This window comes from Hemicordylus capensis, chromosome 8, assembly GCF_027244095.1.
Source record: "Hemicordylus capensis ecotype Gifberg chromosome 8, rHemCap1.1.pri, whole genome shotgun sequence".
Taxonomy (NCBI): domain Eukaryota; kingdom Metazoa; phylum Chordata; class Lepidosauria; order Squamata; family Cordylidae; genus Hemicordylus; species Hemicordylus capensis.
This window is the reverse complement of record NC_069664.1, coordinates 17,814,402-18,098,581: the sequence shown is the minus strand read 5'-3', so window position 1 is coordinate 18,098,581 and position 284,180 is coordinate 17,814,402. Positions and strand designations below refer to the sequence as shown.

The following is a 284,180-nucleotide window of genomic DNA, read 5'->3' as shown; positions in this document are numbered from 1 at the left end:
CCAGGCGGAGCCGGAAGCCGGCGAAGGTTGTTGAGCTGAGCCCGAGACGAAGGCAAGGCAGGCAGGCAGCAGCAGCAGCAGCTCCTCCTCCGCCTCCCTCTCCTCATGGCGCTGAACCTGAGCAGGAACGGGCCGGCGCTGCAGGAGGCCTACGGCCGGGTGGTCTCCTCGGCGAGCCCCACCGACTGGTGAGCCAGCGCGCGCGCTCTCGGTGCGCCCCGGCTCGCCGCATTCGGCTGGCGGGGTTGGGGCCCGGAGGAACCCCTGCCTGCGGGGGGTGGGGGGGTGGGGCCGGCCATGGGGCGCTGGGGGTGGGGCTCGCGTTGCATGCTCACTTATGCGCCCACCGCCGGGGGATGCAAGTGCCAGGCGGCATGGGAACGGGGCAGGCCCTCCTGGGCCATGTGGGCGCTGCTTGCCTGGGAGGGAGACGCGCGGCGGGGTGCATTGCAAGGGGGGCGTGCAAAGACGGGGGCGTGCGGAGGGCTGGGGGCGGCGGCTGCCCCCTCCCTGCCCGGCAGGTGGGGTGCTGCTGCTGGCCCGCTGAGCCTTCTTGCTCCGGCTCTCTGCCCCCTTGCAATGCACAGAGCAGAAAAGGGGCTGGGGGAGGGGGGGGGGCGCGGGGAGGTGTGGCGCCGGCGGGGGAGGCGGGGCTTGGGGGCTGGCCTGCACAGAACTGGGGTGTGTGTTGTGTTGTGTGTGTACAAGAGAGGCTGTGGCCCCTTTACGATGGGGGGCTGGGGAGGAAGAGGGTGTCCAAGCACATTTCATAAGAACACAATGCAAAGTGTTACTTCTTTTGGGAACCCAATGGGGGCTGGGTTGGGTTAAGGAGAAAAGGGAGCACTCGGGGGGCTCGCCTTGGGGTGTAGAAGGGAGCGGGTGCAACTGTGCAGAAGCAAGGCCTCTCTCTGCGGACGTCGGGGCTTGCCAACTTTCCAGCGGAGGCTTTTGTCTCCCCTCCTAGACCTGCTGGAAGCTTCTGTCAGGCCTGGTTGGGTTTCTAAAGGGGCTCGCCCGGTGTTGCCTGGTGTGAACCCCAGGGCTGCAGCACGGATGCGGTTGAAATGTAGCTGATGCTGGGGCTGTGTTTTGTGGTGGGAGAACTAATTACAAGCAATAGAAATAAAATCGGTAGAAATTGGGCCACCAATGCACACATTCCTCCAGCGCAAGCACTGCTTTTGGCGCTGGGTAAGAACAGCCCTTCCAAATTGAGTCCAAGGCCTATATAGTCCACTTTCCCACAGTGGCCCACCAGATGCAAAACATGCCCCCTCTCCTGCTGTTGCTTCTCTGCTTCTGGTAGAGGCATCCTGCCTCTGAACCCGGACGTAGCCTATAGTCATCAAGACTAGTAGCTATAGGTCAACCTGTCCTCCATGAATTTGTCTAAGCCCCTTTTAAAGCCATTTCCTGGCAGTCAGTTTCATGGGATGACCCCTGGGCCTAATGTTCTGAGAGAGGGAGAAAAAAAAATTCTATCCATGCCATGCATAATTTAATAAACCTTTATCATGTCTCCCCTTAGTCACTCTCAACTAAAAAGCTCTAGATGTTGTAGCCTTGCCTCATAAGGGAGGTGCTCTGGGCTCCTGATCATTTTGATTGCCCTTTTCTACACCATTTCCAAGTCTATGATATCCTTTTTGATGGTGAGTAGAGCAGAAATGCTTGACTAGCAAGCAGAAGGTTGCTGGTTCGAATTCCCACTGGTACTACATCAGGCAGCAGAAATATAGGAAGATGCTGAAAGGCATCATCTCATACTGCACAGGAGGAGGCAATGATAAATCCCTCCTGTATTCTACTAAAGAAAACCACAGGGCTCTGTGAGCGCCAGGAGTCGAAATTGACTTGACAGCACACTTTACCTTTAGACCAGTTCACAGTACAGTCATTTCCACACTGAGTAATGGACCATGGTGATGAGTGAGGTACTTCTGGAGGTGGGTGATCTGGTGTAATGAGGAACTGAGTTCAGTAATAAAGGATGTGGGATAGGGGAGGTCAGGCCTTGTTCCGCCAAGGGTTTGTGACAGTGACAATTTGCAAGAAATTAAGCAAGTGAAACCACCTGTCGAATTTCTGCCTCATGCAGCTGGCAGTTCTCTAGGGGAGTAGTATGAAACGAGAGAAGAGGTGCTGCCCAGACCATGTGGAGGGTCATAATCTTCGAACTGGTGCATACCTAGTGCAGGAACATAGAATATTTGTATGCTGGAGCACAGAAGTGAACCAGTAATGAGAACTTCAGCCGACACGTGGCAACAGGCTGTGTATGTGTTCTTTGTGTGGTCAAAGATGTAACCCCATTGGCAATTCCGAGAGAGCTGGTAATTACCTGGGAAAGATGGCATGGACACTTAGATGGGGATTTTGGGTGGTAAGGAGATATAGGAACAATGTTGGACTCTTCAGTGGGGTGGTAAGTAGTTGGGGTAGTGTTAAGGGAAGTTTGACAGAAAGGGTTAAAACATGATGAGACACCAGGGTGATAGAGAGTAACGAAGATGTGTGTGAGAGGGGAGAGGTTGCCCTGAAGATGTTGTTGTTGTTGTTGTTGTTTGTTCTATTTCTATACCACCCTTCCAAAAATGGCTCAGGGCAGTTTACACAGAGAAATAAATAAGATGGGAGAATCCAGGGAGAATGATTGAAATGCATTGATTTGGTGTGAGTGAGTGTGATTATGTGACTTGTAGGCATCATCTCACACTGTGCAGGGGATGGCAGTGGTAAACCCCTCTTGTATTGTACCAAAGACAACCACAGGGCTCTGTGGTCACCAGGAGTTGACACCAACTCGACGGCACACTTAATCTTTTATGGTTGATCTCATCTTTTGCTGTATCATTTGCAGGGCTCTATTTACCTATGAAGGGAACAGTAATGACCTGAGAGTAGCTTGTACTGGAGGTGAGTATATTTTGGAAAGTATATCTTAATGTATGTGCCCTGGGGATTCTCTTTGAGTGAGAGTGTATGTGTTTAGAGGAGGTTGTATTGCTTGGCTTCTGGTATTGGTCATTCTCCAACTTAGTTGGAGATGCCAGTTACGACATCTATCTGACACTGCTGTAGAAACGCCTCTCTTTCCTGCATCAAGAAAGGTGTAGTTCTTTAGTTTTCTGCCTGTTGCTGCTTGTTCATACACAGTGAGGATTCTGGGGAGTGCTCAAACCCAGCCCTGTGAAATAGAGTGTGGGAGGTAAACTGGGAAAACACCCCCACTATGTCACTGGAAAGGAAGCAATACATTATAGCTTGAACACATTTTCAGGTGAAAGTGGGATAAACAGTTAAGGTGGTCACTGTGAGGAACTTAACTTTTGTGTATCTTATCAAAGTTTAAAAGATAAAGGGGAAAATGTAATTACTAGACAGAATGGCTGATTTATCATTAAATATAGTGTGTGTGAAATTCTGTATAAAGTAGCAGTTTCAAATAGCATGTGTGCTTGTCCTTTAGTACCGGTAGCACCCATTAAGAAATCTTAAAAGTCAAAAGAAGATTGAGAACTGTAATGAGAATAACCAGCCTGTTATGTGCAAAAATAAACTTTACACTTAGCAATTGAACTTTTTGCCACTGTATTGGTATTGACAAAAAGGTGTAAACATGAAAAATTTCTGTTGCACTTGAAATTTTATTCTTCAGGATATGTACACGTGCTGGCTCAGCTCAGACATCACACCTAACCATGGATAAGGAAGCTTAAAAAGTTAACAAACCATGGTTTGTAATCTACCAGCAATCCAGAATAAAGAAGACATAATGTCTGAATCGACAATCCAGAGTTAAAGCTGTTGTCCTGCCTCCAGACACCCTTGTACCATAGAAACAAAAGTGCTGATCCTATGGAACAAAACCCATCTAATAGCTCTAAATTGCAGCTTGCTGAGCAGATGGAAAACAGAAGTAGATGTATAGCTCTAAAACCTGTTTTGCTTCTATGTCTGAAAGCTCAAACTGTGGCTTAGGTTCTAAATGATGTTAAAGGAAGCTATGATTAGTGTGGCATATGAATGAGCCACAGTATCATGCCTTCAAGTCAACATCCCTTGATTTTTTTTCCGGTAACCAAGTTCATTCCCTCTGGGGCAGGAGTTCTCAAAAGTAGGTCCCCATATGTTGCTGGACTTCTGCTCCCATCCTCCCCAGTCATAATGGCCTTTGCCATTGTGGCTGGGGATGATGGGAGTTGTAGTCCAGCAACATCTGAAGACTAAGAACCCCTGCTTTACTGTAATGCTGCAAGAATGGAAGTCCGCCTTCTTATACAGCTGTGAAAGACACAGGACTTCGGTTCCTGGAAATTCCATCAGTAGAGCAACAGAAAAGGAGAACTCCAGTGTTGCGTATAGCTCATCTAGAAGTTCTCGTTTAACTGTAGAAAGGGGGAAGTAGTTGACTAAGTTGAATACTTTGGTGGTGTTTCTTAGCAAAAATGATCAGTGAGGAAGAATAAAAGTTCAGCTATGGTCTGGGCTAAGATATTAGCTTGTTCAAATATAACGTGCTTGGGGACAACAGGCTCCTATTTAGAGGAACTAAAATACATAACCGAGTAAATGAGCGTGAAAAAGTTAATTTACTGTAGGAAGTAGGGATGTGCACGAACTGGTCTGGAGGCCATGTTAGAGGCCTCAGAACTGGTTCGGAACCGGTTCGGAAAAGGCCTCGGTTAGAGGCCTCCGAACCGGTTCGGAAGTTGCCGCCATGAATGTACCCGTTGCGGCGCGTGCGCCTGTCGCTGCTGTGCGGGCACACTCTGCACATGTCACACGTTGCGTATGCACGCAATGTGTGATGTGTGCGGCAGCGGCAACGGACGCGCACGCGCCGCAACAGGCACGTGCATGGCAACAACTTCCCCTTTTTCGGGCAACTACAGGGCCAGGGGTGGCAGGGAGGAATGCTGCCGCCCCTAAAACTTTGCTCCGGAGTGGAGCGCCAGAGGGGAGAAAGCGGCGGGAGGGGTAAGTACTACCTCTGCCCTTAAAGCTAGACACCCCCAGTGCCAGACCGCGCCTCCATGGTTCCATGCACATCCCCAGTTGGAAGTTTAAAAAAAAACAAAAACCCAAGCAAAAGTTAATGTTTGATAAGGGGACAGGAGGAAGCACTTTGTGCAGAACTGAATTTCCCTTTGAAGCTATTGTGCACCAAAATGAAAGCAAAATGTGCTTTTCTAAGACCACAATCCTATGCTTGCTTATGAGGAAGAAAGTCATTTTGCTTCATGGATATATATTGTGTGTGTGTATAAAAATTTGCCAGGGTGTGCCATCCATTTGCTGGTGTGCAGTTAAGGATGGTCAGAAAAATGGGAAAACGATTCACTGGTTTCTGTTCCCCATCACACTTCAAATACAGTAAATGCCTTTAGCTCCTAAAGCTTATATTCAAAAGGATCTTCTGGGTCTGAATGTTTGCATGGTCTCTCAAGCCCCTGTAGTTTATGGGACCTTCTGCTTAGGTGTTTCACTTCCTCAAACATGTTCTGCAGGAACTGAGTGAGAACTTGAAGGTTCTGAGTGCTTTTTGTTTTAGTTTGTGTTTGGCTGCCTAACGCTTGTTCTTTCTGATTATCTTTTTGATGAAGTAATCTTTCTGGAAAAGTCTTTTGACCCTCCTCATTATTTAAGTGTACGAACAGAGGCTATGCATGTTCCGTTGGGTAGCTCTGGAAATTGGTACTTGCTGTTTGGGCAGTGCCTACCATACTAGTTTGTTGTTCTGGTAAAAATTCATTGTGGATAGCTCTTGTTGTTCTCCTCTTTTGTGATGGGGCTGTTTTGATGAACTCAAAAGGGCCGACGCCCTGTAAGCAAACTTTCGTGAGGCAGTCGGCTCAGGCAGCAGATTATGGGGGTGCCGTCAAGATTATTGGGGTGCCCTCCATCAACCCTGTCAGAGCAGTTCTTTGGGCTCAGCCTGGCCCTTGCACACTTTGCAAGGAGCACCTTTCCTCCCACTCCTTCGCATGAGAGAAGGGGAGGAGGCTGCTAGCAGCAATCTGTCTTCACTACCCTCCACCCCTGGCCACTTCCAGAGCTTGCAAGGGTTAGGTTTGAAAGGGAGCTGACCCCGCCAGGGGCATGATTATATGGGAGGATTATATTATATGGATTAGATGGGAGGATTGCTTGTGGTCTTGTGGTAGCAAGCATGAATTGTCCCCTTTGCTAAGCAGGGTCTGTACTGGTTTGCATTTGGATGGGAGATTACATGTGTGAGCACTCTAAGATATTCCCCTTGGGGGATGGGGCCGCTCTGGAAAGAGCACCTGCATGTTTGCATGGAGAAGGTTCCAAGTTCCCTCCCTGGCATCTCCAAGATAAGGCTGAGACTCCTGGCTGCAACTTTGGAGGAGCCACTGTGCCAGTCTGTGTCGACAATACTGAGCTGGATGGACAAATGGTTTGACTCAGTATTATGTCAGCTTCCTTTGTTCCATGATGGGGGAAGGCATCATTTGAAGCCTTGCCTCAGGCCATAATACCTTGGGCTGCCTTGAATGCTTACTTCTTTGTGACCTTTTAACTACTCCTAGGAAAGCCACCTAATGGTGTAGTGGGGAAATCTTGATTAGCAAGCCAGAAGTTGTTGGTTTGAATCCCCGCTGGTATATTTTCCAAACTATGGGAAACACCTATATCGGGCAGCAGCAATATAGGAAGATGCTGAAAGGCATCATCTCACACTGTGCGGGAGATGACAATGGTAAACCCCTCCTGTATTCTATCAAAGAGAACCACAGGGCTCTGTGGTCACCAGGAGTCGACATTGACTTGACGGTACATTTTACCTTTAGGAAAGGTAATTAATCTGTTGTTTTTAATCATGGACAGCAACTCTGTTGCGAAAAGCTCTCTTTTGTTCATTGCTCTAGTATTTTCAGGCTACAAAGCATTTTGCAGTTCCTGGGTTTCCCATGTCCAAATCCAGCACTTTGCCGATGACACTGCTTCGGCACATTGTAGAACAACAACTGTGTTGGTTGCTTATGTAAATGATGGCCAAGGACGGTTGACATAACTGTGGGAGCAGTTCTGTGGGCCCTAGGAAGCTTTAGACTTTGTTGTTGAACTGTAATCCCTCCTCCCCCTGCCTGTGCTTGGCAAACCGCTTTTGAAACTGAATGAAGTTTTGAAAGCAGTCTATGAGCAGCCTGGGAACCAGCCACTTAAAGAAAACCCGGTGTTAAAAAAAAACACCATCACACCACTGGCATGATCCTAAATATCTGTTTTGAATCCAGCCCCATCTTTATAAACAGTTTGGTCCAATGGAAGTTACCCTTTCTACTGTTTTGTTCCTCTCGTGTCTTGTCAGTATGTGCAGGGCTGCAGAAATCTACTAGTCTGTAATGAGTGAAAAATGGTGCCTGACGAGTGAAAAAAGATCCTGATGAGCAATGTACCAACCTAGCTTGGCTGGCTGATAAACTGAGCCAACATTTCTTCACTTCTGAGTATGTGATTGGTTCAGTTGACCAAGTTGGTAGGCTGTTTTCACTTTCTTTCTCTTGTCAAACAATGATATGCAGATGGTGGTCTGGAGGAGATGGTGGAAGAACTCAGTAGTGGAAAAGTGATGTATGCTTTCTGCAGGGTGAAAGATCCCAACTCCGGCTTGCCCAAATATGTGCTTGTCAATTGGGTACGTAGAATATAATCCCACTAGATTAGGGGATATATTTCTTCTGATAAAAAATATACAGTGCTACTTTACTAGTAAAAGCCTATATTAGTAAAAATGACCGGTGTTTGAAAGTTCTAAATATATATCACTGCTTAGACTGAAAAATCCCAGCCCTATCGCACTTGTCAATGTTGTGATAAAAAAGCAAGTAACGATAGGGCTGCAGTCCTGTGCAAACTTTCTTGGAGGGTAAGTTTCATTGAACCCGGCAAGACTTAACTTCTGAGCAATGGTGCATAAGATCTGGCTGCAGATTGGGCATCTTAATTTTTGCTTTCATTTATTCATAAATATTTTAAAAACCAAAAATATAAATACAGTTTTTTGTTTGCTTTTCTAACCTTTGTTTGTTAACCATTGTTTGCTTTTCTAACCTTCATTGAGTTGAATTGAGCTTTTGCAAAGGATTTGGGTGTGACCCAGCAATCTTGGAAAGCTGTTCTAAACGCCCAGCATTAACAGTTAAGGAAAGCTCAGTGAAAAATTTAACACAGTGGTAGTGTTTAAGAATAAACTGATTAGACGGGAAATGAGCTACTGGAAAGTAGGTCAAAAATCAAACTAACTGAACTGTTCAGGTTCATGTGTTGGTAAGCAAAATATAGTAAGCTGGGACTATTTAGGTCAACATTACGATTGGTAAATATCTCTTAAGTAAACAGTTTCACTGGAGCACTTTCATTTGTGAGAATGTCGTTCTTTTCAAGCCAACCTTAATGCTACACAATGTGTCAACTTTTTGCCACATAGTCCAAAGTGCTCTGCATTCTTTTCATACCATTTTGTTCTGGCCTAGAGTTTAAGAGCTGGATCTTATTATGATGAATGGTGAGCTACAGAGTGAACAAACATTTGGGAAGAAATGCCCTTGGATGGTTATCTCAGTCTGAAGCCTGCTTTTAATAACACTGAAAATGCTTGTGTGCTCTGTACTTTTACTTGTCAATGTGCAAGTTTGCAGCTCAGTTTTTATTATGTAAATAATGCTTAGTATTAACTTTCCCACTGAGTTCTTAATGTTTTCTTTGATAGACTGGTGAAGGTGTTAATGATGTGAGAAAGGGAGCCTGTGCCAACCATGTCAGCACTGTGGCAAACTTCTTAAAGGTACTTAATCTTCATTTTATTTTCCATTGATCCCCTTTTCTTTCCGTTGAATGTCCTCCCAAATAAATGGTACTATGGTCTTTGTCTGAGAGGCAATTGGAAGCAGAAAAAAAAAAAACCAGTTTGCACTCCTTGCATCACTGAACAGTAGGAGCTTTCTGGAGTAACCTCCTGTGGTGCTTTTGTAATATCTATCTGTCTATACACTGAGCAGTAGGGAGCAGATAGACACTAGGGATGTGCACGGACCGGTCCACAGGCCATTGTGGAGGCCACCAAACCGGTTCAAACTTGGGCCGGTCTGGCGCTGGGGGGGTGTCTCCCTTTAAGGGCAGGTGGGTTTGCACTTACCCCTCCCGCCGCTTTCCCCCCGCCGGCACTCCGTTTTTGCAAAAGGTTTTTGGGGCGGCAGCATTCCTCCCTGCCATCCCTGCCCCCATTATTGTCTGGAAATACCGGAAGTAATGATTGTGTGTACACCCACTGCGCATGTCGCACGCTGTGTGTGCACGACATGCACGTGTAATGTGTGCAGTGGGTGCGCGGCGGCAGGTACACATGCAATTGTTACTTCCGGTATTTCCAGACAATAATGGGGGCAGGGGAGGCAGGGAGGAACGCTGCCACCCCCAAAACCTTTTGCAAAAACGGAGTGCCGGTGGGGGGAAAGTGGCGGGAAAGGTAAGTGCGAGACCCCCACCGGCGCCAGACCGTGGTTCCGTGCACATCCCTAATAGACACCCAGCTAAGTGGTACTAGTTTTGAAACTGCATTACCGCTTTCGCTCCCAAGTAACAACATACCCTTGCAACTCCACAAGGCTGATTCCTGCCAGATTCAAACTGCAAAACTGTTTCCTTCCAGACAGATGGAGTACAGCACACATTCTAGTGTGGGGGCAGGCAAGCTTGACTCTCTAGCTGTTGTTGAACTACAAGTCCCATCATCCACAGCCACAACTTATTCTAGTGGTTTGGGTTAGGGGTGTGCATGGTCCATTTGGCGCAGTTTTGTCCGAAATCGGACCGGCTGGGCAGGTCAGTTCATGATCTAACCGCTCAAACTGGCCCAGTACACAGTGTTCCGGTTCGTGATCGAACCGGTTCTGCACATCCCTAGTTTGGGTTAGCCACTAGCCAGTCAAAAGCCATTGAGCAAGCATCTTGAAGTATCAAGCTTTGTTGCCATGCTTGCAACAGTATTGTGGTCCTCCATATAGTCTCTGGTTATCACAAGCTCACAGTCTGGGCTCTTCTAGCCTTTCTGTTAGGTTCTTCTAACCTGACTTGGGGTGGGTCATAATATATGTTTGTTGATCTTTATCCTCACCACAGGAGTAGAATAAGCTAAGTGGTTTATGGGAGACCATTCAGGCTGCAAAAAGTCAAGGTTAAAGATTTCTTTAGAGATTTGGATCTTCCTAACATGCTTGATCACTACACTGGCTTAGACTTTCCTGGTTCCCAGGATCCCCCCCCCCCCCCCGATTTTGTTCCCAGGATAGATTAAGCCCAAGTCTATGAAATCATCTTAATTTTGAGTGTACTATTTAGGTCACTTTTTAGAATTAGGAACACTTTTGCAAGGACTCTGGGATGCTGAATGAGAGCAGGAATAGGCAAGGAGGTGCCATAGAGGAAGATTGGGAACATAAAATCCACTGCAAAGCCCCACCTAAGACTTGCTTTGGTTTTGGATCTTTCAGCAGACCCTTCAAACTGTAAGCCAGTAATGTTTTAATAAACATATCTTTGCAGCCAGAATTTGTGCATTGTTATTCAGTTATGTGCTTAGCAGTTTAGCCCATGTCGCCTTCGCCATATGGGGTAGAGAGCAATACAGTAGCACTTAATGTACTAATAATACAGAGGCACTCAGCTGTGCAACCTATAATGCCAAATATCCAATTCTGTGGTTTGCTGTTGGTTTATTAAAAGGTCTTTCTGCTCACACTCTCTTGTTAAAATGAGTTTTGCTTGGAAAAGTCCTATTTTTAACTCTTCTTTTCTTTTCCTGAATTCTAAAAAAAAACAACTGTCATAATTTCCCTTAGACTTGTTGGTTCTCTAGGCTGTAATTTGTAGATTGTTGGTTAGTTTAAATTCCTGTTTGCTCTCTCTAGTTGGTTTCAGCCCACCACTTTTAGAGAAAGCTGGGGGCAGGGGAGGAAATAGTGTGATAGATTTTTAAATACTGCGAATCACTCATCCCTTCCTTTGCAGCTCTGTCTGACGGACTGGATGCTGTTCTTTCCAATGATCCCCCCAAGAGTATTGCAGCATGCCCCTAGTTGTGAAGGGCAATAAATTGCACTAGGCTACCAACAGGAAACTTTTCCTCTCTAGTTACTTCATTGAGATGTTCTCTTGACCTCTTGTTATCCTTTTTCTACATTTCTTTAAAGGGTGCTCATGTTACGATAAATGCCCGGGCTGAGGAGGATGTGGAGCCAGAGGCTATCATAGAAAAAGTGGCCAAGGCTTCAGGGGCAAACTACAACTTCCATAAAGAAGGCAGCAGATTCCAGGATGCAGGTCCTCAGGCTCCAGTGGTGAGTTCCTCTGGGTTCTTGGTAATAACATTTTTGGGAACTGGGATGGAGTTAAATAGCTCAACTGTTGGGAACTTGTGTCTGTACGTGGACCACAATTAATCTCTAGCACTAAGTGAGTGTGGCATGCTGGCTAAGGTAGGCATAGCACCAGAGATTTGGGTTTTCTGGAAAACTTTGAATTGCAAATCCCATGCAAATTTTTCTCATTTGCACGCATTATTTTTCTCAGAAAGTTTTACTAAGCCATTCTTCTGATCCCCTAAATAGGTTAGCATCTGATCTGGCATGTTGTTTGACCTATAGCTTTAGTTATCATCACCACCACCCTCCATTTACAAATCAAAACGTATGTGTATCTTCTTGCACACTTCATAGGAATAATCAGCTGAAAAACATTAATTGAAATTGCAAAGCTTGCCTAATATGCATTTGGGACTCATTCCCAAATGTATTTTATGAAACAACATCTATTTGATTTCTTGTTTTAGATAGATAGAAAGTTGCTATATTTCTATACCACCTGATACTAGGTGACATACAAAGTTAAATCATAACAAATGTAAAACTATACAAAACAGTTAAAATTCACAAAACAAAGAAAGCAAAAGCAATCTCAAAAGATAAAAACATTAAATATTTTAAAATTTCAGTTAAAAGCCTGGGAAAAGAGGTAGGTCTTGAGGTTCTTCCTAAAAGCAAGCAGAGAAGGAGATGCTCTTAATAGGACAGGTGAATGGGGTTCCTTTTGCTTGCTGGAAGAAACTGCTGCAGAGAGAAGGTGAAAGTGATGGAGAAGAGATGTTGAAATTTGGTAAACATTTGCAAAAAGGAAATAGAAGTTTAAGTAGTTGGTGCAGGTACTTGCCATGCTGTAAGGGCCAGGGTGCCTTTGCTAACAAAGGTCCTTATCTAATCTTTTTAAGCATCTGCCCCCCCATTTATTTTTAAGGGGGGGGGAAGGACTGTTTCAAATACAAAACTGAAAGGATTTGTCCTTTTGCTGTGTGATTTTTAATTCATCCTAGTATGGAATTATGTTACTGAACCTTTTTGGATTCTCCCCCCCCCCAATGGACCAGCACAGCCTCCTGCATGTCTTCATTCTTAATGCTGCTGACTCTCTGCTTTCTGTGTTCTTTCTTTTTCTTCCTCTTCGTTGATTAGTGAAATACTTCCTCTTGTATTTCCTTTACGTAGGGATTTCATTTTAATCCCTCCTCCTTTCCTTTATGAAGGGATTTCCTTTCAAATTCTTTGCTGACCTCCTACTCTCTCTCTCAGTGTGAAATCCACTCCTGTTCTTTCCTGTTCAACAAATTTCTCCCTCTCATTTTCCCAACATGGTATCCAAAGATTTGACTACATTCCCTCCACTTCTTATCTGAAATACGTCTTTGAGCATCAGTTATGCTGTCAGCCTTTCATTTACAGTAAGTTTCCCCCCACTTCCGAGTGTGTAGCTTTCCAGACTTGCCTTTCAAATCATCCTGTGACACCCATGTAAATAGGCAGGCTAATAAAATGTTGTATGGTCTTGTAAGTTGCAGGTACTTGCCAGCAAAGCTGGGCTCACAGTTGCACAGCTACAAATTGACTTAATGTATTTCTCTAACCTCTTTGCATTAGACCCTAGCAGAGTTTGGGACTTGCCTCAGTTGAATTGCCTGAGTAACGGGTTGAGTACAATAACAAGCATTTTGTTCACATCTATTCAGTTCGGTGTAAGGAATTTCAAGAAGTGTGGTCTAGGTTACCAGCTTTCTGGCATTTATATAACTGTTAATAGTAATTAAATCAACAATGTTTCAAGCTGTATGCTTCTTTTTACACACAGGGCTCTGTCTACCAGAAAACAAATGCCATGTCTGAGATCAAGAGAGTCAGTAAAGATAGCTTCTGGGCGAAAGCAGAGGTATGTATTTAATTCAAGTAAATGTCGTGTATTTCAGGTGCTTGGTTTTTGCTAAGATGGTCTTGCAGATCTTTCTCTTCATCTTTTTAGTTTGTAGAGCAAAAACTACTAGCTTCAAGCCTGTAGAAAAGACTCATGTGTTTGTGACGAATTCACATCTTTGGATCTAGGTGCAGCCTAGAAATGTAGGAGCCAGACACTTGAAAAAAGTCTGGATTTAGGGATGGACATTGGGGCGTGGTGGAATAAGCTTCTCTCTATCCCCTTTTCAAGTAACATGCCATACTTAGAACAGAAACAGGGCTGCCTGGGACAAAGAAAATATTTCTAGGTGCCATGGCTCCCTGGCACCTGGAATCTGCCAGATCCTGGACTAATTGTTGCAAAGGGGCTTGGTGTGTATGTGGAAAATAGGTTGTGTCATCAGTGCTCTGATGGTGGCACTGGATCCCTGTTTCCTCCCAGTGGCTATTGCTGGTATTTCTGTTGCCCCTGTATTTCTTTTTATTAGCTGTTTTGGAACAGGGATACTTTTCTCATCCCTGCTTGGGGCATTGTGACCTACCACTTGCTCTCTGGATCCTTGCCCAACTTGGCTGCTTCTGTCTAGCTGGGAAATTGTTGGAGATGGCCTAGTTAATATCATTAACTCATCGCTGAGGGAGGGTAGGATGTCTCCTTGTTTGAAGCCTTCCCTACATCCCTCAGCAATGGATAGTTAATAGGCCGGTCTCCAATCTCCCATGGTTGGCCAGGGTGATTGAGAGAGTGGTGGCTAACCAGCTCCAGACAGTTTTGGAGGAAACCGATTATCTAGACCCATTTCAAACTGGCTTTAGAGCAGGCTGTGGGGTGGAGATGTCCTTGGTCGGCTTGATGGATGACCTTTAGCAGGGAATCGACAGAGGGGGTATGACTCTGTTGGTTCTCCCAGCGGCGTTCGATACCATTGACTATGGTATCCTTCTGAATCGCCCGAGGGAGTTGGGGATAGGGGGCACTGCTTGGCAATGGTTCTGCTCTTATCGCTCAGGCAGATTCCAGATGGTGGAGCTTGGTGACAGTTCCTCTTCCAAACGGGAGCCATTAGATGGAGTCCTTCAGGACTACATTCTTCCACCAATGCTTTTTAGCATCTACATGAAGCCACTGGGTGAGGCCATCAGGAGACTTGGTGCAAGGTGTCGTCAATATACTGATGACACCCAAATCTATTTCTCCTCTTCATCATCATCAGGAAATGGCATTTGTTCCCTAAATGCCTTCCTATGGGCTGGATGAGGGATAACAAATTGAAACTGAATCCAAGCAAAACGGAGGTACTCATTGTGGGGGGTCAGAATTTGAGGGATGAGTTAGATCTTCCTGTGCTGGAGGGGTTACTCCCTCAGAAGGAACAGGTGCGCAGCCTGAGAGTGCTCTTGGATCCAGGCCTCACCCTGGTATCCCAGGTGGAGGCAATGGCAAGGAGCGCTTTCCGTCAGCTTTGACTGAATCGACAACTTGGTCCATTCCTTGAAGAGAATGTTCTCAAAACAGTGGTGCATCAGCTGGTAACCTCCAGGCTTGACTATTGCAATGCATTTTACGTGGGGCTGTCTTTGTACATAGTTTGGAAACTTCAGTTGATTCAAGATGCGGCAGCTAGACTAGTCTCTGGGGCAACCCAGAGAGACCATATTATGCCCGTTCTCAAACAGCTGCATTGGCTCTCTTACAACTTTTTAAAAGGCAGTCAGGACGCATTTGTTCACCCAGGGTTTTAATCAGATATTGTTTTAATTGTGTTTTTAATAGTTTTAACGTTTTAGTTTTAATTGTTGAAATGTGTTGATCTTTTTAGTGGTTGTTTTTATTGTCTTGTAAACCGGCCATAGAACTTGTGATTTGGGCGGTATTAAAATGTTAAATAAATAAATTTAAATAAAAATACAGAGTGTTGGTTATCACCTTTAAAGGCTTAAATGGCTTAGGTCCGGGTTACTTTAGAGAGCGCCTTCTTCTGTATGATCCCCATCATATGTTGAGGTCATCCTGAAAGGTCCGTCTCCAGTTACCACTGGTACATCTGGTGGCGACTTTGAGCTGGGCCTTCTCTGTAGCTGCTCCTGGTCTATGGAATTCACTCCCAGCAGATATCTGTAATTTAGGCTCGTTGTTGGCCTTTAAGAGAGCCCTAAAAACTTACTTGTTTGGCCTGGCCTTCCATGGTTTTTAAAGTGTTTTTAAGTATTTTAATTGGTTTTTAAATGGCTCTAAATGGTTTTAAAATTGTTTTTATATATTGTTTTAAATGGTGTTTGTTGCTTACTTACTAGTTTGTTGTTGTATTTTACTTGTTGTGCACTGCCCAGAGCCTTTGGATAGGGCGCTATAGAAGTGTAATAAATAAATTCACTGACTTGTGAACTTCTTGTTGAAAAATGGTATACAGATATTCTTATAAAGTACATTTTCTTCCACAAAATATGATTCAAACTTCCTGCGTTTACTCTATTTAAGAAAGATGAGGAGAATCGCCGGCTAGAGGAGAAGAGAAAAGCAGAGGAAGAGCGGCAGCGTTTGGAGAAAGAGCGCCGAGACCGGGAATTGCAGGAAGCAACTTTACGTGAGCGAAGATTTAAGGAGCGAGCCAATGAGATTGATGCACAGAAGTGAGTAAATTCCTCCCCCCCCCCATGGAAGCATTGTTAATGTTACCTCAGTTTAGCAAGCACACCTTCAGTCTCTTGCGCTCTCTAATTCTTGTATTAAAATGAGGAAGCAACAGAGGTCTGGAACTAGGCTCTTGAACTGTGTTCATATGAATGCTGTATGATGCTTCTGAACCCTATAAAAATATCGCCATTTGCACATAGGAAGCAAAGCTTAGAAGAATTCTAGGACATGTACTTGATCCTCCTAGGATGGAAGAATGACATGCTTGTGCCTGTTTAAAATGTATGTTCACAGTTTTTAAGGCACACACTGCCCCCCTGGCTTCTCCAAGATAGTGCTAAGAGAGATTCCTGCCTGCAACCTTGGAGAAGCCGCTGCCAGTCTGTGAAGACAATACCAACCTCGATAGACCAATGGTCTAACTCAGTATATGGCAGCTTCCTATGTTCCTAATATTTTTTACGGAACTACCACTACATCTCTGTGAAAGCAGCACGAAAATGTCTATGTTCATTAGCGCTCTCTTAGTACCTCGACTAGTGGAACCATCCACCTTCAGGTTCGCAGTTCTGCCTTGCAAGATATGAGTCTTTGGTATGCAGGAATTATGTGGCAAATTCCCCACCCCACATTCAGCACAAGTGTCTCTGACCTCACTCTGTTGTTCCCCTTCCTCTGTCTCAACCCATACAGGAAGCCCCAAATAATGAGGCATACATTTGATCTATGAACCCGAGTAAGCTTTTTTTAATTTGTTCAAGTGTGTTTCCTGTGAATGCAGTTGTTTCAGATTCACAGGAAGCCACTAGCGCAACAGCCCACACCCATCTCTTTGTCATGTGGCTTCCCTATGACTATAAAAGCAGACGTGTATACCTAATTTCTTCATAATCTACCTGGAGCATACATCTAGCCTCAACCTTGTATTTGTAGGGATAAGGAGTTCGCACTTTGAAATTAGAATCTGCTCTGGGCAAATACTAAATTTAGCTAAGGTGCTACTGATACATATTGTAATCTGACATTAGTATGTGGTGTTGGGGTTCTGCTGGGATCCTGCCTGGTAAATGTATTGGAAATTTGCAGATGGAGAAAGATGTTCCTTAAGTAGTTCGATCTTTCCAAGGTCAATTGCCAGGAACCTTCACCTGTGAAATTCTCTGCTTCCACTCACTTCTCCTTGTCTAGGGGGCCAACAGCACTAGGGAGGCAGTCTGAAACCCCAAACCATTTTTCTAATAATCATTTTTATTAAAAGTTTTTTTACAAGTATGTAATCAGATAAGGAAAATATGAATACATCAACAGTACAGCAAACTTACAAACATCCTACCTGAGGAGTTGTTGCTTGTATAAAAAGAAAAGGGGGAGGGGATGGAAGGGTTGTAAAACCAGTTTTTAATTTTGCTATGACTAAGTACATCACTCCAAAAGTTCTTATGAAAGTTAGGTGGAGGGGGACAAATGAAGCCACTGTTAACACAGGGGAAGAAAGGGAGCCATATGTGAATGAAGTTATTTTCCTTGATTAATCTCAGGGTTTGTCTCCTCTGTTTTTCTGGACACCCAAAAATCCTATGCTTCCTTCAGAGTAGATCTGCTTCCTTAACGAACAACCCTTTTGCACCTAAGGAAGGAGGAGCTCTATCCAGCAGAGCTTACAAATAAGAGGGAGGTGGGAGGAGAGCTGGTCTTGTGGTAGTAAGCATGAATTGTCTCCTTTGCCAAGCAGGGTCCACCCTGGTTGCATTTGGATGGGAGACTACATGAGGATGGGGCTGCTCTGGCAAGAGCACCTGCATGCAGATGGTTCCAAGTTCCCTCCCTGGCAGCGTCTCTAGGATAGGGCTGAGAGAGACTCCTGCCTGCAACCTTGGCGAAGCCACTGCCAGTTTGTGTCGGCAGTACTGAGCTAGAGGGCCCAATGGTCTGACTCGGTACATGGCAGCTGCCTATGTTCCTATGTAGAGCCCTCTGAGCAAAGGTTTACGCCAAAGCACAGATACTGTCATGTCTTTCCTGTTGCCTATCTTAGTATTTGATATACATATCCGTGCTACCCAAGCCGTTCTTCATTAGGTACTTGATTTCAGAAATGTCACCTGCTTTTTCCTTCTGTTTTTGTTTTCCCCTCTCCATTTGTTTGTAGCAATCTCTCTCTGTTCCAACAATCGCAAATCCTATATATGTAAAGTGGAGGAATGAATTTTAGATTCATATACAAAATCAATCATCCTTTTTCTTCTGGAATTAAAAAGAAGGAAAGTTCCACATACTCTTATTTTTTTGTCAAGAGATGCGTATTAAATTTGTTTGCAGCCTTTCCTTCCAGGAATTCGGGGCAGTATTTTAATCTTTCAGCAACCCTGTACAGTTGGTTAGGCTGAGAATGACCCAATGAATTTCATAACTGATGGGGAAATTTGAACCTGACTTGAACCTTCACATGCTCAGCTGTGCAGATATGCATGTATTTTCTTTTGGGAATAGGAGCCATTTTTCTACTTTAAACATGTCTATCCCCACCTTTTGAGCAAATGATCTCCAGGTCATCTTACAACAGATTAAAACCATACAAGAATAAAGCCAAAATAAGTAAAACAAGCGACAGCAGAACAGCATCTCACAATAAGTCTGCCCGCCAAAAATAGAGTACTTGCCCTTGTCACACCCCCAGAGGAATAACCTGTGGTGAATGCAGGAGAACTGCCCTGACCCCCAGGACTGTGTTGCCAAGCAGCATCAAAAGCGGGGTGGGTGGGACAGAAAGTAGGTTAAACTGAATGTGGCTCATGTCTCAGCAGTGAAAACTATAGGAAAATGCTCACTCTCAGACCTATTGCTTCAGAGATTGAGGGGCCATGTATGACCTCAGTGTTGCCCTAAGAATCTAATTTGAAACTGCTGTTTACTGTCCTGGCTCTGACTTATATTTTTGGACATAGAAGAGGTGGGTGGAAACTCTTGCTGCCTTTTTTTTTTTTTAAAGGCATGGAAGAGTCAGGCTATTTTAATGAACAGAATATGGCCTATTTCAGATGTAATGCTAAACTGTAGATTGGTGCTGCGTCTAGGAGCCTAAGACAGTTATGGGCTCAGGTGCCCCCTCCCCTCTTCCTTGTGCTGGAGGAGGAGAAAGGAAGCTTCCACTTTGATTTAAGAACAAACTGTAGTTCTCAGTTCTCAGAATAAGCCATGATAACCACAGTTCTCTGAGTTTGTGTAAAGTGGAACTGCAGTTTGTTTTTAAAGTGAAAGCAAAGTGTTCACTCTCTGACACACATGAACTCATGACTTCATTAAATTCATTCATGTAGCACTAAACCATGGTTTAGCATTACGTCTGAACCAGACTGTATTTCAGATTTTAGGGCCTAGTTGGCAAAAGTTCTGTGTAGCCACAGCTTCATGTGTCTTTTTAATCTACAGGAAATTCCAGCAACAACAGGAAACTGACTCAAGGGACAAAGAGAAACAACAATGGGTGAGGTTTGAAATCGTCACGTTTCCTGTTGATCCGAGTGTCCTTTTAAAAAGACTTCTGAACGTTAGAGGTACTTTCTTGTCTGCTAGGATGGCCTGGAACAGCATGGAGTCCCCTCAGACTTGTAGGCAAGTTCGGCGACCCCTTAGTAAAACAGTGGATCTGTGAAAGCTTCTTATTTGTCTACAAGACCTAGCTAGGCCTCTTGTACTTCTCGGTGTAACAAAAAAGGCTGACTCCGTGGTAGCATTTGTGTGTTGACCATTCTCTTAGGTAGCCTGCATGACTGAGCAAATGGGCAAAAGCAAAGGTTGACCCTTCTACTTCTCTACCAAACCCTAGATTTTCATTTCACTACAGTCGGTTCCATCTCGCAGGGTGCAGAAACACAGACGGCCTCTGCCTTGACCTTGCTGTAAGTGTAAGGGAGTGATCTTATGTTGCAGAAAGAACAGGAAGAAGAGCACAGCAAGATGCAGAAGGGTTTCCGAAGGAGGAGTGAGTCTGTGGAGAAAGCTCAGGTACATGGGAGAAGCTTCCGGAGAGTTTTGCTTCTTTCTCAGTTAGCCACTAGCAACCATGGCTTTAATTCCTGAGCATTGGATACGGTCTGTGTCTATGAATACATTCCCTTCACACTGTTTATCAGTGCATACATATCCAAAGCAGTGATAATATCTTCTTTATAGTTCTGGTGAAGCTATAAAAGTTCTGCATTGGCCAGATAAATTCTAATTTGTAAATATAGTGCATTAACAAGAAAGTGTGCAGACTTTTTCTCAAAATCCATTATCAGTTTCGATATCCTGGTGATCCGTATAGGCATTTAATCTTACTTTCAGACTTGGTCATTTGAGCCAATAAATCTGTCAGCCTGTTCGCAACTGTTATGCATAATTTTTCTGTTATGCATAGGTGCAAACAATAGCTTCCCGTGTGTCTGTATCTGAACACTCATATGATAAACATGCAGACATTTTCTTCTCTTTCCAGTATTATATTTTCTATGCTCAGTTTTACAGTCTCTCTTCTGGTGAAGTATAACACCAGTCCTTTCTCAGCATTTCGGATCATGGAAGAAGAGTCCCTCACATCATTTTCCATCGTGCACATTTCCATCTTTGTACCCTCCAAAACTTGCAGTGGGTTTTTGACTGGCATGCATATTGAGTACCTTTACCAAGCTTCTCTGACCAAGACATCGGTTCTGCTCTTGAGCAGGCATAGCTTATTGTACCCATTTTTTAAAACCTTGTGGGCATGCATGACTTGTCCTAAATAACAGGATGTCTGTGTAATCAAGTATGGCCTTGGATCTGAGAATATTGTACAAGTAATTATTGTTCAACAACACAATCACTCCAAATACAAACAACACTCCTAATACTTACATGTATACATTCTTTGGAGTTTAGCACTCAGTAGCATAAAGGTCCCAAATGAATTAGTAAAACTATCCTCTGGTCATGTGGCTCTCATAATCTTGCCAGTTGAACGCCCACTAAGATTTTGTGCCTGCACTGCTCTTTGGTTACCGTGACAGAGAATTGGTCTTTTCCTTTGGTGGCAGTCGTGGTTGATTCTTCTTGCATGGATCTTGTCTTCATCATTGTGGATGAACTCACTCTCTCAAACTTGCCCTGTTGCATGTGTGGCTCCTGGTAACTTCCTGTGCTTTCTTCGTGATCCTACTGTGTGGTTTCAGTGGGGCAACTTCTTGGAAACCCTTCTATGCATGCTCTGATTTTCTTGTGGACATACTATCTTACCTTGGGATTCTTGAACTGCATGAGTTGCGTCTTCTATCACTAGCTGTATCCTGGTGTCAATGGATTCATGAGTCTTCTTCCATTTGATAAGTCATTTCATTTTATATGACTAGTGGATCTTTCTTCTTCCCCATATAATAGTTGGGTTTAGATACTATCACCTACAAATGGCAAAATCCAGATTGTTCCTTCATTAATCCTTGGATTCTCAATCGTGAACATAGTTGCAGAGAATACAAAGGACTACTGTGTTGCAGATAAAGTCCTTACATGTAGAGATTATTTCTCTCAAGCCTTGATCTTCCATTTATGCAGTCTTCCTGAAAGCAGATAGGATGCATTGCTTACCTCAGATAATTCATATCTGTTTGCAGTTCCAGCATAGGTGTTACACCACTGTAGAAGCAGGCCTTAACCCTAATGCATGAACATTTGTTTTTGCTCCAGGGTAACAGATGATTTTGTCCAGGCAGTTAGGCAAAATAATGTGTGGAAGTTATAGCACTTACGTGCACGCTGTTACAGTCAAAGAACTGAAGAGAGCTTTTCTAATACACATTCATGTCTTGGCTTTTTCCGGGTGAATATGTTGTTGGTGATCTAGAAGAACAGTAAGATATTAGCAGCCCTGACTTCTCCCTCTATGCAGCACTGGTATTTATTCCTAGGTTGCTCCCTGATTTCTGGCTGACATGATGTGCACTGTTATGGCTCCATAATGCTGTGCCTTGAAGCTGCTGGAAGCAGCATTCATGTCATTCAGGCGCAGCGGTTGCAGAAGAAGCATTTCCACAAATTCCCCAATTGTTGCAAATTGGGAAATCTTTGGAAACACTTCTGCATCTGCTGCTTCTGAACAGTGTTGGGGGTACCTGCAGCCCCAGGACACAGCATTACAGAGCCATAGTGCTGCACATCATATTAGCCACTGTATTTTGGCAGGATTCAGTGTGTCTTTCTCTCCCCACAGGAAGCGGCATCACTGATATCACAAAGATCAGTGAATCCCCGTGACATCTTCAAACAAAAGGAGAGGTCCATGTCCACAGAAGCACCAGCTGTCAATTCGCAGCCAGGTACCTTAAATGGGGCCAGAAAAGCCTGGATATTATTATTATTATTATTATTATTAATTCAATATCATAATTTCTCAGCATGGATACTTTCTAATTGGCCATATTATCTGAATGATGTTCTGACAACTCTATGTGAAAACAGCAGCACGTTGGCTCAATTCAGACATCACGCTAAACTATTTAGATATGTGACTTGACAAACTATGGTTCGTGATTGGCCAGCAAGCTGGATTTTTTTTTTTTTAAACGTGGTTTTAAGTGGGTTTGCAAACCATAGTTTGTATTGGTTGTGATGTCTTAACCTACAAACCATAGTTATAGCCTGTGCTTTCCTTCCAGATGCCACTATACCATAGCACTGGGAGTGGTGAATAGACCACATTCTAAACCAGGGCTGCTCAGCTTCGGCCCTCCTGCAGATATTGATCTACAACTTCCATAATCCCTGGATATTGGCTACTGTGGCCGAGGATTGTGGGAGTTGCAGTCCAAAAACAGCTGGGGGGGCCTAAGTTGAGCAGGCCTTTTCTAAACTATAGTTAGTGCAAACCATGGTCTGAATTGAGTCCATGGGTGCACTGCAAGTTTGCAAATAAATAATTCATCCTGCCCCTAAGGCTCAGCCTGCAGGCTTTGTCACTTCAGTCACCCTTAAAATGTCTCTGCAAGAGCATTTTAAACGTATTGTCATGGAGGTAATAGTTGAGTTAATCTGTCCAAGGCCTGCTGAGTGAATGGCAAAAACTTTTTATGTATCTCACCATTTGGCGTTTTCTGTTGATTTGCCTCCCTCCCTAGGCAAATTACGGAGCCCTTTCCTACAGGAGAACAGTCAAGCAGAGACCCCAGTCTCTCCTGTCCACACTGCTGTGCAAGATGTTCACCCTCCTCCTGTTGTTCATTCGTCTGTACACGATACACCTCCAGTCTCTCCTGCTCCTGAACTTGGTAAACATGTTATGAGAGGGCTTATGTTTTCAGTGCCTCAAATACCATAGGCTGTTTTAAATAATTGAAGGTGTTCTTGTGTTAGCCCATAGTCATAGAGGGGAAAATCAGCCCCTGTCCTGAAAGACTCCATAACCCACATAATTACGTGCCTCTCCTGTACTGTTTTAAAGCTATGTTTCTATAGATAGGTGTACCCTTAAAGCACTTTGCTTTCTACTACTATTGCCTTCCTCAATAGTAGCAGAAGTGACCCTGCTACCTATTGAGATCATCAGGAGAGGTCTGGTTGTAGTTGCCAGCAGCCAGTTTGGTGACTCAGAATGGAGCCTTCTCTATAACTGCCCTGCGGCTTTAGAATGCACTCCCAGACAGAATAAGAGCTTCCCCTTCCCTGGCCAACTTCAAAAAAATTCTTAAGGACATACTTGTTGCTTCTTATAACTTCTAGTTTAAAGTTTTAAATTGTTTTATTGCTGCCTGTTTTTAATGTTTGTTTTGTTTAATTTTATATAAACTGCCTAGAGATACATATACCAAGTAGGATACAAATATGAAAAATGAACTTTAAAACCCATCCACCCCGCCCCATATTCCCCTTCCTATGTGTTAGTTTTAATTTTTACTGCATAGCTTGTCAAATCTCCCTTGCTGGTAGCCCATCACGAGATACTTAAGTATGATATAGATTCCTTTCTACTCAGCTTTGCACTTTGTCCAGGAAGGATGCTTTTGCTTGAGACTATTTAGTTGCTCACTCCTTGTACTGCAACATATTCTGCATCCCTTTCCAAAGAGATACGCAATCTCCTCCTAGACTGCCCCTTTATTTATGACTCTCCCTCCCTCCCTCCTGCTACTGCCAAGGCTATTTGCATGCATCATTTGGCAGCAGCTAGACCTTGCCAGATTCAGTACAGGTGAGGGTTCTTGACCCTTTCATGGTTGCATAGAAAGGAAGCCCCCATTGGTCTGGAGAGTGTTCTTTTGTCACCAGCTATTCTGATGTCAGGGATCCAAGTTCACTCTGATAAGGTCTCCCCAGGCCCTCTTGATTATGGGATTAGAATCCTTTCCTTCTCTGAAGAGACTGAGTGGTCCCTTGTTTTTTCCTCTGTGATCTGTCTCTGCATTATTTATATATGTCTGCGTTGTGGAATATTGTCTGCTATGTGTGCTGCATTGAATGCGTCCTAGACCGCTGTATGTAGATCTTTATCTCTTGCTGTAGGAAAGGGTGACAGTTTGTGTTCCTTCAAAGCCTTGGAATCACAGCTTACTATTCCTGGGCTAATTCAGAAAACGGGCAACATTCATAAGATTAGTAGTAGGTAGCCAGATACAGGATAGTAAGTAAGGATGTTTTGCCTGACCGGAAGTAGAGAGCAAGAAAGGGATATAACAGCTGGAAATGCCTGGAAAGGCTCATATGCTGAGTAGAGAGGTTCGGCAAAGAGGGATGCTGACCAAAGAGAGCCCTGATCTGGTGACTCCTGCCTGTTCACATTTCACTAATTGACTCTGCATACCCTTGTATTAAGGGTCAGACCTGCCATGTATTCAGGGGAGAGGGGACCACTGCAAGAATGGCCATACTACAAAATATACACACTTTAAGGGCAATAGCCTGTCACAATCATCGCACTTTAATTATAAGGCACTTACCATTACTAGATGCTGTAGAATTCACTGCTTGCAGGTTTACAAGCTAAAGAGAGCTCTGCTTAATTACTTGTCAGAGATGGGGCAAATGGACAGGAATAGGTCATGGGTTACTAGGATGCAGCAAAGTGTGGCTATATGGTGAAACTGTATATCGCTAGGCTGGTTGTTAAGTTGCATCCCGCCTTAAAAGCAGGTGCCCTTTAGGCCTAAGAAATTATGTCTTTTGATTGCTCTAAGCAAATGGGAGAAGCCTTACTTCTGTGCTTAATGGATGGATGTTGGGTTGGGCTGTTGCCCTGTCCTCTAATGCAGTGTTCTTCATTGCAAGTCGTGGGGGTCAGTGGGGGCCTCCATCACCCCTAAGTGCAGCTCCCTGTCTGATTAGTCATACAGCCTGTGTGAAACTTCAGCCAAAGTAAAAAAAAAATTCTGCATTGTCCCCCTGGCACCGTACGGAGACGACCATTTTCACTGTGTTGTGCTACACTTTGCCTAGCACTGAGGAAACTGCTAGAGAAACTTTAAGAGAAACTGAGTCCTCTTGATCCCCTGTGCCATGTTGAAAGGTGTGCCCAGAGTGCCGGGAAGGGTAGCCCTTCCCAGAGCTTTCCCCATAGAGCTCTTAAGAGAGGGCCTCATCTTGCTTAAAGGGCCCTCCCAGCACTGAGAAAAGTGCAGTACTGTGTGGTGGTCAGCACAGTGGAAAATGGCTCTCATATTGTGCGTTTGTTAAAGGGCCCCCTGCTTAAAAACAACAACCGGGAAGATCACTGCTTTAATGGAACCCATCCATCTGATTTGAATAGACTTCCTACCAGAAGGTTAGTCGGCATTCGTTTCCAAAACACGGAGACCCCTGCTTTCGTCTTGCCAGCTGTCTTTGAGGTTGTGTGTAGTGTGTGATGTTTCCAGCACCCTTCAGTGAAGATCAGGATGATTCAGATTGGAAGAAATTACAGAACAGAAGTGTCTTCTTCTTTTTCCAGCTGATTCTGTTAGGCAGGACAGTTACAAACCCAGCGCTCCTGTCTACCAGCCAGAGGCAGAACAAGAAGCTGTGTATGAAGAGCCCCCTAGCCCACGGGTTCTGTATGATGAGCCCCCTCAGGTGAGTCTCTCTAGGTATGACCCCCCCTTACTGTGTGTGTTAGCTGCGGGGACTGACTTGGCTGCCATGTTTGGGTTTTTTAAATGTACTTATTCGATTTCTATACCGCCCTTCCAGAAATGGCTCAGGGCAGTTTACACAGAGAAATAACAAACAAATAAGATGGATCCCTGTCCCCAAAGGGCTCACATTCTAAAAAGAAACCTAAGATAGACACCAGCAACAGTCACTGGAGGTCCTGTGCTGGGGCCAGTTACTCTCCCCCTGCTAAATAAAGAGAATCACTACGTTAAAAGGTGCCTCTTGCCAAGTTAGCAGGGGATGTTGAGGTATCATATAAGAAACTTTAAAGAATTCAGACTATGAATGAGAATTGTTTGAAGCATATTTCTCTAACATATTTAGATCATTTTAGGCCTTATTTGTATTAACAATTATCCTGGCTCTTTCAGTCTTGGTTTGTTCCTGGCCAGTATTTTGGATTTATAGCAGCAAGATGTTAACAGATCCCTGCAAACAGGGCCGTCTTTATGGCGGAGTGATCAGGGCAATTGCCCCCAGCCCTGCGCTCCTGCAGGCCCTGCACCTGTCTCCATGCCCTGCAGCTGCCGCGGGCTCTGAGATGCCACCTCCTGTGCTCTGTGTGCCGGCAGCATGGGGCTGGCCAGGATTGGGAGGCTTGCCTGCCATTGAAAGTCTCCCTGCGTGGTTTGGCAGGCTGCTAGCTATAGCTGCCCTCACCCAACTATCAACTGTGTGGGTGGGTGGGGCTTCCAGAGGCCTCTCTGCTGGCCCCCCTGAAGCTCTCCAGTGCGGGCTAGCAGCTGCCTACAGGCAGCAGAGAAGAAAAGAGGCAGAGCAGCCAGTGCTGGCTGCCTGCCAGAGCACTGTGCACACCCTCTGCCATGCCCTTGTGTGTTGAGCCTGTGCCTTCCTCCTCCTCAGAACCAGCAATGGAAGGTATGGGATTTCCCTTTGTGTTTATCTTGCCCCTCCATATATTTATGGATTGGCTTGCTATAGGGCTTTGATATTGGGCACAGATGTAGGGCAGGTTCAAAGAGCTCTGTATATTTAATTTGAAGTTGGTTGGACAATCTGTGGGTTTTTAACAAACTTTTGAATTTTTTCTAAAAATATAAAAGTTCTATAAGTGGCTTGTTTTGTGGCAGAAAATTACAAAAACGTCTGTAAATTAAGCCCCCACTCCTTGGGCCATCATTCCATCCCCATGTGAGGATTCTGCCTTCATAAAAAGAGGGTAAAGCACCCCTTTGCCCCACCCTTTAGTTCTCCTGGAATGGCTTGGCATAGGGCTTTGATATTGAGCGCAGATGTAGGGCAGGGTGGAAGAGCTCTGTGTATTTAATATGAAGCGGATTGGTCAATTTATTGATTTTCAATGATTTTCTTTCCTACTGTAGTAAAGCTTCCAGAAGGAGTTCTCTCTGTCCATAGAGTACTTCATACCTAGTGAAAGTGGAGCTCATTGTAAACAGCTGAATGAACAACCTTTTGTGTGTGTGTGTGTGTGTGTGTGTGTGTAAATGCACTATGCTCAAGTTGGTTTGCAGTCCAGAAAGTCTGAGTGAGAACTGTGAAGCACATGTGTTGTGCTTTTAACTTTTTTCCTTACAAATGAACTATATGTCCAAATTTAAACAGTATGTCATCAGTCAGTGTGATTCTGTGATCAAATGAAATATTAAGTAGGCCCCACACATGTTGATTTGCCCCCAGCCCCCTAGGGACGGTCCTGCCTGCAAGCACATGAAATCCTGATAGAGTGGACCAAGGGTGTGTTCCTGAAATGTTCTAGGAATTTGTCACCCATGTAAATGTGGGCATGCACTCAGTACAAAAGCCTCAAGTCAGCAGATATGGCTGTGGTGGTCCTGGTTATGTAAGACAAACCCTTATAAACCCCACAATAGGATAAATCTACCATATTGACAAGATTTCCTCTCGGGTGTAGGGATCAAACTCTTCTGTGTCATTGTGAAATCTGTATCGGGAAGATTCCCTGCTAGAAAGGCAATGGAAGGAGATGAATAGGAAAAGGGTGTCAGGTTCTGCCATCTATGTGAAAGTTGCTTTTCAAAGAATTAGAATATAAGTCCCTGTCATAAGATGCTTGCAGTCTAAAATTTAAGGGAGGCAATAGAGGAAGTGAAGGCAGGGTCTGAGGAAGGATATGTGATTATTTAATGTTTGTGTACTTGCAAATATGTACAATGTTCTCTTCACTGTAGGAAGAGCCTGAAGACACTAAATATGACTATGTTGATAACTACCAACAAAATCTCAACCTGGAAGGAAAAGGTTTATGTGCTCGAGCCTTATATGACTATCAAGCAGGTATATTTTATGCGGGGTTCTCCCCCCTCCCCCCCGTTAAACTTCTCTATGCATGTCCTGGGAAGGATGGCTTCTTTCCCTGTTGTAAAAGAATACAGATTATTTTTTTAAGGGCCGGTGGGGAGTGTTCTTCAAGCCAGAAGACAAAACTGTACAAGTTCTTTGTAGACATAATAAATTATGCAGGTGTTATTTATTCAGTTTAGCTGGAGTTGTAGGGATGTATTCTGTTGACCTTCAACAAAAGCAGTAACAGCTTGAGGCTTGTGGTTAGGTTAGCTCCTCTGCCCTAGTTAAGAAGAGCAGTAGTTGGAGGATGAATGGGACTAAATAGGTTATTTTGGGGATCGGGGAGACGGAATTAAAATTTTGTGGTGGAGGAAGAGAAAGCTGTGCTGTGTAACAGCCTTCCCTCCCCCTTTCCCCCTTGCTTACCAGGAGCCGAACTCTGCATTCTTCCTCCCCCATTCTAATCCCCCCCCCGATGCTGCCATTGCCTTTTAATCTAAATTTTAACTTTGACATTTTAGTTAATGTGAATTACCATCCACAGTTGTGGCTGGCAATGATGGAAGTTGTAACCCAAAGTAGGAAATCCCTGGCCTAGACTTGGCACTGTGAAGCATGGATGAGCATTACCCCATCAGAAACTGTTCAGCAGATTGAGTCTGGTATCTTTGATCTCTCTAGCACAGTGGTGCCCAAACTGGGAGCCTCCAGATGTTGCTGAACTACAGCTCTGATCAGCCGCAGCCACAATAAATTGTAGCTGGGGCTGATGGGAGTTGTAGTTCAGCAACACCAGGAGGCTCCCAGTTTGGGAACCACTGCTCTAGCATAAGGAAGATCTTGACCCTTTCCCTAAGTTATGATGCATTCTATTGTATTTTCCTAATCGAGCATGTGTAGATCAGGGGTGGGTTGATTTTAGTCTTGTTCTTTTTTAACAGAAGCCTAATAGTCCATCAAAACAATAATGCATGCACAGGATCTTTTAACTGCTAAATCATTACTAATCTGAGCTTGTGGCCGCTGAGTATGTACTCTTGCTTAAGCACCTAATGCACCCAAGTCCACCAATCTTTGCAAGATAATTCAAACAGGTGTTAGAAGTTAGCCTCTGGTTCACCCTGATATAGATTATGGTCTCCAAGAGAAGAAGAAACACAAGTATATAGAGGCACACAAAATCATTTCGATACAAAACCACCACTATCCTTTTTCTCCAAGTGCTAACTTAGGGCACTTGAAGAAAAAGGGTAGTGTATTGTGATGGTTTTGTATTGAAATGATTTTGTGTGGCTTTATATTGGAGACTGGGCACAGTTTAGGATAAAATCTTACATGGATTTTCGTGATGATTGGTTAGATTTGGTGGAAGAGCCTAGGCCTTTTATTAAGAAAGATCAGTGGCAGGTTGGAAGAGGGCCTTCTCTCCGAGGGTCCTCCTGAGTCTTTTTTTTAAAAAAACGGGCTCTCCAAAGAGATGTAACACAATCACCTTCTGTGAAGGAGAAAAAACACAAGGGTAATTTCAGAGAAATTAACCGCGCTAGCATGCTTGAACCATCCCTTGTATGTTGTGGAAGGTTCAGGGTGCTTTTTTCAGGCACCCTGCCTGCCTGTAAAGACTGGTGCTGGCAGTAGAAACCGTTTTGGGAAGGATCACAGGGTATAGAGGCTTGAAAACTAAGGCATTGCACACTCTCGCCTTCTTCACACCTTCCTTTTAGCTATAGGCAAACTATGTAAAGTACACGTTTCAAATTCTGCTTTTAGAGCCAAATATCCAGACTTCATGTGTGTGAGTTACGTCACTGGATTGTCATGTTTCGACTTTTAGCCAGCTTGACTGTGGAATAAGGTGGGTGGCTTTGCTTTTAGATAAACCTTTTTTTCTCTGAATGTGACTGTTCCCCTTTTCAGCTGATGATACTGAGATCTCTTTTGATCCTGAAAACATAATCACCAGCATTGAAATGATCGATGAAGGCTGGTGGCGTGGTTATGGTCCAGATGGCCACTTTGGGATGTTCCCTGCCAACTATGTTGAACTCCTCGAATAACTGCCTTGTACCAGAGGAAGAATACAAGCAATACCTGAAAGAACCACTCTGTCAAATCCACTTCTTCAAGGTGAAATTGTATGGCTTTTGAGAGTGAAGTGCCATTTCTCTGCTCCCCTGTTGTCCGAGCAGCATCTGCAGCTGCCCTGAGAAGCAGAACTTTTCCTTTGCCTCCTTTTAGTTTTCCTTAACTGGCATTTTCAGGTGAAGATAGGAAATCCATCTTGACAGTGTGTGACATTTTCCTTCAGTTTTTTGAGGGAGTGGGGGATACTTTTTGATGAAGGTAAAGGCATTGGCCAAACACTTCTCTAGACACACAGGGACCAGATTACTCTCCGAACACCAATACGGAGTGTTTAGAAGACAGGAAGGGCTTAATAACAGAAACAGCAGGGCTTATAGTGCAAACGGATTTCTCATTCCACGTGTCACAGTTTCCAAGATAGCATGTCAGGGGATATCTTAAGAAATGCCTACATAACCTAGTGGCCTGTGTAACTTGCCAGTTGAGGTTTTGGGCTGCAGTCCACAACTGGGTTAATCAAGAGCCCTGCCTTGGAGAAAACAGGTTGCGAGTTATAGCTTTGAGATGCAATCAGGCAGGAACTGCTCCAGGACAAAGCTCTGTTGAAAGGAATGGGATTGTGCACTGGTTGTGCGGCATTCTTGTGCAACATTCTTCTGTTTCAGTGGAAGATTTTGCCCTAAAACCCCACTCCATGCTTTGTGTGAGGACCAAGCAGCCCAACTTTTAAGCTCTTAGGTATTGTGAAATTTCTCCCCTTGATTTAAAAAACAACAACACACACAGCCCCACACTGTTGTTCCTTGATACAACTTCAGATATCAACACCATCAGTGCAGGCAATAAACTAATGCTCTGGAAGCGATGCTAGCTTCAAATATCACACTGCTTCAAATATCATGTTCTGTAGTGGTGTGTGGTTCAGTCAACGTAGGAGGACCTTGATTTCTGTGTTGCCTTTTCTGGGTTTTATAAGCCTGATACTGCATTTAGATAGGATTTGAAGTAATGTTCTCCCCTCCCCACCCCCCCTTACATAGCTTAATAAAACAGGATATAAAGAAACTTTTGGCAGCTGAGTGTGCTGCGGCAATTGTGTGACACGCTGCAAAGTTCTGTCAAACGTTCACCTAGCATTGTCCCTTGGTGAGGAATTCGCTGCAGGTGTAGCTTAACATTTTAAATCAGCCATTTTTACATTCCTTTTGTTTTGCTCAAGGCAACTTGGATGGGATTCTTGAAGAACTTTCAAAACACTTCTTGTGTGGATATCTGGGATAGAGAGTAGATTTTGTAGAGAAGAATCTTGTGGTCTGAGAGGCAAAACAAACGGTCTTGCAAAATTTAAATTGCATTATCCCCTGCCTTCTGCATGATGTGGTAATAATTATGGAAACAAGGACTTCTAAATACAGCTCTTTAGTAGCCTCTTTCTGTTATTAGTTTCCCCCTAGTGGCACTTTAGAAAATGATGGTTTTAAAGGTAGTGAACAGCTTTCAAAAATTGACTTTCATTTCCACATGCTGCTCCTTACCCAATCTGAGATATTCATTGTGTTTCTGACTGGGGCTGCTGTTTTATCTTCTTCCATCTCACTAATATAGTGGGAACCATTCGAAAACACACCCCATTCTAACTCCCCATCAGTGTTCCCTCTAACAGGGATTCCCAGCTGTTGTTCACTACAACTCCCAGTATCCCTAGCTCCAATGGCCTTTGGCTGGGGGATTATGGGAGTTGTAGTCAACAACATCTGGGAATCCCTGTTAGAGGGAACGCTGCTCCCTAAATAAGATTAGAGATGAATGTGGGACCTCTCTCCATCTTTTCATTCCTCTTGGTTTGGCAGCTTTAATTTGGATGGGTTTTAATTTCTTTGTTTTTTTAATGGCATCTTTCCTTTCAGGAATAATAAAGTGTTTTTCCTTGGGAATGGCCGCAGCAAGCCTGCAGTGGCTACATAGGGATCCCTGAGTGTTGATTTTTATTAGAATTACCAACTATCAGGCAGAATCATTGCTATTTGCTGTATCTTCTGGTTTTTTTGTTCAAATTCTCCTTTGCCAGCCTTCTGCCATGCATGGAGACTTGGGTTGGGGAAAAGCTTGTGACTTGTATCAGGATGATCTGAATGATTAAAAGAACAAAGTGATTAAAATTACCCCTGTGTGTGCTTTTGTTTACAAGTGAGTATTTGGAGATGGTTGCTCTTTCCCCCTCCCCTTCAGCAAAAAGGGCCTGTGGTTAGAACGGTACATGATCTACCTGAGTGTCTCTTGTACAGTCGTCCCTTGCCAACCACGAGGGTTCCATTCCCGGAAAACCTCGCGGTTGGTGAATTTGCGGTTGAAGAACCATTGAAAGCAGTGGCAAATGGGGTGAGGGGAATTGCAGTTGAGAAAAGACCCCAAAATGTAGTAGATAGAATCGCCTCCTGGCCCCCGGAAATGTCCCCCACAAAACCACCATTTTTTAAAAAAACTCACCAAGCCGCGGATACATGGGTCACAGTTGGTGAGGGTAGTCACAATTTCCCAGTCGCGGATACTCACATCCACGATTGGGAAAACAGTAATTGGCAAGGGACGACTGTATCTAGTATTTTAGGTCTAATCCCAGCTTCACACGGTGCTTTTATTTTTTGCCCCAGCATCGCAATACCTGAGACTGCCTAGGTTTTCCTCAACACCATAAGATGAATCAGGGGCGGCTGTTTCCATTATGACACAGAGATTGATCTGCAGGGCTATTTGCCAGTAGACCGACTGCAAGATACATTTTTTTCCAGTTCTCAAGACAGGAAACCAGTTGATTATAATGGACGATGTATGTGGGGGTGGCAGCAGCTGTGATGCAGATCGAGTTAACCAGGTCAGGCAGACACAGTGGGGACAGTGAGCGAGACCGAGATGGATAATCAGATTGCAGGCTGGACCTCAATTTCATTTCCTTCCACCCCACTCCTTTTGCGTGCCTCCCCTGCACCAGCAAAGAAATCATTAGACTAACACTGTTGCTGACTTAGGAAATGGATCTCTACCCAGTTTCTTCCCCCCTTTCTTCTAAAAGAGGTTTAATGCTATTTGAAAGAAGCAGGACGATTTCCCAAAGGGAATAGCCGTCTCTGCCCCTTCTAGGGTGTCTAGAAGAGGCAGAGGCAAAGTAGCCATTGTGGTATGTGCCTATATAGCATGCCTTCCTGAAAACGCTCCTTGCTTTTCTTGGCTACAGCATTTAAGTTGCCTTTTAGAGTTGGGATCAGAGTTAACTGCTTAGTGCTTCCTCTTTGGAGGAATGGGAAAAGCAGAGGTCAGGCAGGAACGATTGTGCAATGAAGGGAGAAAAAGGGCTTTCTAAAAAAAGGAACATTGTGGCTCAAATGTGGTTGCTGGCAGGCATATGTTTGAGGTTGTGCAGAGTTTGGCGGAGCGGGTTGTCTTGTGTGCTTTGCTCTTTGTGCGGGGACTCTGCTGTGTTGATTGCAAATATTCCTTTTATGTACCCTGTGGGGATATCTAAAGGGACTAGGGTATAGTGGCAAAATGTCATCTCTGAGGTAATGAAGTGAATAGGTGGGGGCTCGAATTACTGAATGCTTCTCCTTAAAATAGAAAACAAAATCTTTGCAGATGGAAAACTAGCATGTAATAAAAAAGGCCAGTCTAGACCCTTTCTCCCTGGCATCTAGTATGCTATATGCAAGGAATTCTTTTGGTGGTAAGGAGCAGTTTTCACTTGCAGTCTGAAGCAGACCAGTGGAGAGACAGAATCGCCACTTGGATGAGAACTAGGTCTAAATCATAGCTCTGTTGCTGCTTCTTTGGAAGATGTGCCTGTTTAAAGCCTGTCGTGCCACTCAAGGCCATTTTCCATGACAAATTGTATTTATTTTCTACATTTATTTCCTACTCCTTCAAGGAGCCTAGAGCAGTGTACATGATTATGTTTGTCCCTGTAACAAACCTGTGAAGTAGGCTAGGCTGAGAGATCAGTGCCTGATCTGGAGACACCCAGGGAGTTACATGGGCAGACAGAAATTTGAATGCGGGTCTCCCCAATCCTAGACCAGTGCTGTAACCGCAACATCATGATTTAAATTAGGAAACTAGCACCACTGCTATTTAAAACAAAACAAAAAGTCCTCAAACTATTAGCAGTAATTGAGCACTTCTGTCCAACTTTATGGACCGAGAATCTTGCAGAACGAATGGGGTGTTTTTCATTAGAGGCCAGGAAATAAATGGAGCAGCAGTGCCTTGGAATGAAAAGCAAGGCAAACAAGACTCCCATCTTCATTGCCTTCCTGCAGCTTCAGAACTTTAAAGAGCCTGCTTTTTTTTTTAGTTGTTGTTCAATTTTTATACCGCCTTGCATGAGGCATCGGTAGTAATCTCTTTTACAGATATTAAAAGTGTCTGAGAAGGATCCTACAAGATTATCTTCATGGGGAGGGACTCATGGGGAGTGGTCCGCTCTAAGGAGCCGGCTAGCCCCCCCACCTTCCAAAGACTTTAAATTGTTAGATTTTTCTTAGGCTGACCTCATATGTCAACATCTTAGGGCACTTGGATGCATTAAATTAATCTTGCTGCCAGAGGAAGGGAAAACGATGCTTGAAGTCTAGGGGTGTGCAAACAGGTTCAAATCCGAACTGCTTCAATATTGAATCATTATTGTTCGAAGGTTCGGGGTTGTGCCGAACCATCCCCGGTTTGGCACGACCCTGAACTGAAACACCCCACTTCCCAGTTCAGGGGTTTGTTGAGCCTTTTTTTCTTTTAATTTTTTTAACTTACTCCCTCCAGGGGGCTTCTCCGAGGTGACGGGGGCTGGGAGTGTCCGTGGATGTTCCTTCTCCACCAGCCATCCTTTGTGTAAAAATTGCTTGGTTCAGGTGTCTTCGGCCCTTTCTGCGCTTATTCCCCGGCGTAGTGGCCATTTTGGAGGCTGCTGTGCCTACGCAATAGGACCCGGGAAGTGGCTGGTGGTAGTAGGTCCATGTTTTCAGGTGGTACAAGAGAAAATTCATTTCTGTATATACCAAGAATTGAATCAAACCTTTTATAATATACTACATTTTTATTCTGCCCTTCCTTAGGAACAGAGTACGTGGGTTTTCCTGTACTTGTTTTACTTTTCAGAGGATAAGTTAGGCTGACAGAAAGTGACTGACTGGATCAAAGCCACCCATTGGGTTTCATGACTGAGTGGAGAGTTGAACCTAATTGGATAATCCCTGCACCACACTGGTGGATGTGTCAGATGTGCCTGCCCTCAGGAGAGTGCAACAAAAAGATAAGGTGAAAAAAGACCAATGTGGGATTAGCAGGAAGAAGCAACTATCTAGAATATATACTGTTTTCAACAACAATAAAAGTTCTCAAGCGCATTTTGTGTAGCAAAAGGAATGAGAAGCTGGTTTTGTGTCCCAAAGGCAGCACACAATAAGGAGCAGGAAGCATGGAGATTTCCAGGTGAGGTAGAAAAGGCAGCTGGAAGGCTATGGAGAGACGTCGCCACGTCTTGTCGCAGTGAGTTCCATATGCTGGGCAGCATCCAGACTGACACTAAGCAAGTCCCAAAGAAATTAATGGGACTGAAGCAATTCATGACTAAGTTGTCTTGTTGCTTAGTCATGACTCACTAGTCTGGATGTTGCCTGTTGTATTGTGCAGAAGCGCTTGCTCCTATCTGTTCTAGATCTACTGCTGGGCTGTTTCAGCCGGATAACCCCATCATCTAGAACAGACCTGCTTAACTTGGGTCCCCCAGCTGTTTTCAAACTAAAGGTAAAGTTGTGCTGTCGAATCGGTGTCGACTCCTGGCAACCACAGAGCCCTGTGGTTGTCTTTGGTAGACTGCAGGAGGGGTTTACCATAGCCTCCTCCCACACAGTATGAGAAGATGCCTTTCAGCATCTTCCTACTTCGCTGCTGCCCGATATAGGTCTTTCCCATAGTCTGGGGATTCAAACTAACAACCTTTTGCTCCCTAGGCAGGGTACTTCCCCGCCGCACCATTAGGTGGCTGTTGTTTTTGAACTACAGCTCCCATCATCCCCAGCTACAGTGGCCAATAGCCAAGGAGTATGGGAATTGTAGGCCAACATCTGCAGGCGGGCTGAAGTTGAGCAGCCCTGATCTAGAGTTATGGGAGAGAGCGGGGAAAGCATGCCCACTCCCCCTCTGCATAACTCGACAAACTCATAGCGTGTTCTCCACTGTTGTTTCTGATCTAAAAAGCCCCAACACTTTAGCCTTTCCTTTGCTGGGAAGGTGCCTCCGCCTGTTGGTCATCTTTGCTGCTTTTTTCCTGCACCTTTGCATTCGGTATGCCTTGGGTAGGTAGCCCTGGCCCTCCTGTGGCTGGGGTTGATGGTAATTGTAGTTCAACAGGTGGAGAGCCCAAGTTGCCTACCCCTGATCTCAACCAAGCCTGTCAGTCTCCTGGGACGGCACTGCACCCACCATCCTGAGCTGCTGAGCCCACTCTCAGGTCTGGTGGGTGGGCATTTAAAAACGGGTGGGCATGGAAACAAACTGAGATGCAGACCAAGCTTGGGTTCGAGTAGCAACCCTGCCGTGCCAAGAGGCTTCTGCCCTCCCATGCGGCGACCCCCCCCCCCCCAGGGCCTAATGAGCTTCCCCTGAAGCTGTGAAATCATGCATGTTGTGAAGTTTCCTAACGCGGACTCTGCAGCAATCCTCTTAAAGAGATGAAATGGCATAATCCTGCGGGGGCAGGGCCTCTCCTCTTCCTCAGTCGTGGGGCTCAAACATCTGGAATAAAATTTGTAATTGTGAACTACAGCGCCTAGGTTATTTTTATTATTGGGGCAAAAGGGGCACCTCTCCCCCCACATAAGCCTGGCTGAGCTCTTGCTCTCTGTCCAGCAGCCAAAGAAGTCTCTCTCTGTCTCTCAGCCCCTGTGCAAGAAGTCAGTATGTCTGCGAGTTGCTGCCAGTGCTGCATCCATTGGTTTGCTACCTTGTTGAGCAGATTGTAGTGTAGCTCGGAAGCAGGCAACCTTGTCTCTCCAGCTGTTGTTGAACTATAGCTTCCATCACCCCCAGCCTCAGGCTGGGGTTGATGGGAGTTGTAGTTCAGTCACAGCTGGAGAGACAAGGTTGCCTACTCCTGCTCTGAACTATGATCTGTTAGGCCCACAAGTCAGTCTGTTCTAGGAGGGATTTTTTCACAGTCCTCCTTGGCTCTTCCCTATTTGAATATCCTGTTTTCACACCCCTGCTCTTCTCATTTTCTCTTCTCTCTGCCTCCCCCGTCAACCACAAACATGATGTTTCCAGGCCAGATCGCATGCCCTAGAATGAACTCAGGGCTCGGATCGGCTTTGTCTTTGCTGTATTATTTGCTCTTTCACTGTGATAACTCCCCAGTAAGGAGATTTTTGAACTGGCTTTCAGCACCCTGAACTGGTCTACTGAGGTCAGCCTTTCACTCCCTGTCTGGGTGTGTGCAAACTTGCTTTGAAATGCCCCTTTCTGTCAGCTCCTGCCCTCTCAACTCTGGTTCCCCTCCACTGTTTGCTGCCAGTATCTGCTTCTACAGCTGTCCTCCTTTGTTCCCTGGTTTATGTCTTGCATTGCACCATCCTCCTTGTTGAACAAGAATATGCATATCCTGCTTTTCTGCAATCACCACCACCAAGTCTTCAGGATGGCTTATATAGCAAAAAAACCCCAAAAAACCCAAGAAACTGGTTCCATGTCCGAAAGGGGTTCACAGTCTAAAAAGAAACACAAAGAAGATGGCAGCTTCCACAGAGGACGAAGTCATGCGATACGCAGGAGGAGGAGAATCAAGAGCCATTCAGTGCCACTGTTGCTGAGTGACCGGGATGAGGCTCTATCTATAGAGGGCAACCCACAACCACAAGGATTTCTTTGTTTGTTTGTTCAATTTTTATACCGCCCTGAAATGGCTCAGGGCGGTTTACAATTAAAACCAGAAACCATTAAAACCGATAAGAATTAAAACAGAAATATAAATATGAACACCAATTAAAAAGCATCTTAAAAAACAAACTATCAGAACAATTAGGAACATAGGAAGCTGCCTTCTACAGAGTCAGACCATTGGTCCATCTAGCTCAGTATTGTCTTCACAGACTGGCAGCAGCCTCTCCAAGGTTGCAGGCAGGAATCCCTCTCAGCCCTATCTTGCAGAAGCCAGAGAGGGAACTTGAAACCTTCTGCTCTTCCCAGAGCAGCTCCATCTCCTCAGGGGAATATCTTATAGTGCTCACACACTTCTAGTCTCCCATTCAAATGCAACCAGGGTGGACCCTGCTTAGCTAATGGGATAAGTCATGCTTGCTACCACAAGACCAGCTCTCCTCTAAAACCCTGAAAACCAGGTTAACATTAAAATAAAACTAATTAAAAACTCTGAAAGGCCAGGCCAAACACCTGGGTTTTAAGGGCTCTCTTGAAGGTCACAGCCTGCACAGCAGGAAGACACTCGGCCCTCCAGGACAGGGCGGAACCCAACTACTGCCCAATGAGTAGGCAAGATGTGGTGGCTGGCTCGCTCCTGAGAAGGAGGGAGCCATATGTGAGAAAATCTAACAGATCATCCAAGGAGATGGCTGTCTTGCTGGCGTGTGCATCCACAACATGGCAGAGAGGTCACCAAGGCCCATCAAACCCACCACCCCGATTTCTCCCGAGGGCTGCCTTTTGCTGGAGGTTTTAAGACAGAGGCGACACAACCATCAGTCAGGGATACGATATTAACTTCCTGCGCTGAACAGGGGTTGGGCTAGAAGACCTCGAAGGCCCTTTCCCACTCTATAATGCTATGATTCTATATTGATCCTCCATATTATCTTGCCGCAAGGATGTGGTGATGGCCACTAGCTTGGATGGCTTGAAAAGGGGCTTAGATGGTCACGGAGGAGAGGTCGATCAATGGCTGCTCGTCTGGTGGCTTCTGGCCACCTCCTGCCTCAGAGGTAGGATGCCTCTGAATACCAGTTGCGGGGAAGCAACAGCAGGAGATGGGGCAGGCCCTCACCTCTTGCCTGTGGGCTTCACAGAGGCATCTGGTGGGGGGTCATTGTGTGAAACAGGATGCTGGACTAGATGGGCCTTGGGCCTGATCCAGCAGGGCTGTTCTTATGTTCTTACAAGTGCTGATCCTTGGGATAACAAGGAAGTAATCCTTGATCACAATATCAGAAGACCTAGGGGTGCCCCTGTGTTGCTCATACATACTGACCAATGGATATCATCACAGTGGCTTGTATCTCCTCTCCCTTTTTCCACCCCCAGAGATCAAAGGGGCATCTTGCCTGGGTTTGCTGCAACAAGAGTAGTTTGTTTGAAGGCCATGCCGCGGGTGGCCCTTCAGCACAACGAGATTCAATGAATTCTGGAGGCCTTCCCAGATGGGGACCAGATGTGGTCCATCCACTTTAGCCCCTTTACAGTTGACTTCTTCTGGGTTACTTTTAATTGGCATATACTGTGTGCCAGCAGGAAATTGTGGGTGCGATGGATGTGACTCATATGCTGTGTATGTTCTGGGCATCATGCCATCCTCTTGTCCATTCAGTTTGCCCTCCTGCGGGTCTTTCAGTGATTCACAGCACATAAGAATGAGAACATAAGATCTGCCTTGTTGCATCTGTCCAAATGTCCTCTACCTCAACCTTTTTCATGATGAGGCACATTATCCCCCAACCCCCACAGACTCACTACTTTTCATTGTGACAGCAAAGCCACTGTGTGATATCTAGCTATCTATTGAGCTCTCTAGCCACAATGGCTAAGTGCCATTGATATATTTATTGCCTCCAAGAATTTGGCTAATCCTTTCCTAAAGCAATCGGAGTGATCAGGGCCACCTCTTGCTGTAATTAATTCCATACATTTTGCACTATATGAAGAAATACTTCCGTTCCTTTGTCCTGCACCTACTGCCGATCAATTTTGTAGGATGACCTTAAGCTCTAGTACTTTGAAATTAATTTCTGTTCACCCTTTTTGTACTGCTCCTAATTAGATAAACCAGTATACGGATATGACAAATATTTATTATACTGCTCTTCAACAAAAGTTTCCAAAGCAGTTTACATAGATATACATACATTAAATCAAATTAAATGTCTTTCTGTCCCCAAAGGGCTCACAATCTAAAAAAGAAACATAAGATAGACACCAGCAACAGTCACTGGAGGGATGCTGTGCTGGGGCTGGATAGGGCCAGTTGCTCTCCTCCTGCTCAGTAAAGAGAATCACCACTTTTAAAAGGTCTCTCTTTGCTCAGTTAGCAATGTCTCTGCTCAGCCCAACCATCTTTCTTCTGAACCTTCTTGTTATAGGGGTAATACTTCCTGGAACCAAGTCCAGCCAGCTTAGCTGACAAAAGTGAAATGCAAAATTAACATGCACATAATATATCCACTAACATGCATGACACACAAAATAAAGTAAGTCAAATAAAGTAGGTGAACCGCCCTGGGACTTTGGTTTGGGGCAGTATACAGATACGTCAAATAAATAAATAAATAAATCACGGTAAGATTAAAAACTGCACTATAAAAATGACACACTCCTGAGCAACTGGATAAAAATATCCCCCACATGTTTTTCCTTTTACTTCCACATGAGTAAAAGGACTAGAGAATTTGCTTTAAAAAAGAAAGAAAGAAAAATGAAAGCTGAAAATGCAGGGAAGGGGCCTGGAATATTGGGGTGTGGGGCAGGTCCCTGACCCCCGTGGCTCTGCCCTGTTGTGGGAGCTCCCCCGAAGACCACCCAGTTTATAGCTACGGGTACAGGTCCTGTCTAGAGAAACAACAGGCCACTAAAGCGGCAAAAGGCAAGCTCCATTTCCTAGTCTCTGCAACAAGCTGTTTTAAGAATGATTTGGGGCTGTGGAAGGTTTTTTCACTATTGAGATCCCAGTGAGAAATAAGAGCCCCATAGTCTGCGTAACCATGGACACGACCTCCAGACTCACTGGGCAGAACAAGTCTCCAAGCAGATTAATGGCGGCATTGTCGGTCAGCATTGTTCTCGGGCAGAATTGAGTGAGGCCCCCCGCTGACCCCATCACCCAAAATAGCAGCTCTCCAGCCCCATAGTTTCCTAAACCGTACCCACCCCAACAGAGTATTCACGAAAGTGCTAACTTCAGCTGGGTTGCCACGGTTAATGTGCCAAGCCAGTAACCAAAGGGAACATTATGCACAGAAGGGCCAGGAGGCCTTAGGCAAGCTCTTCGAGATAATGCCTCATTTTTGAGGTTGCACGTCTAGAATGACAAGGAGTGGAAATATTTGAGGAACAATATTGTGATGCCGTCTCAGTTGCCCCAGTTATCCAAGTGGTGGGGAGTTCCAGGGGTTTGTAGAGCACCTTGAATTTGGGTTTCCTTTGCAAGGAGAGTCGCTGGAGATTCAGTGGTGTCTCTGTGCTGTTTTTGTTTTGTTTTGCTTTGTTTTGTTTTGTTTTGTTAATTCAGTTTCTATACTGCCCTTCCGAAAATGGCTCAGGGCGGTTTGCACAGCAAAATAATAAATAAATAAATAAGATGGCTCCCTATCCCCAAAGGGCTCACAATCTATATGCACTATTCCTTTATTTTGGTCTTAGACCAGCATAAGAGCAGTAGAATACATGAAGTACAGGCAGGGGTACAGTATAAAACAGAAAACTACAGTTATTTATTTAGCAAATTTATTGACCACCTGGCTTCCATAGACTCGGTTTACATAAGTTAAAACAACAACAACAACTAAAACAAACACACACATACATTTAAAAACTAAACGCCTGGCCAAATAAGTAAGTTTTCAAATGCTTCTTAAAGGACAGAAGGGAGGTGGCATTACGAGTATGAAGCTATAGAAGCGTAGGGTAGTAATAAGGTGGAATAATTTTTTTTAAAAAATTAAAATTTAAAATATAACGGAGACTGTCTACGAGAGAGACGTCTGCATCCTTGTAAACAGTGGGCCATGTGTAAGAGTACTTAAAAATAATCAAAATAATTAAGAGTGTTTAAAGGTACATCCGAGGTTTATGTGCACATATATACAGGCTGAGCACTGGATGCAGTTGAAAGAGAGCCAGAGAATTCCTACAGGTCAGCCACAGGTGACATCAGAGAGCCCAGATGCTGCATCCGAAGATGCCACCACTCAGGGTTGGCCCAAGACATTTTTGCTTCTTGAAGCAAAGGACAACCTGAGGCTCCAGCCATCTGCAGGTGGGTGCTCAGCACTCTGAGGCTGTACTGCTTAGGCACTGGCTGAGAAGAACTCTGAGTGTGTCGCCAAACCAGGCAGGTAGGGATGTGCACAAGCCTGTTCGGCGTTCTATTCTTAGAATGCCGGACAGGTTCGGAACCTCACACACACTGCACTTCCGGTGACGTCCAGTCAGTAAAACAACAGGGTGGCAAGGAAGTACGCTGCCACCCCGCCAGACTATTTATCCACAGAACACCGGAGGGGGAAGCATGGTGGTGGTGGGGTAGTGGTCGGGTACATGCACCCTCCCGCACCCTTAAAACCACCCCGCCCCACCATCGACTCGAAGGGAGCTGGTTCCGTGCACATCCTAACCAGGCAATGATGGCAGTGGCATTCCTCTCTCAAGTTGGGTGGTGGAGAAGAAGAGGGATGCATCAGCAGAGCTAGGAATGGAAAATGAAGTGGGTGCCCAGTGGGGTGAGGAGGATGGCAATAGTAGATCCTCCTCCAATTCCTCCTCCTCCTCCACTTCCCAACAGTTCTCAGCCATTGGAAGGGTGCTGTGTTGGAGTTGCTGTGTAGGAACAATTGTGGGTGGGGAGTTGGTCTTGTGGTAGCAAGCATGAATTGTCCCCCATGCTAAGCAGGGTCCACACTGGTTTGCATTTGAATGGGCGACGACGTGTGTGAGCACTGTAAGGTCTTCCCCTGGGGGGATGGGGTTGCTCTGGGAAGAGCAGCTGCATCCTTGCATGCAGAATGTCCCAAGTTCCCTCCCTGGCAGCATCTCCAAGATAGGGTTGAGAGAGATTCAGCCTTGGAGAAGCCGCTGCCTGTCTGTGTAGACAATACTGAGCTAGATGGACCAAAGGTCTGACTCGGTATATGGCAGCTTCCTATGCTCCTAATTGCTCTCCCTCTTATCAACAGTGGATAAGAGATCCACCACTTTAAAAGGTGCCTCTCTGCTCAGTTAGCAAGGGTAGCCGATGGTTAGCTGATGGTGGGGTGGCATGCATCCATGGTGACAGAGCCCGGACACTTCTTGCCTCCTGTGCTCCTTTCTGTACCTGTGGCAACTGATTTGAGATTGTTTTAAAATAAAAATCTAACACTAAATAAATAAACAACTGCTTCACCTGCCTCCACTTGACTCCGGCATCTTCTAATGAATGGTGGATGTGACCATCTGTTCTCATGTGAACCTGCCTGACCATTAAGGTTTTCTTCAGAAAACCTGCTCAGAGTGTTCCCATCATCACAGGAACAGTGGCTAGCAATGCAGTGTGGGGCTTTCTCAGCCGGGGCACGCCACCCCTCTGGTGGAATTCCCTCCCCTTGTTCATTCCTCAGGGACCCTCTATAATTTTTACTCTCACAGGCTTATGGTGGCATTTGATCTCAGTGTGTTTCCTGCTGAGCTGTTCTGCCAGTTTATTTTAATAGTTTTACATTTTACATTGGATTGGAGGAGGATACTTTTTATATTGTGCTTCTAGCCACATCAGGAATCTTTGAGCATGTCGTGGTTAAAGTGTTGGACAAAAAACCAGGAGACTCGAGTTCAAATCACCGCTCAGCCATGGAACTCAGCTCTGGTCCGGCCACACCTAACTTACCTTGAAGTAAGTTACCTTGTTGTAAGGCTGAACATAACCAGGTACCGGGCCCCCTGGAGGAAGAGCAGGATGCAAATGAAATATATTCTTTGAATTAGTTAATGAATAATTGTTCACTGAGGGCTGTCAGCCAAAAAGTGGTGTGTGTGTGTCTGTCTGTCTATGTTGCTGTATGACTCAGTTTCGTGCGCCATAATCCACATTATCCTATGCCTCCATAAATCTTGTTAAGATGCCATAAGTCATCTTGTTTTGGCGATTCCTCTGGAAAATCTTTTGGGAAATGGGAGCAACATCTCACTTGGCAAAACGCAAGGAAAGGATGAAAGAAACTTGCCAACAGGAAAAGATGAAAACGGTACAGAGCCACAGGGAGGGAAACACGAGCCCCCTCCCCACATCATCATCATCATCATCGGTGGCTCCTCCCTTTTTGAAGATTTGTGCTCTCAAGCCTTTCCCGGCCCAGGGATGCTGCGCTGTTCCTCCCTGCTGGGAAGAGGCAATTCCAGGGATGGCTTCTTGAAGCTGCTGCTGCTGCTGCTTTTGGAGTTTGGGAGGTCTCGCCTCCGCTGCAGGTGGGTGGGCGGAAAATGCCAGTGGTAGAGAGAAGTACAAGAAGGGTTGGAGGAGTCAGAAAACCAAAGGACCTCTGGTGGGATCTCCCTGGGGGGAGTTGCGTGAATGGGATCTGGTCTGTGTGTCTCCGTTTGTGAGGCCACCCTGTTTGGAATCGGCTGTTGGGACACTTTGGGAGGATGAGAGAGATCTGAGTTTTCAAACACCCTAATATACTGTGGGGTACGTTGGAGGGTGTCTGAGTTCCCTTGGGCTGAGAAATGTGTAGGGATCTGGCTCCTTTGAACAGAATCTGAAACCAATTTTGCTATTTTGAAAAACAACTATATTTTAAAAATTAATTTCGACCCACAGAACAATTTACCAGGTATCAGCAAAATGAACAGAACAAACACTAGAACACCCCATCATTGAGTACCCCCATGGCCATCTTTCCATGAATCTGAAATATGCTTCATCTGAAATCTTCCAGCCACAGAACTTGATGCTATTAAGGAAGTGCTTTTAAAGAGCATTGGAAGGCGGGGGGGTTGGGGGGGGGGGGAAGAGAGCGAGAGCCAGCAGCCAGAAGCAATACCAGTTAAGTGCAAAGCCAGGAGACGTTTACAGCTGTTCATTCAAGTTGTGCAAAGCAGATTAAAGCAGCAGCCAGAGTGGGTCACTGCAGAGCTCGCTGGGCTTGGCTGGGGTGGGCTTGGGGAGGGGTCTCTCCTTTATCCTAGAAATGTGCTGCTTTGTGCCTGGGAGCAGCCGCTCTGTCAGTGGACTCCGCGGGAGGAGAGGCAGAACTGGAGCAGAGAAGTTCTTTTGGACCAGGCAGGAGGCCGGAGGTTGGGTGTGCTGGACATGAGGGTAAGGACTCCTTTTCTCAAGAGCAGTCATCCTTGGATAATTACCGTAGATGCTGCTGACAATGACCAGTGTGCCTTCAACTTACCCCTGCTAACTTGGCAAAGAGGCACCTTTTAACGTGGTGATTCTCTTTATTTAGCAGGGGGAGAGTAACTGGCCCTATCTACCCCCAGCACAGTACCTCCAGTGACTGTTGCTGGTGTATATCTTGTGTTTCCTTTTAGATTGTGAGCCCTTTGGGGACAGGGAGCCATCTTATTTATTTGTTATTTCTCTGTATAAACTGCCCTGAGCCATTTTTTTGTGGTAGCAAACATGACTTGCCCCCTTAGCTAAGCAGGGTCTGCCCTGGTTGCAAATGAATGGGAGACTTGATGTGTGAGCACTGCAAGATATTCCCCTCAGGGGATGGAGCCACTCTGGGAAGAGCAGAAGGTTCCAAGTTCCCTCCCTGGCAGGATTACCAAGAAAAGACAAGATTTTTTTTTTTTAATAGGACAAGATTTTTTTATTGAACCAACAAACTACCAAAGCATACAGTACGTTGCCTGAGCGAAATTCCTGCCTGCAACCTTGGAGAAGACGCTGCCAGTCTGTGTAGACAATACTGAGCTAGATAGACCAATGGTCTGACTCAGTATAGGGCAGCTTCCTATGTTCCTATGAGATGAGGAGAGAGGGGACTAGTGATCCGGAGTAACTTCTTTCATTCTGGGAAATAGTCATCATGGAAACCATAGTGGGGTGGTTGTTACTGGTATGGGCAAAGGTTCAGGAGTGGAGGCCAGAGGGTGGTTTTCTAACAAACAATGACTCAAGGACATGAGCCAGGAAGTGTGTGAGTGCTCTAGGAACCTAGGAAACCGCCTTATGCTGAGTCAGACCATTGGTCCATCTAGCTCAGTATTGTCTACACCAGGGATAGGCAACCTTGGCTCCAGCTGTCGTTGACCGACAATTTCCACCACCATCCCCAGTCATCATTTAGAGTGGCTGGGGATAATGGGAGTTGTAGTTCAACAATAGCCAGAGAGTCAAGGTTGCCTGCCCCTGGTCTACACTGACTGTCAGCGGCTCTCTGAGGTTTCAGGCAGGAGTCTTTCCCAGTCCTACCTGGAGGTTGCAGGGATTGAACCTGGGCTCTTCTGCATGCAAGGCAGAAGAGCTTCCACAGAGCTACAGCTGGATAGATGACCCTCTTGAGGATGTGGGAGGCTTTATTCTTTTCACCCTTGCAAGAAGCCTGGGAGGCCGATCTGTATTTTTCCTGTTTTTGCAAAAGAGGAACTGAGGCAGAGAAGAGGAGGAGGAGAAGAACTTGAACTCTATTCCAGTGACTCTCCTCGCTCCAGAAGTCACTGATCAACCACGTTGGAGTTCCCTGTCCTGGTGGACAGGAATAACAGCACAGAACAATAATAACCCTGAGTGTTAGGATACAGCAGCAGCTCTGATCACCAAGAGTGCAAAAATTAGAATGGGGTGTGTGTCTCTCTCTCTCTTGAATGAAGGGACGCTTCAGCTCCATCCAGCTAAAAGCCATGCAGGCCAGTAACCCTGTGTCTGTATGGCCGCTCATCTGAATGCAAAGTGATGCTTTCCGAAAAGGGGGGGGGGCAGGATAGCAGGCCTCTTGGGAGGTGAATGCTTGCTGAGTGCTTGAGACAGAGTGGGGATTGGCTGCTCAACTGCCTTTGGAATGAACTCTGCAGGGTTGACACTAAGCATTAAATCACGCACAAGGAAGAGCCTCTGCTAGTAGACTCCGTCCGTCTCGCCCCACATTGTGTGGCTCTGGGCTCTGTCTGTCTGTCTTCCCCAGTACGCCTCTTGCCGATGCAGCAGTGGCAAGCAGGAGAAGAAGACAGCCCAAAGGGGACGCTCTCCCGGCTGGCCTGCGGAGTGCGGGCTCAGTAGTGAAGCTGCTCCTCCCAGCTTCTTGAAGCAAAAGGCTACTGGGAGTTGTGTTTGGAAACTGTTTCTTCAAGTTATTCAACTTGTGGTAGCAGGCATGCATTGCGCCTTTGCTAAGCAGGGTCCACCCTGGTTTGTATCTGAATGGGAGACATTTGAGCACTGTAAGAGGTTCCCCTTAGGGGATGGGGCCGTTCCAGGAAGAGCACCTCAAAGCTTGCATGCAACAGGTTCCAGGTTCCCTCCCTGGCAGCATCTCCAAGATAGGGCTCAGAGAGACTGCTGCCTGCAGTCTTGGGGAAGTCGCTGCCAGTCTGTGTAGACAATACTGAGCTAGATGGGCCAATGGTCTGACTCAGTAGAAGGCAGCTTCCTCTGTTCTAGAGTAAAATGGGCACAAGAGGGCATGGAAAACACAAGTAGTACTATAGTATTATGGTAAAGTAGTACTATAGCTGCTACTTTATCATGTGTTGTTATCGGAGGCTGCCAGAAATCCAGATGCTGCATAATTCTCTGAGAATTAGGGTTGCCAGCTGGCAACCTTGGGCTGGGCTGGCAACCCTGCTGAGTAACTTTCCATGCAATTCATCGCCTTGCCTTTCCCCTTTTCTTGTTTCTGCCCCTGCTCTTTCTTGCACTGGGCCCCATCTCCACACTCAGCCACGCATGCAGTAGAATGCAATTCCTCAAATGCATGAGCGCTGCCCTTTTGTGAAGGGCGTGTTTACGTGATGATGCCTTTCAACCAGTTAAGTTTTTCTGGTGCTCTAGGGCAGGACCTTGGCACTGTAGGCTGACCAGAGAGCTGGGGATCTTCATAGACTTCTCCGGAAGTGCATCCAGAGCAACGCTCGGGAAGCTGTTTTCCTGCTCAGATTGATTTACCATTCCTTGCAAATATTGTGGTGCTAAAACACTTCTGGCATAGCGGGGAAATGACTCAACTAGCAAGCCAGAGGTTGCCAGTTCGAATCCCTGTTGGTATGTTTCCCAGACTATGAGAAACGCCTATATTGGGCAGCAGCGATATAGGCCCAGATTTCCGCCTGCGTGTCACTTGGACCACCTGTTGGGTGCAGGTGTGATGTTTGGTTTTTGTATCCATGCATTGATTTTAAACATGTATATTCCATCCCTCCAGTACAATAATGCACAGGGAGGCTTACAAGAACAATAAAACAGCAAGTCAAAGAAACCGTACAAAATTCTAAGTTAGCTGAAAAGTGTTGGGAATTCTCTCTGGTAAGAGAAAGCCTTTTCATTATACCAGAGTGCACAGAGGCACAACACAGCGGAATTTGGTTAGGCATGCATGTATGCTGAGAGTAAAGTAACTTGGAGCCAGTTCATAGTTTCAAATCAATATAAGTGGTATTTATTAGAGAACTCCATTCTAGATAGGAAAGTGAAGAGATAGGATCTCTAATCTATCTAACTGGATGCAGATGGATTCTGCATCTCTGCACACATGGTGCAGGGAGAGAGGAGCTTGCATGTTGCAGGAGAAGGAAGGGAAGAAGAAGTAGCAGGAAGGAAGGAAGTCCCTGAGATGAGCAATCTGCACATCAAAGGGATAGTGTCAGAGTAGCAGAGAAGGGATGACCCTCTAGCCCTCCGACTCACTAGTCTGTCCTCCTATGTCATTGAGACAAGAGACAGCGTATAGTCCTTCACTTCCAACAAAAAGAGGGTTCAATTAAGACCAACCTTAAAAGTTCTGAAATTGGAAAAATTCCATCAGATGCACACTGTGGATAAAAACACGAAAAAGCTTCTTGAAACAGATGGCTTTTCAAATGCTTCTTGAAGATCCCGAGAGAGGGGGCATGGTGAAGCTCCTCCGAGAGGGCATTCCAAGGGTCCACAGCCGAAAAGGCCATGCCGGTCAAATCTCAGTCAGTGAGAGTCTGTGATTATTAGGGTTCAAGATGCTGAACAAAGAGCCCTGGAAGATTTGTATGAGTGAATGATATTTATTTATTATTTATTTAAATATTTATACCTCCCCCCTCCAGTGCACTACTGCTCGGGGCGGCTCACAACAATAAGATAGACACAGATATAATACAAGTAATAAAATTAACTATTTTTTTTAAAAAAGTCAGATTAAAAACTGCAATTATTAGGTTCAAATTAAAACTGAAAATTATAAAAAGCTAAAGAACCTACCAGTTGATGATGAACAGATAGAAAGAAGGAACTATGACAAATGGCCTTAGCCTAATCTAGTATACTTCTTGAATGACTCCATACTGGGAATTTCCTCACTATCCTTGTTTCACTGTTGGGAGGATTTTGACCTGTCCCTGATGCTGCTGTTTCCACCGTTCAGGCTCAGATGCGGGAGGCGATGTTTGCAGCTGGAGAAATGTTTGCATCTTTGCACTCCACTCCCAGCCCAAGGAACAGGACGGCAACTTTTCTCACTCCTCAGCCTGCCGTCCGAGCTGTCGGCAAGATTCCCCAGATAAATCCAGTGAGCTCGGCTGCTTTTGAAGTCTGATTCTAGACTTGGACAAACCGGTGGGCTGGGGTGCCCCATCGAAGCTGTGTGTTCTGGCTGGATGGATGCTAGAGGCAGATGCTGGTCTGAGAAACATTCCATGCAGCCACGCCACCTTCTGGAAGGCAGGCAAGAGACCAAGCTGTTCCCTGCCTCTGAGCACTTTGCCCTGCTCTCGCTGCTGCTGCTGCTTCTGGCTTTGCCCTCCTGTACTCATCCTGTGCCCACTCCAGCAGACGAGAGTGCAGAGATAGTGGTAAGTCATTCTCGGAGCATCCCTCCTGGTACCAAGAATTTGGGAGCCATATATCGGCTCTATCTTTGAACAGAAGGTGTTTACTCTTGTGATGGGGCAACGTCATGCTCTTTTGTACCTTACAGCTTCCCCAAGAGGACCAGGACAGTCTTCAGAGCAGGGCTGCACAGTTCCCATCATCCTCAGCCACACTGGCCACTGGTCAGGGATGATGGGAGTTGTAGTCCAACATCTGTGGGAGGGCCAAAGTTGTGCAGACAGGCAGTAGAGCAGGGGTTCCCAACTTGTGGTACTCCAGATGTTGCTGAACTCCATCTCCTGAGTCACCTCCAGCTACAGTGTATTGTGGCTGGGGATGATGGGAGTTGTAGTTCTTCAACATCCGGCGTACCACAGGTTGGGACCCTCTGCAGTAGTAGAGGGTCAGTTTCTATTAGAGAACAGAGGAGATGTATGGAGCCTGTGTCATCTTATACCGATTCCTGAAAGAGCTGTAAATGATCGCTATGGATCCATAGAGGCATCACTTGCGGGCAAGAGGGTGATACCGACAGACTCGAGGTAACCTGCAGATACGTCAGGTTCACAAAAATCTGAAGCAAGTTGCTGGTGCTAAATTTGCCTGCTGTCCTTGGTCATTCCTGCATCCGAGATTCATGTTAATGCTAGCAACAGAAAATGCTCTAAATATGGCCTACCATGAAGCAGGATGAAGTGGGTAAGTTCTGGGGGGCGGGGTCACACCAGCCCAATCCACACCCCTACCATGGAAGATCTGCAGAGGGAGGGAGGTAGATTGGCACCATGCAGCTAATAGGAAATGAAGGAATTGGAGGTGTGAATTTTAATAGAAAAAGAGAGAAAAGGGAAGTGGGGGCATTTGATTTTCTGCTGCTGCAGGCAGCAAAATAGTAGTAGCAGTAGCAGTAGCAGCAGTAGCAGTAGTAATATAATAAATATATTTATTTAGATGACCTCTGCATAACAAATTGTTCTTTGGGCAACTTGAAAATAAAGCAGTAAAATATAGCATAAAAGTTTTTCAAAAACCATTAAAATAACCAAAAGCAAAACTACAGCTAAAAACGCAAAGCATTTCAAAGCAATTGAAAAAGCTTGGTGAACAAAAAGGTCTTCACCTGGTGCCTAAAAGAAGATAGTGAAGATGTCAGGCAAGCCTCACTGGAGAGACTGTTCCATAAATGAGATGCCGCAGTGCCGAAAAGGCCAGCTCCCTAGTAGCCTCTACCTCTCCTCATTTGATGGGTGTACTTGGAACAGGGCCTTAATAGAGGAGGTCCAAGTAGGAGCTAAGGCACTCTTTTAGGTAACCTGGCCCCAAGCTGTTTAGAGCTTTAAAGGTTAAAACCAGCACTTTAAAATTGTGCTAAGAAATGGACTGGGAACCAGTGCAATTGATGAAGCACTGGCCAGGGGCATAGCTAGGGGAGAGGGGGTCTGTGTTCGCCCTTCTCCCCAATGGCCCCTCAGAGTGAGGGAGATAATGAGGAAAATAGGGAGGAGTGGAGCTGGGGCCCCCAGGTTCTTTGAACCCATCCGCTCAATTATACACCTTGGCACTGGTGTAATGTGATCAAGATGTCCAATCACAGTTAATAATCTTGCAGCCCTATTTTGGACCACCTGCAGTTTTCGAACCATTTTTAAAGGTAGCCCCCCACCCCCGCAATACAACACATTGCAGCAAACTGAATGTGAGATTACCAGAGCCTGAATAACGGTGGTCGAGCTATCTCCATCCAGGTAAGGTTGAAGTTGACGTATCAGCCAAAGCGGATACTAGGAGGAGAGCTGGTCTGGTGGTAGAAAGCATGACTTGTCCCCATTGCTAAGCAGGGTCCACCTTGACCCTGGTTGCATATGAATGGGAGACTAGATGTGTGAGCACTGTAAGATATTCCTCCTCAGGGGATGGAGCTGCTCTGGGAAGAGAAGAAGGTTCCAAGTTCCCTCCCTGGCTTCTCCAAGATAGGGCTGAGAGAGATTCCTGCCTGCAACCTTGGAGAAGCTGCTGCCAGTCTGGGTAGACAATACTGAGCTAGATGGACCAGTGGTCTGACTCTGTATATGGCAGCTTCCTCTGTTCCTATGAAGCTGAGAAATGGCACCCCGAGCCAGTGAGGCCACAAAATGTCATGGCCTGCCACTGCCATAAACAGTAACTCGCTAATAGCTGTATTAATTATTTCTTCTCTGTTATCTATTTGACGGTTTCTTAATGGGTGTTCTGGGAGGGAAACAAGCATCCATGCATGGATTTATATGAGACTTTGTTATGCGTTTATATACAACACAAGTATTGGTCTTGGGTGCTTTCCCGATTAGCCGCTCAAGAGCGGCAAAATGCTTCCATTCAGGCAAATCACATTCAAAATGTAAATAACGCGCCCAGCAGGGGGAGCAGTCTGGTGAAAATTAACAACCTGAAAAAACAGCAACCTTTTAACGCCGGACATACAACGTTTTACCAATAAATCACAGCAATTAAATTCAAAACAAGGCACCGGAAATCTGAACGGCACCCTGCTGTCAGCGTAGGGACTGCGGTGTCACAACACAGGAAGTGTGGAAGCACACTTCAGAAATATGCCGTGACCCCATTGCAGGGTCTAATCTGGAAAGCGCCCTGGTACTTAACGAAGCAATCCATGAAGTAGCCTGAGAAGATCAAGGAATGCAGTCTCTAATTAGAGGATTTGAAAGCTTCCAGCAGGAAAGGTGAGCTATACTGACTTGTGTGTGTTCCATCTTGCCTAGGCGTGGCTGACGCAATACGGATACCTTCCTCCAGCTGACCCTATAACAGGCCAGCTGCAAACTTGGGAGGCAGTAACCAGTGCCATCCGCATAATGCAGCGCTTCGCAGGCATTGCTGAGACCGGGATCCCAGGTATGGCAGAATATGGAATTCCTAAAAGTTTTTTGTTCATTTCCACCAGGGACAACCAGCCTGAGGCTCTATGGCTGCTGTTGGACTACAACTCCCACAATCCCCAGCTGCAGTGCCCCAAAGCCAAGGATTATGGGAGTTTTAAGATTGTGAACCCTTTGGGGGACAGGGAAGCATCTTGATTTATTATTTATTTTTTCTTGTAAACCGCTCTGAGAATTTTTGTTGAATTGTGGTGTAACCCTTCCCTATCTATTGACTTGTACACTCCCTCTTAGGATGTTCCATGGTGAATTGTACTCGTCCTAGTTCTACCACTACTACTATGAATATTTATATCCACCTCTTCAACCAAAGTTCTCAAAGCGGTTTGCTTAGAAAAATGAATAAAACATCAATATGATGGATCCTTGTCCCCAAAGGCTCACAATCGAAAAAGAAACACAATCCAGATACCAGCCACAGCCATTGGAGGGATGCCTTGCTGGGGTTGGATAGGGCCAGTTGCTCTCCCCCTGCTAAACAGAAGAGAATCGCCACTTTAAAAGGTGTCTCTTTGCTTAGTTAGGAGGGGGGTATTCAGGATATCATTGGCAGGGTAAACAGCTGCCTCTGCAGAGTAGTTGTACTGGAGATCATATCCTGTAGATAATAATGGAGAATCCCTGTCTCATCTTAGGCCAGCCCTCACTGAGGTGGTAATCCTGTGCTTGGCTGTACCACTTCAAAATGCAGGTGCAGATTTGCATGCTCTGGAGGGTTGCTGTGCTGGGATTTTAATTAAGTAAAGTTTTAATAGTTTTAGCATTGTTTTAAAATATTAAATTGCTGTAATGTGTTAACTTTTTCACTGTCATTTATTTTAACTAAAACAATTTCTGTTGTCATTTATTTGTTTTAACTAATGTGTTAAATTTTTCTGTTATTTATTCTGCTTTGTTGTAAACCACCCAGAGACATAGATTTTGGGCGGTATAAAAATATGTTACATACATACATACATACATACATACATATCACCACTTTAAAAGATGCCTCTGCTGATTTAGCAGGGATAACAAACTTGCAGCCAGTGTAGGTGCCTCAAGCTAGGTGGAACATAATATCAGTCCACACACCTGTTGAGAGATGGGTGTAGATCTACCTAACCAAAAGAGCTAATAGATCCTTGTTTTTTACAGTTCAATTCATTCACTCACTCACTCACTCACTCAGTTTAACCAGCGTGGTGTAGTGGTTAGAGTGCTGGACTAGGACTGGGGAGGCCCGAGTTCAAATCCCCATTCAGCCATAAGACTTGCTGGGTGACTCTGGGCCAGTCACTTCTCTCTCAGCCTAACCTACTTCACAGGGTGGTTGTGAGGAGAAACTTAAGTATGTAGTACACCGCTTTGGGCTCCTTGGAGGAAGAGCGGGACATAAATGTAAATAATAATAATAATAATAACCAGTTCTTCTCTCTGTCCTTTTGCTTTTGATCCAGTAGTACCCTCAAGCTATGAATCTGATCTTTACAGAAGAATGTAATCCCCTCCAGAGCAACTATATCCACAACTATCCTGTCCACTGAATCCTTTCCCATCAGCTCTGTCTGTCTTGGATTGAATTTAAGCTTATTCTCTCCTTCTATCTACCACTGATTCATACTTGCCAATATGTCCCGATTTCCCACATCCAGGTGAATAGGAAAACAGGGATGCATTGGCAGGTGTGCTGATCACAAATACTCAGAAAAGTTGCATATAAGGGGAAAGGGTTCCAACCTGGCTTTGTCATTGACATGCTGGCTTTCTGTGTGTGGAATTTTTTTTTTTTAATGGAGAAGTATTCCATCATGTGAGCCCCCACCTGCAATCTGAAGCCCAGACACAGGCTTACCACCTTGGTGAGTCTTTGGCATTTCATATTGTGGCAAGTTCCATGCTTAGTTGGACTCAGTTTTGCTTCCCTGAATTCACTAGATGATGCCACGTTGGCTCTGATACGGACACCTCGTTGTTCGCTGCCTGATGTTATCACCACCTTCCCAGAAAAGCTCCCTTTGAGAAGCAGGAGGAGGAAAAGGTGGAAGAGAAGGAAGAGTCGGAGCAGGAGGAATGCAGGCTCGGTTTGGACCAAGAGGAACATTTCCTGGAAGTAGGCATCTGGGTTGCAGACAGTGGAATCCTACATGAGTTGTCTGTTCATTTCTTTCTAGGCAATGGATTGGATCCAAACGAATGAATGTGGATAGTGTATGTGCTTCCGCTCTCAGAAGAGCTGTTTTGCTTGAGAGAAGAACCACATGAGAAAAAGTGAAACTAAATCTATAGATGCGCTTCCACTTGCTCAATGGCTTGCAGAAGCATGAGAATTGCTGTCATCGAAACTACCTGTTCTAACATGGCTTGAACGCTTGCATGAGCCATTGTGGAATAGCTCGAGTGGCTAATTTCTTTCCTCTCATGAGCCCTCTTCAGACATTTGGCAGCAACTTGTGGTACACCAATCACAAATGCATCCCAACCACAGTAGTGTCCTCCATCATGTATGCACCATTCATCTCTTCAGTCGAATGTCAACATATCCATGAGCAGCATGGAGGAGGTGATGAGTGACCGGCCGGGGCAGGACATCCAAGCCACTTCCGGAGAATCTAAGCATGTGCTACACCCTGCCACCAAACGCCTGAAGAGTGCTATGGTTCTGAGGATCCAGCCTAGTGGCTGATATCCTGACTAATGCAGCAAGTGTGCTTTTATCAATGGCACTAGCCCTGTGCTTCCAAAGCATAGGCGGCCTTGCACAAGTGCATAACTATTTGGGGTGTTCTCCCCCATGTTTTGGTAGCACTCCGTTACAGTGGAAACATGTCCCTCAGCATCAGGAATGTGTTTCTGCTACAACAGAGCACTTCCAGAGCATGGGGAAGAGTGCTGAAAATGGTTCTGATCTTGCACAAAAGCACCCGTGCTTCGGAAGGACAGGGGTTAGCTCTGTGTGTACACTGTTGTCAGAAGCATGCACACGGCGTTAGGCGGAATATCAGCCAGTGTATTTTTTTAAAAAATGTGCTACTGTTGTTCATGTGTTGCAGGTGATCCAGACATCTGTAGCCCTTTCTGCTGTGGAGATTTCCCCTTCTTCTCCCCCTCCTGGTTTTTATTAAAAATCAGTATATTAGCTGTATTTCCCCCAGCACTGAAAGAGCAATGTTTTCCCACTGGGGAAAATGAAAATGCGAGACCATTCCTCACTTGAAAAAAATGCTTACAACCCATTTTGAGTCAATCCTAGGTTGATCTGTGTTGGAAAGGCGAGATGGGCTGTTGCAGGGTTGCTTTGATTTCATAGCATGAGGTCGAACTAGGTGTCCTCAGGGTAACTTTAGGAGCAGCACTTGACATTCCCATAATGCAAAGTTCCGTAGTCCAGAGAAGTACATTCAGAGTTATTCCATCATCTTGATTGGCATATTTTCATTATCCTCGATAAGAGCACTTTAATGTGCCTCCAGGATGCTTTATGCATCAATGAATGCTCCCAAGAAAGGATGCTACCAGAGCATTGTTACTAAAAGGAGTAAAATCTCATGTAAGGCAGAATCCTTCAAGGGGATTTCAGGACCTCCGCTGGGCTGTGCATAACAAGCATGTAATGCCAGTGTGTTGCTCAGACACATGCAGAGAAGAAGATTAACCGGGGATTGGCCAAACAAACCAATCCAACCCTACAGCTTTAATCCAGCTCTCTTCAGACTTTTGCCCTCCTATAATAAAATTAATAAGGGCTCCAAAAGGCTGAGCTGTTCTATGGCTGTAAATGTGCCATTGCACAAGAGGAGAGATCCAGAGGAAAAAAGAATGTCGACAGTTAAAAAGTCACGAATGTTCTGGGGTTTGTGGGAGATACATCAAGAATGCTTCCCCATGTGCCCTTGGTGTCAAAACACAATACACAATACAGCATGTAGTGCTATAGATCGGTGTTTCTTAACACACCGGTGTTTCTGCGGACCGGTGCCGGTCCATGAGGAATTGAGTGGTGGTCCGTGCTGCTCCATGAGGAATTATACCTCCCCTCCACTCCCCAAAACCAATTTTGAGCCAGTATGGGCTGCCACTGCTGGGAGCTCTCCAGAGCTCAATTCTAGGCAGGCTTCTGGGATAATATTCATTTGGCTTCCTCGAAATGAGGGCTGCTGCCTAGAAATGAGCTCTGGGGAGTTGGCCAGGCTCCTTGGATCGTGATGCAACAGGCTCCTTGGATTGTGATGGACCCCCTTGTGTGTGATGTCCTGGGCCCCCACCGGCTCAAAATTGTTTTGGAGGGTGCCTGGGGGTGAAGGGGGCGACCTGGTCCAGGAAACTGCATACAAAGAATGTACGGTCCATGACTCCCAAAACATTGAGAAACACTGCTATAGACCAGTGCTTCACAGCGTTTTTTGATCGGGAGACACACACTTCAGTTAATTACATTCCTCCTGAATACATCCTTCGCACGGAGCAGGTCAGCTTCAAAAGTGGAGAGTTCGGGCTTCTCACTCTTGGAGTTGATTCCATAATGCACTAGGAATGGGGTGAGTCAGCTCCAAAAGCGGAGAATTTAAGCTCCCTGGCTTTGGTTCTGACTTCAAGAGTTGGAGCAAGTCAGCCTGGCACTCTGGCCAGTGTCCTGTGGCATACCAGTTGGGGGAAAATATATATATAAACATGGAGAGGAAATGGTTTCTTAGTAGTGCTGGATGAGAACTATGCAATTATTTCACCTTTTTAAAAAGGAAAAGCATGCTTTGTTTCCCCAGTGAGAGTTACAATCCAGGCGTTATACATGCATATAAGTGTTTGTACCCAGGTATGTATCTTTACATGAATGACTATACATGTGGAGAGCTGGTATTTTGGTAGCAAGTATGACTTGTCCCCTTAGCTAAGCAGGGTCTGCCCTGGTTGCATATGAATGGGAGACTAGAAGTGTGAGCACTGGAAGATATTCCCCTCAGGGGATGGAGCTGCTGCTCCTGGAAGAGCATCTAGGTTCCAAGTTCCCTCCCTGGCAGCATCTCCAAAAGAGGGCTGAGAGAGGTTCCTGCCTGCAACCTTGGAGAAGCCGCTGCCAGTCTGTGAAGACAATACTGAGCTAGATAGACCAATGGTCTGACTCAGTATATGGCAGCTTCCCATGTTCCTATGTGATCATTTAAGCATGTTTAAATGGCTACAAAGTACCAATCCCTCCAATGCAGCACATGGTTAAGAAGTGTACTCCAGTATGGCTTGGTCATAACATGGGAATAACTGTGAATAATTGTATATGTGTTGAACATAACATGTGAATCACTGTATGGGCATACAGATCTGTATGCCGATTTCATGTGTGCTGAATCTAACATGTAAATAGGGCTTGAGAGTGTCCCATAACAACGAAATATGCTTTTGTACTTAAGATTGACCTGCACATGTTCACCATTTTCCTCTCACAGTAACACTAGAGGGAGCTAACAGATAAAAAGTGTTGCAGCATCTTAGAGGCACTGTGATTTTCAGGCACCAGCCAGTTTTGTCAGATATAAGAACTGGTGAGTATATAATTAAATACGATGAGGTACACCCAGAACATCAAGGGAAGAACTAAATACATTGAAAATACTTAAAACTCATTTTGGTGCCGGAGGACTGAAGGTGAACAAAATAGCTTAACATTTGCTGGTACATCAAAACACTTGCATGGCAAATTCCAAAGCTCTAACAGAAATTCACAGCCAAATGGTTCAATTCACAATCATTATTTTTTGTACTGAGCCAACTATCTATAAGCTTCTAAGGTCCAAATGTTCAGATCCTGAGAAATCTGTTCGTTCTAATTTTGGTTTGGCTTACCTCATGGTTGGAGGTAAAGCAACCATCCTCCTGTGTCGTCGGAGCTGTCAAAAGGTGAGCTCTTAAGTGTCTGCTGTTGTCCCTGGTTTAAGTTCTGAATATATGAAATGGTTCTTCCAATATCTGGTCCAAGCAGAATAGGATTCAGTACCTGTTGCTTCCGTCTGTTCATTGTCTCTACCACAGGGTGAAGACCTACCCACGGGAAGCCCGTCTCAGTCGTGAGACCATGCGTGTCTTGATGTATTATGCCCTGAAGGTGTGGAGTGAAGCCACACCCTTGAATTTCCATGAGGTGGGCGGGTACAGCGCGGACATCTCTGTGGAGTTCCTGCGACTGGACCATCACGACGGCTACCCTTTTGACGGGCCAGGCGGAATGGTGGCCCACGCCTTTTTCCCTGGAGACCCCCAAAGAGCTGGCAATGTCCACTTTGACAGTGATGAGGATTGGACTTTTCGTTCACCAGGTAAGCTGACTTTCATTGGGAGAGGGGTGGTGGAAGACCCACCCACAGGAAGTCCATCTCAGCTGTGAGACCATGTGTATTGATGTATTACACCCTGTAGGTGTAGAGTGAAGCCACTCCCTTGAATGAAGAATTGCCACAAAGGAGTTCAGTAAGCTTTGGGGGCATCCTGCTGTGACCCCCTTTGTCCTGAAGTGAAAGGTGGTCTTACAGAGTGGGGGTGGGATCAAAGCAAAGTAAACCAGGTCGAACCTTTTGGCTTCTTGAAGTTTCAGTTTGACCCCGCTCACCCCCCTCTGCTCCTCACACTACATACATACCCACAGCGGAGAAGAGAAAATATTATATTCTAATCACGACCATCTAGGCCCTGGGTATTTAAGAGAGCGTCTTCTTCACTATGAGCCCCACCACCCATTGAGGTCATTGGAGGAGGTCCGTCTCCAGTTGCCACCAGCTTGTCTGATGGCTACACAGAGACGGGCCATCTTGGTTGTTGCCTCGAGATTGTGGAATGCACTCCCCAAGATACGATCCTCCCCATCTCTGGCAATTTTTAAAAAACATCTAAAAACCCATCTTTTTAACCAAATTTTCTCAGCCTTTTAAAATTTGTTGGTTTTAATTTTGTGATTGATTTTAAATTGTTGAATTGTTTTAACTTTTTATATGTGTCTTAATTGTTTTATGTTAACTGCCCAGAGATGAAAGTTTGGGCAGTATATAAATGTGATGAATAAATAAAATCAATAAATAATCATTGCTGCAGCTTCAGAAAAGATGACAAATTCCAGGAGCACCTGTGCCATTTCCCAGGGCACCATGGGGAAAAAGCAAAAAAGCGTCATTTTGAAAGCCAAGCTGCCGAACGGAACTCCTTGCTCCTTTGTGGTACAGAAAGAAAAGAGTGACTAAAGCCATTACCCCTCATCCCTGTGAAGTAATTTGAGGGATTAAGGGGTGAGGTGGGGGGCCAAGCCACCCCCCAAAAGTTTTGCTTTAAACTGCCGAAGGGTTTGTCTTGAAGCAATGCAGGTCCCCTCAAAGCAGAGCTGAGGGGAGCCGAGGCAAATTGGGGACCCTTCAGAAGCTCCAAAATGGTTTCCAAAGCAAAGTGACCTTCCTTTGCATAGGGCTAATGGACCAGTTGCCCTGTGGTAAGTGATTGGGCCAAATGTACTTGTATCTCTTCTGGTTTGATTTGTCTGTTTATTTTATTTGCACATCACCCCAAACTCACATCTCTGGGCAATTTACAACAAACACAAAGCAAATTTATAAAAAAAATTAAAATATTAAAAATAGTTTTAAACCACAATTCTGGATGAAAAGCTTGGGTGAATATATGCTTTTAAAGAGTCTTTTAAAAAGCTATTGGAGATGGGAATGCTCTTATTTCAGCAAGGAGTGCATTCCAAAGCCTTGGGCTGGCAACAGAGAAGGACTGTCCCTGAGCAGCCACTGGAGGCAACTGGAGATGGACCTCTCTGAATGATCTCAATGGGTGGTGGGCCTCATACCGAAGATGTTCAGCTAAATGTTATGACTAATCTGCCTTGTGGTCTCTCTCTCCTCTTCTCTCATCTTGGGCCAAGCTCTTGACAACGCACTCTCATCTTTTGACAGATGACTATGGCACAGACCTTTTCGCAGTGGCTGTTCATGAGTTTGGCCACACCCTCGGCCTTGCCCATTCGCCTTCCAAGCACTCCATCATGCGCCCCTATTATCAGGGACCGGTGGGGGACCCACTGCAGTACCAGCTGCAGGCAGATGACCGTGCAGAGATCCAGAAGCTTTATGGTACGTGAAGTAGATGGGATGCCTACTTGGTAGGTGGGTAGATTGCCACCCACTTTTATCCTTGCAGTATGGATGGGAGTTGCGGTGTGAGAACAATATATATATATTGGAGAGGAGAGCTGGTCTTGTGGCAGCAAGCATGACTTGTCTCCTTAGCTAAACAGGGTATGCCCTGGTTGCATATGAATGGGAAACTAGAAGTGTGAGCAGAGGATATTAAGATACTCCCCTTAGGGGATGGAGAAAAGCAGAAGGTTCCAAGTTCCATCTCTGGCAGAATCTCCAAGATAGGGCTGAGAGAGATTCCTGCCTGCAACCTTGGAGAATCCACTGTCAGTTTTGTGAAGACAATATGGAGCTAGATAGATCAATGGAAGCTAGATATGGAGCTAGATAGATAGATAGATGGAGCTAGCTAGCTAGATAGATAGATGGAGCTAGATAGATAGATGGAACTCAGTGTATGGAAGCTTCCTATGTTCCTATATTGCAATATGGGGCAGAAAGGTGAGGGGTAAACCCCTAAGTGGGAGAGCCTGGGCAGTGCTACGGGGCTCTTGTGTGGAGCTGATCCTGGTCGAGGTAGCAGTGAAAGACCTTGGTAGACATTCTACGTTTCCAATTGCGTTGGACTTGTTTCAGATAAAATCTCTCTTTCTGCACTGTGACTTCTTTGCATCTTGGTGGGTCCATGAAGTATATTACACAGTCCATGGTCTTTTAGACAAATTCATGGAGGACAGGCCTATCGATGGCTACTAGTATGGTGGCTATAGGCCACCTCCAGCCTCAGAGGCACGATGCCTCTCAGTACCGGTTGCAGGGGAGTAACAGCAGGAGAGAGGGCATGCCCTCACCTCTTGCCTGTGGGCTTTCTCAGAGGCTTCTAGTGGGCCACTGTGTGAAACAGGATGCTGGGCTAGATGGGCCTTGGACCTGATCCAGCAGGGCTGTTCTTATGTTCTTTTTTATGTTCCTTTCAGTTTTATTTCGGTCTCTGGACAGCAAATCAAAATAGTGAAGTATTAGTCCGTCTGAGCCACCACACAAAATTTTGGCAACATTTGTAATGTCAGAATCATGGTCAGCAAGAAGAAAGCAAACCCAAAACTCATCTGAATGGCCGGGTATTTGTTTTAGTAAAGGAGCTAGAAGAGAAGTACGAGAATCTTGATAAAAAGTACAGTATAATAAAACATCAGCTATAGACTCAGCTGCTCCATCTCCACACGGGAGTACCCGTTCCTCATAAGGAATCTGCTTAAACCTATCCTCCAGAACTGCTGATGAAGGTCTTTTATGTTCATTCATTCATTCATTCATTCATTCATTCATTCTCTCCTTTTTCAAAAATCTAGGAAGTAGAGCTCTCCATTCCACAGAGAAGCCAGAGGTGACCTCGCTGCTCCCAGATTTACTCTCCCTGCCACATGATTTTCCTGCCCTTAGGTAAGGAAGTGCCCCTAACTCAACATACGCCCCATATGTACACCAAGTGACTGTAAAAAGTCACAGTATTCTGGCTGCTCAGCATCTGTATCCAGTGGCACCACTGGACCAATCTGCATTTACGACAAGTTGCCACACCCAGATGGCAACTTGATGCACTCATGGAAGCCTGAAGTGTAGTTTGACGCTTAGGCAATTTGATGCTTGGGTGCTACAGAAGCAGGAAGTGTAGGAAGCCAGCAAGTGGGTACCTTCAGAAGGCTGTGTGTGTTTATGCAATCAGAGCATCAACTCTTCTTCGTGGATTGCACAGGCTGTTTTGGTCTTATGTTCAGGGAACAAGCACAGAATAGAGCAGCCAGCATATATAGATTGTGGAGGAAGGGTGTACAGGAGATGCAGATGACCCCCCCTTCAAACATTGCCCTATAGATGCATCCTCAGACACTCAGGAGGGTTGCTACCTTTCCTGTAGCCATGTGGTTTGGAATAGCCAGACATTGCCTGGTACCTGACTTGCGAAGCTGAAGTGTTCAGTCTGGTCTTGAGTCTCGCTTGATGGGGAGGCAGTTCGAAAGCAGGAAGCCAGCCTCCCTTTCCCGTTGGGCTAGTCCATTTTGTTTTGCTTTAAATACGGCGCTCAGATGTCATATTGTGTGAGCCACTGCCTTTTTCCTTTCCTTTGTTTCAGGTCAGGGAAAGAATTCCCCGATCGCTGTGCCTCCAACATTGATGCTGTTGCTCAGATCAGAGGGGAGACGTTCTTTTTCAAAGGTCTGTGGCCTTTTACGATGTTTGAGCAAAATGTTTAAACCGTGAACAGGTTTTTTTTGCTGCTCTTTACAAATGGCATAAGGTCTTTTCCTTGCTCTGCAGAGGAAGGACCCTGTTTATTATTAATTAATTAATTATTATTATCATTATTCATTAGCCCCCATTTTCCACAGCGCTAGGAGGTTAGAGAGGCTGCTGCATAGTGCAGTCAAAGGTTTGCTGCAAAACTGAATGCATGAGCCAGCATAGCGTAGTGGTTAGAGTGTTGGACTAGTACCGGGAAGACCTGAGTTTGAATCCTCATTCAACCATGAAACTCACTGGGTGACTCTGGGCCAGCCATGTATCTCTTAGCCTAAGCTACCTCACAGGGTTGTTGTGAAGATAAAAATAACCATGTAACCTCTGAGCTCCTCAGAAGAAGAATAGGATATAAATGTTAATAATAATGATGATGATGATGAGAGGGAGGATGGAATGATTTTTGCTGCCCTCCTCTCCCTCCAAAAGTGCTGTTTGGGTTCCAGAAATATGTAAAAGGAGAAGAGAAGTGTGGAGGCACCACCCAAGAAGACAAAGAACAATTGAGGGGACACTTAGGAGCCTCACTGTAGTCTTTAATAGGCCCAAGGTGTTTCGGATAAAAATCCTTTATCAAGGGCACTTCCACAACTTAATAAGGAGGCTGAAAGCAACCAGCTTCACCATAACTCTTCATCTTCATCTTCATCATCGGATTTTAATCCAAAACATGTTGGGCCCACTGAAGACTATAGTGAGATATCTGAGGATCCTCTCTTATTTTTTATTTTTTGTCTTCCAGAAATACATCCCTGAGGGCTTCACCTACTAATGTTGTGAAACAAAGGGGCTATTTATTATTATTATTAACAACAACAACAACAACAACAACTTATTTAACTGCCCCGCTAGTGTGCATGCAGTCCTAAAGCACTACATAATCAAAACAGATAGGCCTCTGTCCTCAAGGAGCTTACAATCTAAAACAATGTTAAAACAAAAGAGCAAGGGTAGCTGGGATAAGGGGGTGTGAGCAAATACCTGCTGTTGTACATAGAAATGAATGCTATGGTTGAGTAGGGCTTGAAATCGGGGGCAATTGTGACTGGCATGTGCACAAAATCAGTTGTCCTCTACGTATGCACAAAATCACCTGGGAGCCATATGTAAGCTCGATTGAGCTCTTTGGGGGAAGAATGGTATGCAAATATCTTCAAGCCGAAACAATCTGCACAGAGAAGAGCACCCTGGAATGCACCACACCCTCCAAAGGTCCTTGCAGTACAAAACTCCCGTGTGTGTACACACACACACACACACACACACACCCCTGGCATAGCGATGAGCATCTGTTATTAGTAAGAAGGACGGTTCTCACAATTATCACGAGGGTAGGTGAAGCTTCCTATCCTTGGTCAGGAGTTAGAAATCTCACAATGGCCTGTTGGAAGTGTGTGTGCAGCTCCTGAACTGGGTTAGAAAGCTTCTCGTATACTAGTAATCGTCATGAGAGCTGGCATACTTGGTGTCAGTAGTGCAAGTGATTCCAAAGAATTCAAGCAAGCATGTACTTTAAAATACACACAAGCAGGGCTTGAGGCAGGCCCCCTTGCCTTGTATTTTGAAGTGAAAACTGATTTAAAATCAATACATTCTCTCTTTATACCTGACAGGTAGTGAGTATACCTTGTACCCCAGCATGCATAAACAACTAAACTTACAACTCTGGTTGTAAACTGCCCAGAGATGCAAATTTTGGGTGGTATAAAAATATGTTAAATAAACGATTTTATTATTCATTATTATTTTATTTTATTATTTATTTTATTATTTATTTATTTATTTATTTTATTATTTATTATTTATTTTATTTTTATTATTTATTTCATTATTTTATTTTATTTTATTAATTAATGTACAGCTTTTCAACTTTAAAAGTTCTCAAAATGGTTTACATAAAAAAAGAATAAGAATAAGATAGTTCCCTCTTGCCTAAGGGCTCATAATCTAAAAAAAACCGTAAGGTAGACCCCAGCAACAGCCACTGGAGGGATGCTGTGCTGGGGATGGATAGGGACAGTTGCTCTCCTCCTGCTAAATATAAGAATTATCACTTTGAAAGGTGCCTCTTTACTCTGGCTGCAGATGTATTTGTGTTTTATGTATTTATTGAAAACATGTTTCCACTCCAAATGTAATTTTAAAACGTTACAAGGCATCTCACAAAAAAATTTCTTAATCAGTAACAATCGCACATTAAGCAAAACAAAATGACAGAAGAAACAGTAACAGCTGTTTTCTGCCAGCATTAGATCAGGAGCAGTTAAAAATAGCCCAAGGGTCGCTCTGATGATTTTTACAGCTCTAGTTTTTCAGCTGGTTGAGACATTGCCATGTGGTTTTTTTTAAAATGTGCAATTGCTACTACTTTCACAGATGTTTGTAGTGATGACGCTATACCAATTAAAGATAGAGAACTGATATTTTACATGGTCAAAGCAGTGAGAATTATCTGTGCCAGAAACTGGAGACAACCAAATATTTCATTAAAGGCTGGCTAGGCAAAGGTCTGGTTTGGATCCTTCAAATCTAGGTTTAATATGGGTTGTCGACATTTGCATAATTGTGTGAACCCACACCAAGGCGGTTTGAGGCCCAAGATGAATCTGAGATTCCTAGCTTGATGTGGGCTCCCACAACAATGTATGTCGCTAACTGAGATTAAACCTAGATTTGAACTAGGAGCACTGCAAAAATCACCAGTTGTGTGTGTGTGAAGGAGAAACAACAAAACCCAGATATTATCACAAGCAATTGGACACAGTTTTTTTAACAACAACCAGGGGCATCTAGATGTAAAGAGTAAAGTGTGTCATCGAGTCGGTGTCGACTCCTGGCGACCACAGAGCCCTGTGGTTGTCTTTCAATCCTTGTGACTCATTATATTGTTCAGTTAGAATGTTCAGAGTGCTAAAACTACGTAAATGAGGTTTTCTCAAACTTGGGTCCTCAGATGCTGTTGGACTACAATTCCCATGATCTCCAGCCACAAAGGTAGGAGGGAAACCTGGGTAGCTGATCCTTCTACCTTGCTTCCACACAATCACTTCTACCCAGGTTTTTCTCTTACCTTGCTTCCACACAACTGAAAACTGGGAACACACACAGCTCCCAAACCCGGGTAGAACACAGTTTTTGATTGTGTGAATGACCTCAATGTCTTGTTGCCATAGTGATCTAGCAAGACGTCAGGTGGGATCATCTCATGACCCTTTCTCTCTTCCACCTGTGGCAGGTCAGTACTTCTGGCGCCTGACCCAAGGAAGGCACCTCACCTCTCTGCGCCCAGCTCTGATCACTGGCTTTTGGCGAGGTCTCCCTTCCACTCTCCACAAGGTCGATGCTGTTTATGAGAGGCACACAGACCATCGCATCCTCTTCTTCAGTGGTAAGAGAGTCCTGTGCTTCAGAACAGAAGGCCCTTGCTGGTTCTGATCCCACAGTGTTTCCACTGTGAAATCCACTCTTTCCCACAAGGACTAACCAGATGCCCTTTGGGAAGGTTTATTATTATTATTTTTGGTGGCGGTGTGGGGCGGGGGGTTGCTTGCTTTGGCGCTTTATAGTGTCTTTAGATGAAATTGTTAGCCACCTTTTAAGGACCAATGTGGTGGAGAGGCAGGATAGACAGAAAAAGCAACTTACATTGGGGGAGAGAGAGGGGGTTCCAGTCTTGTATAGTTACTGTACTACAGTTGTGGGCTTCCCAGCTCTTACAACGGAAGTTATTAAATAGGCATTGCTTGTTGATGTATTAGCTAAGAATATTTATATACTGCTCTTCAAGGAGCAAGTTTATAACGTGATTTCCATAGCATCAAAAATATGGTCCCCTGTCCCAAGGGACTCATAGAGAGATGGAGAGGGAGAGGGAGAGAGACACTAGTAAACTGTCACTGGAAGAGAGATTATGCTGGGCTGAATAAGAAACGTTGTTCTCCCCCTGCTTAAATATATAAGAGCTGTCACATGAAAAGTGCCTCCTTGTTCAGTTAGAATTGAGTGTTGTTGTAAGTAAATTTATTACGGTCCTTAGACCAGTTTAACATTTAAAATAATACAATTCTAATTTACAAATTATTCAAATTGCTGATACAAGCTCTACGAAGTTTGGATGCAACAAAACAGAACCTGGCCACATTTATAGAAGAATTGATAAATCGCTGTTCCCATCGTATGAAAGGCAGGCACCGAGACAGGCCTCCGCAGACAGAAACTGTTTCTTCTGCAGACAGAAGCTTCATTGCAGATGAACTTTTACCTGCTTTATTCAGAGGTGTAGCTGTGTTGCAGCAAAACCAGCAATGAGTTTTGTAGCACCTTCTAAACACTGTTCTTATGAGGGGTTTACAAGCTAACATTCGATACAGGGGAGACAGCAGCGGAAGGCGTAGATGGGGAAGCATTCGCCGTTATCACAGCCAGATGTTCTTAAGCTTCATTAGCGGTAAGATGACATGGCAGCGGCAAGATAAATCCCGACATACCAGGTTCTGCTGGATAACACAAGCCCCTCCTCTGTGTAATGCATAGCGATTGCAACTGGTGATCTTCTCTCTCTGCCTCTCTCTGCACAAGGACCTCTTTACTGGGTATTTAAGGACAACGGTGTGGAAGAGGGCTACCCTCGCCCAGTCACAGACTTTGGGCTGCCACAAGGGGGCATCGACGGCGCTTTCTCAGGGCCCCTAGACAGGAAAACCTATTTCTTCAAGGGAGAACTCCACTGGTGCTACGATGAAGCCACTGGCCACATGGAAGAAGGTTTCCCCATCCACAGAGCACCCTGGGAGCAGTTCCCCGCCAACGTAGATGCCGTGCTGAGTGAGAACGATGGTGAGTGTGTGTCTCCCTGGCATCACGTTTATCTGTCTGTCCTTCATGACCTTCTGATTTCCCACCACAATTATATTCCTCTGACGTCGCCTGCAGCTGTGTCTAGACACTGGCTTTGCTGCCAAGCAGTGAAACGCCTTCAGACCTCTCAAACTCTCCTGTCCTTTTTAAGCAGCACTGTGACGGTCAGGATGTGGCCCCTATGTCTGAGCATTTGTGTTCTTCTGTGGCTGAACGGAGATCTCGTTGAAAGTGTCGACTCAATGTGCAGCCTGATCCAGCAGGGCTGTTCTTCTGTTCTGTTCTTATCTCATATCTTAGAAAGCCCCCATGGGTCAAACTGGCCGTAGCCATGTCTTTAAAGGAGCTTCTTGGATTCCTAGTTGGGTGCTTGAGCAAAATAAATAGAGGCACCCAAGTGGTGCATGCACTTCTGCTTTGTGGATTACTAAAACTATTAGGCAGAAGGGTCCTCATGCCCAGGGTGGGTGGGTGGGGACAAGACTCTGTGTGGAGATGTCCTTCCATATACTGCCCAAGCAGAGGTGTAACTACAGTTCAACAAGGTGTGGTGGGTGACGGGGGCGGGGAGATGTCCCTGGACCCCTGAAGGAGGGGAGCTGGGTCACAGCTTGCTTTTCACTATCCCCTTTGCATCACTCTGAAGAAAAGGTTTGCGGGGAGCAGGTGCCCATTTTCACTTTCTGTCCCAGGACCCACTGTCCAACCTTGCTACGCCCCTGTGCCCAAGCGCACTAGCCTGTTGGAGAGAAAGTAGACTAGAAAGTAGACCTTCTCTCTTGAAACCATTTTCCCATGGCTAACCATCTTAATTGTACATAGGAAACTGCCTTCCACTGAGTCAGACCATTGGTCCATCTAGCTCAGTTTTGTCTACACAGACTAGCTCAGTATTGTCTAAGGTTATAGGCAGGAATCTCTCCCAGGCCTATCTGGAGATGCCAGGGAGGGAACGTGGGACCTCCTGCATGGAGATGCTCTTCCCAGAGCAGCACCATCCCCCAATGTTTCCTTTAGTAATAAAGTGTGCCGTCAAGTCGATTTCGACTCCTGGTGCCCATAGAGCCCTGTGGTTGTCTTTTGGTAGAATACAGGAGGAGTTTACCATTGCCTCCTCCTGTGTAGTATGAGATGATGCCTTTCCACATCTTCCTATATCGCTGCTGCCCGATATAGTACCAGTGGGGATTTGAACCGGCAACCTTCTGCTTTTTAAGTCAAGCATTTCCCTGCTGCGCCACTTAAGGTACTAACTCCTAAACCTGATACATATAGAAGTTGCCTTGTACAAAGCCAGACTGCTGGTCCGCCTAGCTCTGGACTGGCAGCAGTTGTTCAAGGTTTCAGGCTGGAGTCTTTCCCAGCTCTCCCTGGAGATACCGAAGACTAGACCTGGGTCCTCCTGCATGCTGAACAGATGCTCCACCACTGAGCTGCAGCCCCATCCCCACTAATTAATCATTTCAAGCCTGGTTTTAACCAACTTCCCAACCTTCCCAACTTAGCAACATTCCCTGCTCTGCCTAGCCATTCTGCCTGCTCTCACTTCGGTGGACACGCTCTTCCTCTCCTCCCGAGTACTGTGTCTGTTTAGTGCTGATTCCAGCTCTCTTGACTTCTTGCAGGAACCTTGTTTGCCTTTAAGGGCAGGGAGTACTGGAAGTACAGCCAGCGGAACCTCAAGCCACAAGCTGGCTACCCTCGCTCCATCGCCAAGGACTGGCTGGATTGCACGGCTGAACTGTACCCTCCCCGGAGCATCCCTACCAGCCCGGCCTCGGGATCTGGACTCCGGCCAGACTTGCGGGGTCCCCAGCTGGAAGTCGAGCGCTGTGTGTGCTTCTGTGCTGCCTTTCGAGCGGCCTCGTGGCCCACCCTCCACGGCCTGCTGGTTGCTCTCCTGGCCCTGCAGGGGTTTGCCTAGGGGAGGGGAAGGAACTTCTGCGGAGGCTCATTTTACAGGTGGCCCTTGTGCCACCTGGTGGCAGGATTCGGGCAACATCTCAGTGAAATGGCGCACAACTGGACGGTCGATTGAGGCTGCGTGATGGGAGTGCCTCCTTGGGAACCAATGAGAGGGGATCGGTATGTTGCCCCACAACATGTGGCATCCCATATTGAACTCCCAGATTGTTTTGCTTGTAGCAACTTGGGATAGACACTCCTCTGCCGACCGATCGGAGAATCCCTTGGGGGCCTGAAAGTGCATCGAGGGTCTGTCCTGCAAGAGAATCCTTTTGAGGTCTGAAAGCGCCTCAAGGAACGGTCCTGTTGGAGAATCCTTTTTAGCATCAAGGGTCCTTTTTAGCATCAAGGGCAGTGTGAACTGCCAGGCTCCTGTATGAGCGACTGGTAGCAGGAACAAACGTGGGGCTTTTGAGGGGAAACCGTGAGTCACTCACTCCAGCACTGCAGCAGCCTCTTCTGGTGGTCCCCCCCCCCGCCCGTGAGTCAGTGGCGCAGCTGTGGGATGATTTAGAGGCTCCTGCCAGGGCCTGTCTGGGTTACTGACAGAGCGCCATTGTAGCCTAAAGCCCAGAGAGGCTCTGTTGGAAGAATAGCAGTGACGAAGGGGAAGGGCAGCGGGATTTGCTGTTCGAGCAGGATTCCGGATTCAGGGAGGGAGTGCCAATCCACCCTCCACCCACAGCCATTCCAGCCTTTATTATTAAGAGAGATTTTAGTGGCGGCTTCAAATGTCTGCGAATGCAGGCGGACTTTCCTCCCTCTAGGCGCATGCCCTTGCTTGGGTAATCCGCTTGCTTTTCTGCTCACCTGCCCAGGGGCCCACCTGGGCAGAGGCCCCAAAATGGGCATCATGGGGAAATCTTGCAGATTCAGAAAACACGTGTTAAATTATGTGCTTTCTTTCATTTCAGTAGGGAATGATTAAACCTGTTTTTCAAGGTGGAAGATTAAAAGCCCAATACCTCAATGAATGTGGGTGACAGGCCAAGCAGAGCAGCCCCGTTGCCCATTGAAGCATGGTGGCGGGTCGCGGAGAGAACTACTACAAATATTTATATACTGCTTTTCAATAAAAGTTCCCAAAGTGGTTTACACAGAGAAATAAAAATATATAAATAAAGATGGCTCCCTGTCCCCAAAGGGCACAAAATCTAAAAAGAAACGTAAGATAGACACCAGCAACAGCCCCTGGAGGGATGCTGTGTTGGGGATGGATAGGGCCAGTTGCTCTCCCCCTGCTAAATAGAAGAGAATCACCACTTTAAAAAGGTGCCTCTTTGCTCAGTTAGCAGGGAGACCGCAAAGGGAGGGAAAGCATTTTGTTTCACTCATGTAAATGGTGCTATCCAAAGGTTCTCCTGTGCACCTGCTGTTGAAAAGAACCGGAGGTGTGCTGGAGCAGGACTGTGCATGGGCCTGAGCCTCTATATCCCACCCTTCCAATGTCCACAACAGCTGAGCATCCGCAGAGAGGAACACAAGAAGAAATGCACTCTGATTCCAGTCAATGAACCATCTGGGTCTTGAGCCTTTTGGCTTTCCTTTGCCAATCCTTTCCTTCCAGTTTGGGATCTTAATGTGATATGCAGTTTGTGAAGTAGTTAACTGGAAGATTACCAATTTCTTTCACTGAGGGGTGCTCAGTGGGGGCAAAGAGGGACCTGGTGAGGGTGCTGTGTAGTGTTCCCTCTAACAGCGATTCCCAGGTGTTGACTACAACTCCCAGAATCCCCAAGCAAAAGCCATGGCAGCTGGGGTTTCTGGGAATTGTAGTCAACAACATCTGGGAATCCCTGTTAGAGGGAACACTGGTGCTGTGAGGTGGCAGTGGTCTTGTGGGAAGCACTTGGCTGCTGGGTGGCTAGCAGCTCAAGGTGGCTGTTGACACCTTGGCCCACGGCAACACTGGATGCTGGTAGCCTTTTTGCAGCTGAGGGGCAGCATGGTATAGGAGTCTGGGAGAAGAGCTGGTCTTGTGGTAGCAAGCATGAATTGTCCCCTTTGCTAAGCAAGGTCTGCCCTGGTTTGCATTTGAATGAGACTCCATGTGTGAGCACTGTAAGATATTCCCTTTAGGGGTTGGGGCCACTCTGGGAAGAGCACCTGCCTGCTTGCATGCAGAAGGTTCCAAGTTGCCTCCACGGCATCATCAAGATAGGGCTGAGAGAGACTCCTGCCTCTCCCCCCAAAACCACTGCATGCTGTGGTTAAAGCCCTCTTCCATAGAACTGCGATTGGTTTCCTGGACCACAGTTATCTCTTGCCTGTGGAAAGAGAGAGCTGAGACCATGACATGCTTGTCCAAATTACTTATTTACAACATCCCAAGCTTGGAAGAGGCAGGGATTCTTTTCTGAACATATGAACACACGGTGCTGCTTTATACAAGGTCAGACCATTGGCCCATTTAGTTCAGTACTGTCTATTCTAATTGATAGCAGTAGAATTTCTCCCCATCGCCAGTGAACTGATCCTTTTTAACTGGAGATGGCCCAGAAGTGAACCTAGGACCTTCAGTACACAAAGTGTGTGCTTGCCATTATCTCTGCCCTGAGAAGTGACTTTTGAGTCTGATCCTGAGGAGGTGGTGAGACTAGAACTAGACTCAATTCCAGGCCCCAACACCAGATCAGAGTCTGATGGAATCCTGGAACTGGATCCATGAGAAATGGCATCCCCAGAGCCTGAGCCCCCTGAAGAACTGGCCTCTTTTACACTTCATTCTTCCTAGTGTCTCCACACCAGCACTAGCAACAGGCTAAGCAGGTTTAGGTAGAAAGGAGGAGTGCCAAGATAGGCCAGAAGGTTATTGGTCATGGCCCTTTAAGATTCCTGCTCTCCAGTCAGGGAGACTGAGCCCAGAGGGGGTAGTCTTAGCTCAGAGGTATTTAAAAGCTCAGTCTGTCTATGAGTGGAATCAGAGCCACTTGTACCTCTTGAGCTGTCCGTGGTGCTACAGCCTCACCTTGCCAGTCTGGTTCTCCTCTGTAAAACAGGAAGTGCTCTACCACTGGGCAGCAGCCCCTTCCTCCTCTTCTTTGTGTCTGGAGTGCAAGGAAGTGGATAACATAATATCAGTCAAAAGAAGAATGTTGGAGAAGACACAACGGCTCCAGTTTAATAAGGCATAAGAGTTGCTGCAGGGTAAGGCACTGGTATGAATATGTCATATTGCTAACTCAGGATGGAGAATTCACTTCCAGTTGATGAAGAATTGTTTGAAGAGAGGACTCTCGCGGCCTTGGGGCAATATTTCAACCTGGAATCAAGAGAAAAGCAGGTGAGATGTCAAACTCCAGTTTCCCCACTGATCTGGAGATAGACCAGCGGGTGTCTAAAAGGCATAAGCCCTACGTTATGATATACTTGGTTCCAAATTTTTCCTCTCTTCTCAGGAGTGCTAAAGGACATGGGGTCTTGAAAGCTCTTGGAAGGGACTCTTTGGAACAAATGGCAGATGAGGTTGCATACACTTAAGAGTAAAAGTGATGCGCTTTGGGTCAAAAAAATAAATAAATCCTAACCTCACTTTATAGACTGTTGAGGTCTGAAATGACAGTGACTAGCCAAGAGAGAGATCTTGGGGTAGTGGGTAGCTCAATGGAAACACTGACCAGTGTATGGCATCCTGTGAAAAAAGGCTAATTCCATGCCAGAGATTGTTGGGGAAAGGACTACAAATAAGATAGACTGTATCGTAATGCCTGTATTTATTTAACATTTATTTAACATATTTTTATACCGCCCAAAACTTACGTCTCTGGGTGGGTTACAATAGGTGGAATGGGCACATTTGAAATATTGAATATTGTTCTGATTCCCCAACTCTAAAAGGTAACTATAAAATTCGAAAAAGGCAATGAAAATGATTGAGGAATTAGAGTACAATCCCTATGAGCAAAAGCTAAGGGACTTGCATTTGTTTAGTTCAGAATACAGATGATTACAGGAGAACCTCGTTATCCGCAGAGATTTATCATCCACGGATTTGCATATCCCCAGTCTGGTAAAAGACACCCGACCTCAGCGTACGTGGGGGGAAGGGGGGGATACATTGACCTCGCATATCCGTGGGTTGGGGGTGGCCATAAATGACTGCGGAGGTAATTTCCAACTGCCATTTTGTTTCTTGGAGCCACAAAATGGTTCTGTTCAAGAAAAGAACAGGAAAACAGCAACTTTTGGTGATTTGGGAGCATTCCGGGGCACAGCATGACTCAGGGAGCAGCAAAACATGGTAAGCAGCCTCCCCCCTGCATTTCCTCGTGAAATTTGGCCTATTTTCAGCCATTTTTAGCAAATTTTGAGCTGACTGGGAAGCTAACCCCCACGATGCCATTGCCCTAATGCCTCAATATTCGTTATTTCGGTATCCACAGCTGCGGCTGGGAACAGAACCCCTGCAGATGTCAAGGTCCTCCTGTACTGTGGTGGGGAGAGGAATATTGCAGCAGTTCTCAAATTAGATGAATAAAGCGATTTAAAAAATCATCTTCCTTTATCAGAGTTGTCTGAATATTTGGGCTAGTTATCTGTGAAACCGCTGCTTACTTACCTGTGTGTTTGGGGGATACTTCATCCGGGCAATGAAGTCCTCGGCCACCTTCAGAGCTGCACGTTGTTCCTGTTCATTGGCTTTGTGACCTGCTCAGGGATGCAAAAGGACAAGTTAGAGGGAGATCTTGAGCTGGTTCAGACATCACGTGAAACCCCAGTTAAAGCCGGGCTCCATGTGATGTCCCTGAACAGCGGGAACACATACTCCTCCCTCCCATCTTGACGTGAACATCTACTTTCTAACTTGATTAAAATAAGCCAGGATTGGTCAAGTCAACTCAACCCAGCAATCTCAGCTTATTTTAATTGCTTCAAATAACCTGAGATCTGTAACTCACTTCAAATCCTGGTTACTGATCTCAGGTGGTTTGAGGAAAGTATGTTAGAATAAACCAGGTTTGGTGGGTTTTGACATCATGACCAATCTTGGCTTATTTAAACCTAGATAGGAAGTTGACTCTTGTGTGGGGATGGGAGGGAGGAGAGTACGTTTCTGAGGCTCAGGGATGTCACACAGGCTTTAACTGAGGTTCTATGGGATTACCATAGTTACCTGGCCACAAGCAGAGGAGACAGGGAAGCCCAACTGGATGGGCACGAGTTGATTATTTCTGGGAAGGAGGGAGGTGAATTAATATTCTTAGAGCATATCTGGTCTATAACCCATCTTTCTGACATCTAATTCTCTATGTGGAGGGAACTGATTTCCATGGAGGAGCATTTTGTTATGTGAATCTGCATCTGCAGTCTGAAGTAGTACAAGTTTACTACCTCAATGAGAACAAGGTCTAAGAAACACACCGTTGGCAGTGTCATAAGAACTGACAGGGAAAGACCAATCAGAATTGGAAAGACCAAACAGTGCTGGCAGGGAAAGACCAATCTGAAGGCTGTGCTTCTGGAGAGCAAGATACAGTTCCCAGCGGAAGAACTAATCAATCAGAAATGGAGCACTCTTCTCTGCTTATCCAAGCTCCCCGCCTGGCAGGCTTGTGGTAGCATGTTCTTTTTGCATCTTTGGTCTCATGCCAGGAGGTGAGGTTGTTTTCTTGGCAGGGGGTGAAGAGGTTTACCTTTCCAAACATAGATTTTTCCACACTGGCCATTGTCCAGAATGAAACAGTCATCTGTGATAAGCTGATCTTGGCGGAATGGGCTGGCCTCAGAAATCTTGGTCAGGCTCATCTTACCTGTCATGTCTGAGACCTGAGAAGGAAAGAGAAATGGGCCCCCTCGTGAAATGAAGGTCTCTTAGACCTGGATTGTCAGGTTCGCATGACACACCCATGCTCAACGTAGGCTCCCCAACGGGGAAGTAGGGTGCTTGTGCATTCCCAGGGTTCCAGCTGTTCTGCTGAACCTCAAATTTGATGTGACGTTTGAAGCCTCCCTAAGTCATGGCTAAGCACCACTGAAATCAATGAGATAACATAGTCATGACTAACTGAAGCCTGGATGCTACCAAGGGAGAACAGTTCTGGATGGTCAAAACAGCAAATACTGGGCTAGGAATTATGCAGAAAGAGATCGAACCAGCAACCTTCTGCTTGTTAGTCAAGAGCAGTTATCCTAGGATAATCACCGTAGACGCTGCTGGCAATGTCCAGTGTGGCTACAACTTACCCCTGTTAACTTGGTGAAGAGGTACCTTTTAATGTGGTGATTCCCTTTATTTAGCAGGGGGAGAGTAACTGGCCCTCTCCACCCCCAGCACAGTACTTCCAGTGACTGTTGCTGGTGTCTATCTTGTTTCTTTTTAGATTGTGAGCCCTTTGGGGACAGGGAGCCATCTTATTTATGCATTATCTGTGTAAACCGCCCTGAGCCATTTTTGGAAGGGCAGTATAGAAATTGAATGAATGAATTAATTAATGAAAGAAAGAAAATTAAAATGCCAGTACTGTGATGCCTTTATGTAGATCTCTGGTGCAACTGTATTTTGGGTATAGAAAGGAGCACCTAAAACTAAAACCTCGTGGAGTTTTGTTTTGTTTTAGCTCAGGGAAAATAATGACTCGGGAGGCAGATATAATCGAGGTCTACCTGTTGAAGCTGATGATGCAATTAATTTCATTGGATGGAATTAACTGGCAGTAGATTCAGAATAGAATCTCAAAGCACATAAGAAAAGTGCTTCGTACAACATATTAACCATGCAAAAGGTCCCAGTTTAAATCCCTGGCAGGATTTAATATTTGTCTGAAACAGACAGAGAGCTGCTACCAGTCAGTGTAGACAATGCTAGACCGAGCAAGAGCCTGACTCAGTATAAGATTGCTTCATATATTCATCAGAAACATCCACCATAGCTCAGTGGCAGAGCATCTGCTTGGCATGCAGGAAATCCCTGACATGACAAGATAGTGCTGGGAGAGAAAGACCCCTGAGCCTAAAACCACAGGGAGCTGCTCGCCAGTCAGTGTAGACCAGGGGTTTCCCATCCGTGGTACTCCAGATGTTGCTGAACTACTAAAATGTAGCTGGGGGTGATGAGAGTTGTAGTTCAGCAAGATCTGGAATGCCACCGGTTGGGAACCCCTGGTGTAGACCATGCTGAGCGAAAAGGACCAAGAGTCTTATACCAAGGCATACCTTATACCTGTTGCTTCAGCTCCCAACATCTAGCTGGCCACCTCTGCAAACAGGATGCTGGAACAGAGAGAGCTTTTGGTCTGAGCCAGCGGGGATCTGATCTTTTTCTTCTTTTGATAGGGTGTTGCCTTATATAGTAGAGCCACCTTAAGTGGCGCAGCGGGGAAATGCTTGACTAACAAGTAGAAGGTGGTCCATTCGAATCCCCGCTGGTACTATATCAGACAGCAGTGATCTAGGAAGGCATCATCTCATACTGAACAGGAGGCGGCAATGGTAAAGCCCTCCTGTATTCTACCAAAGAAAACCATTAGGCACTGTGGTCGCCAGGAGTCAACACCAACTCGACAACACACCTTGCCTTACCTTACCTTATATAGTACAGCTGCGGCTGCATTCGACTGGTCAGCCATGATATCCTCTTCTGGACTGCCCTCTTTCAGAGCTGGTTTAGGGCCCAAGACCTAGAAAAATGAGAGTGTGTGCTGAATGCTGATAGCTCCTTACTGCCAATTAATCTCGGGCCTCAGAATCCCAGCTCCATGCTACAACTGGCCTTCTTGTGGGCAGCACTGGCTGGAAACCTCTTTTGCGTAGATAGGACAATTTAGATTCTGGGCACTCAACAGCCCCGCCCCACGGCCACTGCTTCCTGGGGGCTGGACTACACTGTTCACGGATGACAAATATGGTGCTACCTGAGAACTTGCATACTACCCATCGCAGAACCCAAGGGGAAGACTTGTGGTACGCAAAGGCAATCAGGAATATTAATAGTTTAATGAAATAGCTATTGTGTACAGAGAGGCAAGTGCAGAATGCTTTTCAGTGCTCTTGCTGCTGGCTGTATGTTAGCCCCACCTCTACAGCAGGACTGGAACTCAAGCCCCATTCCAAAGCTGGCCTGGATCAAGGAATGGATTAACCAAAAACACCACACCCATCATGCCCCAACCTCTCCCTCCCCATCAAGGATCTTACCTGTATCATCTCTGCGGGCTCCTCGCCGTCTGCCACAATCTCCACTCGGGCCTTCCCCTTCCTCTCACTATCCCGGATCGCCGTTGCTAAATCTCGGGCTTTGTTGCGCTCCAGAATGTTGGATTTCCCCCCACACCAAGTAAAGATGCTCTGAAAGGAGAGGATAAAGGGTGGCCACCACAGCTCCTAAGCTCCAGTTCAGCCACACATTTCTCCATCCATCACCTCCAGCAGGGCTTTTAAAAATATGCATTTGGATAAAAAAACATGCAGATTGCAAAGAAGACCCAACCAAGTTCTAAAAGAATGTTTGTGCAGTTTAACAATTAAAGCCATGCAGGAAATTGTATTATGTTGGTGGCTGATCACCATGAGCCCAGGCTCCTCAAGAACAGAGGTTCTCAACGAAGGGTCCTCAGATGTTATTGGACTTCAGCCCCATAATCCCCTGCCCCAGTGGTTGGGGACTATGAGAGTTGAAGTCCAATAACATATGGGGACCCAATGTTGAGAATCCCTGCTCTAGAACCCCAGGTTCTAATCAAGCATACCCATTTCTCCTCCTCCTGCCAAAGCCACTTCCCGCAAACTCCACTGCTGCTCCCCAGAGTCCTCACCAGTGAATACAACACTCTTCTGCATCCATGCAGTCAAGTTCCCAGTTCTGAGAACTTTCTTCCTCTCTGTGTAGGCTCCTAAATGTTATGGAATGCGATTCTTCGCAGCAAATCATGTGTGTGCAGATGTGTGCGATAGCAGCTCATGCTATGCACACAAATTATGCTCATGTGCCATTGTGCGATTCTGAATTTTCCTTCTAACAGGAGTTCTAACCCTTACACTGTTCTGTTTTCCCCAAAACATCTCTTGCTACCCCGTTTTGTTGAAGACCTTTCCCAGACGGGCGGCTTTACTGTGGCAGGAAGTGCCTAAAGTTAAGTAGTGCTACTCTTTTGGAACACACACACAATGTGCAATCACTGCATATCATCAAGTGCGAAGCTGAATAATGTCAACCTGAATAATGGCAAACAATGACAGACTTGACTACTGCAATGCACTCTATGTGGGGCTGCCTTTGTACGTAGTCCAGAAATTGCAGTTGGTCCAGAATATGGCAGCCAGTTTGGTCTCTGGGTCATCTTGGAGAGACCATATCACTCCTATCTTAAAAGATCTACACTGGTTGCCGATAGGTTTCTGGGCAAAATACAAGGTTTTGGTTATAACCTATAAAGCCCTAAACAGCTTAGGCCCTGGGTCTTTAAGAGAATGCCTTCTTCGCTATGAACCACACCGCCCATTGAGGTCATCTGGAGAGTTTCGTCTGCAGTTGCCACCGGCTCGTCTGGTGGCTACTCAGGGATGGCACGGGCCTTCTCCATTGCTGCCCTGAGGCTTTGGAACACACTTCTTGCTGAAATAAGAGCCTCCCCATCTCTTACAACTTTTAAAAAGGCAGTCAAGACACATTTGTTCACATTTGTCCCAGGCTTAATTAGATATTATTTTAATTGTGTTTTTAATAGTTTTAATGTTCTAAATTTTAATTGTTGTAATGTTTTAATCTTTTTATCTGTTGTTTTCATTGTTTTGTTGTAAACCACCCAGAGACTTGCATTTTGAGTGGTATACAAATGTGTTAAATAAAATAAATAAGTAAACCTTCTGTTGCCGTCCTGACGTTGTTGTAAATGATTCCCTCGTATGAACTCCCCCCACCCCACCAGCCTCAGTGTAGCAAAACTGTGTGCAATCACCTTTTGGAAAAGCTTCTGCTGAATGCACATCTATGTGTACAAACACTAGCAAGATATGTGCACATCGCTACCATGCCAGACATATCTCCTGCCCGACACCCACATTTCCCCTCTATTCCCCACGTGTTTTCTCTCTTCCAGACTCACCTCCCCTAAATCCAGGATGAAGCAATCGCCGGTGTTGAAACTAGACCAGCTCATCTCCTTCTCAGTGGCTCGGATGTTCTTTTTCCCTTTCACCTGGTAGAGTTTGCGGATGGGAATAGGCTTTGAGCTGGACTGGGTTTGGTGAAAGGCGGATTCTACGCCTCCTTCCTGTGGAAGACAGAAACATTGGCTGAGACCTAAAACAAAGTAGGCAAGATAGTGCAGTTGGGTTGGGGGCAGTGTTCCCTCTAACAGGGATTCCCAGATGTTGTTCACTGCAACTCCCAGCACCCTCAGCAACAATGGCCTTTGGCTGGGGATTCTGGGAGTTGTAGTCAACAACATCTGGGAATAACTGTTAGAGGGAACACTAGCTGGGGGAGACTCCCAGAGATAAGAAGCACAAGGAGGAGGAGGAAGCGATGATTACTACTACTTATATACTGCTTTTCAACAAATGTTTCCCTAGAAAAATAAATAAGATGGTTTCCTGTCCCCACAGGGCTCACATTCTAAGAAGGAAACATAAAGTAGACACCAACAACAGCCACTGAAGGGATGCTGCACAGGGGTTGGGTAGGGCCAGTTGCTCTCCTTCTGCTAAATATAAGAGAATCACTACTTTAAAGATTTGTCTGCTCAGCAGAGGTTATATAGTGACTTTGAGGAGTGGGGATGAAGGGAAACAGAGCCACCAATGGGCACAATGTCACCATCTTCAGATGGCCATGAACATAGGCTTTGGACAACAACTGTGCTGATGGCCACCATCTTTACCCATAAAGCAATGCTTCCACATCTCCATCCATTGACATAGCAGGAGCTGGGGGGTGGGATAGCGGCTGCCCCCCCATCCTTGGTCCCCACAAAAGTACTCAGCCAAGAGCCCTACAAACCTGGTGCTGGGACTGCTCTGACAGTTGCATTCTGCACCAGCTATCATTTCCAGAGACTCTTGAATAGTGGTACCCTATATAGAATGCACTACAATCATACAATCTAGATGCTAACAGGCTGTGAATTACAATCAGGTAGTTTAAAACCTAAGAGTTTATGATGGAGCCTTCTGGGTTGGTTTGTGCCAAGGCAATATCATATTAAACATAACAGGCCTGTTCACATGAACATTTGGGGTCAAGTTGGAGGGTTAGAGAGCTCCTTCCCCAGTAGTGCTACATGCTCAGAACTTCTGTTTGGGTCAAAACCCCCAAGAAATACATGATTAAGCCATGTGAGGCATTCATTGTTGAAATCGGGAGCTGCAAGCATGGAATGTCCTCCAAGGCCTAGCTAGCCTTCCCAGCATGCTTTGCACTGCCAGGAGACTGGGAAGTCTTGTGATGTCAGCAGCTGCCCTCTGATTGGCCGTGAAGGAGCAGGAGGCCTGCTGAAGTGGCTCCAGCTACAGTATCATAGAGAGTGCTTTGCAGAGTGGTACATCCATGGATGGCAACCCTTGTAGACACAGCTCTCTATGGTTTGCATGCCTGCTAGGTCCTGATGGCTGGGTAGAAAAGGTAAGTGGATCCACATGACCAGAAAAACAAGGTTGGAGAGCTCTCCTCTCCTCATACCTGGGTTAAGAGCCAGGTACAACAGCGTGGTTATCCTTCTTTGAGAAACCTGAGTTGGAAGGATTTGCATGGGTTCTCAGAATCATGCAAAACATGGCAACCCAACTCCTACCCTAGTTTTAATGGTTGTGTGAACAGTCCTATTGAATTATTCATAATAGCACTCCGAGCAAAGCAACAGGGCTGCATCCTGAAAACTGGGCATGTCCAGCACCTCTCTCACCTGGTATTTGATGCCATGGGGAAAATACTCCATAAACACATCAGACTCATTGCCCTGTACTTCCCGGTACTGGATGGGTTTTTCTTGCAAGAAGGAGTTGAAATGGGTGGAAAGGAGAGCACAAGCACCTTGCTCATCCCGGGAAGAGTTCTGGCCTGGAGGTCACGGAGGAGAAAAAGCTGTTACTGGGAATTATCACAGTGATTTTTAATCATTAAGCATTAGTGATTTGTTTAATTATTGATTAAGTCACTACTTGAGTGACAGTTCTCATTTCCATGGAGCAGGCCTGTGTCGCTCCTGACCCATTATCTGATTAGAAGTAGAACAAATGATATAAAACAATGTAATATATGCAAATATGCAGACTTTGCATAAGAGAGATCTGGTTTCTAGAGGGTTTCAAAAGTCGGCCATGTGAGTTCAGTTGGGTACACCCTAAAACAGGACTGCTCAGCTTTGGCCCTCCTGCAGATGTTGACAGCTCCCATAATCCCTGGCTATTGGCCACTGTCACTTGGGATTATTGGAGTTATAGTCCAAAAACAGTCGGGGGGCCAAAGTTGAGCAGGCCTGCCCTAGAATATAGACAGCGGAAGCATGGAAACCATCAACCAACATAAGCTCATGTTGGTGTTTGTCATTGTGCTAGGGAAGGCCAAATGTCATATCTTCCATATGGAAGAGAGTTCCCCTAAAATTCTAGTATACACAGGCTATGAAGTCTTAAGGGTGTTTTCCTTAGTACATAAATAGCAGCAGTCCTGCCGACTGTAGATCCGAGCACACATTTTTCACTGCATATGCTTGACCAAAGAGAGGTTGTGAATGAAGAGCAGAGGGTGCTTCTTATAGAATCAGCCCACAGCTGGGTTCCACATATGGATGCTTCATCATGATCTGACCACGCATTGCTTACCAATCCAGATGTGCACACTAGATTGCTCCTCAGGTCCATTGTGAAGAATCAGGTAAGAATCCCCAGAGTAGAATATGCCTTTCATGTTTTCTGGGATGGGCACAGGCTTCATCTTCTCCACACGCCAGATGTGTAAGCCCGGCTTTTTGACAGAAGCATCAAAGGGAGAACCACTACCAGACAGAAATGGAGGAGGAGATTTATTAGAAGGGAAGATAGATAAAACTGGAGCAACCCATGCCCAGATTACTGATGGCTGGTTTCCTGAGATGAATCAGAGATTCCTGTCTTGGCATGGGTTCACAGAATCATGCTCATGCTGGTTACGGACTTCACACCTAGATCCAAATGATTATGTGAACGAGGCCAGTAAGATGCAGGTAGGGATGAAGGAACCAAAGAGAAGGAATACATCCAAGAAGGTGGGATGGTAAGGGATATAAGGTGAATCCAGGTGGATGGGAGAAAGCAGGCTGGGGGAACGATATTGTTTTCATGGCAATCAACTTATTTGGGAAACAGTCACTGAACTAGCAGATTTTTTGAGCGAGGTCTCACTAGTGTGGTGCAGTGGACAGAGTGTTGGACTTAGACCTGATTCCAATCCCCACAAAGCTTACTAGGTGGCCTTGGGTCCAGCACCACATCTCAGCCTAGCCTACCTCAGAGGGTTCTTGTGAGTATAAAAGGTCAGTGGGGTGGCCGTGTAAGCTCTTTGGAGGAGAGGCAAGATTTTTTTAAAATGTAGTGTGTACAAATGAATCAGAGGCTTAAGTATCCAAGATTCACCTGCTCCAGCAAGACCAAGGGCAAGATCAAACTTGCCTGTCCCACCCACCCCCCACCTGCTTCCTGATAATGCAGACAATGTCAGGGTGGGGTTCATCTTCCATAGTGAAGCCCTGTGGATGACCCCTGAGAGACAGCAGCAGTGGGGTGTGGCTGGGCACCCGGTGGAAGTCCTTGTTCATATGGAGAGGAGCCATGATCACAAGATCATAAGCATAGTATTACAGACCTTAGGGACCAAGGTTTGAATCTTGATTGTTTTGATAAAATGAACCCAGAGGGGAATCAAAGGAGACAGTGGCTTACATACAGAGTACTCATCACTCCATTGGTGCCTCTAGCAATGGTGGAAAAGGCTCTGTATGAAAGACGCTCTGCTATGTCCAGCTGAAAGCTGGGAGTCTGGCAGAGCTGTGATGATGCACAGCATCATTTGCACTGAGCCTCTTCCACACTTGCTAGAAACATGGTGAATTGGTGAGTTCCATGCAGTCATCCCTCTTGGGAGCGGAGCTCACTGAGATGTATATGAGCTCCAGCTGATGCGTCTGAAAAGCTGGGCTACTGTTGCAAAAATCAGTGGCTGACATGATGCACAACCTACCATCTTGATAACACGACACCCTGGGTCTTCTGCAGACTTGTAGGCAGTCCTGATGCTGTTCTGAATGAGTGGTTGCACATTCCCCATTGCAGCGCTAGGGAAAAACTAGTAGTGCCGCTTGCTGTGTAACTGCAAGTTCAGAACAGTGTCAGGGTTGAGTATAAGTCGGCCATAGCTGCAGGGCGGAATGTTACAGAGCGGGAGGCTGCACATCATGTCAGCCGTTATTATTTATTCAGTGTATATCCCAGCTTTGAAGTCCAGAACTGAATGCTCAAAGCAGCTAATCAACATTACAATAAAACATATTACAATATCTATAAAACATCTGAATTACAAAGGCATTGAAAACACCTTTGGAAATACTGCCAGCAACCAAAGCAAAGCCCCGCCTAATAAAAGTGGCCGCCGGGTTTTGATAGGATGGGAAAGAAAAGAGTTCATTACCTTTTGGGGATAGGTGTATACATGGTTCCAGGGATCTGCTGGGAGACAAAAGAGCTCAAGGTTATCAAAGGAGGAGCAGAACCAGATATGTAGCTAGGTGCTTAATGTTAGAAAGCTTGGAGGGGAGATTCCCTTATCCAGTCCTGCTGCAACGGAAGTGTACAAGTAAGGAGAACACTGCCAATTAATATTGTCCGGAGACACGGAGTTAAAATTCTAAATAAAGTACTTTATTAAGGAAATCCATCAGGGAGATAGATAAGGCCTACATGCCATACAAGAAGGGGGGAAGGGAGAAGAAGGAAGTCTCTCTCTCCAGGTGAGAGAATGAAACCTGAGACTATCAGTCTAACAATGGGGCAGTAGAGTAGAGAAAGCATAGTCAGAGAGGGAATTCCCTTGCTCACTTTCTTTACCCCTGCTGCCCCTAGTGGTCAATACTGTTGCTGGCACTAGGGCGCTTTCCAGATTACTCGCTACAACAGTGTCACTACGTGTCCTCCAAGTGTGCTTCCATACTGCCTGTGTTTTGACATCTCAGTCTCTGCGCTGTCAGCAAAGGTGCCATTCACATTGCCAATGCCGCCTTCTGGGTTTTATTGTTGCGTTGCAGCCCTATAACGTTGCACGGGCATTGCAAAAAACCCACAAAAAATGTATTTCCCTGTTGTAGGAGTTTTGCGCAAGCTAGAATAGACTGTTCCCCCTGCTGGTGGCTTTGCACAATGAACCGCTTCAACCCTTTATTTATGTTCTGAGTACGATCAAGCCGAATCATTTATTTTATTTTATTTTACTTATTTTATTGTTAAATTTATATAGCGCCTTTCATTAAAACAATCCCAAGGCGGTTTACACAAAAATAAAAAACAAGACTATAAAAATGACACAATTAAAATATTAAGCTAAAATATAAAACAAATCTGACTAAAAAGATTTAAAATACAAGCATAAAAACTGTACAAAATACAAAGAAGCAGCAGTAGAGACAATCATATAAAAGCCTGGGTAAAAAGCCAAGATCTAACACACTTTCTAACAACTGTGATGGAGACCGAGGAAGGAATAGCCACCAGGAGAGCATTTCAGAGTCTGGGGGGCAGCAACAAAGAAGGCCCTGTCCCGTATGAACGACAACTGAGCCTCCCTCATTGTCAGCAGCCAGAGCAGAGCCCCCTCAGATGATCTCGTCAAGCGGGCGCAACCCTTGGGAGCAGGCGGTCCCTCAGGTATTCTGGGCCCAAACCGTTAAGGACATTTTACCACTGTTGTCATGGGTAATCTGGAACATGCCTAGATGCCATCAGGAGCTGCAACTCCAACACTTAAAAGATCTGGGCCCTGGGCACACAGCCCCCTCATGACAAATAAAGGCAATCATACCCACCCATCCACCCAGAACAATTATGTATGTTATAATTAAGTAATAAATTGTAGCTGGGGGCTGATGGGAGTTGTAATTCAACAAGATCAGGAGTACCACAGATCGGGAACCCTTAAGTTAGATAATCCGTCCATCTAACTCGCTATACTAGCTGGCAGCAGCTCTCAGACAAGGGTTTCAGACAAGGGTCTTTCCCAGCCCTCCCTGGAGATGCTGCCAGGGACTGAACCTGGGACCATCTGCCTGCAAAGCAGATGCTCCAACACTGAGTTACATCCCTCCCCAATGCTAATACTGCCTCATCATCCCATTTTGTGCCCAGAACAATTTCCTTGACTTTCCCTTCAAAGCTCTCCATGGTCATAGCCCACCCCAACTTTCGGTCCTCATTTCCTGTCATATCCCAGGAAGGACTGAAGTCCTTTTCACCAGCATAGTGTAGTTATTAGGCTAGGACCAGGGAGACCTGAGTTCAAATCCCTGTCCAGCTATTAAACTCACTGGGTGACTCCTGGCCAAGTCACTTATCTCTCAGCCCAGGCTACTTTGCAGGGTGGTTGTGAGGATAAACATAACCATGTACTACTATGCATGATTTATTTGCTACAAACAAATGAATGCTGAGGAGGGATGCACATTCCTTGGTTTTGCTTTTGTGTCTGGAGGATATCAGCTGTCGTCTGCGGGACAGAATGCAAGGGGAAGCCAGAGGCAGAAAGCAAGACGGAAGCAATTAAATGCTGGTTTTCCCCACAGTTGCTCCTCTGTACTGACTTCTCTCTTTTTAAAAATGTTATTATCAAACCACAGATAACATTATTAATACATTTATAAGTATAATGCAACACATTGCTAATTAGAATAATCATTAATTTAGCATTGAATTTTCACTTGGGGGTTTGGCTGGAGCACTGTGTGAAAAAAATGAACAGGGCATTGCCTCTGAGGATATGCAAGGTGATAGGCAGTGCCAGGACTCCTCTCCTCTTCTACAAAAGGGAAGATGTTCCCACCTCTTTTCCTTTCCTCCTTCCTCATACAAGAGATCTCAAGCCTTATGGAAGACTCACTACCAATTCAGAACAGCCGCACCAAATTAAGATTTGCATAGTTATTACGTACGAATATTATCAGTTACGACTACATACTAATATTCATAGCAGTGGTAGTGGTAGTGGTAGTAGTAGTAGGTTAATGTATGTAGTTGGCTAGACACCTTTAAAAGAAGGCTAGACAAATTCATTGAAGAGAGATCTGCCATTGTGGCTACTAGCCATGATGGCTATATGGAACCTCCATTTCCCAAGGCAGTTTACCTAGGCACATAGAAAGCTGCCATATACTGAGCCAGACCATTGGTCCATCTAGCTCAGTATTGTCTACGAACCAGAGTGGCTTCTCTGGTTGCAGGCTGGAATCTCTCTGAGCTCTGTCTTGGAGACGCCAGGGCGGGAACTTGGAACCTTCTGCATGCAAGTGTGCAGATGCTCTTCCCAGAGCAGCCCCATCCCCTAAGGAGAATATCTTACAGTGCTCACACATGTAGTCTCCCATCCAAATGCAAACCAGGCCAGACCCTGCTTAGCAAAGGAGACAATTCATGCTTGCTACCACAAGACCAGCTCTAGGGGCAACAGCAGGGGAGGTCTATTCCCATTATGCCCTCTTGTGAGCTTCCTAGAAGCATCTGATTGGTCACTGTGACCAATGACGGACTCACAAGCTTCTTGTTCAGATCCAGTCGCATGCTGCAGTCATGCTCTTAAAAATGCTGCCTGTCATCCCACACTGCAGCCATTCCAAAGCATGCAGGCATTACGAAGATGCCCAACAGTCATGTGACAGCCCAGGAAACAGATGTCTTCAGAGCTCTCTAGCTCAGAAAGGTTGGGTGTGACTTACTGGCATGTCATGGGTTTCCACACTGATGGAGGAAATGCCAGCCTACTGCAGAGGGCGATGATTCAGGGAGGGGACCGGAGCAGTTATACTCCGTGCTGTCCTGTATTGTTAAGCAAGTCAGCACGGCTGGGATAGAGGCTGAAGTCAGTGGAAGATTCCATGTGTTGTCCTCAGGCACAGCCACTTTTCTGTGCACCACTGTTCCCTTACACGCAGCAACCTAGACTCTCTCCCCCCTCACTTCCCTTCACCTAGGAGGAACTGCTTCCTAGGAGGAACTACATCGAATACAAAAGAATTACAGATAGCTCGGATCTCTCTACCACCAAGTGGGAAAACCCCACTATATAACACCCAGACTTCACAAATATGTATATCTTGATCGACTATAAAAGGGAGAAAGCTGTAAGACAACTACGGTAAGTGGTTTAGGCACAAATTTAGGAACACACACAGCAGGTACGTAGACACTTCTTGGGAGGAGAGCGGAATGGTCCCCCTTCACTAAGCAGGGTCTGCCCTGGTTTGCATTTGGATGGGTGATTACATGTGAGTGCTGTCTGCTGAAAGATATCGCCCTTAGAGGATGGGACATAGCTCAGAGGTAGGGCATCTGCTTGCATGCAGAAGGTCCCAGGTTCAATCCCTGGCAGCATCCTCAGTTAGGGTAGGGAGAGACTCCTGCCTAAAACCTTGGACAGCCACTGCCAGTCAGTATAGACAATACTGAGCTAGTTGGACCAAGGATCTGACTCGACTTCCTGTGTTCCCATGTTCCTTCTCGGTGTAGGGAAATACACACACACAGGGGAACACATGTGGAAACGTACATACATATTTACACGCATACACATTTATGTTCCATAACATATATGGGGACCACACAGACAGACAGACACACACACACATTTCCCCTGTACTTGGTTTAGGTACCTGCACACCTGCGTATCTGGTACAGTGAGAATATAGGTCCTGTTACCTAATGACGCAGTGGGGAAATGACTTGATTAGTAAGCCAGAGGTTGTCGGTTTGAATTCCCACTGGCATGTTTCCCATATCAGGCAGCAGCGATATAGGAAAGATGCTGAAAGGCATCATCATCTCATACTGTATGGGAGGGGGCAATGGTAAACCCTTCCTGTATTCTACCAAAGAAAACCACAGGGCTCTGTGGGCGCCAGGAGTCGGCTCCAACTTGACGGCACACTTTACTTTACTTACTGAACAAGAGACCTACTTGGAGGCTAAGCTGATGAAAAGATTTCTGGCATTCAGCAGCAGAACGGTCAGTAGAAGCTGGGAAGAAGCAAGCAATACTACCGAGCAACAGCACACTCATGGATTCTTCACCCGTCAACCTGCCTGCCCTCAATCAAAGGCGACACTTTATCCCCGCTTGGAGAAGAGAGCTGCACAAAGGAGCAGAACATATTCACTCACCCCGTTTCTCACCTGCAGCCTCTGTTAAAGCAAAAGTTTTCACAGCAAGAATGTAAAATTAAACTTCCTGGGTGTGGCCGCCCTCTCTCTTCCTAGTCTCTGAGTGCAGACTGTTCATTGCCTCACTTCTTCTGTGGCTGCAGGGGAAAGAAAACAAAAGAGAGAGAGAGAGAGACTGCTGTGGTAAGCAAGAGTGACTCACTTCACTTCTGATTTGCCCTCATTCAGTTCCTCCAGTCATGTGTGCTGATGGGCATTGCTTGTTTCCCCGCTGCCCTTTGACCCTATTCGGGATCATTTGGCAGGAGTAAAGCCCCTATGGAAGCGGCAGAAGGTTCCAAGTTCCAAGCAGAGCTGGCAAGCATGTCGCCTTGGCTAAGCAGGCTCCACCCTGGTTTGCATTTGAATGGGAGACTACATGTGTGAGCACTGTCAGATATTCCCCTTAAGGGATGGGGCTGCTCTGGGAAGAGCACTTGCATGATTCCAAGTTCCCTCCCTGGCAGCATCTCCAAGATCGGGCTGAAAGAGACTCCTGCCTGTAACCTTGGAGAAGCCGCTGCCAGTCTGTGTAGACAATACTGAGCTAGATGGACCAACGGTTTGACTCATTATATGGCAGCTTCCTATGTTCCTACATCAGTGTGCTGCCCATGTGCTTTAACCTCCCAGAGACTTTGATAGTGGGCAGTATACAAATATGTTAAACAAACAAACAAACGTGCGCATAGTTGCACAGTCTTGCTGTTTGTTCAAGGAGAGAACGGGTTTTGCCTCCTAGGCAGAGCACCGGATTAGAAAAGTTACAAACACCCTGCAATTTTTATGAAGGGAAGCGAGAGAGACGAGAGGGACATCTCCACTTACAAAACCAAAAGGCCTGGGGGTAGAAACGCAATCAGCTCATGTTACAGCTCTTTCAGGTAAGGGCTGTGGAATTTCAGTGCATCACACACATGCCTAGCGCAGCAACTATAGATCACAACTTTGACTTGGAGATGTTTGCAGAGATTCTGGCTAAAAGGATCCCAGTGATCCTTCCTTAGGTAATACATATTGACTTAGTGACTGTTCACACAATGCACTTACAAACCAATTCAATAGGAAGCATCTTATTTTGTCCTTTTAGTTTCTGGGATGGTCAGAGCAGAAACCTTGTATATGCAGGGCTGTCAGAAGTTGTTTGGCTGCCCTAAGTTATAACTAATGTTTACCTTTGTATGCTGTTGAATGTGGCCTTTGGGAGGTGGGGTTGTATTTCCTTCTCATGAATGTCCTGATTGCAGCTTCCTTTTTCTGTGCCAAAGCAAAGACCTTTCCATCAATTCAATTGTACGGAACGAGAGAAAAGGCAGGGCGGTGGTATAATTGTCCCAAAGATCTGCGATAGCCTCAGAATTGTGTTTCCCCTGGAGCAGGGGTTTCCAAGCTTGGACCCCCAGATATAGGTGGACTACAACTACCATCATCCCCCTGCTACAGAAGCCATAGTCCAACAACATCTGGGGGCCCAAGATGGAGAACCTTACCCCTAGAGGGGTTTGCCAATCACCCTGGAGCTGCCCGTACCAGCTTTTGTGGTCTAAGCCTATCCACACCATGCTGCTCACACCAACATGGCAGCCAAAACACCACGAACTAGCCTGAATCAGTCCATAAGAAGATAAGAAGAGGCCTGCTGGATCAGACCTGAAGTCCATCCTGGTTTTCATTGTGGCCCACCAGATGTCTCTGGTAAGCCCACAAGCACGGCATGCCAGCAAGAGCCTTCCATACTCCCAGCAACCAGTATTCAGTGCTATACTGTCTCTGGATATGGAGACTGATGCCCATTCCTGGAGAATCCAGACTAATCCCCAACCTAACAGAATATGCTCCCCACTTTCTGCATAGCCTCCAACAGTATCTGCTTAATAACAGAAAACCACCTTTTCCATCATATGTACCAGCTGGTGTGCAAAATGCTTGGTTGCTAGAATGCTGAGAGACATTCCTAAAATGCTCGCTTGGTTGCTAGAAGGCCAAGAGCTTGGAGCCCAAACCTGGGCTTGGGGCCCAAACTTGTTATCTTCAGTGCTGGGACTCTATATAATACAAAGGGTATATATTTTCCACTCATTACTATGTAGCTATAAAAGCTTCCACATTGGTGAGAAGTCAGGGTGTGTGCAGGGAACTGGCTTTGGTGGTTTGGTTCGAATTCGAATCGAATTCAAACCAAACTGCTGGTCTGCGAGCCAGTTTGGTCGAATCGGCCAGGGGACCATTCCGTTTGGCTGAACCGGGCCAAACTGTTTCAACCTGGTTTGACCTGGTTCGAGGGCGATGTTTGTAAAGGGGAATCTGGTGAAGAGTCTAAGGCTGCCCTTAGAACAGTTTTAAAGGATTCCCTCCCCTTTGCTTGTAAAAGGAGACCCTCCCTGGATTCCCCTTTACAATCATAGCCCTCAAATTGGATCAAACTGAGTCGAACCAATCTGTTTCGGAGGACCAGACTCAGTCTGGTTCAGCTGGACAACTTTTGGGGAGGCTGGTCTGGTTTGAATTTGAACCAGTTGAACCAGGCCAGTTTGAATCGAACCCAGTTTGATTCAAACCAGTTCTGCACACCCCTAGTGAGAAGGGACAGGATGGCTCATGTGAGGGCAGGAATCTCAATCAGACTTGAGTTATGGCACATCTTAGAAAGTGAGTTTTGTTAGCAGATTTGGGTTCTGAATAAACCACTCAGGACCATAGTTAATAGCTATAAGAAACTTACTTAAAATAAGAAATAAGTTACATGTCTATGTCTGTGTGAGTCTTTGTCTATGCCTAGTTAGCACAAAAGCAGGTATGCAGAGATCCATTTATATATGAAACCCTCTACTTCCCTTCATTTCTAGAGGTAAGATTGTCTGGGAATAATCCCACCACCATTGCAAGGTCCAACACTTTGCCCTTGGCTATCTCATTTGCCCTTGGCAATCTCATGGTGTGTGTGTGTGAGAGAGAGAGAGAGAGAGGGAGGGAGGGAGGGAGGGAGGGAGAGATTAAGAGCTGTGTCCAGATGTTGATCTACTCAACTGCAAGAGGGACATATCTGCATGCAGCCCTAGAGCAAGGAAACCACAGACTTACTCATAACTGCAGTTACTTATCTGATGTCAATTTCATTTTACATTTAGGCTCCTAAAACCTGTTCCTTGTGCAGCCTTGTGTACAAGGAGAATGTGAGATCTCTCGATTATACAGAACCAATTACAATGATAAGAGCTAGAAGGGGCCACATCATATCCGTCACTGCTGGCTACAACCATCTCACCTCTGCATCTTTGTTGGGGAAGGAGTCTCCTTCCTTATTTCCAGTGATGGAGAAGAAATAGGTACAGGGCTGGAGAGATTACCCTTGGGCAGGTGTCCCCAACCTGTGGCACTCCAGATGTTGATGAACTATGACTCCCATCACCCCCAGTTGTAGTTCAACAACATCTGGAGTAACACAGGTTGGGGACACCTGCCCCAGGGAATAATCCAGCTGCCCACTGGTGGAGGAAGCCAGCCAGCAGCCTGTGTTCCTCCCACCGGCGGCTCCCCCCGCCACAGCCCCCTGCATCTGACGTCAGACGCTCCATCTGACGTCTGACGCAGGGGGCGTGACATTGCTCCTAAACAGGGCTGTTTGGGAGCATATTCCAGCCAGCGCCTCATTTACAGTGTGGCCAGGAATGCTCTCCCTGCCTTTAAAAGCAGCTCCTCGTCACACTGCGAAGGCAGCGCTGGCCAGTATTTGTTCTCAAACAGGGCTGCGTGGCCCTATTTGGGAGCAAAGGCATGCCCCCTGTGTCAGACATCAGATGGAGAGGGTGTGGCTGGGGCACCAGGAGCGGCCCCTGATTAGTTGTGGCCAGGGTTCTTTGAACCTGTCCGCTCAATGGTGGCCCCGCCCCTGCCTCTGCCTGATGGACAGTGGTGGCCCATGATGTATTGCTGCTTGAATTGGAGTATCAAAAGGCAGCCCCTCCCTCCCTCCCTCCCTTTCCTGTATGGTCTATTAAAGTCACTTACCCACATTCCTTCCTTCTTCCAAACCTCTTCCCTACTGCTGCTAACTCTGCCTGGAGCAATTCCTGGAATTCTTCCCCCCTCAGTACTATTTTTCACAAGATCAAGACACAAACATTTCCAGGCATGTGTTCAAGAGACCCATTCTTGGAGATTCCAGGGGAATCCTGGAGGGTTGGCGACCCTGTTCTTTGTGCTTCTTTTTCTTTTCCTGTTAGGAAGGGAGAGAAAAAGTACCATAGTGAGATTTTGCCTTCCTCCATCTTTAGGCCATCTGGGGGCAAAGGCAGCCCTAGAGGGCAAGGGGGCACATGTCCCCCCAAGAGAAGTAGTTTGCCCCCTATCGGCCTCCCATTTTTGTTTCAGAAATCTAAGATGTGGGGCATAGAGTGTTGACCTAGGATCGGGGAGACTGGAGTTCAAATCTCTGTTCAGCCATGAAACTCGCTGGGAGATTTTGGGCCAGTCGTGTATCTCTCAGCCTAACCTACTTCACAGTGAAGATGAAAACATATTGTGAGGATAAACATTTACACCACTTTGGGCTCCTTGGGGGAAGAGTGGGATATAAATGCAATAAATAAATATACAAGGGTGCCTGCATTTTTGTAAAGGGAGACAACCATATCATATGATGATGATGATGATGATGATCATCATCATCATCATCATCATTAGCTGCCCCATAACAAATTGTTCTCTGGGCAACTCACAACAGAGGATTAAACCGTACAATAAAAACACATAACACATTAAATCATAACAGACAAAAAAGGTGAAAAAGGTGTATTTTGAAAATCCAAAATACAAGACAAAGCAACTTAAAAACTCATTTAAAAATTAGTTTGAAATCAGATCAAATCTGAAAATTGGAATTTAAAAGGCTTGGGTGAACATAAAGGTCTTTACCTGACATCTAAAAGAACAAAGCGATGAAGCCAGGTGAACCTCACTGGGGAGGCTATTCCATAAAAATGGAATGCAATATGGAAGGCTATATGTCACACACACAGAGATGCTAAGCAATCACATTAGATCCTGACAATCAGGACAAAATATGTATATGCTGGTATTCTCAAATGAACGTATTTGAGTGTACAAAAACCACACAATGTGGGAATCAGCCTTCTTACAGATGTTTTGAAAAGTGGGGTTAATGATGGCGTGGTTGTGTTAATATAGCATGACCACAAGGTGTCAGCCTCCCCCTGAAGAGAAGCAGTAGGGGAAAGATATCCACATTGTCTAATCACGTCTGATGGAAAACAGAAACCTCAGTACCTTCTGAATGTAAAAGCTGATCTTCATGTTATATTAGCCTCGTGGCTTTTCTCCCCTCTTGCCATTGGGATCCTCTGAACAGTGATCTGGTTGAATGGGAAAGTACGCAGACCAATGATCTGACTCAGTATAAGGCAGCTGAGGCTGTTCCCAGGGGTGTCAATAGGGGGTGGCCCATGGGGCATTGGGCCCCCCATAGGTACATAGGAAGCTGCCATATATTGAGTCAGACCATAGGTCCATCTCTAGCTCAATATTGTCCACACACAAACTGGCAGCAGCTTCTCCAGGATTGCAGGCAGGAATCTCTCTCAGCCCCATCTTGGAAATGCCAGGGATGGAACTTGGAACCTAGATGCTCTTCCCAGGGTGGCTCCATCCCCTGCGGGGAATATCTTACAGTGCTCACACATCAAGTCTCCCATCCATATGCAGCCAGGGCGGACCCTGCTTAGCTAAGGGGACAAGGCATGCTTGCTACCACAAGACCAGCTCTCTTCTTGAATTGCTCAGAACCCCAAATCTCACCAGCCACCTCGCCCCTCCATGACGTCTCCCAGGAAGGATATGCAGCAGTGGAGGCACCTGCAGAGAGCACAGGAAAGAGCTCCTAGCCTCACGGAGCTCTCTGCTCCTTCCCTCATCACAGGTGCTGTATTATAATATTAGAGACTTTAAAATATATATGTAATTAATCTTGAAGTATGACTGAGTTTAATGATCAAATGGGAGAACTGTGGACCCGGGTCCGGATCTCTAAAGTACCTAGCAACACCCCTGGCTGTCCCTCTAGCAAAGAAGCAAAGCAACCCTCTGAAAGGCTCTGTCTAGTTTCCCAAAGTGTGACATCTGGTAGAGTAATGGGAATCAGATGTGAGCCCAGCAGCAACCAGAGGGGTTTTTGGTTCTCATGGGCCCAGGTGTGGGCAGGGAGGAACATCTGGGGCAAGCTACACAACGGGACAGGAAATGAGAAGTCAAGTGGTCTAGTCTGGTCAGGAACAGCCTGATTCTCCACCTCAGGGAGTCATACCCACCCCGGACCTGCTAATGAGTTCTCCAGGGCAATTTGGTTCTCCAGAAATCTCAGGGTGGGGAATAAGGGGATCTCCAGATTACACAAAGATGCTTCCTTCCCCACATCACATGCTGCATGGCCCTTTGTAAGGAGGAGGATGGGGACATGGAGTGTTTCATGTGGGTCTGGCGGAGCTGCCGTCAGCCTTGATTGAAAGCAGAAGGGAGCTGTGAGCATGAAAGCAGCAGCTAGAGCAGAGCCCAGCAGCGAAGGGCAAAGAGCGGAGAAACCTCCCCAAGAAACGGCAAGCTGAAATCGCTGGTCGTCATGTGTCCTCAGCTGCATCCTTGCGGCCAATGCTGACTAGTATGGATAGAGAGCTGGAGTCGGGACTGGCAGATCTGGGGTCTTCCCAAGATCTGGGGTCTTCTCCAAGTCTTCCCTTGGAGAGCGGGACTTGTGGTAGTGAGCATGAATTGTTCACTTTGCTAAGCAGGGCTTGCCTTGGTTTGCATTTGGATGGGTGACGACATATGAGCTCTCTAAGATATTCCCCTTAGAGGATGGGGCTGTCGCACATGTGGTAGAGCATCTGCTTTGCATGCCAAAAAAGTCAATCCCTGGCTTCTCCAGGTAGGGCTGGAAAGACTCCAGTCTGAAATCTTGGAGAGCTGCTGCCCGTTAGTGTAGGCAATAGAGAACTAAATGGACCAAAGATCTGACTCCTTTTAAGACAGCTTCCTATGTTCCTTGGGTATAGATGCATTGCTTTTACTCGCAGGTTTCCCTCTTTCTTCCTATTGACTTCTGTCTCTGATTCACTTGAATCAGAGTACAAACTCATGAGGAAGCAGGGAAAGTCTTTTTATCTCAGCCTTTGAAAGGATAGTAGCCGGGGTCCGATCGAGAGGTGGCAACCCCCGCAAAGGCTTCCTGGGAGGTATCCTGTTGTTAAGTCATTTTGCTTCAAAACCATCCCATTCTCTAACCATTCCATTTTCTAATAGGAACCATATTTGTATACTTTCCCCTGGGGCTGGCTGCAAATCAAGAGGGTTCATTGTGAGCCCACAGGAGAATGCATGGCCTCCAGCCAAAGCCAAGTTCTAACAGCAACGGCTGACATACTGCACAGCATTCTGTCTGCCTTGTAATGGAACATGCGTGCAGTTGCTGAAGAGCACTCTTGCACAAGATGCAAGAAATGCGCAGATGCTGATGTGCGATGGACATCATCATACCTGCCAAGATCATACCTGCCAAGACCATCTCATCCCAAGATCATACCTGCCAAGATCATACCTGCCAAGACCATCTCATACCTGCCAAGATGTCCCTATTTTCCCATTTAGGGACATGTTGGCAAGTATGCTATCTCCGTGCTTTTCCAGGTGAGCTCTAGCATAACCACCAGTCAGTGGCCACTGGAAGATTACAATACAAACGAATATGCCCCCAAAGGGTATCAATGGAGTTCACAGAAAATGAATGACCATCACCAAAACAATAAAAGCCATCGAAGTCGAACCAGACTGATGCTTCCCTTTAAAACCATCCAGTTTATTCATACTGTCCAGAGATCACCTGCCTTGATGCATGATGAGGGTTGACTCAGATTTTCCCTTTCTTTGCAGATGTGGGAGGTTGGTTTAAAAAAAAAAAATTCCGTGACTCCATATATGGGAAATGTTCTGCGTAAATTGGTAAGATATGAGACTGAGTCACTGACAGATCTTTGTCATTCTGAGCTCTTTTTGGAGTTCCAGATTTCACAAATATGTCAGCGAGTCAGAGGGAGGCCTTTTACTTTTATGCCTAGCAGGCCTCTTGAGTTTTGAAATGTCTTGAAGAAATTCAACAGGTTCCAAAATGCCACTAGTGGAGCAAACCTGCCCATGTGGGTCAGAGGAGGTAGAAACAATACAACATGCTATATTCTGTTCCCCCTTTTATAAGAGTTCCCGTACAGGGTATATTACCCCTTTACTGTCAAGATATCCAGATAGACCAGAGGGATTTTATACAAATTTATTGCTTTCAGATACAAACCACTCAATCACGCGCATGGTAGCTAAATTTTGTATAGCAGCAGTTAAAATACGCCAACAAATGACTTAGTCATGATCCAACTGACTGTAATATTCTTATTTTGCTATTGTTCTTAATCTATGCATTCGATCTTTGATCGAAATAAAGATTGATTGATTGATTCAAGAGGTGAAGCTATATCTGTTTACTTTCTGCTTACCACACAACACTTAAAGACACATAAGCCCTGCCCCCTAAAAGCTGACAACTCTGGTCTGCCCATGTGTTACCCAGACCTACAATTGTGTTTTCCTGTGTACCAATAAATAGGAATCACTCCTGAATCTACAAAAATGGAATGTCTGAATGGGGACTGAACTCCTCCCTCCCCTTGCCTTATCCCCTGAGCCTGGTCTTTGGGTCTTCTTACATTGGACAAAATAAAATCAACACAGATGTTAGATTAGACAAGCAAACAGCTCACAGTGCAAATGAGCTGTTTACAGATTGCAAATATTTTCTTTCTTTTTTTTCTAGGCAGTGGATCCCGTGACATTACAACCTTCCCGGAGAAGATGTGAAATATTAGTGTCAGAACAAGCCACTTCCTGTAACGAACAAAGCACTTTTTTATATTTAGATACAGTACTGCAAAACATCTGTCTAACCATAATTCCAAACAGAACTTTCCTTAGGAAACAGGGGGCCCAGAACTTACTCCTAGAGGAATAGGGTTACCTGAGGAAGACCCCAAGGAGGCTCCTCTCTCTAAGAGTTGCATAGAACAAGAGTTGCAGAACACAATTTGCTTTGGGGCAGCTAACAAAGTTGTTTGTTATTATAGAAGGGCAAATTCCACCTGGTTCAGTTTTCTCAGTTATCCCATAAAGATACAGGAGATAAAAGTAGCCTGATTTTAGAAATCAGAGGAGAGGAGAGCTGGTCTTGTGGTAGCAAGCATGACTTGTCCCCTTAGCTAAGCAAGGTCCTCCCTGATTGCATATGCATGGGAGACTAGAAGTGTGAGTACTGTAAGAGATTCCCCTCAGGAGATGGAGCTGCTCTGGGAAGAGCACCTAGGTTCCAAGTTCCCTCTCTGGCTTCCCCAAGATAGGGCTGAGAGAGATTCCTGCCTGCCTGCAACCTTGGAGAAGCTGCTGCCAGTCTGTGAAGACAAATTGAACTAGATAGACCAATGGTCTGACTCAGTATATGTCAGCTTCCAATGTTCTTATATTCCTATGAGAGCGAAGTTAGAAAGAGTGAGGAAAATTACTCAAAGTAGTCCCTTTGAAATTAAAGGGACAAGTTATGCCTAACTTGTCCTTTTAATTTTAATGGGACTACTTTGAGTAATCCTCCTCCTCCTCCTCCTCCTCCTTCATCATATATTCAAGCTTAGGACTAGAATCACACTCCTTCCCTACCGGTATGTCCCACATGGGGCAGGGCACCACAAGATGTTCTGAGCTTGCATGCCCTCCTTGCCACTTACAGATGGATGCCTGTTTGGCAACTGTTTGACACTAGACTGGCTCAGGTCTGGGCCAGCCCTGCCTATGTGCAGTCACGGCCATGCATGAGCTCATCACACACACCATTATGTCCCCACACCTTTATTGGTGCACTGTTCTCTTGTTTATGATGATGACAATAGTGGCAATGATTGCATGACATTCTATTCAGACTTTATTTATTTATTTATTTATTTATTTATTTAGTACATTTATATACCGCCCCATACAAAAAATGTTCCTGGGCGGTTCACAATATAAAACCAATTAAAACTTTAACATAATTAAAACAATTTAAAATACGATAAAAGCTCTAAAACTGAAGCTTTAAAACTATAAACTAAAAGCCTGACTAAACAGTTATGTTTTTAGGTCCTTCTTAAACACATTTAGAGAAGGGGAAACTCTAATTTCATTAGGAAGCACGTTCCAGAATCCCAGGGCAACTCTAGAAAAGGACCGGTTTTGAGTTGCCACCAGCCGGGCCAACATACAACAAATATTATGTTCCAGTTGCAGGGGAGTCACAGCAGGAGAGAGGGCATGCCCTCAGCTCCTGCCTGTGGCTTCCAGAGGCATCTGGTGGGCCACTGTGCGAGGCTGGACTAGATGGGCCTTGGGCCTGATCCAGCAGGGCTGTTCTTATGACATACGTACATGTGGCTGTTATCCAGATAGAAATTACTCCTGAGTAATCCTACTGGAATTAAAGAGTTCTTTAGAGTAGCTCTTGAGTAGTAATACTGAGTAACTTAAGCCTGATTCAGACATGATGTTCAACATTCGTACAATGAGTGTACAATGTACAGAGGTACAGATCTGTACACAGGTACAGTTATTCATGTAATGTTGAACACAGGTACAGCAGTACACTTCCTATTCGTTCCATGCATGTGAGGGACTCCACCCAGGGTCACTTTTGAAATGAACCCACATGTTCAGTCATTCACACAAACACATGTACGAGTGTACAGACATCTGTACACTCATACAGTATAATGTCTGAATCGGACTTTAGTCTGGACATCATCCAGTGTACACAGGTACTGTTATTCACATGTTCCACTGAACACAGGTAAAGCAGTACACGTCCAATCTGTACCCTGCATTTGAGAGGACTGTACCTCACTTTTAATATGAACGCAAGGACCGTCATTCACACATAACATGTACATGTGTGCAAGCATCTGTAAAACATGATGTCTGAATAAGGCTAAAGCAGACAGCCAAAGAGCTTGGCCTGTTGGTTATTGGTGCCTGGAGCTGATTGCTGGAAAGAGAAGGTCTCCAAAGTCAAAGTTCCCAATAAGAATTTCTCAGCAGGTTCATCCTTGTGGGTTTGGCTAGAGCAACAGGACACAGCCTGGCAGCGTTTCAGAAAGCAAGCATGTGTAACTCTTCAGTGTGTAGACATGCAACTCCTTCCTCACATCCACCCATAGGCTGCAGTGCCAGCTGGTTGATTTCAACATTCGGAATGCTGTACACTTCCACCCGTCCATTCACCCAGCTCTTATGAGACGTTCTAGTTTCGATACAGGTCTTGGGGTTCCTTTTCCCATAGGACAGGACTCAAGTATAAATGTAAATGCTGACTAGCTGAGAGTGGTGGATCTGTTATATTTATCATGGGGAGAGCAACTACTGTTCCTATGCAGTCTAGCGTAACATCCGTAGCGGCTTGTAGCTGATGTCTCCTTCTGTGAACACTCTTTGCGGACAGGGAACCATCTTCAGGCCTTCTTGTGGCACACAGTTTGGGAATCACCCCTGCTACCTGGGCCACGAGGCACCTTCTTAAGTGGGGGCAGGTGGGTCTCTCGTATTTAGCAGGGGGATAGCAAAGGTCTTATGCACTCCTTTTGGACAGGGAACTATATTCATATCCCTTTTGCTGTGTAAATGGTTCGGAGGACTTTTTTTGTTGAAAAGTGGTGCATGTGTAAATATTCTTCATAAGAACCATCACTATCACTACTGACTAATCATCTAAACCAGGGATTCTCAAACTTGGGTCCTCAGGTGTTATTGGACTTCAACTCCCATAATCCCCAACCAAAGGCCACTGAGGCTGGGGATTATGGGAGTTGAAGTCCAATAACACCTGAGGACCCAAGTTTGAGAATCCCTGATCTAAACGTAGCAGAAAAATGACTCCCTTGAGCAGGAAAGGAGCAGTTGTTCCAATTCAGCCACCCAGGCCCTCATTTTATGTAAGCGCTCCGATTAGGGATTATCGCTCTGGCTGAAGCTATTCCTGGAGGGTTCTCTCCCCCCACCAAAATCCCCCCCCCAATATAAAGCCATTAAAATCTCCACAATTGCTTTCAAGAGTCACCTGGGCGCTTTCCAGACTAGACCCTGCAACGGGGTCAGGATGCATCTCGGAAGTGTGCTTCCACACTTCCTGCGTCCTGACACCACAGTCCCTGCGTGGACAGCAGGGTGCCGTTCACATTTCCATTGCCTTGTTTCGAATTTAATCGCTGCGAAATGGAGCTACAACGTCATACATCCAGCGTGGAAAAGTTGCTGTTTTGTCGGGTTGTTAGTTGCTGCGGGACTGCTCCCCCTGCTGTTTCCGTTCCGAATGCGACTTGCCCGAACGGAGGCATTTTGCTGCTGTTGAGCAGCTAGTCCGGAAAGCACCCTGGAGTTGGATGCGGATTCCTGGAGATTCCAGGCCAATGCCAAAGGGTAGGCAGTCCTAGCTCAGATTTGGAATCCACAATCTTTCTGAGCTTTAATAAAATCCTTGAGACATAGTGAATGTATACAAGTGGCTGTAGAGTGCAGCTCTAGCTATTTACTAGGAACATTCCCCATTTCCTGTTCTCTGGGTCAGGTAAATTGCCATTATATTGTAATTTGGATTATGTACACTGCCTAGATCTATATAAACCAGGTGGTATATAAATATGACAGATATATAGATCTCAAATTTGTCCCTGTTTGTGCCCTTGAGAAGTAGTCTACAAGTGTGGGTTGCTAGAGTTTTCTTTCTTCAGAGCTTAGTTCCTTCTGCTGGGTATCTAGAAATAAAAACTCTGATGAACGGATAGATGCATGTCTTTTATCTCTTGTGCACATACATGTAAATGTGCACCCATGATCAATAAGGCCCCATATAGTGCAACATCTACCATTTAACATGCTATAGTGGGTGCCTATATGGCGCAGCGGGGAAGTAACTTGCCTAGAGAGCAAGAGGTTGCCGGTTCAAATCCCTGCTGGTATGTTTCCCAGATGATGGAGCAGCGATATAGGAAGATGCTGAAAGGCTTCATCTCATACTGCGCAGGAGGAGGCAATAGTCAACCCTTCCAGTATTCTACCAAAGGCAACCACAGGGCTCTGTGGTCACCAGGAGTCGACACCGACTCAACGGCACACCTTTACCTTTACTTTAGTGGGTGAAATTTGTTTTGCAAGGTTGATAATGGATTCCAGGGCAAGCGAATGTGGTTTCCCTGGTTTATCTTTAACCTAAACACACACACCTTCTTGGCTTTCAATGCAGTGCAGGACAAGCTATTATGGTATAAAATAATTACACGAGATGTAATGGTTAGTGTGTTGGACTAGGACTTGGAAGATCTGAGTTCAGATCTCCACTCTGCCTTGTGCCGTGGACCATGAGCACTGCACTGAGCTCCCATGAGGACTCTGGAGTCTTGGATTCAGATCTCCAATCTATCATGTACACTGCTCTGAACTCCGGACAAAAGGTAGAACAGAAGTGTGGTGGAGTAAATACAAGAGATGAAGTAGAGGCTTTAGGACTGGGGAGACCTGAGTTCAAATCCCCGTTCATGAAACTCACTGGGTGACTCTGGGCCAGTCACATCTCTCTCAGCCTGACCTACATCACAGGGTTGTTGTGGAGATAAACATAACCATGTATACCGTGCTGGGCTCCTTGGAGGAAGACTGGGATATACATGTAAAATACATAAATAAATGGGGAATGGGGGAGAGCGTGGGGATAGCGTGTTGGTATGAGAGAGGAGTGTTACAAATCTGTCCCTATTTTCATCTATGAAGTGTTGGAAGGTAGGTATGGAGCCCCTAATGCCACTTACCCAGCTCTATTTGCCCCTGCTGCATCTGCCCAGGTTTACTGAGATCACAAGTGCCTCTGCTACTCCTTCCTGGAGAGCTGTGCCTGAAGGAACTTAGCCTGCACTTGAGGATTCATTTCCAGCCTCCCAACAGGGAACGCTGGAGGAGTTTCAATTGGACCCTGCGCTCATGTCGAGCCAAAGACGAAAACCAGGCTCGGAGTCAAGACATCCGCCCCCTGCCTCTGCCGCGGCTTCCCCAGGCCTCAGGCCCGAGCCAAACGCTCTGCATCATGGCTCAGAGGGAAGCAGCAACCAGGCCTGGGACGGACTGCCATTCACACCCAGAGAGCCTTCTGGACTCTTGCTGCTCCTATTGTTCCGTCCTGGAGCTGCTAGTGTCGTGGCTGCCCCTCTGATGGCTTTAGCTGATGCTCTTGCTTGGCGCTGGAGGCTTCTGGGGGGCTGGAGTGACCAGGCTCAGTTGCCATGGCCCTGATATCTCTTATTTACATTCCAGCTTCCTGCCAGGGAATCAGAAAAGGGATTCCTTTGCATGTAATGTAAAGCCAGAAGTCTCGGGCTTTTATGCATTGCTGGAAAAGGAGTGCGTTTCACATTCCACTGCCATTCTCTCTGTAGGCTTGCATCTCCAGATCAACATCTCTGATATAAATACGCATAGGTTTCCCCTCTCTTATGAGTGGCTGCATATTTGCAAGGCACATCGCTGTGGTTTTTCATTCTGTGTTCTGCTATGTATGCACCAAACCTGGATAACATCCATTTCATTCCTGAAGGAGTCAAAAGGAGGCAGTACATCCTGTCTGAATTATTGCCCCTTAGTCAGTCCTGGAATTCAGGATTTTTAAATTTTTATTTACAATTTGCATTGGCATTTTATGTGGTTTACAAACATTTTCCTCAGCATTCCCCTTCCTTTCCCATACCCACCGTGCCCTGCTGCCATCCCTTCTTCTGATAGACATTTTTATACAAGTTAGGAACATAAGAACATAGGAAGTTGCCATATACTGAGTCAGACCATTGGTCTATCTAGCTCAGTATTGTCTTCACAGGCTGGCAGTGGCTTCTCCAAGGTTGCAGGCAGGAATCTCTCTCAGCCCTATCTTGGAGATGCTGCCAGGGAGGGAACTTGGAACCTAGATGCTCTTCCCAGAGTGGCTCCATCCCCTAAGGGAATATCTTCCAGGGCTCACACTTCTAGTCTCCCATTCATATGCAACCAGGGTGGACCCTGCTTAGCTAAGGGGACAAGTCATGTTTGCTACCACAAGACCAGCTCTCTTCTCCTGAGAAAGTTGCCATTTTGTGATGGATTCTGTCTCTCAAAACTATCATTTTGTGAGTGGTTCAGCATCCCCAAGTCACTATTTCATCCTGGCAGCTTCCAAGGCTTTGGAATACCTCAGATGCCTTACGTCTGCTGCCCACCCCTGCAACTGAACATGCTACCTGGGGAAAGCAGCACCTCTTGAATTTCTGCCTGTTACTCAAGTCCTACTGGAACAGGAATGCTGTCAGTAAAAAGATGCCTTCTCAGCCCAGGACAGACCAGAAGAATGCTTCTTCCCAGCAACCTGGGTTTGTTTTGAGGTCTGTCGCAGGATGAAATTCAGAGTCAAGGAAGTTTAATTTGTTGCTGTCACTGATGCAATCATGCCGCTGACTGCAGAGACTTGCAAATAAAGCCTCTAAAGGCTTCTACGCTGACAGAGGCTGATTAGGGGGGATTCGGAAACTCTTTGGACTAACAACTCAGGAAAATGGATTGATAGTTCCTGCATAGACACACACTCCCTCCAGTGAAGTATTGCTGGACTGATGCCCTATTTCCTCATATGAAAGCACTGAGGTAGCAATCACCATCATGAAAAATCTTTAGTGACAGCCTAGCGGCTTTTGATGCAAGAAAAACAAGTAGAGTGGTCGAACGGAGATGCTTCATGCTGCGGGGTAAATGTTGAGTGAAGCCACTTCAAATCACACTCGCGGCATTGAGGGAGGCAGCCCCACCCCTCTGCTCTTGGGTTTTGTTTTGATTCAAGTTCACATGGAATGCCTCCATGTTTTCCTTCTAGCCAATAGGTGGGGGGAGAGATTTCTGAAGAGCTATATCTGCATTTCTAAAGAGAGTATGCCTCTTATCATGCTAATAATTCTACGCCAGTGCATCTCCCTATTTGCTCCAGCAATTTAGAAAAAGTAGCTTAAAAACAGCATTTAAAAACCCCAGAAATACACCGAGATAATCTCGAATTTGCAAGACAAAGCCTGATCTGTGTGTGGAGTGGGTCTAAGGATCTCGAAGGGACTCTGGGGTACGTTTGGCTGGTGTGTGAATGCACACACTCTCTTCTGAAGGAGATTCGGGGTAACAGATTTGGGGTCTGTAAAGCCTCCAGGTGGTGTTTGGTAGTGCTTATTTGTAACCTATATGAAAACACCCATCCTAGGGAGACATGCCACCATCTAGGGCAGGGCTAGGCGTTGTGTGGCTCCCCAGACGTTGCTGAACTACAATTCCCATCATCCCCAACTGTAATAAATTGTGGTGAGGGGTGATGGGAATTGTAGTTCAGCAACATCTGTGGAGGTGCACATTGTCTACCTCTGAGCTAGGGCATCTGTCAGGCTCAGAACCAACATTTGAAGGAGTTTTAAAAGGCTGCATTTTGGCAGCCTTTTATTTTTTAACTTCTATATTATTTAACTTCTATATTAATTTGAGGGTCAAATAAAGTTTGGCTGGTCCGGACTTCCACCCTGCTAAATTGGCCAACAGACCTTTCTCCATTTTGTTATGTGCATGCTGATGTTGCTGTGGTTTCATCTCAGACGGCTGTTGGTCTGAAGTGAATATTATGGGCCCTTGCCACTTACTGCAGTAATGAGCTTCTGACTTTTAATTGTCATAGACCAAAATTAGGGTCTTTGCTAAGAGACCAGTTACACATAGCTGGCAAATCAACAGGAATATCATTGAAGAAGTAACATACTATAAGTATTATAAGTATATTTATCAGTATGGGGCTAGTTCCTCAAGCCTCTGGTTCCAATATCACATCACCCATGAGCTTGCTAAGTGTCCTTCACGAAGACAATCCCTCTCAACCCTTAGCCTCGCCATCTGTATGCACCCCAATGGTCCGTGTTTACCAGGAACAGTGCATATTTTCTGGTAACTCACAGGTGGTCCTTTCATGAGGCAAGATGAGGCAGTCACCTCAGGTGACAGAATACTGGGGTGCCAGCACAGTGTCAAGATGTCCTCCACCGCTGCTATCAGAGCAGCTCTTCCGTTCCGGACCCATCTGACCCTTGTAAGCATCTCCTCACATTCCGTGCGAAGCTTGCAAGAAGCACGATGAGAGGAGAGACTGGACCCCTCCAGGGGTGTGGGGCAAGGCAGAATTTGGAGCCTTGCCTCAGGTGCTGAAACACCTCCTTCTTCCTTTTTATTCTCTAATGTTTGGCCTTTGGACCTGGCCCAGAACACCACAAAAGAGCATAAAAACTGCATGAGGCAGCACAGGCATTTAGCTAGGGGGCTCATGCTTGCCTTCTCCTTGGCAGTCCGTACCTGTGACACCACATGTAGGGGGTGTGGCCATCACCTAGAAGGGGCCATCACCTAGAAGGGGTTTGCAGGGAGAGCGGGTTTGACTCACTCTCCCCACACACTAGCAGGCAGCTTGCCCTGGGGAGCCAGATCGGCCACCCACACGATTACCAGCTCCGTCAGGGAGCTGGTTGGGGCGGCGGGGATCGGGGGTCTCCTAGCCCCCGGAGGTACCAGAATGCCCTGCACAAGTGCGTGGCACATTCTGAGGAGACTCCTGACACTGGGAGGCATGTTGTAGCCTCCCCATTGGGGGTCTACTCATGAGTCGCCACGGTGTGGAGCTGTACCGCGGTGACACACAACCAGGAAAACGGGGGTAGTGGAGTGCGTGCTCCGCTAACCTCATTTAAGGGGGGGGGATTTAAGAGGGCTGGCTGCCAAGAGCTGCGTGGGAGCTGCGTGGGTCCCATTGCAGCACACAACCAGCCGAAACTGGGCTGGGCTCCCTTAGCCCAGTTTCGGCTGGTCGCGAGAATAGCCCCAACGTGTAATACCAAAAGAATCTGAGTTGTTTCAGAGAGGGCATCTATATTAATCTTGCAGCAAACTAGAAACAGAAAAAAAGTTTCATTAATCTCAGCTGGAGCTTGGTACCCTACAGAAAATGGCATGTTGCTTTGATGCCAACATTAACATACCGTGGGAGAAGCGATCAAAGAAATCGGACGGGTTTATTGAAAGGTGGTTCTTTCTTTTGTTTTGGAACCATACACTTCAAGATGGTATTCAGTCATATGTATTTTTCTCCGTGATGAGATGACCTGGTAATGTAGCTGGTGTGATCGTTTGTTATTTGAAAAGAACGTTCTCTCTTTCTGTGCCTTGTATTTTATGAGAATAATAATGAATGCAACCCATCTTGTTTGTGGTCTGTGATGCTGGAGAGGAGCCCAGAGTTCAGTGGGGCTTAATCCCAGAACTGTTTGTATATCTACATGCTTGCCTCCAGCTGTTTGTTGGTTGTCGTGTTTTTCAAGCACTCTTTGAACTGAACAATCAGAGAACCCACTCTGGGAATTTGGGAGGGATGAACTGAGAAGTGCCAAGAAGAAATAAGGAAGAGTTTCATTTCTGGAGCCCCATTCACTTAAAGAGAAGGCTTTTGATTTTGTTCCCACTTTGCTCTAAACTTTCTCTTAAGTCTTTACAAGAAAACATAGGGGGAAACCACAACAAATGTTCTTTACAATATGTATATTGTCCTAACAAATGGTTGCTCAAACATCATGGTGTTCAAACAACACTTCCATATGTGCATAGCAATCTGATGGAACCACAATAAACAATACAAGTGGGGTTAAGCAGTGTGATCCCCTCCCTCTGTCTTTTCAAGTGGAAGCTCTCTTTTCTTTAACCGAGGAGAGCCACTGTCCCTATTCTGACCAGCCTACTACTGGCTGTTGCTGTTGTCTTCCTTGAGCCCTTTCTCATGATCACAAAGAAAGGGCTCTACCCTCAAAGGGAGGGAGCCTTAAAACACGTACCTCCCCTACAGACGATCCTGGTCTTCTTGCAGATTGCTCACCCAGACATTCACCAGCTGCTACCAGCAGCCAAGAGGTTTGGGGGCTGGGAGGCCCCCGGAACTGCCATCATGCACCATGCAAATGTGCAGAGCATTATGGGGCGCTTTGCAATGCCGGACAGAAGCCCCACGGTCTCTCAGTCCCAGCTGCAAGCAGCCAGGGCTGGCAGACAATCAGCAAAATGGGGTTGAGAGCTCTCTTAACCCCATTTAAGAGGGTGTCTGGCTTGGCGGATTTGCCACTGACACATCACTGGGATTGGGCACAATCTCTGTGGTTCTCACGTGTATGTTAGCCTGGCTTTGCCTCCATGTGAGAATGCAGGGTACTGAGTTCTGTTGTTTCTGAGATGTTTTGAGTGTCGATTCTTGGTAGCATATGAGAGTGGATTCATGGTTTGTCATTGGAAATTCCATATGCTACCAGAGAATCTACAGGCTGGGCTCAGGCTGGCAACAAGGCAGGCATAGGCAATGGCATGGCATCTCTCAAGGGGGTGGAAAAAATTCTTCTGGAACAAAAAAGCAATGCAGCAGATAAATCCATTCCCAGGCTGGCATGCAGTAGCCATAGCAGGCTGGCAGGCGGGGCTCAGGCTGGCAACAAGGCAGGCAGTCATTGGCAATGGCATGGCATCGTCATGGCAACTTGAGGCATGCCATGCAAAGCAAACTAGTTCTCTCTCTCTCTCTCTCTCTCTCTCTCTCTCATTCTCTTCAATGAGGCGGAAAGGCGAATGAGTAACAAACTTGTTGAATGAATTGAAAACCCTTCCTTGAACTCCTCTCCATCCTTACCCCTTCTTCGACCCTTCCCCTGGCCAATGTGGGGCCAGTGAAGAGTGGCAAGAGGCAAAAGAGCCAATGGGGAACAAGGAGGGAATCATCAGCAGGTCAGCCCATGCTTTAGGTCACTGATTGGAAGGCTGGAAGGGTGGGAAATTCAAAGAGATGTCAAACTCAAAATGGAGACTGACTCAGAGATCGCCACAAAATGGAGGTCTGAAACAACAAAACGTTTTGTAGCCGAAACAGGGACATTTTGTTTTGTATACAAAACTACAAAACACCCGAAATGGCCCATTTTGAGTACAAAACGTTTTGCACATCTCTATTCCCTGCTGCCCATTAAGTGGCAGTCTTGTAGCAAGCATGAATTGTCCCCTTTGCTAAGCAGGCTGTGCCCTGGTTTGCATTTGAATGGGAGATTACATGTGTGAGCACTGTAAGATATTCCCCTTAGGGGATGGAGCCACTTTGGGAAGAGCACCTGCCTGCTTGCATGCAGAAAGTTCCAAGTTCCCTCCCAGACACTTCCAAGATACGGCTGACAGAGACTCCTCCCTGCATCCTTGGAGAAGCTGCTGCCAGTCTGTATAGACAATACTGAGCTAGATGGGTCAATGGTCTGACTCAATATATGGCAGCTTCCTATGTCCCTGTGTCCCTAAATGTAAACTTCTCCTAGGGTGCAAAATCCCTAGAGCTGGCCCCGCTCTTGTGGGAGAGCACAGAAATGGGGGAAAGCCCTCAGTTTTTGCAAGTCAACCATTTCTCCCCCATCTCACAACCTTCTGTAGTTGGCTACAAGCCCACCACCCTCTCTCAGCCAATGTCCAGATTTTGTCCCAGTGTTGTAGACTTCAGCCCTTCTCTTGCCAGCATATATTCCGATCGGTCGATTTCAAATGCAATTTTTCCCTAAAACCTTTCCGCGCCTTGTTATGCAAGCTCAGGACTCTGCAGAAATCTTTTTTTGCTCTCGTTACAGAGCAAGTTCTTTGAACTTGAGCTCAAGCAAGCCAGCTCATTCTAAAATTTCCACCTCCCGTCCTTCCTGGTTTTATAAACAATTTTACATAACATACTCACTTGGGGTTTTTTGTTGGTTTTGGACAGCTTGAAAGGCAGCTCTGTGCAGGACCATAGCATTGCAGCTTGATCGTTCACCAGGCCCTGGGGTGTAGCTACAATTGAACAAAGGAGGGGGGGATATCCTTGGCCCCTGAGGTTGTGGGGTCCACGGGCTTGCTCTTTGCTCTCACCCTCCTGTCTCTCTGAAGAAAAAGATGGGGAGGGCAGGAGCCTGTCTTCTTTTTGGTCCCAGGGCCCACTCCAACTGTGCTATGGAGGAGAGCTGGTCTTGTGGTAGAAGGTAAAGTGTGGTCAAGCCGGAGTCGAGTCAGTGTCTGGCACCCAAAGAGTCCTGTGGTTGTCTTTGGTAGAATACAAGAGGAGTTTACCATTGCTTCCTCCCGCATAGTATGAGATGATGCCTTTCAGCATCTTCCTAGATTGCTGCTGCCCGATAGAGGTGTTTCCCATAGTCTTGTGGTAGCAAGCATGCATTGTCCCCTTTGCTAAGCAGGGTCTGCCCTGGTTGCATATGAAAGGGAGACTAGAAGTGTGAGCACTATCAGAGATTCCCCATAGAGGATGGAGCCGCTCTGGGAAGAGCAGAAGGTACCACGTTCCCTCCCCAGCCACATCTCCTTCTAGCTGATCCCCCGCCCGCTGGTGCCGAATTATTGCCCTCTTTCCCATGCATTTTCAAAAATAGACTGATTACGCTGGTATGGGTGCCCACTTCTCAGTAGCTCTCCCACACAGAAAGAAAGAGGATGAAACTGGAAGCACGTGCTGGGGGAAGGGGCCACTTTAGACTTTAGAACAGGAAGAGGAGCCTGGGGATGGGCTGAAGCTTTGATTTAAACCTTGAGACCTGGACGCTTTCCAGATTACACGCGACCACAGTGTCGCGACGTGTCCGTTGAATGTGCTTCCCTACTGCCTGCGTTTCGACATCACACCCCCTGCACTGTCAGCAAAGGTGCCGTTCACATTTCCGATGCCTCCTTTCGGATTTTATCCTTGAGTTTTAGTCCTACAGTGTTGCGTGTGCATCGCAAGAAAAAATAGCTGTATTTTCCCGTTGCAGGAGGGGTTGTGCAAGCTAGTTACATTTACAAAACGATCCGGCCGAGGCGGAGCATTTGACTGCTGAACGCTCCCCCGGAGTGTCCGCCTGCACATTCACTGCACCAGCACTTTGTCAGCCTGAATGTTGGCTGCAATTTTAAATATGGTGTGGGAGCACAATGTGTTGGAAGTTAAAGGACTTTGCGCTGTCTCATCTCAGACAGTGGAGGACAGACTAGTGAGTCAGAGGGCTAGAGGGTCAAGACATTGGTCATCCCTTCTCTACTGCTCTGACACTATCCCTTTGAATATGTAGATTGCTAATCTCAGGGACTAATTTCCTTCCTCTCTCTCTCTTCCCTACCTGCCTTTCTAACTTGCAACATGGCAAACCTCTCTCCCTGCACCATGTGTGCAGAGAAGATGTAGAATCCATCTGCATCCAGCTAGATAGATAGATTAGAGATCCTAACTCCTCACTTTCCTATCTAGAATGGAGTTCTCTAATAAATACCACTTATATTGATTTGAAACTATGAATTGCCTCCAAGTTACTTTACTCTCAGCATACACGCATGCCTGACTAAATTCCGCTGTGTTGTGCCTCGGTGCACTCTGCTATAATGAGAAAGGGATTCTCTCACCACAGAAAATTTCCAACACAATGACAAAGCTGCTTCTTACCTATTGCACATTGCTCAAGCAGTGCTAAAGGGTCCTCGTGTGAAAGCATCCATAGTGCCATTGCAATTGTTTGACTGATTGCGACAAATGCCAAACAGGTGTGCTGGGGTTGCCAGAACAAACACACAGACAGGCCATAGCAATCCTACAGTTATTTCAGTACCTCTGGAATAAAACAACAACAACAACAACATCCTTCTTCCTGCCCTGAAAGTTTTAGGCATTTCTGCCAGGCAAAACACTCTCCAACTGTACCGTGGGAAGTGGGTGTGCCTCAAGGTGCATTCCAACGTGGCTTTAGACAAGAGCTCCAAATTACCCATCTGTGCCTCATAAATGAATTCACCAGCCCGAGCTAAAGGGGAGAGTGATTTTCCACTATGTATAGCAGAGCAGTGGGGCTACAAAGACACACCAAGTCTCCCAGATTCCGATCCAAAACTCTCTCCATGGGGCCAGCCAAACTCTCCGCTGATTTAACTTCCACATGGAACTTTATAAGAGTGGCTTATTCCCTCATAATGTCGCCAACTGGTTTTGGATCAGTGAGTGTTCTACTACTGTGTGTATGCCCCGTGACTTTCTAGCCTCTTTGTATCTCTGCCATTGCGTCTTCTGTTGCTTTTCCTTCTATAGCAGATTGTGGGAAAGGGGAATGGTTGTATCAACCAGACATCACTAGGTGGTGCTGTGTCCCTCTGAAGTCTATATAGGACATTGTCTCTGTGCCAAAACTCTGATGTGGCTACCCTTACATACTCACACATATAAGATTTGAAGATCAGCGCAACACCACCAGCAGGAAGGAAACCGTAACTCCATCAGATAATCGCTGATGCTTCCGTTCCAAAAGAGGCACAGAAAGAAGCTCGCAGCTAGCCACACTTTTGCTCCCTTAGCTTCAATAAATACAACCACAGGCATATGAAGCAGGCCTGATGCCAGATGCAATAAAGATAATAAAAGACTGAGGCCACAGTCCCCAAACCATGGGAAGACAGAGAGGCTACTTTGCAGGAAGTGCTTTGAGAGCTGCAAACGGAGCCATTGTCTATGTAGGGAAGAATTTTAGTCAACCCTATTTAGCAGAGAAACCCACTATGGTGAGAACAGAGCTCACGGCAAAGATCTGGAAACAACTGTTTAAGGGAGAAAGCAAGAAAAGTTGTGGGTTTTTAAAAAAGAAGTTATAGACTTAGGTAGGCTAGACCCTGTGCTAGCGACCTCATGGTAGAAGGAAGAAGAAGGAACAAAGAGAACACAGAGGAATGGGGTGCCCTAAGAATATAAATATTTGTGGTATTCGGATCCGAATCGAATATCAGCCTACCAATCAGAAGAGACTTAGAGGAGTGATACAAAAGTAAGAGAGAACAAGGGGGCAGTCCTATATTCTCTCCCTCCACTCTGACTTAGTGGTCAGTAGGAGCAATTGGCAGGGGCGGATTAATCTTTATGCCGCCCATAGGAAGACAAAGATTTGCCACCCAGTAAGGGGGTTTGTTTGGGGGAGGAAAACTTAATTCTGTTTTTAACCTTTAAAAACGCAGCTGTGTAGCAGCAGAGGCTCCATGCAGGGGCGTAGCTAGGGGAGAGGGGGCCCGTGTTCATCCCTCTCTCTGGCAGCCCCCCAGAGTGAGGGAAATAATGAAGAAAAAAGGGAAGGGTGGAGCTGGAGGGCCCTCAGGAGCTGGGGGCCCAGATTCTTTGAACCCTTTCGCTCAATTATAGCTACGCCCCTGGTTCTGAAGTACGCCGTGCTAAGTGAGCCAGCGTGGTGTAGTGGTTAGAGTGCTGGACTAGGACCGAGGAGACCCGAGTTCAAATCCCCATTCAGCCATGAAACTAGCTGGGTGACTCTGGGCCAGTCACATCTCTCTCAGCCTAGCCTACTTCACAGGGTTTTTGTGAAAGAGAAACTCAAATATGTAGTACACCGCTCTGAGCTCCTTGGAGGAAGAGCGGGAGATAAATGTAAAAATAATAATAATAATAATAATAATAATTTTTTGCTTGCAGGCCATAAGAATGAAATTACTTTGAAGGTGGCTAAGTTTTGACTTAGAGTCGGTAAGATGAGACATGATTTGTTTATATCTGATTGTGAGCTCTAAGAGATTTTAGGTAATTGTTAACAAATTGCTGTATCAAACCAATGGATCATAGAACAAATCCATCCAGAATTTGGCACAATGACCAGGCTCAAACTATCATACTTCGGACACATTATGCGAAGACCCAGCTCCCTTGAGAAGAACATAATGCTCGGAAAAGTTGAAGGAAAGAGAAGAGGATGACCAGCAGCAAGGTGGATGGTCTGGATTACGACAGCAATGAATGCACCACTGAGAGACCTTCAAGGCCAAGTTGAAGACTGATCATCCTGGAAAGAATCTATCTATGTGGTGGCTAAGAGTCGACACTGACTTGACAGCACTTAATCAATCAAAAATATTGTTGTGAAGATCTGTAGGTTGGTTTGATGGGAGGGATTGTTGTACCTAATGTTTATTTTCTTTTTGTTTCTGGTCTTGACCAAAATAAAGATTGATTGATTGATTGATTGTGTAACAATTCTGGGCATGCTGCTATAGTGCTGTTTCAGGTTTAGGAGCCCATGGCAAACTACACTTTGTGGGCTCTGGGAGTTGCCTGGTAACACCAACACTGACCGGTGTGTATTAGTAAGGCCTATACATTCCATAGCTCAGATGAACAGCTGGGAATAAGCAATGCATTCTCCTGATTGAGTGAAGTGCTTACCAAACTGACAGGGATTCTGAACACTTCCTTTACTAAGCTGATGGGTAACTCTAATATTTCCTTTCCTGTGCTGACAGATGTGCCTTGGGGCAGAGATCATCAGGCTTTCATTAGGACCCCTCCTTCCCACTGAAGAGGAGAGGAAATTATAGCCTTAAATTTATCCTGTGTTGGAGACTCTCCCCCAAGGAAATGGAGAGAGCGTTTTCTGAATGACACTAGAATAGCTCAGTGGTGCTGCTCAGACATTTTGTTGCGTGTCTCCTCTGCAGGATATGCATGTACAGATCTGTTTGCATCTACAATCGCATACTTCCTATCTGAACCCTGCATCTCAGAGGGCTGGTACCCAGATTCACTTGTAAAATGCTGGGAGGTTATTCACACAAACATGCATGTGTACAGATCAGCATGCATATGCAATGTCATGTCTGAATGGAGTTATTGGTAGCCAAGGAATCATCTGCTGTGGGGATATGATGGCTAATAAAGAACCAGAAGGATTGAGGTTCAAGACCTGCAAGTCCTTCAGGGAGGGTGGTTCGGAAATCAACAATGACAATGGACTCCAGAATAGGTTAGTTGAAGGCAGCAGCATACCTGTGTATATAGGTAAGACATATGTGCGATTTTAGGTTGCCATTTTAGGTTGCCCTGTGGGCTCCCCTCCCCCGGTCCCCAGTCAGACAGGTGCCACAAACTACTAAAGAGCAAGCATAGAAGTGAGTGCCTTGTGGCCACGCACCTGCTTAACAATGGGGCTACTCAGGAGGAGGAGGAGTAAGCAACCAACCTCCATTTACTCAGAAGTAAGACTGGAACTGCTGTCAGTAGACAGGAATGGACACAGCTCTCCCTAAGACTTTATAAGCAGTTTCCCGAGGCCAGTACATAGTACATAGGAAGCTGCCATATACTAAGTCAGACCCTTGGTCCATCTAGCTCAGTCAGTATTGTCTACACAGACTGGCAGCAGCTGCTCCAAGGTTGCAGGCAGGAGTCTCTCTCAGCCCTCAGTTCTACCTTGGGAGGGAACTTGGGACCTTCTGCATGCAAGCAGAGTGGCCCCATCCCCTGAGGGGAATATCTTCCAGGCCAACACCTGCAGTTGAACAGCACTGGCTAAAGGCTTCTACAGCAAGAGTCTCCAAACAGTGTCATTGGCCTTGTGCACACAAATGCTATTTGGGGGGATTAAATATGCTCACACAGTGCATCATGAGCCATTTTTGGAAGGGCGGTATAGAAAGTGAATAAATCATCATCATCATCATCATCATCTGATGGGATGTCCCAGGGATCTGCCTCTTCCATAGAAACTACCCCAAACTCCCAGATGTGTGTGGTGATGCTTAATCAAGAGCATGGCCAGCAGCTGCCATATGGATGTGTCTGTAGTCACCACAAGTTTAATGGAGACAAAACAAAGACATCTGGAACGAGTGGTTCATTTTTTTTCAGGAGTAAGCAGACCAAGGGGAAGGAATGGAGCGAGCAAGTCTCCTCGAAACCACAGAGAAGCAACCTTGCAAAGCAGAAAGCCCAATGAGATGTACCCCCTGCCCTGGTGAGTGTGTGCAGGCTGGCAGTCTTTGTTCAGCCAGGAAAACTGCATAATCACTTATTATTAATACAGATGTAAATGATCTCTGGAATGCTGGAGAAGACTTTGGAGGATACCATGGACAGCCAGGAAAACAAACCAATGGATCACAGAACAAATCGATCCAGAATTTTCACTCGAGGCACAAAGGACCAGGCTCAAACTATCATACTTCAGACACATTATGTGAAATCCAGCTCCCTTGAAAAGTCCATAATGCTGGGGAAAGTGGAAAGAAAGAGAAGAAGAGGATGACCAGCAGCAAGGTGGGTGGACTCAATTATGACAGCAATGAATGCACCACTGAGAGACCTTAAAGGCCAAGACAGATCATCCTGGAGAGAATCTCTCTATGTGGTTGCTAAGAGTCGACACCGACTTGACGGCACTCTATCAATCAATCAAGCATCAGCAGCCCAGGGATGTAACAAGGCTGGAGGAGGTCTTGCACAAAAGTGAATATGGACCCTTGCCTCCCCACCTTCTCCCACACAGCAGTGTCTTTGCGGCAGAAGAGGTTTAAGGAGGACATGGTAAAAAACAAAAAAATTCTTGGCATGCCCTTTCTCTTGCTCCCAAACAGATAATATCACACACTCCCTGTGTACCTTCACACATTTGCACATATGCATTCCCCCAGCTCAGAAATGGGTCTTCCACCCCACTTTTTTTTTTTTTTTAACATATTAGGATTGCCATATTCAAGCTCTCCAGATCTGGGTACCTTAATTTGCATATTATGCAAATGTTGGCAAATTTCATATCGTGCAAATCAACAGAAACGCTGTCCAGTTGACGAGTATCTGCTCTGGAGATCTAAATATATACATTCTGGAGAGGGCTCGTGGTTTTTTGAAGGTCAGACGAGTCCTCCAGTCAGGAGTCCTCGAGTCAGCATGATAGTGAGTCATGGAGGTGGGAAAGTGAAGAGCAAGCTTTTGTCCAACTATTGGGTCCCCCTACCCCAGGTATATTTGTCCCTCCATTATTGTTCAATTATAGCTACGTCCCTGCACCAACTTTTACTGGATACATGATGTCTGAAATACTTTCCCCAGAACTGAGTATTCCCCTAAATCAGGGCTGCTCCACTTCGGCCCTCCTGCAGATGTTGGCCTACAACTCTCATAATCCCTGGCTACTGGCCACTGTGGCTGGGGATGATGGGAGTTTTAGTCCATAAACAGCTGGGGGTGGGGAGATGAGAAGGCCTGGCCTAAATGCTTCCTCTCCATTTGTGTACAGACAAGATTCTGCTTGAGGTCAGGACATGGATCTCTCTCAGCTCATGTCTGGAGTCTGTTTTTCATTTCTGAGATGATGTTCCTACTAGCTGTCGTGGCTGCAAGGAAAACATCATCAGCAACTTGTAGAATGTCTGCCTCTGCCAGAATCTGCGGGATGCTTGGATGCTTTAATAGCTCTTGAGTCGTGACAGGCCCCATTTGCAGCAACAGATGCTAACGAGGTTGTACATGCCTCTTCAGGACCTCCCTGGTCCAAAAGAGCCTCGCTGCTCCTTAACCTGAAATGTGAGTGTCATTGCATGGGATTCCTTTGAGCATCTTCAATCTGACCCCCGATGCCTTCCAAGATAAGCAAGGCTCTCTTAGAGTCCATTTCAAACACAAAAGGCCACTTTAGACAGGGCAGTTGGGACCAGAAGAGTGGCCAGGGGAACTGTTAAGTTCCCAGGGCTGCTCCTAGGGCTTATGTATGTAATGTACAGACAGGGGCACCAAAGTCATACCAGGTGGCACGCTTTGTTTTTCTTGAAGGGAAGTTGTGAATTATCCTTTGTTTCCAGCGGCTTTTGGGGGGAAAACTCTCACCGAAGGTGTTGATGGAGGTGCTGATGGCTATGCGAATGGTCCCAGGCCTGCTCAATTTAGGCCCCCCAGCTGTTTTTGGACTACAACTCCCATAATTCCCAGCCACTGTGGTCAATAGCCAGGGATTATGGGAGTTGTACGTCAACATCTGCAGGAGGGCTGAAGTTGAGCAGCCCTGATCAAATCTTCTGAAACAGAGTTGCTCTTCAGTTACCCTGAGGCATAGAGCCTTGGGTGCCCAGATGTTGTTGCACTACATTGTGGCAGGGGGTGATGGGAGCTGTAGTCAACATTTGGGCACCCAAGGTTAGGGAATCTCTGCCTTACCTCATCAAATACCCCTAGAAGGCCATTAAAACAATAATAGAATATTTTCAATAGAATAAAACATTCTACTTTTAAAAAAACTATTCTGAAATCTTGCAGGATTTTCAGTGTACATAAAAGGTTTCTTTCCATTCTAGCCCAGAGAAGCTATACATCCATTGGGAAGAAGTTTCCCTGCTCCATCAGTAAGAATATCAAGGCATAACATTTGTCCTGGCAACAAATTTTGTCTCTCTCAAAAGTTTTCATGTATGCTCTCTCCGAGTGGAAAATCCACTACACCCATGCATGCCTTGTTTGTAGTTTCGCATTTATCCCCAGCTAAGTTACATTTTCTGTCAATGAGGTCATAAAAGAAACCTCAGAATTGTTCAAGTTTGGGCAAAGTCTGGAGGATGTGCTTGGACTCAAGCATCCTGTCTGCTCCCTGTTTCTAATTACAGCACAGATCTATTCATCACTGGCCACTAATGCTAATGAAAGGGAAAATAACAGTGGCTTGGAGAAGGCTTCCTGTTAGCGCTGGATTGTTAGCAGTCATGGCCTTGAACTTCCAGGAGAACTGAGGCCTTGGCTTTGCTAGAGAGCAGACAGGTTAACTGCTGGACCACCACTAGGTTTACACTGCATGCATAACCTGAAGGATCAACTATAGTAAATGCAAAGTTACGTCAGTGGCTTTGTTCACAATCATTTGAATCGAGGTTCAATGTGGGTTACTAACATTAGTGTCATTGTGTGAACCCACACCGAGGAAGGAATCTCAGATTCATCTCACACCATAAACCACTTGGGCATGGGTTCAAACAATCACACTAATGTGGGTAACCCGCATCAAACCTAGACTTTAATTACTGTGAGCCTGACCGATGTAGTGTTGTTTGCTGTTGTGTTTTCCAGGACATAGAGTATTCCGAATCCTATCATGTGGAAATGTGTATTTAATACATTGCTGGTACCCAAACGAACAGTTTCGCTTGCCCTTGTGATTCTTGGCTCGCAAGCAACTTTGCATCTGCATCTGTTTAAACCAATCAACAAATTCACATCCCCTCCTCTCCCAGGAGATTGGCCAGTTTATCAGGGTAAACCTCACCTCCATGGGTGTAGGGTCCATTGGACAAGGAGGGACAAATATTCTCTGGACCAGAGGATCAGGGGGCCCACAAGGCTTGGGGTGTGCCCACCCTGCTGCTGGCCACTTCCTGCTCTGCCCAGAAGTGGAGCCAGAGGAGGGGAAGGCTTGGGGGGAGGGGTTAGGTTGCCCCGCCCCTTGCATCTGACATCAGACACAGGAGGTGTGGCTTGGGCGTTGGGCCGTGAGGCCCCATACCTCCAATTTGTCCCCCAGCCACTGGGAACCTCGCTACGCCCCTGCTCACCTTGTGGGATTATTGCACTGTGCTTCACAGATACCTCAGGGCTACTTTCACATATGCCATCAAACAAGGGAGATGCGTATGTGGAAGCCCATTTCTGCAGCTAGATGTGCATTCTCCATCGACATTGCAATGCTCATCTGAGTTCCAGGGAATTGGCTGAAGGCATCTTTGGTTGCCGATGGAAATCTGGAGCCGTTATTTGCTCAGGACTAGTTGCACGTGACTGGAGCTGGATTTAGGATAAAAAGAATAGCCACAGAACTGGTATATGGAAGTTGCTGCCACGGGCGTGGTAAAGTCCATTGGCGTCAGTAGCAGACCCCTCCCCTTCAGGGCAATCCTGTGCATTTTGCTTGGCTATCGGACCCACTGTGTTCAATGGGGCTGACTCCCCCAGGTAAATGTGCACAGGATGACAGGCTTTTCCCTATCCACGGTCTCCAAACCATGCCTAATTTTATATGCCTTTATCATGTCTTCCCTTAGGTTGCAGAGTGGGGTTGTAGCCAGGGGCATAGCTAGGAGAGAGGGGGCCAGTGTTCACCCCTCTCTCTGGCACCCGGCCCCTTGGAAGGAGGGAGATAATGAAGAAAATAGGGAGGGGTGGAGCTGGGGGGCCCTCAGGAGCTGGCGGGGACGGGTTCTTTGAATTATAGCTACACACCGGGCTGTAGCTTTGCAGGTCCCAGTTCAGTTCCCTGGGACCTCCAGGTAGGGCTAGGAAAGACTCCCACCTGAAATCTGCAGAACGGCTACCAGGCAGAGTAGACAACACTGACCTACCGTAGATGGACCAACGGTCTGACTCAGTTCGAAGCCACTTCCTAGGCTTCCCCCATCACAAACATGAGTGTTGAATGCCAGCAGGGGGGTGATGATTGAGTGTTGGCAAAGGGAAAGTTAAGCACCCCATAACCACTCCCTCCCACACAGTTTTAAAAGGTGCTTGCCTTGGATGTAGCTCCAGCCTCAATCCGGATTTCTGTTTCACAGACCACCATTCGCCTTACTGGACTGGAGCTTCGTATTTAACGTTCAGGAATCGAATTAATCCCCCCCCTGCAGGAAATGTCCTCCCAGCAGGAACCACAGCCTTTACCATAACCGCCTGTACTGGCACTGAGCTTCATGCGCCATCGGAGTGTTATGATGGTTTGGCCGACCATGCAATTAACGGTGGTGCGGTGCCGAAGAAAATGGCAGCCTGTGGTCTTCGTGTGGCTAAAATGCAGAGCAAAGCAAAGTCTTTTGCAAATGGCTGTGGCTTTGAAAATGATAGCAATGTGGCTGACTTTGTCTCGGAAGCAGACAGGCTCTGTTGCATGTGACGACTTTTGAGTAACAAACCAGACGCCCAGCTCCATGTAAATAAAGGGCTCAGGTGGAGGCGGTAGCCAGGGGTTCCTTTGCACAGCTTCAGGTAGTGCGCCAGCTGCATCCTTTTCTCAAGTAGGCAGATCTGTCAGTCTGGGTAGACAATATTGAGCTCGGGCACTTTCCAGATTACATCCTACAACAATGTCATTACTGTCCACTAATGTGCTTCTGTACTGCCTGTGTTTCGACTTCACAGTCCCTCCGCTGTCAGCAAGGAGCTGTTCACATTTTCCGGTGCCTTCTTTCAGATTTTATCCTTGCGTTTTAGTCCTACAATGTTGCATGTGCATCGAAAAAAAAAAAAGTGGCATTTTCCCATTGTAGGAGAGTTGTGCATTGTAGGAGAGTTGAAAACCTTTACGTTTTCAAAAGGTCCCTGCCCAGCCGAAGCATTTTATTGCTGAACAGCTTGTAACAGAAAGCGCCCAAATAGACCAATGGTCTGACATGGTAGAAGGCAGCTTCCTATGTTCCTGTTGTAAGATATTCCCCTTAGGGAAGAGCATCTGGAAAGCGCCTGGGCATGCTTCTCTGCGGAAGGTTCCAAGTTCCCTCCCTGGCGTCTCCAGATAGGGCTGGCAGTGGGAGAGACTCCTGCCTGCAACCTTGGAGAAGCCGCTGCCAGTCTTTCTAGTCAATACTGAGCTACAGGCACCAATGGTCTGACTCAGTAGGAGGCAGCTTCTTATGACCACCTACTGCCAGAGGTGCTCTTACCCCTGAAGTCCAAGGCCTCCACAGCCCCTGGGGGCCCCCAAATCCTCTTTAGTCTATCCCGAGTGGTGTGGTTGCCTGGCTGAACATGAAGATGCTTAATTTGCGGGGGGGGGGTTGTCTCCAAAGCCTTAGGTCCAGGTTCCAAAATTACCTAGGTGCACCTCTGCCTACAAGTCCCCTTAAGCGGCACAGCAGTGAAATGCTTGACTAACAAGCAGAAGGTTGCCAGTTTGAATCCCCGCTGGTACTATATCGGGCGGCAGCGATATAGAAAGAGGCTGAAAGGCATCATACTGTGCGGGAGGAGGCAACAGTCAACCCCTCCTGTATTCTACCAAAGGAAAACCACAGGGCTCTGTGGACGCCTCTCCCCCAGCTACACCCCTGGCTGTAGGCAAAGTGTTTCATCAAGTCATTTTTGACTCCTCTCCCTGGTGGCCCCTTGGAGGGAGGGAGATAATGAAGAAAATAGGGAGGGGTAGAGCTGGGGGGCCCCCAGGAGCTGGGGGGCCTAGGTTCTTTGAACCCATCTGCTCCATTGTAGCAGATGCTATAATGGCCCACCCTGCCTACAACCACAGTATGTGCCTGCTGCTGTGCTGCCTGACCTGGGCTCCATGTGGGGCCAACTGCATGGATAGGAGCGTGGGCAATCAGGATCTCTTTAATGAGGTGAGAGCTTTAGGGGAAAGGAGAGTATCCTGCCTCTCCCACCCCCGCGAACGTTAAAGGGCCATTGACTCCAAGCCGGCCTCCAGGGGCAGGGCAGGAGAGCGCTGCTCCTGCCTGGCTCTTGGAGTACATGCGGAGCAGCGAAGGGCTCACGCATCATCCTCTGGAAAGGAGGGGAGGGGGGGCAGGCCGGGGAAAGTCGGAGGGGAGGAGGAGATCCGGCGGCGGCTTGGCTTTCCCTCTCCTCACCCTGTCAGGAGCTTCCTACCCGCGCTTCACTCCCACATTTCTGCAGCGGAGAGGAGAAGGGGAGGCAGCCTCGCCCCCCCCCGCCCCAAATCCCCCGGGCGTGTTTCCGCGCGCGCGTAGGGACTAGCAGAGCCCCCGCGCTCCAGGATCAAAAGGAGTCGCTGGAGGTTCGACGAGGAGCCGGAGAAACGACGCAGAGAGCCCGGCGCGTTGGCTCGGGCCAGATCTCCGAAGGGGCGAGCAGGGAAGCCGCCGCCGCTGCGCCCCGCCTGGAGTTTGTCAGGCGCTGCGAGGGGAAGAAGCGCGAGCCCTCGGGGAGGAGCGCCTTGGGGGCACTTTCGAAGGCCGCCCGCGCCCCGCCTTTGGGGCACCAGGCGGAGGAAGCCTTCTAGCCAGCCTGCCAGGGGAGACTTCAAACGCCGTCGCGGAAACCGCAAGCGCAGCTGGTCGCCGTTAGACTCCCCTGCCGCCTGCGCCGCGCATTCTTCGGCTGGCTCGTTGCATCTCCACCGCCTCGTGGTCTCATAGCACCCCCCCCCCCGCATCTGATCAGCCTGGGGGGCAGGAGCGACGACCCCCTAGTCGCCTAGGCCAGCAGCCTCTTGCTTGCCCCTTCGTCCCAGCTCCTCCACGTCTCACACTCGCTTTCGCCCTCCGCGCTGCTGCCAGTATTCCCAGCCGCTTCCTAGTCCCAAAGTTCCTCTCCTCTCCTCCCCTTCTTGCAGCCAGACTTTCCCACCAGCTCAGCTGCCCGCTCGGCCTGCATTTAAAAGAAGCGCGCCTGCTTGCGGCTCCCCTGCCTGCCTGCCTGCCAGGATCAGTCCCTTGCCCGCCGCCAAGCGCTCTTGGAAGCCCCCCGCTTGAAGACCACCCCGCGCCTGACCTCTCAGCAGCCCGGAGGGACCGTCAGCAGCGGAGCAGTCGGGCCATCCCTGTATCCCTCCTCCATCCGCCCAGGGATGGAGTCCCGCCGCCCTCTGTCGCTGCTCTGCCTGCTGGCGGTGGGGCTGCTGTGTCCCCCGAGCCCTGCCCGGGTGGAGGCACAGACGGTGCTGACGGATGATGAGATCGAGGAGTTCTTGCGAGGCTTCTTGCAGGAGGTGGACGCCGACGAGGATGCGGAAGGACAAGGGGCTGAGAAGGTGGCTCCGGGCGGAGGCCTCCCCGAAACTCCAGGAAGGCTGGATGATCCTGCGGGAAAAGAGAGCGTCGCCGGGGAAGTGGAAGAAGGTGAGAGCCATCCTGTCTGGCTTGGGGCAAAAGGGGGGCCTATTCTGCCCTGCTTGGCCGCAGGGAGCCACTTGGTGGTGCTGGGAGGAAGGGCTGCCCACACAGGGCATCATCCATCCATTGCTTTTTCTTTTCTACCCTACACATCTCTTGGAGGGGAATGGGGAAAGACCCCCCTGGCCAATGAGGTGCTGCGGGAGGGGGCATCTTGGAGGAGAGCTGTACCAAGAGGAGGCACCTGTCAGCCCCTCCCCTCCGTCCTAGAAGACACTCCCCCCATCACCATTACTGCTGCCCACTGGATTGTCCCCAGTGAACACTGTGCTCCGTTCTCGAGATGCTTTTGATCCAGCTTTTTTTTTGTGTGGGGGGGGAAGCATTGTATTATGAGTCCAGGTTGTCCCATCTGAGAAGCAGCTTCAGCTGTGGGGCTAATTGGATGCACTGGCATCCTTGCTGTAGATCAAACAAATGAAATGACCCATGTTGAACATTCCCACAAGACTGAATTCTATATGGGTCCTCACCACCCACTCAGAATAATTTGTCTGCTTTAATACTGTTTCCCAACGGGGGGCAGACAGGTCTGCACAAATAGGCCTATGATTTGCATTTAGGGACTTGTGACATTCTAAACTTATTGAAGAGTGAGGGGTACAGTTCAGTGCGGACTGGATTGCAATGCACACCCAGTCCACACTGACCCGGAGGAGCATTGCCTTCATCCAGTTTGCAGTGGATGGAGATGCACATCTCCATCCAGATCTATAGGTTGTTGCATGTGCCTAGTTGTGTGCAGCTGCGATAGGACCAGGGCCCCTTCAGTGGGCAAGGTGACTAAGAATTCAGATTAACTAACCCCACCGTCTCCTTTAATAGCCAGGGGTCTAGCTCAAGGTGCACAAAGGGTGCTGAGGTACGAGACTGATTATATGAGGACTTGCTCACTAGAATGGCAGGCATGTCCTCCTTGAGCTGCCTAGGCTGCTTCCCCAGTCCTCTGTAGCTTTGCTCTTGTCTTAGCCACCCAGACCTGATGATGCTCTCCCTACATACAGACACAGTCATCCCTCGCCAGCCATGGTTTTACCAACCATGGTTTTAAGTATCCACGAATGGGAAATTGTGACCGGTCTTGCCAACCACAACCTGAGTATCCATGTTGGCAAGGCATTTTAGTGATTTGGGGGGCATTTTAGTGATTTGGGGGTGGTGTTCAGATCTTCAATCTGCTCGTTCCTTTTGGTGACCCTTGCTGACTCCAGGTGACTCTTGGTGATTTAAAGTGCATTTGAATGATGCTTGGGGGTTCAAAAAAAAAATTCCAGAGGTTCAATCTGCTCATTCCTCTTGGTGAATTTTGGTGATATTAAGGGATTATTTGGGGTGATTTTTAGCAATTTTTGAGCATTTCCCCCCTTTATTTTGAGGTGTTTTTGCAATCACAGTTCCCCTAACCCCATTTCCCGTTCTTTCCAATGTCTCGCCAACCACGAATTTGCCCACCATGGGGTTTTGCAGGGACATAACCCTGGCAGTTGGCGAGGGTTGACTGTATTTGCACATGAATATACACATGGAGCTGTCTTACACTGATTTCAGTTTCAGACCATTAGGCCATCTAGGTCACTGTTGTCTGCACTAACTGACAGGGGTTCTCCTTGTCTTCGGACAAGTCATAGGAACATAGGAAGCTGCCTTCTACTGAGTCAGACCATTGGTCCATCTAGCTCAGTATTGTCTACACAGACTGGCAGCGGCTTCTCCAAGGCTGTAGGCAGGACTCTCTCCCAGCCGTGACTGGAGGTGCCAGGGAAGGAACTTGGGACCTTCTGCATGGAAGCATGCAGATGCTCTTCCCAGAGTGGCCCCATCCCCTCAGGGGAATATCTGCTCACAGAGAACAGAGAGCAGAACAGGCACCACTTGCATCATATAAGAGCCAGTGTGGTGTAGTGGTTAGAGTGCTAGACTAGGACCGGGGAGACCAGAGTTCAAATCCCCATTCAGCCATGATACTTGCTGGGTGACTCTGAACCAGTCACTTCTTTCTCAGCCTAACCTACTTCACAAGGTTGTTGTGAAGAGAAACTTAAGAATGTAGTACACCGCTCTGGGCTCCTTGGAGGAAGAGTGGGATATAAATGTAAACAATAGTAAAATAATAATCATATTTCCGGAATGATAATGTACCTATTTCTCTTGCTCACACAGAGATAATCTCAGCTAGGAAGTACATGAGGGAAAGCCCTGCCCCCCGAACAGGCTCACCATCACCCAAAGCCACATCTGTTCCCCCACGGCCTGAAAAGTGAACCTTCTGGATGTGTGTCCAGATGAGAGAAGGAATTCCTCGTTCCTTCTTCTCCATCCACTCCTGTTTAAAACCCATTAGCTAATGGTTTTATCTTGCCTTCTAACACTTGGCTTAGGGAGTCATCTGGCGCAGTCTGCTCTGCAGCAGCTGGCGAACTGGTTTAGCAATTAGAAGGTGGAAGGACACTGGAAAAATAGTAACCAGAATTGTGTAGTTTGGCATGTGGAACCCTGCCCTGTGGGTGACAGCTGTACCTCTGCGTTAGATCCATGCTGCATGGTGCTGGTCTAGGAATCGGTTTGAATGCAGTCTTTTGTGTGTGCCGTGTTAAAGGAGGGTTGCCCCCATCTCCGTTCTCTGCCATTAACATTTCTACCCTGCATCCTCCAGAATGTGGTTTGGCCCCCTCTGGTACAATCGCTGACTATTTTCCCCTGCTTTGCGGTTTGGCTACAGGAAGAACAGTTTGCAGAACTCTGCCATGTTCGACACTCTTGTTCGTTCCTGGCTTTTCTGCAGCCAGTGGGAATAGCACGTTTGCTAGGCAGAAAGAAAGGCCTGGGCTTGAGTGTTTCTTCACGGAGTTGTCTGGCTGTTGTAGCCGTGTGCAAGTTTGGAAATACCTTGGGTCTGGGCCCAAGACTTTGCCAGTGCCCGAGGCAAAGTAACAAACACTGCCTTGGTGGGACCCAGCTGCTCCCTTTCAAAACTGACCTTAGCAAGCTTTGGGAGTGGTGTGGGGAGGAGGGAAGGTTGCCGGCATCTTCTTCTCTCTTTGCGCTTCTTGAAAGTTTTGCCAGGAGCGTGGGGAGAGGTGCTCCTTGAAAGCATGAGCAGAGGAGAGCTGGTCTTGTGGTAGCCAGCATGACTTGTCCCCTTAGCTAAGCAGGGTCCACCCTGGTTGCATAGGAATGGGAGACCGTGTAGGCACTGTAAGATATCCCCCTCAGGGATGGAGCCGCTCTGGGAAGAGCAGAAGGTTCCAAATTCCCTTCCTGGCAGCATCTCCATGACAGGGCTGAGAGGGACTCCTGCCTGCAACCTTGGAGAAGCCGCTGCCAGTCTGTGAAGACAATACTGAGCTAGATAGACCAATGGTCTGACTCAGTATACGGCAGCTTCCCACGTTCCCTTTCTTCTCTTTCCCCCAATGGTTGGGCTTCTATGCATTGCTCCTCTTTGCTCTATGTCGGCTTTTCTCCAGCTGCAACAGAAGTTAAGAGAGCAGCACATGGGAAAGAAAAGGCAGGGTTGGCATGCTGCCCTGGGAGTAACTTGCAGTGACTAGCAGAAGAGGGATTAAAAGATGTCATTGCTCCCACTTTCCAGTAATTCGGCAAAGCTGAGCGATAAAAGGCAGAGAAGGGATGCATGCCTGTCTTCCCAGTGTGTGGGAGAGGGACGACACAGCAGAGCAGCTCTGTCCCACCAGCTTGCCTCTCCTCCGGAGGGAGAGACAAGCCCCATGGTTCCTGGCACAAGGCTAGGTTGGATTGCAGCTCAGTGCCAGGAGGCTAGAGACGCCTCCAACCCCAGCAGCACAGACCAGAGCCCTTGCTGCTGTAGTCATTCCCACAGGCCATGGAAATGTTGCTGCTCAGAACTTTGGAATGAGGTTGTGGCCGGCTGTGGGTCTGGGAGGTGACGGAGCCCTTGCTCATCACAGACCTTCTCTTGGAGGCAGAGGCGGTGACTCACAGAGCGAGGCCTCTGCACATGCCCAGGATTCCTGGGTTTCACGCGTGGGGGGTGGGTGGGGAAGAAGCTGGAAATAAGCTTTCAGGAAACTCATTGTGGAATCCTGGCCTGGAGTTGTGAACCCCATAAGATGATTATTATTTTATTATTATTATTTTTGCATTTATATCCCGCTCTTCCTCCAAGGAGCCCAGAGCGGTGTACTACATACTTGAGTTTCTCTTTCACAACAACCCTGTGAAGTAGGTTAGGCTGAGAGAGAAGTGACTGGCCCAGAGCCACCCAGCTAGTTTCATGGCTGAATGGGGATTTGAACTCAGGTCTCCCTGGTTCTAGTCCAGCACTCTAACCACTACACTGGAGAATTCTGGAGAAGCAAGATTCCCAGTTATAGGGTGAGGACCCTGTCTGCGTTCAGTTCTCCATGAATACACACTGAAGCACTATTCAGACATTATGTTGTAGAAGTCTGCAGATATCTGTACACTCATATATGTTTTTTGTGTGCATGACTGTACCTGCATTCATTTTAAAAATGCCCCTCAGCTGCTTACAGATACAAAGTGTACTGCTGTACCTGTGTTCAACATTATGGGGCCTTGCACACGGTCAGCTGGGGGAAGAGCCTTTGCCCTGATTCCCACAGAGCCTCCATTCAGCTGTCCTACATAGTTCATCACTCTCCAGATGCTTGCAGCTGCCGAGAGCTGGGACAAGAGAAGGTCTTCCAGGTATTGGGAGAGACCTCCCACAATGTTGCGTGCTGCCAGCAGTAGGAAAAACCTCATTATATCAGAGCCACCCTTTGATTGGCCATGAGAGGAAAGGAGGCGGGCCAAGCCCCATCCAAGCCATTTTGAGCAACCAGTCATAGAGCATGCTGTGCAGAGCAGCACATTCACAGATCACAGCCCCTCTAGCCGCAGTGTTCTTTGACAAACATGGCGGCTGGCAGCCAGGACCTGCAGAAACAGGGGAAAGCAGACCCGGTGAACAACCTTACCTGAGGCAGCAGGGCTACTACTCTACAATAGCCTGGGTTAAGATCGAGGGTTAGAAGCAGGGTTATCCAGATCCAGACTACCAGGGCTTGGGGGATTTGCCCTGGTTCACATGGGCACGTAGGGCACGTAACCCTGTGTTATCAGCCTCTAATCCAGGTTTAGATGATCGTGTGAAGCGGTTTAATGTTAATAACTATAGCAGTGTATGCATCTATATCTGTGTACATTGCATACTTGTAGGAGTGTTGAACATAACATGTGACTAGGGTTTATGTCAACTGAATGCATGTAGGTTCCCTCTTGTGTGTCCACTCATCTTGCATGTGTTCTGAGAACAAGGCTTCAGTTTTTTGTTTTTTCTTAGTGAAGTGGAGATTGTTCCTCCTCCCTTCCTATTACGAATGGTGAAGAGACTAGAGACCAGGAGGCTGGCTGAGTGGGAGAAAGCAATCTCAGCATGCATCCAGTTGGGGGAAGCTCACCCATTCCAGTACCTTTTTTGCTGGACACTTAACGGGACTGACTATACTTCTTTTTTTCACAGGAGCAGCAGGGAAAGTTCAGGAGAAGCCCAAAAAAGGGAAAAAGGAGAAGTCTCCCAAACCGACCAAGAAGCCTAAAGAGAGACCTCCCAAGGGTCCCAGGAAGGAGAAACCTCCCAAGCCTACCAAAAAGCCAAAGGAGAAACGCCCCAAAGCAACAAAGAAACCCAAAGCGCCCAAGGCCACCAAAAGGCCGGCGGCAGGAAGGAAAAGAGAAAAGCCTCCTAGCATCCAACCAAGTGAGGAAGAGAAAAGCTACTTTCCAGAAAGGCCACTGGTTCCACCCACTGCCCAAGAGGAAGACGGCTATGAGGCGCCTGATTCGTCCCGAATTCACTCGCCTTATGGGAGGGAGGATGAGGAGTCCCGAGTGAACGAAGAAGGAGGGGAATGTAAGTGACTGTCATCTCTCTGCTGTTGGTCATGTGGCTAACTGCTTGCCCTCTCTTTCTCTTTCCTGTTTCCCCTTTCCACAGCACTCTCATCTTCCATAGGGATGTGCACGGATCGGTCTGGAGGCCATTATAGAGGCCTCGGAACCAGTTCAAAATTGGGCCAGTCCGCCAGCGGGGTGTGTGTCTCTCCCTTTAAGGATGTGGAGGGGATTGCACTTACCCCTCCCGCTGCTTTTCGCCCGCCGGCGCTCTGTTTCTGTGAAAAGTTTGGGGGGCGGCAGCATTCTTCCCTGCCTCCACTGCCCCCATTCTTGTCCGGAAATACCGGAAGTAATAAGCGCGCAGCGTGTGATGTGCGCGGCGGGCGTGCATGACGGTGGGCGCATGTGCGCTTGTTACTTCCGATATTTCTGGACAAGAACGGGAGCAGGGACGGCAGGGAGGAACGCAGAGCCTGCTATCGCAAAGTCCAATGGCAATCCTTAGAGCAGGACTGGGTCAACCTAAAGTGGACAAATAGATGTCAGAAATAAAGTCTCTTGGGTGAGGGATTGCAGTTCTGTGGGGGAGTATCTGCTTGGCATGCAGAAGGTCCCAGGTTCCTTGCCAGAGCATCTCCAGGTAGGGCCTTCTTTGCATGTAGAAGGTTTGCATATAGAAGGTTTGCATGTAGAAGGTCCTAGGTTCAATCCCTGGCATCTCCAAATAGTTTGAGAGGAACGCCTGCCTGCAGCCTTGGAGAATCTGCTGCCAGTCAGTGCAGACAATACTGAGCGAGATGGACCAAGGGTCTGACTCAGTATAAAGCCGCTTCCTGTGTACAGGAGACGCTTGAATATTGGGCACGATGGACTGAGGGTCTGCCTCAGTAAAAGGCTGCTTCCTGTGTTTCTATGGCTTTCTGCATCCCCCTTGAACTTTCTACAAGGGGTTGAATGCCCTTCTGTGATGTACCCCATCCTACCTGGAGAGATGCTTCTCACCAACTGCAGGGGTGACAAAAGCTTCGGCCTTCCCTACAGTTCTGTCCCATTCCATCTCCCCAAGCTTTGGGTCTTTGCTACTTTATCTCTGACCCTTGCTATCTTTTCTGCAGCTCTGTACCCAGTGGAGCCAACGGAACCACGATGGGATGAGAAACAGGATCCAAACAGGCATCACAGTAAGAGTAATTGGGGTGTGGGCCCCTGGTGAGTGGCTGATTGAGTGCCAGCCATGGGACTGATGAGTATAAAAAGCCCGGGGAAGGGAACAGCAGAGAGTGCTGTACAGTGGATCATGGCAGGACATAAGCATAGGTCAGGAGGTCACATGACCCAAGGACAGTCCAATGGGAGGGGCAGACCAGGGGGTCTGGATTAAACATGAGTGGGGCAAGCATGCTGTGTAATGCACCCTGGAGTAGAACGTGAGCAAGGCAGAGAATGGTAAAAGTACACCGCAGAGGCAGAAGTGTCTCTTTGTGTGGGACCTAGTTTAATCCCTCTCCGTTCATGAGGTCATTCATACAATCAAAAAATGTGTTCTACCTGGGTTTGGGAGCTGTGCGTGCTCCCAATTTTCAGTAGTGTGGGAGCAAGGGAAGAGGAAAACCTGGGTAGCTTTTCCTCCTACCTTGCTTCCACTCAATCACTTCTACTCAGGTTTTCCTCTTACTTTGCTTCCACACAACCGAAAATCGGGAGCACACACAGCTCCCGAACCTGGGCAAAACACAGCTTTTGATTGTGTGAATGACCTCCATTTGTTTGTTTTTAGCTGACTTCTATGAGCCCCCTACTGACCCACAGGAGCCCAGAAGAGAGGACTGGAATCCAGGAACCCGGCCAGGTGGGTTAGCTCACACATATCCATGTTGGCTATTTGCTCTTGCTGTCCTTTAAATCACAGGCTAGTCTAGACAAGGAGGGACAGATTAATGAACATTAGGTGGGGGGGCCCCCATGCTGAACAATTTTCTGGCAGTAGCTGATCCATAAACCTTACACAGACACGTATGTAGACTCTGACTTGCACAGCATGATCACTCCGTGGTACCTCAGCCTTGCTAATACTGTGCTCCAAGACCTTCTGCAGTAGACATTATTCTGCTCTTAATGTTGGCCAGACCTTTTACTATTCTCCATTTTCCTGCAGACTGGAATGTAGCCACTACCTCCTGAGGAAAAACCCAGCATGCTGTACGCTGCAGAGGGTTTTAAAGGCGTTCAGTACCTGGTCTAACACAGTATCGGTGATTCCACACTGGAACTCAATCCAAGTAGCAGAAATGGCTCTGCTATTCTGCAGTTGTCAGTGCTGGGGCATGGTCAGGCATAGAGAGAGGTGCTGGAGACCTGCTGTCCAGGCAAAGTTGCAGCCTGACCTGGAACTCCAGAACCTAGGAGCACCTAGGTTCCAGGAGCACTAGGTTCCTCCACTAGGTTCTCACTCCAGAACCTAGGTTCACGTCAGTATTCAGGGAATGGGGCCATAGCTCAGTGAGGGAGCATCCGTTTGCATGCAGAAGGTCCCAGGTTCAATCTTTGGCTTTTCTAGGTAGGGCTCAGAGAGACTCCTGACTGTTCAGGGGTAACGTTCCACCAAAATACTATGGAATTTAAAACCGCTATATTCAAAACTTAAATCTGACCTGGGAAAGGGGTTAGGTTCCTTTGAACTTTTAAAACCCCAACCCCACAGCCAGGAAGCAGCTCTGGCTCATTTGCCAGGTTGGGGATTTAAAAGTTAAAGGGGTTTAACTTTAAATCTCAACTGAGCCAAAGAGAAGCCATCCTTCAGCTGAGAGGCAGTTTCTCTTTTGCCCAGCTGGGATTTAAAAGTTTTCTCTTTCATTCTTAGCCATGAATGAGCATCCTGCATTGCTTCTCTGCTGGGAAGGGGTTGGGGATTTAAAAGTTAAAGGGGTTTCCCCATTAACTTTTAACTCTGCACAAGACCAGAACGGCCTCTGCAATAACTAAATTTGTGTACCAGGAAATTGCCCATTAAAGGTCAAAACTGCAAAAGCTAAACCTGTGGTATGCAAAAGTCTTCTATATTTATGAATGCTCTGACTGTTAGCCCTCGTCCTCATCACCAGTGCACTAATCTGCAGGTTCCCCCAGTATAAGGAACATTGTTGGCTGAGGTTTGGTATCTTAGAAGAGAATCCCAAACTTCCATATGGAACTGCAGCAGTTACGGAGTTGCCTTGTTTCTTGCATGTAGCTTCGGTAAATCAAGCCTGTTTGATCCAACAGCTTCCATACATCCCTTGCCCACCAAGCCCTGTGACCTGGACTGCCCCCAGCTTCAGGATGTGTCTGTGCTTCTTTTCTTTCTCTAGAATCCCCAGGAGAGCTAGAGCCGCCTACGCTGGATTACAATGAGCAGATTGAGCGCGAAGACTATGAGGATTGTACGGTGCTGTTCTGCTGACTTGCCCTTCCTTGTAGTAACAGTTCCTCTGTTTATGGGGTGACCATATTGCATTGATGTGGGTGGAGCAGCAGCATGGTCCATGCCTCGAGGGCAGATGATTATTTGTTGGCTTGTTTCCATGGCTGTGCAATGGTCTAATCCCTCATGGGCCTTTTGGGATGGAGATCTTCCATTTGCAGAACGCTTGAGATCATTGCTATGTGCACTCCATGGTCCTACACAGGTATGGAACTTCGTATAGCCACTGAATCCAGCACCCAAAGAATCTCAGCGTTCATTTTAAAATCAAGTTTCTAGTACTTATGAGTGTAGACACATTTGGAATTCTATGGCAAAATCCTAGTGATATTTTTGATGCCAGGAGGTGGTGGTGTGGAGAATTTAATGTGGCATTAGGTAAAGAATTCAGGAGCCCAACAATTTCCACTCTTGGTGTTGCTTATTATTCATTGGCCTACTTAAAAATTGTTGTGAAACTGAATGAGACAAAATACCGTAAAGCATATGGTGGGTCACAATTCACAAATGTGTCACATTCAGACCCAAATTTTAGGTTGACCACACAGCTGGCACTTAATTGAAAATGAAAAACACACAGAAGAGAGAGAGAAAATTGCCAGATGAAATTGTTATTTTTTAACTGTTAAATTTCTATACCACTTTTCATTAAAACTATCTCAAGGTGATTCACACAAAATTTAAAACAAGACTACAAAAATTACAGGGTTAAAATATTAGCTAGAGTATAAAAATACAGATCTGATTAAAAAAGAAGCACAATAAATTGCCTCTGCGTCTGTGGTCATCCTACAGAAAAGGGGAAAGTGGATGTCTTTCCCCAAACTAAACTAAACTAAACAAGGTGTTTTCAACACCTTGAAAGTGGTGCCCATGTTCCTGGGTGGGATTAAAGGTGAATTCTGGGTGTGATAAGACTGTAGGCCTCTGCTGGAAACTCTTTGCACATTCTGAGTGCTGCAGGAATGACTGATAATAATAATTACACAAGGCCACGTGATCTTTCTTGAATTTGTACAGAGATTCAGGGAGGAAACAGCTTGGCAGCCCAGGCTTTACTCCTTCCCTGCTCCCCTGTCCTTTCCCCATTTCCCTGTCTATGGTTCTTTTGGCCCACGTGAGTGGAAAATGCCCAGCACTCTCTGAATAATGCTTGGCAGATGGGAGAGATTTTGCCAAAGGAAACAGAGCTGCCCTGCACTAGGAACCCAAGCTGATGGTCTCCTGCTTGGCTGAGTGGTCCCTTTCTCTTGTCCACTGATTCTATAAACGCTACGCTGGCTGCAAAGTTAGCTAGCTGCAGTAGTCTGGAGTGCTTCCTGCCATCTATTTATGCCCTAAAAATCTAGACAATTGGAATTTTATGTTCTCTGTGGTCTCCCATTTTTGGGGTTTTTTTTGGTTTTGTTTGTTTTTTGCGCACATTTCCCAACATTGCCAGAATTATCTAGGCAAAACTTTTCATCTTCAGCATGTGGTCACTGAGCCTGCAGCAATGACCTCAGTCCTCTCTTTCAGCATTTCCATTGGGAATCCTAAGTGTCCTTTGGTTCACTCTGCACAATCAGGTTTCGATCAATTGCCAGTAGCACGTGCAAAATTTTGTCATTTCTGGTGGGCTTGTGTTCCACCATACTCCATGACTGACGTCCAGACTAAAATGCTCCCGAGTAGCCGAACTGAACTGAATTGAAATTCAGAAATCCTTTACAGTAACTCCTGAGTAGTACTATTGAGTAATATTATTACTATTATTAGTACAATTGAGTAAGTTGGTCTGGGTCCCTGCCCATGCCACCTTGATTGTAGGAGGGTACCCCTCCCTGCCTCCCTCTGCATGTGCACACAGCAGCAAGTGACAGAACCCTCTTCCTTCCCCCACAGTTGAATACATCAGACGCCAGCACAAACCCAGCAAACCACCGGGCAGGAGGAAACCTGAGAGACCCCGGCTGGAGCCAGAGGAGAAGCCAAGTATGCAGCTCGTTTCCTTTGGCTCACTTGCCTTCTGCTAGGATGTTGGAAAGTCAAGGGAGATTAAGAGGTGGGGAGGGGCAGGCTGGCAGTCAAGGAGGGAAAGGAATGGAAAACATCCCGAGATAGTAAAGGCAGGAGGAAGATAAATGATTTGGAGCTTCAGGCTACGAAATCCTTTTCTCTTGTGCTTGCTGGACGTGTGTGTGTGTCTCGCTCTCTTTCTGATTTCTGGTGTTCCGCATCTGGTGCTTGGAAAGTGAAACTCATTTTTCAGCCTTTTGTTGATAAGTCTTGTGGTTCTGTTAGAAGGAACTCGGAGGAGTGCCCCTATTTTCTCCATTCCCTCCCGTGTTCAGGGCTTGCAGGCCAAGAATAGAACTTGGGTGTTCCTCATCCTGGTCAAGCAGGGGCCATCATTTCAGGAGGCGAGGTGAGGCAGTTGCCTCAGGAAGCAGATTACTGGGGTACCAGCAGGGCGGCAAGATCAGTCTTGGGGTCTGATCGGATCCTTGCGAGCTTTGCAAGGCACGCCTCTCCTCACCCTCCTTGCAAAGCTTGCAAGGGGCACCAGGAGAGAAGAGGAGACTGCTGGCAACCTTCCCTCTTCCCTGCCCACCCTCCATGGGCATGGGGCAAAGCAGCATTTAGCACCTTGCCTCAGGTACCAGCATTCCTTGGGCTGCCCGTATGGTCAAGAGTGTGATCAGTCCTCTCCAGGTTTTGATGGGCAGGTTCCTTAGACAGCTAGAGGTCAAAGGAAGGCAGGTGGCGCTGAGCCTGAGGGAGGAAGCAAAACTTCAGGCTGGGTATTATTATTATTATTAATTTATTACATTTATATCCCGCTCTTCCTCCAAGGAGCCCAGAGCGGTGTCCTACATACTTAAGTTTCTCTTTCACAACAACCCTGTGAAGTAGGTTAGGCTGAGAGAGAAGTGACTGGCTCAGAGTCACCCAGCTAGTTTCATGGCTGAATGGGGATTTGAACTCGGGTCTCCCCGGTCCTAGTCCAGAACTCTAACCCCTACACCACGCTGGCTGGTATTTGACTGAGCAAGGTGGTATGTGTCTTGACTGTGGGTGCCACAGCATCACTGCTTACACAAGCATCCCTGATGCAAATGCAAGTATCACTGAGAGTGCTATAGTCTCACTGGCTGCATCCTCTGCTAAAGGAAGCGGAATGATACAGTTGGGCAGATTGGTTAGCGGCTTGTGTGTCGAACTGCTGTGTAATCCTGCATTCTTCATTCCTCAGCTGCCCTCTTTTGCTTCTCTTTCTTCTCTTTCTCCTTGTTCTGCCCTGTCCCTTCTGTTATTGTCCTGCCCCATCTTTTCTGCTATCCCTTTTCTGGTTATTGGCCTTGAATCCTGGCTTTTTGCCCACAATGGTCTGTCTAGCATAGCAAGGACAACGATTTTTATCAACTCTTCCTGCTGTTATCGGCTATTTTTGTTGCTTACATTTTAACTTGATATACAGTAGCAGCCACTCACCCCATTCACATGACCATGGCATATCTGGGTACAGCCTCTGACCTGGGTACGCATGGTCGTGTTGAAGGGGGTGGTGTACAAACATGCCCATTCACATGACCATGCATACCCAGGTCAGAGACTGTACCCAGGTATGCATGGCTGTGTGAATGGAGTGGCTGACTGTACCACCCCTTAGTTCTTTGATCCCACCTTTACATTTTCTCTCTCTCTCTTTTTGTCTGTCCACAAGTGTGTGTATATATATATATACCTGCCAATTGACAATAATGCTTCGTACATCTGATGAAGTGGACTCTAGACTGCAAACACTTATGCTGACATAAATGTGCTAGACTTTAAGGTGCTACAAGACTTGTTGTTTGTGACTGAACTGGTTCTCCTAGTCCTGATATTGCCGAAATATTTCCCAGGCTTTTGATTTAGGTATGCATTCTGCCTCCCTCACCTTGGAACACTCCAGCTTTTCTCTGGGTGCGCATGCATAGAATTCGCACGTGTGCATTTGGGGTGAGGAGAAGCCAGACGTAGTGATTATTCCTGATAGCTGGGAATGTCCCCCCATCTACCAATTTCGTATAAGCCTTGATCCAAGTGTGTGAATTCGCAGCAAATGTGTTGACATCCCGTCTGCACAGCAACTGGTGGGTTGGTTTTAGTATATACATCGGGACAGCCAATGTCTATGTTTTCTGGAACCATTCTGTTCTCCAGAAACTAGTTTGGAGGGCAAAAGTGTATTTTGGCATGTGTGTGCTGTGCATGCATGATGCTGCCCCCACCCCCTCAACAGACCGTCAGGCTGAGTAATAAACTTGTTTTCACTTTGCCGTAAGAGCTTCGCATTGGTGAAACAAATGTTCTTGTGGTGTATATATATGATATAAGTGTGATGCCTCCTTGCTTCTCTGCGTAGCCATTGACCGAGGCATTTTACTAGCAAAACCCAAAGAGAATGGTATCGTGTGGAATATGTGACAGCCAGGGATGGCCCCAGATCTTGCAGTGCTTGAGCTGAGGCATCATATACTGCCTTTCCCCACACCCCTGATGAGGGTCACCCCCCTCTCAAAACCAGCCGTTGCAAGTATTGAAAGTGCATGGAGAGTAGCAAGGAAGGAAGGAAGGTTGCTAGGAGCCCCCTTTTTCTCTCCTCATGCTTCTTGCAAGATTTGCCAGGAGACTGAGGCTTTCCTTGCAGGTGTCAGATCGGTCCCAAAGAGCTGCTCAGATGCCAGGGACCGGGGGCATCTCACTGCTCTGCTGATGTCCCAGTAATCTGCTGCCTGAGATGACTGCCGTGCCTCGCCTCACAAAAGGGCCACCCCTGGTTAACTGTTGTAAACACTTTTATTTCCTTTCAAGTGAAATGTCACGAAGCTGCTGCTTGGTTAAAATTTGGCAGAGCTCCACGGCTGGAGGAGGATGCTGCATGCATTTCTTCTTTTATTTCTAGACATGTTTACCTGTCTTCAAAGCAGCAACACAATATTAATCATGAGGCTGTTGGCTGCACCCATGGGAACTATAGCTGCAAACTTGGTGTGCCTATAGGCCTTCCCTGCCCTCTCCCAAAGGGCTGTTGGGCGGCTGCCCAGTTGCATCACTGAGGGTCTTACTGGCATCTGCTGACTGAGCAAAGAGGCACCTTTTAAAACTGATGATTCTCTTATATTTAGCAGGGGGTGAGCAACTGGCCCTGTCCATCCCCAGCACAGCATCTCTCTGGTGGCTGTTGCTGGTGTTTTCCTTATGTTTCTTTTTACGGTGTGAGCCCTTCGGGGGACAGGGCACCATTTTATCTCTATCTATCTATCTATCTAGACATCTAGACATCTTGGGAACTTTTTTGAAAAGCGGTCCATAAATATCCGTCATATTCATATTTGTATCTGTATCTTGCTCTGCAGAGAGGCCTGAGCCGCCGACCACCCCACCCTTCGAGAGTCATTATGAAGAAGGGCTGGAGCTGCCAGATTATGGGGACCGTAAGTATTATCCCATGCCTCTCTCTGGAAAAGTCAGGCAAGGAAATCATCTGCTTGGAATGGCTCTTCTGCTGCCGGAGTATTGGTGCTAAAGCAGAGCGTCTGGCATGTCCGATCTGCCGCACTGCTTTTACCAGCTGAGGTCAGCATCACTCTAACGGCACTGTTGAAAGGCCCAGGTCAGCACACAGCTCAGAATAAACAACGGGAACTCAAAGAAACTGCCTTTCAAAATAAATGTACAAGGACACAGGGCAAATCCCAAACAAATTGTCCCATATCTCCAGGAAAGCTAAACTTAGAATTGACTTCCTGCCCATCCAAGTGTGGATCCCATGTTGGGTTCCTTCGTCAGATAACTCTGTATGTAGAGAGTTCAAGCTATGCAGATCCAGTTTAGGTTACCCTGAACATATCATCACACTGAGCCTGCACAGTTTGCAGGTAAATCTGGCCCCACTGTAGTTGGTCACTGCTCCTAGCAAGGGACAGTTGGGTAGTGTTGGGTTGGGAAGTGGTCAACTAAGCTTCCCATCTCCACTTAGCCATGAAGCTGAATAAATGGCCACTGTTAGCCTCACGGGACATTTGTGAATAAGTGAGGTAAGGATTGTAAAGTATTTTACAGGAGAGCTGGTCCTGTAGTAGCAAGCATGAATTGTCCCCTTTGCTATGCAGGATCCACCCTGGTTTACATTCAAATGGGAGACTACATGTGAGAGCACTGTAAGATATTCCCCTAAGGGGATGGAGCCTCTCTGGGAAGAGCACCTGCATACTTGCATGCAGAAGGTTCCAGGTTCCTTCCCTGCAAGCTCCAAGATAGGGCTGAGAGAGACTCCTGCCTGCAACCTTGGAGAAGCCACTGCCAGTCTGTGTAGACAGTACTGAGCTAGATGGACTCATGGTCTGACTCAGTATAAGGCAGTTTCCTATGTTCCTACTTTGTATATGTACCTATTTCATTTCTATCATGCCCTTTCTTCTGTGGAACTGAAGGCCTGGTCTATACAGTTCCCAGGCAGTCTTTCACCCAGGCTTAGATCAACTGGGAGAAGATTAGCTTCAGCAGCTTTGCTGCATCATGTGCTTTCAGAGCATGCCTTGGGAGCTGTGGGTATGGCAATGTTGGGGAACCTCAGTTGTGATGGATGGCGGGGCTGGAAAAGAGCTGGCATTCCAGTTGCTGCCTCACCAATTGCATTCCCCGCCCCCTATAGCGGACTACACTCTGCCCCACCCGAAGCCCGACGTATTTCCCAGCAAAAAAGACGAGGAAGATGCGATGGAGACCGATGAAGAGAAACTCAGACTAAGTGAGGAGGCAGCAGGAGGGTGGGCTGCTAACGGAATGGGGATTTGATTATAGAACTGATGAGAGTGGAAGAGGCTGGTTGCCCTCAAGCCTATCCCATTCTTGCTCCCCACAGCAGAGCTAATGCTGGAATGGGAAAACCTTGTATTCACCACTGCGGTTCTGTCCACTAGATAGCTCCATGCAAACCCCTGCATGATCCCCACTCCCACCTTCCCATCGAATGCAGGCACCATCCTTACACTTCTGTAGGCTCACCTTGCACACTTGCTATTTAATGCATTTGGCAACTCACTTCCTCCTTCATACATTCACAAAACTGTGCCTGCACTGTCCAGGACACGTGTGGGTTTGTCCTGGTGTAACTCTGCTCCTCTTTCTTCTGGAACAGAGAAACCCAAGAAGGGGGTTGGCAGCAGCAAAGAGGATGAGGATGTTGGCCCAGATGAAGACAAATGGACAGAGGAGAGAACCAAAGAACGCAAAGGTGGGTAACCTTTGGGTCCAGAAATGAGAGGTGCATCAATGCATGGAGGAAAACGTGTAAAGATGCTAAGGAAAACTTATTTAGTTTTTGACCTAAGGTGTTTTCTGACCCAATGTGCTTTTTTGAGACCCATCCCTCTTGTGTTAATTCACTATACCTGAAGATAACACAGAGAGGAATGTTCTCAGAGCACATTAGGTCAACTTCAAAACCTGAATCAGTTTTCTGCAGTGATTTGTAAATGTTTTCCTCCATGGATTGGTAGATGGCTGTGTCTCTGTACACAGCCTCCGTTCACGTCATTATGAGGCCAGCCCTGTCTGTAGCTGGCTTTTTGAGTCAGCATCAAAGAATCCTGGAAAAACTGGTCTGGAGAGAGGCTGTGGTGAAACAGTCGTGTGGTCACTCCTGCCCGGCTTAAAGGCAAATCAATGAAGTCAGGATGCCAACTGACTAAACATCTGTGAAACTAATTGGGCTTGTAACTTGCGCTCACAGCTCCTGAACCTAGGGTAGGAGGAGGCTTCTCATCTTGTGGCAGTGAATTCCATAGGTGAATGGGATTCACCTATGGAATTCACTGCAGGACTTTTAATCTACTTCCCCTCACAGATGTCTCTGTTTTCCTGTACTGTAAGAGAAAGAGAGAATTTTTTTCTCATTCTCTCTGCTTTCTCCACACCATTGACAACACCATAAACTTCTAGATGTCTTTTTCTTCTGTCCCTGGACATTGATCCCCTAAACTTTGTCTTCTCTTCCCTGGATGCAGGGAAGCCAAAGAAAACAGGAGGGAAAAAGTGGGAGACAGATGAAGATGAGTGGACTCCAGAAGAGAAAATAAGTGAGTGTTGAAGTGGGGATTTTAAAGGTTGAAGCCTGGTATTCAAGTGGTTCAGCTTTTTCTGTTTCCCGTGTTTGTTTGTAGCCTCCGTTATCCTGCCGTCCAAGTCTCACCACAGACAGAGCTGTTGCCTTGGAATCGAAGCGCTCTGTTGTGTTCAATGTTCATGCCTAAGAATCAGTTGGCTGTGTTTGGTTCATGGGATGCAAGAGGGTCTTACAGTGCAGGGTCTGGCATGCAATGAGTCAGGTCTGCTAATCTGTCTAGCCCAGCATTGTGAACTCTGACTGAACATAAGGACAGCCGTGCTGGATCAGGCCCAAGGCCTATCCAGTCCAGCATCCTGCTCCACACAGCGGCCCACCAGATGCCTCTGGGAAGCCCACAGTCAAGAGGTGAGGGCATGACCCCTCTCTTGCAGTTGCTCCCCTGCAACTGGTTTCTTGCCTCTGAGGCTGGTTTATAGCCACCAAACTAGTCACCAGTGATAGACTTGTGCTCCATGAATTTGTCTAAGCCCCTTTTAAAGCCATCCAAACTAGTGGCCATCACCACATCCCATGGCAAAGAATTCCATAGATTAATTATGCACTGTGTCAAAAAGTACCTTTGTCGGTCCTAAATTTCCCGACCTTCAGTTTCGTGGGATGACCCCAGGTTCTAGTGTTGTGAGAGAGGGAGAAAAATTTCTGTCTGTCCACTCTCTCTGCTCCGTGCATGATTTTATACACCTCGGTCATGTCTCCCCCACTTCTTTTCCAAACTAAGGAGCCCCAGATGCTATAGCCTTGCGTCATAAGAAAGGTGCTGCAGGCCCTGATCATCTTGGTTGCCCTCTTTAGTTACTGTATTGTATTTCCCGAATCTGAGCCTTTTCAATAGGAGGTTTCAGTCCGAGCTGTTTTTGCACTACTAATATTAACATCTGGCCATTCCTCGCAAGGAAGAGAAAGCAGATCGGAAGAAACATTTTTAATGCAAATGAGCGTTCTGACTATTGGCTGCCGTAATTCAATGGAACTTCCGTGTTCAGAGGCAGTAGCTCTGGATATCAAACAGTGGGTAAAAGTTATTGCCCTTATGCCCAGCCTTTGGACATTCCAGAGGTATCTGGTTGCCTGTTATTGGAAAGAGGATGCTGGTCTAGAGGGACCTTTGCTCTGAATCTATCAGTGGTCTGGTTCTTGTCCTGATGTTCTTAAGGGCAAATGATGACTCAAATAGCAGGCGGGAAAGAATCTTCAGCAGGATTTGGGGCAGAATCAATCAATTTGGGGCAGAATTTATTTAGTTATTTGGGGCAGAATGGTTAATTGGGGCAGTATTTGGGGTAGAATAGAGCAATAGAGGCAGAATTGAGCATTGCGCAACATCTTGTCACCTAATGGCTCTCAGCTGAATGTACAAACGACTCCACCTAATTAAAAATGTTTTGCATGACATGACATGACATGACATGACATGACAAAACTTCCGTATCTGTGATGGTTGTTCCATACATGCAGGTCCTCACTTGATGGTGATGATGCAGCCATCAAGTGACAAAGGTGCATGTGTGAAGTTGTCTGCCTCTTCTGCATTGCAGAGTGTCCTCCCATTGGAGTGGAATCTCACCGGGTTGAGGATGATCAGATCTTCGCTTCCTCCATGCTGCGCCACGGTTTGGGAGCCCAGCGCGGGCGTCTCAACATGCAGGTAATCGACAACCTTTCTGCATCGCGCTTTAGTTGTTCCGCTGCTTGACACCACTCCCAGGCTACTGGGAATATCTAACGGGCTATTCTTTCTGAACTTCTGGATTTGATAGTATTCGCAATAATAATAGCAACAGAAATAAGAACATTCTTATTCTTATTTTGTTTATAAAGCATTTCAGCTAGGCACTGCGCAATAAATTTTAAAAAGAGCAAGGTCTGCCTGCAGGCTTGCAATCTGAAAAATGGAAGGTTGCTAGCTATATTTATTTAAAACTTTAATATCCCATCTCTCTGCTACCAAGCCTCAAGGCAGCTTATGGCACCGGATAAAATAAAATAGCAATAAAATCCAAGTAAAAGCAGACTAAAATCTATCCAACCATTCAGTTCAGTAAAGAAATAGCAGTCGCAGTAAAATAAAAAAGAAAGAAAAGGGGGCCAGAAAAACTGCTGAATCCTCAAGAAAATGAAACAGGTTTGATTGGGTGCCACAAAGTCAGAGGGGAATGTATCAAATGAATATTTTTGGGAGGTTATTCCACAATCAGGGTGCCAGCACAGAAAAGGACCTGTCCTTGGTTGCCACCCACCTAAGCTCTGAATATGAAGACACCCAGGGCAGAATCTCAGAACGATCTTAAAGATTGCTATAGACATCTATTCTCCTCTATGGTTTCCCTTCCAGGCAGGGTCCAATGAGGATGATTACTTCGATGGTGCTTGGTGTGCAGAAGATGAGAGCCGCGTACAGTGGATCCAGGTGGACACTCGGAGGACGACTAAGTTCACAGGGGTCATCACCCAGGGCCGTGATTCTCTCATCCAGTATGTGCTGGTGAAGCTAAAGAAACCAGGGGCAGGGAGGCAGGGGAAAGGAAAGGGGAGGAGGGTGCGTGGAGCCTGTGAGCCTGTATAGAATATGCACATTAAGCTGCTCTTTTGCATAATTTATTCTGCTCCTGCTGTAATCATGGGAAGTGGCAAGTTAATGCTTAGGCACTGCAACCCTGTCCTCTGATCTCTGGAAGGCTTTTGAGCTCTCCCTTAGCATCGTCTGTTTCCTTCTAAGCTTGCCTACACAATCATAAGGGCTAGGATTGTACAGTGTATTAAAAAAGAAGACATTGGGATACTGAATGTTGTGCCTGCCATTATGCCCCACAGATCCCACCCCATCTTCTTTTGTTTCCTACAGCGATGACTTTGTCACCACTTTCTATGTGGGCTTCAGCAACGACAGCCAGAACTGGGTCATGTACAGCAACGGTTACGAGGAAATGGTACATCCTTGCTTCTCCTCTGGAGTTGGGAGGGCTCTGGAAAGCCCCCTCGGCACCTGTGGTGATATAGCTGTCTCTTTAATTGCCATGACTGTTGATACCTTTCTCCGGGGCTGGGCATCATGAACTGCTGATGGGATGTTGGGATTCCTGTTCAGGGTTTGGTTGATGTGGAAAGAGCAGCAGAGATCTTTGATGGTTTGGGATTTTGGAAGGGAGTGATAGGAGTTGAGGGGCTGTGTGTGGAATTTAAAGCCATCTATTCCCACTTCAAAGAAGGCCCATTCACACGTTATGTTCAACACTTGTACAACGAATGTACAGTGTACACAGGTACCGTCATTCACATGTTATGTTGAATGCAGGTACGGAAATACACTTCTGTGCATTCCATGCACAAATTTCCATGCATTAGAAGGGCTTGTATCCAAGTTCATTTTTTAAAATGAACACAGGTACAGTCACTAATAGAAACACATGCACAAGTGTACGCCTGTACAGCATAATATCTGAATCGGGCTAGAGCCTTCCCAGGTTTTAGAGGCTGTGGGATCACCAGGGTGGTTATAAAGCATTTCTAGATAGGGGGCTTTGTGACCAGCAGGCTGAACTGATGCATCTGACACTTACAAGTCACAAACACACTGTGCACCAGTGATCTCTGTCCTCAGGGTTGTGGCACCACACTAGCAGTGTTAGTAAGTGGCATTGTCCAAAAAGCGCTAGTGGTACTAAACCCTAGCAGTAGCTGGCACTTTGACGCTTTATTTCATAGCTTTAGTTAGGGTTTCTAACCCTCCTGAACTGGCCTGGGGTCTCCAGGAATCTGCATGGATCTGAAAAAACCCCTGAGTTTTTAATGGCTTGGTATTGTGAAAAATAAAGGCCAGTTGGGGGGTGGGGTGTAGAATCTTCAGTCAGAGTTGGTAATTCCAGAGCTTTAGTATATGGGCCAGTCACCCACCCACCAGTGTTACCTGTAACAGGGATTCCCAGATGATGTTGACTGCAATTCCCATAATCCCACAATTATGGGAGTTGTAGTCAACAACCTCTGGGAATCCCTGTTACAGAGAACACTGCCACCCACCCTATCTTCCTGTGCCCTATGGCCATAGCTATAGGCTATGCATGTTTGCCAGGGGCAGGCATCCCTAGTAGGGTGGCATTGACAAATGGGTGGTGTCAAGAGGACCCAGAGGATGGAAATATGGGGAAATATAAGGATACCATTGCATAGGAACATAGGAAACTGCCATATACTGAGTCAGACCATTGGTCTATCTAGCTCAGTATTGTCTACGCAGACTGGCAGCGGCTTCTCCAAGGTTGCAGGCAGAAATCTCTCTCAGCCCTATCCTGGAGATGCTGCCAGGGAGGGTACTTGGAGCCTAGATGCTCTTCCCAGAGCAGCTCCATCCCCTGAGGAGCATCTTGCAGTGCTCACACTTCTAGTCTCCCTTTCATATGCAACCATGGCAGACCCTGCTTAGCTAAGGGGACAAGTCATGCTTGCTCCCACAAGACCAGCTCTCCTCGCAGGGCAACCACCAAGCCACACAGGAGATGTTCGTCTGGGTATTGGTCCCAACTGGTTCAGTTTGCAAATGTTCTGTCTTGCAGCTTTTCTATGGAAATGTTGACAAGGATACCCCGGTGATGACTGAATTCCCAGAGCCCAAAGTTGCCCGCTTCATTCGTGTCTATCCACTGACCTGGAATGGTAGCCTCTGCATGAGGCTGGAAGTACTGGGCTGCCCTCTCTCCAGTAAGCATGGACTTACCCCTCCCTCCGCTTTTCCCCTGCCAGCGTTGGGTTTTTTAGCAGCCCACTGGGGCAACAGCGTACCTTCCTGCCGCCCCGTTGCCCTCCTCTTCCGGTTATAACCGGAAGTTGCTGATGCGCCTGCGTGCGCTGATACAGGCATGCACACGTCACACACACACACACACACAGGCGCGTCAGAAACTTCTGGTCATATCCGGAAGAAGAGGGCAATGGGGCGGCAAGGAGGTATGCTGCCGCCCCACAAAATATCAGGTGGCACAAAGGTGACCTTCATTAAGTGACCCTCTCAGGCAAAGGTCAGTGTCATTAAGTTAGTGTGGCTCCCCTCACTAAGAAAAATCCCCCTACAAAACATCTCTTGGGTGGCAGCAAAAGTCATCTTTATTAAGTTAGCCCCCTCAGGCAAAGGTCAGGCTTGTTAAGTTGGGTTGCCAAAAATCTCCCATTTTGCTGTGGGGCAGCAGCCCTCAGTGCAGTGTTCTAGTCACGTAACGCTGCACCAGATGTTTTGATCTGTATTTCCCTACTGAAAACGTGTAAAATCCAATTCACATAGGCTCAGATTGTGCTGTTGATTATCAGGCTTTATTTCAGTGTGTTGGACTTTAGAACTGGGGAAGCATACCCCCAATGTAACACGCTGGCAGAGCTGTTGATATATAGAAGCTAGGCTTAGAACATCCAAAGCAACAGACTGTGGAGAAGGCTTTCATCAGGGAAATGAGTTGCACAGTTCTGAACGACGAGCATTTTTCTGGTGAGACTCAGGAGCAGGCATGGAAGTCAGTTGATGTATATATTATGTTTGTATTCCACCCTTCAAGGAGCTTGGAAGGATGATATAGCCTTCCAGCAGCCCTACCTGTGTGACAGATCAGGGCTGAGAGATGGTACTAGCCCGAGGCCACCCAGGAAGGCTATTCACATGACTGAGAGGGCGGGTGGGGGGAAGGCTGTGCTGTACCCGCCTTCCCCCCAAAAGATCTCCTTGCCTGCCTGGCCATGTGCACATGAACAGCACTCCTGGGAGCTGGACATCTTGCCAATGCGTCCTGGCCTCTGGGAATCCCACAATGCACTGCACGCTAAGCACAGTGCATTGGATGATTCCCCTGTCAGACGGACACTCTAGGCATCCATCTCTGTGTCTGGTCGGGCTGCTCATGCCCTTAACCTTGGCTAAGAGCCGGGGCGAAAAGCAGGGTTAGGCTGAGTGGTGAGAGCACCAGGGTCCTGGCATTCCACATGGGCAGTTGTAACCCAGGCTAGCTTCGGCTGCTCGTAAGAACTGCCTTACGGAGTTTCATTGCTGAGTTGGGGTTTGAAGCTGGGTTTCCCACATCCGAGCTCAAAACTCTTGCAAATCCCTCACAGAGTCCTCAATAAACCCCCCTTTTGCAGGCATCCACAGCTATTACAGCCTGCAAAACGAAGTAATGACATCGGTGGACAACCTGGATTTCCGCCATCACAACTACAAGGACATGAGACAGGTGAATATATGTATGTTAAAGCAGATTGTCAGCATTAGCATTTGCTGCTTTCCCGAGCCTTTGGTTATGTATAAGTTAGAGAGAGAGAAAACTGAACAGTTTCTCAGTCCCAGAACCATTCCCAGTAACTGAAGAGACTCCCAGTTTGAACACAACAGTATGCCCGGAATCTGCCTACCAATAAAACCCGACATGCCTGGGTGCCTGGTTTTGCTGATCATCTTAATGCGTGCTTCTTTCTTTGATGAGGGCGAGTGAGGGGGACACAAGCTATCTTCCCCCTTAACCCCTCCTGCAAACCACTTGTAGTTGTTAGGAATGTTCTGTTTTCCCACTGCTGAATATGGATTGCGCAACAGTTTCCCATGTAATACTTTTCCTGGTTTCCATACAGCCTCATTTAACAATGCATTTCCCATGCAATTCCCATGTCATATATGCACTTCCCATGTCAGAAAGTGTGCTGTCAAGTCGATTTCGACTCCTGGTGCCCACAGAGCCCTGTGGTGGTCTTTGGTAGAAAACAGGAGGGGTTTACCATTGCCATCTCCTGTGTAGTCTGAGATGATGCCTTTCAGCATCTTCCTGTATCGCTGCTGCCCAATGCAGTACCAGTGGGGATTCGAACCGGCAACCTTCTGCTTCTTAGTCAAACATTTCCCCGCTGCGCCACTTAAGGTGGCCTCCCTTACTTCATACCCATACTTTCTTAGTCTGGATGCCAGGGTTCTTGGCATCATTTGCGGAAGTCACTCCTTACAAGAAGTTACCCTACTGTTTAGTTCTACCCTCAGTTTCCATCTTGCTCTTTGGCTTCTCCTTCAGAAGATCCTTGGCTAGGTGGGCAAGTAGTTACGATGCTTTGTCTCCCTCCAGCTTATGAAAGTGGTGAATGAGGAATGTCCCACCATCACCCGCATCTACAATATTGGCAAGAGTTCCCGAGGACTTAAGATCTATGCCATGGAAATTTCTGACAATCCAGGAGAACATGAGTTAGGTGAGTGACCCTCTCGATAGCCTGAGCCCAAACAAATGTATTAAAAGTGTCCATCAACTTTGTGATATGTTAGATCACACTTCTTAACACACTCATCTAAAAACAAAAAAAACCCACCTTGAAAACAGTTAACAACAATACAAGTTTCAAAACTACAAACTGTCATAAATACTTTAAAATCAGTACAGAGGTTTTCAGCTCGGCCTTTAGCATCACCTCCAACCCTGGCGAACAGGCTTTGTTTTCTGGAGAGCTGTCAGTCAGAGTAAACAGTGCTGAAGTATATGGACCAATGGTCTGGCTCAGTAGACGACAGCTTCCTATGTTTCATGTTTTGGGGATGGGGCCTTAGCTGAGTGGTGGGGCATCTGCTTAGCATTCAGAAACTCTACCCTCCTGGCATCTTCAGGTAGACTGGGGGTGGGGGGGACCGGCGAGGGGGAAAGCAACAGCTGGAACCCTGCAGAACTGGTCTTGTGGTAAAATAATGTAAAAGTGTGCCTCCTCCCGCGCAGTATGAGATGATGCCTTTTAACACCTTCCGATATCGCTGCTGCCCGATATAGGTGTTTCTCATAGTCTGGGAAACATTCCAGTGGGGATTCGAACTGGCAGTCTCTGGCTTGCTAGTCAAGTCATTTCCCGCTGTGCCTTGTGGTAGCAAGCATGAATTGTCCCCTTTGCTAAGCAGGGTCCACCCTGGTTCACACATGGGAAACATGTGTGAGCACTGTAAGATAGGGGGCGGGGCCATTCTGGGAAGAGCATTGCGTGCTTGCATGCAGAAGGCTCCAGGTTCCCTCTCTGGCAGCATCTTCAAGATAGGGCTAAGAGAGATTCCCACCTGCAACGTTGGAGAAGCTGCTGCCTGTCTGTGTCGGCAATACTAGGCTAGATGGACCAAGGGTCTGACTCAGTATATGGCAGCTTCCTGTGTATCTGCCTATGTATTATTGATGGGAGTGGCCTGTGCCTCCACTAGCAATGATAAAGGAGTCCTCTGCCTCTGCTGCCATCACCCACTGAAGCCCAAAGAACCCACCAGTCAACCACAATCACTTTGTTTCATTCTTTTGGCCATAGTTTCAGCCACTGGTATGATGAGACACTAACTCAGGAGGGCCAAGCCTCACATGATGTTGGAAATCAGTCATTGATATCCCACCTTTTTATAACTTTAATTCTTGGGCGGGGGCTCCAGTTCTGGTCAGAACTGTTGAAAGAGGCTTTGAGCCTCTTGCTTCCTCTTGAGTTCCAGATCTTGTTCTCCTCCCCAAACTGCTGGAATATGTCCCCTTCCAAGCGTGTATTTGCTGGCACAGCAAGTCTTGGGACTGAACCATGTAAGCATATTAGTTCTTCTACAAACCAAACTGTCTCTTCCAAAAACAAGGGAATGTTACTTGGACGAAATTTGTCCTCCCCCAAATCAGATTGGCATTCATGAGTTTTGTTAACTGCCTTCAGTTATTTGCTTTGCCTCCACCTGTGTCAACATTTCCATGATGATGTCTGGGATTGATATTACACTCAAATATCTGTGCTCACCCACATCCATCCTCTTGGCCTCGTATAAATATTGGCACAAAATACTCTTCTCCCTACCCTCCCAGCTCTTTGGAACCCATGTGTTATTTCAGGATTTATTATAAACTTAACCCCCTTTTTTGTCGGATCTTTTTATTTAGGTACTTATTGATCTGTCATATTTCTATACCGCCAGATATGGGCATCCCTAGGCAGCATGCATCAGTTAAAATACAACAATTACAAAAACAGGATAAAAGTGATTAAAATGTTTGGGTCATTTTATGTTGTAAACTGCCCAGAGACTTTGGTAGTGGGTGGCGTACAAATTTATTAAATAAATAATAAATTAAAACAATTATGATCTACAACCAATTAAAATATTCAACGTCCAGTTCTCTTCGGGTCAAACAAGACGTTACATTTAATGCATGGTTTTTTCCAATTTCCCTCCCACTTTTTGGTAAATAGCATGTGCAGGGATCAGAACCAGCTCAGAACTGTGGCAGAGGGTAGTGTCACAGGGAGGTGAAACTTTGCATGGGTGCCAGTAGCACCCATGGATGTGTGCAAACCAGATTGGAACCACAGCAAGGGGGGAAAAGGCATTGTAAACTCTACTCTTTCTGTGGCCCCAATCATTCATTCATTCATTCATTCGATTTCTATGCCGCCCTTCCAAAAATGGCTCAGGGCGGTTTACACAGAGAAATAATAAATAAATAAGACGATCCCTGTCCCCAAAGGGCTCATAATCTAAAAAGAAACACGAGATAGACACCAGCAACAGTCACTGGAGGTCCTGTGCTGGGGGTGGATAGGGCCAGTTACTCTCCCCCTGCTAAATAAAAGAGAATCACCACGTTAAAAGGTGACTCTTTGCCAAATTAGCAGGAGTTAACAGGTATCTAGATTGCTCACCCCAGTACATCTAATTTATTTATTTATATCTCTGTAAAGTGCTTTAGGAATTTTTATTGAAAAGCGGTATATAAATATTCGTCGCATTCATAAGCTGTTTCTCTGGAGCAATGTGCAACACGGGTCCCCTGCTAATCAAGCAAAGAGGCACCTTTTCAAAGTGGCAATTCTCTTTCTTTAGCAGGGGGAGAGCAACTGGCCCTATCCATCCCTGGAACAGCATCTCTCCAGTGGCTGTTGCTGGTGTCTATCATATGTTTCTTTTTTAGATTGTGAAAACTTTGAGGGCAGGGAGCCATTTTATTTGTTTGTTTGTTTGTTTGTATCTATGTAAACCGCTTTGGGAACTTTTGTTGAAAAGTGGAATATAAATATTTGTCATATTCATACGTGCATGTTGTTTCTTTTGGTGGCTGGGTGGGGGGAGTTTCCATTGGTGCCAATAGAAAATGCAGGAGAGCTACACAGAAAACCCTGGAATGGAACAGGTTGGCAGTGCTGTGATCTGGATTTTCTGTAAAAAGGAAGAAGAAGAGAGTGACAATGAATGAATGACTCCAGGGTGCTTTCCAGATTACACCCTGCAATGGGGTCACAGTGAATCTTTGAAGTGTGCTTCCACACCTCCTGTGCTGTGACACTGCAGTCCCTATGTGGACAGCAGGGTGCTGTTCATGTTTCCAATGCCTCATTTCGAATATAATCGCTGCGATATAATGCTATGACGTGCCGTCGTATATCCAGCGTTTAAAAGTTGCTGTTTTTTTCTGGGTTGTTCATTTCCATGAGACTGCTCCCTCTGCTGTTTACGTTTTGAAAGCAATTTGCCTGAATGGAAGCATTTTGCTGCTGTTGAGTGGCTAAGCTGGAAAGCGCCTAGACTAGTCTGGGGATACCTTAGTGAAGTTACACCATGAAGATAATGAACCCCTGCTAACTAGGCAAAGAGGGATCTTTTAAGAAAGAGGTTCTCTTATATTTAGCAGAGGGGAGGACAATTGTCTCTATTCCACCCCAGGACAGCATCTCTCCAGTAGCTGCTGAAACATGTTTCCTTTATGTTTCTTATGAGACTGTGAGCCCTTTGAGAACAGGGAACCATATTTCATTCTGCGATTATTTCCCCCTTTGTGAACCGCTTTGAGAACCCCTCTGTTGAAAGGCAGCATGTAAATAGTATTCTGTTAATGAAGTTAGCCCTTTTCTAACGGAGTGCTACCGGCATGTTTTGTGTTGCTTCTTGCAGGGGAGCCCGAGTTCCGCTATACTGCAGGAATCCATGGTAACGAGGTTTTGGGCCGTGAGCTGCTGCTAATGTTGATGCAGTTTCTCTGCAAAGAATACAAGGATGGGAACCCCCGTGTGCGGAACTTGGTGATGGAGACCCGCATTCACCTTGTTCCCTCCCTCAACCCCGACGGCTACGAGATTGCCAGCCAAATGGTGAGATGGAGAGGAGAGCTGGTCTGGTGGTAGCAAGCATGACTTGTCGCCTTAGCTAAGCAGGGCCCACCCTGGTTGCATTTGAATGGGAGAGCTGATGTGTGAGCTGAACGCTGTAAGAGATTCCCCTTAGGAGATGGAGCCACTCTGGGAAGAGCAGAAGGCTCCAAGTTCCCTCCCTGGCAGCATCTCCAAGATAGGGCTGAGAGAGATTCCTGCCTGCAGCCTTGGAGAAGCCGCTGCCAGTCAGTGTAGACAATACTGAGCTAGATGGACCAATGGTCGGACTCAGTATTCCTATGAAAGAGATCAGGCTTTGACGAGGGGGGCGGGGTGAGAGGTTAGACTGCCAGAGGGGTTTGAGTACATAAAAACAGAACAAAACAGATGAATGCTTTTCTTTCTTAAGAACATAAGAACAACCCTGCTGGATCAGGCCCAAGGCCCACCTAGTCCAGCATCCTGTTTCGCACAGTGGCCCACCAGGTGCCACTGGAAGCCACAGGCAGGAGCTGAGGGCATTCCCTCTCTCCTGCTGTTACTCCCCTGCAACTGGTACTCAGAGGCATCCTTTGAAAGCCTTTGTGACTTTCGGAAACCCCTCAAATAAATGTTCTGACACTGATGGGAATAATGATGCCCCCCACCGCTTTCTCTCCTTCTTTGCAGGGCTCTGAGCTGGGGAACTGGGCCCTGGGGCACTGGAATGAGGAGGGGTACGACATCTTCGAGAACTTCCCTGATCTCAACAGCATCCTCTGGGCTGCAGAGGAGAGGAAATTGGTGCCGCACAAAGTCGCTAACCATCATATCCCCATCCCTGACCACTACCTCGCAGAGGATGCCACAGTAAGTACCGGTGGTTTCCTTGCTAGCTTGCTTAGGCACCAGGAGGCTTCAAGGAGACCCTTTTGAATGCATGGCTCTCTTCGGGTAAACCCAGCATTTCTCTGTACACTGGAGCTGGGTAGGCAGGAGGACTAGGGCGTTCTCTTCTCATTCCCAGAAAGCCTGTATACTCCCAGGGCCACAGAAGGTCAGAGGGAGTAGCTACAGCCTTTAAAGCCCTTAATGGTTTGGGCCCAGGATACCTGCTCCCGAGGGTTGCTGCCCACTTGACCGGGTCATCTGAGGGGGCTCTTCTCCGGGTGCCGACAATGAGGGAGGTTCGGCTGCTGTGCATGCGGGACAGGGCCTTCTCTGTTGCTGCCCCCAGACTCTGGAATGCTCTCCTGGTGGCTATTTGCTCCTCGGTCTCCATCACAGTTTTTAGAAAGCGTTTGCAATCTTGGCTTTTTGCCCAGGCTTTTATATGATTGTCTCTACTGCTGCTTCTTTGTATTTTGTACCTTTTTTTATGCTTGTATTTTAAATCTTTTTAGTCAGATCTAGGTTTTTATGTTTTCGCTTCTATTCGATTTCTATACTGCCCTTCCAAAAATGGCTCAGGGGGGTTTACACAAAGAAATAACAAACAAATAAGATGGATCCCTGTCCCCAAAGGGCTCACAATCTAAAAAGAAACACAAGCCAGACACCAGCAACAGTCACTGGAGGTACTGTGCTGGGGGTGGAGAGGGCCAGTTACTCTCCCTCTGCTAAATAAAGAGAATCACCACGTTAAAAGGTGCCTCTTTACCAAGTTAGCAGGGTGTACAATAAATGTATAAGGATGTCTCATGACCAAAGAAAATAGCAATAGAATGCAGGTCCATAGAGTAACAGCAATAAAAAGGTGTGAAGCCGGAAGGTGATGGGTGTTTTATGCACTGCTGCATGATCCAAATGCAAGTTGCTGCTTCTTCTTCTTATCCATTCACTCGTGTCTGACACTCAGTCACTCTGTGGATCAATGTACTCCATGCCATCCTATCTCATTCAGCTTCCTTTAATTCCACCATGGTCATTCCGGTGCCATTTTTAATAATATCCAGCCACCGAGTACAAGGCCGTCCCCGTCTCCTCCTCCTGCTGATCATTCCCAGCATAAATGTCTTTTCAAGTGAATCCGCTCATATGACATGACCAAAATATGTCAGTCTTTGTTTAGTAATCTTGGCTTCTAGTGATATTATCGGTTTAACTCAATCTAAAACTTCCTTATTCATGATTCTCGCTGTCCATGGGATACGCAACAGTCACCTTCAACACCACATCTCGAAAGCACCCATCTTTCTCCTGCAAGTTGCACAAGAGTGCAAATGCCCAAATTGTGCTACAGCGTTCCATGATCGCGTGGCCATTGGAAATAATGGCTGTGCCATCGCACAACTCACTCCACACAACTTGGGTATTTCCACAAGCCCTGCATTGAGCAACCTGCATTTGAAACATGCAGTAACATGCAGCAACATCCACAGTGTGCAAAACACTCATGGGACGCTGCGACTGCATGGTATGGGATTTTTTTACCCGATTCCAGGACTGTAGCCAGCCTTCCTCACTAGACAGAGCTGTTGCATTTCCAGGTTCGGTTTCAAATAAATGGATGGAAATTCAGTGATTTTGTCAGCAGAAACATCCATCACCTTGTTGCCAAGCCCAAATGTATGTTTATTTTAGCATCTGTGTATTGTTAGCATTAAAAAAAAACTTGAATAAAAACAGTTATTAAGTTCAGAGGATTTACCTGCTTATAATTAGTGCTGTCTTTAAGTTACCCCTTACTTCCTTTAAGCATCCTGTCCTGCTCACAGTCATAGTGACTGCAGGATAGTAATAATCTTATGAAAACTATTCTGAACCAAGCAGACTCTTTGATGGATTAGGTAGGTGAAGTCTGTGGCGCTACTGCTTTTAGGAAGCAACATCGCCCTTCATAACCAAAAATGTCCCTATCCTAAATTTTTCTCTGTTGTTTCTTGATATACCCATGCCTTTTTAAAGTTAGACAGAAGGGAACCTGTTAGAAAGCCTTTTGAGTTGTAGCACCGTCTTGGGAAGGTTCACTTGGTGCTGACCTTAATGTCCTTATGGCACCAAGAAAAGAGCTTCCCTCCCCCCGCCACCACTGCTGAATGAGGTCATCTCATGGGTTATACTTCCTCTGCCGCTCCAGGGGCAGGACTATGCAAATTTAAGTTAATTAAGATTAAATAAGGATAACCCCACCCAGTTCTGATAGTCCTGTTCTTGTGTAATTATTTGATGGGGCAAATCTGTGCTCCAGAATCAGGGGTTCTCAACGTTGGGTCCCCAGATGTTATTGGACTTCAACTCCCATAATCCCCAACCAAAGGCCACTGGGGCAGTGGATTATGGGAGCTGAAGTCCAATAACATCTGGGGACCCAACGTTGAGAACCCCTGCTCCAGACGGAGCAACGCATCCATTGCAGCCTTGCTTGACTCACACCAGGATGCCTAACTCTCCCCTCTTTTTTTCAGCTGGCAGTAGAGGTGCGAGCTATAATGGCCTGGATGGAGAAGATTCCTTTTGTTCTTGGGGCCAACTTCCATGGTGGGGAGAAACTGGTCTCCTACCCCTTTGACATGGCTCGCCCTGTCAATGAAAATGAAGTGGCTCCTCCAGTCCAGAATGACTACGAGGAAGACAACCCAGACACCAAGGAGACACCAGACCATGCCATCTTCCGCTGGCTGGCCATTTCCTATGCCTCGGCCCACCTCACCATGACGGAGACCTTCCGCGGGGGTTGCCATTCTCAGGATATGACCAATGGAATGGGGATTGTCAGTGGCGCCAAGTGGCATCCACGTGTGGGCAGTAAGCACTGAGATGGGGCCAGGGCTTTTTTCTTACGTGCAACCAGACACAAAACATGCAATCCTTTTTGCTTTAAAAAAAAAACAAAGTGCCATTCTAAAGTAACATTGGGCAGTTCAAAAATCCAAGTTACACAACAGTTATCTTATGTTAGATGAAGTAAAAAGTGACCAGTAACAATGAGAAAAGTAGAGTGAGTTGTCCAGGCTCCTTTAGACCCTGATCAAGTGCACCCATTAGGAGAGGAGAGCTGGTCTTGTGGTAGCAAACATGACTTCTCCCCTTAGCTAAGCCAGGTCCACCCTGGTAGCATATGCATGGGAGACTAGAAGTGTGAGCACTGGAAGATATGCCCCTTAGGGGATAGAGTCACTCTGGAAAGAGCATTTATTTGCTTGCTTGTATGCATGCATGTGCATGCAGAAGGCTCCAAGTTCCTTCCCTGGCATCTCCAAGACAGGGCTGAGAGAGACTCCTGCCTGCAGCCTTAGAGAAGCCGCTGCCGGTCTGTGTAGACAATACTGAGCTAGATGGACCTATGGTTGGACTCAGTATATGGCAGCTTCCTATGTGCCCCCTGCCAACGCTGCATCTGCAGACTCCACTGCTACTCCCCACAGAGTCTTCGCCTATGAATATTCTGCTCTTCTGCAACAGTACTGTCAAATTCACAGTTCTGAGGACCTCCCCCAACCCACCCTGTGTAGGCTTCTAAATGTCATGGAATGTGACTCTAGGCAGCAAAGTGTCTGTGCAGCCACCCAGAGAACAATTTTGAGGTAGCAGCTAACAAATAAAATTGTTATTAAAGCTCTCAAAGAGGTGTATAAATAAACAAACATTAAAAAAATAATAATCTTAGAATCAGCAATAAAAACAAAAACAAACCTGACCAAATAAACTGCCAGCAGCAATAGACATGTTCTGATTTCCAAAAGCAAGAGAGGATCATTACTTGCCTCCAGATTGCCTTTAGAGGAAAAGTGATGATTGGGAGCTGTAGCTGAAAGGCCCTGCTCCTTGGTGGAATCTAATCCAGCGTCTTCCTAAGTTAGAACTTGAAGCAAAACCTCATTTACTGATATTACTACCAGCAACTAGCTGGCAGTGACATACACTCTGAACATGAAGGCCTATTTAGCTGTGATAGCTACGGTCTTCCAACTGATCTTCAAGAATTTTGTCTAATGCCTCTTTTTAAAGCGGCAGCTGGGCGCAACGGGGAAATGACTTGACTAGCAAGCCAGAGGTTGCCAGTTCGAATCCTCGCTGGTATGTTATTCCCAGACTATGGGAAACACCTCTATTGGGCAGCAGCGATACAGGAAGATGCTGAAAGGCATCATCTCATACTGTGTGGGAGGAGGCAATGGTAAACCCCTCCTGCATTCTACCAAAGAAAACCACAGGGCTCTGTGGTCGCCAGGAGTTGACGCCGACTCGACGGCACACTTTAAAGCAGCCGCCCTTGCCATATTTGAAGGCAGCAGGGCCGTAAGCGGATTCTGCATTGTGTGACCGGTATGATGTTCTTCTCCCTCTGCTCTTGCAGGCATGAATGATTTCAGCTACCTCCACTCCAACTGCCTGGAGCTCTCCATCTACCCAGGGTGTGACAAGTTTCCCCATGAAAACGAATTGCCACAAGAGTGGGAAAACAACAAGGAGTCATTACTGACATTCATGGAGCAGGTATAGAGCCGTAGGTGGCAGGGGTGATGGGGCTGTGGATAAAGGAAAATAGAAAGGGGAGGCGATTCTCACCACCGCCAAAAAAGTGGGCTAAGGCAGCCTAACCTGCTTCTTGGCAGTCGTGTGGTGCTACGGGAGCTGAGCAGCTCGGGGCAGCAAACCGCCCCAAACACCCCTCCTCTTAGCCCAGGTTAGCAGAGTGAGTGCTCCTCTAACCGGGGTTACTGGATCGTGTGCTGCTGCGCCGAGGCAACTTACGAGGAGACCCCCGACCAGGAGGCTAAAAAGCAGCCTTCTGGCTCGGGTGTCTTTCCAGTATGCCCTGCGGGCTCGTATCTCTAATTCCTAAAAAGTCCTAAGCAGTGTTGAGCACTTAGGAGAAGCCTCTTATTTTGATTGATATACCACCCAGTATCAAAATCTCTAGGCGGTGTATACCTGACCAGAATGCTCTGGTAAATAAAGTGTATTTTATGTCTGTATTTATGTATTTTTAGGATGTATTAATCACCTTTCACGCTGTCCCAAGGTGATAGACATAGTAAGAGCAGTTAATAGTCCAGAACAGAACCACTTAGAAGAGCAGATGATTCCAAACATTAAACCAGCTGAACAATTAGGACCCTGGGTAAAGAATAAGGTCTTTAAGTGGTGGTGGAAAACTGAAAGGTTTGGGAGGTATGAGCTTCTCTGGGAAGGGCATTCCAGATTCTAGGGGCAATCACTGAGAAGGCCCTGCATGCACAGTGCAAATGCCTCAGCTGGTGTTGGCATGCAGAGCAGCCCCCTTCCCCACACCAAGCCCTCAGGAAGAGATGCCTGGACAAAAACTCCCATCTGGAGGGGGAAGAGAGAGCAGTGAGAATTGTGGCCTCTCCTGCTGCTGAGGCTGCCAGGAAGCCTCAATTTGCTTGCATCTCCACAGGGCTGCTTCCACTGCCATCACCCTGTGGAGCATATCAGCCCTTGTGTTGTAGTTTGCAGGGTGGTTTTTATTGTGTATGGCTTTTATAAAAACATATTCACGTGATGGAAAGGCAGTCTATGAATGTCTTCAATGCCTACAATAAAACTAAATACCTGCTGTCTCCTCCTCGCAGATACATCGAGGCATCAAGGGTGTGGTGACAGATCAGCAGGGAGATGCCATTGCCAATGCCACCATCTCTGTTGGAGGGGTCAACCATGACGTGATGACAGGTATGCCTAAGATATCTAACAGGACAATGGCAGACACCAGCTCACCACCTGATTCTCCCATTACTGGGCTCCAGTACCTAAGCAGTCTGTTAATCCCATGGCCACTGCATACCCAGTGACAGCTTGGAACCCAGATACTACACAAATGGCTAGGATGCACGTAAAAACATACGTGAGATGTTTTTAAAACACACATACACACAGATTTGTTTAGTTTCAGAGTATCAGGCTGTACTACACACATTGCATAGCCTTTGCTAACCTCTTGTTTAGACTCGGCTATCAACACAGGAGACACAATTATAAATTATCATTTTTTGCTGCACTTTCCTCTGAAGGCCAGATTACATGACCTGCTGCTACATGTTCCTAACATTTCCCCTTCTGAATGTGAGAGCCGTTGTTGACCGGATAAAGTCACTTTGCATAGATTACACAATAGGAATTAAGAACAAATATAAAGGCCCCCCGAATGGCAACTCCTATCAAGAAAAGCTTCCATTACTCTTTCCATAATTAATTTGATTTGTTTTGCAGTTTGTAACATTAAAAGTGTTCTTTGCACTAAAGTGACAGTTGGATAGCTGACTCGATTTTGCTCTTGTTAGCAAATATTTTTTAATGAGCTCGAATCACAAATCATGACTTTTCTTCTGATCCAAAAACAAGAACAATTTAAACTGTTCTCCCAGTATATTCCCGTGTAAAAAGTAATGCATTCAGCTAATTTAAGTGACAGGATTATGCATGCAAAACTTGGTATGACTACAAATCAACAAATGAAACTTTAAAATATATGTAGTAGATATAGCAGAAAGATACTGGTATCCATCAGTGGTGAAAAGGTGACATATCCTTATGCCGTAGTAGTAATTAATAATAATTCTGTGGCTCAGACTCTTGCTTTAGGAGCAGCCACTTTCAAATTTGAGTGCCCAGACTAAGTAGTTCCACATGATGTACATTAGGATCCAAATGTCATGTGGACCAATGTTAAAGCCATCTCCAACAAGTGGCTCTTGCGTGTAGGCCTCTGCTCTGGGCTGCAATTTTTACAAGGACTTTCAAGCAATTCCCAGCTCGTCAGTGCTGAGCTCCTCAGTGTCTTCCACACTTCAGTAGGCCCTCAGGCCTGCCAGCAACCCAGCAAACACACGGGCATTTGGTATCCCAACAGTGAAGAGTAATTAGAGAGAAACCAACCTGAGCACCTCTTAATATACATGATAGGCAAAAAGGAAAGGAATAGCAGCTGTTGTCCAGCTTGGTCTTGCCTGCTGTTCCCAAAGCGTTGGCACAACAAATTACTAAAGCTCAAGTTTGCAGGTGTTACTCATCTCTGCCAATGTTAAGGATTCCTGGCATCAGCAATTGGGTCCCACCCAGCCCACATTCCTTGGATTTATTCAGATGTAGATTGGGAAGTGTTTGCTGTAACTCAACCTTAGTTTTGTCAAGGCCTCAGCAACTGCTTTAAATTTATTCCAGCCTTTCCCAAAGGCCTCTTGCTAGTCTCCCACCTTGTGTGTGGGGTGGGATGGTGGGGAGTTTTTTCATATACATTGCTAAATAAAGTGACAGCAGACAAGGAGTATTTACACGCTTTTGCAGAGGATCTGAACCTAAATGCTTGCTCTGTATCGGTTTCTCAGTGTTGGACCCGAGACACCCATTCTCCATCTATGTAATTGTAAACCTCTCAGAGACGGTTTAATTGTATTATTTAATTGTAAACCACCCAGAGATGCAAGTTTTGGGCGGTATCGAAATATTTTAAATAAATAAGATATGTGGGGAGAATGCTGCATGGGAAAGGCCCTGTATTAAGCAAAGCAGCATAGCCTTGCCGCCCAATGTTTGCCCTCCCTTGTCTGTTTCAGCAAGTGGTGGGGATTACTGGCGCATCCTGAACCCCGGAGAATACCGTGTCACAGCCAGGGCTGAAGGCTACAACCCTAGCGCCAAAACCTGCAATGTCTTCTACGACATCGGAGCCACCCAGTGCAATTTCATCTTGTCCCGGTCCAACTGGAAACGCATCCGAGAGATCATGGCCATGAATGGGAACAGGCCCATCGGCAGACCCCTGGATGGTCGGCCCATGACACCTAGGGAGCGCATGCGCTGGAGGATGAGGATGCGCCAGAGAGCCCGGCTGCGCCAGCAGATGCGCAACCGCCTACGGAACACCAACGTTGCCGTCGCCGCTGCCGCCACCACACCGGCTCCTACCACTCCTCTCCCAACTTCAGCCTTCCCCTTTCTGTTCAGCAGCACCACACTCCCACCATGGAGCAGAGAGGCTCCCACCACGGAAGCAACCACTACTTGGGAGACCGAGGTCTACACAGAGACAGTGACGGAGTGGATGACTGATGATGCAGTAACAGAGGTGGATGCTGTGGAGGAGACCACAGGCACTGCGTTCCCCATGACCACAGCAGAGACTTACACTGTGAACTTTGGTGATTAGGGACAGCCGCCCAACCTCCTACAGTTGTGGTCCATGAACACTCTAGCTGCACCCCATCCTCTTCCCTTCAGTGGATGGCTGTATCAGATCATCATAATACAGTAGGCAGTCATCTGCTTTTTAGAACCCACCAAAAAAAAAAAAATCCACAGCTTTAAGCAGCCTGCCACAGCACTTATACCATCTCTCACAAGCCTTCGGTGTTATGTCTCAGCATTCTTAAAAACATAACTGCGCCGTTTGGAAGGTTTTGGGTTGTAGGAGCGAAAGAGCCAAGACCTTCTGTGGCTGAATACACAGAGGTCAATTACGTTGTTCTTCTTTCTCTACTTCCCCCACTCTCGCTTTCTCTGCCCTTACAGGACTCCTTAGAGTATGGCTTAGGATTTGAGAAAGAGGCAAGAAGAGGGAACATACAGCTGGCCCCTAATCTAGGGGTCTGGAACTCTGCCCACCAGAGTCTTCTGGGATAGCATTACATAGATTCAAATACATATGCCTTGGTGGATAATCAAGTACAGTTAGATGCACACACTCCATTAAATAGGATCTCAACACACCCCTAAGCCTGTGCTGCATTACAGCCTTTATTTTAGAAAAGGCTGTGCTCATGTGTGCAACACAGATATTTTGTGATGGAATGGACAGAAATTTCAAAATATTGGAGCAAAGGATGGCAACAGATGTGTATGTGAGGGAGAAACTGGAGGGCTTTAAAAAGGGACAAGACCTGTGCTGAGTAGAATGATATCAGTTAACTATGCAAAATCTAGCCAGGCTAGTTTTGAACTGCTCTTCATTATCTTACTTACCTTGTTTTTCTGAAGGTTTTTTTTTTGCTCCATGACCAGACAAGCACTTGCTTTCCATCAAGGTGACAGTCAGCATTTCATGAGAACTACCACATCCTTCATTAAAGGGTACACTCTGCCATTCTCAGTACTATTTCAGTTACAGTTTCTAATACAAGGTATCACGCTTCTACAATGAATGAAGCTCTCGCCGCCAGCAGCCAAGAGGGGGAAACTGAAGCTGCGAGGCGCAGGGTCCAGGAGGCAGGCCCAAATGCCACCTCAGGCATCTCTGGCTTCCCAACAGTTCTTATTATATGAATAAAGTGAGTTATATGAAAGAGGTACTCGATTTCTGTATTGTTGTCTTAGGGCTAACACAATTCTGGAGATTCCGCTAGGCACGCAAAAGCACAGAGAGGAAAAGGGAAGTGGTGTCACTTTATTGTAGTCCCCTGTACAACCAAAAGTTTCAGATATCTGCCAGGAAAGCAAAGGCTCTGTGAAACCCACCCACCAGGTAAGTGTCCTTCAAGAAGAGGGCAAGTTGCTATATCTCGCTCAGGGGCCAGTCTCCATTGCTCTTCCTCCTTCCTCCTCCTCCTCATCTGCTCCAAAAGCAGAGAAACTGACCGGCTGGCAGGTTAGGTCACGCAGATTAATCAAGCAAGCAGTCTGTGTTGTGCTGAAATCTGGCAGGGTTACCAATAAGACTTTCTGACCATCCTCACCTGCGTAGCAAAAAACAAAAAGACGAGGAGTAACAGAGTGGAGAGAGGCTAGGATAGTTCATGCTGGACCTATGCAGGGATGCCCAGATGTTCTTGACTACGACTCCCATCACCCCCAGCTGCAATGGCCTTTGGCTGGGGATTATGGGAGTGGAGATCAACAACATCTGGGAATCTGTTACAGGAAACCCTGTTGCCCACAGAAGGTGGAGAGAGGCATTTGACAGAAAAAGTGACAGCACTGGGTGACATATTGAGCAATGGATACAGCAGACCTTGAATTTCCCAGAAGCAGCTGGAGCTAAGATTCTTCATAGATCCCATTTTCCCACCCACTTACTGTCTTACCTTTGGCAATCTTGGATTTGAAGAAAGGTGCATTCCCACAGAAATAGACGTGAGGACAGTCCGTGAAAATGAAGGGGTCAGTCTTGTAAAATGGATAACAGCCTGCAAGGCAAGCAAGCAGATACCTTTAAGGAGCTGCCCACCAGCAGGCACAGCTCGAGATGAAATCTAAGAATCGGTGGCCATAAAGGGGGATGCAACAGGTGAAGTTGGAAGTGCACACATTGGTAAGACCTTGCCTCCAATATGAACCATCCACGAATGGAGCTGCAGCTCGGCAGTAGAATATCTGCTTTGCATGCAGAAGGTCCCAACTTCAATTCCTGGCAGCATTTCCAGGCAGAGGTGGGAAACACTCCTGCCAGAAACCTCGGAGAGCTGTTGCCAGTCAGTGTAGACAGTTACTGAGCTAGATGGACCAATGATCTGACTTGGTACAAGGCAGCTTCCTATGAAGGGCCCTAAATGCCTAAAATAAAATTACCAAGTGTGTCTGGGGCTGTGGGGCTGATATGACCAATCCGCAGAGTCCACTCCAGGATTTCCAGATAGTCAGACATGCTGCTATACTTGAAGATGTCACTGATGTTCTGGCCCGATGTCCCCAGAAACCTAAATGAGGGAGAATAACCAAACCTTTCAGAGCTGAATGACAAGGTTAAATCCTAGCAAAGACCTAGAATACAATTGCCGATTCCTTATTACATGTCATCCCATCCTTCCTCTAAGGAGCTGAGAGAGACACATTTCCCACTTCCATTTGCACAATAACCCTGAGAGGTAAGGCCACACTGAGAGATCGTGACTGATTCAGGATAATGCAGGGAGCTTCACCGTCGAGTGGGCAGCTTGATCCCGGGTCTTCCCAATCTAAGTCAAACACTCAGAGCAGGCCAGCTCTTTTCTTTGCCTAGGTTATACCATCCCCTGCAGAAATTTTTGGATTGGAGATTTTTCCCCATACACATTTTTTCTCAAAAAAGGAAAAAGAAACTAATATGCAAATCTTACTGATGCCCTAAATAGATTGTGATCTGATTTGGTATATTATTTAACCGATATATTTAGTTTTTAAAAAAAATTACCCTCCTGTTTACAAATCAGTAAAACATATGTGTACTCCAGGCTGGCTCAATTTAGGAGTTTTTGAACTACTACTCCCATAGTCCCCAGCCACAGTGACCGAGAGCCAGAGATTATGGGAATTGTAGGCCAACCTCTGCAGGAGGGCCGAAGCTGAGCAGCCCTGGTATACTCTCTTCCTTGGGATAAACACATTACAGCTCTGGACCAGGTCAACTCTGTGCCTGTCGGTGTCATGGTCTAGCTTCCGGGTGGAGCAAAGCTTGCCTCTCCTGCTTTCCAAACAAGAAGTGACCACCTCTAGTATGGCCCCCAGGGAACTGCCTTTACCTGACACCATCAATGTTAGCCTGGTAAGGGTTGGTCACCAGCTGCAGTGTGGCGTAAGCACTCGACAAGGGAAACATGCAGCGATGCAGCGGCTGCTGAGGCAGAGTGTAGTTGGTGGGGTCGAACTCCCCAGGCATCACATCGACAGGAACAGACATCTGCAAAGGCAAAACAGGGGCGTCATCCCATCCCTCTGTCATTCCCTCGATAGAGGAAGTAAAGAACCAAGCTAAGCACTGGCATGACTATAAAGCCCTAAACAGCTTAGGCCCTGGGTTTTTAAGAGAACATCTTCTTTGCTATGAGCCCTGTCACTCATTGAAATAACCTGGGGAGGTCCATCTGCAGCTGCCACCAGTTCGTCTAGTAGCTATGCAGGGACGGGCCTTCTCTGTGGCTGCCCTGACACTCTGGAATGCACTCCCTGTCAAGGTGAGAGCCTCTCCATCTCTGAAAAAACTTTTTAAAAAAATCTTTAAAAGCCCTACCTTTTCACCCAAACTTTTTAATTTAATTTAATTTAATTTAATTTAATTTAATTTAATTTAATTTAATTTAATTTAGGTTTTAAACTGTGGTAAGGTGTTTTCCCCCCTATGCTTTAACTTTTTATCTTGTTGTGAGCCCCTCAGAGATGGAAGTTTGGGGTGGCATGCCAATCTGATAAACCACTCATTCAACAGAGGCAGTCCCCATGTATGCCCCATGGCCTGAGCTCTCAGTTCAGAAATCACAGCATATGGGCGGTGAGGGGCAGGAGCAGTCTATAAGTCCAATACATTCAAAGAGGTTGCCGAATTCTACAACTGACACCAAACCCACTGCTGGTACAATGTGGCAGTGGAAGAATGAAGGATGCAGAAGACAAGTTACCTGCACTGACTGATGGTGCCCAGAAACAAGCAGTTCCTTGTTTTCAGGCAGGAGTTATTTTTCTGTCCGCAACCTGTATGGCTTTGAGTCTTCTTTTTCTCAGCGATCTGCCTGGCCTCAAACCTTACGTAAATATGGGCCTAGAAGAAGCTGCTTTGTCTAATATTATGCCTTCACAGCAACTTGGGAAGGGTGAACTTCCCAAGCGTCAGTTTTTGCTCCCTTTAAGAGCAAAAGAACACTCAGCAAACAAGAGTTTGAGGAACTCTGTTCTAGAGATAGCGACACCTCATCCATGAAAATAGTGCTCACACTTAGCTGCAGCAAGATCTCATCCAGCATTTTCACAGCCTCCACGCTGGCTGCCTGAGTCTTCTTGGTCAAGTACTTGGCCTGAATGAAAGCATACAAGGAGATCAGCCAAAAGGAGAAAATAAAATGAAAGGAATATTGAACCAGAGCTAATGTGGGGTTGTTGTTTTTTTAAATGAAATGTTATGTTTGTTCCTGAGCTAAGTTCTGTTTTTTGTAATTTGTTTTCTTTTCTACATTTCTGCAAAAATTAAAAACAAAGTATATATTAAAAAAACAGTGCAACTGAGAAGTGGCAGGATAACCTTGAGGATGAGAATGTGGCTCCTGACAGCTCTACTTAGTTTGAGGAGAGCAAGCAAACCACACAAACAACTTCCTCCTCTTACCCAACAAAACAGAAAAAGAGAAAGATGGTATGGCAGTATATTTCAAAAAGATATGCATTTGCCTCAAGGTGCAATAGGAGGAAAAAAGCATGTGTGCAACTGAAGGAGGAAAGTGGTGACATATTGTGGTGGGTGGGCAGGGGAGAACTTCAGGTCCCCCAAATTGCTTAAAGTTTTGCTGCTTTGATTTCCATGATAGAAGAACGGTGGATAAGAATGAAATAAATTCAATATGCTCATTTATAAATATAATAATATAATATAATAAATTCAATATGCTCATGATACTTATTTCCATTTTTTAAAAAATCCCAAGAAAATTTGCAACAAATGTTTAAAACAAAGGTATCTGTGCTTGCTTTGCTGTCTTAATAATTTAAAAAGATGCAACATAAAACAGATATAAAGTGAGAGGCAGGAGATATTCCACAACAACATTCAGATCCACAACAACATTCAAGTCCATGGAATCAGAGATTCTGAATGCATCAGATTGGCCAAATGTCTGTTGGAAAAAGTCGTAGCTTCTCTTGTCAGGGTGTTCCAAAGTTTAGTTTAGGTACAGTCAAAGAGAAGAACCTCTTGTGGATCCAAGGCAAGCACACTTCAGGAATCGGTGCAACAGGTAAGAGGGCCTCCCCAGCTGATTTCAGTCAGCAGGCAGACTCCTATGGACAAGCAGAGGGAACCCATTCAGAATTCTCACCTTGTTCACAGTATCTCTGCTCTGGGTATTCTGGCTGAGGAGGTTGCCTGCCAAGATGACTCGGGAGATGAGAGCGGCACTGCACTGCTCTCCTTCAGCCCCCAACTGCCCCGTCACCATGTCCACCAGCAGCTGCATGCTCAAGAGACTCTCTCCGCTCCTGCCACCAAGGCCCAGTCCGGAGACCATCAAGACAAACCTGCAGGACGCGATACAAATCTTGTGCTCCATGATCTCATGTTATGGAATGAGTGCTTTGTTATCTTAGCGTTCTAGAGTCAGGAAGTCTAGGAACTGCCATGGTTATTATTCAGGACACAAATGGCCAAGATTGGGCTTCTGGAGAGACGCACCATCTTTTGTGGTTTTAGAAGAACTTGGAGATGTAGGAGCACAGGCAGCTGCTTTATTCCAAATCAGACCCTTGGTCCATCTAGCTCAGTATTGTCTACACAGATTGGCAGCAGCTTCTCCAAGGTTGCAGGCAGGAGTCTCTCTCAGTCCTATCTTGGGAGATGTTAGGAACTAGGAACCTTCTGCGTGCAAGCATGCATGTGCTCTTCCCAGAGCGACCCATCCCCTGAGGGAAATATCTTACAGTGCTCACCACAACCCTTGTCTTCCTTCACTTCCATAGGAACACGGGAAGTTGCCTTCTACTGAGTCAGACCATTGGTCCATCTAGCTCAGTATTGTCTGCATGGCAGTGGCTTCTCCAAGGCTGCAGGCAGGAGTCTCTTTCAGCCCTATCTTGGAGATGCCAGGGAGGGAACTTGGAACCTTCTGCCTGCAAGCATGCAGGTGCTCTTCCCAGAGCGGCCCCAGCCCACAAGGGGAATATCCTACAGTGCTCACATGTGTAGTCTCCCATTCAAATGCAAACCAGGGTGGACCCTGCTTAGCAAAGGGGACCAATCATGCTTGCTATCACAAGACCTGTTCTCCTCCCTTTACGTACAGAGTGTGCCTGCTAAACAAGCATTCTTAGAACGGTTTCCATGGGACAAAAGGTTTAGACACAGGTAGACAGGTCACTTGAAAGTGAACTGGGACACAATGTGGTACTGGTGTGAACAATGGGATACACTATCTAATCAGACTTAGGTACAGATGAGGCAGAATTATGCATTATTATATCCTGCTCTTCCTCCAAGCAAAGTTACCTTCTGCAAGCAACTCCATTGTCTAAGACCTGCCTAGCAAAGGAGTCCCCTATGCATACGTCTATTCCTGGGGTGGGAATTTATTATTTTGTTCTTCATTACTTCTATTTACATCCTGCTTCCCAGCCAAAACATGGCTTCTGCAGTGGCCCTGTGCAAATGAAACCATGTTAAAAGCACCCTAACCTGGGGGAGAACTTAAATTTTTACCACCATTAAAAACACGTTTTAAAAAACCAGCAGCAGCAAACCAGAAGTGACACAAATCAAAGTCTAAAGTAACAGAAAGGTGTATTTTGCAGTCCATTTCTTAAAAAGGACAGCATTAACCTGCGTCTCACTCAACTCCCAGTTCCTCAGTTACTACAAAACCACTTCTAATGTTCTTAGGACATGCAAGGTGGCCTCACCTGTCTGTACTGGGCCCCATCATGGGCAGCTGGGTAGGCATATCTGCAAAACAGTGATCTTCAACAAGGAACTTGCCATCATCCCTTTCCGAGCCGTAGACAGCAAGGATGGTCCCTAGGTCAGCAGGAGGAAGGTGCAGGGTTACAATAGCGCAATGTCATTTATTTACTTTTATTTTTACATTTATATCCTGCTCTTCCTCCAAGGAGCCCAGAGCGGTGTACATGCTTGTGTTTATCCCCACAACAACCCTGTGAGGTAGGTTGGGCTGAGAGATACATGACTGGCCCAGAGTCACCCAGCGAGTTTTGTGGCTGAATGGGGATTTGAACTCTGGTCTTCCTGGACCTAGTCCAACACTCTAACCACTAAGCCACGTTGGTTCTAGTCATCACTGCATGACATGCAGGCATTCTGCATTCGTTTTGTGTGGGAGGCAAACATTAACACAGCATAGCCAGCATAGCATAGTGGTTAGAGTGTCGGACTAGGACCGGGAAGACCACAGTTCAAATCCCCATTCAACCATGAAACTCACTGGGTGACTCTGGCCCAGTCATGAATCTCTCCGCCTAACCTACCTCACAAGGTTGTTGTGAGGATAAAAATAATCAGGTACCACTCTGAGCTCCTTGGGCAAAGAGCAGGATATAAATGTGAATGAATGAATGAATGAATGAATGAATGAATGAATGAAAATGTCACCATGGTCACATTATGTTCCAATCACTCACTCACACACCTCTGAGTCCCAGGTTTTGCCTAAAATCAACAGAACAAGTGTCCAAGTAAGAGTTTATTTCTAACAATTTACAGCTGCCAAGAGACACTATTAAAAGTGGTGATTCCCTTATATTTAAGCAAGGAGAGAGAAACTGGCTCTCTCTGACCCCAGCACAGCATCCCTCCAGTGGCTGTTACTGGTGTCTACTTTATGTTTCTTTTTGACTGTGAGCTCTCTAGGGACAGGGAACCATCTATTATTTATTTTTCTATGTAAACCGCTTCAAAGAGTTTAGCTGAAAAACGGCATATAAATATTTGTAGCAGTAGTAAAGGTAAAGTGTGCCGTCAAGTCAATTTCGACTCCTGGCGCCCACAGAGCCCTGTGGTGGTCTTTGGTAGAATACGGAAGGAGTTTATCATTGACATCTCCTGCGCAGTATGAGGTGATGCCTTTCAGCATCTTCCTATATGTATGCAGTAGTAGCAGCTTTCTAAACTTGTCTGCCACACTGCCCCAGAAAGCTGTTAAGACTGTGACTGAACAGACTCTGCTGCCATTTCTAAAAACTTTGGCCGAGAACAACCACTGCCCTCTCCAGCAAGAGAGATACTACAAAGAAAGGCATATGCCCAAGGCCCCTGGAAAGCACTTCTCCTCGACCATACCAGGATCTTAAGTTTCCCCCAAGATTCAGATAAGTTCAGAGGGTGGGCCAGCCAACCAGTTCCTCTCCCCCATCAGCAGGGCATTTGCTTTGTAAGAAAAACACAGAATGGGGAGCCCACAAGTCCCGATAAAAGCATATTAAGTCTGCTTTTAAGAAAGAAAAGGAAGAGAGCCAGTTAGCACAGAATTCCACACTGCTGCATGCTGGTGCACAGGTCATTGAGCTAGGAACTGAAAGGAGCATTTCAGGTGGGACTTTGCCCTACGATCCCAGGTTGCCTACCTCAACCATCCTACCTGTCACCAGCTTGTCAATTTGGATGGCTCCCTCCAGTTTGATTCGCTGCAGCTCATCCTCCAAGATCAACTCATCTGACTGGTGGATGTACTTGGTGCGGGGAGGCTGCGGCGGTAGGCTGTGCTGTGGAGAAAAGGCAACAGCATCCCATGAAGCAGGGGCAGCTTGTCTCCAACAGGAGACAAATTTGTCAAAAGCCCCAGCCCATCAGACAAGGTGCTTATTTTTAAAGCTCGCCACAGGCTGGAATCACATACGTGTGTGTGTGTGTGTGTGTGTGTGTGTGTGTGTGTGTGTGTGTGTGTGTGTGTGTCCCACCGCAGCTGTATAAGTTGTGTTCTTGCAGGTTGGGTCTTGCTTAGTGTTGCTAGCCTCCCCCCCCCCCCCCCGAATTTCGGGTTTCACCCAGATCTTAAGCATCTCACCCCGATTGCTTAGGCTGCCCAGATTTGCCCGGATTTCAGCTTTCATTTGAAAAAGCAAAAAGCTAAGCCCTTGTAGAAGCAGAGTTATGGAGCAAAATGTTCAGTCACTCTTCTGCTCAAACATTATTTTCAAGCCAATTTACATAGTATGCAAATTAGGCACCCGGATTTGGAAAGCCAGAATTGGGTAACCCTAGTCTTGCTTCAAGTGCTTTCACTTTGGCAAATAAGAATATGAAGAGCAAGGATCAAGGCCTTCCGTAGATGCCCAAGGCTCAAGAATTTTCTTGATTGATTGATTGACAGATTTGTATATCGCCTTCTTTTAAAAAAACCCCCCAAACCCCAAGGCAATACTGTATTTTCCTGAATAATGCAGGATTCTGATTTTAAGATGCCCCTCCCCCACCAAAAAAATATCCAGGTTAAATCTGTATTTATCCAAAAAGCAGAGGGCTCTGAATTCAAGAGAGCACCCCCATTTCTAACACCAAAGAACTTGGAAACAACCTAGTCTTGGATGCAGATAATACAGTATCTTTAAAATACAAATATTACACACTTACATTTAATTCAAATATTAAACTTCAATATTAAAAATAGTACAAAACTATTTAAAATACACACATTAAGCCAGCAACACAACACAGAATGCCTTCCCCAGAGGAAGTGCAAAACTGCTCATTTCTTATGGCCTTCTATAAAGATTTCAAGGCTCATTTCAGAAAGCTGTTGGGGCAGTTATGGCCATTTAGGATGTTCTAATGCTATCCGTTGAGTGATATTGTTTCATGTCTATCATTATTCCACTTATGTTAGCCACTTGAGGCTTGGAAAGGTGGGGTTACAAATATTGTTACAAACAACAATAAATAACAACAGTAACAAAAAAAAAAAAAAACAACTTCACATTTTGTAGTTCCCCCGTGGTGGGTGGCAAACTTTGTGCAATATCGGAGGCTCTCAAACAGCAGGTTGGTTCAGACATAACTTGGAGCTTCATGCGATGTTCCCTAGCTTTGGGAGCAGACACACACACACACACGCTGCCTTATGCATGTAGGAAGAAAGAGTTGTACTTCCAATCCCAGTTTAGAAGAAGCCAGGGTCACTCTTTACATCTGAACCACAGCCAGGAGATGTCACAGGAAGCCAGGATTGAATCCTGGCTCCATGTTACATCTGAACTGGGCCAGCGTCTAATCCTGAAATTCAGCATCCTAGTTGCTGCTGGTCCATCTGGAGTATCTGGAGTAGGGCATGCAATATTCTAGCCATCTATTGATGCTGCTTCCATTTTAAAAAATAAATAAAAATAAGTTATACTGCAGAGTTTGGCCACAAAATTACATAGGAGAAGAATGAAATGTGTAGAATAAACCCATAGCCAAAGTGTTAAAGTGATCTACAATGCCTTTTTAAAAAGCATCGGTAAACGCTTCCGTGAAGTCATTGGGGCTATGATGTTAAGTCTATTAATAGCTAGATTCAGAGAGCAGCTAACTGTAAAGGCAAGTCCAAGAACCTTGCTACCCATAGAGCTCTTCTGGCAGCCTCACCTCCTTTACTTGTCCTGTTTTTTCCTTACTTTACTAGTAAGAAATCTGCTTCGATTGATTCAATGTTGAGAGAGGAGAAGCAAGGCCACGCCATGCCTTCACCACACCGCAGAACCTGCTTGCGTGGTTAGTTTTGCTTGGAAAGCTTAATGTAGCACTTCTCAAGTTTCCATGAACATGAAGCTAACAACCTCATTAACTATACTTACCTGGCTCCCACCCATCACGCCTAATTTCTCCCTCCTTTTCCAAGCACTGCTATAGCCCTCTCACTCACACCCACACCACACACACCACACTTCCCACCTCTTCTCCCTTCATCAGTGGTCCACAAGTCCAGTCACTAGAGGAACGTGTCCCTGGCCTTCTGGCAAGAAGGATGCTCTACAAAGGGCACCGCGGGCAAAGGGATGCTCACCTCCCCTTAGCTCAAACTCTCCCTTGAACCATTAACAATAAGAGGACAAGTAGAGTTCCTGATTGCTGCAGTTGATGTCTTACAAATGGAGCCGACCTTCCAAAACCAAGAAAATGTGCATGCAATAATTCATAGCTTGTTTCTTCTAATGGTTGTTGGCATTGAGGACTGTGGCAAGAAACAGTTTGGGAAGCGTATCCAAAAATGATGTTACTCATCTGGTCAGTGACTTCCTGCAGCCAATCTTTGGTGGTTCGGTGCCAGCACATGTGTTTACAATCATGAAGTGCTGTTTAAATGGAGTTCATTATCGGGGCGAGTGAAGGTATTACTCAACCATCCTCCTCCTAAAGTTAGCTAAGCCTCACTCACTGAAGTGTCAAGTCTCATTGCCAACAGGATAAGGATCCTTCCAGATGGAGAGGGCTTTTCCCCCTCCAGGCTCACCAGTTCAAGACAGACTGACAACTACAAGCCACACAGGGCATATGTCATGATCCCTGCTAGTCCAAATGGCATACAGCAAACTGGAAGGATCAATGCAGGTAGCACGGGTCAGGGTAACTATTAGTGCTAAATGTCTAAATTAGTACCTCTTTTTTCTATTCTTTTCTTTTTTGCAGTACTGCTTCCCTTTCAGGGTGAACAATGGTGTTAGTTCAGCCTTAGGGAAAACTCCTCTCTGTGCTAGTTGCCCTCTTATTACTGGCCTTGCTACAAACAACCCCACACAGAGAACAAAGCTTTTCCCATGACAAGTTTCCTCTGCTCAACTCCTGGCATGACAGGCTGCTGGTTAAAAGGAGCGATCTAGACTAGATAGTCCCCAAGTCGCCACATTCCAAATTGCGCCCTTACACATTCCTAAGTGAGCTGGACCTCCTTTGCATTCGGCGGGTTCATTGACTTTTAAAAGGAAGCAAAGATTTCCACCTGAAGGCAACACTTAAAAATGTTGACACTATAGGGCTGTGTCATTTAACTTCACAAGCAACATCACACTGGTGTTCCAGACACACAGAGTCCTCTTTGTAAATAAATGCTTCAAGATGGTTCCCTTGTCATCAGTTGCTTCTGAATCCCTCCCAGATTCCACAATCTCTGATGTAAAGAATTATTTTTTTGTTCCATTATTACGATGCAAAAGACCCAAAGAAAAACGGGAGTTGAAGATTATAAGGACAGGAAAACTGAGACAGAAACTTGGTAAAGGGGGGGCGGTGATTATGAGATAATCAAGACAAAGCTTTTAGAAAAGAAACAATATGTTAAAAATGTAAAGTGCAGCCTTATCTTGTTTAAATCGCCTGCAGATACAATTTCAATCTGGGCAAAAAGCAAGTTCAGGAGAACCTCATTATTCATGGTTGTGCGTATCCACAGGTGTCTAATAAGACACCCATTCCCAGTATCCACAGATACTAATGGGTTAAAACCCACATATCCACGGTACCTAGAAGGCCGGAAGTGACCACGGAGGTCCCTTCCGACCGCCATTTTGTCCCAAGGAGGTGAGGAGGAGCCATTTTGTGGCTCATTTCTTAAGAAAAACTGACATTTTCCAGTGATTTTGCATGGTTTGAGGGACCATTTTGTCCTTTGGGGAGGCATTCTTGGGTCCATGGGGGACCCATAGAGTGTGCCACAGTATGTTCCAGGCCGTTTGGTGGGCTTTTTCTTATTTTTCCCTCCATCCTGGACCCTAACCCCTTTCCCCAAAGCCCTAATGCCTCATTACTTGCAGTTCCGTTACTTGTGGTAGTCGGTAAGAAATGGAGCCCCTGCGAGTAATGAGGTTCTCCTGTAGATGAATAAACTCAGAAGAATCAACTGGAGAGTGCAGACTCTGGGATGTGGCAGACATTCTGCTTCCACAGTGGTCTAAGACAAGGATTCTCAGCCTTGGGGCCCCAGATGTTGTTGCACTTCAACTCCGATAATCCCCAGCCCCAGTAGCCTTTGGTTGGGGATTATGGGAGTTGAAGTCCAACAACATCTGGGGGCCCAAGGTCGAGAATCCCTGGTCTAAGATACTATGGACTTAACAGCATCAAGCAACAAGCTGCCATCTATGGACTTCTAGGTACTGGGGGTGGACTCAGAGCATACATTGCATAAAGAAGGTCCCAGATTAGATTCCTGACAGCACTATGCAAAGGATTTTGGGTACAAAGGCTGGAAAAGACCTTAGTCTGAGATCCCGGAGGGCTGCTGCAGGCACTACAGGCAAGACATCTCAATAATTCTGACTCTGCGTACAGTCGCTTCACACAGCCATACAGGCTTAATCCCACTCTTCCATTACCTCTTCACTGATTTCTCGCAGGATAGAGGGCTGAAGCTGCATGGACTTGAAGAGAGTTCCCACCACACAGCACTTCTCCGCGATCTGCAGCTCACACAGCTTCTTCACGGTGATGTTGCTCCCTTCAAGACAAAGATGACAGAGAAGAGATGTGGAAACATTTCGGGAACCATTTTATATATTTATTTTGCACATCTGTATAGCGCCCCAAATTCATTTCTCTGGGCACCTTACGCAATAAAATATAGCATACAATTAAAACGTCTACAAACAGCCGTTTACAAGTCCAGTTAAAAGCTTGGTTGACTAGGTGCATCTTTAAAACCTTTTAAAAAGCTGTCAGAGACGGCAATGCTGTTATTCTGACAGGGAGCGCATTCCAAAGTCTTGGCTCGGACTATGACACAAAAAGGGGAAAATATTTATAATGGCGGGGGGCAGCGGGGGGAGGCCAGAAGCCCATCTCAGATTACTCTGTCTCCTCCTCTCTAAGCTCATATCACAGGATAGTCCTTCAAACTGAAACCCTGGCCCACAAACAAGGCATCTCTGCCCTCCTGTCAATTCTCTCTAGAATCTCATGCCTTGACACATAACTCTGGAACAGGGAAAAGCAAATCTGTATCTCATGTTTACTGGAATGTGCAAGAAGGAAATCTGCAATAGCTTTCTAAAAAGTTATCAAAGCTGGAAAAATGATTTCCAATTCCTAGGCACCAGCATAATATTTTTCCAGCCCTGGTATTATGTTGAGAAGGACTTTCCAGATTTTTCCTTTGTGTGCACTCGCCACCCTATTCCCCCAAACAGAATGCAAAGAACTATCAAGGATGCATGCAAAATCAGCAGATGGATTTATGTGGCTTTCAGAATCTGTGTAAATATAGTCCCTAGGGAGTTTAAAAATACTGAAGTGTGCCAACTGGAAGAAATCATGGGGAAAGGATTTCTAGATAAACATTAGAGCAGCGTCAAATGTTCAAAAGGCACATGGTAGAGTCCGCTTCTGGGACTCTTAATGTTTCAGGATGCATGCAGTGAACCATGTGAAAGCATCCCCATGTAAAATTCATATACATGACTTTCGTGACAAGGGGAATGTTTTGAATCCAGCCAAGTGATCCCTGACCTACATTCCGAGATGTAAAGTTGCTCAGAGGATACACACGCACCCCTTTGAATATCTGGATCAAAGGTCCTTGGCCAGTCAAGTCTGACGCTGAACTGGGACCACTGGCAGAAACTCTTGGATAGTATTCAGACTTTGGCAATCCGAACTCTGTGATCTCATTAAATATTGCAACATTTCATGGGACATAAAAGAGATGCTGCACTCTAGCGACTGTCAGAGGAAACTACATCAAATTCTATCCAAACTGAAAATGATTTTTCCAGTCCTTTGATAGGCAAGGAAAACATTACTCCATCTGTTAGAACCGTACCACAGCACAGCACAGCACAGGGACTTTGAAAGGATAAACAGTAAAGTTCGCAGCATGTTCAATTAGACCAAGATAACTTTGCCTTTTGAGAGACAGCATGGTGTAGTGGTTAGAGCGCTGGACTAGGACTGGGGAGACCCATGTTCAAATCCCCGTTCAGCCACGAAACCCACTGGGCCAGCAAGGTCTAACTGACCTCATAGGGTTGTTATGGGGATAAACACAATCATGCATACGGCTCTGGGTTACTCAGAGGAAGACATACCCATGTGAAAGCGCCTTCTACTGTATGATCACAACCGCACATTGAGGTCATCTGGAGAGGTCCATCTCCGATTACCACCAGTACATCCGGTGGCGACTCTGAACCGGGCCTTCTCTACAGCTGGTCCTGGGCTGTGGAATGCACTCCTTGCAGAAATTTGTAGTTTGGGCTCATGGTTGGCCTTCAAGAGAGCGCTGGAAACTCATTTGTTTGGCCTGGCCTTCCAAGGTTTTTAAATTGTTCTTAGATGTTTTCAAACTGGTTTTAAACTTGTGTTTATTTTGTTTTAAGCTGATGGTTTGAAAAGGTTGTTTATTTTTGTTTTTGATTGTTGTACACTGCCTAGAGCCTTCAGATGGTATAGAAATTAAAGAATGAATGAATGTGTTTCTCATACAGGCTTTGGACATCACCGGAATAAGGCTTATGCACACGGGCCAGTAGACATGCAGCCAACTGTCTCTCAGATTTGGGGGTAAGGGTTGGCATGATGTGGAAGGTTATTCAAGGTAAAGGTAAAGTGTACCATCGAGTTGGTGTCGGCTCCTGGCGACCACAGAGCCCCGTGGTTGTCTTTGGTAGAATACAGGAGGCATACCATTGCCATCTCCTGCACAGTGTGAGATGATGCCTTTCAGTATCTTCCTATATCACTGTTGCCCAATATAGGTGTTTCCCATAGTCTGGGGAACATACCAGCTGGGATTACAACTGGCAACCTCTGGCTTACTAATGAAGTCATTTCTCCGCTGTGCCATTAGGTAGCTATATTCAAAGTAGTCCCACTGAAATTTAAAAGGACAAGTAGGAATGCTACTTTGGGTAATTTTCCTCATCATGGATGTCAGGTGAGCCAGGTGCATCAAGAGAGGAGGGAGGGCATGATCCCATTCCCCTATGATGCATAGGGTGGTTGAGACAGTTGGAGGGACCAGGAGGAAAAAACATTAAGTGCCTACGAAGGTTGAAGCCTCACCTGGTCTGTCCCTGACCTAAGGAGGAGAGCTGGCCTTGTGGTAGCAAGCAGGAATTGTCCCTTTGCTAAGCAGAGTCCACCCTGGTTTGAATTTGAATGGGAGACCACATGTGTGAGCACTGTAAGATATTCCCCTTAGGGAATGGGGCCGCTCTGGGGAGAGCATCTGCATGCAGAAGGTTCCAAGTTCCCTCCCCAGCATCTCCAAGATAGAGCTGAGAGAGACTCCTGCCTGTAACCTTAAAGGAGCCACTGCCAGTCTGTGTAGACAATACTGGATTGGGAGGGATCTTGGGAGTGCAGACGACCATCCCTACCTGGGCTTGCCCTGTTTCACCCAGGCAGGGCTGGTCCTGAGACCAACCTTACAGTCTGAACCATGGCTCATATACATTGAAGAATGCAGACATTAACCAATTCACTGCACAATCTTAAACCCATTTATTTTTATTATTTAATTCGATTTCTATACTGCCCTTCCAAAAATAGCTCAGGGTGGTTTACACAGAGAAATAATAAATAAATAAGTTGGATCCCTGTCCCCAAAGGGCTCACAATCTAAAAGGAAACATAGGATAGACACCAGTAACAGTCACTGGAGGTACTATGCTGGGGTGGATAGGCCCAGTTGTTCTCCCCCTGCTAAATAAAGAGAATCACCATGTTAAAAGGTGCTTCTTTGCCCAGTTAGCAGAGGTTACTAACTCAGAAACAAGTTACTTGCTGGTCAAGTATGCTTACAACTGCAACCATCATCTGGTTTAAGTAAATGGCACTAAAATCAACTTAAATTCAAGCACTGTGTCTCAACTGTAGCGTGTATTAGTATGAATGTAGACTGTTGTCGTTAGCAAATTCTCCCCCTTTTCACACACACACACACACACACACACACAAAATTTTGGGAGGCCTTCCAAATGTAGGGAAGGATCCCTGAGATTCCTTCCAATGAAAAATCAGTTTCTTTTCCATGCATAGCAAAATGCATATGGAACCGGCTTAGCTCATAGATCAGTCATATTGGTTGCGATTTCAGGAATCTGCAGTACTCTAAAATGTTACTCTTGAGCAGGGCTGCACTGTGTGCAACAGCTGGCATGCTATGAGTTAAATGGCAGAATTCAGAGTGGTGTGAAGGATCTGAGAGCACTGAAGCTACAGCACTGGTGGAGGATAACACCCAGCCCTTTAGCTACCAGAAGACTCTTGTATGTGTCATCTCCTGAGTGCCCGTGATCAGAAACCACTGAGAAAACCGTGACGCATGTATAATGCATTTTTTCCTTCCTTAGAAGTAGCAGAGCTGGTGAGATCACACCTTAGCAATGAGACCAGCAATGAGACCAAAACAGTTTATACCCAGATTGCCACAGTGGGGCTGCATAACAAGGCTTTCCTATATTTAAAAGAGGGATAGCAACTGCTCCTCTTTAATCCAGCCCAGCATCGCTCCCATGGCTGTTGCTGGCAGGTCTCTTGTGTTGCTTTTTAGATGATGAGCCCCTTTGAGGCAGAGAACCCTTTTCTTACTGCTTGGTAAAACTCTTTGAGAACTGTTTTTGTTGAAAAACAATACGTAAACAAACAAAACAAACGTAACACCTCCTCTCCCTCTGGGCGAGGAAAGCTGGTCTTGTGGTGGCAAGCATGAATTGTCCCCTTTGCTAAGCAGGGTCTGCCCTGGTTTGCATTTGAATGGGAGACTGAATGTGAGCACTGTAAAGATATTCCACTTAGGGGATGGAGCTCCTCTGGGATGGAGCTCCTCTGCTATTATGAATTCAAGAGGGCATCCACCTGATCCAAGAGAGCAGGCAACTCTTCTGTTTCTCTATCAAAATACTGCTTTTAATAGAGAAACAGATATTTGAGAAGATATTAGAAAAACTGATAATAAATATCAATAATATGTGACCGAGAAACAGATAAACCGATAGTTAAGCAGCTGCTCTTGGAAGTGGGCCCACTCGTCCTCTGCCTGCTTCCACTTAGGTTTTGTGTTCTGAAGGTTCTCTTTTAATGTGACAAAGTATCCCCCTCCCTCCAGGAACATGAGAGTTCAATTCTCAGGCCACTTCCTCTGTAGCAGCAACACATCCCCAACCTCCAGCAATCACAACAGGAGGGAGCTATTTTGCCGACAAACTTACCCCATTTGCGTCGGGCTCTCTCCACTAATAATGGTCTCATCTGAATGAGGCGTGTGGCATAAATGTGGGCATATTGCCGATTGAAGGTCCGCTCCCCGAGTCGGAAGTTCTGGGAACAGTTGGTGTAGGCAGAGATTGGCACGCGAGCGAAGGTAGAGACTACTGCAGATGGAGAGGTCAGGAGATTCTGCGCAGACTGGGCCGCCTGTTCCGAGAACATGGCCTGCAGAAAGGCAACAGGCCTAGGCAGCAGGTTGCTGGCGAGGGACAGGTGAATAAAAAAAAAACAGAAATGAGGACTGGGGCATGGGAACGGGCTGCAGAAATCCACTAGTCTACCAGTCTGTGAGCCACCTAATGGCGCAGTGGGGAAATGACTTGACTAGAAAGCCAGAGGTTGCCAGTTCGAATCCCTGCCGGTATGTTTCCCAGACTATGGGAAACACCTATATTGGGCAGCAGCAATACAGGATGATGCTGAAAGGCATCATCCCTTAACACTGCGCAGGAGATGGCAATGGTAAACCCCTCCTGTATTCTACCAAAGACAACCACAGGGCTCTGTGGTTGCCACAAGTCGACACCGACTCGACAGCACACTTTACTTTACTTTACTAGTCTGTGACGAGTAAAAAATGATGCCTGATGAGCAGAATTCCTTCTAACAGGGAATCCCAGGTGTTGTTGACTACAGCTCCCGTAATTCCCATCCAAGGGCCATCACAGCTGGGGATGCTGGGAGTTGTAGTCAACAACTTCTGGAATTCCTTGTTAAAGGGAATGCTGTTGACGAGAGAGAAAAGCCCTGATGCACAATATACCAACATAGGAGAGGGCATGCCTCCTTCTCTTGCCTGTGAGCTTCCCAGAGGCATCTAGCAGGCCACTGTGTGAAACAAGATGCTGGACTAGACAGGTCTGATCCAGCAGGGCTGTTCTTAAGACCAGCTCTCCTTCCTGATTGAGGCTGGTCTTGCATAATTCTCTCCCCCAACACACACACAGACACAGGAGCACCTCTGCCCATTGCTACCTCAGGCACAAATACCATCTGGGCTTAGCCAATTATACCATAAGCAAAAGCAACATATGAACCAATGAAGCTGCCTTACATCAAGTCAGATTACTGGCCCATTTAGCCTATTAGTATGACCGGCAACTGTTCTCTTGTATGGAGCAATTCTAAGCACATTTACTTGGAAGCAAGTTGCACAGAGTTATAGGACTCTCATTAGTGAATGTGCTTAGGACTGCAACCTTTGCCACTACTCTGCATCAGCAGGTGAAAATTAAATAGGGCCCCATTTCCCCATATAAAGATTTATACCCCAAAAGGACTTTTTGGATATGATATATAATGAACTGAAGAAAATTCTCAAAATGACATTTTTCAGAAAGCCAAAGTCCTTCCTGCTGGGAATAATATAAGAAGAGCGTCTAAGAAATTTAACATTTTTTATGTATGCAACCAGGACAGGACAGTTTATGCACAAAAGTGGAAAGACGCTAAAATGCCCTCGAAAGAAGACTGTTTGATAAAAATTTTGGAATATGCTGAGATGGCAAAGCTTACAACATTTACAAGAGATGATAATTTCGAATGCTTTAAAGAAGATTGGGAACCTTTTTTGCTTTATTTAAAGAATTATTTTCCCAATATGGACTTTAAAGTAGGGTTTGAAATATAGTAATAGCAGCAGGTTGGGGTGGGTAAAAATCAAGCAGTATTGAATGCGGTTTGAATATTTTGAATTATTATAGCAGTGGTCTATATGTATAGTTATTGTGAACCGTGCAGATAGGTGAGCTGGAAGTAAACATTTATTTACGTGTAGAGTTAGGAAATGAATGTAATTCAACCTAAAGTTATTGTAAAATCTAATAAAAATTTAAAATGCAAAAAAAAGAAAAGATTTATTCATCTGATTAATATACTGCCCTTCCAAAAATGGCTCAGGGCAGTTATTGTTTTGGAGGAAAGCTTTCTCTGGTGAAGTTTATATATTGTTGTTTAGAAGTTCAGGAGCCATGCCCAAAACAAATACAGCTATTCAGTGCTGACTGCAATAAATACTGCCAACATTTTAAAATGTGGTGTTGGTGCTGTGCCTTTAACACCTGAACAGACAGAAATCACAAAGGTGAATCTTTGCTCATCACTTCATGGCAATACCATGCAAATACCATGGTACTACCAGGAAAGTCTTCAGCTGCACAACTTCTTCCTGCCACACAATTATTATGCATCACTGTACAATATTCCCTTAGGGGATGGGGCCGCTTTGGGAAGGAAGAGCATCTGCATTCAGAAGGTCCCAAGTTCCCTCCCTGGCATGCATCTCCAAGATAGGGCTGAGAGAGACTCCTCCTTCCTGCAACCTTGGAGAAGCTGCTTCCACTCTGGGTAGACAACACTGAGCTAGATGGTCCAAGGGTCTGACTCAGTATATAGCAACTTCCTATGTGCCTATGAAGCCTTGCAGGGGAAGCTTTTCCTGGCATGGGCAGGGGTGAGCAAGACGCCACCTGCACGATTTCTGCCTGCCATCCGGCGATTAAAGGCACAGGAGCCCTTCCGGGGGCGGGGCGAGAGAGGGCAACCCCAGGATGACCACCACCAGCAGGCACCAGCAATGCCCACAGGGCAGTCCTCAGCACAAAGGAGTCTTCCCTTCGGTCGGCTAGGAGGGACAGAAAGCCTGCCCCCCCCCACCCACCCCGGTGAGCGTCAAGAGTGCACAAACCGCCTCACCTCTCCCATGCAGGGCGCGGCGGGAGCCAAAGGCAGAAGCAAGCCCAGCCTTCTCCCGCTTCCAGAAGGAGAAATCAAGCGCCAAACGCGTGCAGCGTGCAAGGAGAAAACACAGTCCCGCCAGCAGGAAGTGACGTACAGAGAGTCCTCTTAGTCCTCATAGACGTAAAAAAAAAAAAAGACTAGACTGAGCTAGGCGGGGACTGGAGTCTATGTGAACGCCTAGGAAAACCATGGAGAGGGAGGCAGGGGAGAACCATAGAGAGTGGGGAAGGGATAGAGGAGCCCAATATGGTCCCGGGGGTCCTTGGGGCATGAGTTCTTGGACGGAGTCTTCTCTGTGGCTGTGCGTGCCACGTCTGAGTAGATATAAAGCAGACCTTCTGGCAAAGATCATGCAAGGCAGGCTGAAAAGCGAAGGACAGCAATGCCTATCTTGGCAAGAGCATTTTTCATTTAAGCAGGCAGAGGGTGTTTTTTTAAAAAATTAAATAAATAAATAAATCACATCCTTGTTTGCAAGATGAAAGATTCTGCAAATTGCCTTTTGTTTTGTTTTGTTTTGTTTGCACACATGAAGCTGAAACTGACTGGAGTTCTGCAAAATTCAGCTTATAAAAGCTACTGTTTTTCAGATTAGGCTTGCAAACTTCCCACTGCCCGGATGGGACAGGAGGCGTTGTACCTAGGTAATTTTGGAGCCTGGACCTGAGAGCCTTCTCCTCTGCTTATTGATATAAACGTGGCTAGCCAAACTGGGTGTGATGTAAATTTGTTTTCTAGAAAGAGAAGCGTTGTTAGCCAGTAAAAATAGGTTCCACACATGAGCACTGTCTAGTAGTAGTCATCACTAGCATGATTTTCATGATCCTGATACCTGGATAATGGCTAAGGTAGCCAATCACTGATGGGTGTTAATGTTTTTGTTAATGCCCCTGTCCGGCTATACGTCCCTGTCTCCTTTACCCAGCCTGGCTAGGCTTATTGGGCCTCCGAGCAAGGACAGGGAGGAGGTTGAGCATCACCCTGTGTCCCCTCCATCCCAGGCTGCTTGCTCCTTGTGTCTGCGGGGGGGAGGTGTGTGTGTGTGCCCTGACACTCCACCAGCCAGACTCTCATCCCTGGCCAGATATGCCTCCTTGCAGGCTATGCATCGCCCGCCCCCAATTATGGGGCTAATGCCCCTCTTTATTACCTGTAATTGACTACCCTTTACAGCTGTTGCCAATGCCTCTCCTCTCCTCCCTCCTTCTGCTCAGACGCCTCCCTTTGGGAGGCATGCTGCCGATGTTATCCTCACACACCTCCCCTTCAGCCTTATCCGGGCTCTGCTCCTCCTCCACTGGAGCTGAGTCCCTGCCTGGTGGCAGTCTTTCCTCCGTCTCTCCCCAGCTGCCCCCAACCCCGTCCCTGTCACCTTGGGCGCTCTCACCACTCCGTTGTCCCGGAGGAAAGGAAAGCCGCTCTCGCCAGACAGTCCCATATTGGGGACACTCTTGCCAATCCTAAACCTTCAGGCTGCAGTCCCGCCAGAACAACAGACTACTCTTGTAGGGAGGGAGAAGGGAAAGGAGTTGGAGCTCATTAACTATTCTCCTATTAGTGAAAATAACTGGTTTGATCTGAGCCTTAGGTTCTTCCCATTACTGAAAATAAGGGACAAATAGTATCCCACAAGGGACAGACAATTTTGGGATGAAATAAGGGATGTCCTTGCTAATAGACCCATATCTTCACCCAAGCCTTTTCAGCTTTTTAAATTTGTAGGTTTTAATTTTATGCTGTTTTAAAATTGTTAAACTGTTTTAACCTTTTATATTTGTTTTAATTGTTTTTATGTCACTGTTAATGGTTTGGAAGCCCATAAAGGCCCTCCGAACCGGTTCCATGCACATTCCTATTACCTGCTACAACCGTGGTAAAATGCCTCGGCTTGCCAGGATCGAACTGAAAACGATCCCCAGAATCTACAACGGAAAATACAGCTACTTTTTTGCAACAGCCATAAAACACTGTAGCATTAAATAGCAGTGATAAAATCCAAAACAAGGCATCGGAAATGCGAACAGCACCCAGTTGACAGCGTAGGGACTGAGGTGTCACAGCACAGGAAGTATGGAAGCACACTTAGCAGATACGTTGTGACACTGTTGTAGGAGTTAATCTGGAAAGCGCCCATGGCATCTCGAAGATAGGGCTGATCCTGCCTGCAACCTTGGAGAAGCCACTGCCAGTCTGTGTAGACAATACTGAGCTAGATGAACCAATGGTCTGACTGTATAAGGCAGCTTCCTATGTTCCTATGACATATTTCATATTTCTACTTGCTATTAAAACATTTTATCAGGTCTAGACGTTCAGCTGAGAACCACCTTGTGGGTCAAGCCAATCAGAATATCTAAACCCCTGCAAACTAAGCAAAGAAGCTGGCACCTTTTTAAAGTGGTGGTTCACTTTATTTAGCAGGGGGAGAGCATCTCGCCCTATCCATCCCCAGCACAGCATCCCTCCAGTGGCTGCTGCAGGTGTCTATCTTATGTTTCTTTTCCAGATTGTGAGCCCTTTGAGAACAGGGAGCCATTTTATCTATTGATTTATATCTATGTAAATCATTTTGGGAACTTTTGTTGAAAAGCAGTATATAAATATTCATGGTATTCATAAAGTCAAAAGCCCACCCTTGCAAGCCACTTCTGAGAAAAGATGTCCCGAAAGCACAAGCGGTTTAAAGGATCGAAATACCACATCCTGCTTTCAGTCTTTCTCAGCCGCCCAGTGAAGGACTGTGGTCAGTGTGGGGGATCTTTCCTACAGACGCAACTGAACAAGTGGAACTTGCCATATAGACAGGGATCCACAAATTTAGCCGCTGCCAGCCACTCTTTGTGATCGCTACCAATCTCCTCTCTTCCCACAGATCATCTTCTGGCACACAGGAAGTAGGTTTAGGAAAGAAGCAGGCCGTCTGTCATTTGCTCTTGGAGATGGAGATGGTAAGAAACTCTGGGAGCTCCTATCCTACTGCTCAGAAAAGATTCCTGCCATTTCTTACCTTCTCAAAAGTGGCAATGGAAATGTGACCTCTGGTGAGGAGAACTGTGTGATGCTAGGCATCCTGCTCACCAGAGGGCTGGGGGCACTTTTCCACTGGCAAGCTGGCAAGCAGATTTGTAGATGCCTGCATACAGAGTTAAGAATGCGCTCTAAGAAATATAGACCTTTGTGAAGCTTGCACCTGGGTGCTTTCCAGATTACAGGCTGCAACAGAGTAAAATGCTTTGGCTTGGCAGGATCATATTGAAAACAATCCCCAGAATCTCAAACTCCTACAGTGGCAAAATACAGCTACTTTTTTTGTGATGCGCACACAACATTGTAGTACTAGTACACAAAGATAACATCCGAAATAAGGCATCGGAAATGTGAACAGCACCATGCTGTCAGCGCAGGGACTACGGTGTCACAACACAGGAAGTACAGAAGAACACATAGATCCGTAGTGACACTGTGTAAAGTGTGCTGTCGAGTCAGTGTTGACTCCTGGCGACCACAGAGCCTTGTGGTTGTCTTTGGTAGAATACAGGAGGGTTTTACCATTGCCTCCTCCCGCTCAGTATGAGATGATGCCTTTCAGTGTCTTCCTATATCGCTGCTGCCCAATATAGGTGTTTCCCATAGTCTGGGAAACATACTAGCAGGGATTCGAACCAACAACCTTTGGCTTGCTGGTCAAGTTATTTCCAGCTGCACCATTCGGTGACACTGTCCCTAGGGTTTAATCTGGAAAATGCCCTAGAGCCAGAGTGCCTCCATTACTAAGGGGCATGCAGCAATTAATTATGCTTGTTGACATCTGAAACACAGGGAAATTAATCCTTGAACATGATCATCTTTCGTCCTATGCTTAGATATGAAATGTATTCTGCACTGGGGAGGATAGGAAGTGCTTGCTTTTGTGAGGGTACTTCACACGTGGAAGAATCACCCAAGAATCATTCATTCCTGGAATTGTATGCATTATGAAGGGTGTTTTTGTAGAAAAGAGTGTTCAGAGTGATTCTGTGAGTTTTCTTTTGTTGTTGTTAGGGTTTGGTTTTATTCTTTATTGTGTTTGTTTGAAGCGGGGAGGGCTTTGAGGAATGTGTGCTGAAAGAGGGAAATGTTTATATTTTTTTGTCAATGTCTATCTGCTTAAATTGTTCATTCTGTCTGAAAACTTAATGATGATGATGATGATGATGATGATGATGATGATCAAAACTAACTTTTTCTTTAGGTCCACACGGTTGTTCTGATGGTGGGCTCTTATAGGCTTCTCTCTCACCCCAACCCACACGAATGCCTTTGTCTTTTCACCCAAATTATTAAGAAAAAGTTCAGTGACCGTTTGGTTAAAAGCTGGGAAAGCTATAATGTGACAATCCAGATTGATTTCTAAACTACAGATGTACAATGGGTAGGCAACCTTGGCTCTCCAGGTGTTGTTAAACTACGAGGTGATTCTCACGATGGAGAGAAACTGGGCTAAGGGAACCCAGCCCGTTTTTCCCCCATTGTGAGAACCACCATTGTGAGAACGCCCGCCTATGAACCCTTCCCCTAAAATGAGGTTACCACGTTTTACTGACCATGTGCCAGCATGGCTCTGCACCTCAGCGACACACAAGTAGACCCCCGACTGGGAGGCTACAACAAGCCTCCCTGCCTCGGGGGTCTCCCCAGGATGCCCCGTGCACTCGTGTAGAACCTGGGTAGAATGCAGCTTTTTGACTGTGTGAATGACCTCCCTTCTGGTACTCAGAATATGAAAATATCGGGCCCGATCCTGGCAATTCACACACGCATGCAAAACCGGGCTGGGCTCCCTTAGCCTGGTTTCACAGGCAGGTGTGAATAGACTCTCTGTTTGAAACAGCTTCCTACATCCCATACTGGTTTGGGGGTGCAGTGGGAGTGACTGGGACCATAGAATACAGGAGACACCACAGAATACAGGCATAATTCTGAGGAGAGCTGGTCTTGTGGTAGGGAGGATGAAATCTCCCCTTTGCTAAGCAGGTTCCGCCCTGGTTTACATTTGGATAGGAGACTACATGTGAGTGCTGTAAAATATTCCCCTTAGGGGATGGAGCCTCAGCTCAGTAGAAGACCATCTAGGCGCTTTCTAGATTAGACTCTTTCCAGCAGTAAAATGCTTCAGCCTGGCAGGATAGTTTTGAAAATATAAATAGCTTGCACAACCCTCCTACAATGAGAAAATACAGCTATTTATTTGCAATGCACATGCAACGCTGTAGGACTAAAACGGAAGGATAAAATCCGAAAGAAGGCATCAGAAATGTGAACGGCAACTTGCTGACAGCGCAGGGACTGCCATGTCGAAACACAGGCAGTACGGAAGCACACTTGGAGGACACGTAGTGACACTGGGGAGACAGTTGTCTGGGAGCCCACTGCCTTGGGGGGGGGCAGAGGCAAGTCACATGACTGACTCCCCCAGCCACGCACCCGCCCGGGCTTCCTTCAGTTGCATTCATTCTCCAGAATTGATGTGAGTGTTAAGACCTGGAGCTACCAGGACAGCATGTCTTTCTCTAGTACCATTACATTATTTATTTGTTTGTTTGTTTGTTCGATTCTTAGACCGCCCTTACAAAATAGCTCAGGGCGGTTCACACACATCAAAGACCTTTTAAAACAATTTAAGAGCACTGGAAGGCCAGGCTGAACAGGTAGGTCTTTAGGGCTCTCCTAAATTCCAATAAAGAATTCAAATTACGGATGTCTGCAGGGAGCGCATTCCACAGTCCAGGAGCAGCTACAGAGAAGGCCCATCTCTGGGTCGCCACCAGACGAGCTGGTGGCAACTGGAGCCGGACCTCCTCAGATGATCTTAGCATGTGGTGGGGATCAGACTGAAGAAACCGCTCTCTAAGGTAACCTGGACCTACACCATTCAGAGCTTTAAAGGTAATAACCAGCACTTTGTATTTTGCTCAGAAACTTATTGGCAGCCAGTGCAGCTGTTTCAAAAGAGGCATAATATGGTCTCTCCGGGTTGCCCCAGAGACCAGTCTGGCTGCCGCATTCTGAACTAACTGAAGTTTCTGAACTATGTACAAAGGCAGCCCCATGTAGAGCGCATTACAGTAGTCAAGCCTGGAGGTTACCAGCTGGTGTACCACTGTTCTGAGGTCATCCTCCTCTAGCAATGGACGCAGCTGTCGAATCAGCCTTAGCTTATAAAAAGCACTCCTGGCCACAGCCTCCACCTGAGATGCCAGAGTGAGGCCTGGATCTAGGAGTACCCCCAAGCTGCGTACCTGGTCCTTCCAAGGGAGTGTAACCCCATCCAGCACAGGGAGATCTAACTCGTCCCTCAGATTCTGAGCCCCTACAATGAGCACCTCCGTCTTGCTTGGATTCAGCTTCTATTTGTTATCCCTCATCCAGCCCATTACTGCCTGTAGGCAGGTATTTAGGGAATGAACGCCATTTCTTGCTGAAGCAGATGAAAGAGAGATACATGTATTACATTACTTGCATCATCCACAATTTACAAAACCTTTTAAAAAATAATTTAGGATAATGTTCTATTGTGACACATAGGGGTGTGTGTGTGTATGCTTTTTGTTACCACTATTCAGCCTCATTTAAGATTTCTTTACTTCATGAGCTGAGCTTCAGTGAGGGGCTCAGTGAGCTTCATTTTAAAATCTTGTCTCTGGGCCCACTCCAACCTTGCTACGCCCCAGGTTATAAGCGTGTAATCTGGAAAGCGCCCTAGGCCCCAGGTTCAATCCCTGGCACCCACCTCCAGGTAGGGTTGGGAGAGACTCCTGCCTGAAACCTTGGACAGCCACTGCAAGTTGGTTCTTTGGACAAAGGACCACCTCTAACCTTGCCCACCCTGCTTCTTTTCCTTCGTCATTTTTTGGTAAAGACAGATACCACGTCTTGTGTGGTTTGAACAAGTCTGTACTTTTGTTCCAGTACTTTCAGAGGCATTGGTTTGCCATTTCAAAGGCAGCAAATGTGCACTCAGACCACATCCACAATGCTTCAAATATGATCATCTTCACACCTTGCTTTTGTGTGAACGACTCTTCATAGAACCCCGAGGGTTTACAAACCAGAGAGAGGAGGTAACAGTCAAAGCCACAATTCCATAACACCCTGTTAAGCTCTATTGATTTACATACACTGTGGTTCGGACAGGTCCTCCCCGCTTCAAAAGGAAGCCATAAAAGATAAGGCAGGAGGTGCTGACTTTTGCTGGGACAGTCAGTCTGCTGAACCATCATGGCCTTCCTCCTCCTCACCCTGTGCCTGAATGTTGCTGTCGGTGCAGGTAAGATGTTGGGGTGGAAGGTTCTGTTTTTATTTCTTAGAAAAAGTTATAGCTGTCCTCTCATTATCATTCCTTTTAATAGCAAAGTGGGTGGCCGCATGCCTGAATGATGAACTGCACAGCAGCAAAAAATCCATCTGTCTGTCTGTCTATCTTGATCTGTTTATGGTCTGCACTTATTTGAGCTTTTACCTGCCAGATATTTAAATTCACTTGTGGTTCCTGAATATAGGAGAATATTCTCTTTAGCTCGCTTCAATGCATTCTTGGTCTGTTTTATTCTTGGTTTGTTTTATGCAGTAAACCATCTAGGATCTTCGTTAGTGGGCAGTATACAAATTTATTCAATCAATCAATCAATCAATTCCCACCTGTAGTATTAGGTACAAAAAAAGTCACCTTTTCAGTGTGTCTTTGTGTGGTGATAAAGCAGTTGAGTCAATTGCTCATATTTTATTAAATTGTAAATGTTATAATAACATTCGGGTTGCTGTCATTGATCCATATCTAAGAAATAGTTATGGCCATTCAGATCAATTTTATATTAGCTATTTACTTTCGGATCGAGACGCTGAGATTATATACAATGTGGGCAGATTTCTTTTGATTACTAATAGGATTAGACAAGTTATGATATCTTCTATAGCCCTTTAACCTCTCTGTATTATACCGGTTCGATACTGCTGTTATGCTCTGATGCTTTTCTTGATATTTTGATGTTTTTCTTTTCTTTTCTTTTCTTTTCTTTTCTTTTCTTTTCTTTTCTTGGTCAGTGACCAAATAAAGAATTATCTATCTATCTATCTATCTATCTATCTATCTATCTATCTATCTATCTCTCTCTTTTCATTTTTATGTTTATATGCCACTCTTCCTCCAGGGAGCCCAGAGTGGTGTGCATGTTTATGTTTCTCCTCACAACAACCCTGTGAGGTAGGTGAGGCTGAGAGATAAGTGGCTGGCTGGCAAAGGGGGGATTTTTGCAGTCTCCACCGACACTCCTTGCTGGCAAATATGTAGGAAAATATTAGGGTGTTTTTTTTTAAGGGGAAGAACCTCAAAAATAGGATGGCCCAAATGTGTGCTGCCCTCAGCATGAAGGCAAAGAGCAGGTGCGAGCAAGACTTGAATGTGCTGCGGGCCAAAAAGGAAGCGAGGAGCAAGCCGCTTGTTTCCCCTCATCCTAGCTAACAGAGTAAAGAGTAAATAAAAAAATAAAAGTGGTGATGCTCTTTATTCAGGGGGAGAACAACTGGCTGTATCCATCCCCAGCACAGCATCCCTCCAGTGGCTGTTGCTGGTGGCTACCTTATGTTTCTTTTTAAGATTGTGAGCCCTTTGGGGACAGGGAGCCATTTCATTGATGTATTTATTTATTTCTATGAAACCACAGGGGTTAAGCTTTTTGCCATCCATAGGCGGCCGAGGATTTGCAGCCCTTATCTGAGGGTGGGGGAGGCCACAGTAGCTGCGAGGAGAGGGGGAGAGGGGAATGTCCCCCCTTTTACCTTTAAAAAAAAAACATTGCTGCACGGCAACCCTTTTTCCTCCTGCCTCCCAAATGACTGCATGGGCCAGTCTGCAGTCCATTTTGAGCTTCTCTGCACACACGTGTGTGTGGAGAAAGGTCCAAAATGGGGTGCAGAGTGGTCCGTGCAGTCATTTGGGAGGCAGGAAGGAGCTCTCACCACCCCATCCCATCGTGCAGTGGCATTTTTTAAAAGGTAAAAGCGGCAACTTTCCCCTTTCCCACAGCTGACGTGCTGATGCCGCCACTCCCAGAGAGGGGTCACAAAAGTTGCCACCCCTCAAATTTTGCCACTGTAGGCAAGTGCCTACTTTGCCTATCCATTAATCCGCCCCTGGCTTTGGGAACTTTTGTTGGAAAGCGGTATATAAATATTCATCATATTCGTAGGCAACCTTGGCTCTCCGACTGTTGCTGGACTACAACTTCCATCATCCACAGCTGAGATTTATGATGGCTGAGGATGATTGGAGTTGTAGTTCAGCAGCAGCTGAAGAACCAAGGCTTTCTGCCCCTGTGCTAGAGCCTAGAGCCTAATCCAGGAAAGGAAATTGGGATCAGGAGGAAAACTGTTCCCAAAGCTCCTTCCCCAAAGCTCCTGTCTGGGAAAGACTGGAGCCCAAAACACAACACAATGTCTTGTAACGGGTGGCCTACTGTACCCAGAGTAGGTACAGTACTCTTACCAACTCAATTCTTACATTCTTAAATCCTGTTGGGGGTTACGAACCTAGGAAGCAGCCTTATAGAGAGTCAGACCATTAGTCCATCTAGCTCACTATTGTCTACACAGACTGGCAGCAGCTTCTTCACAGTTGCAGGCAGGAGTCTCTCTCAGCCAGAGAGGAAACTTGGGACCTTCTGCATGGAAGCATGCAGATGCTCCTCTACTGAGCTATGTCCCCATCCCCTAAGGGGAATATCTTACAGCATGCACATGTAGGCTCCCATCCAAATGCAAACCAAGGAACACCCTGCTTAGCAAAGGGGACAAATCATGCTCACTACCACACAACCAGCTCTCCTACCCTATTGGGTTGTCAAATATTTCACTGAGCTCCTGGGTATTTTAACAACTGTTAAACTCTGAGGCCATTCACACAATCAAAAACTGTATTCTACCCGGGTTTGGGAGCTCTGTGTGCCCCCAATATTTGGTTATGTGGAAGCAAGGGAGGAGGAAAACCTGGGTAGAAGTGATTGTGTGGAAGGGAAGAGGAAAACCAGGGTAGCTTTTCCTCCTATCTTGCGTCCACATAATCACTTCTCTTTCCTCCCACCTAGTTGTTTACACCTACACAGCTCCCAAACCTGGGTAGAACACTTTCGCATGTGTGAATGACCTCTCTATGTCTTTTGTCCTTTGGTTTGACAGTCTTGGCTGGATCAGATCTGGTTCCTGAGCCATGCCTGCAAGGTCCAGAGTTCTGGTGCAAGGATGTGACTACAGCTGTGGAATGCAAGAGGGAGAAATATTGCTGGGACCCCCAGTTGAGCCTTTCTTTGGTAAGACTCAGAAGCATAGCTACTAGGGATGTGTGAATCGATTCGGCTACAAAATGATTTGTACCCAAATCTACCTGTTTTGGGTGATTTGTGGACAAAACAAATCACCCCAGTGCTAGCTGGCCAGATTTGGATACAAAGCAGATCACCGGGATTTCGGACCCCAAAAATTTGTAGATTCCGACCTCCATTTTGTGGCGATCTCTCTTGTTGTCTCCATTTTGTGTCAGGAAAATGTTTTGAAAATCCCACCCTTCCAAGCTTCAGATTGGTGACTTACAATGTGCAACGATTGGCTGGCGATTCCCCCCTGGTTCCAGATTGGCACGTTTCCATTCATTTCTTGTGTTGCTAGGTGTGACTGAGCAAACATTGGCTAGGGGAATGGTCACAGAAGGGACAATGGTGGTGGGAAGTCAAAGGGGGGATTTTCAAATGTATTGAGGCAACCAGTCACCATTCTGTTACCTTAGAGAGCACCTTTTTCTGTAGGATCCCCACCTCACATTAAGGTCATCTGAGGAGGTCTGTCTCCAGTTACCTCCGGTATGCCTGGTGGCGACTCAGAACAGGGCCTTCTCTGTAGCTGCTCCTGGGCTGTGGAATGCACTCCCAGCAGAAATCCATAGCTTGGGTTCATTGCTGGCCTTCAAGAGTGCCCTTAAAACTGTTTGGTTTGGCCTTTCATGGTTTTAAATTTGCTTTTAAATGTGTGGGGTTTTAAAAAAAATTATTTAATGGTTTTAAACTGTTTATTTGGTTTTGTATTGGTTGTTTTAAATGAGCGAGTTATGGGTTTGGTTTTTTTTCCTGTGTGCACCACCCCGAACCTTTTGGATGGGGTGGTATAAAAATGAAATAAATAAATACATAGATACCTATCTGTCCAGCTGATAAATACACAGCCACCATTTAATATTTCCTATTAAATATAGCAAAGTTGCCTTCAGTTCCTAGCTTGAATCTGAAGCTGAAACACCAAGGTACATCGGAACATAGGAAGCTGCCTTATACTGAATCAGACCCTTGGTCCATCTAACTCAGTATTGTCTACACTGACTGGCAGCGGCTTCTCCAAGGTTTCAGGTAGAAGTCTCTCCCGGCCCTACCTGGAGATGCTGAGGATTGAACCCGGGACCTTCTGCATGTAAAGCAGATGCTCCACCACTGAGCAATGGCCTCATTCCCAAAAGAGGAATTGTGTGTCTGTGTGTGTTTCTCCTTGTTTCCAACCATCCTAGGAATGGCAATCCTAGAAAGGTGGTCATAATGAAATCTAAGTCTCAACAGCTGTATGTTGATTTTACTGTTGTTGTTGTGTTACAATATTTTAGCTGTTTTAATTGGAGTTTTATTGTGCTGAATTTTGTGCAAAGCGCCACCAGATGCTTTTGTCAGTACACAAATGTGCGAAATAAATAAATATACAGATAGGATAGAAACTACCAAAGATGCCTGTTATGAGAACCATCTATCTCGCTCTCCTTTTCTCTCTGCAATGTTGGGTTTTTGGCTATTTTCTCCTATGAAAGTACTTTGTTGACAACTCAAGCAGCAATGTGGAATATGAGGCATTGACCTTCTTGACATTGTTTGTTTGTTGTGGCAGTGGGAGGGGCTTGTGGAGGGTGACGAGGCTCCCGCCCCACAGTTCAAATGTACCATCTGCACCAAGATAATGAAGAAACTCAAGAAACTGGCTGGAGATGATCCAGGCGAAGTAAGTGGTCCATTGCTGTTCTCTCAGCTTGTTTGAACTGGGAGAGGAATAGCTACTGACCTGTCACAGCCGACTCAGATCCAGAATTCTCTGGAGGCACATGCTTTAGTTCTGTTGCTCAGGGGGCGGCCCTTTCATGAGGCGAGGCGGTTGCCTTGAGCCGAGGATTTGGGGGGCACCAGACAGCTGACAAGATGTTCCCTGCCATCAGCATCCGAGCAGCAATTTGGGACCAGTCTGACCCTGGCAAGCTTTGCATGGAGCAGGAGCACCTCTCTTCACACTCCTTGCAAAGCTTGGAGAGAAAACGAGCCTGAGAAAAGAAAACAAGGCTGCTGGCAACCATTCCTCCTCCCCACTCCCTTGCAGACAAAGGTCAGTTTTGAAAGGGGGCCGGGCCCCATCAAGGGCATGACGGGGCAAGGGAAGGCTCCATTTGGCACCTCGAGTGCCGCCATACCTTGGGCCAGGCCTGCAGTTGCTGAACGAAAGCCAGGGCGACTCTTTAACATGCCCGAATGGGAACATAAGAAGCTGCCTTATACTGAGTCATCCATCTAGCTTAGTATATCATCTACACCAGTGATTCTCAAACTTGGGTCCTCAGGTGTTATTGGACTTCAACTCCCATAATCCCCAACCAAAGGCCACTGAGGCTGGGGATTATGGGAGTTGAAGTCCAATAACACCTGAGGACCCAAGTTTGAGAATCCCTGATCTACACAGACTGGCAGCTACACAGACTGTCAGCAGCAAGGTTGCAGGCAGGAGTCTCTCTCAGCCTCATCTTGGAGATGCCATGAAAGGGACTTGGAGCCTTCTGCATGGTGCTCTTCCCAGAGCGGAACCATCCTCAACGGGGAATATCTTACAGTGGTTGCACATCTCGTCTCCCATTCAAATGTAAACCAGGGTAGCTGACCCTGCTTAGCAAAGGGGACAATTCATGTTTGCTACCACCAGACCAACAGAAGATTCGCCTTGTGACCCGAGAATCACATAAGCTGGGAGCCAGTGTAATGTAATGGTTCACATGTCAGATTAAGACCAGGGCGGGGGTGGGGGGTTTCTGATTCCTATTCAGCCGTGAAGCTCACTGAGTGACCTTGGGCCACACATCACCTCTTGGTCTAACCTACCAAGTTGTGAAGACAAGTGGTCAGTGGGAATCCTGTACGCTGCCACCTGAGCAACTTACAGGGAGAGCAGGTCACAAATGTGACAAATTTCTCTGAGCTCCTCCAAGAAATTGTATGGTATGTGCACATTACACACTTCAGGAGCTTAGAAACCAACCTGCCGTGGCTTTTTTGCTTCCACATTCAGAGAAGGTGCATGCATGTGAATGATAAAGTTGGGACAACATTGCTCTTCATAAGGACTAGCTTGCTCTGGTTTGGAGGGGAAGGAAGGTGTTTGCTTTTTGCAGGATTCTGGAGGTATCTTCTAGAGGCATCGTTAGTGGGTGGCTGGGGGGGAATCGAGCCTCCAGCGAATTACTCAGAGACCTAAATCTCATCAGCTGCCTCCTTCTCATTGAGGGGCAGGTTTGCCTTTGCTGCTGTCTCTTCCCTAAACGATGCTGTGCTGGAAACAAAAGAGATGCTTTAGCCCCCAATACAGCACTTCTCTCCTCCAGTTTCCCTTTGAGCTTAATTATCAAAAGGGTTAGGCACCTGACTGGATGCTCCCCCCCACTCACCGCCCCAGCTGTCATTCATGAGAACAAGCCCTATGTGTGAAAAGAAAGGCAGACACGGATGTGGTGTATGAAGTGTGTCGGAACCAAGAAGAAAGCCACGACTTGTTTAAGGTTGCAATGGGTATACTTGAGGGGAAACCTCTCTCTGTCTCTCGGGGATGCTGTCATTAAGGTACTGATCTTACACACTCTCCACTTCTATTTCAGGAAAAAATTGATGCTGCAATGAAATCTCTCTGTGGTGTGGTGGGCAGGGTTTTGCGCGGAGCTTGCATAAAGATGTTGAGGCAGTTCAAAGATCAGATTGTGGAGGGACTGCAGAATGGTGACGAGCCTCGGGATATCTGTGTGAATATTAACCTGTGCAAGAGTGCGGCACCAGGTGAGAGTAGGATCCCTATCCTTCCCCTTCCTCACACACAGAATTAAGTCTTGCCCTGCCCCCTCTGGAGACTGGACACCCTTAGATGTTGACATTTTGTGAAAAGGAGAACACAAGAACATAAAAACAGCCCTGGTGGATCGGGCCCAAGGCCCATCTAGTCCAGCATCCTGTTTCACACAGTGGCCCACCAGATGCCACTGGAAGCCTACAGCAGGAGTTGAGGGCATGCCCTCTCTCCTGCTGTTACTCCCCTGCAACTGGTATTCAGAGACATCCTGCCTTTGAGGCTGGAGGTGGCCTGTAGCCCTCCGACTAGTAGCCGATGATAGACCTCTCCTCCATGAAGTTATCCAAATCCCTCTTAAAGCCATCCAGGTTGTTGGCTGGAGCCACATCTTGTTGTGGCAGAGAATTCCACAAGTTGATTATGTGTTGTGTGAAAAAATACTTCCGTTTGCTGGTCCTAAATGGACCCCTGGTTCTAGTGTTATGGGAGAAGGGGAAGAATTTCTCTCTATCCACTTTCTCCACTCCATGCATGATTTTATAGACCTCTATCATGTCTCCCCGCAGTCGTCTTTTTTCCAAACTAAAAAGCCCCAGGTGTTGTAGCCTTGCCTCATAAGAAAGGTGCTCTAGGCCCCTGATCATCTTGGTTGCCCTCTTCTGCACCTTTTCCAGTTCTACAATGTCCTTTTGTAGATGTGGTGACCAGAATTGTACACAGTACTCCAAGTGTGGTCACACCATAGTTTTGTATAAGGGCATTATAATATTAGCAGTTTTATTTTCAGTCCCCTTCCTAATGATCTCTAACATGGAATGGGTCTTTTTCACAGCTGCCGCACATTGAGTTGACACTTTCAACGAGCTGTCCACCACGACCCCAAGATTCCTCTCCTGGTCAGTCACCGACAGCTCAGATCCCACAACGTATACTTGATGTTGGGGGCCACCATATAGCAGGCTTCTGGCCTGCCTGTGTACAGAGCACTGCTGGGCACCAAAACCAAAGCCAATATGCCATGGGGGGCTCAGAGCCTCCCCGCAGAGTGACAGCAGCCAGCCCTGCTTGGCTACTAGCCTGCTCAGCTGCCGTCTTCAGCACGCAGCCGGGGAAGACAGAGAAGAGAAGGGACAAACGCCTCCGCTCACCACTTTGCCCTCTCTCCCTGCACAGTGGTGCGGATTGGGCCCTAATAAGGAAAACAGTAATCTGCCTTTTAAAAAGAGGGAAAGGAAAGGCTTGCCCAAACTGGAAGAAATGAGGACTGCCTACATAGCAAGGAATTCTCTCCAAACTCTTTCATATGGTTTGGGAAAGAGGAGATTTAAAAAACAAAAAAAAACCAAAAAAACTCATTCCTGTGCTGAAATATTTAGTTTTGGGCCTTGGTGAGGAGTTGAGTAATGATGGACTGGTGCTCTGAAGAGCAGGGGCAGGTTTTAAAAGGGGAGAAAGGAAAAAGAATGCTTTCCCCACTTCTCTCCCTCCTGGAACTACTACCACTGCTACGAATATTTATATACCACTTTGTAACAAGAGTTCTCAAAGCAGTTTATGTAGAGAAAGAAATAATAAGGTGGTTTCCTACCCCAAAAGGGCTCATAGTCTTAATAATAATAATAATAATAATAATAAATAATTTTTAAAAAGATGGACATCAGCAACAGTCACTGGAGGGATGTTGTGCCGGGGTTGAATAGGGCCAGTTGCAATCCCCATGCTAAATATGAGAGATTGCCCATTTAAAAGGTGCCTCTCTTTGCTCAGTTAGAAAGGGAGCTCTCTCTTACAAGTGTGCCTCTCTTACAAACTCTGTTCTGACTTTCTTAAATCCTTATTAGGGGTTGCCCATTCTTTTGGAGCGCCTGTGTCTTTATGTACTATTAAGCTTCTTTGTCATTTGTCCTTTCGTTTATAAGCCTTGGCCTCTGGATCAGATCTGGTTCCCGAGTCGTGCCTGCAAGGGCCAGAGTTCTGGTGCAAGGATGTGGCTACAGCTGCAGGATGCAAGAGGGAAGAATACTGCTGGGAGCTCCAGTGGAGCTCTTCTTTGGTAAGATCCAGAAACTGAGCTACATCTACCCTATAGTTTCTCCCTGCCCTGCCCTCCCAGCCCGGCTCTCTCTAATCCTCTCTTTCCATCCTTCCGCCACACTGAAAGGAGGGTTACATTTCTTTCCCACTGTACAGAACCAGAGCAAAATTATTTCAGTAAATGCGTCATTAGATATATGGTAATAGATGGAAAGTAATGCTTTAGGACCTAGTATCCTCCTCCTCCTCCTCCTCCTCCTCCTCCTCCTCCTCCTCCTCTTCTTCTTCTTCTTCTTCTTCTTCTTCTTCTTCACAAGTAGGGACCTTTAACAAAATGATATAGTCTGTTCAGGGTTAGGGTTAGATGGGAAGACTCGGGTTCCAATACCCACTCAGTCATGAATACGAATAAAAATACAACAAATATTAATATACCACTTTTCAACAACAGTTCCCAAAGCGGTTTACCATAGATATAAATCAATCAATAAAATGGCTCCCTGTCCCAGAGGGCTCACAATCTAGTTTTGAGAGTTTTATCTTGTTCTCCTTTCCTTTTTGTGTTGTGCAGTGTTATTTATTAAAATTATTTTGTGTGTGTGTATCTCTCTCTCTCTCTCTCTCTCTCTCTCTCTCTCTCTCCTCCTGTTATATGATGCTGTTGCAAACGTAACCTCGCCCCTTTAGTCCCAGGCATCATTGTGGAATTTCATGCACTGACTGATCAGCTTGACATTTGGTTGTTTGCTTGCTTGCTTTTATGGCAGTGGGAAATGACAGAGGAGAATCAGGCTGCTGCCCCACGGAAAAGATGCTCCACATGCACCACGATTATGCAGAAGCTCCTGGAACTGGCTGGGGATGATCCAGATGATGTAAGTTGCCCATTGCTGTCTTTTCTTGCAGGAGTCCTGGGAAAGGCAAAGCAGCTGACCTGTCACCACCGTCTCACAAACAGAGGAGGGTCAGCAGCAGCCAGATGATGCAATTCTGTTGCTGAAGCAAAGCTAGAATGGCTGTTTAAAAATACTTGGATGGGAGATAACCCAGGAATCCCACAAGGGCATGGCTATAATGGAACAAGTGGGGATAAATGTCCCTGGGGAGTGTATGTGTGCAAATGTGTGTGTGACTGTGTATGTGCATGGGGGAGTGTGTGATATTATTTCCGCAGGAGCAAGAGAAAAGGTCGTGCCCAGGATGTTTTGTTTTTCACCCTGTCCTTACTGCGCTTCTGCAGCAAAGACGTGGCAGGAGTGGGGAGGGAGAGGGAGGCAGGGAGCCCAGGGGCCCATCTTCACTTCTTGACTCAGGGCCAGTGTTCCCTCTAACAGGGATGCCCAGATGTTGTTTACAACTCCCATAACCCCCAAGCAAAAGCCATTGCAACTGGGGATTCTGGGAGTCGTAGTCAACATCTGAGAATCCCTGTTAGAGGGAACACTGCCCAGGGCCCACTCCGACCACTGGAATCCCATACACTGAGTACTGGCTTGATGTTGCAATTACCGCATCAGATTATTTCCAGACAGAGAAATACTCTTGTTTGAAAGTGGGAGTTTTTTTCACCTATCTACTCCAGGGTTTCTTAACCTTGGGCCCCCAGATCTTGTTGGACTACAACTTCCATAATCCCCAACCACAGTGGCCAATAGCCAGGGATTATGGGCATTGTAGGCCAACAACATCTGGGGGCCCAAGGTTAAGAAACCCTGATCTACTCTATGTCCAGATCTTGTGCTTCCCCATCATACAATTTTGCAGTGCCATCTGCTGGCCATTGGCTGACAGTCTGTGATGAGAATAATAGACTCTTTTCAGAGGACCTTAAAAGAAGTTCCATTTTCAAATTGAGTATTGCTCCATCTGGAAACACCCCTAGCCCAATTCACAAGTTATGTTCAACATCTGAGTGCACAGTGTACACAGGCAGTGTTATTCACATGTACACGGGTACAAATATGCAGACAACAACATACTTGTGCAACATAATAAGCTGGTACTCATGACAAGCAATAGTTTAGGACAAACATCCTACCCAAGTTCAGGAGCTGTGCACACTCCCATTCTGTAACTGTATGCAAGCTACAAGGTAGGAGGCGTGATAAGTGATCATGTGTGAGGCTCCCTCTGGATTTGAGGGCTCCATCCCACCCAGCTGCTGTATCCAACTGCTTAATATGGTAAGAGGAAAAGTCCTCCAACGCAGCACTAGCCTTGCAGACACTCACTTCCCACCTTGTTTTTCACTCACACACGATCACAAAACGGGAGTGTGCAGAGCTCCTTAGGGTAGGATGCTTGTCCTACCCAAATAGTGATCATGTGAACTAACCTAATGTCTGAACAGGATTCCTAGGACTGGGGAGACCCAGGTTCCAATTCCAACTTGGCAATGAAGCTAATTGGATGACCTCGGGCCAGTCTCTGGGACCTGTCAAGCAAAACATGGAGCCACAGAAAACCAAGCTTCCTGAAACGAGCATGAAATTCCCTTCATATTTCCACGACAGTTGCGTGGTTAGTTTTGCTGCTAGATTGATCCTTGGGCCCCTCCCTCCACCATTTTCCCAATCTGCAGCTGTTTCTCGGCTGCTCTGTGCAGAGCCTCTTGCAGCAAGCCGAGAATAAAGCCTTGGGGTCGGTTCGGATGCAACGCAATGGCAAATGGTTTATATATTTTATGGTTATATTTTGTTTGGTTTTTAATCTTTTAGTCAGATCTGTATTTTTATATTCTCTCTTAATATTTTAATTATGTAATTTTTATAGTCTTGTTTTAACTTTTGTATGAACTGCCTTGAGGTTTTTAATGAAAGGTGGTATAGAAATTTAACAATTAAAAAAACCAACAATAACAATTCAGCCACACTTAAAACAAATAAGGCAACACATACCTTGGTTTCAAAGCTTGGCTTGTTTGGCCAAACTGAACCTCAGATGAATTTGGGAGGTGCATTCGGATGGTGCATCTTTTAAAAGAGGCTTTTAAATGTTTCCTCTCTGTTTATATCTGGTAGGTTCTTTAGTTTTTATAGTTCTCAGTTTTTAGCATTTAAAATAACTTTTAATTAGCAACTTTAAAAAGTAATTTTAAATGTGGTTTTAGCCTGGCCGTTTAATGTGTTTAATTTAAATTTGGTTAACTATTAGAATTATTTTACATTGTATTGTTTTATTAATGCTGTGAGCCACCCCAAGCAGTAGTATACTGGAGGGGCAGGGTATAAATATTTTCAATCAATCAATCAATCAAAGCACAGCAGAGATTCTCAAATTCAACTGAGGATCCACGTTGTGTCTGAAACAGCCAACCTAACCTGCCTCACAGTGGAGTTATGAGAGTAAGTGGGAAGAGAAAACTACTCACACCACTGTGAGTGGCTTAAAGTAAAGTAAAGTTGTGCCCTCGAGTCGGTGCCGTCTCCTGGTGACCACAGAGCCATGTGGGTTTCTTTGGTCGGATACAGGAGGGGTTTACCATTGCCTCCTTCCACACAGTGTGAGATGATGCCTTTCAGCACCTTCCTATATTGCTGCTGCCCAATATAGGTGTTTCCCATAAACACACCAGTGGGGATTTGAACCAGCAACCTCTTGCTCGCTTGGCAAGTCATTTCCCCTCTGCGCTTAGGGTTGGTTACATAAGTGAAGGGAAAATCTGCCTGAATATCTCAGTTGCTCTCATCAAGGTTCTGGCTGTCCGCCCTCCCACCTTTGTTTCAGGATAAAATTGATGCGGCAATCAACAGTTTGTGTAAAGCCGTGGGAAAGCGCTTGAGTAAAACTTGCAAAAAGATCATTAAAAAGTTCAGGGATCAGATTGTGGAGGGGCTGCAGAATGGTGACGGGGCCCAGGATATCTGCGTGACTGTCAACATGTGCAAAAGCACACCACCAGGTAAGATCAAGAAGCTATGGAAGATCCCGCTCCTTCGCCTTCCTCATGTGCAGAATTAGTTTCTAGCCTTCCCGGGGAGATTACTCTGGACAGCCTCAATCTCTGAGATTTTATGAAAAGGAGATGTTGGTCTGTGTGCTGGGAGACCAGTACACTGCTGGGCACCTGCCAATGCCTATACCCCATGGGGGGACCCTGTGCCTCCTCCCAGAGTGACAGTAGCTGGCCCTGCTTGGCCCATTGCTGTGGCTGCTGGTTTCTAGCATGCAGCCAGTGAGGACCGAATGGAGCAGCAGCAGCAGCCACCTCCCCTCCCCCTCCCCCTCCCCCTCCGGGCAGTGGTGCAGATTAGGGCCGGAAGGAAAAGGCAATCAGATGAGCAGAGGCAAGGAGGGAGTGGGCTAATACCGGGAGGGGGTCCTACTGAGACTATCTTGTCAAGCATTGCCAGCACTTGGATGCAGCACTGTCCGCAGGAACACTTTCTGCAAAGGGTCAGCACAATACCAGTGCTCTCTGTGGATCTGAAGGTGCATACAATCTATCATCTGAAGCACTTGAAAGGCTCAGTTCTAGTATGCCATATGTCAGGGATGGGAGAAAGGTAGCCCACGGGCCACCAGTGTACCCCTGACAACTTTCTGTGGGATCCTTGTAAAGAATGCTCCACTCAGTGGCTGACATGCTGAGTGAGGATGCACCTGTATAGCAAGTGAGCAGCCTAAGAGAATTGGAAGTCTTCTGTGTGCCTCTCAAAAATATGTCCCCAAGGGCTGTATAGCCCTTGGGGATGTGTTTTTGGGTGGGGCCCCACACGATGGGGCTTCCAGTAAGCTAGCAATTCTAATAAAACTATACAGTAGATTGTGCAAGAGTGGAGCCAACCACCACCTCTGAGGGCTGTAGATCCCCCCTGGCCTAGAAACATTCAGGCTGATTTGTTTTCTGCAGAGATAGATGATGATGGCAGCTGGTGAACTGGCTGACAACCCCAAGCTTTCCTCTTCTTCTGCTGCTGCCACCTGCTGAGCCTTGAAGCCCCTTCTCCTGATGTGCAAAAATGGAAGAGAAGAGTAGAAACGCCCCCAGGATGCAGTAAGCGATGCGGAAACTACAGCAGATCGACTGGAACCATCTATGCTTTGAAGTTCCCCCTTGACTTTGTCAAGTGCTTTATTGCACGCTTTCACACAAAAATGCCTTTGCACCATGAAGTTGTCAAGTCTGGTTGTATATTTTAGGCAGTTGTTGCATTACCTTTCTCATCCTTTCCTGCATTAACAACAATCACACATAACACAAATGCCACAATAGAGGCTCCAATGCACTTGTTAGACGTCTTGTGCGGAAATCCTCATTACCAGAAGTGCTAAAGCTTAGTGTTTCTTGCAGACTGTCACCAGAATTCAGGCTTCATTTAGCAACTGAGTTCTTACTAAAATGTGTGGCTAGACTATACACCCAGACTTTACTCCAGGTGTTTGAATACATTCCTTTTCTGCAATATAGCTTTGCCTTGTTGTATTCCAATGATTAAAGCACATTGACTAGCCTGGCTTCAGTTATGCTATGTATATTTAATTTCAGTGTGAAAGAAGGAAAAGACATAAACATGCAGGGCACCAAACTCTAAGCCCCAGAACACTCTGACTCAGAAACCCTGCCATCTCCTAGGCTAGAATCTACACAGGAGCAGCCAAGGCTATGACAGAGAACCCACATTTCTGTGCATAGCTGCTATACCAAATTGGAATATCTTGCCACACAGTAAAAAGTTCCCAAGTACAGAAGTGAGTCCATCCCGCAGGCTGGTCATTGGCTCCCTTCATAGGACATAGGAACATAGGAAGCTGCCATATACTGAGTCAGACCATAGGTCCATCTAGCTCAGTATTGTCTTCACAGACTGGCAGCAGCTTCTCCAAGGTGGCAGGCAGGAATCTCTCTCAGCCCTCTCTTGGAGAGTCTGCCAGGGAGGGAACTTGGAACCTTCTGCTCTTCCCAGAGCGGCTCCATCCCCTGAGGGGAAACCGTGCCTGCACATCAAGTCTCCCATCCTTGCAACAAGGGTAGACCCTGCTTAGTTAAGGGGCCAAGTCATGCTTGCTTCTACAAGACCAGCTCTCCTCTTAGACCAGCTCTCCTCTCCTCTATAGTTCTTCACTGGAAGGACTATAAAAGCTTCAGGTTTACTCATATTTTACTGGGTTAAAAAAGTGATTACTGATCTGGGTATGTTTTCTAGTTCTAACTTCTGACTTGGCCCTAAGCTTCACTTTGACAGCGGATTACAGCTCAACTCTGACCAATTTAACATGGTAAATCATCTCACATGATAAATCTTTGTACAGTCATCATGTGAGATAAATCCCTTTCGCTTGCTACTTTGGTTTCCATTGTTTCTCCATAAGAGCACTTCATGGCCACCTCCAAACTCACAGCCATGTAAAAGAACCAAAGAGACCACCTGCTGCTACTCCAAAATAAATACCGAAGGATGGCTTGTGGGTATATTGAGATCACAATAAATCAAATAAATAAAACAAAAATAAATAAGTCATAGGTAGGCAAGATACTTAGAGGAGAATGAGGGCTCTTCCAGACAGTGATTTATACCAACTTCAGTGCAATTTTCAAGAGAGGTAATAAGTTGTCCACGACATTTAAGTATGTCACATAAGTTCTTAGTGCCCTCTGCTGACAACCTGTGAAAAATCCATGCCTTGTTCAAGTTCAAATGAAAGTACTATTGAAAAGACTTGACTTTTCCACAGATTGTCTGCAGGTGGCGATAAGAACTCACACATCGTACTAGAACAGCAATGTGCTCGACTTGCTACATCGTTCTCTAATCAAAATATGCACTGAAATTGGAATAAATCATCCTCTCTGGAAGAGCCCAGAATGAGATAGGGAGATTGAAACAATGGGAGAAACCAAAGAGCAGTTGCCCGTGCATTTTCAGAGTGTCTGTTGTATATTATATCTTCCCTGCTGGAGGAGGAACTCAGGAAATATGGCACAAATAACTGCAAATGCTATACCCCATCTACAGTGAAACAGTAAGATCAGCTTGATTCTGAGTTCTGGGGAAGATCCTTCCTCCCTGCTGCATCACAGGAAGCCAGGTTGCTGGTGCCTGAGGATGAGTGCTGGAGAAAGATGTATCACTGGCTGTCTGGATGGCACTCTGGTTCCTTCCCCCCATGGTTTGGGCTGGATGACTACCTATCTTTAAAAAAACAAACCAATATGTGTATGTGTATGTATGTGTATATCTCCACTTCTTGCTTCATTTGTTGCCGTATTCATTTTTAAAACTATACTTTTGGAGGAGTTTGGGTGGGAATTTCTTTGGTGACCTCATAGGTGCTAGCCAATCAGCAGCTTCTTTCCATAGCTGATTTCTGCTACAAACATGCTACAAACATTCTTTTTGTAGAACTCAAGCCGGGCGGGGGGTGGGGACGTACTTTGGATTGAACAGAGTGAAAACACTTCTAGTTCTGCCCCATGTTATGTCTGCCTTCACTTATGGTTATTCTCACATTGTCACACTCAGAGCCTTAATGTTTTCTCAGTGTGCCTTTTATTGCAGAAGTTTTAGCAATGCAGTGCACTGCCTGCACAAGTGGTCACTGCACCCTGTGAATTGGGTCGCAGTTCTTCAGTCCTCCTTCTCATCACCATGTGTGATGATGTAGCACAAAGATTTGTAGTCAATGTTTCCAGCTACATCGATGGGAGCCACAGCAAACATTTGTTCCACCTAGGAAAGAAGAAACATAAGGAAGGGGTAAGGATGTGATCACTACTAACTGACTGGTGTCCAACAACTAGCAGTCTTGCCCTCTTAGGCAAGCTATTCCAAAGCCTCAGCCCCTTAGGATTCTCCAATGGGGGGCTATGCCTACTGACCTCCCCTACAAAATTGTTGTAAGGATTACAAGCTAAAATATTATTTTGGAATGTGTGCCATTGCAACCCTAGGAACTGTACAAGTGAACACTCACAAGGATAACTATTTAGGGTAGTAGAATAACAGCAGATTGCATACGTTCCCCAATTTGTTGGGAAAGTAGTATGAAAAGTGGTGGGTTAATCACAGGAAGCAAGATCTGGCCAGCAGGTGGCACTGCGGAAATTGCGCAAGATCACTACTGGCTGTGTGACCTGCATGAGAGATTGTATTGGAAAAGCTGACGTCTGGATGCTGAGTAAGCTCTAGCCTTCAACTTGCTGGCAAGCTCTTTTATTGCCATCTGGAAGAGCCCTTTGATCTACGTGTAAGAAAATTCCTTCTAAAGGCAAATCTGGATTTAGGGAGGAAGTACAGCGAAAACTCCAGCTAGTGGCTGCAGGGTTGGCATCAGTGGTCAGCATCGCTGGGCTGTTGTTGAGGGCCTGCCACTGATTCCTGAGACCATCTCTGTGCCCACAGCCTCCATGTGGTGATGGCTGGAACAGCTATCCCAGGACCCAGCCAGAGCCCAATCTGGGCCTGAAATCTGGAGCCAGCTGTTGCCAGTGGTATGCCAAGAAGGGTTGCCTCACCTCCTCAGCAGAAAACTTGTCTGCCTGAGTTAGCAGGAGCTGTTTGAACCTGGAAACCAAGTGGGGAAAAACACAAAGTCAGTGCTCAGACACACCACCCAAGACTTGACTTTTGCCAAGCACCCAAGACTTGACTTCTGTCAAGCAAATGGGGGCCTCCAGTGACTAAGGAGAGAAGAAGAACACAGCTGGGTCCAGCTGGCAATACCCAGAAAGGAGCTAATCAGTCCCATACATACTCCTCTTTGTTCACGTAGCCAGTTCCATTGGGGTCGAAGAGCTTGAAGGCAGCAAGGATGGACTCTTCTGGGTCAGTACCTGTGGAGAGAAAAGAAGACCTGGACTGCTCACTGCATTTATTACAGTTCTGTCTAGGGTTGCCAGACCCTCTAGGATTTCCCTGGCGTTTCTAGGAATCAGACTTAATCTATTGAAAACAATCCTAGATATTTTAATGGCTTGATATTGTGAAAAATATTTGGGAGGGGGATTTGGAGCAAGGGGAGGTCCTCTGGGAATAACTTCAGTAAGAGCTGGCAATCTGTTTTCTGCCACAAATGCAACTTCTAAGCCTTGCCAGGGAAAAGGTGGCAATCCTGTTTCAAAGTGGTACTGTCGAGGAAGGACTCTACCATGTGATTTTGCTGGATGGTGTGTAGCCAAGTCCTGAAATAGAAGTGTTCATATACCGTAACTGTAGCTTGTTACAAGGCTGTGAGTAGAAGCAAAGCTTCAGAAGTACGGATGGAACATCACTGAGAAGGGCACAGAATTGGGGTGTCATGGCCTTGGGGTCATTTGAGTGTTGAAAAGGTAAAGTGTGCCCATTGAATCAGTGTTGACTCCTGGTGACCACAGAGCCCTGTGGTTGTCTTTGGTAGAATACAGGAGGGGTTTACCATTGTCACCTCCCGCACAGTATTTCAGCATCTTCCTATATTGCTGCTGCCCAATATAGGTGTTTGGGAAACATACCAGCAGGGATTCGAACCAGCAAACCTCTGGCTTGTTAATCAAGTCATTTCCCCGCTGCGCCATTAGGTGGCTATTTGAGTGTTGTAGTCATTGTAAAATAAACAAAACACAACCTGATTAGCTCTTGGGTTAGATTTCCAGGGCAAGAAGTATCATCACTGATGTTGTGTACTGCCTTTTCAAGACCCAAGCACTGGGGATTGGTGGGGTGACAGTGCAATGCAGGGGTTAGAGCTGAGCTCTGGACTAGGACCAGGGAGGAAACACAGGTTCAAATCCCCACTCAGACTTGAAGCCCTGCTAACCCCTGCAAACTGGGCAAAGAGGCACCTTTTAAATGTGGTGATTCTCTTTATTGAGCAAGGGGAGAGTAAATGGCCCTATCCACCCCCAGCACAGTACCTCCAATGACTGTTGCTGGTGTCAATCTTATGTTTCTTTTTAGATTGTGAGCCCTTTTGGGACAGGGAGCCATCTTTATTTGTTTATTATTTCTCTGTAAACCGCTTTGGAAACTTTTGTTGAAAAGCGGTATATAAATATTATTTGTTATTGTTGTTGTTGGAGCTCATTGGCTGACGCTGGGCCAGTCTATTCTCTCAGCCATCACACCTCACAGGGTTGTTGTGAAGATAACAAGCAGGGAAAGAACCCGGATAAGAGTGCAAAGGAAAGGTGGGACAGAAATGTAATGAATCATCATAATTGCTCACAAGCCTTAGGGCACGGCAGCACTCACCATTCAACTTTTCCCCAAAGAGTGTCAAGAAGACAGTGAAGTTAATTGGCCCTTTCCCTTCCTTCAACATCTCTTCCAGCTCTTCATCCTTCACGTTCATTTTTCCTGTTTAAAAAAAAGGAAAGGTTGTGCCATCGAGTCGGTGTCCACTCCTGGCGACCACAGTGTGAGATGATGCCTTTCAGCATCTTCCGATATCATTGCTGCTCAATATAGGTGTTTCCCATATTCTGGGAAATATTCTGAGAAACACACCAGCGGGGATTCGAACCAACGGCCTCCTGCTCTCCAGGCAAGTTACCAAAACATTCGCAAGGGCCCCTTCAGGCCTGGATCCAGCCCTGTATGGATGCTATTAGAAACCAGATAGGTTTGTGTGGAGCAGGGGGTCCCAACCTGTATTCCAGATGTTGCTAAACTACAACTCCCATCATCTGCAACCACAATTTATTTAGCCGGGGATGATGGGAGTTGTAGTTCAGTGACAGCTGGAGTGCCACAGGTTGGGAATCCCTGGTATGGAGGAAGGCTATCCTTCAGACAGCTGCATCCCAAACCATGGAGGTCTTTACAAGTTAAATTCTGCACTCTGAATTGTTATTGGGAGTGAATGAACCGAGAGCCTGTGAAACTGTTCTCAAACTGCAAGAAACATTCCATTCACCCCGTCCCAGTCCACAGTCTATCGGCTGAATTTTGGACTAATAGCTGTTATTTAGCAGTCTTCAAAGGCAGCCCCACATACAACATAGTGCAGTAGTCTAACCTGGATATTACCAGAGTGTGGATAACAATGGCTACAACCCTCACAGAAGATTCTGGCACAGACACAAAGGCTATAGGATTTGTCTGAATCCAAGGTTAGGTTTCTCCCAAGTTCTTTGATGACAGAAATTGGGGGCAGGGGGGGGTCATCTTAATTCCAGAGTCCTCTTCCTTTGGGTAAATACAGGTATTTACCTGTATTTAACCTTTATTTTTTCAAGGAGGTCATCTTAAATGCAGAGTCATCTTCTATTCAGATAAAGATGGTAATATTCTCCAGAAAAATGCCTATGGTCATATCAGCCCAAGCAATGGATTGCAGCTTCATTCAGGGATTTATAGGAACATAGGAAGCTGCCAAATACTGAGTCAGACCCTTGGTCCATCTAGCTCAGGATTGTCTACACAGACTGGCAGCAGCTCTCCATGGTCTTCGGCAGGAGTCTTTCCCAATCCTAACTGGAGATGCCGAGGGTTGAACCTGAAACCTTCTGCATGCAAAGCAGATGCTCAGCCACTGAGATATGGCCCCCATCCCTACCTGGCCTATTACTACCTTGCAGATTCCTGTACATTCCTTACTGTGCCACTGAACTCCTTCACTTGCAAACCACTTTTTCTGCACCAGGAGAAAGAAGCAGCTTCCAACATGCTCATCAGCATGCTCATCAACGCCTCGTTACTGGAAAGAAAGTGAAGCTTTGCTGCTCCCTCCTGACAGTGACAAGAAACTGTTTATCTAAAATGACGCCATGCAGTATATCCAGAGCTGAAGAGTAGTGAAGTGTTCCCAGCTCCAGAAATAGCACCTCTGCCACGTCATCAGCAGCTCTGCAGATAAGCAGATTCCCACCCCTGCTTCTTGCTGTATTCCAGACAGGAAGGTTATTCTGAATGTTGAACTTTGTTGCTGGAGCATTTCCAGACAGGGCTTTTAGATCAGGATGGAGGGTGTGTGTTCGCACATCAGCCGGATTTGCACCTAAGTCCGTGCAAGACATTGGGGAACACAGAATTCAGATTTTTCATTGCTCATTATTGCCTAGTTCTTCTTCTTTTTGTGTGTGGACAAATTCGAACTCACAGTAAAGCCTCGCAGTAAACCCGTGGTAAAGCTTGCTATCTGTGAAAGCTCCTGGTAGTTGACAATTTACAAAGCAGGGCCTCATTAGCTGATCTTAAGACTTTTAATATGTCACTTTCTATACAAGCGACCATTATGTACCCCAGCTGTAGAGTTAACATGTTTTCTCTGTGCTTTTAACTGAGAATGAAATCTGGACATTTTAACTGTTTAATAGGATCAGACTTGCCAGTGAGTCCTTATCCTTCCAGACTGCAAAACACACACACACACACACACACACACACTGCATGACCTGAAGAGCTTGCCTGAAAATTGGAAATGAGAGCTTACTCAGCCTCCAGATGTGTCCACAGACTTGCATCTTTCCCAGCACAAACTCATGGCTAGCAGGGACTTGCACAATTTTGCAGCACCATCTGCTGGCAGTTTGTGGGCAATCCGTAATGAAAATCAAGTCTTTTGAGACTACTTTGAAAGTACTTGCATTTTCATCACAGTTTGCCTGCAAATGGCCAGCAGATGGCGCTGTGAAATTGCATGAGATAACTGTTGAGCTTGTGCTGGGAAACGAGATGGGAGTCTGCAGGAGTGCCTGGAGGCAGACCAAGCCCTTGCTTCTAACTTGCAGGCAAGATCTTCAAGTTGCAGACCGTCTTTTGAAGTCTGGAAGGATCCAGTGTCAAGAGGACTACAATCTTTAACAGAATCTGGTCATCTTAAATCTTAATGTCCCACTATTGCCTGGCACTATTTCTCTCTGTAGCTGCTTGTTCGATAAAGATAACTTCTGAGTTTGCACAGAGTACCATTTTATGCTAACTGGAATCACTCACCAAGTTGACCGTAGGTCTCTCTCAAATCTGATTTGCTGATAATGCCATCACGATTCTGGTCAATGCAGCTGAAAGCCTTAGACAAAGATAAATAAACTTAAGTTTTTGAATTATTTTGAACAGTTTTAATACACACAGAGATAAATAAGACCCCATTCTACCAATCCAACCTCAGGAATCTAGGACTCTAGTTCTGCTCTTATCTCTCCAGTGCAAGAAAAAAGTAATTGTTCTGTCCAGCAGGCTTTTAGCATTCATGGATAATGCGTGTATCAGTTTTGGCTTGTCTTGAGTCAAATGCAAAACCTACAGTGGCTAGATTAGAGAATTGATTTAAAACTGGCTTTCTTCTTCCCTGTCTGCATTAGTACTATTCACAAATTTACATAGCAAACTAAAAGGGAGGCTTGATCCAAAATCACAGGGAGGAGGTCATATTTCATCAACAAATTGACCCTGTGCTAAATATCCCTCCTCTGGTTCTGGCAACAATTTGAGAGGCCCTCACTCTGTTTTGACTTTGTGAAATGGTCATGAAACCAGCTTTGATTTGCTCTAGGATGCAGCAGCAGCAGCATCACACTGACTACATGACCATGAACCCTGATTGTCTGGAACATGCATCCTGCCATCAACTCCTTTTTTCCTTTGCTTCTCTGAATGGAAAACGTCCACCAGTAAAATGTGGCTCATCATGACTAAAAATTCTCTTGTGTTTCTTGGAAACCTGTCCCTCCACAGCCCCCGCCCCCCCCCCCCGCCGCCTTATAATTAAATGCAATAATACTTCTCCCCAAGAATAATTACCTTAAAAGAAAATTCTAATATTCTAATACAGCACCTATGAAGGTGAAGCAGAGGAGAGAGCTCTCTCCCAGGCTCTGTGCACTTCCCTTCTGGAAGAGATCACGGAAGAGGGAGGTGGCTGGTGAGAGTCAGGGCTCTGAGCAATTCAGTGGGGGCCTGTCCGTGCCCCATGGACCACCCCCTAATGATGCCCCATAGAACATAAGAACAGCCCTGCTGGATCCAGCACAAGACCCATCTAGTCCAGCATCCTGTTTCACACAGTGGCCCACCAGATGCCTCTGGGTTGCCCACAGGCTAGAGGTATGTGCATGCCCTCTCTCCTGCTGTTGCCTCCCTGCTTTCTGCTTTAACGGGAAAACAGACTCCCTCACCTCCTTGAACTCCTGGATTTGTGACTGTTCAAACATGGAGAAGACGTTGGAAGAGCCTCTCTGTGCACGCTTTGCAGCTGCTTTGCTTCGTGTTCCGGCCTTTCGGCTGGCCTGAAAGACAGAGAGAATGGGGCTAGGACTACGCTCATAACAATCCTGCTCATCTCAAGCCAAGGAGCGCACCACAAGCCAGCCAGGATCAGTAATTGCTGGAAGCTCTGCCTCACCTGCCGTAGACAGGCTGTATTCATTTACTCATTTACTGTATTTACTGTATTCATTTACTGGGGCAGAGCTTATTATAAACTGCCTTTCATTCATGTAAAAGCCATGAAGGTCATTACGGTCAAGAAGGTCATCATGAGCAAAGCATGAATGGCCTGTATGGATCCCAACCCTACAGGACAGGCCTGGAGCCTCCAGGAAGCGACATGAATTTCCGGGTGACTATTGAAATCATCCTGGAGGTTGTAATTTGTTTGTTTCTTTGTTGGCATGGGCGTCCGGGGGGCAAGAGGGGGCAGTTGCCCCTCCACCTGAATTGAGCCCATTCCCATTGAATTCAGTGGGGCATACTCCCAGGGAGAGGGGTACTGAATTGCTAGCTTTGCCTGCCCCCCAAGAAGAAGAAGAAGAAGAAGAAGAAGAAGAAGAAGAAGAAGAAGGTATCACAAGAAGGCCTTTCCAGAATCAGAGGCACAAAGTACTCACCATCTTGGATGTCCTGCGCAGCAAAGGAGGTCTGGACGGAGCCCAGCACGGAGGACTCAGCCTTTATCCCACAGCTTATCACTCGGTGAGCTAAATCAGGAACAGGGTGGCGAGAGAGAGCCAAACTTGGCAGGCCTCGTTCCGATACCCCGAGAGTGATAAGGCCGGGATGATTGCACATTCCAGTCTTTGCAGAGAGAAGACTTGCTTGCTTGCTTGGCCAAGCTGAGTTTTCTATTGCCCCTGTTAACCAGGCAAGAGGCACCTTTTAAAGTGGTAAAAGCTAAAGTGTGTCGTCGAGTCGGTGTCAACTCCTGGCACCCACAGAGCCCTGTGGTTGTCTTCGGTAAAATACAGGAGGGGTTTACCATTGCCATCTCCCATACTGTCTGAGATGATGCCTTTCAGTATCCTCCTGTATCGCTGCTGCCCGAAATAGACGTTTCTCATGTATTTAGCAGAGGGAGAGCAACTGGCCCTATTCAATCCAGCTACGGTTGGCAATCCTTCCACATGGCCTGGGATCTCCAGTATCAATCCCAGGTGACTATTGAAAAGCAGACCCTCCCCACGCCGGCCTCGGTAATCACCGCCGTGGCCCGTTTTAATCCTTTTTCGGGCCTCCGTATGTTGGTGCAGTGGCCACTTTCTCTGCCGCCGCACATGCACAAATGGCCTCTGCGATTGCCTGGCATGGCCAAAAAAAGGGTTAAAATGGGCCGTGGCAGTGATTACCGAGGCCGGCAGAGGGAGGGGGAACCTTTGTGGGGAAACCCCCACCCCTGCAGCCTAGAGAGAGCCCCCTGAAGGGGCTAAAGGTTAAAAAAAATTCCCCCAAAAATCGCTCCCCCCTGAACCATCGGGGGGTTCGGTTCGAGGTCAAACCAAACAGGGGGGGTCAGTTCTACCCCAGAACCATCAAACCAAACCAGTTCAACGTAGAACTGAACCCCCCTCGAACTGTTCACACATCCCTATTCCTAAGGAGGGGATGATCTGCAGAGACAACCTTTCTCCTGCAATTTCCTTATTGTCCCTTTCCTTACCTGGAAATATGAGATATTCCAACAGCTCAGTCCTGTTCAGAGTCAGGTGCACATAAGCCCACTGAACTCCATGGGCATAGACACTCTTGGCTATAAAATATCGTAGTTCTGTAGAAGAGAAGGGGAGTCCTTTTTATGCAACATCTGTAGGATGCTGCGTGAGTCTCAAACCCAGGTTCCCAGCAACCAGACTCCAGCACCTTCTTCCTCGCATGGGCACCACCAGAGCATTCCTTTACGGGTTGTGCATGAAACGTTTTGGCACCTCCATTAGAGAGGCACCAAAACTATTTGGGTTGCGTTTCGGCGGAGAAGCAGAGTGGTAGTTTTAAGGAGCAGGTATGTAGGTCCTTACCTACACCTCTGCCACCCCATCACCATTTCGGTCGCACCACTGTGCTGCTTGAAAGGCCACGCATGGCTGCTTCCCTGTACCCAGTAGCCTGTGTGTGGCATTGGCGCCATATGCGTGGTCAACAACACCATGCTGACCACACACACAAATGCTGACCACACATGCGCAGACGCCATGTATGGGCCAATGCTGCTAGCAGGCTGCTGGGAACAGGGCATCACACATTATGTTCCACACTCATATGATGAGTGTACACTGTACACATGTAGAGATCTGAACACAGAAAAAAGTTATTCACATGTGATGCTGCACACAGCAGGACACATCCTATCTGTACCATGCATTTGAGGTGGCTGTGCGCAGTAGGGATGTGCCGTTTCAAGTGTTTCGAGCTTGAAACAAAATGTCCTCTAAATAAAGGACCTGTTTTGAGTTTGGAACAAAACAATCCCTTTACAATCAAACAATCCCAAGTTACCCCTGCTAACTTGGCAAATAGGCACCTTTTAACATGGTGATTCTCTTTTATTTAGCAGGGGGAGAGTAACTGGCCCTATCCACCCCCAGCATAGTACCTCCAGTGACTGTTGCTGGTGTCTATCTTGTGTTTCTTTTTAGATTGTGAGCCCTTTGGGGACAGGGATCCATCTTATTTATTATTTCTCTGTGTAAACTGCCCTGAGCCATTTTTGGAAGAGTGGTATAGAAATCGAATTATTAATAATAATAATAATAATAATAATAATAATAATAATAATAATAATAATAATTTTGATTGAAACGTTTTGGCGTTTCGGGCGCCATTTTGGAAGCCTGTTTTCCCCTTGCTGATTGATTTTCTGGCACTGGCTTCCGATTGGCTTGCAATCTCCTTGCTTCTTGGTTGGCTTGTTATCATAGAAATTGAGTGTTGTTGTGGGCAACTGTGGGATTCTGGATCAGTGATTCTTTTTTTGTGCATTTTTGGATTGTGTTTGAAATGTGGGTTCTGTGCTGGGAGAGACAGATTCCCTTTTACTGTGTGCTTCTGCAGTGTTTTTCAAGGCAGGGTTGCAAAATGAATTGCAAATTGCAGGGCACTCTGTGTGCATTCTGTGAGTGCAGCTTGTACTAGGGAACAATGGGGAAACTCCAAACACCCCATTGCTCCCCATGGGTAGCTCCTAGGGACACCAAAGTGGGTTGTGTGATTGGGCATGATGGGTGCATGATGGTATCCCAGCCCACAAAATAAATGGGCAAGCGGGCAATTTTAAACAAATTTTTAACTTTCCCCCCAAACCCCCATAGGATGTGCATGATCACCTGCATTTAGCAGAATATATGAATAACTGTACCTTCATATAGCTCTGTACCTGACGTTTCCACAGCAAACTGTACTCTAAATTGGAATGAAAGAATGAAAACACACACACACACACACACACAGAGCTTAAGCCAAAGAACAGGAGCAGGTTTTATAATATTTTTAATTTTTTTGGTACTCTTATTATTTTTAATACAAAAGGGTCCCTGGATCCAAGACCAGGATAGCAGGAGACAGAGAGAGAGAGAGAGAGAGAAGAGGGAAATAACAATATGATTGCAGTGTGAGAAGAAAGTCTGGGTCAAACAACTGTATCACCTGGAATCAGGATCAGGAGAATGTAAATACAGGAGGGGGCTCAGGTATGTAAAGGATGTGACATCTGACAAGCAGAACATCACACACTTCTTTCAGCACAAATGTGATGTACAAAGGATAGCACATAATTGTTTGCACCATCTTTCAACATTTTCAGAAACAAGCAAAGCTGCAGACAATTAGATGTACATATTACATTTTCCAGTGTGATGTCTGTACAGATCTTAATAACATACGTGTGTTCACTATGCAGCCTTAAATTTGTCACTTATTTTTAAAAGGGCTATGTGAGCATTCCTTCTCTTGCGAGGACTCAGACTGTAAATATTTGCTTTAAAAAATAAATCTAAAATAAAAGTTCACACCATGGCATGGGTATCTGAGAACAATTGTGTTGATCACTTGGACAGCCACATTCCACATTACAGTTACAACAGCAATGAATGTGCTCACTCTGCTACAACTGATGGGAAAATACAGCATACTCTGCAGTAGAGGCACTCAGCTTCAAGAGCAGCATATGAATGACCCCAAACAAATAATTGTTGAGCTATGAATTCGCCACCTGGAAAGCCCCTTAGAAATGCAGCAGAGGTCATCTTAAGAGGTGCACCTTTTCTTTCTTTTCATCCTGATCTCAAGAAACAGAGAGACTTCAAGGCCATTTTTCCACAGTTCCAGCCCTGATGAGAATTTGTCCTTCTCAAGAGAGCACTCAAGAGACATTCACAATGTCTCACACATTGGGCTTTCCCCCAGGTTTAATTTACTATCCTGTGGATTAGGAAACTGCCGAGAAACCTTGGAGAATCATACAATCCATAGCCATACCTGTATGTAAACGATATGCACGAGCAGAAGATCTGTTACAATTACTCTACCATACCAGGCTTTACCTTTGCTTCTCACCAGGTACTACAGTACAGCTTTCCCTTTCAGCCAGCCCGTCAGGAGACCTCAGGCTATATAGTCAACTGAGCAATTTGAGATCCGGAACTGGATTTCTGGAGGGAGCATCTTATATATATTTCTGAAACAGCTGGAAATGTTGTTATCCTTATGAACATATAACCAGAGCCCCTGTAGGCGAGAGGGAGGTACCAGAAATATTGGGTAACCTGCAGATACCTTGGTTTCACAAAAAGCTAAAGGGGAAAAACCCCAAGGGGGCAACCCCTGAAATACTGCCACAGTGGAACTCAGTGGAGCTGAATGTTTGTCGACTCAGAGGGAGTTAACAGACAATCAGATAGATGGTGCTAAGGGAACTCAGTGATGGGGACTGGGAGAAGAGGGCTTGGGGAAAAGCGTAGGAAATGTCTCAGCTTGAAGAATGCTCCCTTAAAACAGTTACAACCCCTTCTGCTTCTGAGGGGGAAAGGTGCCTAAAACTGTCACCATGCCAATTCCTTCACAGCAGGAATATACCGCACTGCAATGTTTTATTTTGGGTCCATATATGTTGTGGCATATTTCTCCGTTTCTAGCATTTGAAATCAATCAATCAATCCATCAATCAATCAATTAATTCGATTTCTATACCACCTTTCCAAAAATGGCTCAGGGCAGTTTACACAGAGAAATAACAAATAAATTGAAGTGGAGTTGGGGCTAGGGGAGGGTGGCAAACAGATAAGACTGGATCACAAAATATTTTGTGCTTTTTGCCTGCTCCCTGATAAGGCCCTCTGCTGTAGTCACGAGCTCCCTCTGTATATTGATGATGACTCATTCTTAACACGGCATATAAAAGTTATCCTGTATCTTACTCTCTGGAACTGACAGTTTCTTAGAAAGCTGAAAGCTATGATTGATATTTGATACCAAGATCTGGAGAGTGTGGAAAGTGTCAGAGGCGAAATGCAGATCTTATCAGCTGGGCTCTTCTTCTTGAGAGAATAGGCGTGCATTGACACAAGAAGTGGCCATGATCAGCTGGTGAGAACACCAGAGTCTTGGAAGTGAAAGGAAGATGATGGAGAACAGATGCACTCAAGATCCTTCCCTGCCAAAGCTGAATTTTCTGCCACTGGCAGCTGATAAATAATATGTTTTATTCCCCTGAATTTGATTTGCTGCAGGAGAAAAAATATTTCACAACAGTCCATGCCAGCAGGGAGCAGTTTTGCCCAGTCTCCTGCATCCTGAGCACATCAGGAAAGAAAAGTCTATGCTCTTCTCAGATCGCCCCCCCACCCACCATCTCCAGCCCCACCAAACTATGTGAAGCCGCTTTATTGATTCATCCAGCGGTTCTCAGACTTGGGTCCCCATATATTGTTGGACCATTGTGGCAGGGGATTATGGGAGCTGGAGTCCAGCAATATCTGGGGAGCCAAGTCTGAGACCCCCCGCCCCCCGCCGAGTAATCCGAAACCCCAGACTGCAGTCGTGGAGAAGCGTTGAAGAACCAAAAGGAGAGGTTGCCGTTTCCATGGTTACTGTGTGGCCTACAGGTAGAGGCTAAGAGGAACCCAGTGCTGCTCCCTCCCCGCTCCCTCCCTCCCTCCCTGCAGGAAAACCTTCCGTTGCCGGTTCTGCTCCTCGGCACACTCCGAAGCGAACTCAACCTGGCACTGGGGGGAGGCATTTCCCAGGCAGGCAGCTTCCCTTTCAAGGGTCCTTGGCCAGTGCCTCTTCACTGGCCGATCATGCAGGCCATTTTGCATGCTACCGCCGAGATGAGAGCCGCTCCCCGGCCGCTGCCTTCCTCTGACTGCAAGAAGGTGATGTCGCAGCCGGGCGTCAGTTGCCTGACTGTGGCGTGGAACCGGTCTTTGAAGCTGGAAAAAGAAAATGGAGGGAGATGATGGAGCGCTGGTGCAGCTGCCGTTTTAGACGTGTCTTGAAGCTAGGCAGGGGCAGCACGAGCTGCTGCAGGAGAACATAGGAAGCTGCCGTATACCGAGTCAGACCATTGGTCTATCTAGCTCAGTATAGTCTTCACAGACTGGCAGCGGCTTCTCCAAGGTTGCAGGCAAGCATCTCTCTCAGCCCTAGCTTGGAGAAGCCAGGGAGGGAACTTGAAACCTTCTGCTCTTCCCAGAGCGCCTCCATCCTCTGAGGGGAATATCTTGCAGTGCTCACACTTCTAGTCTCCCTTTCATATGCAACTGGGGCAGACCCTGCTCAGCTAAGGGGACAAGTCATGCTTGCTACCACAAGGCCAGATCTCCTCCCTAAGAGCTCAGTATTGAGTACACAGACTGGTAGCAGCTACTCCAAGGTTGGAGGCAGGAGTTTCTCTCAGCCCTATTTTCAAGATGCCAGACAGGGAACCTGGAACCTTCTGCATGCAAGCATGCAGATGCTTTCCCCAGAGTAAGCCCCATCCCCTGAGGGGAATCTCTTACAGTGCTCACACATCAAGTCTCCCATTCACATGCAACCAGGGCAGGCCCTGCTTAGCAAAGGGGACAAGTCATGCTTGCTACCACAAGACTGTGCTTGAGGCAGAGTATCAAACGCTGCCTTCCACATGCCCCTGGTGAAAATTTAAAAGTGGTCTGGATGGGGTGGGGCAGGGAAGGGTGTCAGTGGCTTCTGCTTGGGCAAGGTGTGTGAGAAGAGGGCAGCCTCCTTGCAAAACTTGGTTGAAGAGCAGTATATAAATATTATTAGTAGTATTAGTCTGCAGGCAAAGGAGAAAACAGACAGTGGCTTTTGTGAATTCTCTCCAATTGCTATCACCCGTTGCCAGCAGCAGATGGAACTGGGAAGACCACTGCTCAATTTAGTTTTATCAGATTATTATGATTTGCCATAGGAACACAAGTACAGACTAACTGGATCAGGCCAAAGATCCAGCATCCTGTTTCCGCTTTCCAGATTACCCGCGACAACCATGGTAAAATGCTTTGGCTTGGCAGGACTGTATGCACAACGATCCCCAGATCATGTGGCACACACCATCTTGATACTGCTGCCCAGAACAAAATGCATTCTGCACACAGATGAAAAACATTAGAGAGAACACTGATGCAGACTGAAAAGCTGATATCTGGCGGATTGTTGAATCCCGTCTTTAAGGTGCTCTTTCCAAATTCATACGGTTGTTGTTAACATGACCTTACAGCAATCATTGCCTGTCAAAGATGTTTTTGTTATCTAGTCTCGGGTTATATCCCCAGGTTATGGGATTTTCCTTTGTATTAAGAATTATGGATCTTTAAGCATGGAGAGTTCCCTAAAGTTGAGGCATTGGAAGGATAAGTTTACTCCTGATTTGCAACCGTAGATAATGTGTGTTCCTTGTCAGCATTTGAATGGGTAATTTTTCAGCTGAATGGTAAAAAAGAGGATTTCTAAGCAATTTGGTCCAATTTTAATGAACCATTTGTGTTGTGAAGGAATACATCCTTAGAATGTCTGTCTGTCTTTGAGATATAAAGCTTGTTCACACAATGAGAAATAGGGTAGGACAAGCATCCAACTCCAGCTGGGGAGCTGTGCACACTCCCTCTTTCTGATCGTGTGCTAGTAAAAAAGCAAGGTAGGAGGCATGGTCAGAGATTGTCTGCAAGACTCCCGCTGGTTAGAAGGGCTCCATCCTACCCTGATGCTGAATGAGGTAGAAGGGAAAGCCCTCCTACCCAGCGGGAAGGTAGAAGACAATCTCTGCCGGAGCCTCCTACCTTGGAGCACAACCAGCTGCCAAACTGAGGTTAGACACTTGTCCTACTCTATTTCTCATTTTGTGAACAAGCCTACTGAATTATCCTACATATGGTCGTTATTCGGGTTTTTCCTCCCCCCCACCGGCGTTCCTTTTATTTTGATTGTCATTATTTTATGTTGTAATGTTTTATTCCACAGAAAAGGGGGAAATACATACATTAAAAAGGAGTCTCTTTCCCTGTTTCTAGTTTCTGCCCAGTGCTCCATGCTCAGTCCCGAACGCTGCCATGCGGACGTGCCCTTAGTAGTGTCCAAGACCCCAATTCATAGGCTCCAGGCCCCGGCTGCAGCTTGAGCAGGGACACTGGACCCAGGGAGTTTCCTCTTCCCGCGATTGTTTCCTATCTCCTGTCTAGCAGCATGAAGTTTGCTGCCGCCACAGCACGGTGCTGCCTTATGAGAAGCGATACTATTTTATGAGGCCATATAAAAACACAGGCGAATCTCTTTGCCCCAGCGCCTGCCAGAGATGCCACAGTCGGATGCCTTTGACAATCCTTTTAAAACCGGTTGGACAAGGGCCAAACGAAACATGACACGCAAATATATCTTTAACCCTCTCCTTCCCTGCTGCTTCCCCACTGTTATTCTTACCCCAGTCACTTTTCCTTCTACAGCTGTCAACGCTGATGAAAGCTATTCCTGGAATTCGCGCCCCCCCCCATATGTTTTCCAATATTTTTCACACAACCGAGCCACTAACATCTCCGCAATTGCTTTCAATAGTCTCCTGAAGATGGATGCCAATTCCTGGAGCTTTCCCAAACAGCAGGTTTTCTGCAAGGCTTTACTGCAAGTTCGAAGTTGACCCAAAACACCAACGCAAAAATTGGATTTTTTTAAAAACTCCAAATATAAATCGGGCTACACTCTAATGCGGGATGAAAAACCCGAATTGTGTGCGAAGTGCTCCCTGATGGCTTGCAGGGATTTCGGGATAAATTTGGCTGATATGTGATGTGGACGCACACCTCCATTCTGGAGGAGATACGAACTAAAAGCCAGGTGTGAAAAACTTCCTGAAGATTCCCAGCCAGTCCTAGAGGGTTGGCAGTTAAAACGCTGTTTCCCTCTACAGAATTCCAGATGTGAATTCTAAAAGGAAACCACACACCTGCAATCCCATGGTGGAGAGAAGTAGCTGGGGAAGCTGCAATCTAAAAATGGACAATTAAACACTCCCTTCCTCCCTGCCTCACCATGCATCCCCAGGGAAAGTCACTTCCTCCCAGAGCTGATTTCCCCCAAGAAAATGCAACCATCCAGTTTCAAACAACACATAGATGTGCAATGTTTAATTCCATTCTTAGGCTCCTAGGTTACTTTGGGGCAAAGATAGTTGTTCTCACACTTGAATTCATGGGAGTAACATGACATGCGAGCTTTTAGCTCACAGATCACAGTGGCAACCACTTCCTTGATGTCAATTTTCAAGCAATGTGTATCAGCCATTGCTGTGGCTGAGATCTGTGGATGACTGGCTCACGTTTGCTACTGAGTCCTGTGTCTGAGAAAACTTCCTCCATTGTAGAATTGGAACTGGTCCTACATGTGATGAAGCAGATGTAGCCCTTATAGTAATCTGGAAAGTACCAGATTACAAGTTTTAAAAAAACCAAAACCAGTTTCAACGTACAAACACCACCGTCAGTTGCTTACTGGTGGTGTTTTTACATTGAAATTGGTTTTGTTTTGAACTTGTAATATCAGGTATTTTATCTGTGCATAATAAAGAGCACCTTTGATTCCAGACATTCACACCTCTAAAAGTTAACCCCGCTTTGCTGAACCATTCAGAAGGTTCCCGATTTCTCAAAACGCCTCACTCAATATGTAGGCTACATAGGCCTCACCTGGGGTGCAGCTTGTAGACTGAGCCGTCAACACCCACGGTGATCTTCAGGGTCTCTTCACTCCTACTGTCCCTCATGCGGTTGATGACTCCCGCCAACCCAGCTGAACACATCTGTGCAGCCCGCGTGGAAACACTCTCACATGCCATACGAACAACGTCACAGTCCGTTACCGAGGGCAACAGCCCAAAGGAAGTCAGGATGTTGTAAATCTGCTTGCGGTCACCAGGATCACTGGGAACAACAAGCACAACTGTTTTCACACATGTCACAACGGAGGTGCTTGACCACCCCACTGGAAGATGCAGAAGGCCACAGCTGATCTTCAGCTGCTATCAGGGGCTCTCAAACTTGGGTTCTCCGATGTCGGACTACAGCTCCCAAGACCCCCCATGCTTAAAGAAATACACTACCTTTCAATTTGTGAGATAAAACGAGTTTCAAAGGACCCTCTGGTTTTCAGCTTCTCTGAAGCTTCTCCATTGAAGAGCAAATTCTCATTGACAAGTTTTAGCAGCACTAATCGTACAATTTCTCCCATGTATTTCCCTCCTATGATCTTCTCATACCTGGGATAAAAGAGGTATTAGTTTAGTAGTACACAGAAGTCTTCTTGTGTCTGTGTGCATATATGTAAGAAAACCAGACAGATGTATGGCTTGGCTTCATGTTGGGGACAGGGCTCATTGTGGCCTGTTCTAACCAAACCCTCACAAATCAAGACTGGCTCAAAAGTAAAAGATATTTTCTTTGAATGGTGGGGAAAGCAAACATGCTCCTTCTTTGCTGCACTTTACATATTTTCTCAGCAGAAAATGTGTGCAGGATAGCCAAATGTGTCTCAGGGCATTTCACACCTCGGGGCAGCCGGCTTGGGTCAGGTCTTGGCTGCTACAAAGCATTAGGAGACTAAGCAACTCCAAGAATGGAAAATGGCTCCAGACCATGTTCCCAGTCCCAGAGAGTCTCCAAGGTTCAACAAGCCTGTCAATTGCTTTTCCCTGCCTGCTTCTAAAGTTAACAGGGACAAAAATGGACTTTGTTCACAGAGTATGGCCCTGTCTCAGAGCATTCATGAGCTGGGCCTGGCTGAGGAGGAGGGCAGGCTAGAGTATTCATGAAATCACAAGTTCATCCAGCAGGAGAAAGTGTGAAACCCAGAAAAAGCGATAAGCAGTTTTAACTTTATCTGTCATATTCCTTACAGCTGATGACCGGGGTTAAGCGAAGTCTCGTCCACCACACGATCATATTCCAGAAGGAACTCGTCCAGCTCGCCAGCGGCTCCAAAGGCTCCCCATTCGGTGTTTACACACATCCGACCCTCATCCCCTTCTACCAGTTCCACATTCTGCAACTCCTCCATGTAGCAAGCATTGCAACCTGTGCCTGGTGGAATGAAAATACAGAGAGATCCCCCATATTCTGTTATTACGCAAACCAGTGCCAAAGAGTTAGGATATAGGGCCATATCTCAGTGGTAGAGCATCTGCTTGGCATGGAGAAGGTCCTGGGTTTGATCTCTGGCATCTCCAGGTAGGGCTGAGGAAAATACCTGCCTGAAGGCCCAGAGAGTTGCTGTCAGGGTAGAGAAAATGGAGCTAGAGGGACTAATGGCAGCTTAGATGGCCGCTTCCTATGTCCCCAGAGTCAGGTGATATTAAGCCATTATTACTGTTCCCTGTTGGGTTTTCCAGCAGCAAAGCTGCAGGGCCCAGACAGATGTAATATGAGAGCTGATCTCCTAACCTTTCTCAGCTCTCCTAACATTTCTCTTCCCAGATGCAGCTGGTTGGGGGTTCTGATGTTGATTGGAGCAGTGGCGCTAGGCAAGGGAGTGTTTGGTGCCTGCCTTGAATAGTGACTCCTATTCAAGGCAGAACCAACACTGGACTCTGACCTGGACCCTTATATCTGGCCAGAGCCAAAGAGAAACTCAATGAGTTTGAAATCCTCAAAACAAAACCCTCAGAGCCTGAGCCTCCCCAAACAGCACCTTCTGAACCCAAGCCCCCTGCCACACTAGTACAGTGCACTCCTTGATATCAGCAAGCCTGTGCTGGAAACAAACTAGGCAGGATTAAATATGGAGGAGGAGGAGGAGGAGGGGTGGGGGCAGACTCTGGACCAGAAGGCTGCCCTTTAAGGCTTCCAGTCTCCAGAGAGGCAAGCAGAGCCAAGGAGGAGTAACCTCAGCTCAGAGGTATCTCAGTCTATCCCTGACTGATATTGGAGCAACTTGTCCCATGGAGCTGTCCATGGTGCTGCAACATAGGAACATAGGAAGCTGCCACATACTGAGTCAGACCGTTGGTCTATCTAGCTCAGTATTGTCTGCACAGACTGGCAGCGGCTTCTCCAAGGTTGCAGGCAGGAATCTCTCTCAGCCCTCTTTTGGAGAAGCCAGGGAGGGAACCTGAAACCTGCTCTTCCCAGAGCGGCTCCATCCCCTGAGGGGAATATATTGCAGTGCTCACACTTCTAGTCTCCCTTTCATATGCAACCAGGGTGGACCCTGTTTAACTAAGGGGACAAGTCATGCTTGCTACCACAAGACCAGCTCTCCTCTCCGATGACTCGTTTTGCTTCATATTGCCACCTTCTAGGCCTCATGGGTTCTTGTCATTGAGACAGGACAAAAAAAACAAAACCCAGCACAGCATCCCCCCAATGGCTGTTGCCGGTATCTGCCTTATGTTTCTTTTTAGAATGTGAGCCTTTTGGGGACAGGGGACCATCTTATTTATGTATTTATTTTTCTATGTGAACCACTTTGAAAACTGAAGAGTGGTATATAAATATTTGTTGTTGTAGAAGTAGTATTCACTTTAGTTTTTTCATTGTTATCAATAACATTTTCACCAACTAAATACAACATTTGCATGACCCGAATTTTTGAACTGCATGGGTGTTCTTTTAGAACTGCACATTTTGTGTCTGGCTGCACATAAAATAAAATAAAAAGCCCTGGCTTAAGATATTGTGCATCTTGTGTGACAAAGGTACCTGCAACTGTCCAAACATCTGGTCTCTCTGACCTAAGTCCCTCTCTAAGTGGTACACCACACAGGCTCTAGCATATGTCATAAGTAAATATTATTAATGCAAGAGAAAATGCAAATGATAATTCAGCTGTCAATTTTAGCTAATGTAGGCTTTGCAGTCATAGTGCAGCAGTACAAAAAGTGTTGCTGACTCTGTGTGGAAGTACCTTTTGTCCCTAACCCAAGCAATAGAGACAGGACCACTTCTGCCTTAATCAGTCCTGACAATGCTTATATACCTGTTTTTTTTTAATCATCCAGAGATGGAAATAAATTAACTGTGCCGTACATGATGTCACAGTACAAGGGCTTCCGTTCATAATGGCAGTGCGTGAGAATGTCTACTAGCTATGTAAAGTATATTCCCAGAACCATTAATTAACGTTCCGGTCATATTAAGCACTTGAACAATTTTGTTCCTTTTAATCTTTCCAGGCAGCCTGTTCCCATAGCACTGCAAACAAGATTACTCCTCTTCAAATAAATAGCGTATCGGAGCCCTTATTTTTGACACCTGCCGACACGGTTCTCCTCCTCCTCTTCGTGCCCATTGGCTTAGTACATGTTACTTTCATAATGTTCCCCCTTAATATGAACTAGAACAACAGGGGCCTCATTTGAGCATCAGTTAACAGGAAGATTGGATTAATGAGCATTCAGTATGAATCAGCATTCCCCTGGGAATGGTAATAGCAAAAGAGTAATACATATTTTCAGTGTTCACCTGTCAATAGATACAGTATCTAATGCCCTGGTTAATCTTTATAGATAAGCTAATAATTCCCAGGATGTTAAAAGGTGTGCACAATATAAACCCTATTCAGACATTATGTTGAACACTCATACAACAAGTGTACAGTGTACACAGGTACAGATCTGTACACAGGTACAGCTCTTCACACATTATGGTGATAGATATTCTCATGTTATGCTGATGCCCTATTCAGCCATTATGCTGAACACTCATACAACAAGTGTAAAGTGTACACAGATACATATCTGTACACAGATACAGCCATTCACACGTTATGCTATACAGGTACAGCAGTATAATTCCTCTTTCTGCCATGCACAAAGGTTCACTTTTAAAATGAATGCAGGTACACAGAAACACAGACAAGTGAACAGATCTAATGTCTGAACAGGGTTATTATGTTGTACGAGTGTACAGATGTCTGTATTCTTGTACATGTTTTTGTTTGAATGTCTGTGCCTGCATTCGTGTTAAAAGTGAACCTGGGTACAGGCCTAATAACAAATAAGACAAATTTATTTGTCTCGTACAAATAAACATTTTCTGCTGTATCTGTGTTCAGTGCAGCGTGTGAATAACTGTACCTGTGTCAAGACTGTACTTGAGTACAGGTGAACCTCAGTATTTGTGGACTCCATATCCATGTTTTCATGTATCCACGGTCAGGGAATTGGCACCCGACTTCTGTATACTCAAGGGGAAACAACAACTAAGGGGTTATGTGTTGTGTATCCACAGGTCAGGGGTGTCTGGAAATGACCTTGGAGGTCATTTCCAGCCGCCATTCTGGGATTGGGAGCTTCAAAATGACTCCTTTGTGGCGGGAGGGGGGTGTGTGGCAGAAAAAAACCCCTAGAATTTCAGCCAATGTTCTGCTATTGGGGGCACTGCTGTGCTGCTGGGAACCTGTGGATCATGGTAGGCCACTTCTCCCCACATTTTTAGGGCCATTTTCTTCTTATTTTGAACATTTTCCTGACCTCCAGGAACCTAGCCCCCATGATCCCATTGCGCCAATGCCTATTCGCAGTTTCCATATCTGCTGTAGCAGCAGAGAATGGGACCCCCACAAATACAGATGTTCTCCTGTATACTCCTATGAATGTTGAATGTAACGTCTGAATAGGGCTACAGAAAAACAGGAATTAACACTTAGGTTTTCAGGTATTGTGCCCCAAGTAAGAAGGAGAGGTGACATACCCACGATCATGCCAACTTCACACCGATGATCCTCATAGTAGCACGATACCATTGTCGCCACCGTGTCATTGACCATTGCAACCACATCCATCTCAAAGTCCTACAGAGGATTGAAAGAGGCACTATGATCCCAACGGCTCTTCAGAAGAAGTCGAAGCGAGGGAAGCACATCCCACAGAGACAAAGCAACCGCAAGACAGGATATTGCAAGCAATTATGTTCCGTGAGTTCATGCAGGAGACCATGCATGCAGATCCAACAGTACATCAGATACCTGAACTGCCTGATCTTGACTTGTTCTAATGAAATAATCAGAAAGCTGAAACCAGCTTCTCACCTTGGATTTCCGTTTTCAGTTTATTTCAAGGTTGAAATAAATCTAGATTGGTCTGTTCTGACGTCACGACCTATCTTGGTTTGTTTTTAGCGAGATGTAGAATTTTTCTGATGCTTGCCCAGGCAGGGAAAAGGGGAGCGCATACCCTTGAGGCGTAGGAATGTCAGATGGAACCAAGATTTAACCTCAGTTCTGGTGGCGTCTGAACTGGCCCTCTTCCTTTAAAACTCTCCTCAAAGCCTACTTTTTCCATGAAGCCTGGCACACAACCCCTTAGTCTCCATGCTGTCCTATAACTAAGCCTAAGCTCATATAACCTTCTGAAAGCCAGCATGGTGTGGTGGTTAGAGTGTTGGATTAGGACCGGGGAGACCCAAGTTCAAATCCCCATTCAGTCATGCAACTCACTGGATGACAGGCCAATCTCTTATCTCTCAGCTTCAACAGGGTGTTTGTAAGGATAAACATAAACATGTACACTGCTCTGGGCTCTTTGGAGGAAGAAGGGAACAGAAATGTAAGTAAGTAAGTAATAAATAAATAAATAAATAGCTGAGCTGAGCTGAGCTGAACTGAGCTGAACTGAACTGCATATTCTCCCTGCATTTACCCTCCCCTCTGTCTTCCATCCCTCCCTGTGTTCTCTCTCTATGTCAAGTTCTAGAATGTAAGTTCCTTGGGGCAGGGACCTCTCAACTTGTTCTTATTCTATAACACACACCAACACACACACACACCACACACTGATGGTTCTATATAGGAAATGAACAACAAACAGGCAGGCAGGACCAATCTGGGAGTGAGGATGGTCCTGCATCTTGGGTCACATCAGATATTTACCTTGCCTCAAGCCACCTAATGGCGCAGTGGGGAAATGACTTGCCTAGCAAGAAAGGGGTTGCTGGTTTGAATCCCCGCTGGGAAACACCTATATTGGGCAGCAGCGATATAGGAAGATGCTGAAAGGCATCATCTCATACTGCGTGGGAGATTTCAGTGGTAAACCCCTCCTGTATTCTACCAAAGACAACCACGGGGTTCTGTGGTCTCCAGGAGTCAGCACCGACTCGATGGCACAATTTAACTTTACCAGTGATGGTCTTTTCTATCCAGTTTTTTCTCCTCACCCTGAGCAGAAATCTGCAAATGAGACTAATTTCCTTTGGGGGGCTGAAAGCAACCCCACAGAGCTTACTGTTGAGGACATCTTAATCAGTCGAAGGAAAATCAGGTGTTTGGACAGCAAATAAATTAAAATCATGTTCATCTCACCCCTCTCCGTTTGATAGCGTCTCTCAGGAGCCCTACTACATTGTTTCCTTCTGCTCCTGAGGCTTTGAAGCCTTTAGTCCAGTTCAGCAGAATCCCCTACAGAACAGGAAATCAAAAGGATTAGGCCAACATGAACATTATCTCTTGGGACAAAATCGTTGTGGAGCGCTCTTAGCAACTCATAAAAGGAAAAGCACATCAGGAAGGACCCCTGCCCTTTCCCCAATCCCACCTTGTCGATGTCCTCATGTCTAACGGGGAAGGAAAACGTGAAGCCCAGAGGTAGCTTTTTGTGTTTCATCTGGTGTTTATCTAGGAAGTCGGAGATGCATTCCGAGATGTAATCGAAGAGCTGGGGAAAGAAAGGAGCAAACCCATTGCTGTTTTACTGAACATTTTCTTCCGTTCTTGCAATCTGCCGGAGTCAACAGCCTCCCACAACAGGGCAGACAGAGCTGGGTTCTTGAATAGTATGCAAGGCAGCACACCCAAGTCTGTATCCCGCGTTAAATAACACACAAAGGGAGAAGTTCATGGCCCCATTCTCTAGCAAATCCCCATCTCATTTAACTGGCTTCCTGTTGGAAGCAGCATCTCTGCTAACCACATTTATTGGCAAAGTCCTTGAGGCGATTCTCACGATCACCCAAACACGGGCTAAGGGAGCCTAGCCCACTTTGGGGCAGTCGTGTGCTGCAATGGGAGTCTCGCAGCTCTCGGCAGCTAGCCCGCAAAAATACCCCTCCCTAAGATGAGGTTAACGGAGCAGCGAGTGCTCTGTTAACCGCGTCTTTTTGCTCGTGTGTTGCCACAGCGCTCAGCGACTCATGAGTAGACCCCCCGACCGGGAGGCTGCAAGCAGCCTCCGGGCTCGGGGGTCTCTCCAGGATGCCCCATGCACTTGTGCGGGGCATCCTGAAACTTCCAGGGGCCACGTGGCCCCTGATCCCCACAGCCCCCACCAGCTCTGTGATGGAGCTGGCTAAGCCCACTTTCCCCGCAACCCCCTTCCAGAGAGTCTCACTGATCGTGAGACTTGCCTCCTTCTCTCATACCTGGATAGCCATACAGAAAAAGGAGACAGAAGACCCGTCTTTGCATGTTTTTGCTGCATATGCCGTTGTTAAAGAGAGCTCAAAAGAGAGCCTGGCACAGAAAGATGGCGGTGGGTCGGGGGGGGGCTGATTTAATCTCGGCTTCCTGCAGTCTGACTAAAGATGATGGATGCATCTGCTTTCCCCACTAGATGGCACTGCACTCTCTGGATGGGGGTAAATCATGCAATATTGTGCTGGTTTCTGAAATCTCTTTTACTGGTCTGGCATATAGAATGATCAGGGGGCTGCTTTGTTATAAGAACAGAAGAACAGCCCTTCTGGATCAGGCCCAAGGTCTATCTAGTCCAGCATCCTGTTTCCCACAGGATGAGAAGCTCATAGGAAGCTCACAGGGATGAATGAGGGCATGCCCTCTCTCCTGCTGCTGCTCCCCTGCAACTGGTATTCAGAGGTATCCTGCCACTGAGGCTAGGTGACCTAAAGCCACTAGAGTAGTGGCCATTTATAGACCTCAATGAATTTTTCTAAGCCCCCTTTAAAGATCCAAGCTAGTGGCCATCACCACATCCCGTAGCAGAGAATTATATGCTGTGTGGAAAAGTACGTCCTTTTGTTTGCCCTAAATGTTCAGCCTTCAGTTTCATGGGATGAGTTCTAGTGTTCTGCGAGAGGCCATTCATAATTTTATACACCTTTATCATGTCTCCCCTTAGTCTCCTCTTTTCCAAACTAAAAAGCCCCAGACGCTGTATCATTGCCTCATAAAGAAGGTGCTTCAGATCCCTAATCATCTTGGTTGTCTTCTTCTGCACTTTTCCCAGTTCTGCAATGTCCTTCTTAAGATACAGTGACCAAAACTGAACGCAGTACTCCAGATGTGGCCGCACCATAAATTTGTACAAGGGCATTATAATATTACTATTTTAATTTTCAATCCCCTTCCTAATGATCCCTAGCATGGAATTTGCCTTTTTCACAGCGGCCATGCAGAGCTGACACTTTCAACAGATTTTCTGGCATTGGTATATAAACAGCTATATATGTCAAGCGCTTCTGTCTGCTCTACTCCTGGTTCTATTCTGTCCCCTTGTGGTTTATCGGAAAGGTTTGCACACATGCACCTTAGGAGATTTTGCTTGCCAAACCAAATACCACCCAGTTCCTGTCAGCAATCCCCCGGGTGTCATTTTAAAAACGGCTCTGCAAACTTTTTGATTTTAAGCGCCAGCAGTCTGGTTCCATCTTGGTTCAAGTGGAGCCTGTCCCTTTTGTACAGGCTTTGCTTGCCCCAAAATGTATCTCCATGCCTAACAAATCCAAACCCCTCCTCCCGGCACCACCATCTCATCCACGCATTGAGACCCCTCAGGTGTCCTGCCTTGCTGTTCCTGTGCATACAACAGATTGGAACAGGTAGCACTTCAGAGAACACTACTCGGGGGGTCCTGGACTTTAGGCTGCTACCTAGCAGCCTAAATTTGGCTTCCAGGACCTCCCGACTGCATTTCCCAACATCGTTGGTGCCAACGTGCACCATGACAGTTGACTCCGCCCCAGAACTGCCTAACAGCCTATCTAGATGCAGCGTGACGTCCGCAACCTTCGCACCAGGAAGACAAGTCACTGTGCGGTCTACACACGGGTCACAGACACATCTCTCTATGCTCCCAATGATTGGATCACCCACTGCTAGGAGGCCCCCACCCACCCCCACCCTGGAGGAGTATCCTCTGTGCGAGAGGATACTCTGGTTTTGTGCTCTGTGTTGATCCATTTTGTCTTTTCTTGTTTTGCAGATTCGGAAACTGGATTAGTAAAAAATAACTATTTACAATAAGGGAAAAAAATGACCAGGAGACTGCGGTCACATGCAGTAGCCAAGATACCAACGGAAAAACAAAGCAAAACCCTTAGAAAGATTCTAAGCACATTTACTTGGAAGTAGGTGCCATGACTGAAAATCTGGGATTTGCTGTTCAGTATGCTTAGGGATGCAGCCTTGTGACTGACCTAAATGTTCTCCTAGCAAATGCATGCAAGCTAGCAAATGTATGCCTGCGGATTCTCCTCCGCAAATCCCCTACTCCATGCCAGGGATTTTCAAACTGGGGTCCCCAGATGTTGTTGGACTCAGCTGCCACAATCCCCTGCTGTTGAAGTCCAACAACCTCTGGGGACCCCAGTTTGAGAAAACCTGCCCTAATCTCAAGGCAAGTTTCTTGCCCAGTCAAGCTGACATCTGATATTGGATGTTGGGGGGAGGGGGACACACACAACATGAGAGGGAAAATGCAGGGGAGAATCAGCAGGGAGGGGAGGGGTGGTGCCCCTTACCATGTATTGAAGCTCTCCTGCAAATATCTGTACTTCATCCCCACACATTAGTGTTAAAAGAGAGATACAGGGTTGTGAATGTGTAGTTCTACCCATAGTTTAACATCCCAAATTCATTTGCATCCACCAAGTTGGGGTGGGGGGAAATGGAAGAGAACCTTGTGTGACTACATGAACTGGCAGAATGCTGGAAGGAAGAGCACCCCTCCTGCCTCTAGGCTTGCTCATCTTAGGCCCCCCAGCTGTTTTTGGACGACAGCTCCAATAATCCCCAGCCACAGTGGCCAATAGTCAGGGATTATGGGAGTTGTAGGCCAATATCCGCAGGAGAGCCGAAGTTGAGCAGCACTGCTCTAGATTGTCAGCTACCACATTTTTTAAAAGCTCTGCAAGCTGGTCAAACAGCTCCAACAGAAGAGCAAATACCATAAAGGCAAACACTATTCAGTGTGGTGGATAAGGTATGTCCAGTCTTTTGGAACCAAATCCCCTAGCTTCTGCAACTGCCTGGCAGGGTACGGGGGTGGAAACCCTTATTTCTTGTACTATAGGTCAGGATATTTGAATTGACACTGGTGGATCTGATATGTTTTTACCCTTTGGGATACGTATTATATGTGTATAAACCAAGGAGCTGAAATGAACCTGAACCCAAAACCAAGAACCAGTTTCCGATTGTGGAAAGAATGCATTCATGAAAACAGTTTGGTGTTTTAAGGCAGTCATTTTCACCTTTTCTCTTTTCCCACTGCCTAGAGATGTGTGTAAAACAAATTTTTCAATTTGTTTCAAATTTGAATCGAATTCCAAAAATTTGTTTCGAAGTCAAATCAAATTCGAATCTGGTCCGAAAATTCAATTCAAATTTGAATCAATTTGATCCTCTTTGGATGCCCTTTTAAACCAATCAGGGGGCCTGAATGGTTTTTAAAAGGTGCCAAATGGCTCTCAAATCGAATTTGAAATTTGAAGTTTCAATTCAAATTTGAATTAAATTGCCCTTTTAACGGGTGTTTTGATTCAAATCAGAATCACTCGAATCACAGATTCGAGTCAAATTTTACACACTCCTCCCCCAACCCTATAATTCCCACGGTGTTCACCAACAGCATCATCATCATCATCATTAATTCAATTTCTATACCGCCCTTCCAAAAATGGCTCAGGGCAGCATGAAGTTGATCAAAAGGCATCAAAGCCCCTCAAGCAAACTACATCAATGAGGTATCATTCAAAAGTTCCTAGCACAGACACAAAGCTGAACAGTTCAGTTCAACAAAATCTGGTCCTGAATCTCAGCTCCTGGGTTCTCCCATGTGTCCTGTAGTCCTCTCCTGCCAGGCTCTGTTGCCATAAGCCAATGGCAGCCATGCCACACCTAAGGAGGAGACATCTGAAGGTCACATCAGAGCAGATCAATTAATGGGGGTGGAGAGAGAGAGAGAGAGAGAGAGAGAGAGAGAGAGAAGGCTGAACTGCACAACTGAAGAGTTTTGAGGAGCAGAATTTGTGGAAGAATATCATACTGACTGGCCCTTAGTGAGTTATTGCAGAACTGGCTGAGAAGATTATACTCATGAGAATTCTTGCGATCTGAACCCACGTCCATTTCCAGCATTTGTCCTGTGGAATGCAAAGGTTCTCATGATAAGACCTCTCCTTTCTCAGAACAAGCCTTGCCCTTTCCCCAATTTTTCTGACCAGGGGTGTCCCAAGGTATTGTGGTGCCTGAGGCAAATTACCAAATGCTGCCTTGCCCCACACTCCTGGTGGGGCAGCCTCTTTTCAGAAGTAACCTTTGCAAGTGACACAGGGGGCAGGAAGGTTGCCAGCAGCCTCCTCTTCCCTCCTCATGCTTCTTGCAGGCTTTGGAAGGAAGGTGAGGAGAGGCTTGCAAGAGTCAGAACAGTCCCAAAGAGCTGCTCAGATGGCAGCAGCAGTGGGCATCTCAGCACCCTACTGGTATTCCAGTAGTCTGCCACCTGAGGTGACTGCCTCACCTTGCCTCACAAAAGGGCCGCCACTGTTAACTGACACTTCCAATATCTATGACACCTAACAATTAATTTGACCTGATGTTCTGACTCACCATTTCTGCTGTTCCTGTCATGGCATCTTCTGGGATGGAATACATCTGGTGCTTTGTTTTCACATTCCATTGTCCTTCTTCACCTTCCCCCACTTTTACCAGCATCACTCGGAAATTGGTGCCCCCAAGATCCAAAGACAGGAAATCTCCCACCTCTGCAATCCCAAAGGGAAAACATCAAAGCATCCCAAAGGCATCCCAAAGGCAAAACATTAGTTTTCTAATGTTCTACAATCTTCTACAATCTGTAGAAGCCACCGCATGCACAACTCTGAGAAGAATCCAGCTGAATAGCAGGATTATTATTAGGAGGCATTTAAAGAAGGGGTGATCAATGTGAATCTGCCTTAGTTTCTGTACCACTGCAGTGGTGCATCTAGATATGCATTATATTATATATTATAAATTAATTATAATTATATTATAATATAGATTAGATTAGGTTAGATTAGATTAGATTAGACCCGCAACAAAATGTTGCAGTATATCCCTGTTGTACTGTTTTAGACAACTTTCACAATCAGAAGAAGAAAAGGGTTGTGACTATTTGGAGGGAGTATTCTGCAAGCTGAGAAATTTCTCACTCTTTTTTTCATGCCTTTCTTCCCCTGCCCACCAGCTCCATGAGTTCCCTTAGCCCCACCCACCTGGTTTTCTGTTAACTGCCCTCTGAGTCCATGAACATTCAGCTCCACTGAGATACACTGGGGCAGTATTGAGGGATTTCCCCCCCTTAAGTGGTTGTTGTTGTTTTAATTGTGGAATTGATTTCACCCACAGGTGCTCAGGTTATGCATCTATAAGGATCATAACATTTCCAGCTCTTTCAGAAAAAGATATGATATGACATTTTCCTGAGTGGGAGAGTACCATCTGACTTTTCTGATTCATGTGCCACAGTGTCTTGAACAGAATGTCTTGTCTTGGAATTGAAATAAGAAACAATAGATACTGTGTTCTCACCTCCACCCAGGCATTTGTTTCAAACAGGGTTATGTATTACCTGAGCCCTCAGGGGTAGAGCGTACATAGGTGGGCAGCATCTTCACAGAAGCTTCCTCGTGCGTCTCCAACTTTAGCCCTCGGTCCATTTCCTTCTGCATCCGACGCATGACCTTCTTCAGATCCTCTTCCTGCAGCCGGAACTCTGACAGGATCTGTTCCACCTAAAGGGGAAAAAGACACAAATGAATGCCCATGGAAGTGGAAACAGCATGAAAAAAACATATTTCTTGGTAGTTCAGATCCTTCAATTTCTTTCAAAATTCAAGAAAAGGCATGACTGTTGAGTGGTTTTTCCTTTTTCTTTATATTCTCTTTAAGAATAATGCATACACTTTAAAGATGCCAGGGTGTATGCTACCACAAACATTTTAGTAATTCCTTCAACTCCTTCAACTCTTGTTCCAAATTAAATCCTTGCTAGTATTATGTAAGTTTCTGGATGATGCCCTCATGATCAGGGTCAATGTGCTACATACCTATCACTACTGGCCTTGATTTGCTGTTTACAGAGAAAACAAGGTGCCAGCATTTCACCAGTTATCTGCTGAACTGACAGTCACTCATCAGACTTTAGCAAACGTTTATTTGTCCTATACATTGCGCCAGGGACAATCACAAGACATCAGCTCCCAACTCAAAGAGATAGAACGTGAGCCCCGAACTCTGTGTTTTTGAGCAGATCTCATTTCAGGATGCAAAGACTTTGCTTAGAAAGGACCTCTCTTCTCTGACCATCATACCCTTCAACATTTCAGAGATTCTAATAGAGATGTTCATAGAACAGTCCTTATTCTCACGCCTGAGGATCAGTGTCCAAGAGCCCAATCCACCCTTCCACTCACTCTCACTCAGTGCTGAAGGCTCTACTCTACCTGCTTCATGCTGTATTCATTTACTGTATAAAATCCCACCCTCTACATACTGCACAGGAGGAGGCAATGGTCAACCCCTCCTGTACTCTATCAAAAGAAAACCACAGGGCTCTGTGGGCGCCAGGAGTCGAAATTGTCTTGACGGCACACTTCACCTTCACTAATTTAAAAGCCAAACACAGTGGTATTTGTGGTTGAAGAAGTGCATGGAAAATACGGATATTACGAGTTCAAAATATACCTCAGCAGCTGGGGATGATGAGCGTTTCAACCCAACCACATCTGGGCACCCAAGTCTGAGCCATCAGCCACCAGAGAGCTCTGGCAAATTAAGACCATGCACATATTAGTGTAATAATTAATGTGTTGAAAATTGACCTCGGCCCCTGCACACCGTGGTTGGTTCTGGTCCACCAGGACATGTGAGGTGTGTACCACACTTTTAGACTGTAAGCCCTTTGGGGACAGAGAACCATCTTCTCCTTTTTCTACGTAAATCTCTTCAAGAACTTTTTGTTGTTGTTGTTGAACAAAAAGCAGTATAGAAATAATAACAGCAACAGTAAAAATTTGGAATATGTTTCTTCCTTCCTTGCATGTTCTCTCCTAAACTTTTGTCACATAGTCAGTGACCAAAAAAAAGTGACTCTACATGAGCAGTGCACCCTTGAAGAAACATCAAAACTGACAGTCTTGCTGTTTCTTCAAGGGTGCACTGTTGACGTAGCCTAGTATGCCCACTGTACACGTCACAGCTCTCCCTACAAGTACTAAAACTCTGATCTGTGGATTTAAAATCATTCCCCACTTCTGGTCACTTTGGATCTGGTCCTGTGTGTGTACCCATGGAAAGCCTGGAAGATCAGAGCCTATATTAGCAATCAAAAGACCTTGGATTTCTATTTATAGTTGCTGGCTCTATTCCAGGCCTGCAAGGGGGATTCTGTCCATTGACTTCTTCCTTAAAACATTGATCAACTGCTGCTAAATTTAGCTCAAGAGATAAATATTTACACTCGTTTGAGTATTTCATTTTTTAGTTGGCAAGGGGAGTGATGTGGGGAATAGAATCAGGTCACTTAGCCTGTGACCTTAAATTACCTCAGTGATGGAGCCATCCAAAACGGGATGAGAATCATTATGCTTGCACAGGGATCCTGGCTCTGTTGCTGTTGGTGGCCTGTGGAACATAGGAAGCTGCTTTATACTGAGTCAGACCATTGGTCCATCTAGCTCAGTACTGCCTACACTGACAGGCTGTGGTACTCCAAGGTTTCAGGCAGGAGTCTTTTCCAGCAATGAGGCTTTCAGAAAGGCTTAGATAAATTCACAGAGCCACCTAATGGCGCAGCGGGGAAGCAACCTGCCTAGAGCAGGAGGCTGTTGGTTCAAATCCCTGCTGGTGTGTTTCCCAGAATATGGGAAACACCTATATCGGGCAGCAGCGATATAGGAAGGTGCTGAAAGGCAACATCTCATACTGCACGGGAGGAGGCAATGGGAAAACACTTCTGTATTCTACCAAGAAAACCACATGGCTCTGTGGTCGCCAGAAGCCAACACCGACTCGGCGGCACAACCTAGATAAATTCACAGAGGCCAAGTCTATCAATGGATACCACTCTGAAGGCTATAAGCCACCTCCGGCTTAAGAGGCACGATGCCTCTCAATACCAGTTGCAGGGGAGCAACAGCAGGAGAGAGGGCATGCCCTCACCTCTTGCCTTGTGAGTTTCTCAGAGACGTCTGGTGAGCCACTGTGTGAAGCTGGACTAGATGCTGGACTAGATGCTGGACTAGATGGTGTTGGACTAGATGAGCCTTGGGCCTGATCCAGCAGGGCAGTTCGTATGTTCTTGCTAGCAGGGATTGAACCTGGGACCTTCTGCATCCAAGGCAGATGTCCTTGACAGGAGAGGAGAGCTGTTCTAGGGAGGAGAGCTGTTCTTGTGGCAGCAAGCATGAATTGTCCCTTTTGCTAAGCATGGCCTGCCCTGGTTTGCATTTGAATGGGAGACTACATGTGTGAGCACTGTAAGATGGGGACGCTCTGGGAGGAGCATTGCATTCAAGTTCCTTCTCTGGAATCTCCAGACAGGGCTGAGAGAGACTCCTGCCTGCAGACTTGGAGAAGTCACTGCTACACTAGCTCAAACAGAGCTAGATGGACCAATGGTCTAACTCGGTATAAGTCAGCTTCCTATGTCTATGTCCCTCTTCCACTGAGTGATAGTTCCATCCGCAGCTGTGACAGTTACGTATACAGCACAGTCAAAATGTTCTAGAGGAAATTTTGCCTATTTTCCGGGCACACTGGACTGGTGGCAAATGAGCAAAGAACATGGCAGTGTATAGAACCCTTCTGGATGAGACCGAGACTAAGTGCAAAATCCTGTTTCTAATAGTGCCCAGCCAGATACCTCTTGGAAAGTCACAAACAGGGCATGAAAGCAATAGGTCAGCTCTATTGTTTGTTCCCAGTATCTGCTTTTCAGAGGGATACTGCTCTTGACTATGTAGGTTCCAATTAGCTATCATTAACAGCCACCTCCTCTATGAGTTCTATTTATTTATTTTTAAAAATACATTGTCACATCGTTTAGAAGTGGGTCCCCGGATCTTGGACTACAGCTCCCATCATGCCCAGATGCATTGTGGATGGGGACAATGGGAGTTGTAGTCCAACAGCATCTGGGGACCCAAGATTGAGGATCCTGCCATAAGTATGCATTATTATAAGAAATAATATTTCCTTTTGTCTTGACTACCAAATAATGCCATTGAGTAACCTCGAGTAGGTTACATTTAACCTACTGTAACCTACAAAAGTTCTATTGAATAGAACTTTTCAGTTCTAAAATTACAAAAGTCTGTGCATTTCTCTCTCTCTGTACATTCGCTCCCTGCCATTCATAACGTAAAAACCTCAATTCTGGTTCATCTTCCTAGCCATTTAGCTAGGGTTTTTTTCTTATACAAAAGCCCTAAACAAACAATTTAACTTTTTGCTGTAAGAAAGGCACACCAGCCCTTTAATAATATCTGGGTCACCCATTTCTGTCTCTTTTCCAGAGCTGTGGTATTATACTGGTACAGTAGTGTGCCAGCATAGTTAAAGTGAAGAGTGGTTTTAGCATTCTACCATTATAAGCCCTGAACATTCTATCCCTTATGAGATCCAACCAACCGCCCAAATGGCCCGAGATTTTTTGCACATCCGCTAAGTGATTAGCACTACCACCTCACCACATTTGGTGCAGATCTGTTGGAAAATGGCGCAGATACAGCAGCTGAAACTTTACCCCCTAAGAGGAACACCTCCCAAGTTAATTGCCTCCCAAGGTCATCAGTTCACATACCTCAGGGTTTTTTGCCATCCCTTTAACTGACATTCTATAGTCCAAGTATGTCCTCAAGTTCTGTCCTTCCTTGTTTTGCAAATCAATCCATTTTAACCATTTGCATTTGAATTGCCCATTGTGATCAATGTAAATGGGCAAAGAGCAAATGTAAATGATAGCGCATGCTCTAATATCTCTTTGAAGTCAGAGTTGGGAGGGGGTCAGTCCCAACAAGTTCTAAGGAGTGAACTTCCCGGTTCTGATAGCTGCCAGATAAGGCTAGTATATGAGCATTCTGGCACAACCATTTCCCTGAGCTTTCCCTTTCCTTTTATGGGCTTTTGTTTTCTCTCTCTGCACTCTTTCTCTCTTTTCTCTCACCTGCTCCAAAAAGGAGAAGGGGGGGGACCCCATTTATTTCTATGGAGTTTACTTCTCAGTAAACATGTATAGGATTGGGACCAAGAACCTTATGCTAGGAAGTTCCAAAGAAGTGCAGCAAGGAAACCCTAAAACCTATTCCCACCCAACACCAAGAAACCAGCATTGTGGTATAAACTGCTCTTGAATGTGGAGGTTTTATATCAGAACCATATAGACAGTTTGGCTGCAATGTAGAATCTCCATGTTCAAGGGCAGTCTACACCAGAATAGTAGTTTGTTGGTGCTGAGTGGGAATTGTTTCTGGGATTTCCTTTGGCCCATGCACACGTTATGCAGTGTACACAGGTACAGCTCTGTACACAGGTACAGTCATTCACATGTTATGTTGAATGCAGGTACAGAAGTACCATGCATCTGAAGGGCCTGTATCCAGGTTCACTTTTAAAATAAACACATACATCATTCACACAAACACATGTACAAGTGTTCAGACATCTGCCCACTCGTACACCATAATCTGAATTAGAGTTGTTTGGGGCTTTCTGGAAGCATCTTGCTGAACACTTTGAGAAAGAGTCTGCAGTGCTACAGTAGGGAGGAGAGCTGGTCTTGTGGTAGCAAGCATGCATTGTCCCCTTTGCTAAACAGGGTCCACCCTGGTTTGCATTTGAATGGGAGACTACATGTGTGAACTCTGTAAGATATAGGGCTTCTCTGGGAAGAGCATCTAAGGTTCCAAGTTCCCTCCCTGGCATCACCAAGACAGGGCTGAGAGAGACTCCTGCCTGCAACTTGGATAAGCCACTGCCAGTCTGTGAAGGCAATATTGAGCTAGATGGACCAATGGTCCGACTCTGTATAAGGCAGCTTCCTATGTACACATGCCTTTTCCAGCAGCATTTTGATCACTGAGCCTGCAATTCTATATACTTAACAATGGAGTAAGCTTGTTTCCAAATAGTGAGGGAACAATCTCTGAAAATGATGTTGCAGGGAAAGTCATTAAAATATCCTTTTGAAAGTGTGCGTGGGAAATAATGTAGCACTCCTGTAATGTAAATATCACCACTATTACCACCACCCCGAGCCACCTAATAGTGCAGCAGGGAAGCAACTTGCCTAGAGAGCAGGAGATTGTTGGTTCGAATCCCTGCTGGTGTGTTTCCCAGAATATGGGAAACTCCTATATCGGGCAACAGCGATATAGGAAGGTGCTGAAAGGCATCCTCTCATACTGGAGGAGGCAATGGTCAATCCTCCTGTATTCTTCCAAGAAAACCACATGGCTCTGTGGTCGCCGGGAGTCGATACCGACTCGACGGCACAACTAACCACCACCTTGCCTGCCACACAGATTAGCCCTCTTCAGATGTTCTAAAAATGCCCTGCTGTAGCTGCGTATAGACCTTATGCCCTGTGGGATGCTGTGGATGATGTCAGATTCTGTGATGACAATAGGCAACTTCAGATGGTGTAATAACGGCCCCCTGTAGCCATGTGCAGTGGGGTGAAAGGAGAGGAAGTCCCGCCCCCATTGCGTCAGTCAGCAACACACCCCACCGCTCACGCTGACAGTGGGGCTTGTCTGAAGAGGGAAAAGCCAAAAGCCAGATGCCCGGCCCTTCCAGGATTGCAAGCCGGGATCAGTCCAGTCTTGCAATCACAGGAACACCTGCCATCCCGGGTAGCCCCACTGAAAGCATGAATGGTGGGGCGTGTGGGTGAGTGACACGGTGGGGGAGGGACTTCCTCTTCCATCCCCCCACTTTACACTTACCCCTCTACAGTGGGGCGTTTTTAGAATCTGCCTGTTCTCACAGAATCTGACATTATCCACAGCATCTCTAAGGGAATCAGATCTGTTAGTATATTTAAAACAAGAATGCCCATACCTCTTCCTCCTCTGCTTTGTAAAGAATACATCGAAAAAGGTAGAATAGCCATTAAGTGGAAGCCCGTGTCTTATGGGGGGGTGTACTCTGTGTATGCTCAGAGGCTATGCCTCCTGTGTACCACAAACTCCATAACTTCATGAAAAGGAAGGGAGAGCCCAAGTCAGAGGAGCTCACATGATTAGCCTTAGAGCCCGTTCCTCACATCCCAGGGTCTGCTTAAGACTTGCATGTCTTAAAGGAAGGCAGAAGAAGAAGAGGGCTCATGGAAACCCCTCTCCCTTTACAGCTGGGAACCTATGAACTTTGCCTTTTGCACTGCCATTGCATGTTGAGGACAGGGTCTCCACCATATGCAGCCGAATGATGTGGAAACGATGTGGCAGAACAGGCTGTACCACTTTGGACCACTTCACTTCAGACTGTACCACGTTAGGTGGGATGGAAGTCGCATTTCTGAATGCTCTTCCCGTGTAAAGGATAATCCTGTAAATAGACAACTTTCACAGCAGAGAAATAGCTAGGCTAGAATCTTCCTCCCTGGTGGTGGGTTGCTTTGCTCCTCCCAGAGCAAATTTTTTATTGAGAAACATTCAAAAACAAAAGTTCCCACTTGCCAACAGAGCTCCTCTAACCCCTGGGCTTCGGGGCCAAAGCCCAGGGCCTCCACAGCCCCTGGGCCCCCCCAAATCCTCTTTAGTCTGTCCTGGGTGCTGTGGTCGCCCGGTAGAGCATGACGATGCTTCTTTTCCGGGGAGGGGGCTCCAAACGCCTTTAGGTCCAGGCTCCAAAATTACCTAGGTGCAGCTCTGCTTGCCAGCCTCTAAAGTGGTACAGTCCATGCCATCAACATGTGCCCACCTCATTCTGCTGCATGTGTAGACCAGGTCTGAGGTGCTGTTTCTTGCAAACAAGATGCCAACATTTACCAGTGCACAAACTAATGGCCAACATGAGGGAAATTATTCAAAAACAAATGACCCACCACAAAGACCCACATTTGCCAGCCGTGACTTACTCACATGGAAAGAAAAAGGAACTGATATGGCAGCAAAGTTAGCAATAACGTGTCATTTTCATTTCAATGGGAATACTTTGAGTAATTTTCCTCAATTCATCAGCCAACAAATGTTTAGAAATAGAAATTTTTCTACGGAAAAATAAAGTATGGAGGAATTTCAATGGAAACCTTTCAACTTCACATCTCTGCCTACATCCCAAGAATATTATTAACTCTTGTATTGCAAAGAAGGCTGATAAAAGAAGTTCAATAAATTAGCAGAAGAATCACCATGGGGACCCACAAGCTTATGGGGTGGGGTGTGTGTGTCCTGAATACATTGGAATCCCAACCCCCACTCCCCCAAAATCACAGGCACAGATAACCTATTGGAAAAACACAGTACTGTCCAGTTAATCAAGTGATTTAAACACAGCAGAAGAGATGAGAAGAACATATCTATGCCACATTCAGCCCTTACCAGTTGAACGATCTCAAACACCATTTTCACTCTTGATAATTCTGCCCCTTCCAAATTGTCCGTCAGTTCTGGGGGCAGATGGTCAGGAATCTGCTTGTTGCCTGTGTGCTGAGAAACCTCTTGGCCACCTGATGAATCTAACATGACAGGCTGAGTTTCTGACTCTTTTTGTTGTATGTTGTTTGCTTAAGCTCAAGGTTGAGAGCTGTTGAAACTGAGGGCGGCATTTCTCATACGAAAAGATTAAAGGTCCGCCAGAAGAGGGTCTAACACAACTATGCCCCATCAAAAAAATAATAATGAGGGCCATTTATCAGCTACACTAACAAATATGATGCAAAGAACTAAATTGCATTCCAAGTGCATCAGCCCTTTAAAGGGCTCTTAGGAATTCCAGATGACTTTGGTGGGTGTCTCTAAGATTGAGAAGGCATCTGGCAGAGCCTTCACTTCAGCACAGAAGGTAACCTGTGCATGTTTTCCTAAGTGACACCTAGGCAGAGTTCTCATGGAAGTGGTAAATTTGTGCAAACTATTGGTTAAGAAAAAATGAGTTTCTATCTTTCCATTTAATTAATGCACTAGGTCACTTCCTTCTCTCTGGCATGCTAGCTTTATATGCTCCAGGATTTGTTTTTTCATGGAGGAGGAGTCAATCATGTCAGTCTCCCTGCAGTCTGAAGTGATACCCCCCAGATACAGATGCATCACCTCGATGAGAACTAGGTCTCAAGACATTCCAGATGATGGGGATTTTTTGCCCAATAAATTTTATTGACTGATTGATTGATTTGATTTGATTTGATTTGATTTATATACCACCCTTCCAAAAATGGCTCAGGGTGCTTTATAAACTGCAGTTTATAAATAAATGCAGTTGTTTGTAATTTGTTTTAGGGAGTCCAGAGGCAGTTGCGTGTCAGAGCCCCCCCCCCCCCACTATCCCACCGTACTCTAGTCAATGACCGAAATAAAGACATTGGCCTCAGAGGCCCCTATTGGACAGTGCCTGTGACACCATTATGGAAAATGGTGCACTTGTTTAAGACAGTGTGCAGGGAACCGAAGCCAGGCAGTTCTTGACTTGTAAGCTTCCAAACTCAATAAAGAGACAAGGGACTGAGATGAACACAGTTTTTTAAAGAAAAGAGTATCATGGGTGAAGGACTCTTCCATACAATGATGGGAAATATTTCACACACACCCATACATCTTTCCATAACTAGGTTTTTAAACATTTTAAAATGTTTGCAGTATCAATCTGCTTACGTGTGGCTCTTATCATAGGGAAGCATGACATGTACATGGTTACTTCTGTTCACGTATGAAAATGCGCAAAGGCTAATACATTGAGCTTGAGAGATGCCTAACAAATGTCACTGGACATGATATTCTCATATGATATTCTCAGGTGTACCAGCAAAATGATTTTAACAGGCACACAAACATGTAAACATGACACACATGAATTTGCAAACACATCTATTATACAGCGATGATGAGCTAAGACTGGCCACAGTTCTCTTATAACTGGTGAACATAGGAAGCTGCCGTATACTGAGTCAGTCCCTTGGTCCATTGAGCTCAGGATTGTCTGCACTGACTGGCAGCAGCTCTCCAAGGTTTCGGGCAGGAGTCTCTCCCCGCCCTACCTGGAGATGCTGCCGGGGACTGAACCTGAGACTTTCTGCATGCCAATCAGGTGCTCTGCCACCATCCCCAAACGTGTTTTGCAGCTATGGAGTAAATCTAGAACATCACCCCATATGGTTGCTAGTGCTACAGTTAAGGCCTGGGTTTTACTAGTAGGACAATTCAATCCTGCTAGACTGCCTGCCACTTGCAGTCTCATTGTGTGCAGAGAACCCATAAAGCAAATCATTTAATGAGGCGCTTCACAGTCGCTCATAGCTGGGCGGCCGGATCGGGCACCCACACGACTGCCGGCTCCGTCACGGAGCCGACGGGGATCGGGGGTTGTGCGCCCTCCGGAAGTTCCAGAATACCCCGCGCGAGCGTGCAGGTCATCCTGGAGAGACCTCCAAACCTGGGAGGCCTCCTGGCGGGGGTCTCCTCGTGTGTTGCCCTGGCGCAGAGTCGTGTCATGGCAGCACACAATCAGAAAACCCTGGTTAGCGGAGCGCTCGCTCCGCTAACCTAGGCTAAAGGGAGGGCTACTTTGGCAGGGTAGCTGCCAGAGAACCACCAGGCTCACCCACGAGCCTGCTGGTTCTCACGATGGGCAAAAACCGCCCGGTTTTGCCCCATCGTGAGAATAGCCTCAATGTCTGTGCCAACAAAATGTTAGTAGCACTTCCGGCTGGATTCTAACTATCAAGCCACTGACTTGTCTTTGCACTAGAGTGTTTTAGGTTCAATGCAGAGCACAGAAGTGGCACAGGGACCTGGCCAGAGAGTTTACAGTCTACAAGAAACAAAAAATAAGCAGCAAGTTGTAGAGTTTCAGGCGGGGCTGCACAATTTTGGCCCTCCTGCAGAGATTGGACTACAATTCCTATCATCCTTATTGGCCACTGTGTCTGGGGAAGATGGGAGTTGTAGTCCAACTATCGCTGGCGGGCCAAAGTTTTGCTGTCCCGGTTTAAGGACTGACAATAGGGTTGTTGACTCTGACTGAAGCCCTGTTGTAATGAAAAAACACTCTACTGTGTATTTTTTGTTTTGTACTCAATCATCATAATAAAAAATAATATACCCGCCCGCCCAAAAAGCCTGCACAGAAGGTTTTCTACACAGAAAGCTAGCATGTCAGGAAGAAGGGTTCTCACCTGTTTTCCTGACATGCTAGATTTCTATGCACAGAGTTTCTCCCCCCTATGGAGGCACATTTAATCATGTCAGCCCCCACCCCAACTGCTGTCTGAAGTGTACCGCCCAGACACCGGCTTATTACCTCAATGAGAACTAGGCCTTAAGGTTAATTATTTACCTGAAATCTGGATGCAGCACTGAAGCACTGACTTGAGGAGACAAAGTCATTCAAAATTACGTGTGCAATACAAATAGATAAGAGCAAAAATAGAAACCCCAAATCTAGGCCTCCCAACCTTGAAAGTCACTTATATTTTAAAATCTCTTTCCCCCAAGCAACCTATTGCTCTTCCTAACCAAGCAACATTTCATTCATTTTAGGACTTGGTAATCTATGCAGCAGTTCGAGTAACTGAAATTAAGCAATGCCTGGCTTTGCACTTGGAAAGGAAAACAGAGAATTTCAGGGGGCAGAGGAGTTAATTAGTTGCAAATTGAGGTGACCTTCAGTTGGTAATGAAATCTCAATCTTGCCATACATTTAAGGAACACAGCATATATATATATATATATATATATATATATATATATATATATATATATATACACACACACACACACACACACAGAGTATACACACACACACACACACACACACTCAATCTATCTATACACACACACATATGTTAATATAACAATGTACCTCACAGTACTATCTATTCATAAAAGCTGAACCAAATTCTGTAGCCACCTAATGGTGCAGTGGGGAAATGACTTGACTAGCAAGCCAGGAACTGCCGGTTCGAATCCCCGCTGGTATGTTTCACCTCTATTGGGAATCAGCGATATGGAAGATGCTGAAAGGTATCATCTCATACTACGCGGGAGATGGCCATGGTAAACCCCTCCTGGATTCTACCAAGGACAACCACAGGACTCTGTGGTTGCCAGGAGTCAACACTGACTCGATGGCACACTTTACTTACTTGTTCGTATGCTGTACCAAATTCTCTCAAAGGAGCATACCTGTATAAAAGGTGTGCTCTTCAGAGGGCTGAAATAGTCCCCAACACTACATACAGCTCACCCCCTTTACAATACTAAAGGTGAGGGGAGAGCTGGTCTTGTGGTGGCAAGCATGACTTGTCCCCTTAGCTAAGCAGGGTCCGCCCTGTTTGCATATGAATGGGAGACTAGAAGTTTGAGCACTGTCAGATATTCCCCTTAGGGGATGGAGCCGCTCTGGGAAGAGCACAAGGTTCCAAGTTCCCTCCGTGGCAGCATCTCCAGGATAGGGCTGAGAGAGACTCCTGCCTGCAACCTTGGCGAAGCCACTGCCAGTCAGTGTAGATAATACTGAGCTAGATGGACCTATGGTCTGACTCAGTAGAAGGCAGCTTCCTTTGTTCCTATGTACATAATCTCTGAGCAGTTCTGTTTTGTTTGGAGACTGGTTCTCCCCAAACTGCTATTTCAGTGCCATTTTTTAAAGTTACAGATTTTTACCCTTGCTAACTAGCAAAGAGGCACTTTTCAAGTGGTGATTCTCTTTATATTAAGCAGGGGGAGAACAACTGGCCCTATACAACCTCAGCACACCATCCCTCCAGGGGCTGTTGCTGGTGTCTACCTTGTGTTTCTTTTTAGACTGTGAGCCCTTTTGGTGACATGGGAATCATGTTGTTGTTGTTGTTATTCTTTTTCAATATAAGAAAAAGTTCTCACTTTCAGAACTTTTTTGTTGAGAAGTGATATATAAGTAGTAGCAGTAGTAGCAGCAGCAGAGGCACTCTTTCTTCTGGATTTCAGGATTGAAGTCCAGGTTCTCCACACCCCCTGGGGCCCCCAAAATCTGAAGCTTTAGAATGCGCTCTCTGCTGAAATACGAGCCTCCCCATCTCTGACAACTTTTAAAAAGTCTTTAAAGATGCATCTGTTCACCCAGGCTTTTAATTAAATACTGTTTGATAGTTTTGACATTGTTTTAAAATATTGTTTTAAAGTTTAAATTGCTGTAATAACTTTTTCTGTTGTCCTTAATTTTGTTTTAACTAACGTTTTAACCTTTTATGTTGTCATTTATTTTGTTTTGTTGTAAACCACCCAGAGACATAAGTTTTGGGTGGTATAAAGTATGTTTATTAATATTAATATTAATCATCATCATCATCATTATTACTTAATGAGGTAGGAGGAAAAGCTGTCCAACCCATTTACGATCTCACAAATAGGAATTATATATATATAAATTATTATTATTATTTACACAGTCAGACAGGTGTTACTGACTGGTTTGTTTTATCCAGACATTTAGTCTTTCCCAAGGACCTGGGATGGCTGAATTTTATTATCAGTGTTGTTGCTGTTATAATTATTATAGATATCGTCGCAGAATATAGGCTGTTCCCAGTAAAGCTGCTTTTTGTAATTGGCTGATGGTGATTTCTGTGGCTCCTATGGTGTTGAGGTGCTCTTCAAGTTGTTTTGGAATTTATCATCAATCATCATCATCATCATCATTATTATTATTATTTAGTCTGACCCAGCGGCCAAGCATGACTGAGATCTGCGACGGGCACTGAGCATGACCTCTGCTTTATAGACAGAGGGGGGAGTGGGGAAATAAATATGTGGGATGGAAATACGTTAAGTTGCATATTGAAATGTGTCTGCTAACGCATATTTGCATAAATATATCTGTTTTGTATTCTTACATTCTTGTGAATTCAGTTGCTGTTTGTGCCCTCAAGAACCTACATGTTAAAAATACTATGTGTGTTACGGGGTGTGTGTGTGTGTGTGTGTGTGTGTGTGTGTGTGTGTGTGTGTAGGGGATTATGCTTAACTTGCAGCCGGGGGTGGGGTGGGGTGGGGGACAGGCTCCAAAATTACCTAGGTGCACCTCTGAGGAGTAGTAGTAGTATGCAATCCCAAACAATCAGGGATCATACCCGGAATGTAATGACATCACAGTCCAATGTAGTCAGTCAGATCTGCTTATGTGCTGATATTATTGAGGGCAAATGAAGACCTCACAATGCCCTCATTCTGAATACAGGGCCTGATCCAGCAGGGCTGTTCTTATGTTCTTATGAGTCCATAAAATTAAGTTTCTACTCTTGTGTGAAACTGGATATTTCTTTTTAACAAATTTCAACTGCAAAGGGGTTTTAAAAATAAAACAACACAGACGTAATATTATCCACTGTGAATGACATGCTACTGATCCAAAATATGTATGTTGTATTTTGTGCAACTGACATAAGTATTTTGTGCAGAGCAGAGGCTAAGCTTAGGACTATCAGAAGTGTCCGGTGCAAAGGTTTTCTTTACCTTTTTGTTTAAATATAGGAGTACAAACTTAAGTGAAATTTACTAGACATATAGCTATCTAGTGTTCTTTATGACCAGACTCCTTGGCTAACATCCATAATGGATACCAGCTGCTCCCCAAGACAAACAAATGCTTGAGTGCTCACATGTGGCGTGAACACAGTTCTTTCAAACTAATGAACCAGCCCTTTTCCCGGCCTGTGGAGGAGGGCTCCTCTGACAAACTTCCCTCTTTGGGTTGCACAGCTGTGCTGGAGAAGAGCCAGACGTGAGCCTATATGTGTTAATGGGTTTTAACTCGGTCAGTTTCCTTCTAGCTATTTGCAGAGCTCCAGGTGTGAATTCGCAGTGCTCGTTGCTGCACTTTTCCTGCCAGTAAGCAGGTGAGATATGTTAACAGGAGGCCTCATCTGCTTTGCATGCAGAAAGCCCCAAGTTCAAATGCCTGGTGTCTGCAGGTAAGGCTGGGAAAGACTCCTGTCTGAAACCTTGGAGAGATGCTACCTGTCAGAGCTAGATGGGCCAAGGGGCAGGCCTGCTCAGCTTAGACCCTCCAGATGTTTTTGGACTACAACTCTCAGAATCCCCAGCCACAGTGGCTAATAGCCAGGGATTATGGGAGATGTAGGCCAGTTGAGCAGCCCTGGCCAAGGGTGTGATTTGGGATAAGGCAGCTTCCTATGTACTGCAGGACAAACCAGCACCGTGAATTTCAGGATCGACTGGACCAACATCTCAGTATCAGCAAACAGCAAAGCCAAAAGCACAGATGCATTTCATATTGAACCAACTGTATTTGTGTGTCAGAGTGTTAAAAATCAACATCCACATGTACTTGGGCCTTACTACTCACTCACTTTGAAATATGGTATATGCATATTCCAAGGCAACCCAAATATAAGAAGAACCTGAACATGAGGCATTTGTACATTAAAGGTAAAGTGTGCCGTCAAGTCAGTTTTGACGCCTGGCACCCACAGAACACTGTGTTTTTTCTTTGGTAGAATACAGGAGGAGTTTACCATTGCCTCCTCCTGTGCAGTATGAGATGATGCTTTCAGCATCTTCTTATATCGCTGCTGCCTGATATAGTACCAGTGGGGATTTGAAATGTACTCCTGGAAAAATCTCAAACTCCAAAGGGGACTCAGACCCCCACTTCTTTCATCCCCAAATGGTTATGCTATTTCTGCATTAGCTAGGCAGCTAAAATTTTTATACACACATAATCCAAGATACCTTATAATTTAATAAAGTGTGCCGTCAAGTCAATTTCTACTCCTGGCGCTCACAGAGCCCTGTGGTTGTCTTTGGTAGAATACAGGAGGGGTTTACCATTGCCTCCTCCCACACAGTATGAGATAATGCCTTTCAGAATCTTCCTATATCGCTGCTGCCTGATATAGTACCAGTGGGGATTTGAACTGGCAACCTTCTGCTTGCTAGTCAAGCATTTCCCTGCAGCGCCATTAGGTGGCTCCAAGATACCTTGGTTACTAGAAAAGTCTAGTTCAGGGCGAGTGGTGGTGGGGGGACACAAACTTGAATCAGCCATGAATGCTTACAAAACACAAGCCAGATTTATTAATTAACCATTTTGCCAAGAAGCTCCAAATACCTAGCTGGATGGTTGTGCATGCCTTCCCCCCCCTCTCCATTGTAAAGAACCACCCAAACACCAGGACTCTGAAAAACACCATTTTCACAATAGCTTTGATCAAGTCTTATTCATGTTGCATAACCTATGCAACATGAATAGGGACTCTGAATAGGGACTCTGAAACAGTACCATCTGCAGAAACCATTCCCAAATCCAGAGCTCTGAAAGACCCACGTTCAGGGCTGACATAAATCTTAGTTAGTTCCTGTGACTGCCCTCCCAGTCAAGGGGAGAACTACTTCAGGCAAACTGCAGGAAGGGAGGGATACAAATGCACATAGGAAGCTGCCTTATACCAAACCAGACCATTTCTCCATCTAGCTCAGTATTGCCTTCACTGACTGGCAGCGGCTTCTCCAAGGTATCAGAGTCTCTCCCAGCCCTACCTGGAGATGCTGCCAGGGACTGAACTTGGGACCTTCTGCATGCAAAGCAGATGCTCCCTTACTGAGCTACAACTCCATCCCCAATGTAGTTTACATTTTCCAAAATCTGCCCCACAAAGTGCGTTGAGGAGATAATATATTTGTCCAGATTTCAAGCAACAACTCAGCTGTTATTGAGAGCACCAAGCTGGAAACTAAGTGAAAGGAGGGGCCCATTAGAATCCCTAGACAGCCAATCACCTGTAAGACAAATACAGAAAGAACTTCAGGAGAGCCATATAGACTCTATACCTGTCTGGCTACCAAGCAGACGTTGGAGCAAAGCTGCTGGCTCTCAGGAAATGTATTTACTTTGAGGCTGTAGACTCTCTTTCTCGGACTCCATTAGCTCCCTGAGCAAAGTTGTGTATCTGAAGCACCGAGAGCACCCCAGCCAGGCCCATCAATTGCCTTCCAGAAGAATACCGAAGCAAGAGCGTCGTGCTCACTGAGGAATGTATGATTTGTGGTCTTTTGATTATCAAGGCTGATGGAGGAAGAAGAAGATAGGGAACTGCTTTATACCGAGTCAGGCCCTTGGTCATAAGAACAGAAGAACAGCCCTGCTGGATCAGGCCCTGTATTCAGAATGAGGGCATTGTGAGGTCTTCATTTGCCCTTAGTAATATCAGCACATCAGCAGATCTGACTGACTACATTGGACTGTGATGTCATTATTAATTAAATACCATGTTAATAGTTTTAACTTCATCGTAAAATATTGTTTTAAGGTTTTAAATTCTTATAATGTTTTAACTTTTTGTTGTCATTTATTTTAACCAATATTTTAATTTGCCATTTATTTGTTTTAACTAATGTTTTAACTTTTTGTTTTTGTTGTAAACCGCCCAGAAATGTAAGTTTGGGGCGGCAGGATTGGGAACCAACTTATTTTATTATTTATTTCTCTATGCAAACCGCTTTGAGAAGTTTTGTTGAAAAGTGATATACAAAGAGCTGTAGCAGGTCAGTTGCAGGCATTGGTGAATTTCCTGAAGTGTATCTCACTTTACTCGGAGACTCTTTGCCAAGTTAGCTGAGAGTATCTAAAACTCTATCCAGGTCCAAATTTTGGGCATCAGATTAGGGAAACAGGCCTCTTCTGTATTGCTCAGAACTGGATGCATACCAAAAAGGGAACCCCCTCCCCCATCTTCCTCATACAGGAGCCACAGTGTGTTGGTCAGATTGTCGGTCCTCACCACATGCCCGCTGCTGCTACAGGGTTCATATTTGAAAGATCACTGTATGGCTAAGTGCCTAGGCCACTCCCCTTAGCTTCCATTGGCTCATCCCCAGTGAGCAGGGCACACAGACAGGTCTGGGACTAGTAGCATGGGAGTTGAAAAGAACAAAGACACTTTCTTAAAGAATCTCTGAAATGCATATATTTGATTGTTACACATCTATGGAGTCCTAAAGGGTTCTAAAGGGTTTTAAAGGGTTCTGGGGCTCCCCTTGCAGAATTAAATCGACTGCAGTGTGCTCTGATATCGGGTGCCTTGGTTGTAGGGAAGTGCACGAAATTCACTCGAATTGAATTCAAATCGATTTGAGTTCAAAACCATTGAACGGGGTGGAGATTCACTCGAATCGACTCAAATTTGCCCACAGTCAGATTGAATTTGGTCCACTTCGAACACATTCAATTCGACTTTGAGAAATTTTAAATCAATTTGAGTGAATCTCCACTCTATTCAATAGTTTTGAACTTGAATAGATTCAAATTTGATTTGAATTTGGATAGATTCATACCTGGTGAAACTGACCAGGATTTACTGGAGGTTAAAAAGGAAATGAAGTTGGGAAGTTGAGAACCTGAATGGATAGAAGCTGAGCCAGTAAATGAGATCACACCTGTACCCATTTTGCAACTGAGGGCTTCTGTAGCTGGTATCCCGGCAAGCTTCTCAACCATAGCTGCCTCCTTTCCAGGGACCCACAAATTTAGACTTAGCTCACTAGCCAGCCATTATATGTGGTCACCACTAATCTTCTCTCTTCCCTCAAATCCTTTTCTGGCACATAGGCAGCGGGCTTAGGAGAGAAGCGGGTCTTCTGCCATTTGTGCTGAGAGATAAAAGATGGTAAGGACCCGTGGGAGACCTCTACTCTGCTCAGGAAGGATTCCTGCTGTTTCTTTCCTTCTCAAAAGTGGCAGTGGAATGGAGACCTCTGGGAAGGAGATCTGTGTGGTGCTGGGTGCCCTGCTTGCCAGAGGGCTGGGGGCACTTGCCACAGGCGAGCTGGCAAGTGGATTTGTAGGCTCCGGCTCCTTTCTAAATCTTCCACAGGTTTGCACCAGGATGCACCCAATGAATTTCGATCCTTGAGGAACGAGTCCTCTTGCAAGGGGTTCAAGTTGGTTCAAGGCTAAAGCTCATTATTTGTAGCCACATTATGCATGTATTTATTTCGATGTGAAAGTAGGGATACCGAAGTTCTTTTATGGACAGAAGCCTCTGAAGAGCGCTGGCCTGTTGCCATCTTTTGACTCCAAAAGGGAGCCTACAGCTCTGAGAGCCTGGCTCTGTAATTGCTATGGGGGCATGCAGTGGTGCTCTTTGGACCAGACTTCTGGGCGGACGTCCAGTCCCCAGCAGGCCTGGGGGGCCCTCTAAATGCCTGCCGGGGGGGGGCTCCAAATGGTGAACAGTCCACTAATTTAATTGGCAGGATTGTCCAGGCAAAACGTGGCGTCTCTCTGCAAGTCAGTAGGAAGTATCTTATTCAGAATCTCTTCTAAAAATAACAACAACGAGTTTTCAGCTTTCCCTGAGCATGTTCTGGTGTAAAAAGTAGTGAATTGCAGCTTCTCTGTTGGCAGCGGCAGCAGAGGTGAGCCCAGTGCCCAGCCCCAAGAACTTTAGGTTCAGGCTCCAAAATTACCTAGGTGCACCTCTAGGGGCATGTGCTTCTTCACACACATAGAGTACCCAGAGTGAAAGAAAAGCCTGGGTAGGTCCCATTCAAGCACTGGACCTGTTCAGAGGCCTATGCAGGCAGGAACCAATGCTATGCTCACAGCCACAGCAAAGAGACACGTGGCTTTGGGTTATTCACCACACAAGCCACCAGGAACCTCTAAGTGCTTGAATGTGACAGACCTCCCCTATAGGAGAATGAGTGGGTGAAGGCTATACCCCACAGCAATCACAATATAAGCAAAGCTCTTAAAGGTGCATGCCTCTGCAACAGACCTCTGCACAGGACCAGTGCTTGAGCTGGATGAACTGGGCTCTTCCTTGCTATTGTTCACCCCCTTCCCTCTTCTTCCTGCTGCCCAGAGGAGGTGGAACTGGAATGTGCATCTCCACAGCTGTAGAAGAGCCAGGCACATAAAGGGACAGGCCTTTGATCTAAGTGGCAATTCAAAGCAAGGCATTTCCCTGGATGAATGGGAAGGGAGGATCCTAGCTTGCTAGCAGCGGAGCTTCAAGCTGCTACTGAAAGAGGCTGGGAGGAAGAAAGGCAGAGAGCTAGCAGGACAGGCAAAGCGGGCCTGCAGGAGCATTACCTGGTTGCAAGTAGACCATCTAGGAGCATCCCAAGAATGGGCCAGCCCCGTTTCCAATGGATTGCCCATCCCAAGGGCCTATGTGAGTCACAAGCAGATTGGAAGACAACATTCCATTGGTGGCTGCAGGAAAATCTGTAGCAACCAGTCAAACTACACGAGATGTTCTAAATTTTTGCAAAATGGAGTATGGAGTTTGGATGCAAATCAGCATCACCCCAGTGGGACAGTTGGTGCCCCATTTGCTTCACCCGCCCACACATTCCAAAGCTGCTATTTGGGAAAATGGACACCACTCCGATGGTTTTTGCAAACATTGAATGAAATGGGGAATCGAGGATCTTTGTTGTCTCGTCTTCTCTAATTTGGCCCTAACACTCCATGAAATGCCGGGCCACTTTGAAAAGGGCTTATAGTATGTGGTGTGGCAGAACCCTCTGTTGGGTTGTGCTCTGTATGGTGCACTCATTAAGCTACACTGGAGCATAGTTTACCCATGAAGCACCACAGTCAGTCCGAGTGCACACTCGGATTCACTTCATTCAGATTCATACCACAATTTAATTAATATAGTGTGCTCCCAATCTGGGTGGCTTTAGTCAACTTTTCACTTGACATTTCCACTTGCAAAGCACGCTTCTGAGTGAAATGAAGGGCCTCTGTCCAATCTGCCTTAACAAGGGATGGTGGGGTTGTTATTTCAAGTTCATGAACACAGAGTATTGGAGGCCTTTCCAGAAATAATGTAAGAGCTTACTTAAGGTGTGTTCTCATGATGATTAAGGCTGGCGGGAAAGTGGGAATCCTAGATCCAAGAGACATGTGTGCCTCCACACACAGGGCCATAGAAAGGTACTCCTCATTCAACTCCACAGACCCAACGACACAAGAACCTAATTTCTACTGCACAATGTTTTGCACTGCACAAAGTGGGTCCAGCTGCACGTTCAACTAAACCTTGGATCTATCCTCCACGAATCTGCCCCTTTGCTGCAAATAGCCAGGTGGGTGCGGGTGGGGGGTTCAGTGGAAAAACAGCACAGGGAGAAACAGTTAAACACCCTGCCTCCCTTGCCACTGAACACAGCAATCCAGAGCCAGATCGGGGCCCCTTGCGGCTGTCTTTGGACATAAAAAGACCAGTTCCGGCCCACTTCCGGGTTTAAACCTTCCTATTCATGACAGGTTTAATGTCACGTGTAGTTTGGCCCTCAGCCAGAAGCTTAGAAAATTACATCCTGCTAGTCATTCAGATGTATTTAAAGATTTATCATAGCTTAGGTTTTTTTAGCCTCTGTTCATCAAAATGGCCATTTCAAGGTACGATCCTGCAATTGTCTAAGGTCGTTCTCTCCTAAGTTTTCCAATTAGTTCTACATAAAATGCAGATACCATGCCATATCATAAGTCTGCTCTTATTAGAAATGCATCAGACATCTATTTTTGGGTGACGGAACAGGATTGCATACTACCAAATTGCCATAGGCTGGAACCTTGACACACACTTACCTAGGAATCAATCCCTTTTGAACTTAGTGGGACTTAATGGATACATATAGGATCAGCACCCAGATTCAGCTGGTTATAACTCTAATCATTATTTTTCATCTGTCCTTATAGCGTTTTCTTGACTCCCCAATCAAAACTCTGAACTCACAAACACTTAGGTACATGACAGTTTGTAAGAGCACACGAGTCCAACCATGTGAGGCATGCCTCACTTCTAAAGATGTGCACAGAAATAAATGTAGTGCAACCCACAAAATATCCATATGGGCAGTAATTCTATTGCCTGAAGCATTGATGTGCTTTGAGGCCTGGCCTATTTCCAACATCTTGGACCTGAAATATGGAGGCTCCAGCAATTATAGCTAAGAAACAATTCTTGTATTTGTTTTCCTTGCTATTCTAAAGCAGTTTGTGTCTGATTACTAGATGTCAGAGAGAAACAATAGCAAGATCTCTATCACGCCCTGCTGGGAGCCTTACAGCCTCTGTCTGGCTACAAGAGTATTGGGCTAGAATTTGGTCTGATCTAGGAAGACAATTCTTATACTAGGAAAAACAGAACTTGCAATTCAGAAGGCTCAGGTGCGGATAGAATACTGGACTTCTTGCTCAGTTGTGAGCAAGTCGCTGCCTTTGGCCTTGCCAACTCGACCATTTGTAGAATGCTTACATCACAGGACCACTGAGAAGATAAACTTCTGTATCTGTGATGAATGCTAAATACACTATGCAAGGGATGGATAATAACAGAAATGATATTTTGGATGCCTCTGACTTCAAGATGATACAGCCTTCTAAGCTCAGAAACTGAGGCACTAAAAATCAGTAACTCTCAGCAAACATTTGCCGGTACGCTTTAATTTCAGTAAAATGCACAATCCAGTGGAACAGGGGAAGCTGTCATTTGTTCCATCTAGCTCAGCATTGTCTTCACAGACTGGCAGTGGCTTCTCCAAGGTTGCGGGTAGGAGTTCCTCTCAGCCCTATCTTGGAGATGCCAGGGAGGGAACTTGGAACCTTGTGCATGCAAGCTTGCAGAGCTCTTCCCAGAGTGGCCTCATCTCCTAAGAGAGATATCTTGCAGTGCTCACATGAAGTCTCCCATTCAAATGCAAACCAGGGCAGGCCCTGCTTAGCAAAGGAGACAAGTCATGCTTGCTACCACAAGACCAGCTCTCTCTGGTGTTGGAACATTTCTTTTTAAAAGAAGGTTTTCCTAGTTTGCTCCAGGGGAGTCCTCCATGGGTTGGATTGCCAGGCTGCAACCCGGAGAACAAGTGTCATGTTCAACTCCCTGATGCAATGAGAGCAAAGGCAGCGGCAGCTTCTCTCACCCATCCCTCCTCCCCCCATCCCTCTTCTGCCCCCACAAGGCAGCCCCTCCTGTGCCTCTGGTGGCACACCTGGAATTCAGCTTGTTACAGTTAGTGGCAGGGAGGGACAGACCACAAGGCCAATGGCAGGGGACACGGCAACAACCTCGTCTCCCATTGCACTGGGGAATTTAAAGCTACACGTTTGTTTTCTGGGTTGCAGCCCGACTTCTCTATCCACTGGCTTAAGGGATCATTACGTGCTAATCTTCTCTTGCAAGGCACGCTTCCATATATACACAATTCATATGCATCCCGGAGATTCTCAGAATGAGAAAACAAATATGAAAGGTTACCTTCTCCTTCTTGGAGCTATCCATCCTAGTTCTATGATCCAGCATTGGGGATGGCTTTGAGATCAGTCTCCCACAACTTCAAGATGCACAGTGCCAATTTGCCTTTCGCCCCCCCACCCCCTTCTTGATAGAAGGACTATTCCAGTCCTTGCTCTTTCCTACTGGAGAGGGCAGGTCTTCCTGTCGCTGTTGAGGATATTTCACTTTCTTAGCTTGTTTATTTCATGTATAAGGTTGCTTCCTCTTCTTTTGAAGTCTGGTAGCACGTGACAAAATTTCCTCTTACGCTTTTACCTTTGGTCTCTGGATGTTTCCCTGCCCCAAACTTGGTGTTTTGGGTCCTTGCTTTGCTTTGTGCTTCACTTGGTGGCAGTGTATCGAGAGGGAACGTCCATCACATGAGGATCCGTTTTGTCAATCTGCATCTTGTTGAAGGCAAAGCCACAAGCCCATTTCCAGTGAGAAAAGTTATACCTTCCCTCCAGGTAATGCAGCACAGAAGCGTTGCGTAGCTGCCTTACCCACCCACTGACTTCCTGCCAATTCAGTTACTCTCCTGAACTCATCATTAAGTTTATTTACTTTCCTGCTCGGTGACGTTCTCCCATTTCTGCTGTCCGCACAGGCAGCGTCCTGGGGTCTCAAGACGAACCCTGTATTACCATGGCAATAGGTGAAATCCTGTTGCTGCCCTGGCCATTAAAGCCATCATGCGGAATTGTGCTACCATGGGGATAGGACTTAGTTCAGGTGGGCATAACAACCGCATTATCTCTTGGTTGCTGCTACAGCAACCGCTCAGTTTCAAGGCTTAGCAACCTGTTCTGCTCCCATAGCAATGCTGGGTTATAGAAACCCATTTCCAAGTGGCGAAGGTTAGCCAGAAAGGAGGGTGGTGCTTCCATAACCAGCTTAGGGATACCAAAGAGATGTGGGAGTGTTTGAGGATAGAGTGTCTGTGACTCCTAAGATGGAAACATTGCCCACATCATCACCTCTGTCCAGAATGCTTACAATTGGAGTAAACAACCTGAGTGAGACCCACCACGGCCATGCTGGCGCTATTAATAGGCATCAGTACAGATGATCTGGCTGCCGGTTGAAAGAGATAAGGGAAGAGATAATGTCCGGGAGGAATTTCTATAGTGTTCATATGGGTTCTGGCACTGAAACCGATTAGCGGGTTAGCCAGGGACCTAAGGGATGGATACTCCTTGAGTCATCCTAGACTAGAGGGAGAGATTTTGTAGTGCAAAGTTAGCACCTCTTGGAAAATTGGAGCCAATATTTGGCTAGTTACAGACATGTGGTTTTCAAGCCCACTACATCTTGACCTACTGCCATGACTTCCCAATAATAATAATGGTCTCTCCATCTCCAAAACTTCTTGCCAAGAAGCACACAATAGCTCTGTGTAAGCTCCCCGCTGCTCCCCAATCTTCTTTCTCTTTGACCTTTATTTCCCCCCATGCTTTCTCCACTGAGCCTCCTTTTCCCCTAGACCTCCACCCGCCCCCCGCCCCCCATCAATGTATACAACAAAAGTCCTTTATGAGAGGAGTCAGCAGCTTCAACATATGAGTCTCTCTTGCTCCTACTCCTTGCTGAAATAACAAGCACTTCCTACTAGCTATTCCTTCTATCTGTTCCTGCGCTACTGTTCCTGATGGCTGTCCCACCTTTCCTGCTTAGTTCCACATACACTGATACATCTTGGACCTCTTCCCATCCAGCTTCCTGGATCACAGCCTCTCTGGCTTTCCTTCCTACCTCCTCACTTTAGAGCAACAGCACACATCCACTTCTAGACTCTAGGTGCTACATGGAGGACCACGAGGCAATATCCCTCTATCCTTTTCAATGCCAGAAAAATACTTGCTTCCAGGCCTTTTGAATTTTGGAAATGTGGCTATTTTCTTTTAGCTAGCTGTTGCTATTGTTCTTACTTTTAAGCCATTTCTCTTTTATTTGCCTTAAAACGTTGACCACTTCAAGCTTTAAAAAAAGGGGGGGAAAGCCATTTGTAGATTTTATAAATTCGTTTCCCCTTGGTCCAAAAAAACAGATAGATTCCCCCACCTCTCATCCCCCTTTGGACTCTCCATTCCAAATATTTGTCACATCTGCCTCCTCTACTCACAATTACGTACATTCAGTATCCAACCAAACTGATGTCTGATTTCCTGCAGAGCCATTCCAGGGTTTATCAGCTTGTAATTGCTGTAACCATTCACCCTGCCCTGAACATTCTGAATGTTCCCAAATGTTTCAGCAGCGCAGTAGGTGAGTGACAATCATTTTTAAGTTGTTATATTTAGAACATTGCTAAAATATCTGATCTGACATTCATTATACATTGCAACTCGAGAAGCTGGGGGTGGGGGCTGTAGCCTTGTGGGAGAGCATCTGTATTGGAAGCAGAAGGTCCCAGGATCAATTCCTGGCAGCATCTCCAGGTAGGACTGGAATTTGTGCCTGAAATCTTGGAGAGTCAACTGCCATTCAGTGTAGACAATACTGAGTTAGATGGACAAGTGGTTTGACTCCATATACGGCAACTCCCTGTGTTTCTAAGTACCATCCAGTGATTCTTGACATGTTTTGTCAGAAGTTAATCCCCTCTTATTTCAGTTGGGTTTACTTTCTAGTAAGTCCCAACCTAAGACAGGATTCAGATGTGTCACCTAAGGCATTTTGTAATCTCTCTCTCTCTCTCCCTCTCCTGCTGTTAGTGTGCTTTAAACCTACTTCTTTTTACATTGGTTGATAAATATGCAGGAAAGTAAATTTAGAATCACATCACAACCTTCCTGTAATTTGTGACTCCTGTAAACAGATGTGCTCTATCTGAAGTATATTTTTATATCCCCCCATCCCCCCCAATAGATTTCTATACATTTGGGAATAGGCTTTTAAAACATGTTAACCTCCTATCCTTGCACAAAAAGCCACCCAATGGCACAGCAGGGGAATGACTTGACTAAGCCAGAGATTGCTGGTTTGAATCCCCGCAGGAGTTATTCACAAATGGCTCCATGCTGTGGGGTAAATGTTGAGCGAAGCCATTTCGAATCACACTCCTGGCATTGATGGAAGCAGCCCCTCTCCTCTGCTCTCGGGTTTTGTTTTGATGCAAGTTCACATGGCATACCTCTGTGTTTTCCTTCTAGCCAATGGGGGGAGGAAGAGCTTTCTAAAGAACTATATCTGCATTTCTAAAGAGAGTATCCCTCTTATCATGCTAATGATTCTACATCATTGCCTCTTCCTATTTGCTCCAGAAATACACCTCGATAAGCTAGAATTCGCAAGACAAAGCCTGATTTGTGTGTGGAGTGGGTCCAAGGATCTTGAAGGGACTTTGAGTAAGTTTGGCTGGTGTGTGAATGCACACACTCTCTTCCGGAGGAGATTCGAGGTAACAGCCCTGACTGTAAAGCCTCCTGGTATGTTTCCCAGACTATGGGAAACACCTATATCAGGCAGCAGCGATATAGGAAGATGCTGAAAGGCATCATCTCATACTGCATGGGAGGAGGCAATGATAAACCCCTCCTGTATTCTACCAAAGAAAACCACAGGGCTCTGTGGGTGCCAGGAGTCGACACCAGCTTGACGGCTCTCTTCCTTGCACAGGTGAGTGGCATTTTCCCCATGACCATAGGCATCTGTTGTGACATGTCAATTTCTGTCACTATCTTTCCCTTTTTAACCTCCAGTAAATCCTGGTCAGTTTCACCAGGTATGTATGCAGGACAGTTTGCATACATACAAACACACACATCACTGGTGTACATAGTAATCATTTCCACAAAACAACACTGGAAGAAGGATTGGGTGACACTGGCAAGGTTTCCCATGAATTTGTCCATTTCACAACCAGGAAGAAAATGTTGGTCGGGTAGATAAAAATACAGAGGAAAGGGATTACACATGGTCAGACTGCATTTCATCCCAGTCTAGTTGTTTTGGCCAGCAGAGAAGGGAAGCATCTTCTTCCGCACTAGCTGGAAGGGGTGTGGTGATATTACATTAATTAATGTGGGGAAGGTGCCATGGTCTCTCACTGGTGCATTCATTGCTGTGGTAATCAAGTCCATCCACCTTGCTGCTGGTCGTCCTCTTCTTTTTCCTTCAACTTTCCCCATCATTATGGACTTCTCAGGGGAGCCAGGTCTTTGCATAATGTGTCCAAAGTATGATAGTTTAAATCTGCTCATGAGCCTGGTTCACACAATAATCTGGATCTAGTTTTAAAGTCGGTAACCAACATTAGCGTGATTGTGTGGACCCACTCCAAGATTACCCATGTAGGTCTGTGTCCAGGGGTGTAGCTATAATTGAACAGATGGGTTCAAAGAACCTGGGCCCTCCAGCTGCTGAGGGCCCCCCAGCTCCACCCTCTCCTATTTTCTTCATTATCTCCCTCACTCTGAGGGGCCACCGGGGAGAGGGGCGAACACAGGCCCCCTCTCCGCTAGCTAGGCCCGTCTGTGCCCCAAGATGAATCCGAGACTCCTGCTTTGGCGTGGTTCACACAACCATGCGGACGTTGGTTACCAGCTTTAAACTTAGATTGCTGTTTGAACCAGGCTGGGAGAACTGAGCCCTACATGGCGAATTTTGAGACAGAATTAGCAGCAGCAGTAGGAACGAACAAATGATCCAGCATGTACTTACACACAGAATTTGGGCTTGTTGGAAGGAGTCTGAGAAGATAATAGAAATAGGTTGGTCTTGGCTGAGTGATGTTTTGCATGGGTCCACACACCCCCCCACCCCCGACCCAGCTGGAAATCAAGACCAGCTTTAGCCCCACCCGCAGCATGCATTAAGGCTGGAACACACTGCAAGGCTGTCGTAAGCCATTCTTACCCACAGCTCCCTTAGCCTGCACAATATGGGGCTGACAGATTGTGAAGGCACTGGCAGGGCAAGGTTTTAAATAGTAAGTAGGTAAGCAAATAAATCCATTCATATATATTTTAACAAGAAATAAGACCTTTGTTAGAAAGAACTTGAATTCCTATATTTGCTACTGCTACCTTTTGTTTCTGGATGGACACCCAGTTGCCCAATCAGAGCTACCTGTATTTACCCGACTAGAAGACGCCTATATATTTAATAGTAATCACTTTATTTAGGACGACCCCCTTTATCGGGGGGCTAGTCTTGGATTCAGTCAAATACAGAATGCTGAAATTATATTTTAATAATTCGGAAGTCTTCTAGAAATCCATAATTTTCATTTCCAGACAACAGGGCTTCTTGTCCCATCTTTACAGCCTGTCTACGGCTCGCTCGCCCTTTGGCGGAGCCTTGCCGCTAACGCATGCGCACGCACAGCCAACCAAACGACTAACCCACAGATCTAGAACAGCAGCTGCAGAGAAAAAGCAGTACACCCCTGGTCTATACGTCACTTCCTGGCAGAAACCATTTTTAAAGTCCCCCCTCAGGCGGAAGTGAGACCTGCCCATAGCAACCAATGGAGGAAACCAGCACTTCACCGTAGTTTTGACGGGACCCCCCCCGCCCCAAAACAAGTCATGGCAAAGACAGGAAATCGTCTTTGTTCTTATTCAGACCGGATGTCGTGTGAACGTTGCCTGCATTGCCTATAGGGAGCTACGACCTATGTGGGGAGGTTTCCATTTTCTACCGGAAGTCGGTACTGAGTCACTCTAGGCTTTCTCTTTGTGGGTCCACCCGGCGTCGAGTTGGCAGCGCTTCCTGATACCTTCCAGTTGCACTTCCGGGTCGAAGGGCTCTTCGCGTCGGGCTTCCGCTCTTCGCTCAGAGCCGTTGGGCGAGACGTGGATAGGGACGCCGCCCGGAACCGACTCCGGCGAGGGTAAGAAAGAAAGCGGCCGCCTGGGCTGGGCCTCGCTCGTCAGAGTCCTCGGTGGGGGACCGGCAGGGCCCAACCGGGCGAGCCTCCCGAGCTGAGGGGATGGGGGTCCTTTCCCTCTTCCTCCCTCCTAGCCTCGGCGCTGTAGTAAAGGAGGACGGACGCGTCACCCCACAGACCTGGCAGGGAACGCCGCGTCGCTGCAGGGCCTGGGTCCTTCCTCCCCCCCACCCCCCCGAGAGGCTTTGCCTCCCCATCTCGCATCCAAAGCCTGTTTACTGGGCCTTTTTCCAGGCCTGGCGGAGTTTGCTGCGGAGCTAGGAACATAAGAAGCTGTCAGTTCAAAGTGCTGGTTCTCACCCCGCAAACCCTTCTGGGCTTAGCACTTGTGTATCTCCGGGATCGCCTCTCGTGGCTGGTTCCGTCCGGTGAGCTCTTCTCAGCTGGCCCTCCTTAGTGTCCCGGGCCCTGGTGTAGTGGTGGTGCCTGGGCCCGTTGGAGTACCTTCTCTGTGGCCGCCCCTCTTCTTTGGGACACTCTTTCCCCCCAGATTCCTTCAGCCCCTTCTCTAGCTGCTTTTAAGGCCCTTCTTAAGACCTACCTGTTTCACCAGGCACTTGCCCTTTAATTAATTTTTAGTTGTTGTTGTTGTTGTTGTCCGCCGCCTAGAGTCTTTGGAGGAAATGGTATATAGGAAAAATTTCAAATAAACATACAGAGTAAGATTGTTGGTCCATCTATCTCAGTATTGACTACCCAGGCTGGCAGTGGCTTCTCCAAGGTTGCAGGAAGGAATCTTTCACCCCTATCTTGGAGATGCTGCCAGGTAAAGAATTTGGAACCTAAGAGCCAGACAGTGGGCCCCAGGGGTGTATTGGAGCAGGGATGCACAGGGACAGCAATGGCTGTTGGGGTGGGCATGGCAGTGGGGGCTGTCATGGAGAGCTTCTGAATTGTCATCTACATCACTGGGGGCCACCTGACAAAACTGCAACCTGAGTTTACTGATGGACATTGGCTGGGGGTAGGGGCAAGAGAGTAAAAGGCAGTGTTCCCTCTAAAAGGGATTCCCAGATGTTGTTGACTACAACTCCCATAATCCCCAAGCAAAGACTTGCAGCTGGGGATGCTGGGAGTTGTAGTCAGCAACATCTGGGAATCCCTGTTAGAGGGAACACTGGTAAAAGGTCTTGTCTTTACCCCAGGGGTTCTCAGCCTTGGGTCCCCAGATATTGTTGGACTTCAGCTCCCATAACCCTCAACCCAAGGCCATTGGGAATATAGGAAGTTGCCTTATAGCTCAGTATCCATCTAGCTCAGTATTGGAGCAGTATTCTCAGTATTCTCCAAAGTTGCAGGCAGGAGTATTTCTCAGCCCAATCTGGAGATGCTGCCAGGGAGGGAATCTGAGACCTTCTGCATGCAGTTTCTCTTCCCAGAGTGGCCCCATCCCCTGAGGGGAATATCTGACACCCAACAGAATGAGGTTGCTTCTAGTAATCTTGCTCGTTTTTCCCAAGCTTGACTCTCAGTATCAAAGGATGTAATCCATTTTTGTAGTTTCAATTTGGCCGGATGGCAGGCTAAATCACAGGACCCTGATTTGTGCCAATTTATAAGTGAATTTGATGTGATTTTCATTCAAGAGGCCTGGTCACACACAGACCCATATTTACCAGGCTATACATCTTTGTCCTTGGGGGCGGTTGCAGGTACGTCAAGGGGCAGGTCCCATGGTAGGCTGACAATTTTTATTTCTACTGCCTTACAATTTAAATCTCTTTGGAAAATTTGGACCATTTTGCTATGGCAACCCGGGTTAACTTCGGTAATATATCTTTCATCTTAGTGAATGTTTACATTCCTCCTATTAGAATATATGCTGAAATTAGGTCAGTCTGGCAAAAATTAGAATCCCATAGAAATAAGATCCAACTAGCCCAGAGTGATGCGTACTTAATTGTGGCAGGGGACTTTAATGCGAGGGTGGCGGTTTTTTCACAAATTTCATCAGCACCCCCTGCCTTATGACGCTCCTTCCCCTCTCCTTTTTAGGAAATCTAAAGATGCCATGGGAAACTACTCAGGCTTAAATCTTACTCAAAATCTAACTGGCAGTGCTCACACATGTAGTCTCCCATTCATATGCAAACCATGGTGGACTCTGCCTAACAAAGGGGCCAATTCATGCTTGCTACCATAAGAGCAGCTCTCCTCCTGGGGTTGGGAGTCTGACATCTGGGGACTCAAGATTGAGAACCCATGCTTTATTCTCTTTGTAAGCAATATCGAACAGCAATGAGCTGCTTTTGGGAAGCCCATAACCAGGCACATTTCCTCCCTTGCTGTTGCCCCCCTGCAACCGGTATTCGGAGGCAGCCTGTAGCCCTCAAGACTAGTAGTGGGTGGTGGACCTGTCCTTCATGAGATGTCATAAAACTGAAATAAGGCATCAGAAAGGAAAGGGCGGTCTATCAGTTGTGTTGATATGGCTGTGCCACCTAATGAATATAGAGGATGAAGCCTCTTGCTTTCTGGTCCCCCTATTTGAGCATATGTATGATACAGTCTGCTAGCTAAGGATTACAAGTCACGCACCTAATGAAGTGGGCTCTAGTCCATGAAAGCTTATGCCACAATAAATCTGTTAGCCTTTAAGCTGCCTTTAAGTTTTTGGTTTTAAGAGGCTGAGGTGCTCTCTAAGGATTGCCCTGAAAGTCTGCGGTGCTGCAGGATTTCCTCTCTTGCCTGCTTATGCCTGCTCCCATTTCAATCACTCATTTATAGCCTCTCTACAGACTTTATTCCTTCATCTCAAAACAATCTGGGAACTGATCTTATCATTCACAGGTTACTAATTTTCAAGCTAGAGTCTAATAGCAATAGCACTTACATTTATATACCGCTTTATAGCCAGAGCTCTCTAAGTTTACAATGATTTAGCATATTGCCCCCAACATTCTGGGTACTCATTTTACCGACCTCAGAAGGATGGAAGGCTGAGTCAACCTTGAGCCCGACGATGTACTCCTTCCTTCTATATCTCCTTAGAAAAAATCACACACGTTTTACTCATGATTAATGACATCATAAGCAAACATGATCAAATGCTTCAATGGAGAAGTTATTTATTTCAGTTTCTATCATATATGTGCTTCAGTTCTGGAGTAAATACAATAGCTATTTTCAAATAAAATATCACTGATTTTAAGCTGCAGTTACTGAATTTGTGAGTTATGGAATAGAAGTTTAGATGACAGTGCTTGCTTAGCTTTTCTATCCAGAAAAGCTAATTTAATTGGCAGTTGCAACTCATTTTACTATGGTATGGGGAGGAGGTTGCATAGGGACATTTGAGAATAATGGAAAGCTACCTGCTGGCTACTCTGTGTGTGGTACATCAAATATACCAAACTCTTCTTTGAAGAGAACTGTGAGCATCTATTATACTGAGTGTTATCTTTAAATTATAGAACACCATAATTATGAGGAATGTTTTTTCAGACTGTGTAGTCGATAGATAGATTTTATTATGATCATTGACCAGTGCATATATTCAAAAACAAATAATATAACAGTCCTTTACAGCAGTCCCATACCAGATATACCTATACATTAATAATATGCAATCAGGTAACAAATTACTCAGCAATATCTGCCAAGTAATCATGTGTGTCCGTGCCCCACTGAAATCAGTAGGATTTACTTGTAAGTGTGCAATACTTCTTAATATCTGATGTTTAAAAGATTCAGTTTTGTTTTAACAGTCTATAGGTATATAGCTTGGAGCACATGCTGATATTTGTCTTCATAGTTCTATTGTATAATTTCTCAGATATTTTCACTTTACCTGATTTTGTGTGTGTGTGTTTCATCTTTTGTCCAGGTTGTCAAGAGCCAGAGAGGCTTAAGGAAATACAAGTATGAAGCTTTATAGTCTAAGTGTCCTTTACAAAGGAGATCCCAAAGTGCATTTACTGAAAGCTGCCTATGATGTGTCATCTTTTGGGTTTTTTCAGAGATCAAGGTATGTTCTTAATACATTGATCCAAGTTTGAAAAACTGACCATTCTTGGATGAAAATCTTTTTTTTTTCTATTTTGAGAATGAAGAGTTTAAAAATGTAATTCTGTACTTTGGTTATTTTATATTAAACCCACTGCAAGTCATCAGTTAATATTGCAGTGCTACAGCTTGTAAAATTGCATTTCTCTTTTGAATCTTTGTTGCTTTCAAATAATGTATTTGATGAATTTCAGGAGCTTTGAGAAGTAAATTTGCGGCATGTTTGATTTTTTGTTTCCAGTGTCCAGGAATTCATGACCTTCACGAGTCAGTTGATTGTAGAGCGTTCAGAACCAGGCAGCAGAGCTTCTGTGAAGGAACAAGGTAAGAATACACAGTGATATGAGTTGCACAGAAGTGCACTGAGTTAAATAAGAGTGGAAATTTTGCAAACATTCAAAGATATGGAGCTCGGCATTGTGAGGCTTGCACTTTGCTGGCATCTCTTGGGTGTGGTTGCTGCTTTACCAGAAAGAGAACATGTTGCTTTTGTCAGTCTGGGGACCATATGTCTTGGTTGGTTTATGCTGATTGGCTTGATTTGCCTTCAGACTAAGTTAGCTGTTCCTAAATATCCTTTTAAATCCTCTTGATTCCTAATAGAGAATAGGCATCTACGAAGTAGCAATTGCCATCCAAGTTAAAGGATGGCATGACTTAATCCAATACCTACAAAAAGGCTGTTTTTGGTATAGAAAAGCACTGTTACTAGTTAAGTAACTTCCATTATTTCCTTCTGGTTATACATACCTTTGACTTAAGTATGCTGATTTTTTGTGTGGCTAGTGATTTTAACAGCAACTGAGAGATAAGAGGATCTTGGATTCAATCTAGATTGAATCTCCATTGTCCTATGTTGGTTTTTTCCATAGCAGAAAATGCAGCAGCTGCAGAAACCTGCCTGACAACATTGCTTCCCCTCCATTTCCATATTGGCTGAGTTTAAATGGAAAAGGTGGCTTTTAAATTGAAAATGTGGCTGCAGTTTTCCATAATAGCCTCTTCATCCTGTCTTACCAGTCTACTCTGGCCAGTATATAGTCTTGTACTGGGTCATCTCAATCTACTGGGATCTCTCTGGTCTTATTTTGTCCTGTATCACCCCCCAAACTTCTCTGTATCCTTAGCTTTCAGTACTGGTGTTTCTAATTTTCCCATTTAAGAGAAAACATGAGGAGTCCCAATTTAAAATGCACAACCCTACATATGTTTTCACGCTGGAGCAAACACCACCTCTCTCTGCCAAAAGCTTTATGTGGTAATGTCTGACAGTAGAGGTATCTTAATAGATCTGCTAGGAATTGGTAACATCTACTTTCAATATCTGATTCTTGTTCACCCTCCATGATTTTTATTTCTTTGTTCCTTACCCTACTGTCTGTCTGTCCCCCATTTACATTTGCTCCTCCTGTACCATTTCTGGCTACCTCTGAATATGTCCCCCTGCCCCCAATACACAGTGCTATGGATAATTTGATGGGCGGGCTGGATTCCTGCACCTAAGAGGTTTTTCCTGTGATATGCACAATGCAGTTCTACACAGTTCTTCCTTGTGTGGATCAGATCCATTAGGCTTGTAAATTGCATCCATTTTTTCAGAATGATGCACATGTTTTTCTTCCGGAGCTGAGAAATTAACTCTGTCTACTTACCTTCAGACTGTATTCTGGAATAGAGTTCCATATCAACTCATTGTTTGACTGTTGTTCTCACACACAACAGCTAAGCATTTGGGCATGAATGTGAATCTTGCACCTTTCTCTTTTGCTTCAGAATACCTCTGCCATGTTTATGTGCGGAATGATGGGTTGGCTGGAGTTGTGATTGCAGACAATGAGTATCCGCCCCGCGTCTGTTTCACTTTGTTAGAGAAGGTAAGTACAAACTTGAATCAGAATGGCTGGAATGTCTGCAGGTGTGCTGCAGGAGAGCGTATGGTGGTAGCTCTAGTGTGCTTCCATTGCCATGCTGTAGATCTCTAACCATGTTGATTTAGATCTGTCTCACTGAGTACATATACAGTACAGGGGTGCATAGGATTGCAGTTACATACTGGGCTCAGTTCAAACGTTGCACCAGACTGGTTTTTGCTCACCATAGGTTTGAATGCAAACCATGGGGCAGTGTGGCCAGAACCTAAGGGGTATACTCGTGAGTCAAATGGGCCGTAACCCAAAATTTGGCTTTAAAAAAGCCAAATCTGGCAACAGAGGTTTGAGGTTCCAAACCAACAACAGACAAACCATGGTTTAGAGCTGATTCCCCCACCTCCATTTTCAGTCTTCTCTGCATGCAGCTTCATAAGTTCACACTCATCTCTATGGTGCAGCAGCAGCCTCCGGAGGCAAAGTGACGGCAATGATGATGGTTTGTTGACTAGGGCATTGTGCCACATAAATGATGGCTTGCACACCCACTCTGCACCAGACTTTTTTTTATTCTGGTTTGTCTGCCAATCACAATAATGGTTTGTCAGTTCAGATATTACACCAAAGTTAAGGATGCTTAACAAGATTTGATGTAATGTTTGAATTGTAGAGTCAGCTTTTAGGCCACTGCTAACACCTATAAGACAAAGCATTTGTTATGTCTGTATTCTGGTTATCTTCAGAGGAGTTGAGGGTAGCATATATGGGGTTTCTTGGCAGATTGCCAGCCAGCTACTGGCCAGGCTCCAAGATGCAGCTTGGTTCTGTGAAGGCCCCAGAAGCTGAGGCTTTTGCTCTAGATTCTTACTGGCTACAGTTCTTGAACTCAAAACTGTCTGCATGTAGTGGCTACACCTTCTCTTCTTAATGGATGTCCAAGTAAAATATGGAGAGAAACTGGATATGACTGGTCTGAACACGGCGATACAAAGGTTGCTATATCTTGCTTACTAAAATTCCTCAAGGAGCCATCTTAGGCTTATGCTTCGGCTCATAAACTCACCATACTTAGCCGGGGGTTGGTGGAAGAATTTTACCTGAATTCTTAATAGGATTGGAGGCTTTACCCTAAATTTTGTGATGCATTTGTAGTGGAATTGCAAGGTACATCAGAAAAGCCCAGCTGGATCAGGCCCAAGGCCCATCTAGTCCAACATCCTGCTTCACACAGTAGCCCACCGATTCCTATTGTTACTTTGCATTGTAGGTGTTGGAAGAATTCTCCAGGCAGGTCAGTAGGATAGACTGGCCCTCTGGATCTCCAACAACAATAAACTACACAGCATTGGATGGTTATCTTAGTAAATACCAGGTAAGGTGCAGACTGAAGTAAAGTTTGAAAGGGGAACTGTAATGGGGTCTGGGGTCTGAGGAAGACAACTCTGCAGCCTGCAAAGTCTTCTAGCTGAATGCCTTCCTACATTTTTATCGTGAACAAAACTTTTTATTTTGCAGTGTCATTAAGACCTTGAGTACTCTTACATTCCTTAAATTTTTGAAATGCAGAGTGCCATTTAATGAATTTTGACCTTAAATGCTGCTTTGCCAGTAGCCTTAGTTTCTACATCTGATCTCTTGTATGCTGTGTAAGGAGAGGCTGCAAAGAGAGCCAAGAGCCCATAATACATGAGCATTGGGAGAAATATTTTTGTATCAATTCTACTAATTGCTGTAAATGCTGAGATATCTGATTTGTGCCATGTGCTTAGCGAATGAGTCCACTTCCCTGGTTAGACAAATGTGAAGTTAAAATCCTCCTAATGATGATCTCCAGTGTCTTATGCAGTGGTCTTATGTAATAAAATGCTGTGTTATTCTTTTAAGAATCCTCGTGAGGCAGATGCAATGACAAAAGTGCAAGCGGAGCTGGACGAGACCAAAATTATTCTGGTATGGAGCAAAACCTTGTAGTACCTTATAGAAATGACAGATATTATGTAAACTTTCATACAAGGCATGATTTTGACATAGGAACATTCTCAAACAACCTCTCTGTGAAATAGAAGTGGTGAAGGCATATGAGGGTTAAGTAAATGGGCTGAGATCCAAAATATACAAAATGAAATGTGGACTGGGTTTTGGCTTCTGTTGTGACCTTTTTGAAAACAATATATAGCACTAGATACCCAGAACATCACAGGCAATGGTTGAGTGTACAGCGGGCAAGAGGAGATACTATTATATTCATGGGCACCTGGCTAGGAACCTGGATCACAAGATTGGGTGCTATCCAAATGGACTTCTTGAGGAAGCTATTTGGCACCCCCAACTGTGTGTCCAATCCGGTGATCCGCTCAGAGGCGGGCATTCTTAAATTGGAGTCCAAGGCCTGGATGTTATCGATAAACTACTGGATAAAACTGCATCTTTTCCCAACAGGATTAATCCCCAAATTACTGGCAGTAGAACCACAAGCATCCTGGTGCAAGGAAATAACACATAAGCTTTCCTGCTGCGGATTATCTCCCACCTTTTTGTTGGAGGCTGGTGTGACTACAGCTTGCAAATCGGTGCAGCAAAGACTGGTCGATATAGAAATACAAAATGAGAAGGCTATTTTACCACAAGTTTACAAATCTGTACAGCTTAAGACAGATTTAAGCCCAGCTATTTATTTGTTTATGATTACTCAATGTAATCATAGATGGGCTTTCTCTAGGACGTGGTTTAATGCCTTCCCATCAGCGCTTTTATACAGGAAGTATAACAAATTGCCCTACGAAAAGCGCATATGTCCTTGCGGCCAGGAGATCTAGTCAATGGCCCATATTCTATTAAAGTGCCCACTTTACCAGGATGTAAGACAGCAATTAATTAATCCCCTGCTAAATAATTTGAAGGGAAAAACCGGGGATTTCCTTGTAAAGTATTTATTAGCCAATGAAGATTCAGTAATTTCCAGAATAGTTGCAAAGTACTGTTATGTGGTCTTTAAAATAAGAGTCTCAAACTTATGAGTGTATTTTAAAATTGCCATTTTTAGGTATATGTATACGTTTATTTTAAGGATTTTATGCTATTTTATGTCATTTACTACTGTATATCTCTCTTTTGGTCATTGACCGTAAATAAAGTAATCTAATCTAATCATGGGCACCTGGCTAGGAACCCAGATCCACAAGATTGGGTGCTATAGAATCGAGCTCCCTGCCCTCTTTGAATAGAAGTTGTGCATGCTGGTTTTTCTTTGGAGGCAGCCTCCTAAACCAGTTTTTAATAATCATCTGTAATTTAGCAGGCTGGTTTGGGAGCTCCAAGAGGAAAACATGATGTAATTGGATGGAACTAGGTCATGACTAATGGCTCAACTGTGAACACTTTGTTATGGTATCCTCCGTATCAGTGTTCATCTATAATAACGAATGTGGTGTCCATTAGGGGTGTGCACAAAGCTGGTTTGCACTTGAACTGGACTGGGCCAATTCAATTTTACCCCCTTTGAACCCCCCCTCCCCTGGTTAGGCTCAGGGTGTGTGTGTCTCCGGAGTCCCCCACCCCCCGCTGGCCTCCATTACGCCTTAAATCGGTTTGTGTGGTCTTTGGCCCTTTCTGGGCCTTTCCCCTTTCACGTTGACCATTTTGGAGGCCGCCATGCATGCACAATCAGCCTCTGCGTGGCCTGAGTCATGGCCCGGCCACGCAGGGTCACATTGCGCATGCATGGCGGCCTCCAAAATGGCCACTGTGACTGGGGAAAGGGCTGAAGACTGCCCGAACAGGGCGATTTAAGGCATAGGCGGCCAGCGGGAGGAGGGGGAAGCTCCAGGGACCTAACGCCTGTGGCCTTGGAGAAGCCCCCAAGAGGGGGTAAGTAAAAAAAATATTAAAAAAAATAAAAAACTTAGAACTCCCAAACAGGTCAAGGGGTTTGGTTCTGACCCCCCCATCCCCCAGACTGGGTTGTGTTCAGCTCGAATTCGAGCCTTGGTGTCTCTTAAATGGCAGGCTATTGTAACCCTCTTGGGCTACATGTACATGAGAACCACTTCTTAGGATTAAGAACTGAGGTTTTGGAATGTTAATTTTCAGATCTATGTAAGCTGTTCCCAAGTATAGATAGTGATTGTGGGGAATTTCAGCCCAAATGATACCAGCATCTGAAAACTGCCCCTATGCTTAGGTATTTAACTACTTCAAGTGTGGCTTCTCCTTAAAGGCCAACAATGAGGTAGTCATTTATGTCTCCCTGGGCAGAGAGAAGGGTGCCACAACTGAAAAAGCTCTTAGCTGGGTTCCAGCAGACTTTACTTCAGTTAACAGAGGAAGCATGAAACAGGTTATTGCACCTGATAATTAAGAGTGGGGAGGTTCATATGGAACAAAGCATTCCTTGGGCAACTTCCAGAATAGTTAAGTCATTACTAAGCACCATTGAAATCAATGAGACAAGTTTGACTCATGACTAACTTAAGACCCATTAATTTAAGTGGGACTTGGTAATGACTCTGGACCTTGCCTCTTTTGTATAATTTGGTATGACTTTCTGGTTCTTCCTCCTCCCCCACCCCCCTACAATTCTGGGTTTAGATTTTTTAGAACTTCATGGCAGGGCTGACTTGATGGGAGTAGAATTACTGGCGGTGGCAGTGGCAGAAAAGATGCATAAGTCTGTGGGGTGATCAGATGTGTGCATAGTACTAGAACCCATTCCTTCCAGCTTCCTCCAGCTCCTTGTAAACTGCCTTTATACAAAATGAAGGCTGAGATGGGAGGTAGCAGCAACTTGGAATTTCGGCCTTGTATAGTGGAGCAATTGTGGCAATATAGATTTCTGGACTTGCTGTCTGCACCTGCTTATGCAGCTGGACTTGGAGTGTACAGCCTCCCTCTTTGTCTTGTCCCACTTAGCACAATACCATGGAGTCTTTGTTGGAGCGAGGGGAGAAACTGGATGACTTGGTCTCGAAATCGGAGGTTCTTGGAACTCAGTCAAAAGCCTTCTACAAAACGGTAAGTGTATGTTGGCCAGAGGCCCAACTGCCTGTTGTAGGTTTTTTGGTGTGTGTTTAAAAAATCAAGCAGGGGCGGTGTGTCTTCTGAGCTAGGTGTTGTGACACATCTGTTGCTTAAAACTTGGAGAGGATCAGCAAGACACTTAAAGCAGTCATTTTCAGTTCATTTGCTGGTCCTGCATGTGCCATCTTATTGATTGATTGGCTTTTGGTTCTATGCAAACTGCTTTGATAACTTTTGTTGAAAAGCAGTTTATAAATATTTGTCATCGTAGCTCTTGTTGAACTCTGATACTTTGCAACAGATTTCCTTGGGAGGAAAGGAGTGCAGTTCTCCTTACACATTCACAGGACTGGATCAGTGCAGTCTGCTCTCATAAACTTGGAATGGAGGGTGGGCCACAAAACGTGCTGCTGCCTTATGCTGAAACAGGATACTTGGGGGGTGGCATCCCATTCTTTGCTACTCTAAAGAAACAAAAACCAACCCCAAACCTCCAAAATTACTATGCCTGCCTTTTTGGTACAGCACAAAAGCTGTTGATTTTGGGTGCGTCAGTACACAAATGTGTCAGTACACAGAAACACATTTAAGTGTTACAGGCAGGGAGATAGGCTACTCCAGTCACTGGCTGATTTGCATCTGCACTGAGTTACTCGTGAGCAGTCTTATAAAATTAATTGGACAGGTTTACTTTTCCTATTAATATCAATGAGAGTACTCCATGCTACATTTTTGAAGCTTGTCAGTCAGGCTGAGCAGAGGGGTACATGGAGCTTCATGTAGCCTACCAATCAGGAGCACAGGAGGAGGGTCTTCACCCTCCTCCCTCCCCTCCTGCAGCAGACACAAGCCAGCAATCCTTAGTAGGGAACAAATAGCATGGCTGCCACTTGAGGAGGCAGAAGGGCTCTGGGAGCCCCTCAAATACCCCCAGGGAATCATACCCTTTGTTGGGAACCCTTGGCATAAAGCCTTTGTTTTCCTAGACAGGTACTGGCATTGTTAGTGGAATGTAGTCAGCCAGGAGCTGTTAAGCTGGGAGTGTCTTCCTTGCTGAAAGTGAAATGAGTAAACTTATAAAGTTCAAGGCACTCAAGAACAAGAGATGGTTGAGCTCATAGGCTTTTCCTGCTGGAAAATCTTGTTCACAAACGATGGTGGTCATTCTAAATAGAAGTAGGGTGTATTATTTCCAGAAATGTAATACAATTGTTTAAGAGCCAGCATGGAATAGTGGTTAGAGTGCTGGACTAGGACCGGGGAGACCCGAGTTCAAATCCCCATTCAGCCATGAAACTAGCTGGGTGACTCTGGGCCAGTCACTTCTCTCTCAGCCTAACCTACTTCACAGGGTTGTTGTGAGGAGAAACTCAAGTATGTAGCACACCGCTCTGGGCTTCTTGGAGGAAGAGCGGGATATAAAATGTTAAAAAAAAAAAAATTAGCTGTTAGATATTTTTGTTCTTGTTTGACTGACCTCATTATGCTCCCTCTCTTCCCCTCCGCTTGCCATTTTTTAAACACTTATATCTGCTTTTCTTCCATCATGGCACTTGAAGGGACTCTCCCAGTGGTCTCCCATGCAGACCTGCTTGGGCAGTCACTGTCTCATGTGCCTTCCCACCAGACCCTGGGCCCCTCTTCTATGGCCTTTGTGTTTGGGGGACTGCTGCAATGCTGCTGCAGCTGCTTCCCATTCTGCTTGAGAAGAGAGAAGAGCCTCTACTGAAGCTCCTTCCCTTGTTAATGTCGCTTCTGAGCTTGATGTGGGGAGAAGCTGCAGACTGTTCTCCTCCTGCAGCACTCAGGGCTGCTTTGTCCTCCCTTGGGGTGTGGGAAGGTTCCAAAAAGGTAATATGGGGGTGGGGGGCTCTGAAGCTTTGATTTGGTACAGACTTGTTAATTAGAAGCTGCTTAGCATGTGCCTCTTTTTTTTTTTTTTTAAACAAAAAACTTAAAGGCCCGAAAGCAGAACTCGTGCTGTGAGATCATGTGACATCGCTGGCTGCGACTCTCCTCCTCCTCCGGACTATCAGGCCTTCACTCGCATTCAGGACTCCAAAACAAGGCAGTAAGAAGATGCACTCCAAAACTACCTACAGTGGCAATCCTTGTTTCCAGATTTAGCCACCTCAGCCTGGATGCGTGGAATGGGTCACTATGTTGGGGTTCACAAAACAGTCATTTTCCCCCCTTGGAAAGGAAGCATCTTGGACTTCAAGATCCTTGTGCTATGAAGACAGATGCTGATGCCCCCTCACTCCACCCCCCAGTACCAAGGGGGCTCCTGCTCTGGTAGTCCAGTTGAGAGCCATTGTGCTGGAATACCTGGGGCTCAGGGCTCGGCTTCTGTCTGAAACATGCAAGCACATGTGGACTTCCTCTACACTATCACAGCCTGCTCATGTAGTACCAGGAAAAGTCTGACCATCTGAAGGTTAAATATCTCAGCATTGTTACTGAATGGTAGCAATGAGTTTCCCTTTGTGCTGAAATGTCCCATGGTTGTATGGAAGCAGGTCAACCTCTATCCCATTCAGAGTTGCCCAGGGATGATTTGATGACTGACAGTCCTGTGTGAAAGAGCTGGGATGGCCCGAGAATGTGTGCTGCTTTATAATCTAGCAGATGAGCTCCAACAAGGCAGAGGAAGGGGTTCCTAGGGAGAGCCGGAACTTGTGAAATCACTTAATCACACCTCCACCCCCAGTCTTCCCCTCATGAGATGCTGTTGACCAAGGAGATAAGCAGCAGCTGTGCACTCATTTTCACACCCAACATTACTGCCATTTGTCAAACATCGGCACAATGTGGCACCACCCATTGGAAATCTCTCACATCTCAGACCTATTTGGGGAGAGCTTATTTATGGGACTGGCTACCTTCTAGTCAGTGGCTTCTGTTGCTTTCACCCCGGCCTTCTGCATGATGCAGAAGAGCTGCTCTGCAGCCTGGTTATTCAGCTGCACCAGCACTTGTGTTGTGGCTACTGTTTGGCAGAGTGTCCCTGCCGTAGTATTAATCTGTAACCATTGTCGATGGCATTGTGCTGTTCCCAGAAGCACTGTCTGTTGCTTTGCACTAGGAGCTGTGCCAGAGTTTTGTGAAGTGTAATCTATCTTACATTGGGTGTAAGCTTTTAGCCACTGAAGTTGTGTGTCTTGGTGTCGTCTGGTGATGTACTTGGCAGGACCTACATCCTTTCTTCCCTGCCTTCCCCCAGGTTTGTTCCTGCTTGCTATTTGTGTATCTATTAGACAATGTTGTTAGTTATGCTGTCCTCTTTCTATCAGTGGTGCCTGAACTTTGTGGCCCATTCTGTCCTGGGTGGCAGGGATGCTGTTCCATGGTTGGGTTTTCCTTTGATCTTGCCTTTCCCAATTCCAGCCATGGTAGTCCACAGGAAATACCACACTGTGATGATGTACGTCGGTGTGAGTGAATTGGGCAATTGGCTCTCTTAGACTAGATGGGGTGCATTCACCCAGCTGCAATGACAGATGCCCATCTTTTGGAGACTCCTGTTCATAACTGAAGCAAAGCAGTAGGTTTTGCCTCACCTCTTCTGGGGAGGCACATGAAAAGGTTGGAGAGGAGGAGGTTTGTTTGTTGTCATGCAAAAAATTGTTGTAAATGGGGTAAATGTTGGAATATTGCATGGTGGTCCAGGGCAGGGCTGAGGATTTTGACAAGACTGTGAGCAGGAGTGCAGTCTGACTCATGTTTTGTTCATTTTCCTGAAAGTTGTCGCTTTGTTTGCTCATGTCACATTCAATGCTGCTGGTTCTCATAACCTCTTGAGCAACCAGCAGTTGTCAAATTGCAAACCTTTTGCAATGTATTACTTGTGGATAAAACCTACACCAAATCCAGGGTTGAAGGAGTGGAATGGGACAAATGAGAGAAACAGGTTTTTCACAAGCTTCTCTTAACTTAGCTGACCTATGTGGGTATGATTGTGTGTCCTGGGACTCTTGAAGGCTTGTCTGCATTTATTTGCTCTCAGCTCCTGAAGCTCCTCTTGGGCACGGAGGGGGTTGGGTTCAAGGACACACCTTGGCCAATCTCCATTTGAATCGGCATTATGCAGAAGCTGTATTGGCAGAACTAATACAGCAGCCCTTTTGGTGCCACTAATCACCTGCCTTAATGTTTTTTTCCTCCTTTCACCTCTAGGGCTGTCATGTTTCCCCATAACGTCCACTTATACAGTCCATTACTTTCCTTTCTGGACTGTTGCTGTGACTTTGATCCTAATGATCAAACAATGATATAACAAAGACTGGGTGGGTAGAGAGCTGTGGCGAGTTGTGGGATACTTCTTGCTTCAGAAGAAAATGGTTCCTCCTACTCGGCATTCTTCCAGCGACTTCCCCAGAGAAGTAAAGAGCAAGCTGATCCGTTAGTCTTTTGCCCTCTAGACTCATGTGCTCACATCTGTTCCTATCCTCTTTCTAATGGGGAAGCTTTTACTAAAGATTGTATTTTAATACTTATTGCCTAACTTTTCTGTATGTACTGGTTATTGGATTATAACTATATGGATAAAGTTGTCACGGTGGTTCAGAAATGGCTGTGTCTCATGTCATTCATGCAAGCACAATGGTACGAGACATTGCTGAATGCTCTTCTGTGCTATGACATAATCCACAAAGCAAATTTGACTTTGTTGTAAGTTAAGTTGGGGGAGAGGTTTGAAGGGTGCTTTGATCTTGCCCATCTATACCTGCCCACATTTTTGTGTGCGCACATGTGTGAGCGTAGGGCTGTTTATATGACCGTTTGGAGGTGGATAGGAGCCCAGGTAATCGCGTGCTACAACTGTCGGCTGCAAGCCTCACCCCTCTATGGAATCCAAACAGATTAGACAGTGACATCAAAAGATGTGAGAGGCACAAAAGTCCAGATGGCAAGGCGGAGGAGTCTCAGGAAAGAATCCTGAATGAATGAACCCATTTTTAACAGAGATCCAACTTGTAGGGACCAGGGACAGAGCTTTTTCAGTGGTAGCACTGCACTTAGGGAATTCCTTGCCCAAAGGGATTCATCAGATCCCCGCACTTCAGAATTCTGAATGGTCCTTGGAAGACCCACTGGTTTTGGCTGGCCTTTCACTGAACTTTTGAGAAAACCTGGTTAAGCTCTTTTTGGCATTCTACTGCCAGTTCTTGTGTGTTGCCTTTTCTTTATAATTTGGATTTCTTATGTTTTATTATGAATGCTTTTTGCAAAGGTATTTTTAGAAAAGTGGTATAAGAAATGTTTTAAACAAATCAGTGGCTCAGCCTGTCAGATGGACCTGCAAACTACATGAAAACTGATAATGTCCAAGTGGCTGCATTTGAATCTTTTGTTTCCATTTGGTGTTGCATGTAAATGCTTTATGTTGACAGAGTGGAAATATAAGCTTTAGGAAACTCCTGTCCCTCCCTTTGGTGGTGGTGACAGTGGGCAAAAGACAACCATACACATCTAGTCTTGGGTCTTGGAAAAGATGGGTCATTTAGTAGAAAACCTGTCTTGGGGAAAAAAGTCGTCTCAATAGGCGTTCTCAAACTTCAGTCCCCAGATGTTGTTGGATGACAACTGCAAATGACCACTGTGGCTGGGGATGATGGGAGTTGTAGTCCAGCATCTGGGGACCCAAGTTTGAGAACCCATGTTCTAACAGGTTTTATAATTCCACATAGGTTATGTCATGTGTGTGTGTGTCATGAAGATAAGGCAAGCAAGGTTATTTAGGACATATGCTGTCTGATCAAAGAGAAAGTTTAGCAAGTTTTTTTTCAGTTTCAAGGAAGGCAAAACAAGGGTGGTGGCAGTTACCTGTCTGTAGAGCAGCAGGCATGAAGGAATATTCCTTCAAGGAATATCAGACTGATAAGGGGATGCCCTTGCTTGACAGTAGTGGTGTGGCTTTTTGTGTGTGTTCATTCCCCACCCTGTCCTGGTCATGCTGGAATTTGGCAGCTCTGTTAGAAGTACATCTTAGTCTGAAAAGGAGAAGCTTACATGGTGGCTCTAGGCTAGGGTAGGCAAACATGGTCCTCCAAATATTGCTGAATTCCAACTCCCATTTGTCCCAGCCACAATAAATTGTGACTTGGGATGTGGAAATTGTCCAGAACTGCTGGAGGCCAAATTTGCCCATCCCTGCTCTAGGCAATGTCTTCCATACTTCACTGTGTTCAGAGCAGGGTAGCCAGGTGCAAAAGAGGACAGGGCTTTTGTGCCTCTTAGCAGCTGCATAGAGAAGGGATTTTTACCAGGTGCCATTTGTTATGGAAAAGTCAGGGAAAACCTGACCTGCAGAAATTATTTAATGTGACTTCTAAAGGCTACCCATCAAGAAGCATTTCTTTATTATTCCTAACTGAATTCCATACCCTCTTGTCCTTAACTTGGCCCAAGCCCTGGTCTAAAGCCCTGCTGGAGTGAAGTCAGTGCCTTTATGGAGACTTTCCTGGTAAGAGGAAAAATGTAGTAAGTCAATAGCTTCACTAGCTATCAAACTGATTCGTCGTCGTCTTTCTACATAATGAATAAGTGTTCATAACTGGGCTGGCCCAGTTTGATTAGGCTGTGCTTCAAGAACAGGAAGAATGCCATGCTTGCCTTCAGGGGAGTTTTAGAGCCGAGAAGCTCAGAGAGGTGGTTAAGAGAAGGCACGGCAGCCACTATCATTTAGTCCCTTTTTTGTTTTTTTTTTATTTGCAGTTTCCCGAGACAAAAACAAAGTCGGAATCATTTTTACACTTACAAGGCTCAGAAAGAAAAGACGGTGAAATGGCAAGAAAAAGAAAGGGAGAGTAAGTCAGAAAGAGGAAAAGATCCACCAGCATTCATGGGACAGACTAACAGCTCAGCTTTGCTTTTAGTTCTCATAGATATAGATATATATAGATTTTTTTTTCTCTTTAAAGGTCATGCAAAAGAAAATACAGTCCCCCCCTCCCCCAATCAAAAATACCCCCAGCAACGCACTTAGTTCCATAGTAAACAAGGTGAACACCAAAGGGGAGGAGACCCCAGTACATTAATGTTTAATAATGAAACACCTGTTTCAACATGCGGCTTGTAGTAATTTTTTGTCATATACATGGATGTAGAGACACTTCTCAGTTTGTCTTCCAAAAAAACCATACAAGCATATTAGGTTATGCCTGCATATGTGAATTCTCACTCTTCTTGCATGTTTATCCAGTAGGCACCACCCCGTCTTCCCACCCCTCCCCCGGAAAAGAAATGCAGAAAAAAAGGTGCTCTGAGAGA

At 46.1% G+C, this 284,180-nt stretch overlaps 9 protein-coding genes across 22 annotated transcripts in view; 5 read left to right on the top strand and 4 right to left on the bottom strand.

The window, feature by feature from the left end:
* DBNL (drebrin like) overlaps positions 1-32,606 on the top strand; it is a 32,633-nt gene extending 27 nt beyond the window's left edge. Inside the window, exons 1-14 of one of the 2 annotated variants that reach the window (XM_053269045.1) lie at positions 1-188; positions 2,864-2,919; positions 7,557-7,669; positions 8,744-8,818; positions 11,223-11,369; positions 13,207-13,284; positions 15,787-15,938; positions 19,372-19,426; positions 19,873-19,947; positions 22,166-22,271; positions 23,070-23,219; positions 25,871-25,992; positions 28,245-28,350; positions 30,277-32,606. The exon at positions 1-188 is cut by the window's left edge and continues 26 nt beyond it. In XM_053269045.1, the coding sequence (XP_053125020.1) occupies positions 106-188; positions 2,864-2,919; positions 7,557-7,669; positions 8,744-8,818; positions 11,223-11,369; positions 13,207-13,284; positions 15,787-15,938; positions 19,372-19,426; positions 19,873-19,947; positions 22,166-22,271; positions 23,070-23,219; positions 25,871-25,992; positions 28,245-28,350; positions 30,277-30,416 (1,458 nt within the window). In that variant the 5' untranslated portion in view covers positions 1-105 and the 3' untranslated portion in view covers positions 30,417-32,606. The remainder of the gene's footprint in view (positions 189-2,863; positions 2,920-7,556; positions 7,670-8,743; positions 8,819-11,222; positions 11,370-13,206; positions 13,285-15,786; positions 15,939-19,371; positions 19,427-19,872; positions 19,948-22,165; positions 22,272-23,069; positions 23,220-25,870; positions 25,993-28,244; positions 28,351-30,276) is intronic. The other variant, XM_053269046.1, reaches the window with a different exon arrangement.
* A 12,148-nt stretch (positions 32,607-44,754) lies between these two features.
* LOC128333529 (matrix metalloproteinase-17-like) lies at positions 44,755-80,367 on the top strand. Of its 3 annotated transcripts, XR_008310959.1 has the most exons (12): positions 45,586-45,718; positions 49,968-50,394; positions 53,173-53,305; positions 55,267-55,441; positions 59,353-59,636; positions 61,263-61,439; positions 62,798-62,888; positions 63,580-63,662; positions 66,979-67,131; positions 68,322-68,579; positions 70,226-73,848; positions 73,964-80,367. XR_008310959.1 is itself a non-coding variant. In XM_053269043.1 (11 exons), exons 2-11 carry the CDS (start codon positions 50,200-50,202, stop codon positions 70,522-70,524), a joined length of 1,848 nt encoding a protein of 615 aa, XP_053125018.1. In that variant the 5' UTR covers positions 44,755-44,865; positions 49,968-50,199; the 3' UTR covers positions 70,525-80,367. The 3 variants fall into 3 exon arrangements, 2 of the variants coding, with proteins under 2 accessions (XP_053125018.1, XP_053125017.1); XM_053269043.1 differs by lacking the exon at positions 45,586-45,718 and adding an exon at positions 44,755-44,865 and having other exon boundaries at positions 70,226-80,367; XM_053269042.1 differs by having other exon boundaries at positions 70,226-80,367.
* CAPG (capping actin protein, gelsolin like) lies at positions 73,659-91,168 on the bottom strand. Of its 5 annotated transcripts, none has more exons than XM_053269050.1 (11): positions 91,103-91,168; positions 89,889-90,025; positions 85,162-85,199; positions 83,322-83,494; positions 82,403-82,557; positions 80,606-80,773; positions 78,699-78,848; positions 78,089-78,181; positions 76,199-76,331; positions 75,124-75,212; positions 73,659-73,827 (listed from the first exon to the last, which is right to left on the bottom strand). In XM_053269050.1, exons 3-11 carry the CDS (start codon positions 85,182-85,184, stop codon positions 73,762-73,764), a joined length of 1,050 nt encoding a protein of 349 aa, XP_053125025.1. In that variant the 5' UTR covers positions 85,185-85,199; positions 89,889-90,025; positions 91,103-91,168; the 3' UTR covers positions 73,659-73,761. The 5 variants fall into 5 exon arrangements, with proteins under 5 accessions (XP_053125025.1, XP_053125024.1, XP_053125026.1 ...); XM_053269049.1 differs by having other exon boundaries at positions 85,162-85,196; XM_053269051.1 differs by having other exon boundaries at positions 89,901-90,025.
* A 32,430-nt stretch (positions 91,169-123,598) lies between these two features.
* Positions 123,599-163,644, top strand: AEBP1 (AE binding protein 1). 2 transcript variants are annotated; one of them, XM_053269846.1, is made up of 22 exons: positions 123,599-124,760; positions 130,324-130,713; positions 131,813-131,878; positions 132,475-132,546; positions 134,045-134,116; positions 136,042-136,131; positions 139,542-139,619; positions 140,840-140,935; positions 141,326-141,421; positions 142,194-142,265; positions 143,851-143,960; positions 144,648-144,787; positions 145,158-145,242; positions 146,866-147,010; positions 148,433-148,524; positions 149,401-149,524; positions 153,219-153,415; positions 154,085-154,264; positions 156,802-157,141; positions 158,694-158,833; positions 159,934-160,033; positions 161,914-163,644. In XM_053269846.1, exons 1-22 carry the CDS (start codon positions 124,490-124,492, stop codon positions 162,504-162,506), a joined length of 3,549 nt encoding a protein of 1,182 aa, XP_053125821.1. In that variant the 5' UTR covers positions 123,599-124,489; the 3' UTR covers positions 162,507-163,644. The 2 variants fall into 2 exon arrangements, with proteins under 2 accessions (XP_053125821.1, XP_053125822.1); XM_053269847.1 differs by lacking the exon at positions 140,840-140,935.
* A 75-nt stretch (positions 163,645-163,719) lies between these two features.
* POLD2 (DNA polymerase delta 2, accessory subunit) lies at positions 163,720-184,900 on the bottom strand. 2 transcript variants are annotated; one of them, XM_053269850.1, is made up of 11 exons: positions 184,822-184,900; positions 180,875-181,131; positions 176,042-176,163; positions 171,334-171,457; positions 169,643-169,757; positions 168,070-168,268; positions 166,975-167,055; positions 165,790-165,947; positions 164,861-164,988; positions 164,377-164,478; positions 163,720-164,028 (listed from the first exon to the last, which is right to left on the bottom strand). In XM_053269850.1, the coding sequence occupies exons 2-11, from the start codon at positions 181,092-181,094 to the stop codon at positions 163,859-163,861; spliced, it is 1,419 nt and encodes a 472-aa protein (XP_053125825.1). In that variant the 5' UTR covers positions 181,095-181,131; positions 184,822-184,900; the 3' UTR covers positions 163,720-163,858. The 2 variants fall into 2 exon arrangements, with proteins under 2 accessions (XP_053125825.1, XP_053125823.1); XM_053269848.1 differs by lacking the exon at positions 184,822-184,900 and adding an exon at positions 183,627-183,763.
* Positions 184,901-190,837: 5,937 nt separating this feature from the next.
* On the top strand, positions 190,838-205,316 carry LOC128333797 (prosaposin-like). The gene is made up of 8 exons (XM_053269791.1): positions 190,838-190,977; positions 193,881-194,011; positions 195,621-195,731; positions 197,641-197,815; positions 199,745-199,878; positions 200,627-200,734; positions 203,586-203,760; positions 204,712-205,316. Exons 1-8 carry the CDS (start codon positions 190,929-190,931, stop codon positions 204,735-204,737), a joined length of 909 nt encoding a protein of 302 aa, XP_053125766.1. The 5' UTR covers positions 190,838-190,928; the 3' UTR covers positions 204,738-205,316.
* A 2,014-nt stretch (positions 205,317-207,330) lies between these two features.
* MYL7 (myosin light chain 7) lies at positions 207,331-214,746 on the bottom strand. Its single transcript, XM_053270044.1, has 7 exons — positions 214,606-214,746; positions 213,895-214,005; positions 212,714-212,789; positions 210,029-210,133; positions 208,554-208,632; positions 208,315-208,363; positions 207,331-207,529 (listed from the first exon to the last, which is right to left on the bottom strand). The coding sequence occupies exons 1-7, from the start codon at positions 214,606-214,608 to the stop codon at positions 207,428-207,430; spliced, it is 525 nt and encodes a 174-aa protein (XP_053126019.1). The 5' UTR covers positions 214,609-214,746; the 3' UTR covers positions 207,331-207,427.
* A 5,398-nt stretch (positions 214,747-220,144) lies between these two features.
* On the bottom strand, positions 220,145-260,220 carry GCK (glucokinase). 4 transcript variants are annotated; one of them, XM_053270040.1, is made up of 10 exons: positions 260,109-260,220; positions 237,252-237,414; positions 236,249-236,403; positions 231,000-231,119; positions 230,768-230,863; positions 229,159-229,258; positions 225,366-225,549; positions 224,574-224,729; positions 224,161-224,394; positions 220,145-220,413 (listed from the first exon to the last, which is right to left on the bottom strand). In XM_053270040.1, the coding sequence occupies exons 1-10, from the start codon at positions 260,151-260,153 to the stop codon at positions 220,269-220,271; spliced, it is 1,398 nt and encodes a 465-aa protein (XP_053126015.1). In that variant the 5' UTR covers positions 260,154-260,220; the 3' UTR covers positions 220,145-220,268. The 4 variants fall into 4 exon arrangements, with proteins under 4 accessions (XP_053126015.1, XP_053126016.1, XP_053126017.1 ...); XM_053270041.1 differs by lacking the exon at positions 260,109-260,220 and adding an exon at positions 245,224-245,337; XM_053270042.1 differs by lacking the exon at positions 224,161-224,394.
* Positions 260,221-265,618: 5,398 nt separating this feature from the next.
* On the top strand, positions 265,619-283,979 carry YKT6 (YKT6 v-SNARE homolog). Of its 2 annotated transcripts, XR_008310997.1 has the most exons (9): positions 265,619-265,962; positions 269,846-269,986; positions 270,266-270,348; positions 271,798-271,898; positions 273,160-273,264; positions 273,777-273,842; positions 276,801-276,902; positions 278,869-278,979; positions 283,626-283,979. XR_008310997.1 is itself a non-coding variant. In XM_053269296.1 (8 exons), the coding sequence occupies exons 2-8, from the start codon at positions 269,883-269,885 to the stop codon at positions 278,902-278,904; spliced, it is 597 nt and encodes a 198-aa protein (XP_053125271.1). In that variant the 5' UTR covers positions 265,622-265,962; positions 269,846-269,882; the 3' UTR covers positions 278,905-281,478. The 2 variants fall into 2 exon arrangements, 1 of the variants encoding a protein (XP_053125271.1); XM_053269296.1 differs by lacking the exon at positions 283,626-283,979 and having other exon boundaries at positions 265,622-265,962; positions 278,869-281,478.
* Positions 283,980-284,180: the final 201 nt, after the last annotated feature.

What these genes read in the sequence shown, in the direction of transcription:
- LOC128333797 (XM_053269791.1), top strand. Translation starts at nt 190,929, where the DNA reads ATGGCCTTCCTCCTCCTCACCCTGTGCCTGAATGTTGCTGTCGGTGCA. An exon ending in GAATGTTGCTGTCGGTGCAG is followed by an intron (nt 190,978 to 193,880) that starts GTAAGATGTTGG and finishes TTGGTTTGACAG; the next exon opens with TCTTGGCTGGATCAGATCTG. An exon ending in CCCAGTTGAGCCTTTCTTTG is followed by an intron (nt 194,012 to 195,620) that starts GTAAGACTCAGA and finishes TTGTTGTGGCAG; the next exon opens with TGGGAGGGGCTTGTGGAGGG.
- YKT6 (XM_053269296.1), top strand. Translation starts at nt 269,883, where the DNA reads ATGAAGCTTTATAGTCTAAGTGTCCTTTACAAAGGAGATCCCAAAGTG. An exon ending in GTTATCTTAGTAAATACCAG is followed by an intron (nt 273,265 to 273,776) that starts GTAAGGTGCAGA and finishes TATTCTTTTAAG; the next exon opens with AATCCTCGTGAGGCAGATGC. An exon ending in ACGAGACCAAAATTATTCTG is followed by an intron (nt 273,843 to 276,800) that starts GTATGGAGCAAA and finishes TGTCCCACTTAG; the next exon opens with CACAATACCATGGAGTCTTT.
- AEBP1 (XM_053269846.1), top strand. Translation starts at nt 124,490, where the DNA reads ATGGAGTCCCGCCGCCCTCTGTCGCTGCTCTGCCTGCTGGCGGTGGGG. An exon ending in CGCCGGGGAAGTGGAAGAAG is followed by an intron (nt 124,761 to 130,323) that starts GTGAGAGCCATC and finishes TTTTTTTCACAG; the next exon opens with GAGCAGCAGGGAAAGTTCAG. An exon ending in GCGCGAAGACTATGAGGATT is followed by an intron (nt 134,117 to 136,041) that starts GTACGGTGCTGT and finishes CTTCCCCCACAG; the next exon opens with TTGAATACATCAGACGCCAG.
- GCK (XM_053270040.1), bottom strand. Translation starts at nt 260,153, where the DNA reads ATGCTGGATCATAGAACTAGGATGGATAGCTCCAAGAAGGAGAAG. An exon ending in CTCTACCCCTGAGGGCTCAG is followed by an intron (nt 236,404 to 237,251) that starts GTAATACATAAC and finishes TTGGGATTGCAG; the next exon opens with AGGTGGGAGATTTCCTGTCT. An exon ending in ACGCTATCAAACGGAGAGGG is followed by an intron (nt 229,259 to 230,767) that starts GTGAGATGAACA and finishes AATCCTCTGTAG; the next exon opens with GACTTTGAGATGGATGTGGT.
- LOC128333529 (XM_053269043.1), top strand. Translation starts at nt 50,200, where the DNA reads ATGGATGCTAGAGGCAGATGCTGGTCTGAGAAACATTCCATGCAGCCA. An exon ending in TCGCATCCTCTTCTTCAGTG is followed by an intron (nt 67,132 to 68,321) that starts GTAAGAGAGTCC and finishes TCTCTGCACAAG; the next exon opens with GACCTCTTTACTGGGTATTT. An exon ending in CGTGCTGAGTGAGAACGATG is followed by an intron (nt 68,580 to 70,225) that starts GTGAGTGTGTGT and finishes GACTTCTTGCAG; the next exon opens with GAACCTTGTTTGCCTTTAAG.
- MYL7 (XM_053270044.1), bottom strand. An exon ending in AGAGACCTACGGTCAACTTG is followed by an intron (nt 210,134 to 212,713) that starts GTGAGTGATTCC and finishes TTTTTTAAACAG; the next exon opens with GAAAAATGAACGTGAAGGAT. An exon ending in GGCTACGTGAACAAAGAGGA is followed by an intron (nt 208,364 to 208,553) that starts GTATGTATGGGA and finishes CTTGGTTTCCAG; the next exon opens with GTTCAAACAGCTCCTGCTAA.
- POLD2 (XM_053269850.1), bottom strand. Translation starts at nt 181,094, where the DNA reads ATGTTCTCGGAACAGGCGGCCCAGTCTGCGCAGAATCTCCTGACCTCT. An exon ending in AGATCTTGCTGCAGCTAAGT is followed by an intron (nt 165,948 to 166,974) that starts GTGAGCACTATT and finishes TTGCCTTTGCAG; the next exon opens with ATGTCTGTTCCTGTCGATGT. An exon ending in GCTAACATTGATGGTGTCAG is followed by an intron (nt 164,989 to 165,789) that starts GTAAAGGCAGTT and finishes TCCCTCATTTAG; the next exon opens with GTTTCTGGGGACATCGGGCC.
- CAPG (XM_053269047.1), bottom strand. Translation starts at nt 89,787, where the DNA reads ATGAGTGTGCTGTTGCTCGGTAGTATTGCTTGCTTCTTCCCAGCTTCT. An exon ending in CCCATGGCATCAAATACCAG is followed by an intron (nt 80,774 to 82,402) that starts GTGAGAGAGGTG and finishes TGTCTTCCACAG; the next exon opens with GAAGGAGGCGTAGAATCCGC. An exon ending in AGCCCGCAGAGATGATACAG is followed by an intron (nt 78,182 to 78,698) that starts GTAAGATCCTTG and finishes TCATTTTTCTAG; the next exon opens with GTCTTGGGCCCTAAACCAGC.